The 238,568-nt window shown below is 45.9% G+C and overlaps 7 protein-coding genes and 1 long non-coding RNA gene across 15 annotated transcripts; 3 read left to right on the top strand and 5 right to left on the bottom strand.

The window, feature by feature from the left end:
* Positions 1-6,897: 6,897 nt before the first annotated feature.
* On the bottom strand, positions 6,898-15,363 carry nbl1 (NBL1, DAN family BMP antagonist). 4 transcript variants are annotated; one of them, XM_023829604.2, is made up of 5 exons: positions 13,937-15,363; positions 12,178-12,312; positions 10,813-10,993; positions 10,398-10,509; positions 6,898-8,982 (listed from the first exon to the last, which is right to left on the bottom strand). In XM_023829604.2, exons 1-5 carry the CDS (start codon positions 14,286-14,288, stop codon positions 8,695-8,697), a joined length of 1,068 nt encoding a protein of 355 aa, XP_023685372.1. In that variant the 5' UTR covers positions 14,289-15,363; the 3' UTR covers positions 6,898-8,694. The 4 variants fall into 4 exon arrangements, with proteins under 4 accessions (XP_023685372.1, XP_023685391.1, XP_023685381.1 ...); XM_023829623.2 differs by lacking the exon at positions 13,937-15,363 and adding an exon at positions 12,709-13,269 and having other exon boundaries at positions 12,178-12,328; XM_023829613.2 differs by lacking the exon at positions 13,937-15,363 and adding an exon at positions 12,709-13,269.
* A 6,347-nt stretch (positions 15,364-21,710) lies between these two features.
* Positions 21,711-33,692, top strand: capzb (capping actin protein of muscle Z-line subunit beta). Of its 2 annotated transcripts, XM_023829638.2 has the most exons (10): positions 21,711-21,984; positions 24,700-24,789; positions 27,572-27,693; positions 27,888-28,001; positions 29,611-29,752; positions 30,306-30,422; positions 31,384-31,449; positions 31,574-31,650; positions 32,052-32,164; positions 32,665-33,692. In XM_023829638.2, exons 1-9 carry the CDS (start codon positions 21,982-21,984, stop codon positions 32,152-32,154), a joined length of 834 nt encoding a protein of 277 aa, XP_023685406.1. In that variant the 5' UTR covers positions 21,711-21,981; the 3' UTR covers positions 32,155-32,164; positions 32,665-33,692. The 2 variants fall into 2 exon arrangements, with proteins under 2 accessions (XP_023685406.1, XP_023685414.1); XM_023829646.2 differs by lacking the exon at positions 32,052-32,164 and having other exon boundaries at positions 21,712-21,984.
* A 2,562-nt stretch (positions 33,693-36,254) lies between these two features.
* Positions 36,255-112,225, top strand: celsr2 (cadherin, EGF LAG seven-pass G-type receptor 2). Of its 2 annotated transcripts, XM_072715049.1 has the most exons (34): positions 36,255-40,138; positions 54,396-55,031; positions 59,651-59,873; positions 68,787-68,902; positions 69,322-69,410; positions 82,035-82,192; positions 84,598-84,761; positions 85,341-85,466; positions 90,554-90,720; positions 92,087-92,263; positions 93,127-93,240; positions 94,135-94,309; positions 94,960-95,101; positions 95,485-95,605; positions 96,617-96,800; positions 97,235-97,336; positions 97,771-97,865; positions 98,068-98,277; positions 98,915-99,098; positions 99,608-99,899; positions 100,233-100,388; positions 101,137-101,266; positions 101,428-101,628; positions 101,881-102,055; positions 102,250-102,362; positions 102,544-102,623; positions 103,396-103,522; positions 105,178-105,288; positions 105,859-105,989; positions 106,884-106,972; positions 107,830-108,006; positions 108,105-108,299; positions 108,376-108,616; positions 110,763-112,225. In XM_072715049.1, the coding sequence occupies exons 1-34, from the start codon at positions 36,562-36,564 to the stop codon at positions 110,767-110,769; spliced, it is 8,985 nt and encodes a 2,994-aa protein (XP_072571150.1). In that variant the 5' UTR covers positions 36,255-36,561; the 3' UTR covers positions 110,770-112,225. The 2 variants fall into 2 exon arrangements, with proteins under 2 accessions (XP_072571150.1, XP_072571151.1); XM_072715050.1 differs by lacking the exon at positions 105,178-105,288.
* Positions 112,226-117,722: 5,497 nt separating this feature from the next.
* Positions 117,723-147,555, bottom strand: dstyk (dual serine/threonine and tyrosine protein kinase). Of its 2 annotated transcripts, XM_023830053.2 has the most exons (15): positions 146,311-147,555; positions 141,342-141,748; positions 131,144-131,358; positions 130,813-131,113; positions 129,583-129,778; positions 126,607-126,842; positions 125,512-125,595; positions 124,640-124,816; positions 123,469-123,598; positions 121,237-121,393; positions 120,344-120,476; positions 119,420-119,533; positions 119,138-119,252; positions 118,807-118,941; positions 117,723-118,321 (listed from the first exon to the last, which is right to left on the bottom strand). In XM_023830053.2, the coding sequence occupies exons 1-15, from the start codon at positions 146,510-146,512 to the stop codon at positions 118,134-118,136; spliced, it is 2,790 nt and encodes a 929-aa protein (XP_023685821.1). In that variant the 5' UTR covers positions 146,513-147,555; the 3' UTR covers positions 117,723-118,133. The 2 variants fall into 2 exon arrangements, with proteins under 2 accessions (XP_023685821.1, XP_023685812.1); XM_023830044.2 differs by having other exon boundaries at positions 130,813-131,358.
* A 6,526-nt stretch (positions 147,556-154,081) lies between these two features.
* Positions 154,082-165,452, top strand: nuak2 (NUAK family, SNF1-like kinase, 2). The gene is made up of 6 exons (XM_023830883.2): positions 154,082-154,464; positions 159,787-159,907; positions 161,030-161,181; positions 162,110-162,175; positions 162,527-162,779; positions 163,819-165,452. The coding sequence occupies exons 1-6, from the start codon at positions 154,222-154,224 to the stop codon at positions 164,829-164,831; spliced, it is 1,848 nt and encodes a 615-aa protein (XP_023686651.2). The 5' UTR covers positions 154,082-154,221; the 3' UTR covers positions 164,832-165,452.
* A 3,781-nt stretch (positions 165,453-169,233) lies between these two features.
* LOC140592235 (Fc receptor-like protein 5) lies at positions 169,234-182,227 on the bottom strand. Of its 2 annotated transcripts, XM_072715041.1 has the most exons (16): positions 182,079-182,227; positions 180,139-180,174; positions 178,553-178,828; positions 178,100-178,375; positions 176,205-176,483; positions 175,734-176,009; positions 175,232-175,510; positions 174,757-175,047; positions 174,366-174,641; positions 173,944-174,240; positions 173,570-173,833; positions 171,912-172,004; positions 171,667-171,723; positions 170,499-170,579; positions 170,303-170,365; positions 169,234-170,051 (listed from the first exon to the last, which is right to left on the bottom strand). In XM_072715041.1, the coding sequence occupies exons 1-16, from the start codon at positions 182,131-182,133 to the stop codon at positions 170,014-170,016; spliced, it is 2,937 nt and encodes a 978-aa protein (XP_072571142.1). In that variant the 5' UTR covers positions 182,134-182,227; the 3' UTR covers positions 169,234-170,013. The 2 variants fall into 2 exon arrangements, with proteins under 2 accessions (XP_072571142.1, XP_072571143.1); XM_072715042.1 differs by lacking the exons at positions 169,234-170,051; positions 170,303-170,365; positions 170,499-170,579; positions 171,667-171,723; positions 171,912-172,004 and having other exon boundaries at positions 173,784-173,859.
* Positions 182,228-205,012: 22,785 nt separating this feature from the next.
* LOC111853611 (uncharacterized) lies at positions 205,013-212,638 on the bottom strand. Its single transcript, XM_072715043.1, has 13 exons — positions 212,523-212,638; positions 211,385-211,504; positions 211,010-211,144; positions 210,631-210,741; positions 210,454-210,495; positions 210,249-210,374; positions 209,976-210,146; positions 208,935-209,779; positions 208,412-208,722; positions 207,371-207,549; positions 206,744-206,916; positions 205,938-206,155; positions 205,013-205,836 (listed from the first exon to the last, which is right to left on the bottom strand). The coding sequence occupies exons 1-13, from the start codon at positions 212,598-212,600 to the stop codon at positions 205,589-205,591; spliced, it is 2,757 nt and encodes a 918-aa protein (XP_072571144.1). The 5' UTR covers positions 212,601-212,638; the 3' UTR covers positions 205,013-205,588.
* A 17,118-nt stretch (positions 212,639-229,756) lies between these two features.
* LOC140592236 (uncharacterized) lies at positions 229,757-231,844 on the bottom strand. Its single transcript, XR_011992532.1, has 4 exons — positions 231,758-231,844; positions 230,636-230,839; positions 230,176-230,284; positions 229,757-230,047 (listed from the first exon to the last, which is right to left on the bottom strand). It is a non-coding gene; the product is annotated as an uncharacterized lncRNA (long non-coding RNA).
* Positions 231,845-238,568: the final 6,724 nt, after the last annotated feature.

Raw genomic sequence — 238,568 nt, 5'->3', positions numbered from 1 at the left:
ATCCATGTAGGCACGAATAGGTGGTAGTCGCTGTTAAATATCCTTCTCTGCTTTTTCTTTCCCCCCACATCTGGATTTTATTTGTGCTTGACAGAGAGCTTGAAAAAAAAAAATATGGGATGGAGAAGCTGTGTCCATGGTTACAGAGACAGGCGAATGAGCGGCAGTAACAGCCCTGGATGTCATTGTGGACCGGGGACACAAACACAGCCTTTAAACGTGAACAGAGCGAGGACTGGCTCGGTGACTCACAGTTAACTTTCTTAACAAGGGAGTGGCTGTGTTAGCTCTCAGAATCTGAGCACAAAAACATGATTCCCCAAGTGTGCTGTATTCTGTGATGTTTTTATGATGATTCTCAAAGTGGGCTGTATTCTATGATGTATTTGGGAAAATTTCACAAGTATGTTTTTTATATGGTATACTCATGATAATTCCCAGAGAATTCTGCATTCTGTAGTATACTCATGATAATTCCCAGAGCGTTCTGCATTCTGTGGTATACTCATGATAATTCGCCGAGTGTTCTGTATTCTATGGTATACTCATGATAATTCCCAGAGCGTTCTGTATTATATGGTATACTCATGATAATTCCCCAAGCGTTCTGCGTTCTATGGTATACTCATGATAATTCGCCGAGTGTTCTGTATTCTATGGTATACTCATGATAATTCCCAGAGCGTTCTGTATTATATGGTATACTCATGATAATTCCCCAAGCGTTCTGCGTTCTAATGTATACTCATGATAATTTGCTGAGTGTTCTGTATTCTATGGTATACTCATGATAATTCCCAGAGTGTTCTGCATTCTGTAGTATACTCATGATAATTCCCAGAGCGTTCTGTATTATATGGTATACTCATGATAATTCGCCGAGTGTTCTGTATTCTATGGTATACTCATGATAATTCCCCAAGCGTTTTGTATTCTATGGTATACTCATGATAATTCCCCAAGAGTTCTGCGTTCTATGGTATACTCATGATAATTCCCAGAGTGTTCTGCATTCTGTAGTATACTCATGATAATTCCCAGAGCGTTCTGTATTCTATGGTATACTCATGATAATTCCCCAAGCGTTTTGTATTCTATGGTATACTCATGATAATTCCCCAAGCGTTCTGCGTTCTATGGTATACTCATGATAATTCGCTGAGTGTTCTGTATTCTATGGTATACTCATGATAATTCCCAGAGTGTTCTGCATTCTGTAGTATACTCGTGATAATTCCCAGAGCGTTCTGTATTATATGGTATACTCATGATAATTCGCTGAGTGTTCTGTATTCTATGGTATACTCATGATAATTCCCCAAGCGTTTTGTATTCTATGGTATACAAATAATTCCCAGATCCCAACAATGACACCCTTAACCCCCACTCAGCCCTAACCTTAGCCAAAAAATAGTCCCCATAAAGTCACAATAATAGTGCATTTGGTCTCCACAATGTAATACATATATAACCCCTCACACAGACAAACAACCATATCTTATTAATTGCTCTGTGCACAGGTACTTAACTAGGTGTCTAATCTGAAAGCTTGAATTTAACCTTTCCTAACCATAACCAATCAATAACCAGCAGAAGCACTTGTTGCACTCACTGCTGTTAAAGCTGCCTAACCGGTTACGAAGTGTCATGAACAGATTACGTTTTCCACATCGGAAAATAAATGTCTAATATTCAGCTCTGGGCGAAGATCCAGTAACATTCAGTAACAAAAATATGCCTGTAGGGGAATGTAATATACATTACAGAGCTGCTACCTGATCGCATCACAGAACATGAAGGATCTGAGAGCATATAGGGTCACATGCACGTTGTTTGCATTTCATGCACTGAACGTGGAGGCCAGAGATGCTAAGCTACAGTTAAGAACCATGGGGCCAATTATGAGCCATTTGGATGCATTCTTTCATTCTCCATGGCCATTTATCTTATACTGGAGCCTGGATCCTATCACAGGAAGCACAGGGCACAAGGAGGGGGCATGCTGACAGAATGCCAGTCCAATCCAGGGCACAAGGCAGGGGCATGCTGATAGAATGCCAGTCCATCGCAGGGCACAAGGCAGGGGCATGCTGACAGAATGCCAGTCCATCGAAGGGCACAAGGTGGGGGCACGCCAGTCCATCGCAGGGCACAAGGCAGGGGCATGCTGACAGAATGCCAGTCCATCGCAGGGCACAAGGCAGGGGCATGCTGACAGAATGCCAGTCCATTGAAGGGCACAAGGTGGGGGCACGCCAGTCCATCGCAGGGCACAAGGCAGGGGCATGCTGACAGAATGCCAGTCCATCGCAGGGCACAAGGTGGGGGCACACCAGTCCATCATAGGGCACAAGGTGGGGACACGCCAGTCCATCATAGGGCACAAGGTGGGGGCATGCTGACAGAATGCCAGTCCATCGCAGGGCACAAGGCAGGGGCATGCTGACAGAATGCCAGTCCATCGCAGGGCACAAGGCGGGGGCATGCCAGTCCATCGCAGGGCATACATTCACACACTAAGAGGAATTTATTGTGAAATCCACATGTATTTGGATTGTGGGAGAAAAGCAATTACCCAGAGAAATCCCACACAAACCAAGGACAAAACTCAGGACTCAATTCCCCAATTGCAGCTCTGCGGCTGTGAGGCCTCAGCATCAACCACTGCCCCACCCCCCATCAGCATATATGACCTAAGACCTCTCTCTACTGTTATGACAATAAAGGAATTGATTTGATCAGCATGCTTTTTTCCCCCCTAGAAAATTGGAAATTTAAAAATAGCCTTGAATCATGAGTGCAAGCTAAATGGTTTATGAGGAAATACTTAGTGAATAATAATCACAATAATAATAATAATAACTGTGCTCACTGCCCTGCACTGCACTGAACAGGGAGTACATGGATAGAGTGACAGATGTTCCGTATCTTTTTTCCAGTGTGGGATTATAGTGAGCCAGGGACCACGAAGACACGAAGCAGGAGGCTCCCTGGATCATGCACATCATACACTTCTTCTTCCTGAATGCGCACAGTCCCATGATGCAGTAGGCGGCAGAGGCTCCGCCCCTTCTCAGCTGCTGCTTTATTTTACACAACGTCGGTGAAAAGGTATTTGGTGAGCAATCAGTACACTGGCTCGGGCTGGTCTCCAGGTGCTCCAAGCTAAGCTGGCCAGGTGCAGTGGAGCAGGTTATGTCTCTGATTATGTTCTGATCTTGAACATGGGGGCACAGAAATGGCTATTTCCTAGACTGGACCGGTCCGTCACAGGGTTCTTGCTTTATTTAAACCAGTGACATCTTGTTCTCTAAAGAAGATAATCTGGGGAAATATGTGTTTGCTATAATATACGATTATATCAACCGAGGCTGGCGATGATGTCAACGTTCATGTTCACTTTGCAGTCAGCTGGTTCCTAGCAGGCGTGCTTGTTCTTTGTCGGCCCTGCAGGGGGCGCTACTGCTTATAAGGTGGGTGACTTAGCCGGCCAATCTCACTTTGTCTCAGACGCCGTGACAGCACGGCACTCATCGCCCACGCCAATGTGACATCCCTTGCAGTGCCGTAACGTACATATGTATATGCAAAATTTAAAAAAATAAAGAAATTAACATAACTGCTTTATAAACACAGAAATGAAAATAACTAACTCCATTTCTAAAAAGTGTTATGTCAGCTGCTCATTGGATATCTGTGAGTTAACAGCTCACCTGCAACACATTTCTGACCAAAGGTTTGTGGGGGAACATTGTAGAGTGTGAATATAGGAACTAGAGGACACTATTGTTCATTTTTTAAAATAATTTAATTATAATAGGAAAAAAACGAATGAAACTGCCCCTTGTGTTTGCGTGTGTAAATTTGTGCGTGGCGTCTCATCCAAGGTGCCTGACTTTCCTCACAGAAGCTTCAGACACACTGTCACACCGTAATGGTGATAAGATGGATAGATGGTTATAAGAAAAACTAACAAATTCGACATGGATTCTGTTGCTTAGAGTCTGTGCTCCATGGACAGTCAAGACTAGTCATTTTCACTCATGAGTTGCAGTCTTTCTAGAGCTTTCCGTAACTGTTTCTCCTGCCGCTCGAACCCATAGCAAGTCAGAATGATTGTGCCTATGAGAAGTTCCTCCAAAAGTCCTGAAGGCTCCACGGTCGTTGTGGAAACCAAGCAATAACGTTCTTGCTCTATGCCATGAATGCATGGACACTGGCAGTCAGACATAATTGGCCTCTGGCGTGTTCTGAGAAAACACGTGTGCAGTTACAAGTTCTGGGCAAGGGGGTCATCATTAAAAGCTTTGCTGATGACTCATTGACGGGCAAACTTAAGCTAAGAGGAAGGGCACGAGCCATGAAGAGAGAGAATCCAGACAATAGCCTCTGAAATGGAGAAATAATCAAATAATTTTGAAAATGTTGGTTAAAAATAGACTCGTGCACATATTCATTTTATGTTTTATCAACTGGGTCTGAAAATAAATAGATGGATAGATAGTGTATTGTGAAGGATTACAATTTATATTAGCACCTAAATTGTTTGTCTGTCCATCCATCCATCTTTTGCTTAGCTTGGACAGGGTCATGTGGGGGCCGATTTCCAAGCAGCCTTAGGGGCTGGGGCACCCCCCACACCAGGCGCCAGAAACGGTTGCCAAATAATTTAATGGTCTACTTACAGAATATTACCGTAATGGTAAATACAGCTGCTTAATTGTTTTTTTTGTGTAACTGATGATGTGTCCAGATAACCACTCCTGCAAATCCAGGATTTTATTTTGGGCTTTAGTGGCTTGTTTTTATAATTATAATGAATCTGAACCTTTCAGTGCCTGAAGGCTGTTTATTTCCTTTTGTTTTAATACTTGTAATTCCAGCGGTACAGCATGAGTAAACTATCGCGGTCAAACAGGCCTGGGGATTCAGCTTAACCAAACTACCGATGCATCCTTCCTCCCTGTGAATACCAAGAATTCTCCAGAACTGAGGTCCACACAGAGGAAGCCGATCCGAGGAGCTGGTTTATCGCAGAGGAGAAGCGATCCCCCCTAAAGGGTGACCTCATGCACCCAGAGCCATTAGGAGGAGAAGAAACCTGGATCTCTGCCCTTAGTCTCACACTGGTACTGTGTGTGTGTTTGCCTGAAACGGCGTGATGGAGTGTGTGCTGACAATCTGTGTGTCATGGGGAGTGTGTGTGTATGACTGAGGATGCCTTAAGCGTGTGTGTATGTACGCTGGACAGTGTAGCATATGACGCATGTGCATAGTGGAGCCTGCAGAAATCTTTGATGAGGGTGGGGCTCCTCGGGGGGCAGTTATGCTTATGGGGGTGGCCACACTGCACATAATCTATTCTATGGTTCCGCTTGGAAAGTAGAATAATGCATATTTCCTTTTTATTATTTTAATGTGGGGTGGCCACATATTTACTTGCGGGAGCCATGCCCCCCCCCCCTTAGATCTGACCCTGGATGTGTGTAGTGTGTGTATAAGTGCAAGCAGTGTGACTCCTCTCTCTCTCACTCTCTGTCACACACACACACACACACACTCTCTCTCGCTCTCTGTCACACACACACACACACACACTCTGTCTCTCTCTCACTCTGTCACACACACACACACACTCTGTCTCTCTCTCACTCTGTCACACACACACACACACTGTCTCTCTCTCACTCTGTCACACACACACACACTCTCTCTCGCTCTCTGTCACACACACACACACACTCTGTCTCTCTCTCACTCTGTCACACACACACACACACTGTCTCTCTCTCACTCTATCACACACACACTGTCTTTCTGTCACACACACACTCCGTCTCTCTCTGTCACACACACACAAACACTCTGTCTCTCTCTCTGTCACACACACACACACTCCGTCTCTCTCTCTGTCACACACACACACACACACTCTGTCTCTCTCTCTGTCACACACACACACTCTGTCTCTCTCTCACTCTGTCACAGACACACACACTCTCTCTCTCTGTCACACACACACACACACTCTGTCTCTCTCTCTGTCACACACACACACACACACACACTCTGTCTCTCTCTCACTCTGTCACACACACACACACTCTGTCTCTCTCTCACTCTGTCACACACACACACACACTTTCTCTCGCTCTCTGTCACACACACACACACTCTGTCTCTCTCTCAGTCACACACACACACTGTCTCTCTCTCACTCTGTCACACACACACACACACACACTGACTTTCTGTCACACACACACTCCGTCTCTCTCTCTGTCACACACACACACACACTCCGTCTCTCTCTCTGTCACACACACACACACTCCGTCTCTCTCTCTGTCACACACACACACACTCTGTCTCTCTCTCTGTCTCTCTCTCACTCTGTCACACACACACACTCTCTCTCTCTTGGTCACACACACACACTCTCTGTCTCTCTCACTCTGTCATACACACACACACATACACACACACACACACACACACACACACACAAAAACCCTCTCTGCTCCCCTTCCCGCATCAGATCTGCATCCTCAGCTGGAATGTGTCTGCTCACAGCTAGTGGAACTGGCCCTGTGTCCTGCAGTAACAGGACTGTAGTGTCCTGTGATTGCTAGCAGAAGGCATGTGAAATTATAAGCAGAAGTGGAAAGTTCAGGTTCAGGAAGGACAAATCCGGACCAAGGTTTTGTCTCAACCAGCCAGATGAGCATAAAGAGTCACATTCACAGAGTATTGGTTGGTTGGAACAATATCTTGGTCTGGATTTATACTTTCGGGACGTGAACGATCCACTTCTGATTATAAGACAGTAAATGCTGTTAATATGATATAGCAGTGTACTGTTTTGCCTGGGACATAATAAAGTGAACTGCTACACAATAAGAGTATACACGCTGATGAAACATTTATTTTTGACTCCTGCTGCGTCTTCATTCTTGCGTTAAACAAGCAAGTTAATCCGTCTGCTACAATCAATCTACTTCTGCGTTTATCCAGCCATTATTTACGGCCCGACCCCGCTGGAGGGAACAGCTCCCCATCCGCCTGCACTTCTTCATACTTGCCAGTAGGGGCCAGCGGCAACGCGCTAAATGCTGCTCTGGCTCTGAAGCCCCTGAATCGCCGCATCCCGACAACCTGACGCCTTTCGCAGTCATTTTAATCAGCTCGGTTATTTCTTTAAGAATTCAGGTTTTTTTGTTTGATCCATAACCTTTTCTTAGCGCTGTAGAAAATCCCTTCCAGATGGTTTATTTTTATGCGTTTATGATGAAGAAAAAGAAGAAAACACTCCATAAATGACTTCAAGTTTAGATATTTCATGTGGTGAAATGGGGAACAGACAATTCAATGTGAATTTAAATGAAATCAATGTCAGATTAAAGTTGAATACATATAAACGTGATCTGCAACAACAATTTGCATTACTATGCAATCTCACTTTTCTATGTCATTTTCTGCCTTAAACGCCTTTGGTTTTATATTTATGACGCATATCTTTAATCCGGGCTATTTCTTTGCATTCTCCCATGATCTTAAAGTATTTTAATTTTACGCATTTCTTACTTGGAAATAGACTATTTCTACGTCCTATTTCCTGCTGTTTGGATTAAAATACCTCCTCTCAAATTAAAACAGGACTTCACTAACTGAAGCGGGCGCGCGCTGCTCATAAACGGTACCCCGATGTTCCCCTTCACGCCTCGTACCCATACTTGAAAGAGAGCAAAAGCATTTTTTAACTCCAATTGTACCTTAGAATATGTTAATTTTTATAAAGTTTACATGGGATCATTTAAAGAACTTAGAGTTTGATAAAATGCGTTCGTTTAGGATACTCACACCCCCATCCAGATAGCGCCAAACAGTTAAACGTTTAAAATATTAACGATTGACTTTGAAAAAAATGGGGCAGCACCATATGAAATGTTCTATGACGTAACGGCATATATAAAAATAATATGACAAATACATTTGCTGTTCCTCTTATCAATGGCAGGCGGTTTTCAAGCAATAAAATCATAAAACAACGTTACAAAGTTACTTTTTTTTAAATGTACAACAAAATGTAATCTTACCAAAATCTATGCACCACCTACACATTATGGTAGCAAATTTCTGTCAGTGAAAGGGCAGGCTGCCCACCTGCCTCAATGCTGTCTCAGACCAGCAGAAATGTTTGGGTCAGGTGAGGAGTCGCTAGTTTATTACATCTTTCGACACGTTTGCAGAGGTGAGAGTACAGACTACGCCAAAAAAGCAGGTGACTTCTGACCATTAAGACATAACTAAGGCATGTGTGTTGGGCCTATAGGGACAGAAGTGTCTGTAGGGCGTAGCTAGTAGAGCGTTTTTCCCTACATCGAGTGAAAATGAACTTTTCATACCTTAATATTTGTGTAAGTTGTGTGTGCTGACGTGTTCAGTTTCCTGCCGACACGTGAAGGCGTATGCATGTGCGTGATCGCGTGTCTGTGCGTGTGCGTGTCAGTCCGTCTATCGGGCGTGTGTAGACTGAGGCTCCGAAAGTGCTCTAGTTGTCTTGGGATATCAGAAGGAGAGCGGATGGGGAAAGGAAGGGGCGTGATAAAACACAGGTGGAGGGTGGACCGGTGGAGGAGACACAGAGGAGGGTCTATGGCGGATGCCCCACCCATCTCCCCTCACCCCCACTAACTACCCACCCGCGGGGGTGTGCATGTGCTGCCCAGCGTCCGTGTGCGTGTGGGAATGCTGGGGTTGCGCTCTGGCGTGGGAGTCGGCCAGGGCGTGAGGATGGGCGACTTCGTCATCGATTGGCGGGGAGGGCGGGGCTTCTGGGACCACCTCTGATGGGTCAAGCTGCAATAGCGCCCCCTCTTGGCCGGCCTCCTTGCTGCAGGACTGGCAGCTGCAGTGCAGGATGCGCTCCACCAGCTTGTCCACGCGGGGCACCTCCTCGTTCCCGGGACACTCCAGAGTGACCTTCAAGCAAAGGACCTTTGTCAATCTGCATGGCGATCAGTGATTGGGTTCTTGGGTGGGCTGGGTATGATGGACATGATGCAAGATCCCCTGTGTCATACGAGGCTATTCCAGTGTCCCCCAGCAGTTCAAAGGCATCTACAGTGGGTGTCTACAGTATAAGAATCCAGTGATGGACCCACTATCAGAAAAAAGTGCTAATTTGTACCTTTGACAGTACAATTACTTGTCACTGGGGCTGAACCCTCAAGGGTCTGCCAGTTATACCCTAGATGTACATAAATGTGCCTTTTAAGGTACAGAAATGGACTTTGAGGAACATATTTGTACCATTTCGGGTTTGCACCTTGGGAAACAAAACTGTACCAGAGTTCTGTCCTTTTCTCTGACAGTGCAGGACTGCAGTGCTGTGCAGTGTATACCCCTAGATTCCACGCCCCCCTCCCCCCAGGAGCCTGTCCAGGATAACTGGTTGGAAGACGCTTGGAAGGTAGGGGGTAAGTTTTGTCCAAATATTAATGAATAGCATCTGCAAGCTTTACTGTAATTCAGCTGTCTTAGACATCAGGAGGCTTTACGGTATTAATACTCCTGGATCGATCCAACCCTCTCTGACATCATCAACAGAGGAGACTTTACTGTTGCATATTACCCTTTGTCATGATACAGAGGGGATGTATACTGTTCCATAAAGCACAACTTAATAACAGCACGCAAGTTACAGCAGAGGCACCACTGAGACACACAGAGGTTACACATTGTGTAGCAAGCAGCTCTCACTGCAGAGCTACAACAGCGTTCTGAGGTCTGTCCCAAGTCGCCAGTACACGGCGAAAAAAGCCATTAGCGTCAGTCAGCATGAGAGTCAGTCAGCATGGGACATCTGTAATCATTCAGAACCCAAAAGTCACTTATCATAACAGCTGAATGCTAAGCGTGACTGGCGATTGCCTGCTCCACATGGATGCCAATCGCCAAAAAACACCAGTAAACTTCGGCCACTCCGTACCGTCTAACTTAATCATCATGGTTCACGCTCCGATTTTTCAGGTTGGCTCGAGTCACCATTTTCATATTAGTTTAAGAAAAAAAAAAAAACTAGACAGAATGTGTTTAAGAATCACATCTGTTCATGGTTAAGTCTAGTGGCAGATAAGTAAGACATCGATATGCCCCCCCGGACAGAGTCAAGGGGAGCCCAGCCCCCAGTGTCAGGGAGCACAGGGTACCAGGCAATTTACAGACACCACAGTAAATTAAATGCTTGATTTTGGATTGCAAACTCCACACACAGAGAGCCTGCAGCAGGAATGAGACTCACAGGCCACAGTGCTGTGCGATGAGCCACCATGTCAGTCACAAGGTTAGGAGGCTGTGAACACAGGTATGACACGAGACACACTGGACACACTCACCACCTCCCACTGTGTCTGTGCCGGCATGCAGGAGTCACAGTGCACCAGAGACTCCGTGGACTGTGGGAACGTGTTGGGCACACTGTAGCTGAAGCACTGACCCAGGCATGCCCTGGTGAGAGGGGTGAGTAGGGAGGGGGGGGAGGATAGTGAGACTACAGTTCAAGGTCCCATATGGGTGAACAGTGAAATAATGAAAGAAAAGTGAATATGCTATAAAGCTAAAAGACATGTAAGAAATATTGTGAGTATTATTAGTTGGTTGGCAGGTGTATTCTTCAAAAGTATTACACCATGACCACAAAAACATCAAGACGTGGGTTGGAACTGAATGAAAGTTGAGTGACTAAGTTGAGCCCAACTCAAAGGAAAACCAGGAGGGTGTGCCCGGAACCAAGGCCATCGGTGCGCGAACCTGTTTTGAATAGACTGGGGCTGGCAGCCCGTGTGCCCCACGATCTGCGTGATATTCTTGGCCTCACACCAAGCACTCTTGTCGGGGAACAGCGCCAGGCGGTTGATGTGCGGGGGCGGGGCCGCAGAGCACAAGGCCAGCAGCGCTGAGCCAATCACAGCGCACTGCCACATGACTGCACCTGGAGGGGCGGAGCCACACCGTCATCCTTAGAGACGCTCGTAACTGTGGGTGGTGGCGTTACGTCGATGCCATCTAGAAGTGCGCAAAAGCTGCTCTATCTTTAATTGACATCAGATGTCTCTAAAAGAACTAAGGTTGTTTTTTCTTCTTCTTCTTTGTGCCCAGAGTTGTTAAAAATGGAGCGCGGTCAAATTAACGCATAATTAGGACAACTAGTTCCACAGTACTCTGGGCATCTGTAGCTCTCATTGTGATGTTTCGGGTAGTCCAAACCAGTCTAGACATGCTATTTCTTTTGCAGTCTGTGCATAACACGGTAAATGCCGTTTACATTATCGATGAAAGCTTAATATAGCAATGAAGCACAATGATGAAAGTGGGCGGGGATGCAAGCTTTGTCTTAAGCGCTGCCACCCCCCCCAGTTTTTTGTCTCGTACCATCTTTTACTTTTGATGTTGTCACCTACGTAGTGTATCGTATTTTCTACTTAATTATCCAAGCGTCCATTACACAAAATAAAGATCAAGGCCGTCTTTCTGAGGGAAACAGTATTGTTGGCCCGACTTGCACGCGCTGACAGAGCCGAAAAAGTTTGCACGATACCACCTGACTCCAATAAAGTGGAGCACACTGCAAAGCCATGCGTTTCCAAAAGACTTATTTGTGTTCCCTTTAACCCTACAGTGTCTCGCATCCTACCTCGCTGACTCACGGTTGCGGCTTAAGATGGGTATTTCTCAAGTTTTTAGATAAAAGCAATATAGTCACATTGCAAAAACATTCTACAGGTAACCTATACATAACGCTTTGCCCCCACTAGAAAATATTATGATAAATTTTCAGATTATCGGTGACGCACTTCACAAATATCTCATTATTGGTGAGTGAGGCTATCGCACCCGGACAGTCAAAATGCGGTAATTAATCATAGTAAATCGATAATGAAGTAATATTCTTGTGGTTAATTTGTCTCCAAGGACATTCATAAAAAGCCTGTCAGGAAAGGTAAGTAGCCTATAGATCGACCGTGGGGAGAGGATAAACCTGGTTTGTAAGCTGACATTTTGAGAACAAATAGTAGTTCTTTCAGACAGACGGCAAAAAAGCAGAAAAGTTGGGAAGCGAGAGAAGTTTGTGGAATTCATGAGAGACGAAATTCAGAAAAGAAAATACAGACTTACGTTTTGAGAATCGTCGAGAAGTGGACAAACCGGGGGACTCTGCCTGGATTGAGCCACCCTGGCTTGGTTTACCGTCTCTCCCTCTCAGACTACCCGCCCCGCAGGAGAGCAGAAAGACGGAGAGAGAGAAAAGATCTGTGGAGAAAATAAACTGCGGATAATAATTAAATAAACAAGAAAAGCATCCACAGATGCACAAGGATACGCATTCTGGTAACTGGAATTAGGTAATTGCAGTGAAATTAGTTGTATCACACAAGAAAGACAAACATAGAGGGGAGGATGGGTGATAGATTAGGCTACCCAAGACTCTCTATCTCTTTCAATCTATAGTGACTGGGTCCCTCCCCTCGCTTTCTTTATCTCTCTCTTTTCTGTGCTGGGCTCTGTATTCCGCTTCTTCGATAAAAAAAAAAAAAAAAACGAAATCAAAAGTGAGGCTCCTTAAAAATGTGTGCTGTGCCCCCTTCCCTATTTTGGACAATTTTGTCGTGTTAAACTGTCTCACTCTCTCCCTATCTCCATTCTCACCCTTTCTCTGCTACTCCTCGTTGTCTCTGTGGGCGCTACGACGCTAGACTGGGGACCCGCAGAGTTTCAGGACGTTTTTTTTTGTTAACAAAAAAAAAAAACGAAAAAAAAGAAAAGAGTTGATTCTGGCAGGTCTGAATCTTACTTCTCGCAGAGAGCATATGGGCTCTTTCTCCTTTTTCTTAGACCTAGCTGTACCACAAAACGTAAGATGATTTTTTTTTTGCCAGGCATCTGCTTACATTAAAGCGCGACTAGTTTAATTTTCTTCGTCTACGATCTCTTCCTACCCATTCCACAAAAACCAAGTCCATAGTGTTAATGGAATCAAGCCCAATAAAATGCAGAATCAAAATTGAGTTTCCAAATTAATATCTGCATTATGTTAGGAATAACCATCCAGTAATTATGAGATCAGATAACAATCAGGTAATAACGCAGGTATCGTTTTGGGGTGGAGATGTGTGTTCCGTGTGAGTTGATTCTGACCCGTGTGTGTTCACACACTCCCCTCTTTAACGGTTCCCATGTCAGACGCCGAGGGCCTTGATTGTGTCTGTGCTCCTTCAGCTGTGCATTTTCACATGTGTTCGCCATGTGTTTCGGGTCCCTCGACCCGAATCGCTTGTCTCTTCGGCATACAGGAACCAGACGTCATCATTAAATTTAGGAGGGCAATGTAATGTAATAAGGACGTTATGTCTCCTCTCATGTCAGTGGCGTGACCCTCGTTTAAAGTACCCAGACTTATGAATTCTGGGGAAGAGAATAATGAAGGACGAGGAAAAAACGATTGAGTTAGTCACCTTTTAAGGAATATAAATCACTGCATTGTATTTGTGATCGATCACAGTTATCATGCATATCGTCGGCCATTATAAGGATTGAGATCGATTGCGTGCCGGGCTGGCCTTCCGACAGGCGTAGGTAGGTAATCTCGTTGTCCTCCCTGCTCTGCAGGTGTGCGCCATGGCTTCCGTCCACCCTCACTCACCCACTCACCCCTCTCTTCTCGTCTCGCTTTACTGCCAGACAAATAATTTTGGCAAGCAGCAGTAAAGCAACAAGAATGGAATCGACCGCTCTCTCTTTCTCTCCCCCCTTTTTTGGCAGCGTGTTAACGCGCGTACGAGGTGTCCGTGAAGTTTTCAGCGCGTGTAATGAAACGTGCGGTTGTTCGCGTGTGTGTACGCGCGTGCCTGTTGCGCTGTGCATTATAGGAACTCACCTGTTATTAATGAGAGCTGAACTCCAGCATGGGTCTGGCGTTCTGATGCATTCCACACATTCTGCAGCCCTGTGGGGGTTAGGGTGTGGGTGTGTGCATGGGTGTACGGAGGAGGGTGAGGTTTGACGGTACACCAACACACATGCTCAGAACCACTGCAGAATTCTGGGCCACGTGGGGCATGGGGGTGAGAAATGATACCAGTTGGATCCACTTTGGAAGCCAGCTCCTTCACCACCAGTGTGGCACCTGCTGCGTGAGGACAGCTGCGGGGGCATGCAGACGCATGCATGCATGCATGCATGCTCTCGCTGACCAGTAAACGCGTGCATGTGATGCCCCTCTTCACCATGGCGTTTTAGCTATAAGTAAGCATGTCATTAATTACCCCCGACACCCCAGATAGCGAGCAGATGCAGCACATGCAGCCCCGTTTCCTAGATAAGAATGCTTTGCATGCTTTTGCAAGCACAACTGCATTTAATCATCCCTGGCTCATTACACTGAGAATTACCACTAATTCCATACATACAGGAACTAAATTGTGAAACTAAACAAACCCCCCTTCAAAATACTTTGTTCCACAGCCCACCCCCCAGTTTGTGTTTAAGGGATGCAGGTGCTAGGCCTGGGTCCAGAATCGCTGCCAGAGGGAGTTTCCATCCCCCACCCCCCGAAAGTGGCTTGCTGGTAATTTTAATGACATCTGACGTCCGTTTGTCCCATGCTTACGAGAGGGTTTTCTTATTTTTCTGAGGGCCAGTATGCTAGCCACATTCTTTGGTACCAGAGAGAACAAGAGACACTAAAGAAGAAGTAAATGAGTATAGAAGCGATGATGACATCCAGGATTTCCCCAGGGTGCAAAGAAGCAAGTGTGCCGCTAAGGATTCTGGGCCCCATGAAAGCGTATTTCATTGGGCACCCAACCCAGATCAATCAGATTATGTTCCAAATTTTTTAGGGCCCCAGAAACTCAGGGGCCCCTGGAATCGTTCTAACTTTCCCTCAGTTTATGGCGCCCCTGAGAGGAAGCCAAGTAATTTTTACAAAAACACAGGATATAATTTTATGACTTTTTCCACATGAGGTGTTTCTCACCAGCCTACAGAGAAAGGCTCATAAATGAAAGCAGGTTGATGGATATAATGGCATAGTGAGTGAGTAGCATGATTAGCTCACATCTCCCCGGTTGGGGGTCCGAAACCCACCTCCAGTGTGTGCATATGTGGAGTTTGCACATGACCGCCTGTGCTGTGATAGCTGGGGATCCTACGTTGTTCACAGAGCATGAGTGTGAGCATATAGGTACCATGCAACAGATGGCATCTGACCCAGAATCCATGCCAGCTGTGTGCAAGTCAGACCAAAGAAATGGTTAGGAGATGGATGGGTGAACAAGCAGGGGTCGTTCTAAGGGCTGGAAAGCCCCTCCCCCCCCCCAGCAAAATAATAAACACAGAATAAGACACCTCTTCATTTCTGATGAAAGGGATGAAGAAAGAAAGAAAGAAAGAAAAATAAAGAAAGAAGTGCAATGGTGTTTGCTCTTAATTGGGATTCATCTTTTTATGTTTCTGGAATGTTGTATTTCAATAAACACCCCTGAAATCTAAATAAAGTCTTATTAACTCTGCATTAAACTATGGATTATAAATGCCACAGGAAGCCTATAGACCCACACAGGTTGTGGAGGAGATTCAGGGTGCTGCTGGCCCCAGATCCTTCACCATGCTTCCGCGGAATGAGACCAGAGACTGGAAGGCATGCTGGCAATCGGAGGAGTGCGAGCGGAGTCCGACTGCTGAGGCAAACACCACAGGCAGAGAGACGAGGGAGCGGACCCAGAGCTTTCGAATCTGAACCCTGCTGCCCCCCCCCCCCCAAAAAAAGACAGCTTCACACATTAGTCATGTCAAGCACGCGATCCCAAAGTCGCACCACCCCTCCCCCACTGAGCCACACTTGTGCAGACACCTCCCAAGGTCTGCCTGGTCACTGACTTCCCAGAAGACATACAAAGGGAGCGTATGCCTGAGGAGGATGAATGAGAGGACTGAACCGACCCCAGGACCGGCCCCCGAGGAGAGCGGGGAAAACCGGTTTTATTTAACCATCAAACACAAACACAAGTCCAAACAGGAAATACTCAGAAACGTATTCATGTGCCCCTTCCCTCCATCCCTCCCTCACAGCATGGGTAATGAGGCTCTGGTACATGGTGGGGGCTGAAATGACCTTTAACCCCGGAGCGGGTAACCGGCACCTGCGTAACAGGCAGAGCTCATTAGGAGGAGCTCAGAAGCTGGGGTGTGGATTTGGAAAGTGTGACACGCAGAAGCAGCGGACAGAGTGGACCGATCACAGACCGGACGGAGCCGAGTGAGGAATGTGTTTGTGTTTGTATCTCAGCCTCCTTCGAGCGAAGCCCTACCCAGGCACTGCAGCTGGGGGCAGAGGCGTAGAGAAACAAAATACTATCCCTCCTTAATTTAATTCTACAAGCTCTGTCCTATGACCTTGATACAGTAGATACAGGAAGCTGGCAAAGCCGCCCCCGGATTTGTTACACCAAGACACTGCGCAGCTCTCTGTCCTGTAGCTTACAGTCCCAGTGAAATATCGTTTTAAATAATAAACAGGAGAAGCTGAATTTCACAGAGTAATTTCTATTAACATCCAATCAACCACCCAATTTAATGTATTTAATACTTTAGTTATTTTAAAGCACGTTGGAGGAGAAGCATATCTGCTTCGCCATCAGTTCTTCTGGGCTCGATACAGAAGCCTGTGTAGGTCCTGCAGCCGGCGGAAACGTCCCGGTGAGTCCCCCAGTCACCCATCCCTGACACCCCTCCCCCCCACAATGGTGGTCCCCTCCGTAACAACCAGCACTCACTGAGGCAGTGTCAACCCCCCCCCCCCCCCCCAGTGTAAATGACTGTGGTTCACTTACAGTGCACATTTCCTGTTATAAACAACTTTGTGGCAGCTTGTCTTGCCCCCGCCCCCACCTTGCGGTAAGATTATTCATTTAATGTTCCTCTCTCCCCTTCAATGCTTTTTCTTGTCCTTCTCCCCTGGTTCCACCTCGAGCTCCATTTTATTTATCCATTTATCACTTGTCAGTTCTTCTTTCTGTATCCATTCCTCACCCCAACCATCAGCATTTAGGCGTGTTGTTACCCATCCATTTTCCATAAGGCCATAATCACTTATGGAGGACGGGTCACAGTCAATGTGGAGACTGTTCCAGGCAGCACAAGGCAAAAGGCGGGGGCACAGTGGATGCAGACATACAGACACACACCTGCACACATACAGACACACACCTGCACACATACAGACACACACACACACACACCCATCACAGACACTTTAGAAAATTCTGAGATGTCAATTCACCTAATTAATCTCTAACATCCGATTAGACTGGGCGGCACGGTGGTGCAGAGCTTAGCACTGTCACCTCTCTCCTTTGGGTTTGAGTCTCCACCATGGCTCTGTGTGTGTGGAGTTTGCATGTGCAGTGGTCATGACCGTCACCTCTCTCCTTTGGGTTTGAGTCTCCACCATGGCTCCATACGTGTGGAGTTTGCATGTTCTCCTTGTGTCGTCATGGGGTTTCCTCCAGGTGCTCAACTCCCCCCCCCCCCATAGTCCAAAAACACACTGAGGTTAACTGGAGTCACCAAATTGCCCTGTAATGGGTTTTCACTCCATCCTGGGTTATTCCCTGTCTTGGACCCATAGGCTCCAGACCCCCTGTGACCCTGAATAGGACAAATGGTGTCAGAAGATGGATGGATTAACTTTGACATTGCCCTTGTTGGTTTTTGTTGTCAGTCTGTTTGACAACCCACATTTCAGGTCATCAATAAAATTACATTGTCAGGCGACATAGACTGTTTGTGGATCCAAGGACTTAAAGTCACAAATTACAACATAAATGAGGCATTGCCTGTATTCCAGTGTATTCTGTATGACTGTATTCCAGTGTATTCTGTATGACTGTATTCCAGTGTGCCACATGGGAACAAAACAGGGGCAGTATGTGGCTCAGCAGGTTAAGATACTGGACCCAAGATCAAAAGGTTTCCAGATCAAATCCCACTGTCAGCAGAGATTCACTGTTGGGTCCCTGGGTGAGGCCATTAACCCCAATGCTATGGGCACTGACTAACCCTGCTTTCTCAATTACACAACACTTTGGGTAACATTGTCTAATAAATAAATGTATGGAGCAGAGAAGAATTGTTTGGCGCATGCTTGTACTGCCAATCAGTATATTTCGTCTGTGTGAACTGTAAATTTCAACTCCAAATTTCCTCTCCATGCTTACAATTATCTGTACTCCCTTTTACCTCTATACTTTAATTTTTTCCATATATTCCTTCCACCTACACGACAAATTAAGTTTCCTTCCTGTCTACGAAAACGTGAAGTCAACGTCAAGATCCTGTCGGTACATTAGGCTACGTCCTTCTCAGCACGGAGTGTCACTAATCACCGACGGTCACCCTTTCATTCCCGCCAAGCCGCGCGCCCTTCAGTTCCTAACGCTTTTCTTCCTCACCGAAAACATCTTGCACCTCATGCGCTGCCTGCTTTGTAATGTACTATTATTATAATTAATACATTTTCGCCCGAAGGAGACAGCTTCCTGTCTTAGCTTAAAAGATTTAATACTTAAATTACTGTTTATGGTTTTTGCGCTTGCAGGGGCAGGGGGGCAGATGAATAACAAGGTGCGAAAGAAAAAGAAAATCGTACCACTCCGTTGTATTCTCAGAAAATCACCATTTTAGCAGATTGCCTTACCTGCTAAAACCAACCTTATTTGAGTTAACGACTACAGTATCCCCCCCCCCCCCCCTGAAATGCTACATACTGTTCCAAATAACTAATTAGGGGTTGCAATTTCCAAACTAGTTTCAATAACCTTTTTGTGACGATAAAATATTTTAATGCATAAATAACTGCATAAAGCGCACGTTGACTGCAAACGTTATTTTACATAAAAGCACGATCCAGACCAGCTCAAACTTGGCCTGGCTGTCCCACTAAACCGTAACTAAGCTACGCACCCCCCTCCCTATTCACTTTCCCAAACTTCACTCGTATTTTATATCCTTTCCTTTTCGCTTGTCTGTTGCAAATATTTTTTTTCTTAGACATGAAGCAGAAAAAGGGAAAGAGCAGGGAATTGCCCCGATTACCATACGTCATTTACACGTTCTTCATTTACCGGTTATTGGATTACTGGCAGGTTGTAGTCGGATAACAGGTTACAGCTGACATTTATGATCAAGCCGCTCTGATTTCAAGCTACTGTAAAATCAACACTAGCCATTAGCCGTTGTCTGACTGAATACAAATTAAGAAGTAGCTTTTAATTAGCCCGGACTGCACAACAGCACAGTGCTGTAGACCAATTAACGGCCTCTCTACCGTCGCCTATCCACTGATAACGAATGGCAGCACCATAGAACCTCGGCCGCAGTCCCTCTAGGGCCTGACACGTGTATATTCCAAACTGCAGTTATTAATACAGTCAGTATTTATTACTGTACGTATTTGTTACAGAGCTCGACAGCACAATCTGCCAGGCAGCGAACCGCCTTCCGTCCAAGGTCTCTCTCACTGTCGGAAACTGTGGCAATAAAGCACGTCCCCTTAAATACGCAAATTACGTATTGCACTTAACTTGCATTGCATTTCCTTCTTTTAATGTAATCAGTAATTCACGAACTTAGCCTTCGACACTTCTTAGGACTTTTGGAACCCCCCCACCACACACACACACACACAAAATGAGAGATTGGTCAAACAACAAATTAAGCAAAATTATAACAATTGGTGTGTGGATAAATAAATACGTACAGGCTGTCCATAAATCATTTGAAAATTAGCTTTAGTCTTCTTAACAATGCAGATCGATATCGTGGATTTTAAAACCCGGTTAAGATACTCGTATATAGAACGCAGCTCAAGATTTTGGGTAATAAATTGCCTGCATTTACCCTTTAGTTCTAGGGTTGCTAGGATATCGTTTAAACCTTGTGAATGTCACATAGAAATACTGATAACGACTGCACTGTAGTTTTATGATGCAGTTCCTCCATCTATCAATCCATGCATACATTCATCCACCCATTTTCCCATATCACTTTACGGGATTCCAGTGAGCCTCGGTCTTATCTTGGGAAAGACGGGATATATGACAGAGGTCACCCTGGACAGGATGTCAGCCCATTACTGAGAACATGAGCTCTATTAAAGTACACAATTAAAATTTGCATTTTCATGGAGAGAGCATGCAACATAGCGTGAGCCACTGGTGTCAATCGAAGCGTGACACGACTTTGCTAATACGTCATCAGATGCTATCATCTCCTCATCACTTATTCAGTAGAGAGTCAGAGGGGCAGGTTTGCCCCAGGCAGTATTGCAGTGCACTGGGATTCCCACCCATTGCAGGGCATACATTTGCACACCCTTGAATAGAGGACAGATTGGCGAAGGGAGGGGAGCGGAGGGGGGTCCGCGGCCAGCTCTGCAACCCTCTGAAACACCCTGACAAACCATCATTATTGCTGTTATGATAAGTCATTTTTCCATTCCTGTTACTCAGTATCACATAATTACAATTGTTGCTATATCAAACCTAGAAATGTAATTTAGTGGCTGGACAATTGCATGAGTTGTTCGCTACACATTTCGCACTGAATGTAAACAACAGCACTGTTCTGCCACAGAGCGGGGCTGTTTTTGCCCGTTTCCTCTCTGCACTTTCCCACGTGCCGGCTTCACTTCCTTACAGAGGTGGTGCTATTTCAGGCGGCGGCGGCCCCTCCTGACGTAGGTCACTGTGAGCTCAAAACACCAAGCATACAGCGCTCTACTTTCAGCACATGCCAAGAGCTGCAGGCTTGAATTAAAAAAATATATATCAAAATGAAAATGCTCCCACTTTTTAAATACAAGTGCTATAGTGATTTATGGCTATATCAGAAATATATACAGCAGCTGACTAGTTTTAGTGAACCGAGGAGTATGCAGGATTTTGCATGCATTCCTGATCGCTTTGTTAATGTTTGTTTTGTAAATAATCCCGCCACCCCACTGCTTCAGCTTTTAAATTGAGCATTAATTGAAACATATGGGCTATGACTCTTGAAGACCTGGACTCCGTGATAGCTATCTTATGGAATTAATTAAGATCGCAACTTGGGGTGCACCAACATGGTCAAATTTGAATTATTTTCTGATGTCTGGAGCACAAATTAAGAACAATGATAAAAATACATTCTCAATCTACTAATGAGGAATTCACACATGACCTGAGAATTCAACATGGGAAGAACACGAAAATTGCACAGGATCAGTAAGATCAGATCAGGTGTCTTTCAACAAGGTAAGTTCATTTGACAGTGCGGCGCATCACTAATCATTCACAAAAAAAAAAAACGTTTGTTGACGTGACGCATTTCTGCATATTTGATGTTTAAAACTGTTCTACGTTTAAATCGTCGCTAAACAACAAAGAGGGAAACAAGACAGCCTCCTCATAAAGTCTAAGAAGGAAACCTTGCTTTCCCATCCGGTATTACAGATTTTGGTTAAAGACACGCCCACTGAAGCATTGGTCCCGCCCCCTCGCCTCGCTTTCCTTACTTGGCCATTACTTTGCTGCTTCTCTCTGATTGGCTGTTCCTCCGAAAGAGTCAGAGTAACCCGGATATGGATGCGCCAGTCGCTTTCTCAGCGGCTGCCCCTCCCTGTCCTCGCCGCGTTCGTCGCAGCCGTCGTCGCCCTCCTCATCCTCCCTCGTCGCCCTGATTTGCTTCGGTTGAGGAAGTGAAATCGCTGACAGGGCTGGGTTCCGAGAGAGAGAGAGCGAGGCGAAGATAAACAGCAGCCGTTGGGAAGCGACGGCAGCGAAACGGGGAAAAGACGAGCCGGAGACGTGTACATAAATAAATAAACGAAATAAACAAGCGGAAAGCATTTCACTGCTGAGACCTACTTGCCGAGTCGCAGACATGGTAAGGCCGTAGAGAAGCGCAGGAGGAGCTGGAATATGATTTTTTTTTGGGGAGTGGTACAGAGCGAGCAAATTAACTCCTGCCCTTTATAGGAAGTGCCCTGCGTAGCGCTTTATTTGCCCGCACGCTTGACAGCCATGAGAGATAAATAACGCCCGGGAACCGAGCTGTCCGCGCGGGCACCGGGCTAAGAGGCTAGCTAGCTGACTGACGGCTAGCAGTTGAAACGGTTCGCAGGAAGTTTTTGGATCGAGCCGTTATGGAAGGCTCTGAAATTGACCGCCCCCTCATGATTATATACACACTGGGGTTAGAATAGTAATAGCGCTTGGCTGCTTTGTGCGGCTGAAGTGCCCCTACTGCGTGTCTGTGTCTCAGGGGCGCGTCGCCCACTGATACGGATCCAGTGCCAGTGTGACTGATGGCTTAGCATCTTTCGTATACACGGTGCCCCCCTCGATTTTGAACAGTTTTAAGAGAATATGAGCGTAAACATGTTTTGTTGCCAGCGACTGAGAGAAGTGCCTTCCCGCTGGTGCAGCCAGTGTCATCTGGAGCGTGCTCTGGGCGCGAGCCGTGATTGCCCGTATGTGACAGCAAACGTAACATGTGATGTGACTCTCGGAAAATAACAGTAAGGCGGCCAGCTCAGACAGCAACAGTAGCATGCAAATCGATGACTGCATCGTGCTGCTCTGGGACAGTAACAGGTCCTTTGGGTACAGTAAATACAGATGTGTGACAATAATATGTCATTTTTGAAAGCGACTGTGATAGTTGCACATCTGACAGCAACACAGAAGAACAGGAAGGCCAATCTGTGACTATGAACAATGTGCAGATCTGTGAAATTAAAAGTGAGATGCCATTCTATTTCGGGAACATGGTAAATGGTGACCCTTGCAACCACTTAATTGTTTTTTTGTCTTTGATGTGCAATTGTCCATGATTTTCATTTTCCTACTTTTTTTAAATTTCAAAAACCTAAAATATGATGATGAAGACCGCAAGCGAGTAATCGTTGGCTAAGATGATGACTCTGTCTTCTCTGTTTATGCGACTCTAATGCTTAAAATGAAGATGACAATAAACAAAAGGTTTAAATTTATTTACTGCCAGATTACTACATTTACTTCAGCTTTGGTAATGGGCAGAGTAAAAGAAAATCTATGTTTCAGATTGATGTGTAAACATACAATGTGGAGTCTTAAGAACACAAGGGCCAAAAAAAAGAGTTTGTGCATCCAACCCTCAAACAGTGTTCCTTCCAAGCCGCTGATTACTTAAGGCAGAACCAGATGTTTCGTAACCGTAACCCTGTCAGCTATGTGCCTGCACTCCTGCTGTTTCTACCTCACCCTGTCTGCCCAAAAATCGCTGCCCTGGCCTTCCCATCAGTGCAGTGGAAACACTTAACTTGGTTAGGGGTACGAGCGGATGTGCCAATCCTGAGGCGTGGGCCGGTGTTATCTGGAAGCAGGAAAGCGTCCCGCAGAGAGGGATGAGGACGTGTTTGTGGATGCGGGAAGGCCGTGCGGAATGAGCCCACCTTGGGCTGCCCGGCCCTTTTTCCGCACTTATTTGCTCGTGCTTTTTGCAGCCTTTGGAAGTATTTTGAAGTGGGTGGACCTTTAGTGCTTGTCCACACTGGTCACAGTACCGCGTGATGTGTCTGCAGTCGTTTGCATCGTGTTTATGCTGGGCTAGTGCCCCGGGGAGATTCCAGTTACATGGCAGTGTAGCTCGGGGCGGTAGTTCACTCCAGTTCAGATTTTTTATTTTGGTGAGCGAACATCTGATATCTGCTTTGGAAAATGAGGAATGTTCGTTTGTGATACGAAAAGACGTTTGAGAACAACCAGGGGAAGCGAGTGTGCGTCTGACGGAGCCAGAGGTGCGTGTGTTTGGGAGCTGGGTGCTGTTCTGGCCCAGTCACATGTGTCTGTCCTCAGGTGGGATGCTGGTTACCTCTTGAGTTTGTAAATGAAACATTCTTTATTTGCCATTAGTACCAGTAAGCCTGCAGGTACATAGGAGTTCATATTGACTTTCACGGACTCCATCTTGTCCTGGTTTCGAGGTCAGAGAGCAGAGTCAGCCATTTATCCGGCATCCCTTCGAGCAGCTGGGGTTCGAGGATCTGCTTATGGGCCCATGGTGATATTTCGATGTGTCTTGTCAGTTCCTTCACCTGAGTGTCGCAGGGTGTGGCTTCTTCACACATAGGAATGCGACGTCTGCGAGACACGCCTGCACGGGACAGGAAGGGGTGCCGCGTGTGTTAGAGCGTGGGGTATCACCTGGGGTATCACCTGGGTTTGATTAAGCATAAGCGTAATGTTCAAAGGTGGGATTCCCCCCACCGCCTTCTGGGAATACAGCGTGGTGCGTTCCATGTTTGGGTCATGACTGTCTGTATGCCGATGTATCGGATTTCCCTTAAGCACATGTAGTTCGTGTCAGTGGGCCTTTTCTCATGATGAATAGGTCAGAGCAGACCATGAAGGGGAGTGTAGGTTTGGGGGTCTTTTTTGCACAAAGGTCTGACAGAATGATGGACCCCAGTCCTGTTTCTCAGCTGAGTTTCTGGAGATGAAAAGTTAAGATGCTGTCATATAAAAAAATATGTATTTTTTTTAAACAGTGTGAATTTTGCCGATGTCATGTCCATGATGCTGATCCGTGTGTGTGTGTGTGCGTGTGCGTGTTTTGCAGTCTGATCAGCAGCTGGACTGTGCCTTGGACCTGATGAGACGCCTGCCTCCCCAGCAGATTGAGAAGAACCTCAGTGACCTCATCGACCTGGTGAGTTACCCAGCAGATGGATGTTGAGTTATATCTCTGACTATTCATTTACACCATTGTTACCCTTAGATGCGGGTTGTCAGTAAGTGACAGTAAGACGCAAACTTGGAGGAAACAGTTTAAGGAAAGACTGTATATAAAAATAAACTGAAATTGAGTTGAGAAGTTAATGAGTAATGAGAAGCTGGCGTCCACATGATAGAGAGCCGGTTAGGTTAACAGCTAACAAAACAAAAACAAGACAGATTTATAGGGTATTGCTTTACGACAAATTGAAGAATTTTTTTTTGCGATTTATTTTTATTTCTTTGCTGTGGGGTCAGGATGGCTCTTGTTTTTCAAGGACTGTACAGAATATTTAAAAACTGTGCAGATATAAATTGCAGTGTACTGGGCAAGCAAAAAGCAGTGTCAGCTGTATCAGTGTAAAGTCAAAGGGGACTTTGTTTGCTGGTGGCATTGATATCTTGTTATAGTATAGTAGTGTTATAGTAAAGGTGTGTATTTTCTAGCTATCTAATACGACATAAGAAGGGGAGGTCTTTGTTTTGCCTTCCGATATCTCAGTATGTTAAAGATCTAAAGTCTCCGAATTAGTGTTCCTCAAACCACTCCTTGGGGACTTCCTTACAGACCATGTTTTTGCTCCCTGGAGCTACGAGGTAGCAAAAATCTTAACCGTCTGAGGTTCCCTGAGGACTGAGTTGAGAAACACTGCTTTAAATCGAGACGCTCCCATGCTTGTCCATGTTTTCCTTTTTACCCCCTTTTTATCAATCTAACTGAATTCCCTCTTGCTCCTTCCCCCGGAGCCCACAGCGTATGGGTTCCCCTCCTGTGTGTGGTTGTTAGGAGTCATTATTGGAGCTGTCACTCACTCTGCTGCCCCCTAGAGGCAGAGCCGTGCACGAGTGGGTCAGCTGACCCGCTAGGCAGCTGTCTGACCGGTCGCTCAGCGCCCAGCCACACAGACCCCCCGAAGATCCGCCTCGTCTCCCAGGCCCTTTCTTATTTCCTTTCCTTTGTGCCCGTCCCAGGCATAAGGTGTTGTGCCAGGTGTGGGAGCGTTTCCATGGTGACTGGGGAACAAGTTGGCCATTGTGTCCCTCTATCTGACGGGCGGGGTGGATTTTGTGTGAGAAGCAATTTGTCGCTTGTTGTCTCAAAGGGTCTGTTTCTCCCTGAAAGCATCTCAAGTTTTCTCTCCCCCATCTCGCCTTCCCTCCCTCCTGAGTTGTTGCCTGTAGTTGTAGCTGAGATCACACTTGGCATTTTTGCTTATTTATTTATAACTTCCACCATACCCGTCTCACTTCCTGTCTCTGCGTCTGTCTTTAAAGTTGCAAATCGATGCCATCGTTTGTGGGCTTTTGGGTTCATGCTGCAGAGAAAAGGTTACGGGTGAGAGAGTGGTCTTCGTTCTCGCTTCTGAGGTGCTCAGGAGCACGGCGACTTTTTGACAAACCCCGCCAAGAGGGGCGTGGGGTGGGGGGTGTTGGCTGGAGGATTTAAGCCGTCCGACTTTGCTTAATAAGTATCAGTGTGTCCATTTCAAGAGTGAGGCAAGAGTGTCGGCCTTGTCTTCCTCCATTACCGTCTCTGTTCTTGTGCAAGTGCACCTTGAAGTACATGCAGGTTCCGCCTAGCAGGTTTTGGGTCAGGCAGGCAGTCTGGGGGGTATCTCTTATAAATGTGGTTTGTTTGGTCTGTTTTACACATCACTCTGCACGTCACTCTTAGGATGCTGTTCCCCTTGCACTTTGAGTCATTTGCACATGGTTCTCTTATGCTATGTTATTGCTTGTAGGATGTCTTTGCACCATTTTTCCAGTTAACTTGTCATTTCTGTTGTGTTCTTTAGTTTTGCATATACTGCACTGGGGAGTGTTTCTCCTATGCGTCTCGTAATAATGTCCTGTCCTTGTTTTGGGCAGTATACGGATTCATCCGGTATATCAATTTTAGTTTCCTGTACGATACGGATTGTTCATATGCCACCATAATGTAGCATAGCTGAATCGACATCTGTAATGCTTCAATAGGCAGCAATTTATATAATATTGTTGACTGTTAGAAGCGCTATGGGTCGCTGTGCAGAGTGTTTTGAGAGCGTACCCCTGTTATCTGTGCAAATCCTTCTTACTAACAGTTATATCTTTATAACAGCAATTCTCCATATATGACTGTTTAGTGTTATAGTATTTATAGCAACTGCTTCAGTCTGTACCTAAAATTTGGATTATGTGTAATATAATTAGGTCTGAAATAAAATGCATGTCGGTAAAGCAAAATATTATCGATTTATCACTGTAATAATCAATAAAACATGTCGCTATCAAGCTGAATACACATCAATAATCTGCTAAAACATTTAAGTAATACTATTAAGCTAATTGTAGCTTAAACTTTTTATAGGCCTAATAATAAACACCTTTTTAAAAACATTTGTAAATGTATTTTATTGTTGTAAATGCTTACTGCTGTTGGGGAAAAAAATTCAGGGGAAAAAATACAGTGAAACCACCAGCATCGTAAAAAATACAGTGGAACTGCCAGCAACTTAAAAATACCGTAACACAAATTTTTGGTCATATCACCCAGCACTCTCTGTCCTCCATGTTTGGCACCAAACCACAGCCAGTTCCGGTATGTTTGTACATATTGGTGGAGCTCTGGTAGAGAGAGGGGGGTGAAAGCATGGTAGGAGTTTTCCAGATCCTGATGTCTAGTGGTGCAGATGAGCCCAGTGAGACTCTCCCGTCGGTGTGTCCCAACCCTCCAGGTGCCCAGCCTTTGCGAAGACCTGCTGTCTTCAGTCGACCAGCCCCTGAAGATCGCCCGGGACAAGGTGGTGGGCAAGGACTACCTACTGTGTGACTACAATCGTGACGGCGACTCCTACAGGTCACTCGCAGAATTACAATCTCATTGCTGCTCGTGCTAATAGCACAAGGGCTTTCAAAACGTTGAGAATGGGGGTTATATCTTGTATGTGGAAAGTTCTTAAATTTAATTGCCACTCCTTGGAAGCCTGAAAGAGCTGTCTCAAACAGTGTATCTGGGGTGTATCTGACTGCATCACTAACCTTTTCTCGCAGGTCCCCCTGGAGCAACAAGTATGAGCCCCCCATCGACGACGGCGCCATGCCCTCTGCCCGCCTGCGCAAGCTAGAGGTGGAGGCTAACAATGCCTTCGACCAGTACAGAGACCTGTGAGTAGTCCCCCCCCCATTCTGTACCCTGATTTGCTTACTCGGTGGGGTGGAGTGGGCTCTGGACCAGTGGAAAGCATCTCGCTCTCACATGAGCTCTTTGATTGGCTAAAAACGGACGAGGGCAGTGCAGCATGGTGCTAAACTGGGCTGCTGGCTCATCGCTTGGGTTGTCTGCTGCAGTGGGTCAGACCATAACGTGTATCTTTCTGGCTCTTGGCTGGTTTCCTCCTTGGGGTTTTTGTATCTCCCCCGTGAATATTGTTACATTTAGGGTTAAATGGTACGGACCAAAAACCATATCTTGATATTTTTAGGCAGAATGGCAGTACAAGATATATATCTCGACATTTCCTGAAGAATGGGCTATATGTTCAGCTTTGAGTCGAAGCCACGTGTTGCAAATACTTTTAATAAAGCCGAGTTTGGTCAAAACAAAATGCAAGTACAGGGTTTCCTTCCCTGTTTGCAGATATGCAGTTGGGACTGTTCAACATAAAAATGTCTTTATTGCACACACAGGTCTCAGAATATAGGCAAATTAAATTACATCTATTATGGTAGTCTTGCGTGCATCAAATAAAGCGTTTCACTCCACTTCGTCCACCGGCAAACGTTTTTTTTCTCGGTTTATTACGCCGCTTTCAAAACAGAAGATGAGTGGTTTGGAGCAAGAAAATTAAACCGAAATCTACGACCTATTTGGTAAATGGCTTTAGAAGAACAATAACCTGATAGCCATTGAAAGCACACTTAATGACAGAAAAAGACAAATTATGGTACTACCCTTCAATAAAATAAAACAAATATTGTGAATTACGATATTTTTATCCTCTCAGCCGTCTGTCAGTTTTTTAAAACAAAATGAACTAAATAACAATGTTCCCTCACCGCTCCCCTCCATCAGCTTCTGCGCGAGACGCTAACTGAACGTTTAGAATTTCGCTGTGAATTCTGGGAGTGTGCAGCAATACCACGACTGTGGCTCTCGTGTTGTTTACAGTTAGGAAGGAATATTATAGGTCTCTACTAAAAATCTTGTACTATTCTCTGTCAAAATACCACATTCGTTGTTGCAGTCAAAGAAATAACGACGTGTTTTGGCTTTAAAATTAGCGCTAACGCTTTGATGCGCAGTGCCAGTGCAGACCACCACACCTAACCGGGCCTGTTATCAACTGTATTCTCTTCCTATATCTCATTTGAAAATATATCAATATGCTGTGAAAAGTCGATAGACCATTGAGGCCTAGCAGCATCCTACAGCCCAGGATCCTCTCATGGGTGTCATACTATCATATTTCTTGCTGTCATTGAGCACAGGGTCAGGTGATCTGTGACACGCAGTTGAATGCCTTTTTGTTACGTGGAACTCTCAGTGCCCCAGGATTGTGATTAACAGCCAGTGCTTGCATCTCAGGCAACGTAGGCCACTGTGTGGAGCGTGACAGTAAATCAAAGCTATCGTGATAGTATAGTGTAACAGCAGAGATTTTGTCACTTGGCCAGTTATTTTAGTGTGAGGTGCTGTGTATGATCGTGTGTACTCTGTAGTTTCATGTTATGCAGGGTCTTGCCCCTCCCCCTCTGAGCTGTTGTCCAATGGCAGGTACTTTGAGGGGGGTGTGTCATCGGTGTACCTCTGGGACCTGGACCATGGCTTTGCGGGTGTCATCCTCATCAAGAAGGCTGGCGATGGCTCCAAGAAGATCAAAGGGTGCTGGGACTCCATCCACGTGGTGGAGGTGCAGGTGAGTCGGGGTAGGACCCGCCATCGCTGGGCTCATGCCATCTCTGTCACACTCCCTCCATCTGCCTTGCCATCACGAGGCCTGTCTGCATGCATGCTTCTTCCTCCTATCCTTTTTTTTCTTACTCTTTCTGAATGTTTGAATGTCTTCACTTCTTTCTTGCCCTTTTTATCCTTGTCTCTCACTCTTACCGTTTTCTCATGTCTCTCTCTCACCCTTCCTGTCTATCTCTCTCTTTCTGTGTCTCTCTCACCCTTCTCCTCAATGTCTCTCTCACCCTTCCTGCCTGTCTCTCTCTCTCTCTCTCTCTCTCTGTCTCACCCCTCTCCTCAATGTCTCTCACCCTTCCTGCCTGTCTCTCTCTCTCTCTCTCTCTGTCTCACCCCTCTCCTCAATGTCTCTCTCACCCTTCCTGCCTGTCTCCCTCTCTCTCTCTGTCTCACCCCTCTCCTCAATGTCTCTCTCACCCTTCCTGCCTGTCTCTCTCTCTCTCTCTGTCTCACCCCTCTCCTCAATGTCTCTCTCACCCTTCCTGCCTGTCTCTCTCTCACAGGAGAAGTCTAGTGGGCGCACAGCTCACTACAAGCTAACCTCCACCGTGATGCTGTGGCTCCAAACCACTAAGACGGGCTCTGGCACCATGAACCTCGGAGGAAGCCTAACCAGACAGGTAATGGCCCCCTGCATACTGTACTATCGTCAGGTCCGCCGGGGAGGTAATGGGTGCCGATTTGATTGGGTCGCACCGCAATAGGTTCTGCCTGTGATGGCGGTTCCCTGGTTACTTAAGGATTTCCACAGCTGGTTAGCGGGAACCAGACCCATGGCCTGGTCACATTGCTGCGAATGGGACCCCCCCCCACCCCCAGCGCCTTTTTAATGTAGCTGATTCTGCAGTCAGGTGATGTCTGTGTTAGTGGAGGAAGCAGAGACCCCAAACCCAGGGCTGTGATGCGTCTGTGGATCTCGCGGTTTTCCTGGATGTTAAATGTCCGCCATGTGTATCTGTGGTCGTCTTCAGTCCTGTATTGTGAAATGTTATGGCATCACAATGAACAGACCCATCTGTTACCGGGACACAAGCAATAAATAGGGGCTTTATTTTGTAACAGCATCACAGAACAATTCAACAGAAACTGTGTGGAGGGCCTGTTTACTGGGGGGGCAGAAAAGACCCCCCCCCCATCTTGCAGGCCCATTAAGTCTTAAGTACAAAATGCTTTTTGTCTCCTCAAACATCTATGGCAGTTTTAAAATCTGGCAAATTCCTCTGCAAATTCAAATTGAAGGCAAATGTTAAAAAGCATGTGTAAGGCTATTAGTTCAGTCAACAGCTCAGACAAAGAAACTTAATTAAGTCATTATTGAATAATTATAAATGGCTGGTCTCAACAGTGGAGAAATTCCAAGGGGACGTTTCATCAAACTACCGGTTGTCTGCTTCTGCGTGCAAGAAAACGAAATGGGGTTAAGGGGAGAGGGGAGCGGCATTTCTGCTTTTACTGCTTATGTGACTGAATTGAAGTTCGTATATATTCTTTGGATGGATGTTGGATTGATAAGCGAAATGTGACATCGACGCATAATAAACCTGGTTCTGATTGTTCATTTCACAAACCCCTCCCCCGCAGATGGAGAAAGACGAAACAGTGGGAGACTCCTCTCCGCACATCGCCAACATCGGCCGCCTTGTGGAGGTGAGGGGAACTGCGGCCGCTCTTTGTGACAGCCTGTGGAATGCGCCGGAATGTCCCCCACAGGAGTCGTATTTGCCTTTTATTTTTTTTCCGGCGTTAAGTTTCTTGTTTCCCTCTCTCTCAGGACATGGAGAACAAAATCCGCTCTACCCTGAACGAGATCTACTTTGGGAAGACCAAGGACATTGTCAATGGCCTGAGGTAATGTCTCCTTGTCGGGAACGACGTGCAAAAACAGTTTTGGGGGAGAGCGATCTGACATGGCGGAGGGTTTGCGCAGCCCTGTGAGTCAGTCCCAGCTGCCTGACAGAGGAAGTCCCGGTTCGGCTGCGGTTTAACTGCAGTCCAGTTTGCCCTGTGACCTTTGACCTTTCCCTGAAATGTCTCATTTCCCCCCCGTGTACCATTTCAGCCTGTTCACCCTCCTCCTTTTCATAATCCCATGTTTAAATCCTTATCCTTCAAACGCTCTTTCTCCTGTCTTGCTCCTCTCCGCCCTCCCTGTCTGTCCCCTTATCGCTACCCCCCCCGCCCCATCGTGCCTCTGTTTCCCTGCCTCTCATTTCACCCCCTGTCCTCCATCCCCTTCCCTCCCTCTCCAGATCAATTGAGTCTTTGCCCGATCCCAAAAGGTACCAACAGCTCCAGAAGGAGCTGTCCCAGGTTCTCACCCAGCGCCAGAGCCTTATTCAGCCCGACAACTAGGGCATCGGAGGTACAGCGGGCGCTGTCCCGCCCGCGCTTTTGGCATGGTGTGGGGGACGGTGCGGTGCGGGCCTGGGTCCTGAACCCCCGGCGGGGATGCCAAATGCTGGGTTGCTCCTGTTAGTCGCCCTGACATCTGTGGCCTTAGGATCACAGAGAGCAAAGCCTGCAGAGTGACTAATCATACAACAGCAAACCCTTTTCTAGCTACTGAGCCTGTTTTTTAATGGTGTCACCTGATGGCCTGGACACTGACTCTACTAAACTTGCTTCAATGCTGTATAACAACGTATGAATTTATTAACCTTGTTGAAGTGTCGTCGTCGTCGTCGTCCCCCCCCCCCCCGACTGGATTTTAATCAGAGAAATGTCCCACGTTCTAGATGCTAAGTGAACTAATCTTCCTCCCACCATAACCCTTTTCTTATTGGCTGCACAGGTGCCTGGAAAACTCCCCTGTTTAAAGTTCAGCTCTCACTCCATCTCTCTCCCTCTTTCTGTCTTTCTCAGGAGTATCCAGACCCTGGCTGATATATCCAAGCAAGAGGCTTTGAGGAATGACCTGATGGAAGCGCTCAAACGCAAACAACAGAGCTAGAAATGCCCTTGCTCTCTCTCTCTCTCTCTCTCTCTCTCTGTCTCTTTCTGTCTCTCCCCTTTTCTTCTGAACCTCCCTTCCCCTGGACTGTTTATGGTCCTCTGTCTGCCCAAAGCTCTCTATTTCCTTATTGTCTTATTTACATTGTCTTATTTTTGTCTATTCTGCTTATATGTCGATCGGTTACAAAAGGAAAATGTATTTTATTTCATAGCTATTTTTATTTTGTTTTTCTTTCTTCTGGGAGCACCTCATGGCCGTGGAAGCCGTCCGCCCTCCTGGCTGTTTCCCCTCTTTGACGGCAGAAGTACGGTATCGCTGGTTACCACAGCGACTTTACCCCCTTTCTTGCTGGGATTTTGGATGGGACTGTACACCACGACCTTCGCTTTTCTACTAAAGGCAGCTGGGCCAGGCTGGGAGTGGAGCTAGAGAATATACATTTTTTTCCTGCATCTTTTTTTTAAATCTGTACTCTAAGCGTAATATTGACTTTTGCGCTCGATCTGAGCTCCGCCTCTCACGCCTCCCAGGTTTCCCATGTAAAAAGTAAAATGTTACTGTTTAGCCCCGCGAGGGAGTCTCCCATCAGTTTCCTGTGCTGTGGGGGCTTCCAGCTGCTGCCTGCTGCCCCACCCCTCTGTAACCCTGCCCCCATCCTGCCCTCTAGTGGGGGAGGGAGGTAATTGCTGACAAATACTCAGATGTATAGAAAAGGACAGTCATAATAGGAGGGGGAAATATGTCTACAATGTGAACCGATATCACCACGTTTTTTTAGGGGGGGTTGCTTTCTGTCACTTGTGGGAAGGTTTTTTTTTGTTTGTTTTTTTTTTGTACTTCTTTTGTCGGTTCAGTCATTTCTGTTTTTGGAATGCTTAGTCTGTTCGTATTGGTAGAGCGTCCATCATCAATAAAAACCAAACGTGATAAACCGCCACTTCCCGAATGCTGACTCCCCCTCGCGCCACGCACCCGCCTCTCGCGAGCCAGACGTTGCAGCTGAGCAAAGACCGAGGCGCCAAAAAAGGAAGTCGAGCTAATTGCCGTTCGTCAAGAACTGAAAAATCTGCAGTAGGACCCCTGATGATTTTACAGCTCTCATATGAGACTGCGCTGTGGTTAACGACAGACCTGCATAGTTCCGTCAGTGTAAATAACCGTGCAATTAAATGTTAAGAAGATAGATCAGCAGGCAGCATTTGTTGATCCCAAGAGAACATTTGCATATAGCAGCAAAAAGATGAAGTAAAACCGATGCAAACACTAAGAAATCTCAAGACAGCGTGGGAACAATGCACATTCATACTATGTACCACGACATTGTGCAAAACTTAATATAAATTATCAAAATGTGTACATGTGACACAGTCATATAGTTCAAGACTTTACCACATTAATGAGCCCTTAGTACGGGAGTTGGCATGCGAAGTCCTGTCTGGATACCGATTCCCTTAGTCTGTGGCACTTACACGTGTATGTGTACGTTTTTCATTTTAATCCAAATACCGTTTGTTTTTAAGAACGCATAATCAAGCTTTGGATGTGTGACGTCACTGGGGAAACAGCTGGAAGGCTGATGGACCGGATACACCTTTGAGGTGACTGACACTGAGCCACGCTGCAGGATGTGCTGCTTAATAGGGTCACGTTTCTTTAATGCCTATGACCCGTCAATGAGTGTTTTTTTTTTTTCGGGGGGGGGGGGGGGGGGGGTGAGTAAATGCGACCAAAACAAAACAGCGATCCGCATTTTATTACCCTGAATTATAGATTGCCATTATCATGTAGAATATTTAGGAGAAGGGTCTACCCTGTCACTGTACCCTAGCGCTGTGCCCTGTCACTGTACCCTAGCGCTGTGCCCTGTCACTGTACCCTAGCGCTGTACCCTGTGCTGCCTGGGACAGGCGCTTTTCCCCTTCGATCCTGTCCAGGATATGTGGTTCAGAATTAGAAGGATGGGAAATTTAGAACAATAAATGAATTTAGAAAAAAATCCTTTATAACTAGTTTATCAATTAAAAAAGCATGCATTAGGTGCTTATTTATCGATACGATAGGGGTTTTGTGTACTTAAATGGACCGATGATCACAGCCTCGCTGTCTTTCGCTCCCGAGCGTCATTGGGCTCGACTCGACGTCACGTTCTGGTCCTTGACAGGGTTTGTCCACGAGATGGCGCTGTTTGTTATGTTTCGCACGTTTCTTTCAATGGAACACTTCACAAGTTCTAATACAGGTAACTGCTACATTGTACAAGTTCCCATTTCCAGTTATGTAAAACAAAACAGAGACCCGGTTACAACTTTACACATCGTTTATATTGCTCAGTATATTTAACTTTTATTTTTGCTTAGGCGGAGCTCCACCGGTTTTTAATACTCAGCATTTTTGCACGCACGTCTGATAACTGTACCGAAGTGTTAAATATGAGTCTTGATAGTTCAATAGAAATTATTCTGTCGATATTTCTGCTGCCAAGTTTGCAGTAAGTTTATTTCAGATCTAAAATGAACTTTTTCATATGGGTAGTTATAATCCTTAAATGCTCGTCGTTGTGTTGTCGATTGGTTTTGGAGGATGTGGACATGAGGCATTATAAAGTATCTTCATTTTAAAAGCATGAGTCTCTTCTTATGAGCTAGGTTAAGCGATCCTGAAAAGTTTCCCCACCGTCCAACAGCGTGGGATTCATCGTGTGTCTGTCTATATATACGAAACCCCATTCTCTATAAAGACACCTATCCGTCCAGACTCCAGTACAGGTTTGAAAGGAGCGCTTATTTAAGCCCGTGGATGAGTCTGTGACTGGACGGATTGGTGTTACATTATATATTTACATTTCCAGATAAGTGGATGTAAAGCAGTTGAGTTGAATTCATTGATGTCTCCTTAGATATGTTGCCGCATAGATAACGTATGTATTTTAAAAATTGTTTATGGTTCTAGTTTCCACATTAATTGTAACAGTAGACACCAAATAATAATAATAATAATAGCAGTAGTAGTAGTAGTAATAAATGTTTTGTCTATATAGCGCCTTTCTCACATTCAAGGACGATTGAGCTAAATGTTCTGAAAATAGATCTTCATATATTAATTACACAAAAAGCAAATCTCAAAAAATCAGTGCAATTCAACTTTATGGGAAATCCTTTCATGTAGAGCATGTAAAACAAATAAGATTACGCTACAGTGTTATAGATTATCTTACAGTGCTTGCTCCGCCCGGATGCACCTAAATCTAATACAAAGAAAGTATTAGCCTACACGTTGTCTTAAAATTACAGTTCTGGGAAAACGCTCTGGAATCCACAATGTGCTTATACTTTCTGGTTAATAATAATAAAAGCTATTTTTAAAAGGCAAATGAAACGACAGTCCACTTCTCTGTTCAGTTCAGCTCCTTTAAGATCTGAGTCTTCATTGAATCCTCTCTCTCTCTCTCTCTCTCTCACTCACTCACTCACTCTTTCTCTCTCTCTCTCATACACACACACACACACACACACACACACTCTCTCTCTCCTCTTACTGTTGTACTGAAACAGGTTTATGATAATGAGAATCCCACAAGGCGCAGGAATAAGTAGAGAGGCCATTTTAATCATTCATCCAAAAATCATCGGAGACGACATTCAGTGGTCCCTCGGAATCGAGTGAGCGGTTCTCATCACGGTCCAGCTGGATATGCAGCCGCGCAGGCTGTATGGGAGCACCGCGTCAAAGGAGTCTGACTCGGCGGAAAGTTTGACAGAGGCATGCCGTAAATTACACCGAGCCGGAGCGGACCCTATTCATTAAAAATGTTCAGCATTATGTGCGATTTCTCGCTGATCATCATCGCCTGGCTAAAACTCGTTCCGTCTGTGGAGTGCTACAGCGTGCACGTCCAGGAGAAGGAAGCCGGCATCCTGATCCAAAGTCTGGGGCAGAATGGGACCTGCACTCTGGAGCAGGTCATCGCCCCCGGTTTCACCAGCACTTTGGTGGAAGCGGACACGGCGGCGGGGCTCGTGTTCGCTTCTCGCTCGCCGGATTGCCGAGGGATCCCCGCCAACCCGCTCACTCTCAGCACTGTTTCACGGTGCACAAGCATCGCGCCCGGTTTCACCCACCTCGTCATTAATCGCTACGACGTACATGTTCACGGCAGGCACTGCCACAATAAACGAAAAAGCAGAACGAAGCCAGATGCTGACATAATCAGTTTGCTCAGCGTCCCTGGATACCAGAAAGCCTGCTACGGCGGCGACACTGCGCTGTTCCCCCTTGGGGAGTTGCTGCCGAACAGAGGCGGGATGCAGTGCAGCGTGACTGCCGGTTCGGACTTCTTCGTTCGTGATGGACAGTTTTTTCTATCAAGGCATCTTTGTTTGAAGCATGGCACTCTGCTCCAATTAGACCTCCACTGTGACAGGCGTTCAAACTCTGTGCCACATGTTACTGTAGTGGGAGGCATTGGAGATATAGAGGACTCCGAAGATTTCACAGTGCACTGGCGAATAGGGCTGGGATCCTCACATGAGGAGCATTTGGAGGAGCTGCTGGATACAGGGGCAGGTGTAGGTTCAGGCGGTGTAAGCAGGCAGAAGAGGAATGTTAACACCAGTCCCCAGTTCCAACCCCCAATCTACCAGGCATCTGTCCCTGAGAACAAGCCAGGAGGGACACCTGTTGTGTTACTCAAGGCAGAGGATTCAGATGAAGGAGAGGCTGGCAGGCTGGAGTACTTCATTGACGCCTTGTTTGACAGCCGCTCAGAACGACTTTTTGCAGTGGACCCCGATAATGGTGCTGTCACCACAGTAGAGGTGCTGGACCGGGAGACAAAGGACACCCACGTGTTTAGGGTGACTGCGGTGGACCACGGCAAGCCACGGCGCACAGCCGTGGCCACACTCACCATTGTGGTGAGTGACACCAATGACCACGACCCCGTCTTTGAACAGCAGGACTATAAGGAGAGCATCCGGGAAAACCTGGAGATTGGGTACGAGGTGCTGACAGTGCGAGCCACAGACGGAGACGCTCCCATCAACGGCAACATCTTGTACCGTATCCTGAACAGCGATGGCTCCAACGAGGTGTTTGAGATCGACCCCAGGTCGGGGGTGATCCGCACTAAAGGCTCCGTTGATCGCGAGCAGGTGGAGGCGTACACTCTTTTGGTCGAGGCCGACGACCAGGGCCGCGACCCTGGGCCACGGAGTGCCACGGCAACTGTCCGCATCTCCGTAGAGGACGACAATGACAATGCCCCCCAATTCAGTGAGAAGCGATACGTAGTGCAGGTCCCTGAGAATATACCAGCTAACACCGAGATTCTACAGGTGAGCGCCATGGACCGTGACCGCGGCAGCAACGCAGTAGTGCACTATAGCATCATGAGTGGAAACACCAGAGGCCAGTTCTACATTGACGCACAGACAGGAAAGATGGATGTGGTGGGCCAGCTGGACTATGAGACCAACAAGGAGTATACGCTACGCATCAGGGCTCAAGACGGCGGCCGCCCACCACTCTCCAACATCAGTGGGCTTGTGACCGTGCAAGTGCTGGACGTCAATGACAACGCTCCAATTTTCGTTAGCACACCATTTCAGGCATCTGTTTTGGAGAACGTTCCAGCTGGCTACTCTGTTATCCACATCCAAGCCATCGATGCTGACTCAGGTGAGAACTCAAGGCTCGAGTACCTCCTCATCGAGACGATGCCAGGATTCCCATTCTCCATTAACAACAGCACAGGCTGGATCATGGTCTCGGATGACCTGGACCGGGAGAGGGTTGACTTCTACAACTTTGCCGTTGAGGCCCGTGATCATGGCTCCCCTCCAATGTCTTCAACAGCTAGTGTGACCATGACTGTCTTGGATGTGAATGACAACAAGCCAGAGTTCACTCAAAGAGCTTATTATCTGCGACTAAATGAGGACGCAGCCGTGGGTACAAGTGTTGTCATGGTGTCTGCCGTGGACCGGGACGTCAATAGCGTGGTCACGTACCAGATATCTGGCGGGAACACTCGTAACCGCTTTGCAATCACCAGCCAGAGTGGTGGTGCCTTGATCTCCTTGGCACTGCCATTGGACTACAAGTTGGAGCGGCAGTACGTCCTGAGCGTCACAGCCTCTGATGGGATGCTCTTCGACACCGGCCAAGTGTACATCAACATCACTGACGCTAATACGCACCGGCCAGTCTTTCAGAGCTCCCACTACACCGTAAACATCAACGAGAACATGCCTGTCGGCACCACAGTCGTCATGATCAGCGCCACCGATGAGGACACAGGGGAAAACTCGCGGATCACCTATGTTATGGAGGACAGCATTCCCCAGTTTAGCATTCACCCGGCAACTGGAGCAGTCACTACTCAGATGGAACTAGACTATGAGGATCAGGTCTCTTACACTCTAGCCATCACGGCTCAGGACAACGGCATCCCGCAGAAGTCTGACACAACATACCTTGAGATTTCGGTGATTGACGTGAATGACAACTCTCCCCAGTTTCTACAAGATCAGTACCAGGGTTCCATCACGGAGGATGTACCGGTGTACACGAGCGTGGTGCAGGTGTCTGCCACTGACCGTGACTCTGGGCTCAACGGGCGAGTGCTCTATACTTTCCAGGGGGGTGACGATGGTGACGGTGACTTCATTATTGAGTCAACCTCGGGGATCGTGCGTACTCTACGGCGTCTGGACCGAGAGAACGTGCCCAAGTACGACCTGCGGGCCTTTGCTGTGGACAAAGGCTTCCCAGCCCTCAAGACGCCCGTGGACATTCAGGTGACAGTTCTGGATGTGAATGACAACCCACCGGTGTTCGAGAAAGATGAGTTTGACATTCTAGTGGAGGAGAACAGCCCCATTGGCCTGGTAGTGGCCCACATCTCAGCCTCTGACCCAGATGAAGGGAGCAATGCTCAGATCATGTATCAGATTGTGGAGGGCAACATCCCAGAAGTCTTCCAGCTGGACATCTTCTCTGGGGAGCTGACAGCCTTGATGGACTTGGATTACGAGGCACACTCTGAGTATGTTATTGTAGTTCAGGCCACTTCAGCGCCCCTGGTCAGCCGGGCCACTGTGCACATCAAGCTGATCGACAAGAATGACAATCCGCCCGTGCTCAAGAACTTCCAGATCATCTTCAACCATTACGTCACTAATAAGTCCAGCAGCTTTCCCTCAGGGGCCATCGGCCACATTCCCGCTCACGACCCCGATGTATTGGACCGGCTCCATTACAGGTTTGAAGCCGGCAATGAGCTGAACCTCGTCATCCTCAACCAGAGCACCGGAGAGCTTCGACTCAGCCATGACCTGAATAGCAATAGGCCATTGGAGGCTTCCATGAAGATCTCAGTGTCAGGTAAGATTGAAGGTGTCTCTTAATGCCCTTTTAGCTTGAAGAATGCATTATTTATTGTAGAATAACAAATGTCTGTATTTTCTTCTAGCAGTCTTTGGTACTTAGTTTGCTATTTAAGCTTATTTTTGTTTCCATGGCATAAAAAGAATAGTATAAAAATGGAAAACAAAAACTTCATATATATTTTAAAAGTTCATCTAATCTAATAGAATATTAACATTTGTTAGACAACCTTAAAAGTAAAACTTTCTTTTGCTCAGTAATTGCTTTGGGTGCCACTTTACAATAATGCTCCCCATATAAAGGGTTTATGAATGGCTTATAATCTGGATATTAATTAGGTTGTAACACTTTGTAAATTATTAATAGACAATTTTAAACAAGTTATAACACAGTTTTATTTTTATTAATGAATTACTGCCATTTACAAGCCAAAAGGGAGCCTTATTGTAAAGTGGGACCTTGTTTTGTTTATGATACGGTGAATGTTCCTTATTTATGAAAAAGTGGGAAGATGTAACAGGTGTTTTGTCCTGGGATGGTGCTGGGCTGGGCTGCCAGTGCTAAGGATGAATTCGGGTGGAAGAGGACCCTCGGTCTCAGAGGTCATACAAAATCCCCGAGAGAGTACAGAGGAGAGGGAGAAGTCCGATAACAGTAGGCTGAGTAACATAGGGCATGTGCCAGCAGCCAGAAGATATTTAGTGTGAGGATGAGAGAACATTTATCTTACACTGCTGGACGGCGGCGTTTGTTTAAGGCAGGAGTGTGATGGTGTTAACTTTCCAGGAGTGTCTAATGACAGCTGTGAAGTGATTTATGAAGTTTGCTGGAATCTCACTGCAGTAGGCAGGCAGCTCCTTAAGGCTCCTTTTAATTAGTTTCTGCACTGGCGGCACTGGTTTTTGTGTAAATGCAGAATTTTGTTACAGTTTCTCTAAGTAAATAGGGCAGCTCAGTAGCTCAGTGTCTGGCTCTGCGGCCGTGGCTCTTGTTCTGAGTTCCGCTCTGTTCACATGCTTGTGTCGGTTTACTTTCATTACTCTGTTTTACACCAATGGTGAAAAGATATTCCTGCGTTATATTTCTGTATTCTTTGTGCCCTGTGCTTCTGGGGACAGTCTCCTATCCCACCCCTCAAACCTGTTTAGGATAAGAGGTGGATAATGTATGACTGCCGGCCCACGCAGGAGGTCCACTGCCTTCTGCTGCAGGTGTCACCATGCTTCTCTATCGCAGTGACTCCCGATCCAGTTCTCGGGGACCCACAGCCGGTCCACGTTTTTGCTCCCTCCCAGCTCATACCAAAAATGTGGACTGTCTGGCAGGGAGCTGGGAGGGAGCAAAAACATGGACCGTCTGTGGGTCCCCAAGGACCGGATTGGGAAACATTGTTCTATTGGATAAATTGCTTATAGAAAATGGACAGGACTGTAAATAAATAGGAAGTAGACATAGCAAGCTTAAAGAATGTTTGTGCAATAGTCCCCCATTTCCGCGGGTGATACATTCCAAGACCTACCACGGATCAGCGAAAGCGCGATAACAGCGAACCATCTGCAGACTCCATATATAAAGTGATTTTCATGAATTTACATATGGTACTTGATAAATTACGCACAGTAAGACATTACCAACATCAAATACATAAATAGTGCTGTACAGTACTGTATGCTCTAAATAGAACTGTAAATAGTACTGTAGAGTACTATATGCTCTAAATAGAACTGTAAATAGTACTGTACAGTACTGTACTGTACTCTGTCCCTCAAGAGACAATGAAAACATATCATGTATCAAGGGATGTCAGAGTAATGAAAATGAGAGGAATAGGGAACAATGAAAAAACACAGGTTCACAGTTTACAGTTTTTTTTCAGATCGTGGTAAACCGTGATTAACTGAAACTGTGGATACGGACGGACTACTGCATGTATAAACGCTTCCTTCATGCTTGTTTACAGAATGACACTGGTACCTTGATTCAGGGAGTGAGTTTGTTGCTGGTTCCGGACTGATTTTTTACGATGTACATCCATCCAGTTATCCTCAGTCAGGGTTACTGGGGCCTGTACTGGGCAGCACTAGGGAAGGGAGTACTTTGTGTGGGATGCCAGTCCATCGCAGGGCACAAGTGCGACAGGTAATGTGGAGACACCAAGCAGCGTCAGTGCAGGTGGAAACCGGAGCACCTGTGATGGGAGACGCACAGAGTAGCAGCCTGAACGTCCCTCCTGGAAGCGTAAGGCCACAGTGCCGCCCACTGAGCCACGGTGCCGCCCCCCTGAGCCACGGTGCCGCCCACTGAGCCACGGTGCCGCCCCCTGAGCCACAGTGCCGCCCACTGAGCCACGGTGCCGCCCACTGAGCCACGGTGCCGCCCCCCTGAGCCACGGTGCCGCCCACTGAGCCACGGTGCCGCCCCCTGAGCCACGGTGCCGCCCCCTGAGCCACGGCGCCGCCCCCCTGAGCCACGGCGCCGCCCCCTGAGCCACGGCGCCGCCCCCTGAGCCACGGTGCCACCCCCTGAGCCACGGCGCCGCCCCCTGAGCCACGGCGCCGCCCACTGAGCCACGGCGCCGCCCCCTGAGCCACGGCGCCCACTGAGCCACGGCGTCGCCCACTGAGCCACGGTGCCGCCCACTGAGCCACGGCGCCGCCCCCTGAGCCACGGCGCCGCCCACTGAGCCACGGTTCCGCCCCCTGAGCCACGGCGCCGCCCCCTGAGCCACGGCGCCGCCCCCTGAGCCACGGTGCCGCCCCCTGAGCCACGGCGCCGCCCCCTGAGCCACGGTGCCGCCCACTGAGCCACGGCGCCGCCCCCTGAGCCACGGCGCCGCCCACTGAGCCACGGCGCCGCCCCCTGAGCCACGGCGCCGCCCACTGAGCCACGGTGGCTGCCTAGCAGATCTTTGTTCGCTGGTGCCACACCTGCTATGAAATTGTTTGCTAACTTCCTGTCGTGGCAGGAGGGAATGAACTCCGTTACCTCACTTACTAGCCCCATGTCGAAGGGCCGTCGCAGTGGGCAGGTATATAAATCTACCAGAGATGGGGCAGAGATGGAGAGGATGGGGGAGAGGAATAGAATGATCCGGGACAAGCCATGGGTACCTCGGGGAGCTGAGAAATAGGCGATGGAGACTCAGTGGCGGAAGGGGCATTCAGCGTTGAATACAGAGACACGCTACGGCTGAGAAGTCAATTCATTACCAGGCTTTTTAGGCAAGGTGTCACCTTGGGGGAGACATTTGTAAGTACGGAACATTCCGGAAGGGATGATGGATGGCGGTCACTGTAATAACCTTGGGTGTTGTGTGTAAGACACTTAAAAACGAAACTACAAGACACTGTTTACATTATACGCTCTGCTCATCTCAGCCAGACATATGTTTCCCAGTTTAGTTTCCATCCCTGTGTCCAGAAGGTCATAGGTTTGAATCCTGTGTCTGGAAGGGTTATCTTCTCACCGTCAACCCTTTAAGCACGACCTCTAAACCCAAATCCCTGTATTTACATCTATGTCTGTGTCTCTCATGGAGAATAAGGTGTGATAGAGCCAAAAGTGTTTTATAGAATCAGTGTACAGTGTATCTGTATAAGAACTGTTTAATTTGAGAATTAAAAACCCTGTGCTTTGTGGTTGGCAAAGGACTAGTTAGACCAGGGGTGGGGAACCTGATCCATGGAGAGCCGGTGTGGGTGCGGTTTTTTGAGATGGCCTCTCAATCAGTCAATCACAGTGGGTCTCCAGGACTGGAGTTGAGAACCACTGTTGATTGAGAGGCCATTCCAAAAACCTGCACCCAAAACGGCCCTCCATGGAACAGGTTCCCCATCCCTGAGTTAGACTCTTAATCCCTGAGTTAGACTAATCTTAATTTAACTAACATTGATGAATGACCAACCTTGGGAGCTGGGATTAGCTGGATCCTGCAGAGCGGGGACTTGGGGTTATGGTTTGACATAACGATGTTATTCTTTAGGTTTCAGGGACACAATAAGCAGCCCGTCAAACGCATGCTGACTCTAACGTGCCACAAATCGAAGACGGGTTCCGTCGGCACAAAGGTCCGATTCAGAGCAGAGAGGAGCAGGCGGAAGCATGGAGGGCACTGGCTGGACCCCAGGCTGTCTGTACCCGCCACCGTGCCAGGGCACGGCCTGCACCGCCGTCATGACGGGCTTCTCTGGGTCTGCCGATAAGTGGCACCTACAGATGGGTCCTTTGTTCAGGCCGCCTGAAGCGAAGGTGTTGGTGCCCGATCAGGCGGATCCTCCGTCGTGTTCCACCTCTGGGCATGAATGAGAGCACCGTGCTCAGCGTTTTCCAGCCCCCCCCCCCCCAGTCTCAGCCCACGTGTTTCTCTAACAACGTGTCTGTGGAGAGGCAGGGGGTGGACGTTCCGGTTAGGGGGGTGAAGCCAGAGGACGGCTCACCTCTGCTAAGCTGGGGACTGTGGGCAGCTTTAATGATCCTTTGCGTTGGGGGGGATGGGGGGTGTGGTGGGTGGGGGGGTGTCCTTTCACTCCAACTGGGGATAAGGGCCCTTGAATTTTTTTTTTTTCTCATTGCAAAACATTTAGCCTTTCTATGAGCCCCCTGCAACTCCTCTACTCCCCCCTAGGGGGTGCTGAGCGCTGATCTGGCCCATTAGCCTTTTGATTCAATGTGCAGCCTTAACTAAGAAGCTTGGGCTTGTAGTAAAGCAGTAACCCATCCATCATGTGAAGCCGTAGGGGCCCAGAGCCTATCCTGGGAAGTACAGTCAGAGTAGGGGCCCAGAGTCTATCCTGGGAAGTACAGTCAGAGTAGGGGCCCAGAGTCTATCCTGGGAAGTACAGTCAGAGTAGGGACTCAGAGCCTATCCTGGGAATTACAGTCAGAGTAGGGGCCCAGAGTCTATTCTGAGAAGTACAGTCAGAGTAGGGGCTCAGAGTCTATCCTGGGAAGTACAGTCAGAGTAGGGGCTCAGACCCAATCCTGGGAAGTACAGTCAGAGTAGGGGCTCAGAGTCTATCCTGGGAAGTACAGTCAGAGTAGGGGCTCAGAGCCTATCCTGGGAAGTACAGTCAGAGTAGGGGCCCAGAATCTATCCTGGGAAGTACAGTCAGAGTAGGCACTCAGAGGCTATCCTGGGAATTACAGTCAGAGTAGGGGCCCAGAGTCTATCCTGAGAAGTACAGTCAGAGTAGGGGCTCAGAGTCTATCCTGGGAAGTACAGTCAGAGTAGGGGCTCAGACCCTATCCTGGGAAGTACAGTCAGAGTAGGGGCTCAGAGGCTATCCTGGGAAGTACAGTCAGAGTAGGGGCTCAGAGCCTATCCTGGGAAGTACAGTCAGAGTAGGGGCCCAGAATCTATCCTGGGAAGTACAGTCAGAGTAGGGGCTCAGAGGCTATCCTGGGAAGTACAGTCAGAGTAGGGGCTCAGAGCCTATCCTGGGAAGTACAGTCAGAGTAGGGGCCCAGAATCTATCCTGGGAAGTACAGTCAGAGTAGGGGCTCAGAGGCTATCCTGGGAAGTACAGTCAGAGTAGGGGCTCAGAGTCTATCCTGGGAAGTACAGTCAGAGTAGGGGCTCAGACCCTATCCTGGGAAGTACAGTCAGAGTAGGGGCTCAGAGGCTATCCTGGGAAGTACAGTCAGAGTAGGGGCTCAGAGCCTATCCTGGGAAGTACAGTCAGAGTAGGGGCCCAGAATCTATCCTGGGAAGTACAGTCAGAGTAGGGGCTCAGAGGCTATCCTGGGAAGTACAGTCAGAGTAGCGGCCCAGAGTCTATCCTGGGAAGTAGAGTAATGCAGTTTGGGGGCAGCAGTTAACCTGGGCATCATTTTAAATTGTAGGAAGATGGTGAGAAGACAGACGGGTCCTGCACCCGGGTGGGAATCAGACCCAGAACCCTGACAGTACCAGGCTGCAGCACGACTGACTGAAGCGCTGCACAGTTATGGTGGCCGCCGATAAGTGTTTGTGGCAGCAGTTACACCGTGGTAACTACACCTACAAGGTGCCATGATGGCGGGCAGCGGCCCATCTTCTCCCTCTCCTCTACCCCCTCACCCCCCCACCCCCCACGCTGCTGATGTCTCACCCATGAGGCTCGTTAGAGGGCTGGCTGTGCACCAGATGCCCCCCCGGCAGTGAGGAGGGTGAAGGACGTGAGGGAAATGCATCTACCTCCACGTATGGTGCTGGTCCTCGGCCTGGGGGTCAGTAACATCAGCGGAGCGCTCATTTCGGACCGTAAGGCTGACATCCAAGTCGTGCAGGAAAAAACTTGAAGGTACCACACGGCTTGCAGCAGAAGGGGCAGGGTGGCCGGCATGGATGCTCTGTGTTTTACAGACACCGGCGACCACTAATGTGTTTCTTGGGGTACTAAATGCGGGCGAGTGTAACAGAAGTGAGCGGCGCCCCCTATGGGTCGAACACCAGGAGCAGCTGTAGCTCTGTCCTGAGAAGCGGATGCGTGGTGTCGCGTGGTCATGTTGAGGAGAGAGGTCTCCGCTTCAGGCTGCCTAACGTTCCAGCTCTGTCAGCTGGCTGGATGCTCACGTCACGTTTGTGCTTCTCATACTTAATGGCCTTCCCTCATAATCCGGTTGCTCCACGGCGCCCCCTGTCCTTGCTCTCTGTCAGCCACCTCCCATTTCCCATTCCCTTCTCCAGTCCACTCAGCCAGGCCATAACTCCCACCAGCGTTCCCTGTCCCCCCCCTTGCTGTCCACACCCTTCCACTCTTGAAAGCAAAAAAAAAAATGTCAAAATGCTGAAAAGTGCTTTGTTTGGCCGCTGTTGTCGTGGTGACCCTAGCCGTGCCTGAGAATTGCCTGGTGGTTGGGGATGGGGGCTCTTCCACAGAACCCCCTCCTCCAGTGAAGCACCGCCCTTCCCTGTGCTCATTGGTCTAAATGTCCTCCTGCTTCTCCCGCCCATCTTGTGGCCCCACAGACGTGATGCACAGAGGCTCAGCCATCACCTTCACAGCTGGTAGGAATGTTGAGTTAGGTGCTCTCATGGGTGATGTTGCATGACAGCCATTCCAGGACAGGGGGGGGAACTTTTGCCATTGATTTTGAATCAAATGAATTCTTTTCTTCCCCTTTTGGCTGATGAATAATTTGTGAGACATTTCTCAGTATCAGTGAGCAGTGAGGCAGACGTGGCAGACGTTTCAATGTCCATTTAATATATTTATAAGTCTAGGACTGATGGACTAAGGGGGTTTGCGCTGCTGAAATCTCCCCTTTAGTCATAAATCTCAGCGTTTCAGAGGGTTTGCTGTGGGCTGCAGATTCATCGGAATGACTGACTCCCAATGGATTTAGTGTCAGTGGGGTCTGCTGGGTGGGGGGTCCTGCTTCCTGCTCCTAGTGGGATGGACTCACTGCTTCTCTGCTATAATGGAGGATGCATGGTGGATGACGTCATCTCCCAGTCGAGGGGGGAGACTTTTAATCACAATTCGTAGTCATGCCGAATTCACCGAATCAACCTCAATTCGGTTTAATTTTATACCGTATAAGTCAAAAGTCCGAACACACCTGCTTTAAGTCCGTCTGTCTCTGTTTTAGCTGTTTCTTCACCTAATAGTAAAAGGCCTTCAGGCAGTGAAGCAGTCCATATTAAATATTGCAAGAGAAGTAGTCAACATCTCAGGATTTTCTCAAATTTTAGACTCTTCAAAATAGCCCCTTTTTGCTTTGATGACAGCACTGCAGACTCTTGACTTTCTTCCAATCAGATTTCAGATGTAACCACCTGGGATGCTTCTCCAACAGTCCTGAAGGTGTTTCCACAAATTCTGGGCACTAGTTGGCTTCCTTGCTCTTAGTTACTAGATAAGTGGAAAATGGAGGGGAGTGACGGATACAGGTTGTGCTCCTTTCTTGGGCTGGTGTCCCATCCAGGGTGTGCTCCCGCCTTGTGATAGGCTGGCGTCCCATCCAGGGTGTGCTCCCGCCTTGTGATAGGCTGGCGTCCCATCCAGGGTGTGCTCCCGCCTTGTGATAGGCTGGCGTCCCATCCAGGGTGTGCTCCCGCCTTGTGATAGGCTGGCGTCCCATCCATGGTGTGCTCCCGCCTTGTGATAGGCTGGCGTCCCATCCAGGGTGTGCTCCCGCCTTGTGATAGGCTGGCGTGCCATCCATGGTGTGCTCCCGCCTTGTGATAGGTTGGCGTCCCATCCAGGGTGTGTACCCACATTGTGATAGGCTGGCGTCCCATCCAGGTAAGCGGGTAAGAGGTTATGGAAGATGAAAGCAGTGAAATGGCATGCTTAGACCGAAATGGCAATGCTGAGGTGTATAATCCCGTACGCTGACCAGGCCGCTGCGTTGAAGGTTACGGACGTCACAGCCAACAGTAGATTTATTTATTCCAGAAATTGCAAGGAAACCATGCAGTCAGAGACTGCTTCACGGACTAATCCTTTAGAACAGTGTCTCCCAACCCGGTCCTCGGGAAGCCCCAGACAGTCCATGTTTTTGCTGACACCCAGTTCTTTGTCAGGCAGTCCATGTTTTTGCTTCCTCCTAGGAACTGGGAGGGAGCAAAATCATGGGCTGTCTAGGGGTTCCCAAGGACCGGATTGGGAGACACTGCTTTAGATAAAGGGGAGGCCAGTTCTCTCAGCTCGAATATCTTTAGTTTTAAGTTGCTGTTCTGTCTGAAGAACAAATTGTGTATCAGGGTCACTGCCTGATTCCCAGACTGTCTCTGGGGTGTAACAGCTATGACTCTGATTGGGGCAGAAATGGCTGAAGCATTAAAGAGGAAACCCCACCGTGTTAAGGTCAGTCACGGTGCGGTTTACTGTGATGCTGGGATACGGTAGTCAGATTTCCCATGATGCTCTCTGATGGCGAGCTGGGAGGCTAGTGTCAGCAGTGCATTTATGAAGGAGGCAGGAAGGAAAAGACAAAAAACCTGCAGGGGAAGGACCAAGGAAAAAGGAAGACTTTGTGTGGGAAGCAGGAGAAATGGCTGCCATACCTTAGTGCAATTTTTTTAGTTAGAACTCGGTCAGTTTGATTTTGTATTGAGTCCCAATCAGGGGAAATTCTCTGCCAGCATTTTCTACCCCATAATCCTTTGGTGCCTCTGTGAGACATTGGTTCTGAATGCCATGAAAGACCTGTGAACAAGAGGGACACACAGGGGGAGCCAAACCGGTCTGTTTTAAATCTTCCTTCTCAATAAAGTCCCAGGTTTGAATTCTGCTAGACCTTTTGCACGGACAAAACAAGTCCTTGGAAGACCACCGTGCTCAGAAGCATCCTGGTCGGCAGATACAGCTACAGATCTCATGAGGCAGCTTGATAGTTGGAGGACTGCAGGTGGGGGGTGGGGGATTACTGTGCCCCACCCCCCACAGACAGTTGGGCGAGCATGTCAGACCTGCTGAGGGTCTGAGGTCATATGAACGCTATTAGTGACAGTGGGGAATTTATCTCCCTACACATTGACTGGGCCATGTTTTCAGATGGTCCTAAGGTCTGTGGACTGATTTGGCTGATCAGAGGTTTTCCATGAAACAGGACTTGTCTTAGCTGGGTTAGCTTAAGCTAGAAGTCTTGATCGTCCAATGATAGTTTAGGTAAGGAGCATTCTTATTGGACAATCATGAATCCTGCTTGGTGGAACACCCCCTGGTGGTCGGTCATTTCAGGGGCCCAGCCTGGGTGCCGTGATATCTGCAATGCCGCAAATGATTCAGCCAAAAATCGGAAGATTTATAATCAAACACCCATTAGGCATTAAAAATAAATTTTGCATTTTGCTGCAGTGTACGCTCTAATGAAACAGAATAAATTAACCCCAGTAAAGGTGGATCAGAACAGGTTGCATCAACACAAAATTCCTCCGTTTCCTTTAAACAGAACTTTGTATTTAACTGATGTTTTAGAAACGTGGTGAGATTTTAACTTTGCCCTTCAGTTGAACCGAACCGTCTGGGATCATCTTTTTCCAAGTCCTGACAGTCGGACTGAATAGACTTTAAGGTTCTGGACCTGTAATCTGGAATCTCCCACTGTGAAGCATGTAACCTGGTTTGCTGATGAAAAAATGGGTATCAAGGTAATACCTGTCATTTGCTTTGGATTAACGGCAGAAGCTGAATCAGCGTGTGTGGAACCGAGCTTTGAAGTGAGATTCTGGCAAACAAGCCCACTAAAGAAGGATTTATGTGAGCAGAGACTCGTTACTGGACCGAGATTTTAGACTCTCTGCTCGTGCTCCAACTCGAACGCTGACAGGATGTGGCTGCTGGTGGGGGTGGGGGTGGGGGGGGGGGTACTATAGGACAAGCAGTGCCAATAGCAGTAAATTAATCAGAGTCACATGAGGGTCAATGGAGTCGTGTGCAAATCCGATGTCTTAGATGAACCCAGTGAGATCCCACTGCCTCAGATTCATGTGATTCAGGTTTTCCCTCAATTTGAGATTTTGGTCACCCTGAACTGTGTATTGTTGTTTTGTGGGCAAACAATGGATTATCTCACTTTTACCCAGTTCAGTTCAATTCAGTGTATTTTTATAATGCACCAAAATAGTTGCCGCAGAGCGTGTCACATATACATAAACAAAAAGTACGAAAACACAGCCCGCTGCGCAAGCAGAAAAAGACAGAAGACAGAGCAGGAGGAATTCCTTAGCTTAGACTTATACTGGAAAATACTGCTCGGGGCCAACAGGAGACAAAATATATTTTTTTGTCGAGTCCTCTTCTAATAGGCTGTTTGTTGAGATTTTCCCCTTTCCAGTCAGGACTGGGTGACACACAGGGATCAAACACAGGGCACAGGCCCGAGGACACCCTGGGTGACAGGTGACTGGGTACGAGCTCACATAGTAAGGGCAGACATGAGTCCAGCTAAAAACTCGGGAGTGGGAATTGAAGCCATTTCCCTATCACACCACCTACATCAAGTATGGCCTGTTTATGTAGATCGGATAATTTAAATATGTGTGTAGTTGTCATATTTTATATCGGTAACTGACTGCACACAACATGTCACACTGATAAGATACAGATAATGCAGATTAGATTCCCTGTGCGCAGTTAATTAGGTTTAGTGGATTGATTTAATTAGTTTAGCCTTCTCTCTGAGTGTGGAGCTTCTTAGGGGATTAAAGAGATCCTGAAAGTGACCCCTGGGGTTTGGCGGTATCAGCCCCTCGTGTTTACAGCCTGTTAGGGATGTTCAGGTCTTTAGCGGCGAGGCGGGTACTAAACACGGCCGTGTTTCACGCCTCCTCTCCCGCCAGCTGTTGACAGGGCCCCTGTTCTTCCCATGCCATGGACTGGGGCCAATTCACTAACACAGCATCCCCAGTCCGACGCTGGGCTCCTTACTTTCCTCAGGGACGGGCAGAGCTCTTAGTGCCTGAGCAGTGTTAGGTGCCGGGAAGCTTTTAAGGCGGTGAGCGAGCGAGAGGCTGGTCCTGGGCTGCGTGGACCCACCCCGGGTGGTTCTGCGGTCCCAGTCCGGTGTCCATTTGGGCCGGATCCACAGCTAAATCACCCAATACCATTATGCACAATGCTAGCTACTGCAAAACGCATCTATAGCGTGACTAATGGGAGTCTCTCTTACCTCATCAAAATCATTTCTATTTACTTTGTGCTCCTGTAAGCAGAAGCGGCATGAAGGTTCAATGAGCAGCACAGGTTCCTCGCAGCGGTAGGGTTATGGGTTTGATTCCTGCCCCTGGGTTTTGCGTTTTCTTACATCTGCATGGATTTTAGATCCGGTTTCCGCTTACAGTCTGAAAATGTGCCGTTAGATGATCTTCTAACCGTCTGCTTAGTTCAGCGTCTCTGGGGAAGCCTGGAACTTGTGCCAAGAATGCAGCCGACATGGGGAGCGGGTCCATCGCACACTCAGGGTGATTTAGAGACAGCGGATAACCAGTCTGTATGCCATTGAACTGCATGAGGTAAGCAACACAGGGCAGAGGTTCAGGATGTAGGCAGCTGTGCCGCCCACACAGTCAATGTGCCACGCAGTTAGGTAAGCCGATGTCTCTGTGCTGCCCTTATTGTGTGGAAGATGGACAGTCCTGTAATGGTCTTCTTCCCATCCGCGGGTCCCTGCTGCATGCTTATGCTTACGGAAGATGGACCCACAAGTCAGACATGCACAGAAACACGCAGCCACAGCCTCTGGAGGCCGCAGTGTCTGCCTTTATCGGAATAAACGCCAATGTGGCTTTAACATTGTGTTCTTGCGTCTCTGTGCACATGGCCTGTAATATATTATGAGATTCAAAATGCCCAGACAAGAATCTGATTTTGTAATGTGATGGAGAGAACAGCTAGATGGAGAGAATCTTCCGGGTCTGTTATCCAAACAAACACTGAGAAGCTCCTTTTGCCTGCGTCGCCTCACCAGTCACTGTTTCTGAAATGTTCTCAAATTAGCTGATGGGAGGCGCATAATTTCCCTTGTGGTTCCCATTTATCCTTCAGTGTAGGAGCTTCCTAGACATTGGTATGTTCAACTGTTTTGTTTTATGGTTAAAAGAATAATAATAACCAAAACAACAGCTTAATTTTCCCCCTTGACCATGAATCCCTAGGCACTTGGAGGGGGGGGGGGGCTCAGTGTTCATTGGTCGGTCTGTGATTGTTACCCAGAATTCCTCTGGAGCCCTTGCAGTTGGCAACTGCACAGAGGCACGGAGGATTAAATGCTGTTAATGCACATGAGGTTCCTGCCGTCGCTTTGCTGACTGTCCTACTTCTAAACGTGACTAATAGGGGTCTGTCTCCTTGCTTGTCTTGGAGGGCTGCCACTACACATGTAGCGGGAAGCCATTCTGAATCACCCATTGGCTCCAAGTCTCTGGCAGCATCGATTCAGAGCCCTTAGTCTGGCTTTAGCAGCAAAAACCAATAAAGTCGTCACGAATACTTCTGTTGGCTCACTGTTACCGCATATTACCGTAATACTTAATAGTGCTAAGATCTTATGATTAGCTTCAGTTACCTGGATTCTCTGATGATTTTGCAGTGCAAAGGAAATAGCAAAGTGAATGAAAAGAAATTTACTTCAAACGATTGACACTTAAGTATGTTACATTGAATTAAATTGTATGCAGTTAGAACTGAATAAAATTGCATCGTATCTGGATTGAATTATATTATTATTATTATTATTACTAAATTGAATGTATCAAGTCCTTATATGTTTTGCTGTCTTTCTCGGATTGTATTGCTGACCGTGTATCTAGATGCATATCATCTGAGAGAGAGGCACGCGCCCCGTTTGCTGCAGTGAGTGTGCATGTGAGCACGTGTTCTATCATGGCGGGGATAAAAGTGTCTCTGTGCCTTCCCAGAATCCAAAGGGGGAAGGACTGTACCAACCCGGGAGCCCTTCCCTCTTTGGCCCTTTCTCTCAGTGGGCTGGTGCTTGGTGACGTGTCGTTATTGTTAGTGGGGGTCTGGGCTCCGTGAAATGCCGGCTTGCTGTCTCTGCCTGCCACTGCGGTCGTCTAATTATTATTATGGGATGTGGGAGGTGGGGGCTCTGTTTCTATAGCTTGTCTGACCGACACACATTTCCTTCTTACGTTGTTGTATTCTGTATTGACATGACAGTTTTGATTAGCCGGGGATAGGGTGCCGTCCTGTGCAGGCTGCCCCTGTTCCAGGCCCGGTGCATTCTGGGGGAAGCTGCAGGCTCACTTTGGCTTTGTGTTGATTAAGGAATTATGGGCAATGGGTGGCTGGGTGGGTGGGAGGTTTTGGCTAAAGATTATTTGTTCTCTATTATGGTTATTACATCACAGAGATATTTCCTCTGACTTTTCATTAAGATTTGATCCCTCACTTTTGCTGTGGGGTGTCATGCGCCATTGTTAGAATAAACTATTGTGTTTATTCCATATGTGTCTAGAAAATTCTGCTGTGTTGTTGATGTTGATATCTGTGCTCAGAACAACTGCTCACTTTTCACTTCTCCCTGCATCTCTCTGTTCTTTATCTCTCTTTTTCTATCCCTTTTTGTATCTCCATATCCCCTTCTCCTCCTTCCCCCCTCCCCTGTTTCTCTCCTCCTCCCACCTCCCCTGTTTCTCTTCTCCTCCTTATCTCTCCTCCTCCCCACCTCGCCTATCTCTCTCCTTCTCCCCCTCTCTCTGGTCTGTCTCTTCCTCCCGGTCTCCCGTCTCTCTCCATCTCCCCCTCCCTGTCCCCTGCCCCCCTCTCTCTTGGGCTCCTCCTGTTCCTCCCCTTCACCGTCTCAGATGGGGTCCATGCGGTGTCAGCACAGTGCCTCCTCAAGGTCACCATCATCACAGATGAGATGCTGACCAACAGCATCACGCTGCGCCTGGCCAACACGTCGCAGGAGCTCTTCCTGTCTCTCCTGCTGGCCCGCTTCCTGGACAGCGTGGCCCACGTGCTGTCGGCCTCGCGCCACGACGTGGTGGTCTTCAACGTGCAAGACGACACAGACGTACGCGCCGGTATCCTCAACGTCAGCCTGTCGGCGACGGCGGGGGGGCGACGCGCCGGCTTCCTGGGCTCTGAGGAGCTGCAGGAGCGCCTGTACCTGAACCGCAGCCTCCTGGCTCGTCTCTCATCCCAGCACGTGCTTCCCTTCGACGACAACATTTGCCTGCGCGAGCCCTGCCAGAACTACATGAAGTGTGTCTCTGTGCTGAAGTTCGACAGCCTGGCGCCCTTCGTGGCCTCCGACGCCGTGCTCTTCCGGCCGATCCAGCCCGTGGCGGGGCTCCGCTGCCGGTGCCCGCGCGGCTTCACCGGCGACTACTGCGAGACGGAGATCGACCTGTGCTACTCACAGCCCTGTGGGGAACACGGCGTGTGCCACAGTTTCGAGGGGGGCTTCACCTGCCAATGTCACGAGGGCCACACCGGTGAGCCAGGGGGGCGGGGCTCTGTAACCGCACAACTTCAGCTTGGTCGCCTTGGTGACGCGTTGTCATAGCGCTTAATTGACATGAGCTAATTGCATCATTAATCTGATTGCTTTTTGGTTCGCTCTTATTTTTTTCAAATGTTATCAGGTCCGCTTTCAGATCCTTCAAAGTGAAATATTCATATACTCCATTTAAAAAGCCGCAGCGTGTCAAAGTAATAATTTGTGTTTCGCTCATGTTTTTGTGTTTTGCATGATTTCGTTTTTCGCAGTTTCGTGGCTGCGCTAGGAATCTAAGCATCACCCATAACTCATAAGTGATGATGAATATTTATGAGTGACAATGGTTATTCATGAGGGGTTTGATTCTTGGCGCATGGGCTGGTGATTATAGCTGCCAGTTTTGTACATGGGAAAGAGACCAGAATCATGCGGCATGGGGACAGACGGAAAGAATAGGGACTTTTTTTGGGGGGGGGGGGTGTATTTGATGGTAGAGAGGAATGAAAACAAAGGACAGGCGTTTCAGCATGAAGGGAAACACGCAAAGAAGGGCTTGTGTGTGATGGGCTATCAGGGCTTGTGTGTGATGGGCTATCAGGGCTTGTGTGTGATGGGCTATCAGGGCTTTTGTGTGATGGGCTATCAGGGCATGTGTGTGATGGGCTATCAGGGCTTGTGTGTGATGGGCTATCAGGGCTTGTGTGTAAGGGCTTGGGGCCTGTTCCAGTCTCATATGTTGGGTAATTAGGAGCAGGTGAAGTGAATAGACAGGTACGCCTACAGGTCTGCCTACCTCAGAAAAGACACTCATTGACCAAAGACTCTTTGAAATTAAGAAAAATATTAAAAGCCGTGTTCTGCTTCTCAGGCTGTTACTCCATGATATCTTTGGGTCAGATAGGGGGCGCCCTGAGCTGTGTCTTTGATTCCCACCTACAGCTCTGTCTTCAGTCCCACAACCATCCTTGGTATGTTTGGTCCTTAGTGTATCTGGTCCTTAGTGTGTCCTGTCCTTAGTATGTTCGGTCCTTAGTGTGTCCTGTCCTTAGTGTGTCACCATGTTGAGCCAGCATTGCGACCCCCCTCCCCCACCGCGAGGTAGTTTAACTACTTAGCTGGACTTCAACAGCTTCACATAATTAGTTACTTTTAATTAATTTAAATACTTTTGATTAGTTAATAATAGCCATAAAAGACAAATGTTAGTTTAAATTGAAATAAAACAATGAAGTTGTTCACGATCACACTTTAGAAAAAAAAAAGAACAGCATACTTTATAAGCTAAAACTCTGGATTTCCATTCAAAAGAGTTCAACTTAAATAGTCAAGATTTAACTTATGCAAAACAAAGTTTTTAGTGATCAAGTCTGTCAGCGGCATTACTACATCAGTATGATTAGTAAGTATAGCCGTGATTGTAAAATTGCGTACTTCAGTACTTATTCTTGCTATTTTGAGTGCATAAGTGCATTTGCTTACACACTCCAAATAAGTTTAAGTACTGAAGTACCTGATTTGAGACTCATGACATGCTATACGGAGGAACAGTACCTGAGGGAGACAGGTGATGAAGGTTCCCCATTTCGACCCTCGAACCCGGAGCAGGGTCCCCCCAGCCTTCCTGTTCGGCTGTAGATTTCTGGGAAGGGCTGGCGGTGTGTTGTGGTGGAGAGCTTATCAGGGTACGATGGCGGACGGTGTCAGGTGGTGGAAGAGCAATGGAACAATTAGAATTTCCGCAAAGAGTTAAATTTCACTCGCAGATGGAGTCCTGTGGCTGGATGGAAGCCACGGCTGGAATTATCGCACTGCGAATGCATAGTGGACCCTAATTTCACGGGTCCATCTGAGATTGTGTCAGGCCTTACGTGCCAAGGGACACCATCAAAGTGTCTGTAATAACACCTCCCCCCCCCTTGCCATTTTGGCTGTAAAACTCTATGGAGCTTTAAGCTTGTGGCTTCAGTATTTTTTTAATTAAATACTTTGGAGAAGCAAAAGTACAGAGGAGCTCTGCACCCTGACGCTGACCATGGCCGCCCCAGTGCTCAGGAAGGCCTGTGTCTTTGTTTGTGTTCGTTTCCCTCTGTGTTGCCACATGTGCATCTTGTTTTGTGGGCTCGCCGGACAGAACCACGGGAAGGAAGCTCAGGAGTGTGGGCTTGGCAGACAGAACCACGGGTGCTGACTGGACTTATGAAGAGATGAAGGATTGGGCCCTGGGACCCAGGGGCGTAGCAACTGGCGGATGGGACTGAGACGCGTCTTGGCCGGAAGCAGAATTGGAGAGCGACTCCAGGCCCAAAGCGGGCGGCGTGGAGACTGAATCAGGACTGACTGCGCAGACACCAAGCCAGCCTACGAGGAGACTCTCACTGCATAACTCTGTGGCCCACACTGGATCATGCGGAACGTTCCCTGATCCGTCCCCTCCGCGGAATTCACTGTTTGCTTAACATTACTGTTACCTAGTCAAGTACATAAATCAGACTCTTTTTTTTTAAGGTAGCTTATGCTTTTGTCCAAAGAAAACGTTTTAATTAGTGCATGTCCAAGGTCACTACTGCAGTCCGCCTTTCTTGGGACTTGAACTCTGCACCTCTTGTGTAACAAAGGCCAATTCCTTTGACTCTTATGCTATTTGCGAGCTCTTCCCTTTTCATAACAGATGGCTCTGTAGTCTTGCTTTAGGTTAACGTTGTTTCATTTGTGCAATAATTTTTAACTATTATTTTTTTTTTTAAATCACTGGCATCCCATCCAAGGTGTCCCCTGCTTCATGCTCTGTGCTTTCTGGGATGGACTCCAGGCTTCCTGTGACGCTGTACTGGATGAGCGGTTGGAAGATGGATAGAACTGTATAGACAAGCAGTTTACTTTTGAAATCGGGGGGCTTTTTTCAGCAGAGGTCACCAACTTATGAAAAAGAATTTTCAAGACCTTGAAATACGTAATGAGAATCGATTCCCGCGTGCTGACCGGATGTTAATGCTGGACTAAAACAGATTCTGTTCATCAGTGTCGTGAGAGCTAGATGAGGACGGGTGCCTGGGGGGGCTCGAATGTCCCTCTCGCTGTCAGAAACATGAGCAGAGTCACGTGCCACCTGCCAAATTTCATTTGAAGCTTCATACAATTGTTTTAGTTGGGGGAGGGTCCTGTCAGTGTCTGGGCTCAAATTCAGTCAGAAAGACTCCTCAGGTTCCCCCCCGCATAGGATAAGATTGTTATTTTGGGAATGTGAGAGTCCACTGTAGTCCAGAAAACCAAAACTTTTGATTTACAGTGAGTGTAAAACAAGCGATGCCCTTAGCAAATTGGGTCACGGTTCGAATGTATGTTTTTTTAGGTGTCACCTTTTGGCGAAGCAAATCTTACTGATTTCGCTTGGTACTTGGCTCGGGGGTAACCCAATCTATACTGGTGCTCTTCTGGTTATGAGCCTATGGATCTATAGGTCAGAAGTCAGGGTCCATGACCATTAGGTTGCCAGTTCAAATCCCGTGGTTTGCAGAGTTGTTTTACTGTTGGGCCTTTGAGCCAGGATCTGACTGACCCTGCTTTCTGACTTATATATCACTTTGGGTGAAAACATCTGGTCACTAAAGGTAAATAAATGCATGAGACAGACTGCATCTCTGACCAGAAGGCTGCACAAGCTTCATATTACATGAGGTAATAATTGTGATATAATCGATGCATCCATCTTCCAGAGCAGCTTATCTAGTACATGGTGAGCCGAACGTCTCTCCGAAGAAGGAGAGGAGACCCTGGATGGGATGCTAAACCGTAGTAGGGCACAAAGATTCCCACATTTTTGAGATATTTTGAGACACCATGACACCTAATCTTATATCTTTGGACCACAGGGGAATGCCCACATGATTGTGGGGATCGCATGCAAACTGCACACAGGGTCGAACCCCCAGTGCTTGAGGTGTGAATCGTGAGTGTCACCATGCTGCCCTTAGTGGGAGATAATCAGAGCTTCAGGTCCAGAAAATAAAAATCTCGAACAAGATTTAGTTTGAACCAACCAGTTGAATCCTCTGTGACTGTGACTCTTTATACTGAACTGGTTGGTTGGAACAATATTTTGGTCTGGATTTTTACTCTCTGGACTATCCACCTTTTTGGCAGGTCATGTCAGCCGGGGGGGGGGGGGGGGGGAGCCTCTTCCAGGTAGCACAGGACGCAGGGCTGGGATACACCCTGGATTGGGAAAGTAGTGATACTAGTAATAATGATATAGTCATGCAAGACTTACCGATGCTTCCACTCACTAACAGTTCTCAATGACACAGATTTTAAATCCTGGGGGGAGGGGGGTCTCACCATGGCAACTGGAGTCTTGCATCAGGACACTGAAGCAAAGGGAAGGGTGGGGTCTATGAGGCATTTCCCTGGGAACTTATTATTTATGGGGTTTGTCCGTGTATGTCAGAGTGGGAGAGGCCAAACAGGACCTGTGCCAGATCACTTGTGAACCTTCTGCACATCCTATTAAAGATTCTGTTCCTTGTATGTATGTGGCTCCAGCATGAAAGACGCGAGGGTGGGGTCTGAGAGTGCTGGGTGTGCTGACCGCCCCCCCCCCCCCGGGTCTCCCCGCAGGCGGGAGGTGCGAGCTGTCGTCCCACTCGGGCCGCTGTGTCCCCGGCGTGTGCAAGAACGGGGGCTCCTGTGTCAACCTGCTGGTGGGCGGCTTCCGCTGCGAGTGCCCCCCCGGGGCCTACGACAAGCCCTTCTGCCAGATGTCGGCCCGTGGATTCCCCCCCCAGTCCTTCGTCACCTTCAGGGGCCTCCGTCAGCGCTTCCACTTCACCATCTCGTTGACGTGAGTAACCACCCCCCCCAACCGTGAATGTTCCTCACCGTCGCGGGTGCCTGTACCTCCTTACCGAAAATAGCCCCCCCTCACACTCACGATCGATTCCCCCCTTTCCAGTGACTGTGGTGGCTACAGACTAATTACATTTATTTTGTTTTTAAAATTACATTTCTCCCCACAATACGCATCAGGGCCAGAATATGATACCAGTTCGTTCAGAGGTATTGACAGATTTTTTGGTTTATTTTCCAGCAGCTCGTTCAATTTTGTATTATTTTTTTTTTGCTCTAGCTAAATGTCCCCACAAATACATTTCCCGACCTTCTATTTTAGGGAACTTTTTTGATTTTCACATTAATTACTGAGAGACCCAAGAGACATTACTGCACTTTATGTAAAACCAATTTGGTTGACAAAGATATTCATCTAGGTATTTTCGTAATATCCAAATGAATAATAAAAGATAAAACAGAAAAAATCTCTCCACAGGTGTAGGGGTAGGATGGCGTGGGGGTCTTGTGAGGGAGGGGGGAGAGTCAGGGGGGCAGGGGGAAGCTGGAGCTGTACTTTTGACGGTCGATTGTCATTTTTGGGTCAGTACCTGTTACTGCCAAGCCACTCTCACCCAGTGCCGAGTCGGGGGGGGGGGGGTGGCGGCCCACCACACTGCAGGAGACTAAGAAACCTGGGTGCTTGGCCCAGTTTGCCATCACCGGGGGGGGAAGCGCCTGCCCCCCGACCCAGGCCTCCCCGCAGAGACAGGTGCCCCTCGCTAACGCGCCACAGCACATGCCATACGCCCATGTGTCTCCATGCCCTTCCTTTGCATCCCCCCCCCCCCGCTGGCTGCCTCACTTTCACCAACCAGTTTAATCCAGTATGGCGAACACGTCAAGGACATTTATTTTTTTAGATATCTTGTCCTAAGCTTCCTCGTAGTTTAACGACAGTGCCAGATGGCTAGCATGCAGTTTTATTGGACCGATGATGTTCCTATAAGTGTAGACAAGCTTTTATTAGCTGGATGCGTTAATCTACTGCTGCAAAGAAATAATTCATGTCAGTTAGTAAGCTGGTTACGACAAATTATTGCTTTATTTATATCTCTGTGTGGTACTGATGTATTTGAACAGTGTAAATTAAAACGTTTTGCTCAACTTCTGTAGCTGAGTTATATAATCATTATTTTGTCTTAGCTGACTAACTAATGTAACCATTGGCTGGCTACTATTTGATTTCATGGCTTAGTTCTGTGATGGCCATTGTGTGACTCCAGAGTCTTGTTCTGTGCCTCAGACAGGTTTGACTCCCATATCTAACCCCTTGACTCTTTGGCTGCTGTTTTCACTGGCTTCTCACAGTCTGGCATCTTTAACAACGTAATCGACAGTGACATTAATAGCAGGACTGTGTCACTGCTCATTAACTGCCCCCAGTTATGCCGGAAAACAATCGTTGGGTTAATCTTGCAGTTACATCAGTATTGATCGTGTTTTGCTGTGTCTTTACCTACCCACTCTACTAGCTGCAGCAATTTCTATGCAACGGCATGAATCTCTTGCCACAGGCTTCGTAAAAGTTCCTTGTAAAAAATCACAAAACCTTAAATCCTTAAATCTTAAATCCTTTTATTTTGAAATATGCAACTAGAGCAGGACTTAACAGTCATAACCTGTGCGGCTAATGGTCTTGTACCCCTGGGGTACAGATTATTCCTCAGCCGTGAGATGAATTTTAAAAAGTTCAGAGAAACTATTGAAATAATGTGCAAAGTTTACAGCGTGGTGTGGGAATTAGTGGCGGAAGAACGGCGGGCGTTTGGGGCATTTCTAGCTGGAGGGGTAAAGCCGTCTTTAATGACAGGTGCGGTGACATTGTGGACGAGGGCTGCGGTTTTCTTTAAAATAATCCGGGCTGCAGAGGACGGCAAATGCCAGGATCATGCACAGGAATGACCAAAAAGGGCCCTATTCATATGGAATGTTCTAGAAAGAATGATGGATGCATTCCGTTGCTTGGGGACCATCGCGGCCCTTTTGTGGCCCAGCTGGGGGTTGGAGTCGTTCTCCAGGCTTTGCTGCCCCCCCCCCAATATGGCACTGTTTCCTTCTTGGAGGAGAACACAAACAAAAGTTCTTAGTCTGGCTTTGCTCTTTAGTGAGTGATCTTCCATCATTTAGGTCTTTTACCTCGGTCTCTGGGTAACCTGGCTGCTAAAAAAGGTGACACTGTACTTATTTGTGTTTTTTTCTGAGTCGCTCTGTGCTCCTATTTACATTTCCACATATGACCTTTTTTTCTAAATATGTGTTAAATACGTATGTAAATTTAATTTTGGTTTCTATTTTTGCTGTAGCCAGTACAGGTACAAAAGGACAGAATCACTATTAATAAATGATTATTATGATGACACACACCGGCCCTGACCTTCTGCAATATGCCATTGTGAGTCTCACTGCAGGATTTAGGATGGGTGGCATTCTGGGAGAGAGCAGTGCATTGTGGGAAGTGCGGGTGTCCTCAGCAATGACCTACTAGAATTCTCCGGCTACATATGGTTTGCTTTGCGCATCGATGGTCTGAGAAGCACCTTTGCTGATTTTTGTCCCATTTTATTTATTCTTTTGAGGAATCTGGCTCACAAAAAATGCTGCAGCGATCACTGAGAAGTGAGAAACAATGCAGAAGTCTTGCTGTAAGAATGTTGAGCAGACCCACATGACGTTGGGGTTATGAGTGCGCAAGGGGGACATTCGTTATGTCAGAAACATCGAGAGCCTGTTTTAGTCTATACTCTCCTTGATGATCACAGGTGAATGCTAATTAACAATTAATTAATTAAACGTCAGTTGGCAGCTTCAAGGTCATTGAGGGGCATGTCCCTGTGTTCCTCCCCCCCCAGCACATCCCACCCACCCTACTTGGAAATTGCACGTTTAATTACTATTAATTTCTATGTGTAATTCCTATGTGTGATGCTTACCTATGTACTGTGCACATTATAGTTTTTCCCAATCATTGTAACGCGTGTCTCAATACCATGTCCACCTTTTCAAAACACTTAACACATGCACCATGCCATTAGACCATGTGAGCTAAACTATGTATACGTTTGCATTGCTTTGACACAATATGCATTCAATCACCACTTCCCCCAAATTTCATGAATACTTCTCTCAGTCAGTGTTCGCCGCCAGCAAAACTTTGTACAACTACAGCCGATTTTTCAGACGTTTAGATAATCTGTTCAAAACAGTTAACTTTCAGGTCAAAACCTAATGAAATTTAGAGCACTGTCAATTGAAATATGCTGCCTTTTGATAGACAAAGGACACTATGCCCTTGCACTAAAACAAATAATTATGCTTCTAGCAGAAATTTCATAATTTTGTTTTTGTTTGCTGCTTTGTTACCATTTATACAAATGAGGCCATGGAGTGTCCCCCCCCCCCCTCCCCTTTCCTTTTTGCATCACAACACAATGTATTCTGTGCAAAAATAGTGGGTATGGCAACACATATATTACAGTAAAACATTTACATTTATTCATTTAGCAGGCATTTTTATCCAAAGCGACTTACAGTGAAGTACGGTAACTACAGGGACTGTCCCCTAGGAGCAAGTTGGGGTCAAGGGCCTTGCTCAGGGGCACAATGGTGGCACCCCCTGGGAATGAACTCTCAATCTTCCAGTGTTCCTAATGGGAGCCCAGCCAGATCCCCAACTACTAGACCACCAACATCCCACTAGATCACCACCAAGCATTTTACAGTGCTTGAAGCTGGAAAGCTGAATGAAAACACACACATGCCTGTAATTTCAGCTAAGCACCTATCTAGGAATTTGTGTGTGGTTAGTGCCAATTTGCCATATGTACAAAAGGGGCCATCTTTGGATTGGCATTTTCCATTGCCATTTTTCTTTAGCTAGTGAAAAATGGATGCCACAAGAGGCAGAGGAAGAGCAAGAAGACATCAACGGAGAGGAAGAGGAAGAACCATGGTTACTGATGAAATCAGGGCCACAGTGATCGACCGTGTTGTAAATCAGGGGTGTCAAACTGCAGTCCTGGGGGGCCGCAGCCCTGTGTAGCTTAGTTCTTTCCCTGTTCCACCACAAATTATTCAGCTCAGCTGCTATGTGGTAATTAGCACAAGAAGTTGAATCAGGTGTGTTAAACGAGGGGAAACCCAAAAGTGTGCAGGGCTCCGGCCCCCCAGGACTGGAGTCTGACACCTGTGTTGTAAATCATGGTCTGTCCCTGAGGGAAGCGGGTCTAAGAGATCAACCCCACTTGCCTAGATGCACAGTGGCATCAATTGTCAGGATTTTCAGGCAAAGCAGCAGGTACTATACACTATTTAGAGCATTCTGACTGAAGCTATTTGATTGATGTGTATATTACTGTAGTGGTGTGATTTGAGGAAAGTCTCCAGGAAAAAACTGATGCATCAGTGAACGTTTGTCTTCACTGTAACCCACTACTATAGGATTTACCGTTTACCTCCCACAGGAGGGAGAGGAAGAATTTACCAGTATTTGTGATTGTGTGGGACAATGTGGCCTTTCATCATTCCCACCAAGTCACAGAGTGGTTTATTGCCCATCCCAGGATGATGTCATTATTCTTGCCACCATACTCTCCATTCCTCAACCCCATTGAAGAATTTTTCTCTGCATGGGGATGGAAGGTATATGACCATCAGCCACATGATCAGATATCGCTTTTAGATACAATGGCTGCTGGGTGTATGGACATCCAGAGCTGGATAAGGCACTCAGAGAGATTTTTTCCTTGGCGTATTGCAAGAGAAAATATTCAGTGTGATGTCGATGAAAATTTATGGCCAAATGCAAGTGACCGAATGGATTAGGGCAGGTCTACAGTGTCCGTAACTGTATACAGTGAAACTTTGCTATTTGGCGTTTTTTTCTTTTGTATTGAATGTAATGTACTTTCAGTAGGTGGTTGTAATGTATTTCTCTTTTCCAGTGTATTGCGCAGCTGAATTTATTTACTATATTATTTGTTTGTATTACAATGTTTACTGTAAATGTCATAAGTTTTTCTTTTACTTTGCAATAAACATTGTGTGAAAATATAGGATACAACACATCATATATATGCATTTTGCAGCGCTTCAAGTTGTTTGTGTTTTTTCATGCATTGTACTTTGCGTGACAAAGTCGTCTTGTGAGAGAGTGCGTGTGCTATAGGTTTGGCAGCATGTGTCACTTTTGGGTGAAGTGTGAAGTGTTTCGGTGGTTTTAGTGCATTTTGCACCGAAAGTTAACTGATATGCTCAGGTGCATGTTTGTAACGTTCACAATGTGAAGTGTTTTGAAAAAGTGGACATGGTATTGAGACAAGTGTGAAAATGATTGGAAAAAACTGTAACATCATGTTACGTATTTCATCATGTCACACATCATGTTCCACATCATGTTACACATTTCACTGTTTGGTATTGATCCAAAATAGACATACAATTTTTCCTTCATGTGTTCGTTGGTATTTTTCACCACTGCACGTGCACCAGTGCTGTTCTGGTACACAATTGTGCAAGAAAATGTGCACTGTCTGTCTCACTGTATGTTTGTTTATTTGGTTGTTTATGTATTTGTGTGTGTGTGTGTGTGTGTGTGTGTGTGGGGGGGGGGGGGGGGGCATTTGTTTGAATGAATGAAATGAATGGATGGTGCATGTGTGTGACTGTGTGTGTGTGTGTGTGTGTGTGTGTGTGTGAATGTGTGTGTGTCTGTATGTGTGTGAATGTTTGTGGGTGTGTGTGTGTGGGGGGGGCATTTGTTTGAATGAATGAAATGAAGGGATGGTGCATGTGTGTGACTGTGTGTGTGTGTGTGTGAATGTTTGTGGGTGTGTGTGTGTGAGTGTGTGTGTGTGTGTGAATGTGTGTGTCTGTATGTGTGTGAATGTTTGTGGGTGTGTGTGTGTGGGGGGGGCATTTGTTTGAATGAATGAAATGAAGGGATGGTGCGTGTGTCTGACTGTGTGAATGTTTGTGGGTGTGTGTGTGTGTGTGTGAATGTGTGTGTGTGAGTGTGTGTCTGTGTGTGTGTGGAGTTTGCATATTCCGCTGATGTTCTGCAGGTTTCTTCCCTTTGTTCTAGTTTTCTACCACAGTCCAAAAACGCAAATATGTGAACTGGCTTCTCTAAATTGCCCAGAGAGTGTGTCTGTGTGCCCTGTGAGGGGTGGGTATCCTGTCTAGGGTATCCCCTAAATTTCCTGGTATTGGTTCCAGATTCTTCATGGTCCTGTACTGGACAAGCAGATAGAAACTCAGAAATTAACTTAAGGTTTGTTGAAACCAGTTATATTGTTGTAAAACTGGACAAGATCCAGATACAGAGCAGCCGGAGCCAGGCTGTCCCGCCCACCTGTGATGTCAGGTTATCTGTCCATTGGATTGGACGGTGTGGGAGACAGATACAGAGCAGCCGGAGCCAGGCTGTCCCGCCCACCTGTGATGTCAGGTTATCTGTCCTTTGGATTGGACGGTGTGGGAGACAGATAACTGCTGGGACAGGATGTGAAATGAGGTGTGCAGGAGAAGTGCAGATGGTTCGTGGGTCTGGGGAAAACAAAAAAGCAGGACACAGTCCTGAAAGACGAAGACAAAACAAATGGGTTATAAGAGTGCAGCTAAGAAGGAGTGAGACGAGATAGAGCAGACCGGAAAGTGCTCAGAGAGCAGGATGTCAGGGAGGCCTGGTTATAATTAACCTCTTAAGGACCATCTCCGTCCCTTGCAGACAACATGGGTCTAACATGAAAGGTGGATGGATGAATGGATGGCAGGATTTTTGCCTGTTCACACATTTCACAGTGGATATAAAAAGTGAACACACTCCTGTTGAAATGCCAGGTTTTTGTGATGCAGGTTTTTTTATATATATATTTTTCCCCTAACAGTTTTGTTTTTCAGTTGAATTGTACAGGTTAATCTGAGTCACTTTAATTGATGGCAGGTGTGTACCCGAAAAAACTGAATGCTGTAATTAAATCAAAATGTGCTTCAACAAAGTGTTACTTTATGGGTGTGTGCACTCATGTATGTTTTTTATTTTTTACGTTTTTTTCCCCATAACAGATTTTTTTTGTTTTTCAGTTGAATTGTACAGGTTATAGGTCACATTTAAGGTGGGGAAAGTTTTGAAATGATTTATCATGGTCACTGGCATTTTAATGGGGGTTGTGTACACTTTTTACATCCACTGTACATCAGAGACTTAAAAATTTGACAACAAATGGTTACAAAAATGAAAGATATCCTATGAAGTCTGTCTTTTTTTTTTCTTTGAAAAATATTTTTCCAGGCTGTTCCTCTGGTTGGATGTCAGTTTCATCCGAAACCCCTGTGTCGCTCTCTCAGTCTGGGAAAAACTTGTTGCAGATGCCAAAGCTTTAAACTAAGAAAATGAATATTAATGTAATTTTAATTTAATTTAAAATTTATTTTAACTTAATTTAATCAAGGTCCTGCTTTTCATTAATCGCACCTTCATAATGCATTCATAGAAGATTCATACGCTTCTTAAAATCAATCAGCAGTTTTAATATACATTAATAACAAGCATTATATGATAACAAACATATTCATATAACGTTTGTTATTAATGTGTATTAAAGCTGTTGTTGTATGTTAGGATGTCATGGTATACTTAAATAATGCTTATATATGTTCTATGAATGCATTATGAAGGTGAACTGAATATCCTGTGAATACATTATAAAGGCATTATGAAGGTGCACTGAATGTTCTATGAATGCATTATAAAGGCCTTATGAATGTGCAGTTAATGTAAAGTGTTACCGAATATTATGCGGCATAAAAATTGCTACAACCAGATAACCATATTATCATGTGAAAAATCATTAACCTGGTGTTGATCTGTTTGAACCTGAGTGAGATGCAGTTGGCCAGTTGGAGAGTTAAGGCTGGGCCGGGCGATTTTCCAGTTCATGTCAGCCATTGAACCATGTTGACAGAAAGAGGGGTTAATGGCAGTGTGTTTGGGATAATGGCGACTTACGCCGAGCGCTAATGCATTTCCGCAGTAATGCTGGCCAATGTGAGGATTCCCAGTGCTCTCACAGCGATAGTGGTGAATGGGCAGCGTCAGTGCAACAGCCACTAATGTGATGTGGACGGACACACCCTGTCATCATGGGGCGAGAGGCTGATGGGATCATTTATCCCACCGACATTCCCTGTTCACCCTGCAGTGCTGCACTGTTCTTTTCACGTTACCATAACGTTGACTGAAATTATTTTGCGGTGGTTGTCTAAACCCTGCTGGATTTTGTAGATTTCAAGGCCACCCTATATATTACAGAATCTCGCAGACACTCCAAGCCCCCTGTCTAGCATCCAGCCCACCTGTGACCTCTTTTTAGAAGCTCTGTAATAGACGTGAGAGCCAATACCGGTGCATTAATCCTGGAATCTAAGGGCTAACAGTGTCAAGAAACGGACATCTTGCTTTCAAATAAATGCAGCCTGTCTCCCATCCTCATCATTTCCAGCTTGTTAGGTGACCTCGCATGCATGTGGGATTTGCAGCCGCTCCTCTGCACACGAAGTAAATAAACATCACTCATGGACTGGGGGCAAAAACAAATCAAGTGGTAGGAGAGTTAATGCAGTGAGGAGGCCAAGTCGTGATTGAGAGAGGGGCATATGTTATGGACCTTCTCAGTGGAAGCGTTGACCCTTCAGTATTGTGTTGATGCTCTCAGTGGGAGTAGAGCAGAGTGAGATAGAGATCATGAGCTCGATTGCAGCAGGCAGTGCGAGTCCAGGCTGGAGAAACTCGATTGCGTCACGTGGCCCGTAAACGTGCTTGAAGTTACTGCCCGTGTTCTACAGATCTGTGCCCTTGTCTGTTTTCTAGGTTTGCCACCGTGGAAAAGGAAGGGCTGCTTCTCTATAATGGCCGCTTCAACGAGAAGCACGACTTCGTCGCCATGGAGATCGTTGATGGGCAGGTCCAGATGACCTTCTCCGCAGGTCCGCTTTCGCCGGCTCTCCAGTCCAAAAATGGCCGGGCTTTCGGCGGGATGCTGTTTGATGTGTGAAACTGTACCGTAAACGTCTGCAGGCCTGAAAGATTGTTGCCGACTGGAAATGTGGAACTTTACGATAAGGACCGTCAGCATCGGCACCTTGGCAGGGTCGCTCTCTGGCTGGTTAGCGATATGCAGTGTTAGCATTATGGCCGGATGTTTCAGGCTAGCATGACCGCTGCTTAGAATTAGGGGATGTTAGCATTGTTTTAGATTAGCACTGCGGCAGCTTATCGAAATGACGGGTGAGGAACTGTGCTAGGTCAGAGATTGTGAGAGGAAGTGTCGTTAGGGAGAAGGGTCACATGACAAGTAAGACACCGATGGTATATATGCTCTGATCACTGACATTTCACTGTGCAGGAGAGACCAAGACGACAGTCTCGCCTTTTATCCAGGGGGGTGTAAGTGATGGCCAGTGGCACGTGGTGCAAATCCACTACTACAACAAGGTAAGGAGGCTGGTGTCTGACACTGTAAGTGCAAAGCACAACTCTCCTTTTGCACGTTATAAAGGATATGCAAAAATCAGCTTTATGTCTCTTGTTTTTTGGAGTTTCACAGTTGAATAGTGGGGGGGCGGTGTATAGTTTTGTATGTTTGGACATAATCGTAAGGTGGTTGGTTCAAATCCTACGGTGAGCACAGTGATTTCATCATTGGGCATTAAACCTAATTGCTCCAGGGATTGGCTGATCCTGCTTTCTCAGCTGTGGGTCGCATCAGATCGAAAGACTTCTGCTAAGTAAATGTCGGGGGGGCACAGGGCTGGGGTACGGTCTGGGTGGGATGCCAGTCCCTCTCAGGGCACGCTCACTCCAGAGTATCTGCAGGAAACCCCAAATGACACGGGGCTAACATTCAAAATCCACAGAGACTGGAGGCAAGAGTCAAACCCGCAGCCTGGAGGTGAGGTGTCAGTATTAGCTGCTGGGTCCGCGTGCCGCCACGTTACAAAGCAATTTACAGAATTTATATGTGAGTGAATGGACTGAATCATTTCTTTGTTGTTTGCCTTGGCTTATCTTATGACACGTGCTGCCAACTTGGCACTCATAACCGCGTTAAAAAATTAGGAGAGGAAAAAAATAGCTGAACGCGAATGAAACAGTTTGAAGAGACTTGGCAGATGTGTGTTTCTGCTCCGAGCTTGAGTTCCCAAATTGCTGCTTTGAGCGGCTAGACGTCTGCTCAGTGATTGTTGCTGACTGTCTACACAGCTTAATAATAATAATAGTATTAATAATACATTATTGATCCCCATGAGGAAAATCTCTTTTAACCAGCAAAAAGCAGCCACGGATGTCACTATTCAGCTAAGAACGGGATTCAAACCAGCCACCTTCTGATCACAGACCCAGCAGATTAGCATGCTAAGCCACACAAATAAACGTGTATCTATCTCTCCAGTTTCTGTTACCGGCTACCTGTTGCAGGGTTGTGGCCAGCCGGCCTGGACTGCATCCCAGAACACGCCGGGCGGGAGACAGGGGAACAGAGTGTGCAGTCACACCATGAGGGCAATTTAGAGATGCAAAATCGCCTATCTGCGGGTGGAAACTGGTGTGGCTGTAGGAAGCACAGACAGGGAGAGCAAACCTCACACACACAAACCAGGAGGCGTGAAGCCGCAAAAGTACCCAGTAACTGACCAAGTCTCTCTTCACAGGACATAATTAGCCCAAAACTGAGATGGCAGGTTAGCATTCTGGCAGGTTGTACAGTACCAGCAGTGGGAAGCTCTGCATCACTCGCGATGGTAGTATGGGCATTCTGCTCAGTTATCTGGTTTGTATTCCCACTAATGCTGTGAAGTGTGTGACTCTATAGTTTCTGTTAGTATGTTTTCTTTCTGCTTTTCTATATTCGCTCCCATTGACCCTCCTCACTCCATTTCCACTCCGTTCACTTGCCTCTCCCACGCTGCCCAGCTTCTGAGTCGCTGTTTTTAGATTCCTGTTGTCAGTTTTTCCAAGCAGCGCCTATGTCTGCGACAGCCAGTAGCACATAATGTTCTAAAGCTGAGAGTTTGGAAGATGGATTTTGGGCAGTGCTGAATTACTGGAAGCAGCAAAATACAATAACTGTAAAGGAAAAAAATGCAGAAGCTCATGAAATTGTGAAGGAGAGAAATTTAAGAAAAGTCTTAAGAAAAACTGTGAAGGAGAAACAAGTTGATTGTCTCTATTACCAATTCCATCAAATTTCTTTTGTGGTTTCAGTATATTAATAGTGTTTTGTCTCGTGAATACATCAAAATGTGATTGGTTCAGATTTGCCAATGGAGTTGAAGGCTGCTTTACTGATCTTTTGGCTGTTTTATTGTTTCATATACTTTCATTGTGTTACATGACTGCATGTGAGACCTTCTCCTTAATTCTGGCGTGGCACAGAGATTCCCTGACCTGTTCTGCATATTAATTTGGAAATGACCCCCATCTTGGAGTTGCCTGGTTCCACTGAGGTGGGCCTGTGGATCGGGGGGGGGGGGGGGGGCACTAGGAGGCTTCCTTCCACAGCTGGACCTATATTTCATAAAAGGGAAAAAAATCCCAAGTGAGCTTTGTGAATTCTTGGACCAACCCTGCCATTGACCCCCCCCCCCCCCCCCCCCTTCCCCAATTCCAGATTCTCCATAAACAGGATGTGACATTTCATCTGACTGGGGAAGTTACTTAGCATCATAAAGCTGTTGCACCCGTTAACCCCCCCCCCCCCCCCCCCGGTTCCGTTCTGCGGGTACTGTCCATTTGCAAGGCGGCATCGCTGACATGACGGTTCCCAATCATCAGAAAAAAGTTTCAGCAGCTATTGACTAAATCAGAGAAGCTTTTATATGGAATTAACGCAAAGCAGAACCACAGACCACACAGTACAATTAACACTAGTACCACCTGGCCTAGGTGGAATGTTTCCCATGTCGGAATTATAATGGTATAATTACTTGGCATTTAGGTGAAAGTCTCTGGCTACAGAGGGAGTGGTACCAAGCCAGGAGCCGCTCCACATCCTATTAGCTGTGCTGATGAAATGCTCTGCTAACAGTGAAAAACTAGCTATGAGCCCTCAGTTACCGTATAAATAAGTGCTGTACTAAACCGCTGATTCTACGCAGGACATGCTGAGTTTCTTATGAGTTTTGCTTTCTTGATATTTGATTTAAATTGGAATAACTGAACACTTATCTGAAACCGATGGTACGCTCATTAGCAGACCAGCTAGCCGGACATCATTAGCACTGACGGCTTCTCGGGTTGCCAGAAAACAGGAATTGAATGAGCTTGCTTTGTGCCATGGGTGAAGGGACAGAGGCTTAATTATGATCCGGTCCAAATCCAGCCCAATTCCTTCATTTGTGAAGAAGACTTAAAATCTGCGATCACACAAATATTATGTACAATTGTGTTTAATCACATCTTCCGGCAGTGCTGTAGGTTAATGTGTTTATTTAGTTGATGTAGTTGATGTTTTGCCTCTTGGAACTGTAGCTGTGGCCATATTTGTTGTTTCGCTTAGCAGAGACATTTATAACTTTTACAAATTGATGCAATTATGGCGGACAACTATGGTAAGATCAGCGTACTCCCGAATTTCCTACTGGGAAAACTTCATTTAAGTGAATTAGATACCAGAAATACTGTCAGCAAAGTTTGCTAAGGATGATGAGTTATGAAGCAGCAGTGAAGTATTCTGTCATGGATAAAAAACTCTGTTTGTTGAGACCATTGTAAATGACCAGAAGCACTTCAAGTGCAATAACGCAGTCTTGATGCCTTAGGCGTGTGTGTTTTTATTGGTCTTATGCTGCCTGAAAGTAGGATTGGGAGACTTCTGTTATTCCAAAAGACACAGTGCCATCACCTCAAATTGCTGGTCTGCCTCGCAGACCTGAAAGTAGAGGATTTTCTAATGCTGGTTACTTCATTTTTCTGTAGACATAGAGACATATAGGTTTTAATTTGCAAATGAGTAGTTCAAGGTCAGCAAAATGCAAATTTTGCATTTACTTTGAAACATTAACTTTTTACCACAGGGAATTGTGGCCATTTGTGTGTTTTACGAATGCAGAGATTGTGACTTCTAGGATGTCTTATATTTGAAAATAGATTGAAAAGCTGACTATTAAAAGAAAAAGGAGAAATGGCCCATTACCTACAATACACTGATTTCATGTTTACCTTCTTCAGTTTAGAATTTTCAGGAAATACCAGTACAAACAACATTCTTTTTTTAGATAATTAAACTATTAATTGAACCAATAAAGTCATAATGGCGGGAAAGAATAATAACATTTTGGCATAAGCTCAGTATGACTACCTTGCCTTGGAACCTTGAGAAAAGAGTCTATCATTTGTAAGCAGGTGAGTGGAGATTTCATGTCAGAGGGAACTGGGTGGGAGTGGCACAGTGGTGCAGTGGTTAATGCTGCTGTCTCCCAGTAAGAAGGTCCTGGGTTTGGTCCCTGGGTCAGGCGTTGGGCCTTTCTGTGTGGAGTTTGCACGCTCTCCCCGTGTTCATGTGGGTTTTTACCAGGGGCTCCAGTTTCCTCCCACAGTCCAAAAGCATACAGGATAGGTTGATTGGTGACTCTAAGCTGGTGCAGTGTGTTGGTTCCTGCCTGCACCCATTGTTCCTGGGATAGGTTCCAGTCCCCCCTGGAACCCCAGTTGGGATTCAAGAGTTACAGAGATGGATAGGAACAGGATAACCTTTTCTTATGAAGCACTAATCAGCAGTTAGTAACTTCCTGCAAAATGATACATAAATCATTTCTGTTTAAACCAGTCTGCCAAAAAAGATGTTGTATTTAGTGACTTAGATTTAACCAATTTGACCAAGAAAATGGCAGCAATATTTGAGTTACTTGGCAATATTCATGTGCATGAATATTATGAACAGTAGTAGAAGCTGCAGTTCTAGTAATAGTAGTGATAACATTGGGGGTGATTGGATTGCCAGGGCTGGCTCTGTCTGTGGGGAGTTCAGTTTCCAACTTTATTGATCCTTGGGGGGAAATAGTTTTCACATACCCCATCTTGCCCTCCAAGACACACAGACGCAAATAGGTGAGAGCGAGCTTGGCAGTGAAGGGCAGCCACCTGCAGCACTGCCCAAGGAGCTGGGGGTTAAGGGCCTTGATCTAGGGCCCACAGACATGCCAAGTCCAGGCTTGAAGCAGTGATCTTCGGATTACAGGCACAGAGGCTTAGCCCACTGAGCCACACGCTGTATTTATAAACACTAATGTTGGCTGTCGGCCATGTGGTCATGAACGTTGCTGTCTTCACATTTAGTTGCCTCTATGGATCTTCTTCATTTTCTTCTGTAAGTATGGTTCCATCAGCATATCAAAGGTTATTGATGTTTCTTCCACCAATGTCCACACTTGACTTCTTTGATTATATGTGTCCTGGTATAATCCTTTTACTATAGTTTCTCCATATTTCATTCTGAGTTCAGCTCCTTGTCCAGTGTACAGATGCTTCATAGGGACCATAACATGCTCTTGTACACTCATTTTCCTCAGAACATTCCATAGATTGACAGGGTTGATGCAGTCAAAGACTTTGTTGTAATCAATAACACAAATGTTGACCTTCTCGTATTCATTGGTTTTCTCCATTATCCATCGTGCATCAGCAATGATGCCTCATGTCTCTCGGCCTTTTCTGAATTCACCTTGTACACCAGGAGGTTATTCTTCTGTGCTGTGTTCTCATTTTCGCTCAAGGATCTTTAGCATATTTAGATCTTTGGCATCTTTTGAACCTTGCTGGCATGTGATCTGAGCTCCATTCCACACTAGTTTGCACACTCTGTGAGGTCTTCCGTCTCTTAGTTGAAACACGCCCCTTTCCCATGACCTTTCTTTTGGCCATGCCCCTCTCTTATATTAGATACGGTTCATCCATGTATCTGACCTCATTAAATATATGTTGGTTGTTGATGTATTTACTGAAGAGGTTGTCTGTTCATTCTGTTTCCTCTGTTCCTTCAGTTGCTCTTTCCCATTGCCCTTTACCAGCATACCCACTTGAAACTGTAATTTCTTTTTAATCTGAAGCGTCTTCTGAAAAAGAGCTCACATTTATTTCCTTGCAGCATTCAGCTCCTGCTTTTGGCTTCCTTCGCCTGTTAGTTATGCTTGTTAGCGCATCCAGACGGCTCCTCCAGACAGGGACATGGTCCACAGGTCTGGTTACTCTTTGGCTGTTTGGCACGTGTGGTGTGATTGCTGATCCCAGCCACCTTCCTGGGATTTTCACACATTACGGTGTCTAGGGTTTATTGACAGCGGCTATTCTGTTAGTGAAAACACCTTGTTAAGGAGAGAGACCAGAGGAGAACGGCCAGACATGCTAAGCCAAACAGGGAGGTCACTAGTGCAAAAATAACAGCTATAACTGTAAGAGTGGTGTGTAGAAAGGCCCTCATCGGTGTCCCTATAGTGTATCCATCTATCCATCCATCCATCTCTTAACCATTAATCCTGGCCAGGGTTGCAGGGGGCCTGGAGCCTGTCCCAGTAGCGTAGTGCATAAGACTGGGGTCCTTGCTGGATGTGATGAGCTGTAATTAGAGCTGGCAATTAAGCTCTCCCACTTGCCTGAGGTGAGTAATGTAGACAATGGGAAAGTAAAAACCTGGTCTGGTCTGTTGGCTGGTAGACAATGCATGTTGGGCTACATTTTTAACAGACTTTATTGTTGCATTTGACTTTTATCCCTATTAGCTAGTAGCAAAAATGAACAGCCTGGGGGGTTAGTGTTAGAAGTGGAAAACACATCCTTCCGTCCGTCCGTCCGTCCGTCCGTCCGTGCGTGAGTCTATCTGTGAGTCTATCTGTGAGTCTATCTGTGAGTCTGTCTGTCTGTCTGTCTGTCTGACATGTCCTTCAATGACAGGCCATTGCTGAGAGGACAGGGTGACACTGCTCGCTGTCTCGAGGTCACAAACACCCACAAGAAAGAACCATTATGGGGGGGTGGAGGGGTGGGGCAGAGCTTGCATTAGGCAGTTTTCTTCTCGTGTGACTGAAAAGGGGGCAATAAGGGGCGATACCCGCTGCCAGGCTGACATTTGGCCCCGGGGCTTTTGCCTCCAGGTTGCCATGGTTTTCAGCCAATGACAAGCCCCGGCCCCCAGCGTTTCTTTATCTCTCCCCATCCCTGGCGTCCCCCCACCCGCCACGCTGGCTGACAGGCTCCAAGTCTGTGCTCATTACAGCAGCCCTCTGTTTCCCAGATTGTTCCAAACTGCCTCCCTTGTAATGGGGCCCTTTTGTCGTGGTGAAGAGCAAATATGTAATTTTCAATCAGGCCTGACAGCTCCGGCTCTGGTCCAAATGGCGAGGGGAGCGGCCGGACCCCCCCAGTATTAGTCCAGGCTCTGCCAGGAGGCCCAACCGGCTGACTTGGCCTGAGAGCAAACAGCTTGCGAGATGGACGCCGGCCATGCCGGGGGGGGGGGGGGGGGGGGGGGCAGAGCCTCCTGTCCCTCCGCCGTTCCTGCCGTTCGTGGGTCTCCGGCTGCCTGCTGCCGTCCTGCAGCCTGTCCTAGGGACAGTCTCTGCACAAGTTTTTGTTCTTTCTGAGATGTTCATTAATTTTGTTTGAACGAGCTGAACAGTAAACCGAACCAAAATGAGGGGAAGTGGTGTCTCTGCATATGAAATGTGCTCCTTTGTAGCACAATAAGTGAGATTCAGAACAGCTTACAGCTCAAGGGTTTGGAAACAATCACGTATAAAAATAACTAAAAACTGTTATTAATTACTTTTTATTACTTTTAAATTATGTATCACTGTTTATTGCCTTCCTAGGGGGTGCTGTTGTGCCGCAGTGGGCTGGGTTGGGGCCCCACACCTCCGTGGGTTAGGGCTGGGGTGCCCCCCCCCCATTCTGCGCCTGTGAAGTTAACATATTCCTCACAGGACTCCAGTTTCATCCTGCAGTCCAGTATCATGCAATTATCTGAAGTGGTATTTCTAAATTGGCCGTAATATGCGTGTGGCAGTCTGGGGAAGGACTGCCATCCCATAAAGCAGGTTTTGTGCTTCCTGGAAACGGGTCCAGGCTCTCAAAGGCCCCACAGAGGGTGAGTGGTTATGGAAAATGGACGGATGTTCTCACTATTACACTCCCCGGCCTGTGCGGGGTGGGAGACGGTGAGAGACTGAATCTGAGAAGCAGAGAGAATGTTCTCACTTGGTCTCAGCTAATTCTCTGTCCCCTGCTTGTGTATAACCGAAGCTTTTAATTGTTCTCAAATTATGTACGGCTTCGGATGGCGGGGGGTGGGGGGTGTTGAATCTCATCATCCTAAATGTACCGTGGACCACTTTTCATCTGCAGTGCAAAAGCATTTCCCAGAGGCTCATGGGTAATAGCTGATGCTATCCGTTTGTCTAGACTGCTTCTAAAAAATGTCTTTAAATCTAAATACCATATTGCTGGGATTGTGTGACAGAATAGTACAATAGGACTCTTTATTCTCACTTTCAATGCAACGTTTTTTTCTGGCAGATGTTTCGTTTATATGGCAATTTAATTTATACAGGAAAAAATACTCTCCGCACCTTAGAACTCTGTTAGATAATACCATTTCAGAAGGTTCGTGTTCCTCTAAAACTGTCCTGAGATAGATAAAAAAATGTTTTTTTTAACATCAATCAACCAATGTGGAAATAGAAATACCTAAATATAAAATCTCTTTAATCTTTTTTTATTATTTAATGTTAAGGCAGAAGTAAAACCAGGATTCCAGGCATTTTGAACACATTAGCATGTGACAGCAGGCCTGGTACTTAACAGGGACACAGAAATGTTTGACTTGCTTTGAAGAGTCATTTTCAAATGAGCTGCTGGCTTTATGTTTGAGGCGAGTTGCTGTCCTCAACCTCTCCCCTCTGACCGCCTCCCTTTCTCTGGGTTATTCTCTCCGTGGCAAAAGGCGCTCCTTGTGTAGAGTTGAACGTCAAGTTATCCAGTGAGTTACATTTGTTACACGCCGGCCTCGCGCCTCTATAGCAGTGTGGGTCGCCATGCACGCCGGCCTCGCGCCTCTATAGCGGTGTGGGTCGCCATGCTCGCCGGCCTCGCGCCTCTATAGCGGTGTGGGTCGCCATGCACGCCGGCCTCGAGCCTCTATAGCGGTTTGGGTCGCCATGCTCGCCGGCCTCGCGCCTCTATAGCGGTGTGGGTCCCCATGCTCGCCGGCCTCGCGCCTCTATAGCGGTGTGGGTCGCCATGCTTGCCGGCCTCGCGCCTCTATAGCGGTGTGGGTCGCCATGCTTGCCGGCCTCGCGCCTCTATAGCGGTGTGGGTCGCCATGCTCGCCGGCCTCGCGCCTCTATAGCGGTGTGGGTCCCCATGCTCGCCGGCCTCGCGCCTCTATAGCGGTGTGGGTCCCCATGCTCGCCGGCCTCGCGCCTCCAGAGCGGTGTGGGTCGCCATGCACGCCGGCCTCGTGCCTCTATAGCGGTGTGGGTCCCCATGCTCGCCGGCCTCGCGCCTCCAGGTGGTACATTTCCATGTGAGGAGATTGTGTGCCTTACTGCCTTCCCCACATGTCCTCCCACTGATAAGGCTTCCTCATACTGCGTAAAACATGCAGTGAGGTCAAGTGGTGACTCGGAATCGCTCATGGCGTGCAAATCTGGCCGGCGATGGACTGGCATCCCGTCCAGGGTGTCCCCTGCCTCGTGCCCTTCGCTTTCTGGGACGTGCTCCAGGCGCACAGTGACCCTGAGCTGGATAAGCGGAGAGACGGATGTGTGTATGGGAAGCAGTCGGAAAAGGCAAAGCTGCATAATCAGAATCTTTTTAATGCATATCCAGCAGGGTTATTATGTAAAGTCAAACGATGTTAAGCTAAATCCATTTTCCTCAGGACAGAAAGGATCTGTTTGGCAAATATTGTGAATATGAAATCAAACAGAAGAAATTGTATGGAATTCAAAAAGAACTGAACGTATGTGTGCATGTGTCTCTGTGCACAAGTCTGTCATTCTTATTTAAGATTCATAAATAGTTAAAATGCTTGTAACTTGAAACTTCTTTTAAGTTTCCATTTGGAAGTCATTAAAAACTTTGTGACTGACAAGAGACCATTAGGGACGTACAGTATTTGAGTGCATCTCTGCCGTAATGATGATAATGATCAAAGACGGCTTGAATAACTGCAGATGGTTATTTTTAAAATTGGTCCTAATCTTCATTTGTTCGTTTTTCTTGACGGGAAATGCTCAGTTTGAATCAATGCTGCTGATGACCGCCCCCTGGAGTGCATCGCGCGCTGACAGGCTGATGTGCCTCTCCGGAATGATTTTAAGTGTGTGTCTATTTATAGCAGCCATCCGACAGAGTCATCTGCTCGCCGTAAGCAGAAGTCACCTGACCTGACGTGGATCGCGATGGCAGCCGGGCAGAGGGCAGCGGCTGCTGTGGGAGGGCGGATTTCAGTGCCGTTATTGGCCATTTTCGAGGCTTGTCAGGCGATGGGGATCATAGGGACAGTGTGATGCTTGGCAGGCTGTCGTCCTGCTCTGTTGTCACATGGCATGTCGACCTGAGGCACCATGGAAACGTAAGCTCCTCGTCCCCTACTGTGGCATTTCTGCTGGATCCTTCCAATCCCCTCTAACTGAGACCGAACACGGAGCTGGACACAAACCACTCTGACGTGGACGTCCTCTTTGTGACAGCAGGTTCATTCATAGGCTCTAAGACTGGACATGCCGTTTTTGTGTAGGAGTATCAATGAAATATTCTTTATGAACCGACATTAAACACTTGTCCTCACTGGTATTGTACTGCAGCTCTGGAGAACAAATTTTTTGTTTCTGATTGATTGTTGCAGACCTACATATGTGGACTTGTTGTCTTTTGAGGTTTATATGGGCGTTTTACGGAAGAGTTTGGGTCAAGTGCTGTACAAAGAGTACAACCCTTTCCGGGACCTTAAATTGCAGGCTTTGTGTTATTCATTTCTCTCATTTCTCTACGTTTGGTGAGGTCCGAAAGCGTCTCGTCTCTTGGCTGACCCAGAACTGCTGGCAGGAAGGAATCTGAGCTCAACGCTTTGCACTCAAGCCCGGAATGATCCTGAAGGACGGCCATCTTCAGCGATACGCCCCATTGCACCCTGCAGATATTCCTTCCAGCATGTTCCCCCAAGTCTGGAACATCTGACCTTGGTGCCTGTCCCTCAAGCTCCTTTGGGGGAGGCCTGTATGTCAGGCAGTGGCCTCTAACAGGATACAAACCGAGTGGCTGCATTGTCAGAGAAGAGCTTCTGGTGGCTGTTGGTTGTTTTCCATTCGTTAGCTGGGTTTAGCCACGCAATCGGAATAATTCTGGGTGATCTGTAGCTCAGCTGCCAGAGCTCCAGAAATGCACTTACCGGTGTAGCCTGTGAGGCTTCTGGAAGCTGGGGAATTTTCAGGGTACCGGTAATTAGTTTTTAGCGCACGTCAATTAGCGCATCATTAGCTGGGTTTCAAGCTTTCTCTGAAGATTCTAATAACGGAGCCTGGGCTGAGTGTGATATGGCCTATGGACATTTAAGTGCAAATGGGTGTTTTCACCAGGAAGTCAGTCATTTTTGCACCTGTATCTCCTTCATACAGTATTTTATTGCAGGATTGGTCTATGATTTATCTGGGGCTGAATGTTTTAGATGACCCTGTCCGTGGTTTATATGAGACCTGATGTTTTGGTGAGCCTGGATAGTGGTTTGTAAATGGCCGGATGCTTGGACCAAATATTCCCCATAATGTAATAAAAACCTGTTATATTGATGTTTTTGGGACCATTTTTCAGGTCCCCAGAAAGATCTGTGAATTCAATGAAAAAACAAAAAATGCCTAAAGTCTCATATTTTGTTTGGTTACTTATGGTTAAGGTTAGGGCTGGGTAGGGGTTAAGGTTGTCATGTTGGGATTAGAGTGTCCTTATTTAGATGTGTGTGTGTGTGTGTGTGTGTGTGTGTGTGAGAGAGAGAGAGAGAGAGAGAGAGAGATGGATATTGTTTGTGTACCAGGTGTTGTCCTTAAACAGCAGGAATGTTGCTAGATGTTTTTAATTTGCAATCAGCCACTCTCTGCTTTTGGAAAGAGCGCACGTCCAAAAGAGAGGGTTTAGAGACAGGAAGGGCTGTTTGGGTAAATTTGGACCCTTAAGGCAAAAATTCCTAAATGAACCTCGGAGTCATTCATGTTTTCCTTTTTATCGCTTTTGCCTCATGGACGATACTTTTGTCCGAATCAAATCCCACATCGCGCACTTAAGCCGGTTGATGTAAGTGGCCCTTTCTTACGGTAAGGATTAATGGCCATACGGCTTCCTGTCAGGTGGCAGTGTGATCAGACGCACTCTAACAAACACATCAGCCGCATTCATAAATAAATAAAACTCTATCCGTTTTAGACAGATGGGTTAAAAAAAAAGATTAAAGATTAAAAGTGCTTCCTATCTCACCATGGTACCGTACGGGTCAGTTGACTGCAGCCCGGCTCGGATTTGAAAACAAGCATGAATAACTGTTCTCATAATGCTGCGTAAAATTCCCATCTGTTGCCGCGAATATGTCCAAATGTCACGGCCCCTGGAGCATGGAGTAGGGATGCTATTAGCACCCTCCGTGTACAGGCCGGGCTGGCAGAGCCCACAGCCAAGACTGCTGCTTCTGCAGGGAACGTTCCAATCGCCTCTTGTTTAAGAAGAAGACTGCTTTGTCCCCATTAAGAGGCTGGTGGAAGGAGTTGACCATTGGGCTTGGTCTGTGCCTGGGGCATCCATGTCCCTATCCCACCGGCTGGTCATTGTTAGAAGGAACCCTTCTCTCATTGACCAACAGACTCAATAAATGTTATTTATTGTATTGTAAACTAATACAAGTGATAAGTCAATTTAAGGGCTATATGGTATTTATTGACTTTATAAGTCTGTGGATATTTGTTATTGGTCTGTTGTTCCACAAGACGTTGGCAATTTCTTTTTAGAAATCTTTGGAGCTTTGTCACTGATTCGTTGTTTAATGTCCACTCCCCCCCCGCACCCCCCCATCCTCTCCAGCCAGTTCTAAGTCAGGCCGGACTCCCGCAGGGCCCCTCCGAGCAGAAGATCGCCGTGGTGACAGTGGACGACTGCGACACGTCTGTCGCTCTGAAGTTTGGTCACATGATCGGAAACTACTCCTGTGCTGCCCAGGGCAGCCAGTCGGGGTCCAAAAAGTAAGATGGGCCTCCTTCTTTCACATTTTCCCCGTCTGTCGCTGCGCAGAGTCTCTTTGCGACCTTCACACACATCCCTGAGTGACACCCCATGTTGATAAGATCTCAGGGCTCACTCAGATGTTACAAAGCGTCACTTGATTCAATTTGTGAGCTATATGTTATAGAATATATATTGTTTGGCATTTTTAGTTTTTTGATTGCACTCACAGATATTTATAAAATTGGGGTTATCCTTGTGGGGACCGCAAAAAATCTGGTCCCCACAATGTAATAATTACAAAAACTTGAGTTTAGTTACTTGAAACTGTGAAGAAGTAAATGGGAATATTTTAAAGATATGAAAATAATCATAAAAAATGGATGCCACAATTGAGCATGATGTTTATCGCCATGGAAACATCTCTGGCTGTTTTTATCAGTGATGCACGTCTTCAGTCCTCTGTGCACTTTTCAACAGTAATGGACACCTTAAGTCCTCTGCGCTTTTTAACAGTGATGCACATCTTCAGTCCTCTGTGCAACTTTTAACAGTGATGCACGTCTTCAGTCCTCTGCACTTTTTAACAGTGATGCACATCTTCAGTCCTCTGTGCAACTTTTAACAGTGATGCACGTCTGCAGTCCTCTGCGCTTTTTAACAGTGATGCACGTCTTCAGTCCTCTGCGCTTTTTAACAGTGATGCACGTCTTCAGTCCTCTGCACTTTTTAACAGTGATGCACGTCTTCAGTCCTCTGTGCATTTTTTAACAGTGATGCACGTCTTCAGTCCTCTGCACTTTTTAACAGTGATGCACGTCTTCAGTCCTCTGCACTTTTTAACAGTGATGCACGTCTTCAGTCCTCTGCATTTTTTAACAGTGATGCACATCTTCAGTCCTCTGTGCAACTTTTAACAGTGATGCACGTCTTCAGTCCTCACTTTTTAACAGTGATGCACGTCTTCAGTCCTCTGTGCACTTTTCAACAGTAATGGACACCTTAAGTCCTCTGCACTTTTTAACAGTGATGCACATCTTCAGTCCTCTGTGCAACTTTTAACAGTGATGCACGTCTTCAGTCCTCTGTGCATTTTTTAACAGTGATGCACATCTTCAGTCCTCTGTGCAACTTTTAACAGTGATGCACATCTTCAGTCCTCTGTGCATTTTTTAACAGTGATGCACATCTTCAGTCCTCTGTGCAACTTTTAACAGTGATGCACGTCTTCAGTCCTCACTTTTTAACAGTGATGCACGTCTTCAGTCCTCTGTGCACTTTTCAACAGTAATGGACACCTTAAGTCCTCTGCACTTTTTAACAGTGATGCACATCTTCAGTCCTCTGTGCAACTTTTAACAGTGATGCACGTCTTCAGTCCTCTGTGCACTTTTTAACAGTGATGCACGTCTTCAGTCCTCTGCACTTTTTAACAGTGATGCACGTCTTCAGTCCTCTGCACTTTTTAACAGTGATGCACGTCTTCAGTTCTCTGCATTTTTTAACAGTGATGCACATCTTCAGTCCTCTGTGCAACTTTTAACAGTGATGCACGTCTTCAGTCCTCACTTTTTAACAGTGATGCACGTCTTCAGTCCTCTGTGCACTTTTCAACAGTAATGGACACCTTAAGTCCTCTGCACTTTTTAACAGTGATGCACATCTTCAGTCCTCTGTGCAACTTTTAACAGTGATGCACGTCTTCAGTCCTCTGTGCATTTTTTAACAGTGATGCACATCTTCAGTCCTCTGTGCAACTTTTAACAGTGATGCACATCTTCAGTCCTCTGTGCATTTTTTAACAGTGATGCACATCTTCAGTCCTCTGTGCAACTTTTAACAGTGATGCACGTCTTCAGTCCTCACTTTTTAACAGTGATGCACGTCTTCAGTCCTCTGTGCACTTTTCAACAGTAATGGACACCTTAAGTCCTCTGCACTTTTTAACAGTGATGCACATCTTCAGTCCTCTGTGCAACTTTTAACAGTGATGCACGTCTTCAGTCCTCTGTGCACTTTTTAACAGTGATGCACATCTTCAGTCCTCTGTGCAACTTTTAACAGTGATGCACATCTTCAGTCCTCTGTGCATTTTTTAACAGTGATGCACGTCTTCAGTCCTCTGTGCATTTTTTAACAGTGATGCACGTCTTCAGTCCTCTGCACTTTTTAACAGTGATGCACGTCTTCAGTCCTCTGCATTTTTTAACAGTGATGCACGTCTTCAGTCCTCTGCATTTTTTAACAGTGATGCGCGTCTTCAGTCCTCTGCGCTTTTTAACAGTGATGCACATCTTCAGTCCTCTGTGCATTTTTTAACAGTGATGCACATCTTCAGTCCTCTGTGCAACTTTTAACAGTGATGCACATCTTTAGTCCTCTGTCACACATGTCTTCAGTCCTCTGTATGCTATCCCCCTCCCAGGTCCCTGGACCTGACAGGGCCCCTGCTCCTGGGGGGTGTACCCAGACTCCCGGAGGACTTCCCTGTCCGGAACCGGCAGTTTGTGGGCTGCATGAAGGACCTGCAGATTGACCGGCAGCTCGTGGACATGGCCGGCTACATCGCTAACAATGGTACCGTGCCAGGTATGTCATAGGCCGTGCAGAGGGCGAAATAGCGGTGTAGGGCTGTGTATCAGGGGCATCTGTGTCCTGGACGTTTCCATGTAGCTGGGTGATATTTTCATTTTAATGTTTGTTACTATTATATAATGTTTGTTATTAATGTACATTACAGCTGTAAGGTATGTTAGGATGTTAAGGTATTCATACATGCTGCTTATGAATGTTCTATGAAAGCATTATGAATGCATTATGAAGGTGCAGTTAGTGTAAAGCGTTACCCTTAATCTGAGTGAAATAGTATCTCCCCATAATTAAAGCTATTGCTATTCATTTAATTAAAAAAGTTATTAATTTGTCTAGTTAGAATACAGTAATAATTTAGTGCAGACCTGTAATGTTTATATTTTATTGTGTTGCTATGTTATATTTAGTGCATAATTACTATTATTACTATTATTATTTATAGTATATAAAGTTATAAAGACACTCGGTGCTGCTTAAATTCTTTACGGTACCTCATAGCCTCATTAAGTTTCAATGGATGTTGTGGGAATGAATTTGGGGCAGTAACCCATTTCAAAATCTCTTGGATATTTCCAGGGTGCCCCTCAAAAAGGGAGTTCTGCAGCAAAAACCCCTGTCTGAACGGGGGCACATGTGTGAATCAGTGGGCCTCCTTTGTGTGTCGCTGCCCCCTGGGGTTTGGAGGTCCGAACTGCGAGAGAGGTAAGAGCTCAGGCACTTGAATCCGAGGTGGCAGAAAGAACGATATAGTGAACTCTGGGGCTCTGGTGTTGCTGAGCAGGGTGTCATTCATTCTCAGGACACCAATGCGATTAACCTGATGTTTTTGGACTGTAGAGCTCCCAGAGGAAATCCACACACGCCTGGGGAATAATTGGTGTAATTTGCAGCAGTTTCTGGCAGTGTGATTTTCTTGTAAGTCCTAGAGTAAATAACACCACTGTTGGCTGTGACGTCCGTGACCTTTAGCGCAGCGGCCTGGTCAGCGTGCGGGATTATACACCTCAGCATTGGCATTTCGGTCTAAGCATATGCCATCTTCCATAACCACTTACCCAGTACAGGGCCAGGTAATGAGGCAGGTAACACCCTGATTGATATGCCAGTCCATTGCCCACAAAAAGAATCACACACACTATGGATAATTTAGCCAAGTCAGCTCAGCTAGACATGCATTGTGAGACAGTGGCAGGGACCTGGAGTAAACCAAGGAAAGAGACACAAACGCAGGAACAATATACAAGCTCCACACACACACAACAGGGACACGATTCAAGCCCCCAACCCAGGAAATGTGAGGAAAAGGTTATAATCACGGAATCACCACACCAGGCCATATGTGTTAGTGTAAGAGTTTCCATGATACCAATACAGGGTTGCCAACACACAAATATGTATCATTCCATTATTCCATTAACCTACAATTACCTACATCAAAAGCGTTGGGGTAGTTTGCAAACCCTACAGACTATTTACAATGTAACAGAACTGTGACATGCATGTAAATGTGTGTGCATGTGTGTGCAGACGTGTCTGGATTGAAAATCTCACGGCAGCCAGCTGAGCAAAGCTGGCCTCCCTGCCACTAGAACAGACATTTCAGAACAGCCGCTGGATCTTAATCAGCCTGTTCATCAGTTTTAAACCAAGGTGGCTTCATCGTCATGTCAATGAGATGGAGATGAAATAATGTTCCGATTCACAGTTTGGTGTTTGCATAGTAATGACTGATAACCAAGAAGTGTAGGGGTTGGTCTTAGGAGCCGGGGGTGGGGGTGGGGGGGTGAAGCAGCGCCTCATTATGGGATGGCCAGGGGTGCCTGTGCCCTAGCAACTACCTGGCCACCCCTGTCGCCATCAGAGCAGAACTTCCCGGCACCACATTCATCAGCATCGGTTATCAAACGGGTCAGCAGACGCCGCTTCTGTGAGCTTATCAGACATGTTGGTTGATCAGTTCCTCCTTGTTCTCTGTGAGCTTATCAGACATGTTGGTTGATCAGTTCCTCCTTGTTCTCTGTGAGCTTATCAGACATGTTGGTTGATCAGTTCCTCCTTGTTCTCTGTGAGCTTATCAGACATGCTGGTTGATCAGTTCCTCCTTGTTCTCTGTGAGCTTATCAGACATGTTGGTTGATCAGTTCCTCCTTGTTCTCTGTGAGCTTATCAGACATGCTGGTTGATCAGTTCCTCCTTGTTCTCTGTGAGCTTATCAGACATGTTGGTTGATCAGTTCCTCCTTGTTCTCTGTGAGCTTATCAGACATGTTGGTTGATCAGTTCCTCCTTGTTCTCTGTGAGCTTATCAGACATGTTGGTTGATCAGTTCCTCCTTGTTCTCTGTGAGCTTATCAGACATGCTGGTTGATCAGTTCCTCCTTGTTCTCTGTGAGCTTATCAGACATGCTGGTTGATCAGTTCCTCCTTGTTCTCTGTGAGCTTATCAGACATGCTGGTTGATCAGTTCCTCCTTGTTCTCTGTGAGCTTATCAGACATGTTGGTTGATCAGTTCCTCCTTGTTCTCTGTGAGCTTATCAGACATGTTGGTTGATCAGTTCCTCCTTGTTCCCTGACACCCCCATAAATATGGCTCCTGATGCACCCCTCCCCCCCCGACAGTTTTTTGCAGGCACTGCTGTAGGGAAGCATGAAAGGAGGAAATCACTGTGCGGTTCGTGAGAGATGATGGTCCTGCCCCCAGGCAGTCAATTTAAGTTGAGAAGCAGGAAATGCTGGTGTGTTTTACATATATGCCAAGTGTGTGTGTGTGTGTGTGACCCCCCGTGACCCCGTCCAGGATAATGGAAGGTGGCTGGGCTGATGCGCTGTCTTAGGGCCCAGGTGACACTTTGCCACCTTCAAAAAAGCATAATACCTGACTGTCTTCCCTCACTGTGCCACAGAAATCTGAAGCTAAACATAAATACTGCCCACCAGTGAATCACCATTTGCCCAGACTGTTGGCATTGAGAGTAACAGCAAAGCATGAGCTGGCTGAATATAGCGGTGTGGCGTTTTTTAGTTAAAACCAGAATGGCAGAAGTTATTTTCCTGTTTCACCATGGGGGGTGTCGCTGTGTGGAAGCTGCAGGCCTGTAAATGTGAGATGCTGTGAAGTCATTCATCCCGTCGACTCGCCAGAATTTCCCGTTGCTTTGTGTTTGTGCTTCAGCCGTATTCCCCCTATAGGCTGGAAAATTATGATGTGTGTTTTTTTTCTGCCATCTGTCATCGCTAAAAAGAACGGCAGCGATGAAGGGGGGGATTATACATTTATATGATGTTTATGTAACATTTTTTTTAAACGCCACACTGCACATTCAGCTGTATTTGAATAAACGATGCCAGTTGGGGGCGCTGTCAGCTCTTGGGGGGGCTGCGAACAGGTTGGCGCAGCCCGATTTGGCATAAAACACACATTGAGGAACTTTACGCATCCATTCCATTCCCGGTGTGTGGAAGAAGGTCGGGGCGAGCGAGAGAGAGAGAGAGACGGCAGGCGGCTGCTGTCGTTTGCTGGAGACCTGAGACAAACACCTGCATTCGCCAGTCTTACCTGCACACCAAATAGTTCTTTTCTTATATATGCGATAATAATGAAAGACTTCTTTTCATGAGATGTGGTGTTTCTTTGTAGCTGAATTGGATATAGTCCCGTATTCTGAAACCACTCAGTTATTTGTTTGTTTTTTGTCTAACTCTGACCCAGCGAGTCGGGTCTGCAGGTGGATCTTTACCTTCTGATCGTTTGGTTCAAAGCCCCTCCACAGAAGGTTGTGAGTTTTTTTCCGCACTTCGTTCTGCTGTTGCCATTGCCCACGGTAGGCTTCCCCGTCCCGCGCCAGCCACGCTCTCCAGCTCGGGTTTGCGGGATGACCTGTCAGGGAGGCTGAAGTCCTGCTGCTATGTATAGATCTGCTTCTGAGCAGCTGGACGAGGCGTCGGAAGATCAGCAGCAGCCGGAGGAGACGCTGGTGCTTTTGAGTAGAGCCCTGCCGGTTCCTCAGAACTCGTTGTGCCAGCCTGATGGCAAATCTGTTCTCTCAGGCGCTAATGGGGAGATTGCTGGAAGGCTCCTGTTCCGCTGGTGGTTCCTCGTGCCGTTTCACGCACGGCTGGCTTTGAAGAGGGACTTCTCTCCTGCGCCGTTTAGGTCTGGGGGGGGCTAATGTGCGAGACCTTCTTTAGTTGTGGAGGGATGGACTGATTCAGCTGTTTCTTTCAAAAGGATTCCACATCGTTTGGTGCTGGTCATTTCCGGGCTTGGGGGCCAAGAGCCTGGAATTTTAATGGCCAAGAAATCAGGGTGGTGGGGTGGGCAGCTACCCTGCCCTCAGAATCCCCCCGGCGTATTCACTTTGCGTGTCTCCATCTCCGTGTGCCCTGTGATGGAGAAACCAGCCATTCGGAGCGTCTCCTGTGCTCCAAACTCGCTGTCACTCTGTATTAGATAAGCGGTTATACCAGATGGGTTAAAATGAAAGTAAAGTTTGAACAGTAATGAAATGTTATTAAAATAATCTGTTTTTAGTAGTCATTGATTACCTTGTGGTGATAGCACCATTAAAGTCCTCATAGCTTTGTATATGCACAGAGTAATACACGGGTACGTACTGGTGAACAGAGCCACACAACACTATGCCTTTGCTGCCTTGGAAAGCCTTAGTGAGCCGTCTGTTTCGGGAGCGGCGCAGTGGGGAAGGCGTCACGGCGACAGAATTTATTTAACACGAAACACAAAGGCCTCATTTTGGTGGCTGAAATAAAGGGGGTTTGGCTTCTCGATTGGCTCCAAGTTAGTGTGATTGGACCAGAAAACAGCATTTTATACTTTATGCTGGGAATGAGGGACTGACAGATGTGATTTTATACCCATAATGCATTGATCTCTTTGGAGGAATGTGAGCCTTGTGGGCTTTTCTTCTTGCCGCATGGCATGCTGGGAGCTTTAGAGTACCCGTGACGGGGACTGTCTGAGAGATCCTGAGCCCTGCTTCTTCCTTTGGATACTTTAGTTGCAGAAATCCCGTGAACTTCATTTGCATAATTAATCCCATTTCCCCGCAAAGGGCAGTCAGGACGGGCAGAGAGTGGGGGGGGGGGCATGGGAGGGAGTCTTGGGTGGATGAGGGGGTGTGAGGGGGAGCTATCAGGAGTGAACCAGTGATACCAGTGGCAGGGGGCTACACACACAGTAGAACAAGCAGTTTCTAGTTCTCAGTCTGCCGACTCCATTATAAGCAGTCATGCCCCCCCTACCCCTACTTTTCCAGATTTGTAGAGAAAAGGGGGCCGGTTGCCTTATTTTCGTTTGTGCCAGCTGTCGACTCGGTATTTTTAGCAATGTTTAATCAGAGCTTTCTCTGGACCATTTTACCCCCCCCCCCCCACTGATCTCGGAGTGCCACTCACAGGTTGTTTATTACCATGAATTATCATCACCGGGGTCTGACACAGGGCCTTTGGGGGATTGTCTCAGGCCTGAGCGGGAAACAGTACCCTCACCCCAGGCTGTCTGCTTATGGCTTTACCGACGCACCATCTGCAATGGGCGCCGGCGTTTGTGATGCCGAGGGGGCGTGGCCTTTCGCAGTCTGCATGCCGCTCTTTTAGGGGTATATATGTGAGTTGGAGGATTGCACAGACTTATATGTCTTGACGGAACAGAATCGTGTTTCTTCATTTGCAGCTTGGACTTTCCATCGCCCTCCAAACGCTGTTCCACTCCACTCAGCAGTTAACTGCTCCCAAACCCTCATTAGCCCCCATCTTCTGCTCCTGTGTTGCAGAAATGGGCGGTCCCCAGCGTTTCCAGGGAAACGGCCTGATGCAGTGGAGTAACCTGGAGGCGGTTGCCGCGGCGCCCTGGTGTGCAGAGATGATGTTCCGCAGCAGGCAGGCCAGCGGCACCTTGCTCTGGGCAGCGGCCGCACAGCACTACAGCATCTCACTGCATGTGAGCAACAGCGCCCCCCCCCCCCCCCCCAAGCTGATCTACGCATGTGCTGACATCAGTGTGACATCATGTGCTTCATAATGCTTCAACTGTTTCTCTCCCATCTCTCACATTTCTTCAAGCAATAAAAACCTTCTTCATATCATTAAAAAGGGTTAAGAAGTCTGTAAGGTGATTAGTGACTGAATTTGGCTTTTAGAACCAGAAAGTCAGTCTATTGAGTCAAGTAGCATGTCATTAGTGGTCAAGTCCAGGTCACCAGTTAACGAGGGCAAGTCATTAATTATTTTTCCTTTTTTACCTTTTTTTTCTAAAGAAAGTGACTTTCATTCTGTTTCTAATGAACAATTGCAAATTTCTGTATTGTGTGAACTGAATAACGTTTAAATGACTTTTTAGACAGAAGTGTGGTAATGCATTAATAGAAATTTTACTTCTTTTTTAGAGGTGAGATGTATTCAGAATTCGAGTGTAACGCCAATCTAAACAGCCTCGATGTGTCAATTAGAGAAACACGTTTGCAACAACAAGCTCCGCTCTTCACTCAACAAGAACATTTACTGAGAAGGTTAAACGCTGCTCGTTAACCCCCCGATCCAGCTTGCTATAAGGGTGGATGGAAATATCCAAATTATTTTTAAACCCCAACAGAAGGATATCGCCCGGTGTTCCTTACAGTCACCCAACCAGAATATGCCTGTTTTAGCAACTTACCTCGCTGGGCAACCTAAAAAATTATGTAGAATCTGTAACTGTCACTGCTAGTAGTACAGCACTGCAAAATGTAAGTAATCATTAAAACCGGGATGTTATTTATGGTAACTCATAAATTAGCCAGTTCCGGCTACAAATAGCTAGTTAAAAGTGGCCGGCTTTTCAGCGTTCTGTGCTGACATGGTGTGATTTAATCAGCGTTGGGAGCCGTGATTATGGCTTCTCAGTAAGTCCTCGAGTGGGACGCCTCATGTAGCCTGATGCTGTTCCAAGTTTCTTTTCTAATCTCCTTTTTTTGTCTGTTTGTGCTGTTGTAGACTGTCTATATATTCTGGATTTTGAAAATGTACTCTGGGTTGGGGAACCTTGTTAGCCGTCATGTATGTGGTACTCCGTGGGCGAAGCTAACCTACACTTCATGCGTGAAGAACAGCCTGATTGGAACCCAAATTTGATAACATTGCTGCTTTTTTTTCCCTCAGCCATTGTTATTAAGCTGCGTTTTTCCTGCTTAATAAGCTGAGCACAGATTACGCTCTACGGCGTCTCAAATGATCAGGTCCAAGCTGCAGATGTAATGCAGTTACAGGAATTGCGCTTCACGCCGCAGCGCTGTGTGTCAAACGAATGTGTCTGTCCCTTCTGCTGGCAGCTCCGGGACGGCTATGTGACAGTGGTCCTGCAGAGAGGCGAGGACTCCTTCCTTTCCTGCCTGGACGCGTGGAGGGCAGACGATGGAGAGTGGCACCACCTGCAGGTGGAGATACGTGGGGGGGGCACGGCTGCCCCCTACCAGGCCATCATGTCCCTCGACTATGGGCTGAACATGGTGAGTCGGGGGATGGCCTCTCAGGCCACGCTGATGTCCTGGGTGCCATGTGAATGGGAGTAGCCATGACATCATATCCTGTCTTCTTGGCCGTTTGGGGATTGACCTAGAAATGGCGCTGTTGTCTGCTTCTGAATGGAGGGTACTTGTTTCCATCTGTGATCGGCATTGTTATAGCACTAATCAGTGTTAGGTTTCGACCTATTATTAAGTGCCATCGTGTCAGTGTCGCCACCTGGTGGCCGTATGGATGACATTTGACCAGAGACTCCTGATTGTAAAGGTCATGTTGAGAAACAAGTGAAAATCATCCTATATGTCACGATTAAAAGAAAAAATCCTGCTTCTCGGATCTGCGTGGATCAGGATCTGGGCATGAGTTCTACTGGATCAAATCCGGATAAGTGGTGCTGTACCAACTGGTGTCCATAATGGTTTCTCCCAGAGAACTGGCTGCAGATGCCAGGGTCTTTGTGCCGTTCTCATGTGAGTTTTTCAAAAATAGGATTTGCCGTAATGCAGAGCACAGAACTTGCACTATAAAGACAAACGTGTGTCTGTGCACTTGCCTGTATGCATATGCGTATGCGTGTGTATCCCTGTGAAATGTGCGCACGCCTGTGTGTATGTGTGTGTGGCCATGTATAAATTACATTGTGGGGACCAAATGTCCCTATAATGTAATACAAACCTGTTATTTTCCCATTGTGTGGATATTTTTTCAGTCCCCACAAGGGGAATTTTAATTAAAATTTGGGTAGGGGTTAAGGTTGTCATTGTTGGGATTAAGGTTCTGCCCATAGAAATGAATGGATATGAAGACAAACGTATGTGTGTGTCTGTATCTGTGTAAACTCCTTCAGGCCAGCATGGACCTGGACAGCAAGCTGAGGGGCCTGAAGCTCAAGACCCTGAGTGTGGGAGGTGTCCCAGCTCTCGATGGAACGGTGCAGCACGGTTTTCGCGGCTGCCTGCAGGTAGATGACATCATCATCGTGTGTGGCCTCCTCCTTATGGAGTGTGGACTCCTCCTCGCCGTGTGTAACCTCCTCGCCATTTGTGGCCTCCTCCTTATGGAGTGTGGACTCCTCCTCGCCGTGTGTAACCTCCTCGCCATTTGTGGCCTCCTCCTTATGTTGTGTGGACTCCTCCTCACCGTGTGTGGGCTCTTCCTCGCCGTGTGTGGCCTCCTCCTTATGGTGTGTGGGCTCCTCCTCACCGTGTGTAACTTCCTCGCCGTGTGTGGCCTACTCCTTATGGTGTGTGGGCTCCTCCTTGCTGTGTGTGGCCTATTCCTTATTGTGTGTGGGCTCCTCCTTGCCGTGTGTGGCCTCCTCCTCGCCATGTGTGGCCTCCTCCTTATGGTGTGTGGACTCCTCCTCGCTGTGTGTAACCTCCTCGCCATGTGTGGCCTCCTCCTTATGGTGTGTGGGCTCCTCCTCGCCGTGTGTAACCTCCCCACCGTGTATGGCCTCCTCCTTATGGTGTATGGGCTCCTTCTCACCGTGTGTAACCTCCTCGCCGTGTGTGGCCTCCTCCTTATGGTGTGTGGGCTCCTCCTCGTCATGTGTAACCTCCTTGCCGTGTGGCCTATTCATTATTGTGTGTGGGCTCCTCCTCGCTTTGTGTAACCTCCTTGCCGTGTGTGTCCTCCTCCTTATCGTGTGTGGGCTCCTCCTCGCGGTGTGTGGCCTCCTCCTTATGGTGTGTGGGCTCCTCCTCGCCGTGTGTAACCTCCCCGCCGTGTATGGCCTCCTCCTTATGGTGTATGGGCTCCTCCTCGCCGTGTGTAACCTCCTCACCGTGTGTGGGCTCCTCCTCGCCATGTGTGCCCTCCTCCTCACTGCATGCCTGCATGCGGTTGTCCGCAGGGCCTGCGTATGGGGGAGACTCCCTCCAGTGCTGTGAGTCTCAGCTTCTCCAGGGCCAGGCGGCTCAACGCGCAGCGTGGGTGTGACCTTCCGGACCCCTGCCACTCCAACCCCTGTCCTGCCAACAGCGACTGCAAAACCAAGTGGGATGGCTACACCTGTACCTGCCGCCCAGGTGAGGGGGGTAGCAGGGAGGGGGGCTTTTTAACGTGATTACTTAGAAGGCAACATTTTATAGCCAGATGGGTGTTTAACGGGGCTTTAACTTGTTTGTTAAATATCACAACATTCCTGGAATTTTTCTTAGCAGCAAGTTCAGTTTCTTCACCAGTGCGCCCCCTGCTGGGCCATGTGGAGATATTGCAATTCAGAAAAACTTGATAAATCCCTTCAGCATGTAGGGTTAGGCTAAGATTCCATATCACGCCCCCCCCCCCCCGCTGCATCCCCAAACAGCCCAAACATGTGTGATTCTGGTCCAGTATCACATGTCTTATCCTTTAAGCTCAGCTCCGAATCACATGTTCAGAGTACAGCCCTGGAAAGTTCTGATCCCCAAGGTACAAAGAACATGAATGGTACCCAATGGTACAAACATGTTCCTCAGAGTTTATTTCCGTACCTTAAAAGATACGTTCACCTATACCTAAAGGGTATAACTGACAGACCCTTGAGGGTAGAGCCCCAGTGAAAATAATTGTATCCTCAAGCATTGTACAATTACAATGTTTTTTGACAGTGTACTGTGACCTGGAAATGAATAACCAGCTAATAAAACGGAAATGGAGTTTGCCTGTCAGCCACAAATGTCTCTGTTGCTACCAGGTTACTATGGTGATCGCTGTACAGACGTCTGTTTTCTGAATCCATGTGAGAACCAGTCGATATGCGTGAGGAAACCAGACACGGCCCGTGGGTTTGCCTGTCACTGTCCCAGCAACTACTTTGGCCAGTACTGCGAGACCAGGTGAGAGTGCAGCCAATGACAGCTCCCATTTAAGCCCAGGAGGCGCAAGCCCCGCCCCCTTCTATTGACGGTCCAATTCCCCATGGAGCTGCTGCTCCCAGGGATGTCTGCCCCCCCCCGGCGTAATCAGCTCCAGCTTCCCCTAACCGGTGTGTGACCCGCAGTAGGTGAAAACATAAATGCTTATTGGATAAAGTAGATGGATAGATGAATAAATGAATGGATGAATAACAAGAGACTTGACATAGCGCCACAAAGCTGCTCGCTCGTTTTTGCTCGGAACATGAGCTCCGTGCCCCCCAGCCGCAAGCAAGCCCTTCAGACAGATCATCCACTCCTAAGCCCCCTAGTCAGCAGCCATTATGCTGCACGTCCCTTCCCAGGATCGACCAGCCATGCCCACGGGGATGGTGGGGGCACAGCACTTGCGGGCCGTGCTCCTGCCGACCGGACCAAGGCTTCCACGCTGATTGCAACAAGACAAACGGAGAGTGTCGCTGCAAGGTGAGCTGGCCGCCAGCCCTGAGGGCCGCCTCGCTCCTCATGGGAGATCGTTCTGCTTGGCCCCGATCCTGTAACATCATCAATGCGCCCCCTGGTGAATAACTTGTGTATTACAGACTGGGCATTATGAGCAACTATATAATCTAAGAAAGCGATAATAGTAAACATGCCATGATATGAACCATATTAATACATAACTTTTTTATATAATTTTGTGTTGTGTGGTGCTTTTGCAATACAAATTTATTATATCTAGAGAACCAAATCAAAAGTATATTATTAGCAGAATTAATCCATTTGGTTCTATAATGTTGTATGCAATGTGTCTCTCCTTTCTTTCTTTCCCTGTTTCCCTCATTCCTTTCTTTCTTTCCCTCTGTTTCCCTCTCTCCCTTCTTTCTTTCCCTGTTTCCCTCATTCCTTTCTTTCTCTCCCTGTTTCCCTCTCTCCCTTCTTTCTTTCCCTGTTTCCCTCATTCCTTTCTTTCTCTCCCTCTGTTTCCCTCTCTCCCTTCTTTCTTTCCCTGTTTCCCTCATTCCTTTCTTTCTCTCCCTCTGTTTCCCTCTCTCCCTTCTTTATCTCCCTCTGTTTCCCTCCCTCACTCACTCTCTTTGTTGCTCTCCCCCACTCCCTATCTTCCTCCCTCCCTCCATTTCTCTCTCTCTCATTCCCTCTTTGTCTCCCTCTCTCACTCCCTCCATCCTTCTCCCTGCTTCCCCTCTCTCACTCCCTCTCACTGTCTCCCTCTCTCGCTCCCTCTCGTTACCTCCCTCCTTCCCTTTCCTCACTCCCTCTCTGTCTCCCCCTTCCCTTCTTTTGCTCCATCTCTGTCTCCCTCCTTCCCTTCTCTCTGTCCCTCTCTCTGTCTCCCTCTCTCTGCCTCCCTCCTTCCCTTCTCTCTGTCCCTCTCTCTGTCTCCCTCCTTCCCTTCTCTCACTCCCTCTGTCTGTCTCCCTCCTTCCCTTCTCTCGCTCCCTCTCCCCTTCCCGCCCTTCCTCCCTGTCTCCTCAGGACAATCACTACCGGCCCGTGGGCAGCGCCTCCTGCCTGCGCTGTGATTGCTATGCGGTGGGCTCCCTTTCCCGTGCCTGTGATCCTCTGTCGGGACAGTGCCCCTGCAAGCCAGGCGTGATGGGGCGCCGCTGCGACCGCTGCGACAACCCCTTCGCTGAAGTGTCGGCCACCGGCTGTGAGGGTATGCCTACTGGCAGGGCGCTGCCCCCTGCTGGCTCAAATAATTCATTTTAAAATTTCATTTTAAGTTTTTTAAGCTAGTCACCCATATCCCGCCGTCTTTAGTTTACATCTCCTTTACGTGACCCCTAGGAAGCCTCATCGCACCCGGTCCTGCTATCTAAGCTGATGGCTTTGCTCCAAGTCCGGCACGTTCCGGCAGCTCCGGCCGCAAACCCCTCCGCTCTTATGAGGGCTTGTTGTGGATTCTGATCAGGGTTTGGGCTTCTGCTAAAATCATGCAAATTATCATAAAGGTCACGGTTTTATAAAAGTGGTCACGCTTCTGAGACTTGGCTTAGGGTTTTGGTGTGGATCCAGCTGGATGAGAGCGCGTCGGTGGGGCTCTTATCATCCGGCGTCCATAATAATCTCCCGCTCCACTCTTTCTGGCAGTCATCTACGACAGCTGTCCCCAGACCATGGAGGCCGACGTCTGGTGGCCCAGGACGAGGTTCGGCCTGCCGGCCGCTGTCTCCTGCCCTAAGGGCTCCATCGGTACTGTCTCCCCTGTTGTCTGTGTCTCTTTTCCTTCAGCGTTTAGAAGCAGGTCGGTCAGCAGAGAAGCTGATTAGACATCACTGTAGTGGGGTGTAAGCTTCGTGTTTCTGCCTGTCAGCGATGTGGCTTCTCTTGCCCTTGGTTTGGTCTAGGGGGTGACCTATTGCCCCTTCGTCACCCATGTAAACAAACTTGGGTCTTGATGGGCCGGTTCATGGCTCTGGGGGTGTGTGCTCGTTATCAGATGGTCATGGGTTCAAATTCCATGGTCAGCAGAGTGGTGCCACCATTGGGCCCTCGAGCAAGGTCTTTCACCCCAGTTGCTTCAGGGACCCTACTCAATCAGTTTGGATAAAAAAATACATCATTTTGGATAAAATGGATCTAGTGTGGGTCTAGTGTGGTGATGCTCTGCCCCCCCCCCCCCCCAGGCACGGCCATACGGCACTGTGACGAACATCAGGGCTGGCTGCCCCCGGATCTGTTCAACTGCACCTCCCTCACCTTCTCCAGCCTCAAGGCCGCGGTACGTGTCGCACACTAACTGGACTCAGTTATCGACACACACAGCTGAGTACTGGCTGAGCACAGCATGCGCTAACTAATCTTCGCTAGGTAGTTAGCTTAATGTGACAAAATTATCACTTTTAGAAATTCAGAATCAGAAAGTTGGCGGTGAAAGAGCAAGGATCAGAGACCCCAAAGGATTTCTCTCCTGTTCCCCCCAGTCAGATGAGCTGTCCCGCGACCCCTCCCTCCTGGACACGGCCCGGGCGCGTCAGATGGCAGCAGCGCTGTGGAACGCCAGCGAGAACACGGCGCAGTATTACGGCGGAGACGTGCAACTGGCCTACAGCCTGACGCTTAACCTGCTGCGGCGTGAGAGGGGTCAGCGTGGCTTCAGACTGGCCGCAACGCAGGACGTCAGCTTCACTGAGGTGGGGTCTGGATGCAGGGTGAGGGGAGAGGATTGCAAGAAACATGAAACCCTTATGCGGCAGGTGTGTGGGGCGAGGGACATGTGGATCGTGAAGCACTAGTGTAGCACGTGTGCGGGGAGAGGAACATAAAGACCTAATGCTGTGCAAGTGTGGGGAGAGGAATATAAAGAAGTAATGCGGTGCAAGTGTGGGGAGAGGAACATAAAGACGTAACGAGGTGCAAGTGCGGGGAGAGGAACATAAAGACGTAACGAGGTGCAAGTGCGGCGAGAGGAACATAAAGACGTAACGAGGTGCAAGTGCGGGGAGAGGAACATAAAGACGTAACGAGGTGCAAGTGCGGGGAGAGGAACATAAAGACGTAACGAGGTGCAAGTGCGGGGAGAGGAACGTAAAGACGTAACGCGGTGCAAGTTCGGGGAGAGGAACGTAAAGACGTAACACGGTGCAAGTGCGGGGAGAGGAACGTAAAGACGTAACGCGGTGCAGGTTCGGGGAGAGGAACGTAAAGACGTAACACGGTGCAAGTGTGGGGAGAGGAACGTAAAGACGTAACGCGGTGCAGGTTTGGGGAGAGGAACAAAAGGAAGGTGATGCCCTAAGGCGGCACCCCCATCTGGTCTGTCCTCCACAGAACCTGGTGAGTGTGGGCAGCTCCATCCTGGCCCCTGTCACATGGCCTCACTGGGAGATGATCCAGCGCACAGAAGGGGCCACGGCATCACTGCTGCGCGCCTACGAGGAGTACGCAAACACTCTGGCGCAGAACATGAGGAGGACCTACCTCAGGCCCTTCACTGTGGTCACGCCCAACATCGGTGAGACATGAAGCCTTTGTGTGCTGCTGCTGCTGCCGCTCTTGTTGTATTTCCTGTTCTCTGTCGTGTTCTTTCTCTTTTTTTGTCTCTTCGTTGTCAGTGGTGTAGATCAGTGCGTCATTCCTTTACAGTGTGGCATGGATCAGTGTGTCGTTGCTTTAGCATGTGCCATGGATTATGCCGCCTTCAGTGAGCCATATCACTCTGAGTGTGCGGCTGCGTTCCCTGTGTGCGGCTGCGCTCCCTGTGTGCGGCTGCGCTCCCTGTGTGCGGCTGCGCTTCCTGTGTGTGGCTGCGTTCCCTGTGTGCAGCTGCGTTCCCTGTGTGCGGCTGCGCTTCCTGTGTGCGGCTGCACCCTGTGGGCCAGTGTGCGGCTGTGTTCCCTGTGTGCGGCCGTGTTCCCAGTGTGCGGCTGTACTCCCCAGGCCAGTGTGCGGCTCTGCTTGCTATAGCTCTCAGAGGCTGTGCCCTGGTGTCCTGCTCTCATTCCCTCTCTGCCTCCACCCCAGTCCTCTCGGTGGATCGTCTGGACAAAGACGACTTCTCCGGTGCGCGTCTCCCTCGCTATGGGGCCCTCGGGGGGATGCAGCCCACAGACCCTGACACCTCAGTCACGCTGCCGGACATGGTGTTCATCAAGGACCCCGCGGCTGCCAGAGACAGACCCCTGGATGGCGCGGCGGGCCGCGGGCGCAGGCATCCCGGCGGGGGAGCACGGGAGGCGGTGGCGAGCGTCATCATCTTCCACAGCCTGGCCTCCCTGCTGCCTGCACGCTATGACCCAGACAAGAGAAGCCTGAGGTTCGCCTCCTGCTGGTGAAACACTGCTCCTGCAATACTAATGAGGCTTTGACATTGCAGTTATGTGTAAAGCGTAAAATGGGTGAAAATTTACCAGCTTCTTGGGGTGAGCCCCCCTATGTGCGTGGTGGAAATTTACCGATGCAGAAATCAAATGAATCACTGTTACTGTGGTTGCATGTTTGATTTCTGCTCCAGCTCTTTGTGTGTGTGTGTGATAGACTTCCATCCCATCCAGGCTGTCCCCCTGCCCCGTATTATAATAAACAATCATTATAATGTTTAAGCTTGCAGTGGAATTTGGGTGGAGGTCTGAGTTCATGTGCTCCACAGGGTTCCAAAGCGGCCTGTCATCAACACCCCCGTGGTCAGCATCATGGTGCACGATGATGACGAGCCATTTCACAGGCCCGTCATCGTGCATTTCCGGCTGAGCCGCACCGAGGAGCGCGCCAAACCGGTCTGCGTCTTTTGGAACCACTCCCTCCTGTGAGCATCCAAGACAGCCTCTAAGTAGTGTCCAACCATGCACACACCCTGGGTTTTATGCAACCCTGACCAGCTAGTTATCTCATTCACATTAGAGTGGTGTATTCAATGAATTTATCGAATTTAAGTGAGCATCAAAACTGTGCTTTTAACACACCAATGGTAACGTGAGCGAGCATAGCTGTGCGAGTTAGGGACCATTGTGTTCGTCTTTAGCACACATTAGAAAAAGATTATTGATGTTTGGTGGTAAATTTGGCAGAGATGATTTTTTAGTCTTATTAGCATGGTAGATGTCTTTAATCTGGGACAAGCAGTAAGGTGGGGGCCTGGTCCAAATATATATGAAAATCCTTAGGAGCTCAGAGGACTAGTTTAACAGAGTTAGTTATGCAGGACTGCAAGGTCTCAGGCAGGATTCAAATCCATTTGGAGGTCAGTCAGCTGGTTTCAGAGGCAGCTTGTTATGACTACTCTGGACACGGAAACACAGCTTTCGAATTCCAGCCCTCACTGGGTTAAATTCCCCACCGCCATTGTTATCAGTAACAGTCGAGACAGCGGCATGTAATATCGCTTCTTATCTTCCTAAATTAAAAACCACAGCAAGCTGCGAGAAACTGGCATCAGCGCAGTCTGGCGTCAATGAGCGGACACACCTGAGAAGAGTTAGCTGTTTAATTAATGATAAGTATTAATTACATTTCGAAGTGAAGCTAGCAGGCCAGTTCTTCCTGTCCGTTATCAGGGCTGCTGGAGATGCGGGCGGCTGGTCTGCGAAGGGCTGTGAGCTGGTCTTCCGCAATTACACGCACATCAGCTGCCGGTGCAGTCACATGACCAGCTTCGCCGTGCTCATGGACGTCTCTCAGCGGGAGGTCAGCCTGCAGTCGTCCTATCGTCTGTCTGTACTCAAACTCCACCTCCTAATTGTGCTTAGGGTCTTATGGTGTTTTGATTTATCACTCTCTCTAATCCATTAATCAAACGATTAATACGTAACCCGCCTCCCCCTGATTGCCCGGCCCCATACTGCCAGAACGGCGAGATCCTGCCGGCCAAGTTCGTGACCTGGGGCAGCGTTGGGGTGACTCTGACCTTCCTCCTGCTCACCATCCTCCTCCTCGGCTGCTTCCGCACGGTGCGCAGCAACCGGAGCAACATCGCCTGCAACGGCACTGCCGCGCTCCTGCTCTCCGAGCTCCTCTTCGTCCTCGGCATAAACCAGGCTGACAGCCCGGTGCGGAACCCCCGCAGTGTCTGCTGCACCATCTTACATTCTGTTCATGATTTTTAGCACTTGAACTGCCTTACAAGTCATATTTTGTACCTTGGCTGACATTTGTGAGTTTGTGTTAAATTCAAGAGGACTGTATGTCAGAGAGCCGGCCATGAACCCCAAAAAGTCTTTATTATATTTGGCTGTGTCACGGCCTCACAGGAAAGCCCCACTTCCTGCTTCTGACTTCCTGTCGCTCCCCCTGTGATGCAGGTCCTGTGCACGGGGATCGCCATCCTCCTGCACTTCCTGTACACGTGCACCTTTGCCTGGCTCTTCCTGGAGAGCCTGCACACGTACCGCATGCTGAGCGAGGCGCGCGATGTGAACCACGGCCCCATGCGCTTCTACTACGTGATCGGATGGGGTATCCCCGCTTTCGTCACAGGTGAGCCCCCTGTTGGTGACTTGGAGCCAGTACAGCCTGTGACATTTTCTACCTTCTGCCCTGTCCATGCAATAGAAAATATTAAGAACAAGCACTAGGTTAGCTAGGGCTCTTTCCTGTAGGTTTGCTACAGTTGGTGTGTGTTGTTGTGACCTCCCCCCCCCGGGCCCCTACCCTACGGCTCTTCCTTTCAGGGCTGTCGGTGGGCCTGGACCCAGAGGGGCACGGAAACCCGGATTTCTGCTGGCTCTCTGTCTATGACACGCTAATCTGGAGCTTCGCTGGACCCGTGATCCTAGCTGTGTCCGTGAGTACCCCCCCCCCACCCCCCCCAGACACACACACACACAAACACATATATTTATATGTTTATTATTGGACTAGCTAGCTGCTAAAACACCAGTGTAAATGGGTAGGCGTGTAACTGGTAACACAAACTGCCCTTATTGTGTATTGTTGACCTAATCCCCCCCCCCCCTGCTTGCCAGATGAGCATCTTCCTGTACATCCTGACGGCCAAGGCCTCCCACGCGATTCACCGGCTCAGCCTGGAGAAGAAAGGCCCAGTGTGAGTGCCCACCCACTGCAGACTGAAAATGCAACCCCCCCCCCCCCCACCTCACTCAATGGTTTCTGTCAGGCACCAGAATGAACTGTCCAGTGTATGGTGGTAGACTTTTTCAGAGGCTGACAGACACAAAAAGTAGCCTCAGTCTTCTTAAACAGACTCCGCAGTGTATGTTCTGGTGGGGGGGGGGGCTTTTAAAGAAGAAACATGTCTGTTTAACAGGAGTATTGTACGTGTGTGACAGGGAGCTTGAATCTGATTTCCGTAACATCCGGATATAAATATACACCGCAAGCAAATACAGCGTTTTTATGGGACTGCTATGCAGTTAAAAAAAGATATTCTGCAATAACTGCAGGTTGTCCAGTCTTTCCAGTGGCACTGGATGGCCGTGCCCTGCCCTGTCGGTCAGTGTGGATGTCCTTGTGTTATCAGGAGCCAGGCTGAGCCCTCAGACTGTCTGTATAATAGCTGAGCTATGCCCCTTTCCTCTGTGTGTACTGCTTTCCCACATATTTTCTTATTGTAAGTTTCCTTTCATGTATTCTTGGCTCTGATGTGCTGAAATATTATTTCCTTTTCGCTCCAGAATGAATGAGATGTATTGCAGGTATATGGCTTAAATGTGTTTCTAACTGTTGATTGTTTTTTTGTTACACTGTATTGAAATATTCTTAGCATATCCGATGTGCACCAGTAGCCGTAATGTGGTCAGCCTTGTCCTGAATGGCACTGGCTAACTCCTGTGATTAATGTACGTCGCCCCCTACAGGTTGGGGCTGCGAACAGCATGCATCGCTCTCTTGCTTGTCACGGTCACCTGCCTGCTGGCCTTGCTGTCAGTAAACAGCGAATCCCTAATCCTGCACTACCTGTTTGCCGTGTTCAACTGCGTGCAGGTAATCACCTCCAAGCGCAGCGACCTTGACCGAAATGTTATGTGAATCTCATCTGAATTGAGACAAAAATGTAGGATAATTCATGTATTTATGGACAGAAAAGAGTTTGCTTTATGGATAGTGCCTGGTCATTCTGGTGATTTACTACACAAACTGTTCCAGTTTGAGTTAGTTTCCAAGCATATAAACAAAATGTTTTCCCCATGTGCAGCAGACTAGATTGTATGTGAATAGCCATCCATCTGCTGGACGACTTGTGAAATTGCCATGAAGGAGTTGTGGCCAAGTTTTTAATGTTTCAGTTTATATGACTGAATATTAAGTAGCAACTACTGAAGGAAGAAAAGCTTTTAAGTGAAAGAAAAAAGCAAAATCTACTGAAAGAAAAAAAGCTTATTTGTTGAAAGGCTTGAATAATATATCCATGTAGTGATATAGTCCTACATTTGCTAGCAGATTAATGAGCACAGATAATTGTGTGAATGGACCAGCCATTGTTCTCAGTGAATTCTATCAGAGATTTATTTAGTGTAGTATATTTGTACCAATAGGGTGTTATGGTGGACTCTCCGGTGTGACTGTACCACGGTTTGTACCCTTTGGCTCTCCGGTGTGGCTGTACCACTGTTTGTACCCTTTGGCTCTCCGGTGTGACTGTACCACTGTTTGTACCCTTTGGCTCTCCGGTGTGGCTGCACCACTGTTTGTACCCTTTGGCTCTCCGGTGTGGCTGTACCACTGTTTGTACCCTTTGGCTCTCCGGTGTGGCTGTACCACTGTTTGTACCCTTTGGCTCTCCGGTGTGGCTGTACCACTGTTTGTACCCTTTGGCTCTCCGGTGTGGCTGTACCACTGTTTGTACCCTTTGGCTCTCCGGTGTGACTGTACCACTGTTTGTACCCTTTGGCTCTCCGGTGTGGCTGTACCACTGTTTCTACCCTTTGGCTCTCCGGTGTGGCTGTACCACTGTTTGTACCCTTTGGCTCTCCGGTGTGGCTGTACCACTGTTTTTACCCTTTGGCTCTCCGGTGTGGCTGTACCACTGTTTGTACCCTTTGGCTCTCCGGTGTGACTGTACCACTGTTTGTACCCTTTGGCTCTCCGGTGTGGCTGTACCACTGTTTGTACCCTTTGGCTCTCCGGTGTGGCTGTACCACTGTTTGTACCCTTTTGGCTCTCCGGTGTGACTGTACCACTGTTTGTACCCTTTTGGCTCCCTGGTGTGGCTGTACCACTGTTTGTACCCTTTTGGCTCTCCAGTGCGACTATACCACTGCTTGTGACCATCCATCCCCCCCAGCCCTCTAGTGTGACTGTACCACTGCTTGTGACCATTAACCTCTCCACTGTGACTGTATCAATATTTCTGACTCTCCAGTGTGGCTGTACCGCTACTTGTGACCCTTTGGACTCTCCAGTGTAACTAACACTGCTTGTGACCCTTTGGACTCTCCAGTATGACTGTACCACTGCTTGTAACCTGTGAACTCTCCACTGTGACTGTAACACTGCACATGACCTATTGGCTCACAAGTGTCGCTGTACCACTGTTTGTGACATTTGAACTCTACAGTGTCACTGTACCGCTGCTTGTGACCTTTGAACCCTCTAGTGTCACTGTACAACTCTTTGTGTCTGATGTCCCTCCGCTCTAGGGCCCCTTTATCTTCTTCTTCCGCATCGTCTTTGACAAGGAGGCCCGGCGGGCCATGCGCTGCTGTGGGCACAAACACAAAGACATGATGAGCTCCAAGTCCTTGGCCTCGGTGAGACGCGTCGGAGCTGGGGCTGGCGTGGGGGAGGGCTGCTGACAGGCCTTGTGCTGGGCAGCGCAGGCTAACTCAAACACACCTCCTATAGCACCCCAAGAGAACCACCCTGGCATCCCGATGTGCTGAAGTAAATCTCTACATGTGCAGCAATGTGCACGACTTTGGCACAGTTCCTACGTGTCGCACACGACTTCTCAGAAAAACAATGGACAGCGCACGTTACCTGATGAACTGTGAATGTCAGAATAGCGCCCACTTGTGGTCATTCTGCCAGTTTCAGCATCATTGCTGAGCATGAGAGCAGCTAAAGGAGCAGTGTAGATTTGGACTTGGGGGGCTGCCCCTCTCCCATCGATTCTGGCTGCTGTGTGATGCTGGTGACAGTAGGGGAGGGTCATAGGGGTGTTTAATCCTCAGTCCTCCCAGCGATACATGCCGAGTGTGTCTGTGCTCACATTGTTCGCAAAATAAATTCCAGCTGAAGACAGATCTGTCCTTTGTTCACTCGATGGCCCCTGGGTTTCTCCTGAGCTCTGTGACTGACCTTTAACCTTTCTGTTCTAGTCCTGTAACTACAGCGCCCCCTACCTGGACAGCCGGCTATACCAGCCTCCCTTTGGCGACTCCAGGATGTCCCACAATGGCACGGTGCCCTCCGGGAAGAGCCAGCTGAGCTATGCCCCTTTCCTCTTCCGGTACTGCCCCAGCCTCTCTCTCTTATAATAAACACTTTGTAGGGTCTCGCCCCAGTGATCAGGCAGCACCAGCCAGTTCACATTTTCATTGTGTTGCACACACCTGATTTCCGCTTGCCAGCTAATTATAAAGTCATGGATCATCACTAGGACCTTGTGGTGCAGATGGACAGCAGTAAAATGCAACACACTTAATTAGCAGACGTTTTCATGCAGTGATGTACATTTTAAAAAGCCGGTTCAGAGTCTCCAGAGTAACTGGGGCTTTGCTCAAGGGCTCAGCAGTGACATCACACTGCGAACCAGTGGGATTTGAACCAGTGACCTTCCAAACCCAGCACACACAACCCACCATTACTTTACAGTGTCCCTGTTACATCATAACATCCATCCATCTTCTCAGCTACCTGGTCATGCTTATCTGGTGTCTGGTCCTGGTTTAGGCAGGAAGCAGGTGACATCTTGGGTGGCATACCTGTGGGTCACAGGGGCAGGCACACATACACATGCACACACTCACACACACACACTCACACACACAAACACACACACAAATGTCAGGTAAGCATATCTTTATGGGGACCGCTCATTCATTTAGTTAGAGGTTAAAAGGGCAATTTAGAGACACCGATTAACCTAAACTGGACAATGGAATTATTTCAATCCATGTATGTCCAGTCCATCCAAGCAGCTGGATGTTTCAAGGTTGTTCTGCTTGAGTTCCTTCTGGTTCCTTCTTCCTTCCTAGTCTCTGAGGGTCTATTCAGCTCTGATGCTATTCTATGTGATGCCAGTGGATTTCGTCAGACGTGTGCTTCAGGCCGTATGGTGAATGTTAACCTGAGAATAAATGACTTGCTGGTGGTGACCCCTGACCCCTCGTCATGTTTCCAGGGACGACCGCGGCCTGAACGTGCGCCAAGGCCACCTTCCGCTGACTGACCGCAGCTCCCTGCTCCGCGAGCCCGAGGACCACGCTGACGGTCAAAGCTTTCCTCTGCCACTCTGCTCGCATTCACATACTGATTATTTTAGTGATGCTGAAGTAAAAATGATGATTATGGCCATTTATGTGCTGCCTTTATGAAATGCCATCCGCTGCAGAGCTGAATTATACATTTGGTCCAATTTTATTAGATTTAATCTTGATTTTCATTTTGAAAAGTGAATAGAATTCTCTAAATGTATGCCAGCTTTGTCCCACCGCCCCGTCATGTTGGGAAGGTCTGCTATTTTAGGGCAGAGTGTTTTACCAACTTTGCCAGCTTTGGTCAGCTGGCTGGGGTGAGATTTTCAATTTGAGACAAGTCTGCACACACATTTACATGTATGTAACAGTTTTATTGCCTTGTAAATAGTCTGTAGGGTTTGCAAACTACCCAAAAACTTTTGACGTATAATAATAAATAATATAGATTTGCTGTAAGATTTCTTGCTCGAGAGTCTGAAAGCGGGAGTGTTGATAGCCCTGGTCAAGCTCTGATATCACTTCCTCCCCTTTTCGGTCACCATAACTGAAAGCAGGAAGTTCTTAGCAGAGGTTTGAAGCCCCTTCACAGCAAAAGGGTCTAGCTGCAGACGTCTCTAGAGTGGAGCTCCACCGGAAATACGTCACCTCCACAGGAAACACGTGATCTTTAAGGACGTAAAGTGGAGCTCCGGTTAGGGTTAGGGTTAAGGTTAAGGTTAGGGTTTATTCGCTGTGTGAAGTCATGTGTTTCCTGTGGAGGTGACGTATTTCCGGTGGAGCTCCACTCTACAGGCATCTGCAGCTGGACCCTTCCCCTTCACAGAGGTGCCATCTCCCGCCCCTGACTGTCCCCTCCCCCTGTGCCCTTAGGTCACGCCTCCGACTCGGACAGCGAGGCGTCCCTGGAGGACGACCGGAGCGGCTCCTTCGCTTCCTCCCGCTCCTCGGACAGTGAGGGGGAGGGACCCTATCCTGCTCAGGCATGCTGGGAGAACAACATGGCTGTCCTCAGTGCCAGCTGGCTCGTTCAGCATGAAGCCATCAAAGGTATCCTGTGCTTTTGCTTCCTGAACCAGTGACCTTCTTCCAGAGTGATGTCACTTCCTGTCCAAAAAAAAATCTGAGCAAAATTCTTTTTCCTCCAGATAATCAGCATGGGCTGAGTGACGCTGAGTGCTTGTGGAGCTCAGAGCGGTTGGAAGTGGAGTCACTGAGTAACCCCCACCCAGCCTACCCCCGCACCGGCAGACAGCTGCTGGAGGAGGGGCCTGAGGACAGGGGGGCGGAGCATGGGCGGGGCAACATGCAGCTGTTCCTGCAGGGGGCGTACCCCCAGAGAGGTATAGGCCTCAACCATGCCAAGGATTTATGTGTATTAATGACAGAAGACTTTACCTGTGTGCTTGCTGACCGCAGGGATCCTGAAGAGGAAGCCGCTGTCCCCCATTGTGGAGAGGAACAGCCTGATCATCACCCACGACATGCTGTCTCCCAGGACCCCGTGCCCAGCCCCCGCCTCCTCCAGGAGCTCTTCCAGCGATGGCCGCAGGGGGGGAGGCGTCGGCAGCCCGCAGGAGCTTTCCGGCGGGGTCTCTCTGGCTCCTGTGGCCATGAGCATCAAAGCAGGGACAGTCGATGGGGACTCCTCAGGATCCGAGTGAGTTCCAGCCCGGCACACTAGGGGGCGCCAGATAACTCAGCAGATTCCCAAATATATGTTGAGTTATTCTGAAATGCTTCATCTTGTTATTTTTATTGTAATTTTAATTTTAACAATACAAAATTCCTGTGTTAATGTCCACACTTCAGTGCAGTGTTAACTAATCTGGTCCTTGGGGACTCACAGACGGTCCAAGTTTTTGCCCCCCTCCCAGCTCCAGGGTAGGGTTAGGGTTAGGGTTAGGACTGTCTGTCAGGGAGTTGGGAGGGAGCAGAAATGTGAACCGTCTGTGGGTCCCCGGATCAGGAAATAGTGTTCTAGAACAGTTAGTAGATTCCCTGTAAGTGGACACCCTCTCTAGCTTGTACATAGCTGAGTTCTGTGGTTTTTATCTCAGCGACTGCTGTCAGCGTCTTTCCCCTGTCCGTCCCCTGTCCGTCCCCTGTCTGTCCCCTGTCTGTCCCCTGTCCGTCCTCAGTCCGTCCCCTGTCCGTCCCCTGTCTGTCCCCTGTCTGTCCCCTCTCTGTCCCCTGTCTGTCCTCAGTCCGTCCCCTGTATGTCCCCTGTCTGTCCCCTGTCTGTTCCCTGTCTGTCCCCTGTCCGTCCCCTGTCCGTCCCCTGTCTGTCCCCTGTCCATGCACTGCTGTGAAGCTCACAGCTATGGTTAAGCCCCCTCTGAAGCCAACCCTCACAAGCTCATAGGCAAGTAGTAGGTTTATGTCTGAGGACCAAGTGACCGGGCCAACTACTAAACCAAGGTTATTGTAACTATGTAAGGGTAACCATTAACACACTATGGCAGGGGTGTCAGACTCCAGTCCTGGGGGGGCCTGTTCAGCTTAGTTCTTTCCTATTCCACCACAAATGATTCAGCTCAAGAGCTGTGTTGTAATTAGCACAAGGAGTTGAATCTGGTGTGTTAAACGAGGGTAAACCAACAACTGTGCAGGGCCCCCGGCCCCCCAGGACTGCAGTTTGACACCCATGCACTATGGTAAAATGATCAGACAGACTAGTTTTCATTCAGATCAGGTATACGGGTTTTTAGAAAGACTGGGCACATCTACTCTATCCTTATGAAAGTCAGTTTTTACGGTCTAAGCATTTTCCAAACGCTCATTTATTCCTAATAGTGGCTACAGTTCTTTGCATATATTAACTGTGTTTGACAGTAAGGAATTTTACAGTTAACAAGCCACTTAAGTTTATTGTTCCTCTGCAGTGATGGCTCTCACCTGCTTTGTAGCGCAGTTTCGTAATCCTGGTCACGACGATCCTCTCTCCTGGTTTTTTTCCAGTTAAGCTCTTAATTGCAGGCTTCGGATGAACGGTTGACATAATGCATGACGCAAATGCAATACCTAATACGCCTTTTTTTTTCCAGATATGTAGCCATTAAGTTTTGGTGTGATTAAGTGCTGTTACAATTCGGTTTCATTAAATGTATTGCATAAGGATTAAATAATCAAGTTACAATGGAAATAATTTATCCAGAGCAGCAACAAAAAAAAAAACAATACAAAAACAAAATAATTCTGCTTAGCAGGGTGGATCGACCTTCTGTAATAGTTCCATTTAGTCTGAATGAATTGTGTCATCTGTCAACAGCTCAGTCTGAATTGAGAAATAAGGAGCTCGTAGGAAAAACCGCAGCAGATGCAGTAGGGAGACTGGAGCAGGATTAGGGATCTCCTTTAAAGAGGAAACTGAACTAACTCTCTCTTTTTCCCTCTATTTTGTCTCCCCATTTCCAAAATCATAGATTCTTATTTATTAATTTTCTCCATTAAAGCGCCAATTCCACATCACCAGGCCGGGAGCCTCATCTCCTGTCCTGGGTCACGTCACATTCCTCACTCTCCCACCCCCCCAGTTTGGGGGGGGGGGGGGGGGGAGGGATTGGCCGAGCGTATCGCCGCACACACTCGCCCTCTCCCATTTCTCGCACCTTGCGGTCAGCATTAGCATTTTAGCATTAGCGCCATGGCCATGCATTTCCTGCTTTTCTGTTTCTCTGGTCGCTCCCCCCCCCCCCACCCTTTTTTCTCCTGTGTAGCAGCTGGAGCGGCAGAGGCCCCACCCCCGTCCCCCTGCTGCCAAATGAGTTGGAATGCCAGGTTCACAGAGAGGTGTGTCATTGCAGGTCCTAGAGGTCTGCGGTGCTGGCCATGCCCTACTTCCTGTCTGGGACAGGAAGTCACAAGGAGGGTCCGGACGTTGCCATGTTGGAAATGCGGGAGCCCACATCTTGTTTGCCTGTTTACGGCCTTGCACCTGAGGAACACCATTAAACAAAGTGATTCATTTTTTTCGTGAAAGGAAAACGTGGCCCTGTTGAGATACGTCAGCGAACAATGGAACCTAGTGCCTGTGTACAGTGTCACGTGGAGCTGGGTGTTCTGTTAGCCTGTCAGCATAGTAAATGGATCTGCTGTGGAAGACCTTGCGTCGCCAGGCGGGGATGAGGAAACACCCCCGTGTTATGCTGGCTCTCCATGTTTTTGTCGTACATATTTCTGCAAGCTGATTTTCCATTACTGCTTTGAATCTTCTCTTTTTTCCAACATTTTAATGTGATTTTTAAAAAATATTTAACCCAGGCATACAGCATTTTGGCAGAAATTTAAAGAGCTCTTTATACCGTATTTCTGTTTTTGTACATTTATGTACCACCTGTGCTGAAAATGTTCATCACAGTCTGGAAAATACACTTAATAGTGAGCTGCAGCTCCTCAGTTGCCGCGTGTCGCTGGAGCCAGAGCCCTGGGAAGTCCAGCCTGCTCCGGCTTTGATGCACAGGCAGGCGCTGAGGAGTCTAACAACATGGATTTGTGACTGTAAGGTTGTATGCCTGAAATCTCTCTACTGAAATATTCAGTTGCCTAAATGGGTAAAAAATGGGGGTGGGAGAGCAATGCAACATTTTAACTGGCTTTGGGAGGTCACATGACTGAGCTCCTTTCCAATCACATATCATGTAATTCAAGGCAGCCGGTGAAATGTATTAAAACTTCAATTTAACTGCACACTGTAGACTGGAAGGATCCATTGACAGGAAGAATGGCAGCACACTTTTTAGTTTTTTGGAATAATCTGGAATAATTGGAGGTTCGTGGCCTTTTATGTGGTGAGCACAGCTATGTATCAAGAACAGATCTCTTTTGATAAGAGCGACAGATATCTGAGCTGGGATGTACCAGTAAGTGTGAGATAGCTGTCTGCTTGATTTCTCTAGTTTTTGACTATGTGTAAGATCTTTGTACAAATGTTGAACGGAGGAGAGTAGCATCACATCTTTACATTATCATTTTATTCCTCCCAATCTCTTTCACCTACTAAGAGAAGCTTCACCAGATGATAAATGACCAAACATGGTCTCGGTCCCCTAGTGGACATTTATTTCCAGAAGGTCAAGATCTCAAACTCCCCGAAATATCTTCATCATTCTTCCTGCTATCTGAAGGATTTAGACTTAAGCAAAAACTAGATTCATTTAAGCAGCCACAGTATTAATCACATAAATGCCTCCAGAGCCTTTAAAATCCAATATTATTTATTGCTGTACATAATATTTCTCACAAATGGACATAAACGTATAAACTAAAACCAACTGTGTGTGATTTGTTTCCACCCATGCAGTCTTTCTTTTTTCTATCTATCTATCTATCTATCTATCTATCTATCTATCTATCTATCTATCTATCTATCTATCATATCCATATATGTAGTTGAGGAGGTTTAGTGAAATAAGACGGGGCTGATCTGAGAACAGCTCTGTTGCCTCAGAGACTACAGCTGAGTTTACAGAGGGTATAAGACGGTGTGTGCTCAACTGATTTTTTATTTTTTGAATTAAAATATAAAAACTTGACTGGGACGTTTCATTCTTGGAGCAGGGGTTTAAATAACATTGTAGATTCATGGTCTGTCAGCTGCATCTAACATTCCACAAAGATTGTTGTCTTGTAGATCGCATCATTTTGAAATCGCTTTGTAGATGACCGCTTATCAGGATCCTGCAGCCAGCTAACTGGTTTGACTGAATCTTTCCTCCTTACAGCCGTTCCAGGTCTAATGACAGGAGGTAGAAGGTCTCTCCTGGTCTGAAAGCAAACGGTGGTCATCAATTTTGTGTAATGAACTGTGAACTTTACAGGTTCTGTTCTTATTTTGATTTTTTTTTTCCCCTAATTTTTCGCTTATTTTACGACATGTGAGGTATCTAGATCTATCTATCTATCCATCTGTCTCTATGTCATAGATCTACATGATGCAGAGTTTGAATAGTGAGCTTTGGGTTTATTATCAAAAGGAGTAGTGGGGGTGTCTTTTAGGGATAGGTAAACGTGAAGTATGTGAAAGATCCTGTTCTGCAGGGACAAAAGGAAAAATAAGAGCAGACAATCACAAGGCTTGTCCCTCCCGATGTATTTGGATCGTCGGTTGGTCCTGAAGGACTGGATTGAGACTCATTGCCGTATATAGGGTGACTGCCTAGTCCATGTCGGGGGGGGGCACTATGAGCTGGGATGGGGCTTGTAAGCTACCATTTAAATTAAAAGACCTGGATTTCACTTTTTCACTGAGTTCTTGCTGTGTGCTGATTGGTCAGTCTCCTATAATCATGCACGTGTCACTAATGTTAATGTGAAACAGTTTGATGAGTCTTTCAATCAAGGAAACAAACCAGTAAAAGCACAAGAAGAATTGAAATAATAAGCCAAGCATACTGTAGGAGCCCTTCAATTATATTTTGTAAAACCTGAAGTAGCTCATAGTGCCCCCCCCCCAGCTGTATGTGACAATGGGAAGGTGAGAATAACCCCGTGGATGAAGGCATATCCAAGAGGGACGGAAGAATGTGACATAGGGCTGGATGGGGTTTGCATTTTGCTGTTTTTTTTTAAGCGAATATTATATTCCACTTTGAAATAAAATGACTGACAGCATTTACATTAACATGGGTTTGAGCTTTCGTCCCCCCCACCATTGACCTGTGCTCTGTCTGTCCTGTCATATAACTTACACTTTTGGCAAAACCAGCTGTAGTGCTGCAGAAACCAGGCGTGAGGTCTGTGCGCGTGAACGTCTCCCAGAATCCGCGAGTCATTCGACATTCTCCAGAATCTGTAGCACATCCTCTGCTATCACACAGCAACTGGGGAGGAACGTAAGGGAGGGATCGTGGAGAAGGGTCACATGGAAGAACATCCTGTGTCCAGGAAATCACGTTTGGCCCCCCCACACACAGACTAAGATGCTGTTTCTCTTGTATGTGTTCTGCAATCATGACACAAATTTCCAGTGATTATTAATATAAATATAATGTAGTTCAGTTACACAGCCAAACGATGTAATTGCTTTTGAACACGACTCAAACAAGGTTTCACTCCACTCTGTCCACCAACATTGTTTTCCTCGGAGGATGACATTGCTCTCAAAACAGAAGATCAATGTTTATGAACAAAATAAATCTGGCAAATGGCTCTAAAATCGAAAACAAAGTTGTTAACAATGTTTTACAATGTAATGAACCAAATAATGATGATTCCTTGCTTTTCCTCTCCATCAGTTTCTCTAACCCGCTACTCTCTGATTGGTTTGAATTCTGTTACATCACAATCATAGCTGTTGTACCGTTTACAACTAGGAAGGAATACTATTGGTTTCTATTAAACAATTTAATGTGTCTGATTTTAAGGAACATGTATTTTCTATGCTTTTCAAATTAATTGTGTGCCCCCCCCAGGTCCTCGCTGAGGCCCCCTAGTGGGCTGCGGCTGCCCCCAGTTGATAATCACTGGCGTACATCATATGTATTTGGATTATGTACTGTTAGTGGCAGAGAATAAGAACTCCATATTCATAGCTGGGATAAGCATCCGTCCATCGTTATTCTTAGTGAATTGCACTGAGAATGATTATTATTAAGTATAATAATAGATATGAGACAGGAGTTTTAATAATAATAATTATTTTCTAGTTTCTGTATGAGTATTAGGAATGTCATTTTTATTCTGAATTTGAGATTGAGGTGTTGTACGTTGGGATGAGCCTCCGTGCGTCATGCAAATTGCGAACGTCAGTCATTGGCTCGGTTTTCAGGGCAGATCACTGCACCGCTGAGCTGACACCATGAGCTTAACCGGCGAAGGACTGATGTCCGGAATTCAGAAATGCAAAACTTCTACTAAGACTGTTGTTAATATCCACTCAGTCAAAGTGACAAAGCCTGCATGTGTTAATACATCTTATTCGGGAGAGAGGCCGGATCTCTTCTGCAGTCTCAGATCAACCAGTGATTGTAGATCCTCCCCCCAGGATCCCTTTTTGTGGGGCCATTATTTAGCTCACAGGCGTCAAGTCTCACAGTTCTTGGTCCATTCTGCCATCTCCAATATCACCAGTTGTCATGAGCCACTGGCTCACTTTAATGTTTTACCTCACCTTTTATTAAACTGGTATACGGTCAATTTAACGGGCGTGGTTTTTAACCAAGATTTTATGGCATGCATTAGCGGAGGTGGGGGGGGGGGCTTGGCTGGGTGGCCCCCAGGGTCCTCATGTCAGGGAGGCCACTGCAAAATCTGCCAAGTCTCCCTTTTAATGACGGATGATCACGCAACATTCACAACAATTTACCGAGAACCCCCCCCCCCCCAGGTCAGCAATTTTTACAGAGAAGGGACCCCCCCTCCCCTGCCCCCGATGGAATCTCATAAGTTGTTGTAAGTCCATGCGAGGGAAACACACAATCACTTCAACAGAGACTAATTATGCAGGTAGTGCAGAAAATCTTAACCATTTTCTCCTTCCATTAAAATTACAAGGGATCTTTACTCTTGCTCCAAGATACCGACTAAATTAAGTTTGCATCTCCATCGCTTCAAAAGACATCCATTACAAATCAATTATAAGCGATTTAAATACAATGAGATGCGACAAACAGAATGAAGAGGCAAAGATTACAGCAAATAATTTATACACCAATTAGCCATAACATTCAAACCACCTGCCTAATATTGTGTTGATCCCCTTCGTGCCACCAAAACAGCTGACCCATCAAGGCATGGACTCCACAAGACCTCTGGAGGTGTCCTGTGGTATCTGACACCAAGAGCAGCAGACCTTTAACTCCTTTAAGTTGTGAGGTGGGATCTCCATGGATCGGACCTGCTACTCCAGCCCATCCCACAGGTACCGGTAATCATATTGAAATCTGGGAAATTTGGAGGCCAAGTCAAAACCATGATATGATTTTTTCATGTTCCTCAAACCATTCCTGAATAACTTTTGCAGTGTGGCAGGGCATAAACCACTGGGGAATATCGTGAAGGGGCGAACTCGGTCTGCAAAAATGTTTAAGTAGGCGGTACGTGTCAAAGTACCATCCACATAAATGCCAGGACCCAGCAGAACCTTGGCCAGAGCATCACACTCATGCATCCGCCAGCTTGCCTTCCTCCCATTGTGTTCCTGGTGTCATTAGGTCTATTTCAGAGGGCTTTAGCACTGCATCCCAAGAACACACAAGACCCGCTGTTATGGAGGTGCTCTGACCCAGTCACCTAGCCATCAGAATTTGGCCCTTGTGAGACTCGCTCAGACCCTTATGCTTACCCATTTCCTGCTTCCAACACATCAACTTCAAAGGACCGTTTGCTTGCCTAATATAAAGTGGCACCCATATGACATTGTAATGCTGTCATTATAAAGTGGCACCCATATGACATTGTCAAACCCAGCTGTCATTATAATGAGATTATCAATGTTTTTCACTTCACCTGTCAGTGGTTTTAAGGTTATGGCCGATTGGTATATATGGATAATTCCAGCGTTACGGATGTGACGTTTGGACTCAAACTGGAACATTAAAAAAAAAAAACATGCTGAACACAGAGAAGCTTAGTATCAATGATTCAATTTATGCATCTCTCCATGTGACATTGTGGTTTGTATATAGACAAATACTCTAAACTCGTACATGTTGGAAATACTTCCATTTTATCAGTGTTATGGGTCTGACATCAAAGAGACAGACTTTCATGGGAGGATACAGATTTTCTACAAACTGGAAATAAAAAAATAAAAAAACCTGCAGGAAGCATTGTGTGTGTAACGAGACATGAAGTACGAATGTCTTGGGGTGGGGGGGGGGGGTTATGCAGAAAAATTGGCATTATGGATCTGAGGTGCCTGAATCAATCCAAAAGTATAGAAATCAAATGCTTGCATGGTCAATTTGTCAGTGACGCAATTGAAATAGTAATCCAGAAAATATCCCTGAGAGTACCCTCCAAACCCAAAATCACACACATCAGACATTTCAGCGTGTGGTACAATTTACTTAAACAGACGAACATAAAGTTCATGTACTTAAAACTTCTATGACCTTTGCATGGAATGACCCATATATAAAGACCCAGTCTATACTCTGACCGTAGATATGCAATAGACTGCAAGATACTTTACCATTTAAGACGCTGATTAGCAGGCCCAACTCCGATATCTACCTGATCTTTTCTATGCTGCTGGACTTTAGACACCAATATTATAAATTTATGAGTTGCTCAAAGCTCAAAGGGGAATTTCCTCACCTCCATCTCTGGCTTGCTGCCTGATTTCATAAGTGCTTTGGGGACCAGAAACCATTCAGAACATGTTCATATTCGTTCATGTAATAACATCTCTAACCATCCACAAGTTTCCAGCACGGAAATTAAATTTCTCTCTTGATCACCTAACATAATATCAGCAAAGTGCAAATTTATGATTTTAATTATTGAATCACGCATTAGTAACGGTAACACTAACACTGCCAGGTTACACACAGGTTACACACAGGTTACACACAGGTTACACACAGGTTACACACAGGTTACACTGGCACCTACACAGCCAGCTGGGATGAGTCTGATGCTGCTGAACTGCAAAAGCATCCATTAAAGGAGGGGGGAGGGGAAAAGAACCATTTTCATTTGAATGGAATTCTGACATTTTCCGCCTTAACAGCGATAGTGGAAAATCAATACCTTCATTAGCATGGTAATGAGACAGAACGACATTTTTTTCACCAGCACAAGCACAATCACACAGACAGGAGTCGTTTGTGAAAGTCTTTTTATTAAAAAATTCATTTATAACATAGCTTTTAAATACCAACAAAATTAATGTCTTTTCCTAATACTTGAAATTTTACTATTTGTAAAACAATGTTTTATGTCTAGTAACAATCCTATGAAACGCAAACATTAGCATGCATGCTAAAATAGAAGCATAGTGTATGCTTGAATTATATATAAATACGCAATACATATCTATATATATATATAAGCACAGATTGGTGTGCATGTCGTGGGTTTTTCCACTTCTTAGGTCCTCTTAAATAGTGTATATAACTTTCATAAAAGAACGTTACGCTTCCTCAGTCCCATCCTTGCCTTTCCAGGCAGATTCTCTTCTGTAACCGTTTCTTGTCTATGGGGCTTTCCGGAGAGTTCAGCTCAGTTTGGGTTCAGGTGGAGTCATCGAGGCCGGCGCTCTTCTCGCCAGACTTCGAGGGACACATGCGGACCATGATGCTCTGCAGACTGGGCTGCACGATGCCCAGCAGGGGTCGCTGGGAGGCGTCCCCATTCCAACAGGCCTCCATCAGCTGCCAGCACTCCTCGTCGAAGGTTGCCAAGCGCTCTGGCCTGGCACCTGATGGTGAAGTGGGGGGGGGGGGGCATATGAGCGAGCTTTTGGCCGAAACCCTACCCTGCACCCCCTCGTAAACCGGAGATGCCAGGTATTACTCAACAGCAGCACCCATTACTTTCAGATAAGATGGGGGGAGGACATAATGCAATGTCAATCACCAGGTTTGAGCCAATAAGAACCAAGGTAATCAATATGAGGCGGGTCTGAGTAATGATTGACAGTGCCATCATGAATCTCACCCATGGGTTTTACAGAATTGTATCTTGTCACTACAGAGACACTAACAGCCAAGTCTGGATTTTCATCAGCCCTGCAGAGTCACTGTCAGAGCCAGGAGAGGCGCGTTCTCCTCATTTAACCACTCGGCTCTTTATTCGCCTGGAGGCCAAAGCGAGTGGAAAATTCTGCAGCTTACAGCACCGTGACTCAGAAGGCGGCTGCCGCGATCAAGCCCGGTCCGGCGCCGACGCCAGAGAACGGCTCACCTTTCTTCACGTTGTTCCAGAGCTGATCCTTGCTCGCACACTTCTCAAAGGCTTCGGGGAGCTTGATGGAGCCAGTGCACAGGTACCAGAACAAGATCCCGAAGGCATAGACGTCTACAGAGTTGTCATACTTTCCTGGAAAGATAAACAAATCCTCATATCAATGTCAGTTTAAGAAACGGTAAAAGCTGCCAAGGGCTGAACTTGGGAGGAAAAGCTTTGCTGTAAAACAACCATATAAAAAAAAAATTGTCGACAGGCAATTAAACTCCTTGTTTGTGATCCAGCTTGCAATGCAGCCATACAGAACAGCAACAGCCGACAGGCTAACCTGTGAACAGCTCTGGTGCCATGTGAATAGGAGTCCCCACAATACTGCCCGACATCATGGCCTCTGGCTTGCAGAAACCCAGGTCGGTGATCTTGGCACGGTTCTGTTTGTCCAGCTAATAAACAGCAGCACACGCAAAATTTAATTTACATACAAAGGAGGAAGATGGGAGTAAAACAGCCGAATAAAGGTGCAAAGCTTTAAAGCATCTCTACAAGCAGGAGGCATAATCTGTCCTGAGATGACCCCCACCCAGGGTCAAAGGTCAGAGGTCAGACTCACCAGAACATTCTTCAGCTTGATGTCACGGTGCAGGAGGCCCTGGCTGTGCAGGAAGCGGATCCCCTCCACGACGTCCAGTGCGATCTGCAGCCGTTCACGTAAGGAGAGCCCCGCCTAAGGCAGGAAGACAGGAGGGATCACACAGCTACTCCTCCTCCCCGCTGGAGAGCCCCGTGTGAGCCCTCAACTTACTGGAAGTGTAAGCAATGCTGCCCACCATGGCCACACGTCAAGCCTGAACCCAGCAAAGCCCTTCCGCAAGTTCCTGCTCACAAAGCTCCTCTATATATTTTGCACTAAAAGGCACATGCACTGCATTCATCGGGGCGCTTTTTTGGTACCTTGCCAGCGGCTTGATTTTCTTTGGTTTGTTATTTAATTAACTGGGTGGTAAATAATTCGTTTCTATCCCTGTTTGTTAAACAAAGCAAGCCTTCTTACAATGTCGAGAGCCTATTTCAAAGCTGCACACTCATTGTGTCATTCGTGGTTGGTGGGGCACGGAATGGTTTGTCTGTGATGCCATCTTGGTAATATTCATCCTTCGCTAACAAACACAATACGGGGTTGGCAGATGACAAAATGCAGAGGGATTCCAGTCCCTCACAGGGCGCACGCACACACGCACACCTAGCCTTTAGACATAGTGATGGGGGGGGGGGGGGGTTGGGGGACCGAGTGAGATTAGACCCCACAACCGAGAAGAACCAAGGGGACAGGGCTCATCTCTGAGCAGACACGCCATCCTGATTTAGAAATACTTTTACAAAATTACGTTTCTGCTTAGCTGGGAGAGTGAATCACAGATTCCTCACAATATTAAAACAACTGCAATGAGAATACAAGCTGGTGATAATGGCATAGCCTGTGAGGCGGAGCGGTGCCCTGCGACACTCCTCCTGAAAGCCCGGCCGCTGGCGCTACCTTGAGCCCCGTGTAGAGGTCCCGCTGGAGACGCTCCATGATGAGCAGCACGGCCACGCTGGACCCACCTCCGTACGAGTGGTCGATGATGGAGCCGTGCAGGTCCACCAGCCGCTCGTGCTTTGGCAGGGACCTGGGGAGACAAAATGATGACGGCCGTTCTCAAACTGACACGATGCTTTGCTTAATAAATGGCGTTTCTCAATAGCAAGAACGCAAAGATCGTACTTCTGGTCTTGGCAAGAATGGTCTTGCTAATTTGCCTCCCAAGAATGAACTTGGGGCACAATGACTCATGGGGTTGGTGTAGTTTGGCGAGGATGTAACCAATGCATCCTTGAAATTTGTAGCAGAGCAAGAACAACATGTGGGGACTTTTACCATCCTCTGTACTTCTGTTCTTAGTACTGGAGCAGTGGCCTGTACTACGAAGTGGGTTACTGGCTTATCGGGGTAACTTGTCGGATTTACGGTACCACAGGTTAAATGAACTTCATATTTCATTCACTTACATTTTGGCCAGACTACCTTAAATCCGACTAGTTACCCCGTAAGCCAGTAACCCCGCTTCGTAGCACAGGCCATTAGTCTTCAGCAATGGAAGATGACATAAAATGGAAGTATGGTCAAGTACACATATCGAGAAACAACCAAAGTCTCATCACACACCCAGGATCCCACCAGCGAACAGCCCCCCCCCACACACACACATCCACTCCTTCAGCCTCTCACCTGACTTGTATAGCAAAAACATTCATTTCCTGTTCAAACACAAATGAGCACACAAACCGAAGGGGCATTTTGTGCCCCCCCCCCCCCCTTTAATTTGCTGTGGGGTATAAAGCAGGAATCGCCGTGGGTGAGCTGCAGTGTGCAGGGAGGCACCGGCTCACCGGGTGTAGTGGAATTCCAACGCTAGGTCATTCCAGTGCTTGTCGTCCGGAGGCACGACGGACTTGAGGGCACAGGGGTAGTGGCCTCCCCAGCTGTCGCAGAGGTAAACCACGCCATACTGGCCGCGGCCCAGCTCCCGGCCCAGCTTCGGCTTGCCTGTGGCGATCGCAGTGTTGGGGTTAGCCAAACCAGCATCTCTATACTGCACTGACAGACCACAGAGCATCTCTGTGCTCCACTCCACAGGAACACACTGCAAACAGACCGCAGTGGCTGTGAAACGAGGGCGGCCAGCATGAGCACAAGGGCTTGGGGTGCTGTGTGCGACACGCGAGCAGAACCCGGCTCCGGTAAAGGTCTGCTTGTGTGTTTGGTTACACCAAAGGCGGCTCTTAAGAAGGAGGGTTACAGAACCTGGTGTGGTGGGGGTTAAAGTCCTGCGTTTTTGGTTATGAATAATAATAATAATAATAATAATAATAATAATAATAATAAATAATAATAAATAATAATCACATTTTAAAAACTGATTCTAGTTTTTTTTCTCTGCAGTTATTTTTGTGCTTATTCAAATTCCTCTCTTTTATGCCTGTAAAATTCTTTATAAACCCTGTTAAAAAACAGCACTGCTATTAGCAGAAGTGATATTTCTGCATGGGCAATTAATTTACCTGTAGAAGCAGGAGTGCAACAGAGAAAAGACCCAAATGTCATGATATGTACGCTGCTTGTTCTGAGAAATTGACTCATTCATTGAGAGGTGTGTTCAAAATAACAGCTGTGTGGAGTTTAATTAGAAAATTAATTTATTCTGTGAAAAAACAGGTGTCATTAATTTATTAAGGAAGGGAAGCAAATGTTTCACATACTTCCTTCTGAACAGCTAAGTACAATGGGCCTTAAAAACATGGTTCGGAGGAACAATGTAATTTGATTAAAAAGTTGAAGAAAGGAAAATGTATAAAGAACTGCAGCAAATTATAGGATACTCATCTAAAATGATCTCAAATGCTTTAAAATGGCAACAAAAACCCGAAACACATGGAAGAAAACGAGAAACTACTGTTAAAACGGACTGCTTCCTGTAGATACAACACAAACTTCATAAGACATGATTTGATTTGGAATTTAATGTGTAATGTTTCCACTACCTTTGAAATACAGTGGTACCTCAAAACTTGAACTTAATCCGTTCAGAACTCCGGATCGAATCCTAAAAAGTATGAGTTCTGATCAAATTTTCCCCATGAGAAATAATGGAAACCAATTAATTGGTTCCCGGCCCCAAAAAATTACACCTAATTATGATTTTCTTAGCATTTAAACACAAAATGAACAGGATAATACAAGAGCATATACTGTACTAAACATATCTAAGAACTTGTATCAAAAAAGTAATTTGTAAAGAAAATGAATGTATCCAAACAATGTGTAAAGTTAAAAAAACAATATGTCCTACCCCAATAGTCCGCTCCTTCCGTGTGCCACGCCCCCTCGTTAACCCTGTGTGGAATCCCGGTGTGATCAGCTGTTTCTGGTTGTTGTCATTAGTCCTCTGTATTTTGTCCGCGTTTCAGTTTGTTTCCCCAGTCCGGTCATTGTATTGTCTGTCTGCGTTTTGCCTGCCTTACCTGCAATTAAACCCTGTATTCCCCGACACCCTGATGTCTGCGCCTTTGTCTCTGTTCCATCCCTGCTTGGCCCAGCAATATCATAATAAAATGTATTAATGGTTTATTATTAATATTAAAATAATGAATAAAATCTTTATTTTTAAATGTATTTTTTATATAATAATAATTACTGTTACTGTCTATCATTGTCTAAATGTATTTTTACTGTCTAAATATGTGTATTCAGTTAGTGTAAACATGCACGGTGCTATCACAGCGAATGCGAGGCTGAGACTGAAGCGTTACCCTTTGTTTCCGCTTAGAGACGTGATGCATGACTCATTTCCCCGCGCGTTGAAGTTCTCTTAGGTCGGTGTTCACCATTCAACTTCTGAGATTCAAATCAAGTTCTAGGTAATTTTTTTTTGAACTGGTTGGTTCGACTTAAAAAATTCGAATTCTAATGATTTCGAGAACCGAGGTACCACTATATTGAAATAAAAGCTATTCAAAAACTTTTCCACTTCACTACTTTTAACGCACTGCTTTTTCAGACATATTTGCATATAAAGACTGAGTGATTAGCGGACATGCTGGCTAGGGGGCACCAGTGCTCACCATGCAGCAGCGCGTCCCACAGCGAGCGGCTCTCCAGGGAGAGGCGGGCCAGGCGGGGGGCGTGGTCCTTCCGCACGCGAAGCCATAGGTCCTCTGTTCGTTCCAGGCGCCCTGTGTGGCCCTCCTCCAGCTGGGGGGGAAAGAGCTATTTCCTTAGGCCTAGGGACACAAGGTTACACCCCCCCACCCAAACACAACGGCCACTCCGACCGTGCAGCCTCAGCCCCCACAAGGTAGAATTTCTCTTCTAGTCCATCATCGGAATTCCTGAGCCTCTTAATCCAGTCTTTTAATTTGTTAACTCAATAAAAATGTGGACGGGGGGGGGGGGTTGGAACTGGTTTGTGAAGCACCATTCTACACGTCTTAAATCTGAGTAGAAGCCAATAACCTGTTTTGGATTGACATCTCACCCAGTCTTCATTTTTTTTGTGAAGGGTTCACGCCGATGCACAGCACATGTATGTATGGCTTGTACTCCCCAGCGACGCGTTTGGGAGTGCATGATGTTACACGCCACACTGCCCTGTGTGAGACTGTGCTTCAGCTTCATGGGCTGAAGCTGACGGAGCACATTAGCTAGTCAGTGTTTAACATGTGTACCTTCAGGCACGGTCTGCTAATTCGCATAACGGTTTATCTTAGTGGAAAACCACACAAGGACATGTATGCATCCCTAAGCCGAGGGTCCGCATGTCGGTGGCCGAGTCCGTTTAACAATAAGGTTCCTGTGTGGTGAGCAGGCCGGCCTTTGGCAGCGTGACCTCCCTGGTTTACCCCCGAGGAACCTCCACGGGGTATCATGTTTGCACAAATAAGAAACATCTTGTTTGTTTCTCTCAGTTCTGCCCTTTGGGGCACTGGGCTGCCAGAAAGCCCGACTTCACAAAGATATCCCTGTACGTCCCAGTTCCTCCTCCCCTCTCCTCACTAAAGGGACGACTGCCCGCAGCAGCCTTTATGAACGCTGAAGTAACAGTGGGCACATCTGCTTATAAAAAACACACACAATATACCACCTAATGATGTTCATTACCTCACCCCAACCTTACACTCACAGAAATGTCAAGTCTGAGTCACTGCGGAGAGTTCAGAGCCCTCTCTCTATTATCTTCAAACATTCTAGAATATTCTTCTGCCTTGTCTATGGGGCGATGCAGAGGGCCCGTACCTGCCGCAGGGAGGCAGCGAAGGCCTCGTGGGAGCTGTTGAGCCGCGTACGGAACTGGGAGCAGATGCTCTTGGCCAGTTTGGCGGCGCTCAGGCTCTCGATGGCATCCTGGGCCACCTTCCTCTTCCAGTCGGCCGTAATGGCCGGCGGGTTCACCCACGTCAGCCTCTGGAGGATCTGCGGGAAACGGGGAAGCGAGGATGGAAATGAGCGCCGCAGTACGGAGTCGCAGGACAGCAGTGACAGACACATCGGATCAAAACAAACCAAGCTGCTGCATATAGAATGACAAACAAATCAGTCTGAAACTCTTCTGCTAATGGGAAATTCTACTTCAGTGTTACCCAGCATGATATTCACAAGACACCTATAACCAAATAAAAGGTTTTTTTTTTAATATATAATATATATATATATATATAAATAAAATTGGTGCCACTCTACAATAAGGCTACCCTTATAAATGGTTTATAAGCAGGTTATTAATTAGGTTGCAACACTTTATAAATCATTATAAACAAGTTACACCACAGTTTTCTTATTATTAATGAGTTACTACCATTTATAAGTGTCAAAGGGTAGCGTTCTTGTAAAGTGGTACCAAAAAATGTAAAATGATATGGCCTCGGCTTTGAGGGGTTTTGCTTGTGTGAGAGGTCGAAGGTCAAAGGGGTCGAAGAGGAACAATAACATCTGTGCATCAGCTGGGCTGGCTGCCACGGAGCCTTCGCCTTGGGTGCAACTCATGAATGGCAGCAGGTAGAAGCCGCAAAGACAAAACTCTGCAGACACCAACACATGAGACAGCAAAAATCTGGCCGAACCCTCGGAAAGAAACGCTTAGCTGGGGGGATAAGCCCCCGGACTCTTACCTGTTTAATCTGCTCCCACACCAACCGCGTGACCGACGAGCCCGAATGGAAGGTGACCTCAACGTGGTAGGCGGCGTTGAGGATCTGAGAGAGGTGCGGAGACACTCGTAAGCGGGGAAGTAACGGGGAAGTACACAGTTTCAGAGGTTCAGGGAGCAGCACAAACAAACAGCCAGTATAATCTTTGCAGCCATCTAACGTGATCGTGCTCTCGGCCCAAAAACATTGACAGAGTATATTACTCTGGGGGAAGGGGAGGTTACAATTAACTGTCAATCACAGCCTGGTTTAAACCAATGGGAATAAAACACCTGAAAGAGAAGCACTCAGCTATTTACAGGGGTGGTAATTTTACTCGTTATAGACAAAGCTCTGATTCCTCCACCACTGTCTAACATTCCCCCCTCCTATCCCCAGTGCAAAACTTCAAGGGTTACAGGGTCTGAAATAAGAAAAGACGTTGGTTTGCCCCGATGCCCCATTTTCAAAGACACCACCTCAGACAGCCCTAACTGCACACGCCAAAGACTGGCAGGACCACTTCTGCTTTTGCAAGGCTGCGTGGACCCCAGAGTTAGTGGGCTGCGGTGTCCCAGTGTGAAAGGGCAGCTTCACGCTTCTGCCACTGCCGGCTCTCCGCAGACAGTTTCACTGCTGCACTGCTTCCAAACCCGACTGTGACTAACATCTTCCAGTGTGACCCAATCCTCTAAAGCTTTTTAACTCCCGCTAAAAGCACAATTCAAGAATTTTAATCGAGGAAAGCAACAAGACATTCTTGTGCTGTTTTTGTGCCCTTAGCAGATCCGGAGCTTGAGTCCTTTACAGCTTTAGGACTCAGAGGTTTAGATCTTGATCGGAAAAAGTGGCTCTGTGGCCTCGTACCACCAGACGTGGGGGATGGTTTCAATAATTTTATTTGGAGAGACGGAAAGTTGTAGGACTACAGGTGGTGACATTGGAAATTTTTGTTGTCTACGGGACTCTCAGAAAGAGGCAAACTCACGTCCTTCTTGCCATCTTTATTGAAAATTTAGGCACAGGTCACCGGAAAGAAGGATTAATGAGCCCGAATCTGTGGACAGAGCCTCTCACCTGCTTGAGATGATTGGAGGTGATGTTGTGCACAGAGGTGTCCAGGTTGGACTCCAAGCTGCTGAGGCAGCGCTCCAGGGTCCCCACGAAGCTCTCGCGGAGGTAATCCACCGAGCTGATGAGCTTGTTAGCCACCGCCTGGTTCAGCCGCACCACAATCAGTTCCTGGATCTGCTGGATGCAGGATTTGATATCCCGGGAGGTGACTGGATCACCATTGGGCGTCACAATGATATCTGCGGGTGGGAAGGGGGGAGAGAGAGGGGGACACGGCACACAAACATTCAGGCCTGAAAGAGCAGTAGAGCCACCAAAGGATTTACCTGTGAAACCCCCTCCCCCCCAAGGCTGGTTACAGAGTAATTCAGAGGGCCAACAGGAGTCAACTGACGTGCAAGTTACACTCAGCTAAAGATCCCAGAAATGGTCCGTGTGACACCCACATGGTCACATGGTCACATGGTCACATGGTCACAGGCGTTAGGGGGAGCAAAGAGCAGGTGCATGTGAGCAGATACCCGAAATAAATAACTGACAACTATAATAAATGGCTGTCAAGAATGGAAAAGGTTTACAAGATATCTCCTAACCTAAAAAAGAAGACCCCAAAAAGGCAAATACTGGGAAGCACAGTTCATTCTTGTGAGCCCACCTGTGACAGAACCCTTTGTAACACATGAGAACCATACGGGTGGAATAAAAAAAAAAACCCAAAGAAACTGGAAAACATCAGATTGGCGCCAATCCTTTGTTCATAGGGTTAGGGTAGCTAACACGGTTCATGGCGGTACGGATGATTCTACCCAGTGACATCGGAAGGAGGTTGAATTTGCCCCGGTGGGGGTTGGGTGGCTTGCAATGGACACACAAGCAACAGTCACATTGTGGAAGGACGCGATGCAAGAAAGATTTTAAAATAATTTCATAATAATAAAGATTTCATTGTTTAAAATAAAAGCAACATTGTGTAGGGAGCAGTTTCACAAAACACAACCAAAAAAAGAACTGATCCATGTCATAAAATAAGTCAGTCTGATACAGGACTACAATCTTTACTTTAGGAAAATGAAAGATTTATTTTTTGGGAAGGGAGAGGGGATCTGTGATTCCAGGGGGGGTGAGGAAGGGGCGATTCTAACAGCTAGGGCAGCCTGCAGACACCACACCTAGCTATGATAATTACCCAATTACTACACAGCACAACTTGTATAGCTGGATTTCAATATCTGCAGGAACACCACACACACACAGACACGCACACACAAACATGCAGACACGCACACACAAACAAGGTGCATGTCCAAAAAGTAACTTCTCATAAGGTACCTTTAATGAGAGACCCACACAACACTCAGACTATCATGTTAGTAAGAAGTGGCCGGTGACACTGGCCAAATACCCGTATGGCGGACGGCCTGGAGTAGCAGGGGAGTACCCAGCAAGGGTGCTGAATAAAAACCCACCTCCCCACCTTGCTTAAAACGCACCCAAACACAGGAAGGTCCTCCACCAGCACACGCACGCACACACACACACACAGCTGAATGGGATCGCACTCCTCCAGCCTCCATCTGCTGATCTAACTTAAAGTCACTTGTTGCATAACAGCAAGCTGATGATTCCCTAAAAGGGTCTGTGTTCTCTCTGGAGAAGATTTACTAGTGAGTCATCTGCCTGCTATTCACTGCAAATCAAGCAGGGCTCCTCTGACAGGTTTAGGCACAGCATTAAAGCAAACAGATGGGCTTGTTTTGTTTCAGGACTAATTCTGTTCATTGAGGAAACACTAAGCCTTGCGTTTATGCGAGTTTCAGTTCTTCATACCTATACAATATTACATTTAAACATGAGAGTTTTCGTTTTGAGGCAAAGGTTCCATCTTGCTGAACCACGCTAACTAAAGACGACACTATAATTTCAAAGGAAAGTCATTCTCGTTGGTCATTGCTGTTTTGGTGGGCAAACAAAACATTGCTTAAACTAAAACTTGGAAACTGCTTGAGACGGGCTGACCCCGGAGGCAGGACACAGCTGCTGAGATCCACAAACGCTCACAAACCAACAGCTACAGGAAACGCCATCAGTAATGCTGTGCATCAACATTTAATTTATTCCCAAGAAATATACCAGGTTACACTGCATACAGGCACAAAGGTACATTGAGTGCAGGCAGCAGGGCCTACTGCAAAAGGGGCCTTCAGCCTCTCCGGCCGAAAGGCCCATCAGACATACCGTCAGGCAGCATTAAATTGATGGTGTGCCGTGACATTAATCACATGACTCTGGGAGACAATCCGACAACCTAACAGCATTTCTCCAACTTGCTGGTCAGGTCATATGACTACAGTATACTCTATGCTTTCAATGGCTTCTGCCCCCACACCTAATTGGAGGGGGGGGGGGGCACACAGTTACAAATAGGTTTTGTACATTGATACGTTGCTGAAGCCCTTCAGTGTTCAGTAAATTTGCCAGGATTTTGAAAATTTTAAGATGCGGATACGGTTCCGCATTAATCTGAAGCAATGGAAGCATTCAGCAGTTGTATTTGGAGAAATAAGAAATTGCCTCTTTATACAAATAATGCTGGGAGTTAATAAGCTTCTCGGTACCATAACAGTCAGGACTGTAAAGCATTTGAAAACCTGAATGATCCAAATGCGAAAATGGCAACAAAACCTATTAAACAGGCAGCCAAGCTGAGTGACCTCCAGCATGTGCAAAGCACCAATACAGCATCAGGTTCTTGCTTATTCTCTAGTCTGCACACAAACCACAACCCATATGCTCACTGTTCACCCACAAGCACCTTAGTATTTACAGGATTCCACCTGGTTTAAACTGAGCAGGCCCACAAAATTCACAACTTCCAAAGTTCTGCGCTCGTCCAAAAACACAGTAGGACCTTGTGTCAGGAGCCGTAGACTGCAGGTTCCGGACGCACCCCAGCCTGAGCTGCGCCCCAGCCAGCGTTACCTGTGAACTCCAGGTTGGCGGCATCCTCCAGCAGCTGCTCCTTCATGCTGCTCAGCGTCTCCACGATCATCTCCTTCATCTCCTCCTGTTTGCGGTTGGCGATGGCCATGAGGGAGGAGTAGAGCTCGCCCTCCTTCTCACGCGTGTACTCCAAGCGGCGGGGCGTGATCTGCAGGTCTCGCTGCATGTCGAAAGCCTGGGGGGGAAGGGGGGGGTTCATCAGACTCGGGAAAGCAGTGATGCCACCTTCAGGGATGTCGGGGGTCAGATTATGTGAATAAATAGGAGGCATTTGGCAGAGACCCTCCCAATTCAATAGCATATTGATATTACTTTGCAGATTCCATATGTACCGTGATTTGTTTTTATAGATTTTGCTGGGGAGTATCCCAGGTCTACATTTAAATTAAGGATGAGGGCTATAACTGCACGTATTGATCGTGTGCATTTCGACTTATTTTCAGTTTGGAATGCACAATGAAAAACATTTCTTAACACAGGTGAAACCTAAATTCACAACTAGATGTTCAACAGAAAATATTATGCTAATCGTAGCTGTGCTTAGTGGATATGCGTAGTGCTGAAGAGCTCAGTAGTTTCTACCAACTGCTACATAAGACCATGACTGTTGCCTCAGTTATCAAAGCAGATATTTCTCTGTAAACACACCCAGCATGCTAACTCATTTGAGACGACACCATCCAAGTGTGTGTAGGACTGAAGTAAGTCAGAAGCAGCCTATGTAACTCCGTCTCTACGTGGCATTTAAGGCGCTTCTGCCACAAAAAACTACACAAAAAAAAAACTACAGCTACAGAAATTATTGCTACAGGATTCAGCTCAATTGTTACAATGCAGTCATTTGACATTTTTACTTTTAGTGTGCGAATGATCATCTCTTAGGTTGTTTTATTCACACACGTTGACAGACACACCCTGCTTATTCAGGTGGGTCGCAGGCTGAAGATCAGACACTTTTCCAGGTGCCGTGAATCACTTATTCTACAGGCAGATCATCAATTCATCAGACGTTATAATAAAGCTGTTCTGTAGCGCCCTCAGCAGGACAATAACAGAACCACTGTAGGCCTTGGACCTTGAGAGCACCGGCCTGATGGTGTGAGCTGCCATGACGCCTGGAGGGGATGTGAGTCTCTGGCTGCTCCCTGACCCCCCCCCCCACACCATGCTGCCCCTGCCACCCCCTTATTTACAGCTTTCCACACCTACCTGGTTGATGAAGAGGTCCAGGCAGCGACAGTGTAATGCGTTCAGGATGCTGGTGGCCTCCACTTGCTGGTACTGCAGCACCTGGCGGGCGAAAGGCACCAGCAGGCGATGAAGCCGCTCGAAGGCCTCGCCCAAGACACTCTGGGGCCTGGCCGAGAGGAGTGAACCCTGGGAGGGGGCGCCGCAGGAGCAGTTCCCCACCGGGGAGCTGATGAAGCCCAGGGAGAGCAGCTGCCGGTGCAGGGGGCTGCGCTCCCGCTCACTGCGCTCCCGCTCACTGCGCTCCCGCTCACTGCGCTCCCGCTCACTGCGCTCCCGCTCACTGCGCTCCGGGGCAGGCTCGGCAGGCTCAGCCGGCACGCGGATGAAGCAGATGGGGAAGGAGAGCGCCTGCCGCATGGCGTTCAGCTCGGCGATATGTCCAGCCGTGAGCAGCTCCTGGCTGACGGCATAGAGGAAGATGGGAACCACGTCGCGCTGACAGTCCTCCAGGGCGACCTCCATGGGCTGCACCGTGGGGCACGGCACAACCAGGATCTTACACTCCTGTGGGAGGGGGGGGGGGGGTTGTGACAGGAAGCGCTGTTACTATCCCATGGAAGCAGGAAGTCTTCTCACTGATCATTCAGGCTGCATTTCATACATCTATACAGTTTAAGATACCATTACGTGCGTTTTACAGCTCTGCTTTTCTATGCTTAAAAGCTCCAGGACACTGCAGAGCAAATCTAGCCCTCAGGTCCAGTACAATGGGCTGTACTCAACAGGTAGCCCATCTTAGCAGCAACAGGTAGCCCATCTTAGCAGCATAAGAAACATGGCAGGGACAACATGGATGAGAGACCAGTCCATCACAACAACACACACACACACACACACACATCATGGACAATTCAGAGATGCCTCATCTTCATGAACTAGGCCAGTAGCCTAAGAACGTACAATACCAGAAGTCAGTGTTTCCCAATCCGGTCCTCAGGGACCCACAGCCGATGCATATTTTTACTTCCTCTGAGCTCCCTACCAGACAGTCCACATTTCTGCTCCCTCCCAGGTCCCCAGCAAAAACGTGGACTGACTGTGGGTCCCCAAGGACTGGATTGGAAAGCATTGCTGTAAGTCATGCAGAGGAGAAAACACACGTGAACCAGAGGCAGGAAGCAGGGCGAGTTTAATACTTGACAATCCCACCTGTGCGCTTTCGTTGAAGACTTTTATGCACCCAGGCCAAGTCCAAAAGCACTAAATCAGCATCACTGATGCCAGCGCTTTATTTTAATGGTCGACTAACATCAAATTTTCTTTCAGGCTAAAACCGACAGTAGTCTGCTGGACGACCATGAAAAATATCACCAGGTTCCTTTATTGCCATTTACTGCTGCCACATCAAACCATACATTCATGATGGGATCGATCACCATCCTGTCACTCTAGCCGGCCAGCCACACGTGCTTTGCCCGTCTGCTGCTGTCGGCCTTGATGTTTACCCGTCTCAGAGCCTGAATTCACTTGAGTACATACATGTATACGTAGGCTGTACATTACGGAATGTCATTGGGTCAAACCCCTTGGAAACGTCCAGATCCAGCTCTTTCAGCTGCCAAGCAGTTCTTCATTTAATACAATTTCTGGCTTTTGTAATTAAAGTGGCTGCCTGTTCTTTACAGGAATGCTGCAACCTGTACTATACTTGACTTAACTGTCAAGATCAGGCCTTACTCATTATTTTAAAAGACGTCAGCAGGCACAAATGGGTAAATATCAGGCAAGGGAATGGGTTGGCTTTATTAAGAATGGCAAGAAAGCTGAATCAGATATCCATGCTAGCAGAACCAGAGGTAATTACAGCATGAAAGCAGACGTGACAGATCTAAGTGGACACACTTGCACTTCCATAGATTATAGTACCTGGTGTTTGTCTTCCAGCAAAGATCACATAAGCAGCTTATGCTATCCTGTATGACTTGGGTTTTTTATCTGGGAAGGTTACAGCTACTCTTGAAAAAATGTCTTTCATCAACAGCTAGAATTCATTAAATCGTGAGTTTGATCACCTGATAGAAAATTCCACTAATTCAACAGACCAGCTGGACAGGTGTGAAGCGGTTTGAGAGAGATCAAGTCTGGAGTTGTCGATCGGACAGAACTCTGTAACCACTACTTACGGGTGAAGTTGCAGAGCGAAAAGGAGGGAGCGCATGAGCGAGAGAGAGAGAGAGAGAGAGAGATGGAGAAGGAGAGATGACTCATCCAGATTCACAAAGGAAACAGTCAGTCCCGTCTCCAAGACACCAACACTGTGGGCAACTTTCATTAGAAAAGGGGCAGGTTGCCACTAAGCGCTCGGAGCGAAAGCGAAAACGGGCGACGCTGGAACACAAAGACTACACTCCGGGAGGAGAAGACAGACGTGTCCATGATGCAGACATTGTGTTCAAGCCTGAGATGGTCTCGCTTTCAGGGAGGCCTCATCAGGCTTAACACTGAAGCTCCAGGTGCACTGGACAGAAAGCAGACTGGGGAGCACAATTAGCAAGTTAATGCTCTGACCAGCACACGTCTAAAAACAGTTTGCTCCCACTTTGCACAAGCCTCCCGAATTCAGCACAGGGCTGCGAGGGCAGCTGGTCTGATCTGGCCAAACTGAAGCGCCCCCCCCCCCCCCCCCACCCACATTCCAGTTCTTGTTAATACCGGCTGAATTCACTTAGAAGTCTAGTTCAGGGTATTCTACTGTAGCACGCGATGCACATAATCACCTTCTCTGGGTGACGTGCCATCATGTTTGGCTATTTAATAATCTGTGATGTCCCACACCCAGGAAGTCATCTCCACAAACTATAAATACCAGCTTTGGATCATCTTGCATTTCTCTAACCTGCACCAACACAAACGATGAGGAAATCCTACTTTTTGTTCCCCCCTCCAAAGGGGGGATCACCTGATACAGTGTGCAGTGTGGCAGCCACTGAGGCTTCAGGGTAACGGGGAAACGTGCGGCTCCCTCTCCAGACGAGAACCACGTTTGGGAAAGCAGGAAGTGAAACAGGAAAGGGCAAGAGCTTCAAAGAGCTTCTGAATGACACAAACACTCAAATATTCTCACTGAGGGGAAATAAAATTGAACAATGCAGTCAGGGCATAAACAAATTCATGGCATATTTCACTAAAATACCTTAATAAAGCTGCTTTTGTCCCCTTTAATGCACATTTGTGAAGTGAAACATTAGTGCGATGTATTTTACAAATGAGCTACAAATACTTTGAGTTCATTCATACTAATTAAAAGTATTACAGCTAAAGTAAACTATATAGCCTCTTATGCACAAACTATGAATTTATAGAGAAATAGTACGAAACCATAAAACGACTGTTGCTAAACATTTCTTTAAGACTGGTTCCAAGATCGAAGTCGGAATTAATTACATATGCTTTACTCTTAAATGCAAGTCTGGTCAACAAAATCTTTTAAAGGAAAGGCTCCCGGCAGTGTTTTTACCCAAAAGTTGAAATGTTAAAAATGCTGGGGGCTTGGGGAGGGGGGCAATGGCCTCAGAAAGGAGAGTGCCAGTTAGCTGCCAAGAGGTCGGTCTGCAGTATTGATTAAATGTCCGCAGGTCCGTTTCGGTTTACTTTCAGCCCGAGTCGTATTGTTTTTCCACACTGGGATGCAGTGTGTAGTAGGGCTGGGTATTGCCAGCAACCTCACGATACGATACGTATCACGATATGGGGCAATGATACGATACGTATCACGATACATTCTGAATAAGGCCTAAATAACAAGTATTCTAAACAGCTGAACGGATCGTTTATTATTTTTTTAATTGTATATTATTTTGAGGTCCAGTGTTGAGATGGATCACCACCCTCAATAATGTCACATACAAAGCCTGATTTACAAAAAAAAACCCTTAAGGATTAATACATCTCATTACATAACTTAAAGGTTCTCTCTTACAGTTTTTATTTGGAGAACCCCTAACCTTCATTGAAATGGTTTATTCTAAACTCCTGCTCCGGCTTGCAGACGCTCACTTCCAGACCTGCAAGTAAAGCGGCGACACAGAGAGCGGTGAGAGGAAAAGTGCGGCACGGCTTCAATTTGTATGTTAACTTATCGAAAACCTTAATAATTAATAAAAGGCTGTGTGAAATGGTGGAATTTAATGGTCTCATGTTGATTAAGTTTCATAAAGATTATCTTATTTGATTGTGCAAACGAGCTTAGATAGTTAACAGCGTAACACAAATAGCAAGGCTTATAATGCAGGTACATAGCGTTTGTGTCACAGTCACGATTCTCATCACACTGTTTGCTGTTACGGCGTAAGGAAGAGTAAGATGCCCATCAAAAAACAGGGCAGACTGATCTGGTATTTAGAGAACTGAGTTACCAGGAGCTCTTAATCATTTAGTTCATAAATAGTGCTGGCAGAAAGGAAATATCGCTATTTTATGTGTGTTGTTTTTCTTTCCGGAAAGTTAGGATTTGTTTGTCAGGAGAGTGATAGGGGCATTTAATAATTCCCGCAAATGCAGCTTTCATAATGCGGGACTTAACGCACTTAAATTACCATATTAGTAAAAATGAATAACAGTAAAATGGAAAGATAAATTTCACTTTATATATTGTAAGTATAACAGCAATAGTTTACGGAAAAAAAACAAACTGTACACAGCATGACCACTGAATCGCCTTATAAGGCGACGTGACGCCACACCTCAGACCCCAATATACCCCCCCCCCCCCATGTTAATATAAATCCTACGCTCCTGGCTGGCACCCTGCGGCTGCACTGCACACTGCACTTTCACAACTGCCGTTTGCACCATTGGATAACCTGCCAAATAAAAGTTCTTAAACTGCCCATACCGATACAGCACGTCTGTACTGATACATGTATTGTCCAAGAGCATCTCACGATATTTTGCCGTATCGATTTTTTGAAAACAGCCCTAGTGTGTAGCCAGCTCAGACCCCATCATCCATAAAGTAGAAACCCCAGCCTATCCTTTTCCTGCCCCCTTTCCACGTTTACGTGTGGGGGCTGTCGTGACCCCAAAGTCTATCGCAAACCGTCACACAAATAAAACACAATAACAAAATCACATGCCGGCGCGCAAACTGGGTCCCTGACTCCGCCTGCTCCCAGCATCATTGTGGAACGGCCAATCAGCAACGCAGCACAGAACAATACAGTATTACACTATTTGCTATTGGACAGCCAAAGTAATCTGCTTTTCACAATACATTCCCTAAATTCCATTTTTCCTTAGTACCTGTTTATACTCATCACGTCAGCTGAATCAGTCTGCTGTCCAAAACTAGCTATAATTAGTCAAAGAGCAGAGCTTAAGCAACAGTATTATAACCGCTAATTGCCCTAATTGATATTCCCGTCAGCGGTTTCGAGGACCGACCACCACATACACATAGAAACCAAGCGAAGACAGAAGGAACGCAGGGAGAGACTGATGGGGGAAGAGCGGAGCTGTGAAAAACAGCACAGAAACAGGAGCAATGACGTGCTACAGTCAGAGCAGGAGGCTTACCTTATTAACGTATACAACACAGTTTTGGAAACTGCATGAATTGGAAGCTCCAATTTCAGATGGTGGAACCATGGAACTCTCTACCGAAGCAGGCAATAGTGGTGAGAAAACGAGTTCTCTTCACGATAAACATCAGGCCCAGGTTCCAAGCTCTCTTTCCCGATCAGGGCAACCCGCACAATAACCATGACAGACAACAGCGGGGGTGGCAGGGGTGTGTGTGGGGGGGGGTCATCTGGTGAAGAGAGTGAGTCCTGAATGAGCTGCATAAGATTCTATGGGACTCTAACCTATGAGACAGTGGGAGGGGATGACAAAAATACAGCCAAAAATACAGCCCCCCCCCCCCCAAAGATTATTCTCTGCAGTTTCACTTACGCAAATCTACCGGCTATCAGGGCTATTCAGATGGTGGACTCTAGACCCTAAACCACCCCCAAAGATTTGACCACCACCACCCCCCGTGAAATATCCTTCCAACTCTATCACTGGCTGTGACATGATAACCTTAATCAGTAAAGTCAAGACAGACAAAAGGCCGTCATGATTTCACATTGTACAAAAATAATGTCACAATTTCGGTCATTTACAGACCGCCATGCTTCCGCTAAAGCAGGGCCAGCAGTGCTCAGTATTCAAAAGAAAAATAAATGCAGATATGAATGACTAATATAAACAAGGGCATGTCTTATCCACCCTATACTATAGAAAAAACATTGAAGACCACAGCCAAAACTAACACCATTTAAAACTACGTCTGAGTAATTAACGAGACCCCACACAACAAATACTCAGCACTGCACAAATATATCCAGTGCAAACACAATGGCAGTTATGCATAATACAATAGCAAGTTGTCACATGTGGAGTGTAATTCACTTGTGTTATGCTGTTCTTGCTCTCAGTCCCCAGGGCCAAAGACCTTCCCAGTTGTCTAAAGATGCAAGCCTGGCAGCAGAAACCAAACACCACCACGAACCAATCAGAGAAGCTTCAACCCTAGGTCCATTCTGCAGGTCCCAGAACCATGAGCGGAGACTGGGGGCTTCCTTACACAGAACCACATGTAACCGAGTGAAAATACAGCCATACCACAGTGTTCCCAAAAAGCCACTGAGAAGGCATCACAAGTGTATCACACTTCGTCAAGGTCTGTTGTCAAAAAACCAGAAACAGGTTGGAAGATGTTTTTCTGGAAAGAAGCTTTATGTGAGCAGCGTCTCCGTAGATGTCACATCCATCCACGGCTCTCGAAATCTTTCGAGAAGTCCGGCAAAGGTACGCTGCATACTTAGTTTCTGCAAGCACAGGAAGAGGAACCTGGGACATCCCCCAATTGTGGGCGAAAAATACTGTCTGTATGGTGCTGAAAAGCCAGTGTCCATTATCCAAGACGCCTGGCAATGACATACAGTTTGTTGTCAGAATAAAATTAACAGTCAATTTGATTTTCTGGAAGAAAATTCATCATTTAATAGAGAAATCGGTAAAACGGTTAATAGATTAATCCATAGAAAAATCGTTAGCGGCCGCCCTCTATTGCATATTCAGCTTCATGTTCTGGAGCTGGATTGCATGAGCTACACCGAACTGAGCGCCGCTGCACCACCAACCCCCACAACATCCAGGCAAAGACACATCTGCGCATCATGTGAAACGCAGCAGACAGCGGCCTTGCCTGCGCAGCTGTGACCCCAGCTGCCTGGTGGGGGGGGGGGGGGGGGGTCAGACTCCCCAGGGCACATATGAGCACTGTCATTGTTTTCAGGGATTAGCCGGGCAGCCTGCTACCGACACACGTGACAGTGACTGGCCGCCAGCCCACCGCAGCCTGTGGCTCACACGCATAAGCCGGTCCGCTTAGCTAATCCAGCCACATAATCTCATCTAGCTAGTAGAGGCCTGTGCGGACAAAGCAGATCGACAGCACAATGATGGACAACAAGACAGATGCACTTTGACAAAGGGGGGGGGGGGGGTTTAAGTAAAGGCTCAAACTAAGAAACTCGACTTTCCAATGATGCATGAGATCAGAACTGAACAAATCTGAGTGTTGAGGTTTTTCTGAGGCACATTCAAAACAGGATATTCTCATACATTGAGGTTGGCAAATCAAGGTCAAACTGAAGGTATGTTCTGTCCAAACCTCCGTTTAGCAGCCCTGGGGGTGAACGTGGGCTGCGTTAGCATGACTGTCCTCCTGACTTTGATGCTCCCGTACTGGTTCTGTTAAAAATAGCTGGATCAGTTGAAGGTGAGAACCTATACTGAATTATCTGACAGTTTGTCAATGTCTTGTGAGGAATGGGAGTGACATCCAGCAGCCCCCGGTCGCAGACAGCCTGGACGGCCGCATCATGCATGCCCGTCCCTTGTGACTCTCATAGGTTTTAGACGTTGCTCTGATTTGTGGCCCATCTCTGTCCTCAGGGCCTGGCCTATAATTACCCGTGTTGTGCCGCATTTGTAAATAGAGAAAGCCACCACCCACAAGGGCTCACGACAAACTTCAAGAGAACAACAAGGGAATTTTGGAGGGGGGTGGGGTCTCAAACCACAGGGGACAGACCTACTAACATCTCTGGAGGCAGAAGACCGAGCAAATTACTGGTCCAAGGTGCGAAGCTCCATCGATTCCCTGCCACTTCATATTAGCGATTTCAAGTCAAGTCAAATTTATTATCCCACCAGGGAAATTTAAGTTGCAGCCAGGCATTTAAAAAGGAGTACAACAAAATAGATAAAGGAATACAACCATTAAAAACAAATACCAACATAGAGACAGTGACCAATACATAATACAAAACAAACCATCCACAAAAAACCACAACACAAACAAGTACACAGTACGCCACAGTGCAAGATTTCTACATGGAGAAACTAGGAAAGCAGAAGAGCCAGAACAGAAATAGTCAAGCCCATCAGTGACATCATCTGTGCTTATTCAATATATTAACAGCAACACAAACAAAAGAAAGTTTATATCTTTTAGTCCTGTGTGTGGGAACCTGAAGGTAGAAGCACAAACTCCCTGTAGAGGGGGTGGTCATTATAATCTAGTATTGCCAATTCCTTCCCGAGCACATGACGGTCATACTGGGTCACAAAGCTGGGTTTGAGTTACCCCTATGACTTTACCAGCTACACTGACAAGCTTATTTATCTCTGCCAGGTTGAGGTTACCAAACCATACCACAATGGAGAAGGACAGTACAGACTCAATAAAGGTTCTATAAAACAGTGTCATCATTTTGGTACATACATTAAAAGTGTTCATTTTCCTCAGAAAATAAAGATGCTGCTGAACCTTCTTATGAATTAGCTTTGAAGTTTAACCTATTGTCCAGCACCGTACCCAGGTACTTATAATTGTCTACCAGTTCTACCTCTGATCCCTCTATCACTGCTGCCTTAGGAACAGCAGCACACTTCCTAAAGTCAATCACCATCTCCTTAGTTTTTGACACATTCAGTTCTAGGACAGAATCCTTACACCAAGTCACAAAGTTATCCACCACTGGACCATGATCCAGTTCCCCTCCTCCAGTAGACTAATAATGACTGAGTCATCGGCAAACTTAATAATTTGACTATTGTCAGACTGCTTGTATATAGAATATAGAGGAGAGGGGAAAGAACACACCCCAGGGGGGATCCAGTGGAGGAGTGAAGCTTGTCTGAAAGGACATCATTGATCCTTACACACTGTGTTCTCTCCGTCAAAAAATCTAAAATCCACCCAGTGGTGTTAAAATCAAGTTTAAATTCAGAGAGTAGTTTCTCAGCAAGCAGGTGTGGCTGTATAGTATTAAAAGCTGAGGAAAAAAATCAATGAAGAGAAGTCTGACATGGGACAGGGGGCTCTCCAGATGATGATGCAGACTGTTCAGGAACGTCCGGGTGGCATCCTCCACACCGCTACCAACTCCATATGCAAATTGCAGGGGGTCACATTTAGCGGTTTGTCAGCCTCACTGGGCATTTACAAAAAACTTCATGTGACTATTGAGGTCAAAGCAGCCCCGTTTCATCATCTCAAAGTCATGGCTTAGAGCCGGCTCAACCTGGGTAAGCGATGGTGGCAGAATTCATTTATAATGACCCATAAACAAAGTCCCGCAGCGATACGGTGAAACGGCAATAAAGACACACATTTTGGTAAATCCCTGCAAACAGCTGGATGAACCATCACCCAAAAAAAACCCTTCACAGTATGCTAAATTTTCCAGCAAACAAGTAAGCACAGACGAACAGTCAGACCTCTGGGAAATCAGCTCTCTGATCACTTTTTTTTTTTTTTAAATTACAAAAACCAGAACCACCTCTAACTTCTCCAAAACTGGCAAGACAGTAACCAGCTCTGCACAAGTCTCCTAGTGGCAGCCATCTGTCACTGTTAAGACTGACAAAAGGGGCACCCCAAATGTCCAGGGAGTCAGAACTGGTTCTGTTTCGTATTAGACATTTCCACAGTAGAAACAGGGATGCTCTCAAAAATCAAGCTTTGATGGCAAATCAGGCCTGTCCTGAACTGCAAGTGTAGCCTGGCAAGCTCGAAAACACCACAACAACAACAAACAGAAAATACTGCACTCTGTGATAAACAGTAGGTACTAAACAAGCCAGAATCACAATAGCCCCTTCAGCTGCTGCCTAAAATATACAATATACTTTAATGGAAATGCAATATAAAGCTTCCATAATGCTATTAAAGGAAACAAGATTTTGAGACACTGCTTTCCAAAAAAAAAAACCACACAAATGTATCTCTCGTATGATTAAAGGCTTTAATAATTAGTTGTCGCAATGAGATCTGCTACATGTCACTTAGCTAGCAGAGCAAAGTAGGAGATATTGCGAAACAAATCATTGTACCAGACAGACCACAGGCAGCGGGACACTAAAGGTGCCCCAGCATGTCCACAGATAAGCGACGGCCTTCTCAAAGCCACCTCTGCGTTTGAGGCGCATACCTGCAGCAGGCTGTGATGCAGCGTGACCTCCAGCTCGGCCAGGCGCTGGGCAGGGTCCTCACACTCTTCCTGGATCTCCAGGTCCTCCCTGGGCACTGTGTCCCAGCGGCCACGGTGCGCCGCCAACTGGTGTACCAGCTCGTACTGGCCGGGCAGCGCCAGGCTGAGGCGCGTCTGGCGGCCATGCGTGAAGCGCAGCTTGCGACGCTTGCAGGCGCCTCCCTCCCCGCAGGGGCCGCCGCCGTGCCCCGGCCCCGCAGGCAGGAGTCGCTCCCCCAGGAGGGTGTTGAGCAGCTGGTAACGGGAGGCGCAGTCCTGCCCCAGTACGACGATAAGGGGCGTGCTGCCCACGCTGGATTGCAGGAGCTCCACCTCATGGCGGGGGAAGGAAATGCAGCTCAGCTGACCTGGGGGCAGAGGGAAGGCGTCACCGGCAGAATGGGCAGGAGACGCTGAGCGGCAGCCACCCAACAGGCATCGGTCCGTGAGCATGGTACATTCATGGGCACTGCCCATCAAACACTGACCACACCTAGACCAAAACACCATTGTGCCGAGTGGAGGACGACAAACGTTATTTTAATCTATAGATGTTCTTTTGAGGGACCATCAACTACGACTTAACTATTAAATTGAACTGCTGCTGGATAATGACGTCACACAGAGTCTGCCTAGGGACTGGGGCTCTTGGGTCACATCGGGATGACTGTACACGCCCAGGGGTGTTAACAGAGACCTGTGAAAAGTCAGAAGCCTCTGGTACACTCTGTTACCTTTAGACCAGTGTTTCTCAACCCAGTCCTCAGCGAACCCCAGCCAGTCCACGTTTTTGCTTCCTCTCAGCTCCCGGCGCACCTGTCCTGTACCAGCTATTCGGTGTTCCTGATTGGCTGGGAGCTGGGAGGGAGCAAAAACGTGGACTGGCTGGGGTTCGCTGAGGACTGGGTTGAGAAACACTGCTTTAGACTCTTCCTACCCCCCCCCGTTCAAAAGACCAAAACACTTCATGGACGACCAAAAAAAGACTTTTGAATTGGTTAAGTTTTAATAATGGATGACGGCTACTACATGGTTACAACAACGTTTCTTTCAATAGTGGATACCCACAGACCTCAAAGCAGTAAATCTTACCCACAAGCTTTGTTAAATTCCAGACTCTAGTTTTTGTGGCCGTAACCAACTATCAACTCAAATGAAAACATTTCAGTCAAACAGCAATCATCCTCTTCTAAACATTTTTTTGTGCAAATGAAACCTTTCAGTTAAAAATAAGTCACAGTTGAGGGGGAAAAATGAACAATGAAAATTTTTTGTTTTTGAATGTTCTGTAACTTAAGCATGCCCTTGTTCACACCAACTTGACTACATGCCTTCATTCCATGTGTTTGATGCAGAAATATGCTATCATAAAGTCTTAATTTAGCTGCAACATGCAAAACTAATTTCCACTGTTGTTGGCTGGGTACTTACTGCAATTTATTTTTATTATTACACTCATAAAATACAAGACATTAACAGACAGAGTTAAGAAACACTTCAGACTGATTACCCAGAAATAGAAATTTCACCAGAAGTTACTGCAGCAAACTTTAATGAAACGGAACTTTGCAACACTGGTGTTCGAAAGGGGATTTTAAAATGAGATTCAGAAGCTGTGTCTATGAATGCTTCTGCTTGTAAACATACGATTTCCTAATCAAGACAAACCCTGACATAGCAACAGTGTCTTTAGCACTCGTGTCCTGCAATCCGTTTATCCAGCAAAAGTTAATAGTTAAAACGACCGATGACCCAGCAACTGGCATCATCTGGTGCCCCGGAAGGGCATGGGGTGATCGCACTGCTATTTAGGGCTTCCCCCACAGAAACGTGCATTGGGGTGTCCCAGCTGACAAAAAGCCTCCTTTGTGGCACGGGCCACCTACGCCACACAAACAGATGCGAGTACATCTTGCTACTCAGAAGTAAAGCTCAACACATTTTATTTATAAACCTTCAAAAGAAAACTCCATTTCCTCCCAGTGTCACATTTTATTGCACTCTGAGCAACTGGGAAAGCTGACATATTACTCTCCAAAAAGAATAATGTTCTGTCGATCTCCAAAAGCTAGTCAAAGAATCCTGGTGACACCCCTCCAGATCCCCAAAGGCATTAAGTCAGCAGGTTAGCTCCTAAGGATGGAGCTTGCATAGCACAACAGCCTGACGAGTCTGGCTGTCAAAAACACCAGTGGGAACCAGCTACAGCCACAGAAGAGAACTGTGCTTTTCTGAAGCACCTAGTGTTCTGCTCTGGCTTTGAGAGAGGACTGAAGTATCAGCTTGTTCAGCATCAAATTCAAAAACCACTATCTGTGTGACATGGGGAAAAAAAATCTCTTTTGGCAAGAAAATTAAAGTGACCTTCACCTCCCTAACAAAATAATGTGTCGGCTAGAGTGAGAACCAGTTTGACCAGTGTGCCGTGATGACTGGGTGGGCGCAGGTTCACAAGCCACGGACACCCCCAGCCGTCACCTCTTCTCTGCTGGTCTGGCTGGGAATAATCCCATGCTGGGAAAACAAATTCATATATTATCATTCACGCGCCATATCTTTTGCAAAGAGACCCTCTGAATACAGAAGAACCTGCACATGCTCATGCATCTGGTCCGGAAGCAGAGAACCTTCACTAAATCCTCACCCTCCTCCTCCCTGCCTTTCCAGAGGCCAGGCTTTAACTGCAGAATCACTTTTCACACATTTCCACACCACTACACACCCTGCTGAGCCTGTCAACTATGGGGAACTTCACATTCACGGCTGCCTTCATCCTCCGTGGGCCATCACCCCAATCAAGCAAAAATCTCTCTCACTCACACACACCTAAATAAAAGCGTCTGTGGACCATACACGGCCACCCAAAGGGAGTTTACGTTTTATCAGTGTAAGTGCATTGCCACATAGGAATATGCGGAAGGGATATTACATAAAAATAAAATGAAAAATACCCACTTAATAAAACTGGCAGTAATTACAGCTGAATAATGCAGTGATTCTTTTTTTTGGGGCGGGGGGGAGGGGGGGGGTTGAAAGACCTAGTCTATGACAATAATGGATCTCCACCAAATCATTTAATTTATAATTAGAACATGGTTATTTTCAATCATCAAATAAGACCCTTCACACAAGTGAGAAAGACACCAACCAATTTCAGTACAGCTGACAGTGAACTAATTCCCATACATTGTATCATTAAAGAATCTCCACAGAAGTCTCACATTGTCTAAACTATTTACGATGCCTACAAGCTGCACTGCTATCAGTAATTTCCTAGAATATCATAAAACTACGCTTCGCTCTTCTTTCTGGCCGATAACATCAAGTCAGTCTCAGCTGCGTGATAGTTAGTTCACACCCACTGGAACTAATTTGTTCTTGGGACTGGGAGATTCCCAGCCCTTTTGCATGCTGTGGTGAGTGAACGAAACATTAAAATAACCATACACCCCCCACCCCAAATTCAAAGGCAAAATTGCATGCATTTACATTAGCTTTTAAAAATGCACATTACCCCCATGATGCTGTGTGCTACCACCAGACTATTCAGATTGATTCGTACAGTTGCACTGTATCCTAACGAGCCACACCTTTCACGTTTGGTTATGGCAACATATAAGTGGCCAAACGTTTAACGGTTTTCAAACGACATCTGTTTGTTGTGATAATAAACAGTAGCTGTGCAAATCCTTGCTGCAAGCCGTTTCCCCAGCAGATTCATTGGCGAACAGTAGACTATGTACCTTAAACATTTATGCAGTTTACACAAGGTGGGACAAATTTATGCCATGAAAAGGAAATATTTATTTAAAAAAAAAAATCAAAGTGTGCGTTTCTTAAAATATATGGATTGGAACGCTTACATTGTGCCTCAAACACGTGACCGACTCAAAATGAACACAGCAAGCCCTACTGGTTTGTAAAATATAATAAAACAATGTTTTGAGATCTTTGTGCTGTTATTAGTGCATGTGACTGCAGGATTTTTTTGTCTTCAAATTTCAAAACAGCAGTTCTAACAATGGCAAATTGTACAATTTTGCACAGGTTTTAACAATGTTGAGCAACCTCCCCTGTAGCTGCCTTAATCTCCCAAGACGTTTCTCAGTAAATCTCTTTTAATACAATGTCTTCAGCTGGACTGATAGGACGAAAACCCCACTTTCCCGTGGTTGGCGTTATTTTTTCCCTCTTACTTTGTCAACATCGGTTCTCATGGTTTATAAAATAAAACGACTTAAACGTAAGATCGCCGTTTAGATCGCAATAGATCACAAAAACGTGAGGCAAGATCGTTGTGACCCCCTACCACCAACCCCCACACACACAAACACACCAGCCGGAGATTCAGCCCTCATTCGCCCTAATGCGCCTTTCTACCAAAGCAGCAGCACAAAGTTGTGCTTTATGCGAATCGCTCATTCGTACCACCACCCTCCCCAGGATAAAATGAAAGAAAAAGAGAGATTCATTGTGCGTCATTTCTGATGGCTCCGTCTCTTAGTGCGGGCCGGCCGGACCAAACCGAACCCTTCAGATTCTGCACATGCTCTCGGACAGTGTTTACAAGCTATGTGCGAGACTGCAGACAAATTAATAACCTAAAAGGAGACAGGATGACTCTGCAAAACAGTCCTGGTACACAACGGCTACCCCGTGCAGGGGGGCAGGGTTGCCAACTTTGGGCAGCAGGCTGGCGTGAGATTTTCAATTCGAGACAAGTCTGCACCCATTTACATGTATGTAAGAGTTTTATTACCTTGTAAACAGTCTGTAGGGTTTGCAAACCACCCCAACGCTTATGTTGTAGCTATTTTTAGGTTTATAATGGAATAATATATATTCCCGTACGATTCCATGCATGATAGTCTGAAAGCTTTGGTGTCACGCCTGATGCGTGGGATCTGGCAGCCCGGGGGGGCGCCCCTACCTGCTTCCACCTCCAGCGTCTCGGAGCCGGCGGCAGACGCCGCGCAGGCATTGCTGTAGTTCTGTCGGATCTCTCGGAAAAACGCGTCGGTCTCCTTCAGGTTCTTCTTTAGCAGTACCGAGTACTTGTTATACACGCTGAAGGTCCTGGTCAGTTCTCTGGTTAGAGGGCTGGCTCTCTGTGGATGACCTCCACCCTCCATGCCCGAGCCGCAGACGCCCCGCTACGGCGGGATACTTTAGCCCCGTTAGCTAGTGGCCTAACGACACGAGTCCGGCCCAAACTGCAGCTTTATTTATGGGCGATACAGGTGTCCGGACGCCTCCAGGTGCAAGAAATAGCGCTTCGGCATTTACTGTTAGCCAGCTAACGACATAGTAAAGTCTCCCCGCACGCTGTCGGATACCGTGCGGGTAGGGTTAGGGTTAGACTCTCACAATGGAGAGAGGAAAAAAGAACAGCCGATAACTGTGTAGAAACGTGTAAAAATACCCCTGTTAGCGTAAAGTGCCGCCGGTAAGGGAGCCCGAAGCGACGCCCGGGCCCTGATTACGCGGCCCCAGTCCGGATCTCAGCATCTGCCGTAAACATCCTGCGCAGCGAACGTGAAGACCAACAAAAACAAGGAGGGAAAAAAGCAAAAGCAAAAAAAAAAAAAACAACCAAAACCGTGAGAGTCACCCAACAAACATGCCTAAATAGCCCCCCCAGACGGACCGGGGAAAGGCAGCGACTCGGTGCGCAGATGGAGCGGCGGCTAACTAGCTGCTACAGGCGGAGTCGGGCTGCTCTGGTTAGCGGGACGAACCCGGGACGCGGCGCCTTTCCTCTCAAGAACGTTAATTTGACTTTGAATGGAAAAAAAATCACACATGAATACACTAATATACACTAGCTAGCTAACTAACTAACTAGCCGTCCAGCTGCCTATCAAGCCACATAGCGCCGCCGACAGACACCCAGCTCGCCGAAAGTATCCCGAAAGCTGGACGGCGACGAGGCTTCGCGAGACGGCGGCTCCGCTGCCCTTAAGCCTTGCGGCAGCGACGCCGTGCCGTTTCCCCAACTTCCCGCCCGCGCATCCGCATTTCACGGACCAGGTCGCCGCAGAAGGTCCCTCCAAGCTGAAATATTTCTCCCGCAAATGCCGCGGTGGATGGACATGACATTAAGAGAGAAACCCGCCCATCACACTGAAACAAACAATCCTCCGCGTTGATCTGGGCAAAGGATCTGATAGGTGCCGAGGGACAGCTTAACCCCGCTGATTTCTGGGTAATGTAGTTGTTGACTACAACAATAACAACATGCTTACACCCATCCATCTTCCAACTCCTCATCCTGTGTTGACTCGCAGAGAGCTACTCAGGCAGTATAAGGCACACCCTGGAAAGAATACCAGTAATTAATAATCGGAATATGCTCACAAAATAACAAGCCATGAACAATTTTGACTCCAATTAGCCTAACTGTATGTTTTCCCACTACACTAGAAAAACGGCGCCCCTTAGCGAGAAGATGCAAACACCCCACACACAAGTGGGCATCCAATCTCCATACCTCCGTACAAATAAATCCGTGTTCAAATAGGGATTTACTTGATTAACATAACACTTTAGTTTCTTTATGTGGAACATCATTGTTAGCTTATAAATATGGCAGATCGTTGTTCATTTTATATAATTTATTATGTCAATAATAAATAGAATAAAAGTCAATGTCAATAATGTCAATAAAAGAACCCTATGAAAAAGTTACCAATCAAAGTCCCGTTTCCCTCGCCCGGACTAGGGTCACCGGGGCCCCACCCTGGAGCCAGGCCTGGGGGAGGGGCCCGTTGGCGAGCGCCTGGTGGCCGGGCCTTGGCCCGTGGGGCCCGGCCGGGCACAGCCCGAAAGAGGCACGCGGGACTGTCCCCAGGTGGGCCCACCACCCGCAAGGGGAATGTCAGGGGTTCGGTGCATTGTGGATCGGGTGGCGGCCAAGGGAGGCCCTGGCGGTCCGATCCCCGGCTGACAAAACTGGCTTTCGGGACATGGAATGTCACCTCTCTGGTGGGGAAGGAGCCTGAGCTTGTGCGTGAGGTTGAGAGGTATCGACTAGATATAGTCGGGCTCACCTCAACACATAGCTTGGGTTCTGGAACCAATCTCCTGGAGAGGGGCTGGACGCTCTTTTACTCTGGAGTTGCGGCGGGTGAGCGACGCCGGGCTGGGGTAGGGCTATTGGTGGCCCCACAGCTCGGTGCATTAACATCGGAGTTTACCCCGGTGAACGAGAGGGCTGTTTCCCTGCGCCTTCGGGTCGGGGATAGGTCTCTGACTGTCATCTGCGCTTATGCACCGAATGTCAGTTCGGAGTACCCGGCCTTCTTGGATTCCCTTAGCGGTATGCTATTTGGTGTGCCGCGGGGGGATCCCATCGTTTTGCTGGGGGACTTCAACGCTCACGTGGGCAATGACAGTGTGACCTGGAAGGGGGTGATTGGGAGGAACGGCCTCCCTGATCTGAATCCGAGTGGTGTTCAGTTATTGGACTTCTGTGCAATGCATGGTTTGTCCATAACGAACACCATGTTCGAGCATAAGGGTGTCCATAAGTGGACATGGTACGAACATGCCCGGGGCTACAGGTCGATGATCGATTTTATAATCGTATCAACTGATCTGCGGCCCTCTGTCTTGGACACTCGGGTAAAGAGAGGGGCAGAGCTGTCAACTGATCACCACCTGGTGATGAGTTGGCTCAGGTGGCGGGGGAGGAAGCCGGTCAGACCTGGTAGGCCCAAGCGTATAGTGAGGGTCTGCTGGGAATGTCTGGCAGAGGCTCCTGTTCGCTGGAGCTTTAACTCGTGCCTCCGGCAGAATTCCGACTGCATGCCGGGGGAGGTAGGGGACATTGAGTCCGAATGGACACTGTTCCGGACCTCCATTGTGGAAGCGGCCGTACGGAGCTGTGGCTGCAGGGTGGTCGGTGCCTGTCGTGGCGGTAACCCCCGTACCCGATGGTGGACACCAGAGGTGAGGGGGGCCGTGAAGCTGAAGAAGGAGGCTTACCGGGAATTATTAGCCCGGGGGTCTCCGGACGCAGCTGACGGGTACCGGCGGGCCAGGCGGAACGCGGCTCGGGCGGTCGCAGAAGCAAAAACCCGGGCGTGGGAGGAGTTCGGTGAGGCCATGGAAAGTGACTTTCGGTCGGCCTCAAAAAGGTTCTGGCAAACCATACGGAGTATCAGGAGGGGGAAGCAGCTCCTGGTTCCTACTATTTATAGTGGGGGGGGGGGGCTGTTGACCTCACCTGGGGACATCATCCGGAGGTGGAAGGAATACTTTGAGGACCTCCTCAACCCTGCCTCCGATACATCTACGCATACTGCCTTTGAGACATCTGAGGGCGCAGAGCCCGAGGGTGCTGGGGGGGGCTTGCCCATCACTGAGGCTGAGGTGGCCGCGGCGGTTAAACAACTCCATGGTGGCCGGGCCCCGGGGGTGGACGAGATCCGCCCGGAGTACCTGAAGGCTCTAGATGTTGTGGGGCTGTCGTGGCTGACACGCCTTCTCAACAGTGCGTGGAGGTCAGGGACAGTGCCGCTGGATTGGCAGACTGGGGTGGTGGTCCCCTTATTTAAGAAAGGGGACCGGAGGGTGTGTTCCAACTACAGGGGGATCACACTTCTCAGCCTCCCTGGGAAGGTCTATTCCAGGGTACTGGAGAGGAGGGTGAGATCGATAGTCGAATCTCGGATTCAGGAGGAACAATGCGGTTTTCGTCCTGGTCGTGGAACACTGGACCAGCTTTATACCCTTGCAGGGGTACTGGAGGGGGCCTGGGAGTTTGCCTATCCAGTCTACATGTGTTTTGTAGATTTGGAAAAGGCTTACGACCGGGTTCCCCGAGGTGCTCTGTGGGGGGTGCTTCGAGAGTATGGGGTCCGGGGTCCACGGTTGTGGGCGATCCGGTCCCTGTACGAACGGAGCAGAAGCTTGGTCCGCATTGCCGGCAATAAGTCGGACGTGTTCCAGGTGCGTGTTGGGCTCCGCCAGGGCTGCCCTTTGTCATCGGTCCTGTTTATTATATTTATGGACAGGATTTCTAGGCGCAGCCAAGGCGTTGAGGGTGTCCAGTTTGGTGACCTCAGGATTGCCTCGCTGCTTTTTGCAGACGATGTCGTCCTGTTGGCTTCATCTGCTGGGGATCTCCAGCAGGCACTGGGGCGGTTCGCAGCCGAGTGCGAAGCGGCTGGGATGAGGATTAGCACCTCCAAGTCCGAGACCATGGTTCTCAGCCGGAAACGGGTGGTTTGCCCTCTTCGGGTTGGGGAAGACGTACTGCCTCAAGTGGAGGAGTTTAAGTATCTCGGGGTCTTGTTCACGAGTGAGGGTAGGCGGGATCGGGAGTTGGATAGACGGATCGGAGCGGCGTCTGCAGTTCTGCAGGCGCTTAACCGGTCCGTCGTGGCTAAGAAAGAACTGAGCCAAAAAGCCAAACTCTCGATCTATTGGTCCATCTTTGTCCCTACCCTCACCTATGGTCATGAGCTTTGGGTAATGACCGAAAGAACGAGATCGCGAATACAAGCGGCCGAAATGAGGTTTCTCCGCAGGGTGTCTGGGCTCTCCCTTAGGGATAGGGTGAGAAGTTCGGATATCCGGGAGGGCCTCGGAGTAGAACCGCTGCTTCTTCACGTCGAAAGGAGCCAGTTGAGGTGGTTTGGACATCTGGTGCGGATGCCTCCTGGGCGGCTACCCGGAGAGGTTTTCCGTGCATGTCCTACAGGGAGGAGGCCCCGAGGCAGGCCCAGGACTCGCTGGAGGGATTATATCTCTCGGCTGGCCTGGGAACGCCTCGGTGTCCCCCCCGAGGAGCTGGTGGGGTTAGCTGGGGAGAGGGAGGCCTGGGTGCCTCTACTGAAGCTGCTACCCCCGCGACCCGAACCCCGGACAAGCGGAAGATGATGGATGGATGGATGGATTATGTCAATCTATGTATCAGATACGTAAAACAGTTTTAGTTATGTAAAAGAAAATAAATGTCAAAGTATCTTTTTAAATTAGAAATTACCCGAGTTTCACTATATCGTAAAGTACTGCAATAAGAGTAAAAACGTGAATGTTTGGTTAGGCCGCCATCTAGTGGTCAACTGTGATGTACAACATTCAACAATCTAATCAGGAGGTGAGAAATTCTAGGCTTCGCAGAGTTTGGGGTGTTCTAAACTATTAATTGAATAATCTATATTATTATTATTATTCACAAAGGTAATAAAATATGTCGGCTTACATTTACTGAAAGATATTTTACATTACATTATAACATTATACGTTATATATATATATATATAACATTACGTTATTACATTACATTATAACATTATAACATTACAACATATACTCATTCTAGTTTAATAAAGTAAAAAGGAAAGATTTAACCAATGTATTCCGTTTTATCTGACAATTGAAGTTAAGGATAATTAAGTATAAATATATTGGTAAGCTCACATTCTTAAGTTCAACGTTGATAAATGCCAGAATCTAAAGACTTTACAAAGGATTATTCATGAAGTGCGTTACGCACGATACACTCTGCCTCCGGGTTAAGACCGGACAACTCGTCCTCGAATAGACTGCCGTAAAGCCTATTGTGTTAAACGTCTGACTTAAATACAATGGTTCATAATAATGAACGCAGGCATAATAACGAACGCAGTCGTGACGCTCATAAAAACATCGCGCGGCTCAGCAGTTCGTCATCCAGTTATTAATATGATAATGCTACCTCATCAATGCCCCCTCCGGTATGCAAGATATTAATGTTAAGGTTCACCTTTAATCAAGACGTTTTCCCCTTTTTTCTATCTAAACCGTTCTAAGAACAGTTTCTTGTTTGTTTTTTTAACCACGCTGTAGGCTATACCTAAACACAGATTCTCTCGCTCTCTTTCTCTCCCCCCATAGGCCAACAGTACTGTAGGCAGTTAATACAGTAATAATAATAATAATAAAAGTATTATTATTAGGCATATTAATAATAGGCATGTATTATTATTATTATTATTAGCTTATGTTTAAGATGTTTTAGCATACTTGGAAGTATTTCTTAAGTATGCATAGAAAGGTAAAATAGGTCTATGTACTATATACTAAGACAGACATTTCACTAACTGATGCTAAATAAGGACTGTATGTACCTGTACTAAAACTGAGCACCTCTGGTAAATATCCTTGGTATCTTTATGTACTTTTTCATCTCTCCTACAAAAGAGTGTTCTGTTCAGATGTCTTTCAAGTAAAGATTCTCAGTTTTAATGTTAAGGGGGGAAAAAATGTTACTTTATATAGTAACTTTTGGGATTCTGACTCCTTTTCACTTCAGGGGTTCAGAGTGCCTGGTGGTCACAGACAGAGAGAAAATGCAGACCTCACACACATCAATGGATCCCTCTGTATGAAGGAAACAGCATCGCTAACTACTGCTGAGAAGCATTCATTCAATCCAGTAAATATCAAGAAGTTCGGGTTTCTTCAAGTTCAATCACAAAAACCATCAAGCTGTATGATGAAAACAGCTGTGAGGACGGCTACCTCAGAAAAAGGAGCCCAGTAGTTGCTTCTACTGCTTAGAAACTGGCAAATAACTCAACCTTCACAGTTCAAATAGATGCTTTGCAGACACATCTCAAGGTAAACTGCACATGTTGTATGATGAAACAAAGACTGAACCTGGTTAAAAAAAAATGTTTTATGGGGTCCTGAGAATCCCAGTACTTAAATATCAATGTATCTATCCTTCTACTATACTTTCAAGAAATTGAATCTGCAGCTTTCTTGAAATTCCCAGTCACTTCCAGTAAACAGAAAATGAAGAATGATATCCAGCCATTGTCTGATAAGCAGAATTTCAGGTTCTTATTTGTAAAAGTAACAGATCCACTTATTTCCTAACACAGAGCTCAGATTAGGTAATTTTTCAGCCTCACCCTCAAAGTTTGTGTCCTTGTATATTCATATTGACATTGGGGGGGTTGTAGGGGAATTTTATGACTTGCATTTCCTTGTGGGACATAATGGTATAACACACACTTAACATTAACAGTAGGTATGACAGAAACTCATTATCTTCATGTCAAATAACAGCACAACATTACAAAACTATAGACCAATGCATATATAAGATAAAGTCCCCAAATCTAGTAAACATTAATAAATGAAATCTTTAACTGTGGGCTATTTTTCGCATTCAGAATCAAAAAGAAAAGACTAACTTTTGTGTGAATAACACGAAAGAGGAAAAAGATACGCAATTTTTTTCCAGACTCAGTGTGATCTAATCTTTGACCTTAAAGGTTGCCGTGGAGAATTCAAACTGTGTATTTTTTCATTAGGTTATTTAATCTTCTGTAATAAAGCACAAACTAGTTAGCTGTACTAAATGCTCATTCATGGGACCCACTGGGACCATGCTGGACATTTAACTGTTACGGCCGACCTGCCCGCAGACAGCCAGACACCAAAGATAAATAGGAATATTCTTCCCTAAATAGCTGAATACACATGCAGTTCACCCGATTATAGGATTCAGTTAAACGATTTGATTAAAGACATGTATTATGTACGTAAACATCAAATCCTGCAAGTGCATATAACTGCTCCTTCTCGTTATTCTTAAGAAAAGGAAAGTTAAGTTTTCTTTAATTCTCGGACACCACGCCCATGAGGGAAGCAGCAAATCGTCACCGGAGGCCGGCAAATTTGTAATAACAGGAGGACGGCCAACCTGGCAACGTCGCTACTGGCGGATGTTAAGTTCCTGGTTTGGGGAAGCGAGGGTGTAGAAACGGAGCGGAGGAGAGCGCAGCTTTGTGCGGATCTTTAGTGTAAATGCTGGACTGAGTGAACAGAAAAAGCCGCTGTTATGGAGCGCCGCGATTTACAGGCTGCCGGTCGCTCTCTGATAGTGTCCGATTACCTGGCGCAGCTTCGGGCTCCGAGGGGGCCGCCGGCCGCCGAGCCCGCGGTGCAGAAGCCGGCCAAGCGGCAGGCGGTTAAGAGGCACCATCACAAGCACAACCTCAAGCATCGCTACGACTTCCTGGAGACCCTGGGGAAGGGCACGTACGGGACGGTGAAGAAGGCGGTGGAGCGCTCGGGGAGAGTGGTAAGAAGTGTTACGCTTTGTGGTTCTTCATGGTTAGATGTTGTGAATGCTGCAGATGGACCGAGCAAAGGCGCTCGTGCCGGTGCCCCCCTGCGTGACTCCTGCGTGTGATCATGCAGTTATAGTAATACACTGCTAGAACATCATAACTATCAAATAGACCGTATTGTTAAAAAAATAATAATACAAAAATATAATGTACATTTATAATTTGTATACATATATGTATGTTATATGTATTTTGTTGAGTAACTGTTTTAACAGGTTGTTTTTGATTAATACATAAGTCACAGGTTTTTTCATGAATGTGTCTCAGGTGCACGACGGGGCATCAGCAAAATAAGTGGCTATTAATATTCACATGCGTCGGGTAACATAACAAAGAGGGTGTCCGTCTGACATTTGCGGCTAAATAAGTCAGCGAGGCCAATTGTTCTGGCTTTGTTGTTACACACAGTTCGCTTTTCCAGTCTGGTGAGATCGCGTTGCCTGCAGAAAATAACTTGCGCAACCATTATTAACCGCATTTATTTTTGTTCTGTGTATGTTTTCTTTAAAATGTAATTATTCTTATGAAGCTGGCCGTAATATTCAAGATGGACTGGTTGAGAAAAGGCAGCAAAAAGAAAACAAAAGGAGCCAAGATGTAAATTCAATGTCGGTATAAGATAATGGCAATTAAACCTCATGTATGCAGGTCTTCTCCAAGGAAGTGTTACTTAATATTTATATTTATGCCGTATCCCTCTACAGGGAGTCCGCAGAGTAATAATCCCCCCCCCCCCCTTTGAAGCCGATCCTGCACTTTGGCCATGTTTGTGATCTTTATCATAATATAGAAAACTCTATCATAAAGTTTGGACCCATCAAATCACCCGGGAGACAAAGATTCTTTTATAATACTATCAATAACCCCCTTTGTAAGAGCCTAAGGTTTATCGCGGGAGGAGGGGGTCACAATAGGGATGCAATAAAAGTACAGCGCAGCCAGACCGCGCATCACTGTCAGCCAAACAGATATTCAGGGGGGGTGTAAGATAAGATAAAAGGCACTTTTGGTTTCAGTAGCCCAGGCTAAGGCGTTGTTGTTCTTACCAGACTGAGTCACATGTTTTTTACTTACCAGTGAAGATCCACCTCACCTGTATGTCATATTTGTAAAACTCCTTTATCTGTTAAACACCTTTTGTTGTATTAACTCCCTCAGGCGAAGATGCCATTTTACTGAGTCTTTTAAAGGGGTTTCAAGCCAGAGACTTAAAATTGTACTGCTGAATTTTTTTAATCGAAAGCTAATCTTAAGTGTTTTGCTTACAATGTTTTAACTGCTTTAATATTTATTTATGTAGTCTCTTCCTTTTGGTGTATTTAATCTGTTTTAATATCCATATACTCTTGTCATGAATATAGCCCTATTTGCTGGAAAGGGGTAAAGTCAACATAACATGACAACTTCTGGTTTCACAGAACTGTAATGTACCATGATGGAGAATGAAAACTGTCCTGTCTCCATTCGGGGGGGGGGGGGGGAGTTTGTCAGGTGACTGTTTTTTATTGAGCGTCTGAAGTGCTGTTTACATGTTAAAAGTCAACTTCAGGTAAGACGTGCAGCATGAAATTTAGTTTATATTTTAGAAATAATTAATAAGCATTTTTCTTTTTAATAAATGCCCATCAAAAGCAATTTACACCTTTTTGTCCATTTAAATAAATAAATGTTGCACTGCAACAGTTTGGTGAACTTTGTCATCCCATCCATACACTGTACAGTATATACTGGGGGAATAAACCGACACCCCCACATGACCAGGGTGCAGCCGACTGTGCCTGAAACTGCACGGTGTGGTTCATGTCACATTCTCTGGCACGGGGTACAACAGCATGGATAGCGCCTTAAAAGTTGAGTTGGAAGCTTCCTTAGTGCACTTTGGAGACTTTCAATGTAACTATTTGCCAGAATCACAGTGACTCTCCTTTGCTGCCTTTAAAATGGCCAGAAACTAACACCTGCCACCAAGCATTTCTCGCACGTATGTGGCATCGGATGGGATTAACATCGCTTTCTGGGATGTGAGGTCGTGTTTTTTTTTGACAAGGTTCCTCTAAGCCTATGGACTTCAAGGAAAAGCTTTCAGAAGCTTGAATGTGATTGTTCAGGGTAGCCAATGAAAGACTTCCGGCTCCCGCCTTTCACAGACCTGTGTGAAATGAAAGACGGTTTCTGTGATAATAGACTGTGGTGTTTAGCTGAAAAGCCCAGCATGGGGTCCTTGGTTGTGGTTTTAATCTGTGGAGAGAAATATATTTAAAATGATATATATATATATAAAATTTCATTTAAGGGAATGTATTGAAGTTAACTAACTCTACTACACTGACTCCAATCAGATTCCTCTTCTGTCGGTCGAAAGTAGAGAGCTTCATATTTATCTCTTTGCAACTGTTATTAAGTGGTGAATGAACCTTGGTAACTTAGGGTGATGTCTTATTTGGAAAAACACTAGAAAAGATGATTCAGTAGATCTATGAAATGTTTGCTGAATAAAAAAAATGCATATTAGTCAGATATGCGCACGTCTGACATTCAGAAACAACAGGTTCTGACCAACCTGAAATGGATCCTTTCAGTAGCTAAACCATTGCTCATCTTTATACTTAAAAAGTGACACATTATTCACTCTAAAGAGATGAGCAATTCAGCCGTGTGTAGTGAATAATTTTGTTCTGGTGGAAGCTGGTAAAATGGTAAGGCTTTAAGATGCAATTGCCTGATACCTGGACGGATTATGGCACGTTTTGTGGTAGAATAGGCTGGAGTCTGTTTATTCCAGCTTGACAGAATTCCATAGAAAGAAACTTGCCATAGCAAAGACCATTAAAAAAAAAAACACACAGACAGGAATTTCTGTAACTTCACTGAAAGCCTGGGGGATTCTTTTGATAGAAGATCTTATAAGTGTATGACCGTTCCAGAGGTTTTATACCTATCACAGGTAAAGCAAATAGTGATTAAAAATGACTGTGTCAAGTATCCAATCCAAGTAAGGAATTTCCTTTAATGATTTTTTTTTTGTCTTCCTGCCATATTAGTCCATTTTTGACGGCATGTAGACAGGAATAAAAGGCTTGGTGACCATTAACTTCCATATCAGTGTTTTTCTGGGTCAGGGACTGATACCACTGATGAGATAAACGTGTAACTATGAAATGTGGCATGTTATATGGCAGGTATAAATGTCAAATGGAGTTTTATCATAAGCAGAAATGGTCTTGCCCTAACTTTTAGTTCATGGTAGGTTCAATGCACTTGATACATTGCAATTTTTTTTCCTCCCTTGAAAACTGAGCAAGTTATGGCAAGTGATCACAGCAGTCTGAGGTGGGCAGCTTTATCACGCGAGGCGGTGGTATGTGTCAGGCCACAGAAGCAGATGTTCGGTGGTTCTGGGCTGCTATCAGCGATTCCTGGTTTAGAGAAGATGCAGCCAGCGACCCTGTAACTGTATCTGCAATCCCTCTAAGAGGTCTAATCTGGCGGGGAAAGTGTCACTGATTTAATAACTATACATATTCCGTATTAAAACTAGATTTAGTAACTGTTGCCTGGAATTTATGGATCTCCAATTAAGGTCACCAAGCACATCAAACTACGATCGTCTGTCGGTTAGTCGGTCTTTGAGTCTCCCAGCTAATGTTTGTTTCGTTTCTCTCATCAGTTTTACGCAATAAAAATTCTTTAAAATAATTAAATGTTGTGTAATTTCATTTTGAAAAGCCTATGCAACACCAGTTGCATAATATATCCTTTTGAAATGTTGTTTTTATTGCGGTGACCTCGTCTGGTTTTTGTTAATGAAATTGTTAATTAACTGATGTTAAGTACAAGATTGTTATTTTTGTAGTTGATGTTTGCATTTTATTTATATTAAAGCCTCTTTTGAAGAAATTTATTAAGAACAATTAGCCTGTAAACCACTTTGTATCGACTTTGGTGCCATTTTTCCCATCGAGGGGTCTTCAAAGACAGCTGCATATGGAAATTTTAGTATATAACTATAGAATGCTGTGTAGTAACTAACTGTAAAGGCACATCTTTGATTCTGATTTGCACTTTGATTGTAGAGCTTTGCCGTATGAGATGTATTGAGCAGCAGTTACTGTGTTGTCACGTTTGCCACGCACGCAATGCTATTGTGTATACAGGCAGGAGCTGGTTTCTGTTTGACTCTTCAGTCACGTGCCGACGTGTTTCTAAGAATAAAGCTGTTTTCTGTGTAATCAAGGTTGGGTGGATAACCTTACTCTGGCAACAGCAAGCAGTGAGGAAATGTGTGTCTGGAAAGGAAGTTGGACTGACAAAGGAAATCGCTCCTCATTCTCTTGGGAGTTCTGGAAGTCCCCTGCACTTCTATTGATAGCATTCTGAAACTCCCGGAAACATTGAAATAGTGGAATTTGGGGAAATACAGAGACCATGATTTGCCGTGACACACGGCCAAGTGAAAGCTATCCCTTGTGCGTCAGTAAACTACTAAATCTTGTACAAATTCTTATTAAATGCCTAACTTCCTAACTTTCCCATTAAGAATGTTTAATCATGTTTTCAAATCCCAAATATGAAATGAATTGGCTCACAGTGGGTAGTCTGATCTCAGAATCACTGCTTCGGTCAATTAATATTCTCAAACATGGTAATTAAGATAGCTAGTGTTATGAAATCGCAGCATGTTTCTGGAATAAATAACTTCATAATTACACTTCGTATCGCATTACGATCTCGAGATTGTTTGTTTGTAACCTACGATACCTTACGGGGAAAACTTGACACCAAAGACGAAGATTAGGGGTGTCCCTGACATTTACAGGAAAGCTAGAGCTGCATTCCCCTGGATTGAGTTACTGCCTGGTCTGTCGTCTTCACTCCCGTTAGCCCCCTCCGCTACCTGCTTTGTTCCCCGTTGACGCATTTGCCGATGAATCTGGAATTTCAGCTGTGTAAAGCAGACCTCGCACAGCTGTGCGAACACGCCCGCCTGACTGTACGCACAGGTGCTGCCTGCCTGTGAACACTGACGCATGGCTGTGTCTCTCCCACACACCTGACCCACAGTTTAATGTTTTTAATCCTTTGTATTTATTGTTGGTTGTATATGTTGCTCTGGAATAGCCATTTTACCATAAGAAATGATACGAATAGTATTTCAGCTTAAAAAAAAATCACCTCATCTGATTTAAGGGAATGCATAAGATTGGCGATTCAAGGAGAGGGTTTAATGTGAATGTCCAGTACAAAATACTCATTCCTGACTGCCCCTCTCTAAGGTGGCCATCAAATCAATAAGAAAGGAGAAGATCACAGACGAGCAGGATCTGACGCACATCCGCAGAGAGATCGAAATAATGTCCTCCATCAACCACCCACACGTCATTGGCATCTATGAAGGTATGTCTGCAATCGATTACTCCTGTCTAGTGTGTGGAGTGTAGATGAATGGATGGAAGATGAGTAAGGGGGGGGGGGGGGGGGTTGCGGCAGCAGCAGCCATGTTTTCTGTAGTTTTTGTGGTTTCTGCATCATTCTCTGCCGACCTCAGGGCCGCTTCTTTGCGTGCTTGTGGTTGGCTTCTCCAAAGAGAAGGTTCATTTCTACCATTTCATTGTCATAAAGATTCAAGTTTTACTCTCTGAAGCTTTAAACGCTTCCTTATGCCAGCCAGCAAAACTGGCCGGGTGCCGATTTTTTTAAAGTGGGCCACTGGTACCGGCACTGGGGTTCAGCTGAAAGCAAACCTAGATGGAAATAAATGTGTGTATGGTGGCCAGTTAGCAAAACGTCTGCAGATGTCTTGCAGGATGGAGCGCGGTGTCACTTGTCATATCTGGTTTTGTATGACTTGGTGGCTCATTGTGTTGTGTAAACAGGACTGAGGTAATCGTCTGTGTAAACTGGACTTTTGGTCAAAACGGCTGCCTAAGGCCATGTGCAAAGCCTGCAATAAGCGCATTAAACGGCAGCAGAGTGCACAAGCGTGTAAACAGTAAGTGCGGTAAATTGGGGGTATTATTGCTTTATGCATGAATACTATTAATTATGCAAATATAATAATATTACCAATAAGGGCCAATTTATGATGCAAAAATAACCTCAATACAAAGAACAATAATTAATGAACAGTAAGTGATCGAAGTCCAGACACAGACTGCAGAAAAATAGGTCATAAGTCAGCAAGTTAGTGGCTTGGCTAACTGTAACGAATTGTCCAGATGAGGCAAATGAATAAAATAATGTCTCCCGTAGAGGACTCAGGCGATATCGTCTCCCACGGCCTTCGGCGGTATCTGAACTTTCATAACGACATACTGTTTAGATATTGTACCATGGTATACAGTATGTTGATGATATTTTACAAAGTAACACACTTCCGGTGTTTTTAAATCTTGGGGGGGGGGGGGGGGGTTTCCTCATGAAATTTTGCCAAATGCTTAACGTAAGATTTCAAAATACCGCGGTATTACCGTGATACTGCCCATGCCGACTCTCTCCTTGCTATGTGTCTTACCCCAGTGTTTGAGAACAAAGACAAGATTGTCATTGTGATGGAGTACGCCAGTCGGGGGGACTTATATGACTACATCAGCGAGCGTCAGAAGCTTCCAGAACACGAGGCACGCCACTTCTTCCGGCAAATAGTGTCTGCAGTGCACTACTGCCACCAGGTAATGCACCCCATAGGGAGTCTGTACCTGTGCCCGGGAGGTTGCTGGTTCAGATCCCGTGGCCCCACGTCTGTCCCTCTGCCATTACTGTGCTCCCCAAGCCAGTGATGCCCTTCTGTTATGTATTGGGCCCCAGTGCTGAATTGCTTTAATGAAGGCTGAGCCAGACTAATGAACTCATTAAATTCTATTATTCCCATTTTTTTTTTCCAAGGCACATTTCCCTAAAAGCATGGGCAGAATTTTTGTGAAATAATCCTTTTTGTTGTATAATAATACCCCAGAGGATACATCTGTCTGAGTAAGCTGTCCTTAAACGTCCCCGAGTAGCATGTCACTCGCTAAGTGTTGCTTACCGACAAGATTAAACGTGTAAGATTAAACGTGACCTGCATTTTTGTGCACTGGGCTGCAGAGGAAGCTAAATTTTAAGCTCCTTACAAATTCCTCTGGTATGCCAAGCATTTCCACCTAACTCCCGACCCCCTCCCCCCCCCCCCCCAAAGGGCACTGAACAATTGAAGGAATTCCAGGACCACCTTCTCATCAGGCCCCAGACATCACAAATTCATGGCAGACGTGAAATAACCCAAGGATGTGTAAATGTCATTCTAGGCCTTGGACCATGACCAACACGACACACCCCTTTGCTGAAAACCTGTATTTTTAGCTCAGATTTTTATCTTTCTGCAGTTCCATTTTTTTTTTTATTGCTATTTCTGTTCAAAGTCGGCAGCCGTCTTAATACCAAGCCAGCAAATAAGCCTGTTGATTCTCGTCTATCTCCAGCTAGCCTCTCCCCTCTATTAAATTTGCAAAAGTTCTGGAACACCTGTGTGCTGTGTGCATGCAGCTGGGTAGAAACTACAGGGATGGTGAGGCTGGACCCCTGCGGGATAAATGCTGACTCATTCTGTTATTTCTCCAGAACGGCATCGTGCACAGGGACCTGAAGTTGGAGAACATCCTCTTGGATGAACATGGGAATGTGAAGGTGAGGACAAATATCCCGTCTTCAGGCCTGTATCTGAATCCATGCCGAGTGTCTCTTCTGAAGATGGCATGCAGGACTGAAACGACAGTGGGCTAATTCTCTGACACTGCTCTCCTTGACTCCTCACTGTATTGGTCTGTCTGAGTCGTGCACCTTCCATGTTTATGTCTCCCTTGTAAACTGCACTAATGCCAGTTTAATTAATTTGTGAGGTGACTTATGCTGTGTGGTTCTCTCTTTAACATGGTGATGGTGTAGTCATGCCTGTATTGTGTCCTCAGTCCTCAATGGATGGTGGGCTTGGATCGCTCCTCAGACCTGTCTTAAGCAGAGCCCCCCATTGCCTTGCAGATTGCAGACTTCGGGCTCTCGAACCTGTTCTGTGGAGATAAGTACCTGCAGACCTTCTGTGGAAGCCCGCTCTACGCATCTCCGGAGATCGTGAACGGTCGCCCGTATAAGGGCCCCGAGGTGGACAGCTGGTCCCTGGGTGTGCTGCTCTACACCATGGTGCACGGATCAATGCCCTTCGACGGACAGGACTACAGGAACCTGGTCCGACAGATCAGCACGGGAAATTACCGCAAGCCTTTGAAGCCTTCCGGTACGGATGGTGATAGTCTGCTCATGACGTTCACTTCATTATGCATGCCATATACAAATATTACTGTTTATGTCATTGTCTTTGTTACTCTTATTGGTATCAGTACCAGAATTAGGGCAATTGCTCTGTCATTAGCATAGCTATGATTTAAAACTAGTTACGCTAATTTTGAAACAGGACTTCTAAACAGGTTAGGGTTAGGTTTACTATCGAGTTACTGAAATCTGACCAAAACATACCAGTATTGAATTATATTTTATTAATTTACAATTTCTTTACTGGACTTGATATTACATTTTAAATAGATTGACCCGCTGTGGAATTTTCTCCACCAAAAAAAAAAAAAAAACCACAAGATGGCCAGTTACAGTCCAGTATGAATAATGGTTTAATAAAAGCCACTGTAAAGCCTGCAGCGGCTGCTTCAGGAGACATCCGGCGTGTTCAGGAGCTGCTCCGCGTTCGTCACCCTTTAACCAGACAGCCCTTCCCTAGGCTGACATCACTCTCATCAGCATCAGTGCAATGACACCTGCTTTGTGCCCAGGGCTTCATCAGATACATAACGCAACAGGCTACAAAGTACCAAACAGGTTATTAATAGCACTTGGGTTGGGGACGTGTTGAACCGCGACCGTCTCCGCTTAAACCGCTGCCCCTCGCATGTACGGAACAGATTTAAGATCAATCTGTTCACAAAAAGGGATCTCTTGTGGCACTTAGGTGGTGTCTGAACAGCAGTTGCATGCAGTTTAAAATGCAGTTGCAGTTCAAAGAGTACGTTCAGAGGACCCAGTGGTGGAGTTTAAGAAAGTGTAGCCAAGCTGATGACGACGCATTTGCCCAAGAGGGTTTTCTTATGTTTTGTGGGGCTTTAGTGTGCTGGGAGAATGTTGACAGACAGCTGGAATTACTTTGTAGGGTTGTAATGTACTGCGGCGTGTTTGCAGAACAGCTCAGCCAAATAGCTGTGGGTGGATTTTAACAGGGTGTTTCCTTGTTGCTTAAAGCTTCACGCTTAATATTCGTGCATTTGCAGAAGCCTCTGGTCTTATCCGCTGGATGCTGATGGTGAACCCTGATCGTCGGGCTACGCTGGAGGAAATCGCCGGACACTGGTGGCTAAACTGGGGCTACCAAGGCCCAGTAGTCGATCAGGGTGAGCTGGTAGCTCACCAAGTAAGTGTGAAGAAGCCTCAGGAAGGAGGAGGGCTGGCTGGAATCGCCAGCTGGCTGCGCAGGAATTCTCGGCCACTGCTTGAGAATGGCTCCAAGGTGCGCTGCCTGCTCCGGCCACAAGGTGGCGGCGACTTTGTCAGGCAGCGCTCCCTCAGGAGGTCGCGCAAGGAGAATAACATTTGCCAGGTGAGGCAGGACGGGGCCACTGCTCGGCCCTTCAAGGGGATCCTGAAGAAGAGGGGAAGCCTGAAGCATAAGTCTGTTGGCGAGCCCCAGAACACGGAGGGTGAGGGTGTAAAGCCTGGCACCGGACCCCCTCCATCTCCTCCCCCCAGCTTTGCTCTCCCTCGCAAGGGCATCCTCAAGAAGTCTTTGGAGCAGGAATCGGGCTGCAGCTCCCCTCCTCCGGAGAACACCACCCCGGACCCGGATCCTCAGCCACCCAGCTGCTCCGCCAATTCCTCGCAGCGCAAGGGCATCCTGAAGAGGCACGGCAAGTTCTCAAGTCCTTGCCCTCAGGACTTCGGCTCGCTGGACCGGCTAGCCTCGGGACTCTGCCTCAAGCCCCCGGCTCGTCCGAGTCGGGCCGCCAGCAAGGACAGCATCCTTTCCTCGGAGTCGTTTGACATGCTGGACCTGCCGGAGCGAGAGGAGGCTCCGGTGCCCGCAGGCTCGTGGCAGGGCGAGGGCCGTGCCATCAGGGGCTACATGTCCGTCGATGACCTCCTGGGACTCTGTTCCGACGAGCCAGTTGAGGAAATGGGAGGCCTTTGGGGCATGCGATGCTATCGAGGCAGGGTTAACGAGAGCGCCTATTCCCTGGCGGGCTGCAAGGACATCAAGGCTGTGGAGAGATGCAGGAACGACACATGAAGCCCTAACAAGGGGAAACGCCATGTTTGTCTCATGCATGCAGGGGCCCGGAGCAATCACAGGCCCGGCCTGCAATGCGTGATTGTGGAGTCGACACAATATTGGCTTGTGGCCATGGGAAATGCGAGATGCTCGTTTCAGTTGGCCGTATAGGATGGGAAGTAGTGAGAACAGCTGCCGGGAACATCTTTAGGGACGTTGTTTGCAACCATGACACACAGCAATACCAAGCATGTGGATGCGTTTAGAACCTTCCCTATCTGTTTGGGTTAATGACAGTTGAGTAAAAAAAAGTTTACAGATTATTCATGAAACCCACTACAGGAAATGGAGTGCGTCTGAAACATTGCTTATGCACAAATTTTAGACATTTACTGTTCCTCAGACTGGAAAGGTAATATATTTGTCAAAAAATTTTACTTGTATTTGTCATTTTAGTTTATCCGTTGCCTATGTTGTACCTGCATGTTGGGGGGTGGGGCTCATCTCCCATCATTGGCCGTGATGTGCGAGTCTGGTACTGAGGTCAGGTGGGGGGGGGGGGCCCGTCTCTGTGATAATTTGCCATAAACATCTTACACTCCCAAGGACGCAACTGGAATAAATGAGGAGCTTTTATCATCCCTTTTTTAAAATAATTACTTTTAATATAGAAGGTAAATGGGGCACAAGAGGGCCAATGGCGGTGAGGGGGTGGGGGTGGGGGGTTCTGCTAGGCATATCCCACAGACCAGAAGCAGGCTTTGAGGAACCAAGTTAATGTTTTTCTTTTGCGGCATGTTAGCCTGCTGAAGGGTAAAGGTCATTTGGAGTTTGATTTGGCTGAAGGATATCTGGCAGCTGGATGTCATGCCGTGGGTGCAGGCGGAGCAGCAGTGCGCCTGGTCTGCTTTCTCTCCTTAGTTTTGCCATTTTTCTTCCTGCTTTTTGATGGATTGTTTTTAAATCCGGATAGTGGGTGCTGAAGCGGTGGGATTTTATTGCAATTTATGCTGTAAGCTTCCATTGTGCAAAAATTTGTGCTGTGTGAGTAGAGTGTTGATAGCACTATATGAATAACAAACAGCATTTTCACTCATGGAAAAATATTACTGCAGAAAATACTTCAAATATTTTGTGAGATGTGGTGAAGACTTAGAGCCTGCCATAAGGAAGATGCTCTTAAAATAAATTCAATTATGGGGAATGAATTTAAGAAAAGTAATTGGGTTGGTCTTAAAGTTTATGGTTTCATTTTCCATCTAGTGTTTCACCTTCGTGTGATTTTCTGTTTGGAGGGTGGTGGTATTAACTCTGTTCTAACAACTGAAATCATCAATCATGTTCTGGACAGTGACCCCCCCCCCCAACACACTCACTCGCTCAGGCTTCGGGGCCTTTGAAGCCTTTGTGCCTGTCGACAGCTTTGCTCGCAGTGCCGCCTGGGACTCCCAAGTTCCGGAATAAACTGTACTGGTCCTTTCTAAGCAGAAAAGGGGTCTGTAGCCTGGGAAACCTCCTTTGTGACACATACTTTGCATTTACTTTTTATTTCATGCATTAAATGCCTTGAAAGTGTAACGTTCTTTGTCTCCGTATTTAAATTTTAATTTAAAAAGTCAAAGCTTGCTGTGTGGTGGGATCAGAGGAATGTTACAAGATTGTTTCCTAACATTTTGCCAAAGTTTTATAGGGTTTTTTTTTTTTGGTCCTTTTTGTTCTTATTCCAAATGAACCATTAATCAAATGGAAATAAAAGCAAAACAAAGGGTGTTTGGCTTTTGTGTGTTATGACCTACTTTGGGGACATTTTATGTTGATTGTGCATACTTTATCTGTGGGTGGTGTGTTGGCGGGGTAGCGGTCCAGATACCTTATTTCCCATGGAGACTGTTCCATTTATGCTAGCACCGGCCTCTTGGAGCCTTGTGAAACTATCGAAAAAGAATTCCGATTACATTCAGTGGTGTAGCACTTGTGCAGTTTCGGACTTGAGCCTCCACCACTGACTGTGCCTGCTAGCCTGTCCCAATACAGATATTTTACCATTAAAACAAAATATTTTCATGACTACTTATATATCGACCTAACTCCAGTAAAATCAGGGAGCTGGGTGCATTTGCTGAAAACTGTCAGCCGTCGAAAAAGCTTATGTTCATATGTCGTTTTTTTTATTGTTATCGCTACAAAATCAGTTTGCAGTTAAACAGACATCGACAAAATGACAATCTCACTAATAATGTCTAAAACTGTAATCAAAAATATAAACTTTGCGACCTGGGGTGGCAGCAGAGAGCACCCACGTGTCCGTCTATAACCCAGAAATGAATGCAGGGAGACTGAAGAGGGATGTATGTACTGTATGTATGTTATGTGAGAGAGCGGCAAAGACAAAAAGATAACGAATCTCTTGTGCTGCCAGTTGTATAAAAGTACTTCATAACATACAGTTATGTACAATGCAGGCTAAACCATCTAGGTTTGTGTAACTACACTCTCTGATGTTCGCTCAGTGGCGACGCATTTCTCAGATGAATCCCCATCATTCAGTTCTGTATAAGCAGCATTATTCCATCACGTGCCGTCAAAGTTCAGCAGGTTCCCAGCAACCTTCCTTTACATTAAACACTCAAAGTGAAATTTAGCGGACATGCAGAAGCTACTGAACCCACCTCGATTCTTTCCAGAATTACAGAAATGTAAATTCAAAATGAAAATTAAATACTCTCCTCAGTTGTTTATCTAAATAAAAGTGATCATTGAGTAAAATGGCAGGGGAAAAAAAATTAAAAATCATTGAGCATAAAGTGAAAGTCTGGTTACTAACGCGGAAAAAAAAACATTTTATTTGACAGTCGTGCGTCAGTAACAAGTCAGTGGAGCGGCAGACAGCCATGATTTTTAGTCAAAACTTACAAAACTGAATCACTGAACACCGATGGACAGCCTGTGTAGCATTATAAAGCTTTTCGATACGCACCCCGCTGCCAATGGCTCGCACGAAGTATCAGGATACCAACCTTAGTATTACTTGGAATCAGATCAAAAAGGAAATCAGTGGTATCGCCCATCCCTGATATTCAGTCAAAGGAGCTCTGACATAGGCTGCTTTTACAGGGTTGGCTGCTTCGGTCAACTGGCTGCACTCACATACACACGTATTTACATGCATGTAACAGTTTTAGTACCGTGTAAATAGTCTGTAGGGTTTGCAAACAATGTGGTTACTTCGGAAATCTACGCAGATATACTTGCTACTCAACGGAAAACACTTTGAATTAATATTTGAAAAGTTTCGAAAACTTTTTCCATAGGCACTAAGCAAAAAGAAATTATAGTATATTGCTTGAGTAGGACACTACATTTTCATGAGTTTTTTTCAGGTTGATGCAACGAGGAAACCATGGTTACCGTTGATGTGCGTGGTTTGATTGCCCTCTTGTGGCACGTGGCCGAGTTGCATCACTTAATACAGATAAAAACAAGTACACGCAGAATTAGCTGCACACATATAGAACATTGTGCAGGGAATAAATAAATGTCACCTCCTGAGAGCAGCATGCAGGCGATGCTCTGTGCGCTGCGATGTCATGTGACTCTCTAGTCAATCCTGCATTGAGCAGTTGCCAGGATGTTATGCTGCTTGTGAGGATGGACTCCACACACCGGTTTGAGAGGACTGTAGGTAACATGCAGGCCTTCCTCAGACAGCTACGGGAGTAAAGGTGCTGATGGGCCTCCTCCATAGCGGCTGCAGCGTGATCTGCCCACTTAAGGCCAGCGGTGAGGATGACTGAGCAGTTTAATGCTGCTGACCCTTATACAGCTTCTGCAGCTATGTAGATGGGACAGTGAGTCACTTCCTGCTCCCTGAATTTGACCTAAAACAGCTTCTAAATGTTTTTACTCACCTTATTTCACTCCACAAAAAAATAAGCAGCCAGACAGAGTGGTGGAAATGAAAAGAATCTGCATGTGGTGAAAGGTCATGTGACTGTATCGCAACAATTATAATATCAGATCAAACGGACGACAGAGTTGGCAGTATGGACACACTGCTGGTCCCGTGTCAGTAGGGTGTGGCACCCCCCCAGGCCTGGATACATGTGGCGATACCCAGTGGGTCCCACACTGGGCGACTGTGACATCTGTATGCCCCACATGCTGGGCAATTGCACAATACAACCACCAAGCCTCATACAAACCCACAATGTGGCCCCTATAAAACTCCGTCAAGTGCAGGTAACACCCCCTGACGCAGCCCCCCTGGATCCCAACCCCCAGTTCATGGTCCCACCCCCCCAGTCAATAATCATTCCATGCCTCATTTTACCCCCTATGAAGACCCTCAAGCAAAACAATCAACAAGTGCTGCTTACACAGAACTGAGGCTCTGTCCCGGGACCCGGACACTACAGCATGCTAATGTAAGATTATCTGCTTTATTTTGAACAATAACATGATTTTATTTCAATATACTACACTGGAATAATAAAAGGAACATTATGACACATACATATATGTTAAGTCATCAGAAGCAACAATTTGAACTTCTTGTCTCAGCAAAAATATATAAATTTCTATCTATTAAGCAGTAGTTTATTCTTTGGGCCATTTCTAGGTAGTTCTAGGATATAAGCTGTCACTTAGGACCTCCATGCCAGTAGGGGGCCCCGCAACCAATTCTGTGAAAGACTATTTATATATAGTACTGTGCAAAAGTCTTTGGCAGTCAAAGAAAATGTTTAAAGCTATGGATCTGGGTAATAAATGTGCATTTGTGCAAAACAAAACAATTTAACATTAAAAATATCCAAAATAGCAGTAACAGTAAAAACAAATAAGAATTTCTTCTGTTCTCCAAAAATTCACTGGTATCTTGTTGGATGGCCAGATCACTTCAGTTCCCACACCTCTCCTCAGGGGCGCCCCAGCCGTTCCATTAATTTGTTAATTTTCAACATGAAGATAATTTAAACATCATTTTCTTGGACTGCCTAAGACTTTTGCACTGTACTGTATGTACACTGATGAGCCAAAACATTATGACCACCCCCATATACAGTAAAATATGTGATGGCGCATGTCAAGGTCTGGGATATATTAGACAGTAAGCTAACAGACCGCCGACGGGGCGTCGGGAGTGAGGAGGCGACCAGATTCTTCGTTTCTGCTTAAAGCTTCGACGCTTCAGGGTGGCTCTTTAGATCTCAGGGGATGGTGACGCTGGCTTGGCTGTAACTGTTGTAGCAAAATGAGCCAATGAATGCATTCAGAGACCGGAGTGACAATTCAGCCTAACACAGGGGTCTCTAACTCCGGTCCTGGGGAGCTACTGTCCAGTAGGTTTTCCATCCTACCTGGCTTCTGATGAGCCACACCTGTTCCTGGTATTTACCAGAAACCAGGTAGGATAGAAAACCTACTGGACAGTAGCTCCCCAGGACTGGAGTTGGAGACCCCAGGACTAACAATATCTGCACATAAGTTACCTTTAAATGATGACAGTTTCTTTGGAGATGCAAATAACGCCTGGCCTTCCTCCGGATGACTGCCTGTTCATATAAAATAATGAACATAAGGAGAGAGAAGAGACACCTTAAATTTGAAGACACTAAGCATATATGGCTGCATAAAAAAGCTGCACACGCACATGTGTGCTCACGTAGAATCGTATGAATTACGTACAGAGTTTACTTTCTTCAATACCGCTACTTTCAGGTAGAAAATACATAGCAGAGTCTGCTTTTCCATCCAAGCTGTCATCGTCTAATGGGAAATAAAAGCATGAAGCTGTTAGAATATTTACCATTTGCTCATTTTGCAGTTGCTGTGTATTGCTGTAAGTTGCATTCACATTTTCTAGTGTATAGATGAACTGTTGTTTCCAGCATTACAATTATTTGGTGATATGAAAACCCATAATAATGGTAGAATATATCATTGATGATTCTTGTTTGGTCGTATCCTTTTTATCACAGGATGCATAGCATGTTGATGATTTTTAAAACACAAAGCATGAAGAAATTGTGTGATATTGTGAGTAAATTTCGAAGATTCCAAAGCAGGGTAGGACAAACTACAGCCACACACACACACGCACGCACATGTAGTGTGTGTGTGTGTGTGTGTGTGTACATAGTTGATGTTGCCAAGTTTGGACCCTCTTTGGTCTATGTTTGTAACTGTTCACACTAAGTGAAGTTTACCTGTCCTGCTGAAGGGATTTCTTCATCAAAATGTTATTTTTGAGAAAGTATTAGTTTTACAATCTAAATTGGAAAAGTGCTTCATTTCTTACAAAAATTGAATTGCTTCAAAGACATTTGCAAGAGCAAGTTCTTTGAAAATGTGTATAAGCCTAAGAAGCTATGAGACATGATTCCTGTTTAACCACATCAGTTACTAATAGAAAGAAACATATAAGCCGTTACATTTTTGATAAATAATAACATCAAATTGGAACCACAATGGAGACTTGAGACTTGACTTGAATTATAATTTTGTGACTTATGAACTTTATGGCAAACATTCATGTGATGGACATCGAAAAGTCATGTCATAGGTCTTTGATGAGCGACCATCACTTGGGCTGTGCCTTATACATCCCCACAGCTAAGCTGTCAACAGATTTTGATCCTCTTGCAAAAAGAGATGATCAGCTGCTCCCATTGAGTCTTACTGTAAGTGAGCTTTTCCATAAAATGTTAATTACATTAAAACTATGTTGGAGGATAAAGTTATTTTAGGCTGCCTTTAATGGAAGTGGGCTGGCTTACAATTAAGAAATGTAATGTTGCCCTTGAGCCAAAATGTCTGCCCACTCTAGCTGTAGTGTATCAGTGACGATTCTTACCTCCATTTATTGTTTTGGCTAAGAAAAGCTCTTCTTTTGGTAGAGGAAACTCTTTACCTGTTGACATAAAGCCGTGTGTGAAAGTGCAGACACTTTCTGGACTTTGGATTTCATACCTTCATCTCCGCATTATGTTTTAAATAAGGTATTATACTTGATTTAGAATACTGAATGGTAATACTCAATATGACTAAAACTGCATCGTAAAAGAAGGAGAGAATCATAAATAAAGACAAATGACTTACGGTTCCTCTTCAAGCAAAAACACCCAAGAATAATGACCAGGGGACTGAATAGGAGGAGCCCGGAGACGGACAGAAGCATCTTCCTCTTTAGCACTAACGAGGAGACAGATTTATAAACATGTGAGTGTAGGCCGTCCTGCAGGCACGGCGGCAAACGGCGTGACGGGCAAACGAAACGGGACGGGCAAACGAAACGGGAGTGGAGCTGTGGAAAGAGCTTCGAGGGCCTACAAGCATTTTCTCTGCGAGGGAAAACGTGAAAATCATTCAGTACAGGTGAGGCAAACGACTTTGCTCTTTTCACTTTGTAAAATTCAGAGTAGTTCACTATATAGGGGATTAAGCTGAGAAACAACATTCTGACCCCACATTCCAAGATCCTCTCTGTTGGTATCCTGACGACTTAACATTTTTGCAAACAGCAAAACATAAATGGACTCAAGTCACGTGAATATGGATGTGTAAACTTGTACTTAATTTAATAATTTTATTGTTCAGTTATTTAAAATTGAAATAACTTCACTCTTTGAAAAGCTCTTCATTATCAGTATAAAAAAGTTACTTTTTAAAACTGCACATATTGACATGCAAAGTTGCCCTTATGCTTACATTTTTATTGTGGACAGTTGTCTCCTTTTATTGCATCATGGTATACAGGAGCATGCTAGTGCACATCATTGACACTGCAATTTGTAGTGCATTCTCGATATTTTATGATGCACGTTATAGTGAGTGTGGTTTCTCCTTAAGAATGGAAACAGCACTATATCGTGAGTGTAAACCTCACTTGACTATGCTCCACGCAGGAATACTCACAACACTCTCTCCATATCAAAATCAATAACTACTCCAACTGTAGCCTGTCTATACACTGAAACCAAGGATACTAGCTAGCATTAATTTGCAGTATTGTTTTAGATGCTGTTGCAGTGTTTGCTGTGGATCAAGAGGTTTGACATGGGCAATGTGACAGAGTAACTTTGCAGTTGCTAAATAATGTTCTCAATAGTTTTCCTGTGTCCAGAGCTTCACTGAACAACGTAACAGGGCCACCAGCACTGCACACAGCCTGTGTATGCGACTCGGTCAAACTTAGCGGGTTTGCTGTGGGATGTGAGTCTCTCCTGGTGTTTAACCCCCCTTTCACATACGAATCCTGTTAATGTATCAGGTGAAAACAACACGAGATACGTTTTCCATTCCCACGTTTTTCATAACTGAAATAACGGGGGTCATGTACTCCCCACTGATATCAATTGAGTGAATACGGTCATTTTCTATTCACACTGGAGCCGTGTCAGAAAGTTACCTACGACGTTACTAGATTGCCAGGGGATTGATTGATGTTGACTGTTTTGCTCCCGTTCAGACATGACACCGTAACGCTAAAATAGGATGGAGGTGCGGGCGGGAATCGGGCTTCTCGAGACAGTCGCCAAGACATTTGATTAGACGATTGTTTGGTTGGATTCATGTTTTTTTTTTCCAGTGGTGGCAAACATTTAGGCGTGGTGAGTCATCACAGAGAAACTTTACCAGCAGAAGCACTGCTCTTGTAAAAGTATTCGATTTACATAAAGAATCACAGAACACTAATTTTTGTTTTACAGTTTTCATTTGCTTCTTTGGTAAATGTAGAAAAAAACTGCGAAACTTACAGATTTTCCCAAGTGAAAGACCCTCACTCATCACGGTGTAAAACGGCCCATCGGTTGTATTCCCTCTGCAGGTGTACAGACCGGTCCCGTCAGTCACTATGTATCTCTCTCCTGTGTGTTCTTCCGGGACCTGCTGTCCATCTCTGTACCAAGTGTAGTTCCACTCAGCAGAGCTTTCAGGAACCTCACACCTCAGTATCAAGTGGGTCGTGCTGAACATCTCTGTCCAGCCAGTCTCCAAAGTCAGCAAGGCGTTGGGACGGACTAAAAATAGGAAATAAAACATAATGCTATATGAAATTATTAGGAGTGACAAATATGTTAGGATGCCACTCATTATGCTCCTGTCTATAATTTTAGTAAAGCCAGATTACCTGACATATTGAGCATCAGGGAATCACTGAAGTTGGTGTAGAACGGATGGCTCCCTCTTCTGGCTCGACACCAGTACTCTCCACTGTGGGACAAGGCAGCAGAGCTGATGGTGTAATTAGACCCGTCGTTGGTGCTGCTGTCAGTGTTGGCCAGTGCTGCTCTCTGTGTGCCTTTGTACCACAGATACTCCCAGCCTGCAGAATCCACCCCAACCTTACAGCTGAGGGTGATGTGATCTTCCGTGTAGATTTCTTCAGTGGAGGGATACTGATTCAATTTGGAAGTTGGGACAGTCCCTAAAGCATGTAAATGAAGAGTAAAGATTGATTTACGTTTTGTGCCATGTAAAGTGTTTGCTGGCAGCTGTTGAAAGTCGTAAAAATAACCCATGTGATGCATGTATGTTATGCTAATTCCTTACCTGAAACTTGAATTGAGAGCTCATTGCTCATTTTGGTCAATACTGTTGGCCTTCGATACTGCCCTCCGCAGGAGTATCTTCCAGCATCTAACGGACCAGCAGAGAGGATTGTGTATTTATCTCCAGCCGCATATATGGGGATTTCCTGTCCATCTCTGTACCATTTATACTCCCACTCCGTGGAGCCATTCTCAATTTCACACCTCACAGTCAGTCTTTCAGTAGTGAAAATCTCTGCCCATGCAGTCTGCAGGGTAAGTACTGGTTCAGGGACATCTGTAATTATTAGGGCAAAAAGCAGAAGGTTTGGCACAATTAGAAATGACAGTTACATGGGAATTTTGGCAACTGGAAAATTAGAGCAATTTTGAAAATGAATGCAATACTTTACCAAATATGGTTAGCTTTACTGGTTTACTGTACTCGGTATAGTACTGGTCTCTTCCTCTTCGGGCTCGACACCAGTACTCTCCACTGTGGGACGAAGCAGCGGCGCTGATGGTGTAATTAGACCCGTCGTTGGGGCTGCTGTCATTGTTGGCCAGTGCTGCTCTCTGTGGGCCTTTATACCATAAATACTCCCAGCCTGCAGAAACTCTCTGAACACTACAGGTCAGGCTAAGATGTTCTCCTCTGTAGATGTGTCCAGGAGGATCCTGTTCCAGTGAAATGCCTGGGGTGTCTTGTAAACAAGGAGATAAGGAAGTTAAATCTGATGCCCTGAAGCCCAGTTTTGGTTGAGTGAGACACGCATTATTTTTATATTTATGTAGAGTCCTAGCATTGCAGCTCAAAGAGAAGCCATTCATGTCTCACAGAAGAACATTAAAATGTTATATATTTAAATGTTAATTAAAGTTTCCTACCAAACACTCTAAGTGTCAGCACCTTGCTGTATGCAGACAGCACTTTACTTCTCTCTCGATACTGCCCCCTACAGGTGTAGCCTCCATTGTTTGACAGAGTAGCTTTGGTGATTGTGTATTTGTCTCCAGGTCCATATGGAGGAATCTCCTGTCCATCTTTGTACCATTTATACTCCCACTTTGTAGGGCCTCCCTGAAGGTCACATCTCAGAGTCACATTTTCAGTGGTGAAGATCTCTGTCCACCCAGATTCCAGGGTCAGTATTGCCGTCGGGATGGCTGGAGACATCAGAGGACAGATTAAAAGGCTAAGGATAAAATGATAAAACCTCCCTGTATCTTCCATAACAATTATCCAGTACAGGATCCCAGGAGCCCAATATCATGGGGAGTAAGAGGCACTAGGCAGAGGACACTGTGGATCGGAGGACAGTCAAATAAGGGGCACTAATAGAAAATAACTACATGTAATACACCTGTAACAATTCATAAAAGATCCTACCTGATACTGTAATTGAAATATCATTGCTCATTTCAGACAACACTGTTCTCCTTCTATACTGCCCTCTGCAGGTGTACTGTCCAGTGTCTGACCGAGTAACAGAGAGGATTCTGTATTTGTCTCCAGCTTCATATTTGGGAATTTCCTGCTGATCTCTGTACCATTTATACTCCCACTCAGCAGAGCCACCCTGAAGGTCACAGCTCAGAGTCACACTCTCAGCGGTGAAGATCTCAGTCCAATTGTACTGCAGGGTCAGTACTGCTTTCGGAAGGGCTGCAGATATCAGAAGGTGGAACAGAAGATTGACCACATGAAGATAAAGGGGATGTAATCTGACAGTTAACAGTGTGTGATATTAAAGCAAAAATATTTTGCTACCTACGGCATGAAAATGCAAACTAATGCTGTACTGAGTAATACAAAAGGGTTGAATGTGATAGGCCTGTAAAGAGTTGTGAAAAAACCTACCTGCAATGTTAATTTGGAGTGTAGAACTCATTTCAGACGACACGTGAGTTCTCCTTCGATACTGCCCCCTACAGGCGTACCCCCCAGTGTCTGACGGATTAGCGGAGAGTATGGTGTGTTGGTGTCCGGCCCCAGATTTTAAAATTTCCTGATTATTTTTGTACCATTTATACTCCCATTCAGCAGAGCCAACCTGAAGGTCACACCTCAGAGTCACATTCTCAGTGATGAAGATCTCTGTCCATCCAGATTCCAAGGTCAGTACTGCTTTTGGAAGGGCTGGAGATGATACAAGACAGAATAAAAGGCTAAATATCTATGGATAAAAGGAGAAAACATCCATCCATCCATCCATCCATCCATCAATAGCAGTTATCCAGTACAAGATCACAGTGACCTTACAATTTCCATAAAGCATTTGACTCAATTGATTGAGTTGCTCTGTGGGACATCCTGAGACTTTGCGGGATCTTCCCGAAGATGCTGGACGTCATGGCCGGCCTGTACACTGGCACTGTGAGTGCTGTGCAGAGTGGAGGGGGAACCTCTGCGTTCTTCCCAGTTGATTCTGGGGTTCACCAGGGATGTGTTCTTGCTCCTACTCTATTCAATGCTTGTATGGACTGGGTGTTGGTCTGGGTCGTGGGGTCCAGCAGCTGCGGGGTGTTCATGGTGAAGAAAGATTTACTGATCTTGACTTTGCCAATGATGCTGTGATCTTAGCGGAGTCAATGGAGGTTCTGATCATGGCTCTCGAGAGACCGAGCGAGCAGTCTGAGTATCTGGGATTGCAGGTGTCCTGGATAAAAATATTCTTAGGCACAGCCATTGTTGTGCGTCTGTCTACTGGGAGAATGTCAACCTTGTCAAGAGATTTGCCTACCTTGGTAGTGACATTCATGTCTCTGGTGACTCTGCCTATGAAGTCAGCAGAGAGATTGGAAGAGCATGGGGGGTCATGAGGTCACTGGAAAGGGGTGTGTGGCACTCCCGATATCTTTGCAAGAGGACAAAGGTCCAAGTCTTTAGAGTCCTGGCGCTTCCTGTCTTGCTGTATGGCTGTGAGACATGGGCACTCTCCTGTGAGCTGAGACAAAGACTGGACTCCTTTGGTACTGTGTCTCTTTGGAGAATCCTTGGGTACCGCTGGTTTGACTTTGTGTCAAATTAGCGGTTGCTAGAGGAGTCCCGAATGAGGCACATTATCTGCATTGTGAGGGAGTGTCATTGTGAGGACCCGAGCGGCTGGACCAGGCCGAGGGGACGCCCACGTAACACCTGGCTGCGGCAGATAGATGGGTATTTCCGGAGGGTGGGGCTGGACCGTGTGTCTGCCTGGGGGGCCGCTGGCTGGGATCCCGAGGAGTTTCGCCATGTGGTGGGTGTGGCAACGCGCTGGATCAGTACATGCTACCCAACCTAACCTGACCTGACCTATTACTGTAAAAACTTTGTAATTTGTAATATCTGAAGTCTAATACCTTAAAATGAAGGTTTTTTTCAGTTACTAAGTGCCCATTTAATAGTTGCCAGATTTTCAATTTTAGAGCCATTTGCGAGATTTACTTTTGATGTTCATAAACATTCATCTTCTGCTTTAAGAGCAATGTCATTATCTGAGGAAAACAAAGTGTTGGTGGACATAGCGGAGGGAAACCTTGTTTGAGTCGTGTTCTGCGCGTAACCGAATTACATTATTATTTATATTATTAAACATTGGCAATTCTTGTCATTATTGCAAACACATATAAGAGAAACAACATCATAACCTGTGCAGGTGGCAAACATGCTTTCCCGGACAAAGGATAAAAAAAGGCTGAGGTACTAATACACAATAACATTAACATGTCACAATAACATGTAATACACCTGTAATGATTCATAAAACATCCTACCTGATACTGTAATTGAAATGTCATCACTCATTTCTGAAAACACTGTTCTGTTTCGATGCTGCCCTCTGCAGGTGTACTGTCCAGTGTCTGACCGAGTAACAGAGAGGATTCTGTATTTGTCTCCAGCCTCATATTTGGGAATTTCCTGCTGATCTCTGTACCATTTATACTCCCACTCAGCAGAGCCGCCCTGAGCGTCACATCTCAGAGTCACATTCTCAGTGGTGAAGATCTCTGTCAAATTGGACTCCAGGGTCAGTACTGCTTTTGGAAGGGCTGCAGATGTCAGAAGATGGAGTAGAACATTGAGCGCATGAAGATAAAAGGGGATAATAAGAGAATTTTATAATGTGTGATATTAACAAACAATAACTGTTGGCAGTCAAACAAATACTAATTTAAGATTACACTGAGACATATATAAGAGTTTCATAGATTTAGAAATATTCCTACCTGAAACGTTTATAAAGAGATCATTGCTCATGTCAGAAAAAATGTTCTGGTTTCGGTTCCGTCCTTTACAAGAGTACCTTCCTATGTCCAACGGAGTAGCAGAAGAAAGTTTGTATATCTCTCCAGTCCTGTACTTGGTAAAGTTCTGACCATCTCTGTGCCATTTATATCTCCAATCTTTAGTGCCATCCCGAACTTCACACTTCAGAATCACGCTTTCACCGATGAAGATGTTTGTCCCTCCAGACTCTAACATCAGCTCTGCCTTTGGGGGGGCTGGATATACATGACAGTAATGAATATTTTCAATGTAACATTTAAGGTAATTGGAAGGAGTTTCTGGTAAGACAAAAAAAAACGTGTATCAAGCAGCATTTGCTGCTGATTACTGAAGCTTCTATTTACTTTAATAATGTTTTTTTTTTTTTAACCCAGAATCATTTATCATACATAAACAACAGGAAGTGTGACAGGCAGACAGAAGATGATGTAAGATGTGAGCCAACAAACATTCAGCTATAACTGCCTATTTATTCAGTGAAATGAGGTGGTCAAATACTTGTGTCCCCATTGGCTGTAGGTCACATGACACTGAAACACAATCATTCGTGTGTATCATTTCACTAGAAGGTGAGCAACTGAGACTGACAGGGTGACACCCTGACCTGCGCAGAAGCAGCACAGTTACAGTCATTGCTCAGCAAATCGGAGTGACCTCAGAGATACTCAGACCTGAAGAATGAGACATGGTGCCACGTCTCTGAACCCCTCAGTGCCGCTGTACCACCCCACCAGTGGCACGACCGGCGGCACGACCAGTGGCTCCCAGCATCCCACTCTGTATGTATAGATTTTCTTAGCTTTTAGCTTCTTGCAAGTACATTTCATGCTACAAAAATGGAAAAGTCAGTGGTGCTCTTTGGGCTTATGGTCCCGGGCCTTGGCTTGCTGGCTCTGCGTAGCCGGAGCAGCCAGAGCTGTCCGAGAGCTTCCGGGGCTGAGCATTCAGGCAGCGGCAGGGGTCCACAAGGCCGCCCACCAAGACCTGCCCATCGTCATTCACACGTTCCAAACACCGCCAGCCCCTCACAGACCTTTACCGCAAGGGTGTTAGCAAAGGGGTCCGACCAAAGTCATCACGTTTTCATGCCAATTATTATGGCTTATTGATCGGAAGATGTAATATTTTGTACATCCCTGCATATCATTTTCTTAACTAATGTGTGACACGGTGTATTGTATTATTTATAAACAAGGCAATCATTTCTTTTATATGTAATTTGAATTTCACTGTGCTGCTCATCTTTTCTAATCCATCCGCTAAAAATCTCAGCAGTCGGGTGTGTCCTGTGTGAGAGTCTCCGCCTGGGTCACGTGTGTGTGCAGTTTGCATGTTCTCCCCGTGTCGACGTGGGGTTGCCCATAGGTGTGCATGTGTGAGTGAATGGTGTGTGTGAGTGTGCCCTGCGATGGGCTGGCCCCCCATCCCGGGATAGGCTCCGGACCCCCCGCGACCCAGAAGGATAAGCAGGTTGGAAAATGAATGGATAGATACATAATATAATGTAAAGTCGATAGACTCTTACCCATCTCTTGTGCAGAGGTAACCAATGCAAAGAAAACTGTAGGACAAGAATATGTGTTCAGAAAATAGCACATAGAGGAAATCATTCAACAGAACACAGTTAATTATGCTTAAATATTTAACATGAAATGTTATTTTTTTAGTCTTTTTTTTTCCAATTGCTTCGAAAACAGTTTTAAAAAATCTCCACACCTTTAGGGCAAACTGAACAGCAATTTCTCATTCATTCGTTAAGCACATTTATGAAATTCAAAGCACCACTGTCTACAATTAGCAAAATGAACAATTGTCTTGTTGATCAAAAATGCATCCGCATCCACAGTTGAGGCAGAACGTTGCATACTAAACTGAGAGCCTGGTTGTTAAGCCAGGAGCTAAACAAATCATTTGGGGCTCATTTGGATTCATTCAACCTTAGCCCCAAATGATTCAGGCTAATGATACGTCTAGCTTAGATGTACTGTATGTAAACTTTCAGCCTCAGCTGAATTCATTATGTAAATCATCACATGCAAAATAGTCCAACCAACAGTGGGAATTTCTCAAGCATATTTTGCATAAACCGCAGTGATATGGTATAGTTGTGATGTCTGCTTAATTTATAAGATGCCTTTCAGATGAATGTTGAAAGGGAACTTTCTCGCATCTTAGACAAACAGGAGTAACAGAATTTCCAGTGAGGAGCATTTTTCCTCTTAGGTTTAAACATTAACATAATGACACTGATATATTCATTGACAAAGTTATTTAATTTTGAAACAGTACTTGTTATGTGTTTTTGTGTTAAATGCATAAATACCAATGTTGCATTAAAAAAATCGTATCTCAAACCCTCCTCTCTATCCATTGCGGCTTTTTGTAAATCTTGTGTCAGACATTTAGGATAAAATGGCTCTTTGCTTTAAAAAGGTTGCTGATCTCTGGCCTCTTCCTTATTAACATCACTGCACCACCACTGTCTTGAAACAAAATGTCACATCATTTACCATGCCTAGTTTAGCACGGCGCTGCCAAGACAACACGCTTTTTTCACTCTGGCGTGCCCAAAACTTTAACACGCACACTCCATCATTTCCCGTGTGCCTCATCTGCATCTGAAACTTTCGTGCAACCAGTACACTTTAGCTTTATCACTTCCGTTACACAGTGGTGCATAAACCTGATATTCTTACAGTACTAATAAATGCACTGTGTCCATTCACTACCAATGACTGTAAATGAGTGGCAGCTATTTAGTTTTATAGTTATGAGTCCATAAACATTGAAATAAAAAATTAAAACATAAAGAAATGTAAAGAAATCTGGAGCACCAAGGCGTATTGCTTGATTATGCTGTAAGATATTACAGTTGGAAAACTAAATATAAAGCAAAAGTTTCGGGTGAGTGAGCACATGAAACTGATAGTGAAAATGGAATCAGGTGCACATGCAGAAGCAAGTGGAGCGCAGGAATGCATGCAGTAGTATGAGCATTTAACTTTTTTGCACAGGTCCCTTCAGGGAATCAGTAATCAGAACCAGGGCTACAGATACAACAATTTGGAGGTGACTGCATTGGACTATCAAACATTTTCCTTACTGGAGGACGAGGGATTTTGGCCGAACACATTTACAATTTGTTATTAACTATGATCCGCAGATTGATCTTTGTTTTCTACAGAATAAAAATAAATAATGATGTAATGTCATTGCGCTAATCTGCACCAGCAAACTCAGCAAGTGCCACTGCTTGGTTTCATGCAATGGATCTCCCTGCTAATGCAAACCAGACAGAATCGGTGTCATGAAAGAATGAGATTGCATAGGTGTATGAATTGAGATCATCAACCCTACATCATTCAACCCTACATCAAATATGAAATATAGCAACATATAAAAGAAAAAAATGAACACACAGTTATGTCTTGTAAGACACGATTAGAAGAAAATGATGTTACTTACATATGTTCTTTAGAAACATTTTTATTTTGTTCTGGTCCAATATCAGTTTTTCCATATGTGGTTTTTGTCTGTTTGAGGCTGCCTTGTGCTATCAGAGATTTTGTGGCTACCCACTGTTTTTGTAGCTGAGCGTTTCCTAGAGACACTTCGGAAGTAGGAAGAAGCTGCATCCTTGTTTCACGAGTCGAGAATGACGTTTTTATTAAGGCCATGCATTTTGGTGCTTCTAATACAATAGACAGATATGCATGTGAAAGTATGATGGTTTTACAGCATAGTACTCTTTCCACTAAAAGAGTGGCTTGTCCCTCTTGACTACAGTCTGCAGGGATTTGCACCAGACTGTATGGAAATATATTTATTCATTTAACAGATGCTTTTATCCAAAGCGACATGCATCAGACAGTCCCTGGAGCAATAGAGGGTGACTCACAAATGCAATGGTGAAATCACCCTGTCAGGGTCAGTGCCTGTCTGCCCCCACCCTTCACGTCTCCTCCCTGTTTGGCCAGCAGGTGGTGCTGGTCATCCTGTCCCACTGTACTGACCATATTCCCTGGCCTTCCACATGGGGACTGCATTCCCCACTCATGGGTTCAAGGCTGGCTAATGACCAGCCTTATCTCTTTGTATTTCAGTTTCTGTTCCCCAGTGTTTTATGCTTCCTTTGATTTTCCTGTTATAGATTTACCCTCCTTATCTTCTGTTCCAATTTTATATTGTACCTTGTTTTCTTGTTTATTTTCACAATGTAGTATTTCCCTGTGCTTCCTTAGTTTCAGGTCTCTAGTTCCTTAATGTTACATCACATGTGTTTTGTTGCCCTGTGCCTCAGTTGATTGGTTGTTTTGATGATTCACACCTGTTAGTCCTTTTGTTCATTCCCCAGTCAGTCATTGTGTCCTGCTACTGTGTTTTGTAGTTCTGCTTAATGTCCTAGTCCTATTCCCTGTGTTGTACAGTTTGTGATTTGTTTAATAAAACCCTTACAGCTGTAGGTGGATCGTCACCTTCTTCCTGCCTGCATCATGCCCCAAGTTCATAACACTCTGCCAATCATAGGATTGGAACCGGCAATTTTCAGATCATAACCACGATGTCTAAGTCCACTGAGCCACACAACATCCACATTCTGAATAATTACATACGTTTAGATGCATCCACAGATGTAACATTACCATTAATTCAGATCACAGGGCAGTGCTAGAAACTATAGCTGCGGTTCTTATTTTTTTGCTGAAATGGAAAGACAAAAAACTCAGATAATAATGAACAACATGAAAGCAGTTTCCACAAGTCGGTTTACCTGTGAAAGAGATTATTTGACCTGTGAAAGCCCTCGATTGAGGGTTTGCCCGTGATGGTTCATGTTGGGGCTTTTACCCACCAGCTAGCCAGCTGCCTGTTAGCATACTGACATAAACTGGGCCACAAAGCAACGTCGCGCCACAGCAGAGCTTGTCTTTCGGAGAAAAAACGACTTCGGTTACGCATGGGGATGAGGTCACATCCGTTTTCTAACCTTGTCTCATTGTCTGGGTTGCTGGGATGAGGCTTGGGGCTGATCCTGGGCAGCATAGGCTGCAAGTTTGGGATCCCTGAGCAAGCTATAGTTTCTGTTAATCATGAACTCTGCTGACACATAGGACTTGATTGATTTTTTTTTCCTTTCACGGACTACTCCCTGCCTCTTCCCACTGTGTGATTACAGAGGATTTTCACCACTGGATACTAACAAGGTGCTCCGGGAAAAAAAAAACGTTTATTGATGCTGAAGTGTTTGTCGCTCTTTACAGTTGGTTATGCGTTTTGTATCGCATAACAGGGAATTTTGACATCTTGTCTGTGTCACGCCCAGCTCCGTCCGATCCTCGTGTGTGCCACGCTCACCTCGTTACCTCGTGTTAATCCCCGATTGTCATCACCTGTTTCCTGTATCTCTTGCCTTGTCCAGAGTATATTAGTCTGCGTCTCCCACTGTCTCCCAGATCTGTCATTGTATTGTACTGTCGATGTGTTATTGCCTGCCTTTTTGTCGGATTAAATCCCATGTTCCCCGATTCACGGCTTCATTCGCCTGCTTCCGCGTTGCAATGTGACAGAATGACAGATCTCCCTAAAGACTCACTGCGGCAGGACGAGGACCTATGGCTCGTCCTGCTGCACGAGGTGAGTTACTGGCGAGAGCAGCCGGAGATCCAAGAGGATCCCGGCTTATGCGCCCTGGCAGAGCAAAGCTGGACCGTCCTGCAAGAGGTTACCCCACGCACCGAAGCGCACGCGATGGTGGAAGTGCGTGCTCTCCTGCGACAGCTCGTCCGCGACTGGAAGGAGAAGCGGCAGTCGCCGCTCTCCCTCTCACAGGCAACCCCGCCTCCACCTACCTGTCCCAGCCAGCGAAAGAAGAAGAAGCGCAGGGGAAAAGGAGGAGCAGAAGCCCCGACGATCTTCGTGGGGGCTTGCTCTCTTCGCCCCGCTTTCATCCCTGCCAGTGGGCATGGGGACTTCCCGATGATCTGGGAGGTCACTCCTGCTGCCAGCCCCACCGACGAGCAGCCACCTCCATTAGAGGCTTATAACTTTCGGGCAGAACGCCTGGGCCAAGGAGGGATACAGGCGGTAAGGGACGCTATTCCGCGGATCCCTAAAGCCCTTAAAGGGGCGGCTCCAGACCTGCCTGCTCCAGACCTGCTTGTTCCAGTCCTGCCTGCGGTCCCTGCTGCTGTCGCCACCCTGCCCGCAGCACCGCCTGCTGCTGCTGCCACCGCTCTGCCCGCGGCTGGCCACGTGTCCAGCCCGTCCGGCTACACCGCCTGCGGCCACACCGCCTGCGGCCACACCCGCGGCTCCTAGGTCTCCACCTCCTGCTCAGCTCGAGGCCCCGGACCAGCATCGGCCTGTCCCGGTCCCTGCTCTGGTCCCAGTCCCCGAGGAGGGCCCAGACAGTCCAGCCACCGCTCCTTCCTCCTTGGAGGAGGAGCTTGAGTGGGATCCCTCGGGGACCTCCCTTCAGACTCCTTCGCCCTTGCCCCAGCGAGGCCGACACCCTCCAGGACCCTGCCTTTCCGTGTCCCATAAGGGGAGGGGACACAAATGTCGGGCCCGGGTCCCGCCTGCCCTGCCCCCTGGCTCGCTCGTGCGTCCCCTGGCCGTGGCTCGGTGGCTGCTTGCGGGTCCTGCGGCGCCGGCTCGGTGGTCGCTTCTGGGTCTCCCCCCCGGTGCCTCGGTGCCGGTCCTCGGCCCCGCCTCCGGCTCCATGTTGGCCACCTCCGGGCCCCCTTGCTTCGGCTTGGCGTCGGACGGCGCCTTCCCCGGCTCCGGCTACGCCTTTGCCTGCTGCGGCTTCCCCCTCCTGCCTGCCTGCGCAGGTGTTCCCTCCAGCTTCCTCCGTGTCCCCTCCGTCACTCCCTCAGCCCGTTCCCTTGGCCCCTGTGTGGTCCCCTGCGGCTCCTGCCTCCCTCTCGCCTGCGGCCCCTCTGGCCGTCGCCCGTCTGGGCTCCCTCGGGCTCCCCTTTGTCCTCTGTCCCTTCCTGTCTGGTCTCCCTGGTCTGCTCCTAGTCCCTTTGTCCCTCCTGTTCCAGCTCCTTCTCCTCCTGGGCACAGTTCTGTGGTCTTTTCAAAACTGTCTTTCTGCCATCAGATAATCAGGAGTGAATTATGAGAGGCATCCTAGATAGAGATCAAACAGGTGAGGAGTCTCTTCCTATATTTGTGGCCCACATGCTCAGTGAATTTGATGAACTTAGAAACCCCCCCCCCCCCCAAAGTGGGACCAGATTGATATTATATGATTATATGCAAGCATACTCTGGAAAGAGCAACACTTTATGGGACACCCATTCCTTCAGAAATGGACCTTCTCCTACGTGCCCATGAATTGCACTCTGCTCTCGGCGCCACAGCTGCCATAGTTCTTTGGCCCAAAGAAAGAACAACTCCCTGCCGACACTTGATGCTTTAATTGTTTTCTACCTGGTTTCACCTCTTGCCTCAGTGGTTAGTGGGGCCCCCATCAGTCATACCTCTGACCCATCTGATTTAATGACCTCCGCCCCTATGAAAGAACCCAATCTTGGTGGAGCTGGCAGGCTTTCAGCAGAATGAGGGGAAACTTCAGGGGAGGGAGGATGTCCTACTGAGGCTTTCCTCCCTCCAAGAAACAGATAGGCCTCATCCAGATCTTGCAAGCCCCTTTGGTGAACCTTTTATTGGACATGTGGAGTGACCTAACCTTGTCCAGCAGAGTGACACAAACACTACCAAATTGCAGCCTTGGACAGCTCCGCCAATACAGTTAGGGCGTCTTGCAACCCACTAGGCATTATATGGCTAACCATAGGATTCCAGGGGGAATATTTCTACCATTTCTACCATAGGTTTAACTGTCATCAGTCAACATCTGTTCTCTCCACTGATTCTAGGGATGGACTTCATGCAACGAGCTTCAATCAATATCCATATCTCATCTAGGACTGCGATGATTAATACCCACACTCCATTATAATAACCATTATAGTGTCTCGACTGATCCGCTTATGACTATGTGATGTGTCTTCAGGTTCCAACCATGGCCCTCCATGGCAAAGTAGAAGAAGATTCTCTGAAGACAGAGCAGAAGGCACAGCTCCTGGAGCTGCTTGAGGAGTTTGGTGTTTTGTTTGATGGTCATCTGCGCTGAACATCGCTGGCAGAACATGTAATTGATACTGGCGATGCAAAGCCCATCAGTCTACCTCCCTACCACACTTCACCCACCAAATAGCAGATAATTGAAGAGCAGATAAAAAATGCTTGAGGGGGGAATCATTGAGGCTTCCTCCACACCTTGCATTGTGAAAAAGCCTTGCGGTGAACCGACTACAGGGGACTATATCAGATCACAACGGGTGACTCATACCCCCTTCCCAAGATTTATGAATTGCTGGATTTCTTGGCTAGAGGGAAGGTTATTTCCACATTGATCTTTCGCGTGGTTACTGGCAGGTGGCAGTAAAAAAAAAAATTCAAGACCTAAAACTTCCTTCATTTTCACATTGTGGCCTATTCCAGTTCCGAGTTCTTCCCTTCGGTTTGAGCAATGCACCAGCAACATTTCAGATGTTTATGAACACTGTCCTTGCAGGTCTCATCTACTAGAGTTGTGCTGTGTACCTTGATGACATTGTAATTGCTTCTCCAAAATTTGAACAGCATCTTTCTGACCTGGGGGAAGTTCTTGCTCGGCTCTGCTCAGCTGGCCTGTCCCTCAAATTTAGCAAATTTCAGTTCTGCCTTGATGAGTTGCTGTTCCTTAGCTACCGTGTCAGCCACGAGGGCATTTTTCCTGACCCATCCAAAGTCAAAGTGGTGATAGAATTTAAAATACCTTTCAACGTTAGAGAGGTTAGGCAGTTCATACTGATCCTCTGTTCAAGGAGTGATGTGCCTTTTTTCTGGGACAGTAACTGCCAAATGGCTATGGATTTAGAACTCTCTGACATTTACACCAGTGCTCAGATTCCCTGACTTCAATTCCCCATTTTCTATTCACACTGATGTTTGTGATGCTGGGCTTGGTGCTTCCCTGATGCAGAGAGATGACGAGGGCCAAGACGTTGCTGTGACGTATGCCAGCCGTGCTCTGCACAAATTGGAAAAATCATACTCATCACCTGAAAAGGAGTGTTTGGCTGTCACATGTAACCATCTTCACAGACCATGGTAGTCTGAAGTAGCTGATGTCTCGGCCAAACCCTTAGGGCCGACTTGCCAGATGGTCCCTCCATCTACAGGACTTTGACTTCAGCATTGTTCATAAGCCTGGAGTCAAAAATAAGGTCCCAGATGCACTCTCCTGTAACCCGGTACCCAGCGACGGGGCACCACTGGATATCCTTCTCAACTACGCCATCTTATCAGGCTTGGGCCTATGTGCTCTGTCCCCATTGCTGCAGTGGCATCAATCCCACTTGAGACAGCACCAGCCGGATGACCCTGAGACAGGAAAACTACTGTGTGCTCTGTGTAAGACACTGGAGGAGGGTGGAGATGAGCAGGATCCTCCTCATTACGTTGTGCAGGATGGACTTCTATACTACCTTGACCCAAAAGCTCAGTGCAGACTGCACCCGATGAAGCAGCTGAAGCTATATGCTACAACAACAATTAGGGGCCCACTGCTGAAGTATTATCATGACCACCCCACTGCAGGTCACTTGGGAGGCACTGAGACTCTGGCACAACTAAAGCTCAGATTCTTTTGGCTAAAGATGGCATATGATATAAAGAAATATGTAATATCCTGCAACCTCTGCCAGCTCACTGTACCAAGCCAAAGAAAGCCTGTGGGGCTCAGAGTTCCCATCCGACCCCAGAAACCATGGGAATACACTGGAGTGGACTTTGCTGGAGGAGGGTGGAGATGAGCAGGATTTCATATAGATTTCAAGGATGAAAGAAAAAAAAATGTGAAAAGGTGTCTTACATGATGCTTGTACAAGCCTGTTGTATTATGTCACCTGGCTCTGTGGAATGTGATGTGTACTCTATCCTGATGTACCTCCAAGTGTGCCTATATGTAATGGATTGTTATTCCTCATGCCCTGGATCCGACAGTTTTCCAACGTTTTCATGTGTGAGGGTCTGATAAGTGTGAGGCTGAGACCAGCCTTTGTCCTCCCAGGGGGGAATATGTAACAGTCAATTTGGGTACTGCCCCTTTAAGAGCAATCGAGCCCACATTTGCGCTCGAACTGTGTTGCTCAGCCTGCTGGGAGAGGGAAGAAGATGGCAGGCTGAGTTTTACATGTGAGTTAGCCTGCCCATGTATGTATTGGTAACACTTGGAGCTCTGGATTAGTGCATGCTGCTCTTTATGTGAGGCATGCTGTGCTACCTGATCTAGCTTGTACAACCAGCACAGCGTGACCATTAAACGGCATCCTGGCATGAACGCCGTCAAACTGTGTACGTCCTGCTCTGTGCCATTCAGGGGTGGCTGCGCAGATTGCATGCATGTGTCCGGCATTAAAGGGTTACATGCTGTGCAAAATAAGGCTCAGATTTGCACAAGGTGTGATGCACTTACTGTAGCACAGGGGCACTAGTGACAGGTTTTTTTCCCAAGTCGTTCATATAGCAACTGTGGCAATTTCTGTCAGCTTCGTTTCAGTTACTTGCCAAAACCACAAACCAACCTGAGAAAGCAGAAGAGAAAAGAGATATCTCTCAGTGCAGGGCTATCTGGTTTTGCATTTATGGTCTTTGAACCTGTTAGGTTTAGAGCTGACTTCAAAGTTCTCCTACTTACATATAAGGCACTTAAAGGTCGAGCTCCTGCCTACCTGACAGAATTACTTCAAGATTACAAGCTGCATCGTCCACTCAGATCAGAATGCAGGTTTCCTCCTCGTTGTTCCACATATAAATAAAGTGACAGTGGGAGGTAAAGCATTCTGCTACAGGGCCCCTGTATTGTGGAATGATTTAAAAGCCTTTGTTTGGGATGCCGATTCAGTCTCAGTTTTTAAATCTCTACTGAAGACCCATTACTTCAGTTTAGCTTACCCACAACCTAACACATAACACACCGTAACTATGGCTGCTGGTGCTGCTGTACATGCCATTTTTATGTACTATGCTTGTCCAATTATGTGTCAAAGCATGTTCTGACCATCCATGCTCTCTGCCTCCCCACATGTCCGCATGGTGCCCGGGGTGGTTCAGTCCCATGGAGGGGTGACATTGCGAATGGGACCTACCACTGCCTTCAGTGCCAGTGTGGAGAACAGACTTATTGATGGACTTTGGCCACCCTACACAGGCCAACGTGGATAACGGCCTCATTGATGCATTTTGTCTTTATCCTTAATCACAGCTTACACCTAGCTTTTAGCAAGCAAGTCCACTCTTATGTTCTCAGTAATGTTAGTCTGCCCAGGGGGGCTGGACAAGCAGTTGACCTCAATTACTCAATTACTCTCATTACCTGGGAGTTTTTGGTTCCTCTCCTCTGTTGTCATCTGGCTTTCTCTAGTTTATTTCTAGTTCTGTATTACTCTCCCTAATGATGTAATGTATCACAACACATCCATGTAAAGCACCATGGGATGACTGTATTGTGAAAGGCACTATATCAAAATAAATTGAATTGAACTCTGGAACATTAATGGGATTAAATTTGTCACCCGTCTCTGTTGGTACTCAAATCCTGCTGGTCCTGTAAGACATGTTGAGAGGTAAAATGCAAGGAATCCACAACTGATGGGAATAATTGTCAGATACAATGGTTTCCCTTTATTTGTCAGTAAAACACCTCATTTTAAGGTAAACATAAAAAGCTATAAGTGTTTTCACCAAAAATTTAAGAAACTTTATGGAACATGAATCATCCTTTTATCATCAAACAAACAATCATCAACAAACACATCATCTTGTGTCATATCTTTTGTGGTGATTTCCCCTCCTACACACACACACACACACACACACACTCACTCATAGCCTCTATGTATCTGTTGTTTGACACATGCTACAGTGCTGCTTATCTGTCTGTATAATGACGTACATATGCAGCTGTCACAGGAAACCACCATTTTAAACATCAGTAATAAGTGCTAATACAATGGTACCTCGGTTCTCGAATTCACTAGAACTTGAATTTCTTGAAAGTCGAACAAACTAGTTTGACCTAGAACTCAATCTGAATATCAGAAGTTGAACCGTGAACGCTGACCTAATATAAATTGTACGCGCCAGGAAATGAGTCATACTACAATGCAATTCTTACTTGAATGCCTTCTTCACAGACTGGACGATTAACCAAATAAAGCAGCGCAACAATACAGTAACTAACAATAAATAAACCACTAACTTACGTGTACTATTAGAGCATTTATGTCATTTATTTAAACTTTATTTTACCAGGTAAATGAACTGAAAACCAGTTCTCACTGCTTTACGTGATATTCGGGAGAAATAGCAGATTATGCACCGGAACTGCCTGGGATACAAACGTCATGCGTGTAACTAAACTCTTCAGCCAATAAGGGCAAAGGTGTGTTGTCACAGAGGGTGGTTCCAGTTTGTTTAGCCAGGTGAGAGGTCGCAATGCATCTAACTGTAATGTATTGCGCCAGGATCAGAATGTGTTGCTGTAAGCAAGTCGAACGCACCCAATGACCGGACTGGGGAAACAAACTGAAACACGGACTTAATACAGAGGACTACTGACAATAACCAGAAACAGCTGATCACATGGGGATCCCACACGGGGTTAACTAGGGGGCGTGGCACACGGAAGGAGAGGACGATAGGGGCAGGACAGGGGTAATGTTGGGATAAGATCTTTATGGTTTTGGAAGCCATTAAGAAAAAAATGCTCTTCTTGTTTTATCCTGTTCATTTTGTGTTTAAGTGCTAAAAATATATATATACACTCACCTAAAGGATTATTAGGAACACCTGTTCAATTTCTCATTAATGCAATTATCTAATCAACCAATCACATGGCAGTTGCTTCAATGCATTTAGGGGTGTGGTCCTGGTCAAGACAATCTCCTGAACTCCAAACTGAATGTCAGAATGGGAAAGAAAGGTGATTTAAGCGATTTTGAGCGTGGCATGGTTGTTGATGCCAGACGGGCCGGTCTGAGTATTTCACAATCTGCTCAGTTACTGGGATTTTCACGCACAACCATTTTTAGGGTTTACAAAGAATGGTGTGCAAAGGGAAAAACATCCAGTATGCGGCAGTCCTGTGGGCGAAAATGCCTTGTTGATGCTAGAGGTCAGAGGAGAATGGGCCGACTGATTCAAGCTGATAGAAAAGCAACTTTGACTGAAATAACCACTCGTTACAAATGAGATATGCAGCAAAGCATTTGTGAAGCCACAACACGCACAACCTTGAGGCGGATGGGCTACAACAGCAGAAGACCCCATCGGGTACCACTCATCTCCACTACAAATAGGAAAAAGAGGCTACAATTTGCACGAGCTCACCAAAAATGGACAGTTGAAAACTGGAAAAATGTTGCCTGGTCTGATGAGTCTCGATTTCTGTTGAGACATTCAAATGGTACAGTCAGAATTTGGCGTAAACAGAATGAGAACATGGATCCATCATGCCTTGTTACCACTGTGCAGGCTGGTGGTGGTGGTGTAATGGTGCGGGGGATGTTTTCTTGGCACACTTTAGGCCCCTTAGTGCCAATTGGGCATCGTTTAAATGCCACGGCCTACCTGAGCATTGTTTCTGACCATGTCCATCCCTTTATGACCACCATGTACCCATCCTCTGATGGCTACTTCCAGCAGGATAATGCACCATGTCACAAAGCTCGAATAATTTCAAATTGGTTTCTTGAACATGACAATGAGCTCACTGTACTAAAATGGCCCCCACAGTCACCAGATCTCAACCCAATAGAGCATCTTTGGGATGTGGTGGAACGGGAGGTTCGTGCCCTGGATGTGCATCCCACAAATCTCCATCAACTGCAAGATGCTATCCTATCAATATGGGCCAACATTTCTAAAGAATGCTTTCAGCACCTTGTTGAATCAATGCCACGTAGAATTAAGGCAGTTCTGAAGGCGAAAGGGGGTCAAACACCGTATTAGTATGGTGTTCCTAATAATTCTTTAGGTGAGTGTATATATATTTAGGTGTAATTTTGGGGGGCCAGGAACCAATTAATTGGTTTTCCATTATCTCTTATGGCAAAAAATACGATCAGAACTCGAAATTTTTAGGATTCGATCCGGAGTCCGGAACGGATTAAGTTCGAGAACTGAGGTACCACTGTATACTGTAATAAAGGTGGATCTTATTGATGATTGGCAATGACTTCAAGGCCCTTGCTACAGAAAAAGCTGATATCAGGACACAGTTTTAATCACATTTAATACATTTTTGAACTGCTTTGTGTTGACCCATGTGATACGGAACCACCATCCTTTTTAACGTAATTATGTCAGTGACAGAACTGGGGAGCACAGGACTAGGAAGCACTTTTATACAGGACTGATGAGGGAGCAAATGGGAGGCAGCTGGAGTGATCCACACGAGGGATGAAATGAGAGGTAAGACAAAACAAGCAACAGGCGTGGCTCTTTAAGGTCGCCCTAGGGGGAGAACAGGAAGGCCAGGACATGACAAATGCTGCCTTAATTTTATGGAGCAACAACCTCTGGTGAAGAAAAGTGAACTTAATTAAGGCATGGAATAGATACAAGAAAATAAGGAATATCACACAGGTTTTCAACTATTCACTGAAATATATAGTTAAAATAAATATTAAATGCATGCAGAACGCTGAATTTGTTTTCAATTAAACAATTGGCATGGCAACATATATTTGCTGCTAGAGTGGTTGCTTTTGAGTTGCTCACATAGCAACCATCACTATTTATTCAACTTCCTTTCAGTTATTTGGCAAAACAGGAAGCAACCAGAACATGCAGAAGGGAAGTTGATTTTTCTTGACCTTCCCATGAAATAACAGTACATGATAATTAACTGATTCAAAGACAAATGGATCTGATATGACTTATCAGACCTGGGACAAGAGGTCTGCGACACCACAGAAAGTCTTTGCTAAAATGATCTGTACTACAATTTGCCTTTCACTGACCAGCTTCCATCACATCTCATATACTTCTATTAAAATCCATCACATAAAACTCCTAGGCCATAATATATCAGGCAGTAGTAGTGAAAATCAGGTAAAGTTATGTGAATATACCATTTAGCAGTGCTAGCCGTTTAGCATTTAGAGGTACCTCTCTCCCCTTCTGTTACCTCTGTTCCTTAAGGTCATATCCGAAATTGACCAAATTCCACTATACCCCATCATATGAACGGAACCTACATTACACTCATTCCAAAACCAACAAAGACCCCACTCAATGCTCCTACTATCCTATATCATTAATTAAAACAGGCATAAAAATTATAATCCAGACTTTATCAGTAAGACTGGAATCTGTAGTTTCATCATAAAAAACTGGCTTCATTACGGGGAGGTGTCACCTCCGAAGGAGCAGGATGAAATAAGGAAACCTCAGGTGCAGACTTTGAGGGAGCAAACCCCCCCCCAAGTGGAATTAAAGAGAGACTACAGCAGCGGGCTGGTCCTTACATGGACCTGCAGGGGGGTCAGACTAACAACAGGACTGAGGAACGCAGGACAGGGTAAGACATATACGACTCGAATGGGGCTTACATGAAGGACAAGTGTGGATTATTATCCAGGAATAACAACAGGACTGGGGAACACAGGACAAGGTAAGACATATACGACTCGAATGGGGCTTACATGAAGGACAAGTGTGGATTATTATCCAGTACTAACTAAACAGATGGACTCAGAATAGCCATGAGTGCCCTCTGCTGGCCATAGAGGGACAAGCAGGTTATGACAGAAGGCATTATGCAGAAAACACTTGAAGATTACTTAACCTGATCAGTTTATATAAAAATAATACTGCTCAAATGACCCACCTTTCATCATAGCAACCCTTGGTGCTAAAAAGGCATTTGATAAGGTAGATTATTCCTTTCTTTTAACTTCCATAAACTGGATTAAAGCACCATGTAATTTACCTGCTGTATTTGTTATAATCAATGGACTTATATTAACACCATTTCAACTGCAAAGAGGCATTCAAAAGGGTTCCAGTTTTCCTCACTACTGTTCGAACTTTTTGTGAAACCTCTGGCTGAATCCAATAGGCAATGTGACATATCTCAGGCATACAAGCAAAGTCACACCATCGTAAGATCAGTCTGTATGCCAGTGACATTCTTTTGTACATTACAAACCCCCTCATCCTCACTTCCATCAGCCCATAATCTGATTGGTAACCATAGTAGGGTGTCTGGTTACTCCATCAACTGGACAACATCAGAGATTCTGCCTATAACCCAATTCAGCTGGAGTGCTGAGGCTGGGCTCCCCCTCTTCACACAATCAGCAGAATGTGCTGCACATCCTGGAATCCACTGCGTGTCAATACAGGATGTGCAGCCTGCAGGGTGGAGCCATGCTGCCCTCTTCTGGACGTTTAACACAATGCTTCTGTGAATTCTCCTTCACACCTTACGTACAATATCATGACAAGTGCACATGAAGTCTGTGTATGTCAGGGGTCACCAACATGGAGGGCATTTCAAACTGGTAGCCCTTCATATGTCTCAGTGCCCGTGAAGTAGCTCTCAGTTGTGATCCCCTGGTGTATGTAAATGGCTCCGCCCCTGGGTGGCCTTTGCCACCCCCAGTGCCACCCCGTTGGAAATGGTAAACATTAAAATATACCAATGAGGAGATCGGGCAAAGATTTGAGCGGAAAACTGTAATTTCCGAGTGTCCCTGAAGGCATCCCGACGCAGCAGGACCCTGTGCTTTCACAAAGTGATTTTGCACCAAGTTCATCTTAAATGGTTTCAGGAAGCTATTGAATAGGGTCATAATTTTGATCCCCAAACCTAATAAGGATAAATTGTGTTTAGAAAATTGGACACCTATAAGTCTTTTAAATAGTGATGCCAAACTGTTTGCTATGGTTTTTGCTAAACGATTAACACAAAATATACATAATGTTATAGATGAGGAACAGTATGGATTTTAATCGATGAAGGTATATTAGTAATAATATTAGATTGATTATGGATTTAGTTGACTATAGTTATCTTTTGAAGGATGAAAGTTTAATCTTGTTTATTGATTTTTATAAAGCATTTGACACAGTAGAGCAAGAATATATTTTCAAATTCATTAATTTTTTTTGGCTTTGGGGAATATTTTTTGAGGGAAATAAAAACTTTGTATAAAGATTGTAGTAGTTCAGTAAAATTACAATGTGGGACATCTCGGAGGTTCAATATAAATCGTGGTATTCGACAGGGATGCCCAATATCTCCTCTTTTTTTCTTGTTAGTTATACAAGTAATGAACTTACAGATAAAAAACCACAATTCATATGAATTAATGTACCGGGGAAAGATTTAAAATTATGTAAATCCGCAGATGACCGTAACAAATATGAGGTCCAAAAGGTGGTTATTTGTATTGATTAATTTTCAAAGGTCTCTGGACTAAATATGAATATTGTCAAATCCATTTCACTTTCCCTTAAGAAATCCAATAATATAGAATTACATGGTATTCCAGTTAGAGAGATTATTACTTATTTAGGTGTTGTGGTCTGTAAAAATGTGCACCAGAGGGCCCAATTGAACTTTGACTAAATCATAACAGAAACTAAAAAAAAGCTCAATATGTAGTTAATGAGAGATATATTGTTAACATGTATCTGTCCCACTGCGCAAGTGTACAGGGAAGGGGGGGCTTGGCTACGCGCGGGCGGGAAGGGGACGGAGGAGTTCGGGAATCGGGAGTGTGTGAACGAGAGTGGAGGACGATTAAAGTTGAAGTTATCATAACAGTTGTGTGATTATTGGTCTAACATTGGTAGCAGAGGATGGCTGCTGCTGGGAATTACAAAGTGCCGCCATCGTTCGATGAGAAGACGTCTTTTGAAAGTTGGAAAAATGAAATTGAAATCTGGAGACTCGTTACGGACTTGGACAAAAAAAGGCAGGCTCTAGCGATTACTTTATCGCTATCGGGAAGAGCGAGGGAAAGCGCACTGGAAATCGCAGCCCACGACCTCAACACGGATACGGGGATGGATGTTCTTCTAAACAAACTGGACTCTGTGTTTTTAAAAGAAGAAAAAGATCGACAGTACGAAGCTTACACGGAATTTGATCGGATCAACAGACAAAGTGGCACGTCGATGGTGGATTACATTATCGAATTTGAACGACGGTACAACAAGATACGTAAGTTCAAAATGGAATTACCAGATGCAGTGTTAGCATTTAAGCTGCTAGACACCGCGGGGCTAAATACTAAAGACAAACAGCTAGCACTTACCGCTTGTTCCACCATCTCTTTTGATAACATGAAATCAGCCTTGAAAAGGATTTTCGGCGATAACGTCTCTTCGCCACAAGAGAGCGATTCCGCTTACTTCACAAAGTACACAGGCAAGCGTGAACGTAATTCAAACTCAGCGCAACCCCAAAGAACAGCTGCAGGGACTAATCCGCTTGACAAGTATGGGAGGAGAACAAGATGTGCAGTATGCCAAAGCACTTATCACTGGGTAAAAGATTGCCCTAACAAAACAGAACATGTGAAGTTAGCAAAAGCTGAGGGATTAAAGAGTGATGTTGAAGAATGTAATATTACTCTGTTTTCAAACGAATCACCCTCTGATACACAAATATTCATGATGGAAGCTTTGGGGTCTGCCGTAATTGACACTGCTTGTACAAGAACTGTGTGTGGAGAAAAATGGCTTGCAGATTATATAAGTGAGTTACCTCAGAAAGAGTTGCAAAAAATGAAAGATGAAAAGAGCACAAGGCCATTCCGCTTTGGTGATGGAAAAATTGTGCAATCCACAAGGAAAGTGACAATTCCAGCAAAAATAGGACAAACTAGATGCAAGATAGAAACAGAAGTTGTTCCAGCAGATATACCGATGCTTTTAAGTAAGACCTCATTAAAGAGAGCAAGTGCAGTCTTGGATATTGCTCAAGACAAAGCAACAATGTTTGATCAACCTGTAAAACTTGAACTGACATCTTCGGGACACTATTGTGTAAACTTGAGAAATGAGAGCAACCTTAATAAAAAACAGCTAGAGAGAAGTGAGACACCTACTGATGAAGATGAAATTCTCATTGTGACAGAAAACATGACAACAAAAGATAAAGAGACAGTCCTTCTTAAACTACACAAACAATTTGGACATGCATCAGTTGACAGACTGCAAAAGCTTCTGTCTTGCTCAGGCAATAGTGATGAGGAAAGCATTACAATCCTGAGGAATATTATAAAAAACTGTGAAACATGCATCCGATACGGTAAACCAAAACATAAGCCTGCAGTAGGTTTACCCAGGGCTTCAACATACAATGAAACTGTTGCAGTGGACCTGCATGAGCTTGAGCCGGGACTGTGGTATCTACATGCCATTGACCATTTCACAAGATTCAGTGCAGGAAGTATCATCACCACAAAAAGACCTAGGGAGATAGTGAAGCACTTTATCCACTGCTGGATAAGCATCCACGGTCCACCATGCAAACTATTCAGTGACAATGGCGGTGAATTTAATAATGTAGAAATAAGAGACATGGCGGAGAAATTTAACATTGAGGTTAAAACCACTGCAGGGTACAGTCCGTGGAGCAATGGCTTGCTTGAAAGGCACAATCAAATTCTTACTGAAATGTTACTGAAGGTAAAAAGAGACAATGAGTGTGACTGGAAAACTGCTCTGGACTGGGCTTTGATGGCGAAAAACTGTATGCACAATGTACATGGCTACAGTCCCTACCAACTTGTCTTTGGACAAAATCCAAATCTGCCTTCAGTCCTTACTGACAGACCCCCAGCTCTGGAAACTGAAATGAGTACATGGATAGCCCAGCACACTACAACGTTGCATGCCATGAGACGAGCTTTTACAGAGGCTGAATGCTCTGAGAGGATACGAAGAGCCCTTCGCAAACAGCTGCGATCCATTGATGACAAATATGAAACGGGGGACAAAGTCTATTACAAAAGGACGGACTGTCATGAGTGGAAAGGTCCAGGGGTGGTCATTGGCCAAGATGGTGTAGTAATATTTGTCAGGCATGGAGGAACCTATGTCAGAGTACACCAGTCTAGGCTCAGAAAAGTGGATGAACCACAGCTGAGCATGGCAGAAACCGAAGAGGAAAATCAGAGCAAAACAGATGAAAATTTTTTAAAGATCCCAGCAGCAGTACTTGGTAAGGAACACGATTTTGAAAATGAACATGGGGAGATGGCACCAACTAATGGTGAACCAATTGGCAATACAGAAGATGAACTGCCCAGTACTGCAGAAAACAGCGAGTCCTCTGATCCAATACAACCTGGAGAAAGAGATCCCACACTGTCTCACTCAACCACGGATATAGAAGGATCAAAACTTAAAGTTGGACAAATAATTAAATACACAGACAAAGAGACAGGTCAAACATATGCTGGAAAAATAATCAGTCGAGCAGGAAAAACCACTGGAAAAAACAGACAGTGGTACAACGTGGAATATAGTGAGCCAGAGGAAATTGCTGGATCCATGGGTTCCATTAATGTGGAGCAAGTAAACAACCTTCAAGTGACACTATCTGAAGATGCCAAGTCGTGCACAGATAAAAACAGAGACGAAATATTAGTGGTGAAGGAAGACATTTTCTCACAAGCCAAACAAACTGAACTTGATAACTGGAAAAGAAACAATGTGTTTGAAGTGGAGAAAGAAAAAGGTCAGAAATGTATATCAACAAGGTGGATATGCACACTCAAGGAAACACCAGGGGGCATTATACCCAAAGCTAGACTGGTTGCAAGAGGCTTTGAAGAGCTAAACACGCAGGAACTTTCTAAAGACTCACCAACATGTTCCTCCGAGTCCCTGAAGATGGTCATAGCAGTAATATGTCTAAATCAATGGAAACTGAACTCCATGGACATTAAAGCAGCTTTTCTGCAAGGTAAAGATTTAACCCGAGACGTGTACATCCGACCACCTGAAGAAGCACAGGGCAAAGGAACTATATGGAAGTTGAACAAATGTGTTTATGGCCTGGCAGATGCTTCATTATTCTGGTACAACAAGGTGAAAGAAACCATGCAGAAACTGGGGGGCACAGTGTCAAAAGTTGATCCGGCTGTCTTCTACTGGCGAGACGATCTCTGTAAAGTGACAGGAGTACTTGCATGTCATGTAGATGACTTTATGTGGGGTGGTTCAGACATGTTCTCCACATTAGTCATCCCCAAACTGAAAGCTGCTTTTCAAGTTGGACGAGAAGAACATAACAACTTCAACTACATTGGGATGGAGGTTCACTCTTTTCAGAATGAAATACAACTACAACAAGACACGTACATAAAAAATCTACAGCCTATTCCTATTGATCCCGGCAGGGCACCACAGCGGGAGGCTCCTTTAACAAATACAGAAATGGACATGTTAAAATCCAAGATTGGACAGATACTGTGGGTAGCAAGACAGAGCAGACCCGACATCATGTGTGACATTTCCATCCTGGCATCAAGCACAAAACATGCTACCATTCAGACAATGCATTGCACAAACAAACTGATCAGAAAACTTAAATCAGAGGAGGTAACCCTGAGGTTTCAGTTCTTGGGCGAAAGCAAATCCCTCAAATTAGTGGTGTTTAGTGACTCCTCCATGGGCAACCTCTCAGACGGAGGCACACAAGGCGGACATTTTATCATGTTGATGGGAGAAGGAGGAAAGTTTTCGCCCATATGTTGGCAGTCAAAACGGATCAGGAGGGTCGTACGGAGTACACTAGCAGGAGAGACTTTGGCCCTTGCAGATGGGATCGACAGTGCTGTTTTTCTGGCTGCACTCTATTCTGAGCTCACCACTGGTGATGGTAGACACAACATCTTGCCAATCGTCTGTGTAATAGACAACCATTCCCTTCTTGATGCTGTCAAGTCCACAAAATCTGTAACTGAGAAGAGGCTTCGGCTCGACATCAGTGGCATTAAAGAACTTATGCACACAGGGACTATTCAGCACATCATATGGACATCTACTAAAGAGCAGCTTGCTAACTGCCTGACAAAAGTGGGAACGTCAGCACTTGGACTGCTAAGAGCCCTGAGAGAAGGGGAATGGCAGCTAGAAAGCTGAAAGGACTAATGAAAAATAAAAATAAAAATTAACACTCATAAAAATGTTTCTTTTAAACACTAGTTTGGAGTGTTATATTATGTTTAGCTGTTATATTGTTCAAAAAAAAAAAAAGGAAATTGTTCTAATCTGTTTTCCTTTCCTTAAAAGAAAAAGGGGAGATTGTTAACATGTATCTGTCCCACTGCGCAAGTGTACAGGGAAGGGGGGGCTTGGCTACGCGCGGGCGGGAAGGGGACGGAGGAGTTCGGGAATCGGGAGTGTGTGAACGAGAGTGGAGGACGATTAAAGTTGAAGTTATCATAACAGTTGTGTGATTATTGGTCTAACAATATCACTTATAGGGAAAGTTTTACTTTGAAAGGCTGAAGGAATATCTCACTCAGTATGTTTCTCTTTCGCTGGATGCACCTTTGAATATGATCAAGGAACGGAACAAAATGCTTTATAGATTAATTTGGAAGAATAAACCTCAGTATTTGAAAAAGGAAACTATTTGTAATATCAAGGAAAATGGGGGACTTGAGGTTTTAGATTTTGAATCATTAACCAACACTGTTAAAATCAAATAGATTATTGCCTTTCTGAAAAGTAAAGAAGCCTGTGGAACATCTTTCTAATTATTTATTTAATTTGTTTGGTGGTTTAAAATTCCTCTCGAAATGTAATTTTTCAATCGACTAACTAAAATGGGCTGCATTTATATAGCGCTTTTCTACTCCTACGAGTACTCAAAGCGCTTTACAATACATGCCTCACATTCACCCATCCACACTCACATTCATACACCGGTGGCAGAGGCTGCCATGCAAGGTGCCAACCTGCACACCGGGAGCAATTTGGGGTTCAGTGTCTTGCTGAAGGACACTTTGATGGGGTCAGGAGGAACCAGGGCTTGAACCTGCAACCCTCCAGAAGCTGAACGATAGCACTACCTGTTATGATCAGGAGCTGGCGAGCCGGGAAGTAGACGAGAGAGCCGTGACTTTCGATATACGGGGTTTAATCAGGGCAGACAGGCGACGAACATCGAACAATCCATCACATCACATCAATGACTAATCTGGGAAGACTAACTCAGACGTGGACTAAATACACAGGACAAGCTAGGAGGAACAGGAAACAGGTGATGATAATCGGGAATTAACACGAGGTAATGAGGGGGGTGTGGCACACACGAGGATCGTACGAGCCGGACGTGACACTACCTCCTGCACTGCCATCTTCCCATTTTAACTATCTGTTAAAAATTGGCCATTTTTGACAAACAGGCTCTTTTAGCATGGTAGGAAGAACTGGAAGACCGGTGTACCAAATAATCCAAGAGCAGTTGCAGATGCTATTGTCATTTAAACTTGCTGGAAAACATATGGCAGAGATACTGGGTGTGTCAGGATGCACAGTGAAGCATTGGTTAAGATTTGTGTTCATTGTTTGGTTTATTTACAAATTGCATATAAAGGTTAAAACATTCCTGAATATCCCTGTCTACTATGTTAATATATATTGGAACTGTATCTGCAGATCTTGCAGTGAAGTCATGTTCACTGTAAGGCACATACAGTAGCAGACCTTGTCTCTGTTCCTTTATTTTAATTAAGCTATGTTTTGCTCTCTTTTTTTGTTTTAAACATTTTTGTCACTGGAGCTGAAATGTTTATCTTTTTCTCAGAGTAAAATTGCTCCAAGTTCTTATGATACTTCCTACACCCTGGACATCTGTGTGCTGGAGGTCCTCTCTGGCAATGATGAAACTGGAGCAGAGACTGTCAGGGCACAGCTTGTGGGTGATGCATCATAGTCCAGAGAAGGCGTGTGCGACAAAGTCTCATCAGGACCAATCCTGAAGGTGCTGCTCTTCAGACTATGTCCCACAGGCTTCACAGGAGAACATATCAAGTGGCAGGGCCAAATTCACTATGGCACCTTGATGGCCACCACAAGCTCATTAAGTAAATTAAAGCTGTTTTACTCAACCACTACAGCAAATAGCCTTTTCCTTTCTGTTTTTGAGTGCATTATTTTATATTTTTGATTTTATTTTCACCCACACCTTCTTCCAAACTTCTAACGTAGTGCAAGCTGAATCCTTGGGTTCCTTTAAATCAGAGCTAGATAAGATTTTAACAACTCTGAGCTATTAGTTAAGTTCTCCCCAAGCGAGCTCGATGGGCCGAATGGCCTCCTCTCGTTTGTATAGTTCTTATGTTCTTAACTCATTTTTCCTATTTTTAGATGGAGGATTGTGATCCATGAAGGAACTGATGGCTACAGCAGACTTGTGGTATTCCTTCAAGGTTCTGACAAAACAGAAGTGAAACTGTAATGGAGTTGTTTGTTAAGGCTATCAGCCACTATGATGTCCCATCCAGAGTCAGATGTGATCATGGAGGGGAAAACAATGCTGTTTGTCTCTTTATGGATGACTTCCGAGGCTCAAACCGGGGAAGTGCTATAAGAGGAATAAGCACGCATAACCAACACATTGAGAGACTGGGGTGATGTCTGGAAAGGAGTTACAAACCATTCATTGTTCACATAGCTGGAGAATGAAGGTATAATGAACTCCAGGAGCGAAATGCACCACTTGGTTCTTCACTTTGTATACCTGCCCTGGATAAATCATGATCTCAAATTGTTCGTAAATCAATGGAACCACCACCGAACAGGAACTGCCAGACACATGTCACCAAATCAGATTTTTGTGCAAGGTTGCCTGTCACAGCAGGTGCATCACACTGGTGTCCAAGGTGTATTTGGAGTGGATGAGCAGCCAGTTTCAGGGGAAGATCGGGTAGTGACTGCAGCACAGGACCACGAAATAGCTGCACCAGGAGGTTGGAGAGTGGCTGCAGCAGCCGACCAGGGGGGTAGAGTACCTGAGTCCAGGTTCCCTTGAACCAATTTACACCCACTGATGAACAGTTGCCACACCTCAGCCAACACATACATCTTTTTGGTGGAGCTATAGACAGTTTGGGAACTGATATTTTTGAACGGGTTCTCAACCTCCTCTCTCAAGTAGCATACACACACAGAAACATCAGTGGCCTGTACTACGAAGCGGGGTTACTGGCTTATCGGGGTAACTTGTCGGATTTCTGTCAGCCTTCCCTCCGTGAATAAACCCCGTTTGTCCGTATTTACGGCTCCAGTCGCCTGCTTTCCGGCTCGCCTGACCCCAATCGCGACAGAATGACGGATCTCCCGAAAAGCACAAAGCGGCAGACCGAGCACCACCGGCTCGGTCTGCTGCAGGACTTTGTGTACTGGCGTTCCCAGCCAGAAGTCGAGGAGAACCCCGTAGCCCTGGAGTTGGCTAACCGGGGCGCGGACCTCCTTGGCAAGGACCGCCCAGCTGGGCAGGAATACCCGCTGACTAAAGCCCGGAAATGCCTCCGTCGCCTGCAGCACCGGCTCACAGAGCGACGGGAGGAGCAGCAGGAAGAAACTCCATCGCTCTTCCTAGGAGCATGCTCTCTCCTCCCCGCCTGGGATGACACCGCCGCTGCCTGCCTAGCCAGCTTCCACGGCGAGCAGCCGCCTCCGTTGGAGGCTTATTTTTATCGGCCGGAGCGTCTGGGGCACGGCGGAATTCGCTGCTGCTGCCGCCGCACTGCCCCCGGCACCGCCTGTCCTGCCTGACCCGCCTGACCTGCCTGTAGTCCCTGCATCTGACACCGCTCTGCCTGCGGCACCGCCCGAGGCGACCACGGCTGCGCCCCCTGCTGGCCACGTGACGGCGGCGCCCGCCAAGGCGCCCCCTGCTGGCCACGTGTTGGAGGCGCCCGCCTCACCGGTGAGGCACCGGCCGCCTCACCAGGAGAAAAGACTCCCGTTCCCCTGTCTGGCCGGGAACAACGGCCTGGTGGACCCCACCTGTCAGTGTCCCGTAAGGGACGGGGCCACAGGCTTCGGGCCCGGTTCCCGCCCCCCTGCCCCCTTGCTCGCCCTCGCTCGCCTTGCTTGGGGCTCCGGGGTCGCCCGCTGCGCCTCCGACTCGTGGTCGCCGGTCGCCTCCGGGTTCCCCCACGGTGCCTCGGTGTCGGTCCTCGGTCACGCCTCCGGTGCCTTGTCGGTCGCATCCGGGCCCTCCTGCCTCGCCTGCTGCGGCTTCCCCCTCCTGCCCGCCCCCACTGCTGTTCCCTCCTGCTCCCTTCATGCCCCCTCCGTCTCTCCCTCGTCCCGTCCCCTTGGCCCCTGTATGGTTCCCTCCGGCTCCCTTCTTCCCCTCGCCTGCAGCCCCTCCGGCCACCGCCCGTCGCCTGTCTGAGCTCCCTCGGGCTTCGCTCCTCCCTCCTTTTCCTTTCGTCCCGCCTGTCTCTGCCCCTTGTCCCTCTGTTCCGCCTCTGTTCACCCCTGGCCCCTTTGTGTCGCCTGTGGGTGTTCCTTCTGTGCCCCCCGTGCCCCCCTCGTTACCTCGTGTGATTCCCTGATTGTTCTCACCTGTGACTCGTTACCAGTAGCTTGTCTTTTGTATTTAGTCCTTGTCTCAGTCAGTCTACCCAGATCCGTCATTGTATTGTTTCGATGTTTGTTCCTGTCAGCCTTCCCTCCGTGAATAAACCCCGTTTGTCCGTATTTACGGCTCCAGTCGCCTGCTTTCCGGCTCGCCTGACCCCAATCGTGACAATAACTTTGCCCAACACTGACAATAACATTTAATATATCCAAACCATCTGCAAAACTGCTAAAATAATTAACATTTAATAAATGCAAACCATCTGAAAAACACCTAAAACTAAATTCTAAATCTCATCCCTCCCCAAATTGCCTACTGCAAGCTCCATGTTATTTTTAAACTCATTGTATGTTTGGCCCACTGGCAGGTGGAGCACCAGAGAACGTGTGTTTGCCTTTGGGAACCCGGCCAGTCCATCCTCTGGGTGCAAAAATGCTAACTCTGGCTGCACCTCAAAACCCATTGCCGGGATTCGTCTGAAGCCTGTCGCAAAAATGAGGACGTGTTCCAGAGTGATTGGATGAGCAAGTGCCCCTGAAAGTAAATAGAAAAAGGTATGAAAGAAAACCAACAGGGCTGTTCCATTTAATCCCTAAAGTATACTGATATTTTTAACTTAGCACAGGGAGACGTACCTTCTATATCCAGGAGCCAATCCTTCCAAAAGGCAATGGTCCTGGCTTCCAGCTGTCTCCGATTACATCCTGGCAATGATCTACATCTGGCTTGGAAAAGCCCCACAAGATCACTGGCCTTCAGGGATGATGTGTCCTGGAGGAAGATTTTCTCAAAAGCTTGAGGGTGTAAGATGATTTCCTCCAGGACCCCAAGCGTATTCAGTCCTTCTCTGACTCTGACACCAGAAAAAAGGTGAATTAATTGTCACTGCAGTATTACTAGGGTGACACAGTGTTGCTGCTGCCTGGGTTCGGTCCCTGGGTCAGGGTCAGGGTCAGGGTTAGGGTCAGGGTTAGGGTTAGGGTTAGGGTCTTTCTGTGTGAAGTTCGCGTGGGTTTTCGCCGGGGGCTCCGGGTTCTTCCCACGGTCCAAAAGCGTGCAGGATAGGTTGATTGGTGAGTCTAAAATTGGCCCTGTAGTTGTGTGTGAGTGTGTGTGTGTGAGTGTACGTGTGAGTGTACGTGTGAGTGTGTGTGTGAGTGTACGTGTGAGTGTGTGTGTGAGTGTACGTGTGAGTGTGTGTGCCCTGCAGCATGTTGGTGACTGCGAAGGGTTGGTTCCCACCTGCGCCCCCAGTTGGGATTAAGCGGTTTTAGAAAATGGATGGATGGATAGATGGATGGATGTACTATTATTAATACTGTATGTACTTCTGCACATGCTGTTAAAATTCAGGACAATGGCTGACAAAAGTGCAACCAAGTATGAGAAGTGTAGGTAGTGTCAAATAAGGGCAAGTTTTCTGCTTGAAATACAGACTTACTGTTGGATGGCTGCTTGTATTCGCCCCTCACAGTAAAAATGGAGCACAGCCTCCATCAGCTGCTTACTGTCATCCAAAGACTGAAGGTGCCTCAGAGCTCCCATCGGAGCCAACTCATCCGCTGCTTCATTAACAGCCCGTCTGGCATCCTCAAGCGTCTCTGCACTGCTTATCTGAAATTATACAAACAGAAACACCTGGCAAACTAAACGCAAATTAATGAGTAAAAACATTACTTTTTTTTGTCCGATGTAATATCTCAAACTGTATCAAATACTGGACTTTACTGTGATTATGGGCAACCTTTTCAGGGCCTTGCATATTAGTAAAGTAGCCATAATTACAGGAAAGAAAAACCTATTAACTCATAGTTGTTTTTTATAATTCTTAACTGCATATATGCACATTGTAATGCATAAACAGGTTTAATTGATATAGTAAATGTAAAACTTTATGGAAGCAGTAATAACATTAGCTACTTTGTAGTTACCTAACAAGGTAAAGGTAAATGTACTTCATTGAACCACTGTTTCACATTTGGACATTTTAGTATTTACAAAAGGTAAGTTAACAAAAGATAAGTCCATGAAAGGTAAGTACATGTTTGCAGTGTGCCATGAAACTTGCCTTCTCCAGTTTAGTCCTTAGACCATGGTCTACCACTTCTTCAATGGTTGCTGGGACAGATGGAAGACTTAGGACTTGGTTGAAAAGCCTTTGTGAAAAAAAGTGAGGGGACACACCCCCCTGGATCAGGCAAACAGCCAACATTTGCCCTACAATTCTGTAGGTGTTGTTGTGAAGGGCTACAAACGAAAAGAGACATTGGGTAATCAAGCATGGTAATGTAATGTTAAAACATGATCTCTGGGCTCTTTATTAGGAACACATGTACACTTTCTCATTTCTGTTGTTGTCTAATCAGCCAGACATGCGGCAGCAGTACACTGCATTAAATCATGCAGATTCAGGTCAAGCTATTCACTTAATGTTCATATCATAAAGCAACTCAGCATGCATATTAGATCTTAAGGTGTGTGACTCTGGGATTCACTCCTGTCAGCCAAGAACAGGAATGTAACAGGAATCTGGGTTTCCAATGGGCACATTTACCCAATCTGGACAGATGGGGTTGCTTTTCTGTTCACAGTGGCTATAGAGTGTGATTATTTGAATTACTACACACTCACCACATGTCAGTTCAGAGCAGTATGGTCATTCTTCCCTGGCTTTTCTCGTTAACTCAATGTATCAGCCTACAAACCCTCTGCTCGCAGGTGTAAATTTTAGAGACACAAATGAAAATCCCAAAAGATCAGCAGCGGTTTGTGTAATACTCAAACCAGCCCATGTAATACCAATAACCATGCCATAGATATCTTTAAGATCTCATTTCCCCCTCATTACGATGATTGATGTGAACAGTAACTCAAGCCTATATCTGCAAGAATTATGCATTATGCTGCTGCCACTCGAGTTTCTGATTGGATATTTCAATTATTGAGTAGGTGAACAGGTGTTCCATATGAAGCAGACAATCAGTACAAACCTCTGCTGCACATGCATAACTCCCACAATCATCTGGCATTATTAAAAATGATCTGATTTGTACAGCTTTTTAATGAATGGTTAATCAGTTATGTCTATGTTGTTTGTGTACAAACATACCAACACTGTCAAGGGCCAGGTTACGTGCTTCTAGGGGCCCTTCAAATATCTGGTGTCCTTGGAGCTGTCTCAGTAGAAGTCTGCAAAACTCCCTGGTAGGTCCACATTCATCTATGGCCCCTTCTCCTTGACCATCCTCATCAATAAAAATGATGTCTAATTTTGACTCTGGATCAAAGGCTGGCCGTCTGAAGGCTCTCAAAGCACAGTCAAATTCTTCATTACGAAGAACATTTATCTGATTGGCTGGTGGAGTGAGGCGATGGACCCTTAACTTCAGAGTCTTAAGTCTTGCAGCAATGTCAAAAGGCCTATATTAAGAGAGGGAGATTAGAGAGCAGTGTTTGTTTACTGGCATGCACAAACAAAATTATGGTCTGCAATGTCAGTTTACTACACATTTTAATGCAGACCATAATTTGTTTAGTAACTATACAAAAGTAGTATTTTAGTATTTGTACAATAGAACAACATTTGTCCCTTAAAAACAATGGTCTCTTCAAAAATATGTACAGGTACGTACTCTTCAGGGTTTGGCATTGAGGGAGTGGAGGAAATATATACGGGACTGTGTCTTGGAGAGGAAGGAGAGTCAACAGCAGGGATTGTGATGGGAGGAGACGGAGCAGGGGGAAAGGTGGAGACACTGATTGGTGGAGATGGAGCAGGGGGAAAGGTGGAGACACTGATTGGTGGAGATGGAGCAGGGGGAAAGGTGGAGACACTGATTGGTGGAGATGGAGCAGGGGGAAAGGTGGAGACACTGATTGGTGGAGATGGAGCAGGGGGAAAGGTGGGGACACTGATTGGTGGAGATGGAGCAGGGGGAAAGGTGGAGACACTGATTGGTGGAGATGGAGCAGGGGGAAAGGTGGGGACACTGATTGGTGGAGACGGAGCAGGGGGAAAGGTGGAGACACTGATTGGTGGAGACGGAGCAGGGGGAAAGGTGGGGACACTGATTGGTGGAGACGGAGCAGGGGGAAAGGTGGAGACACTGATTGGTGGAGACGGAGCAGGGGGAAAGGTGGAGACACTGATTGGTGGAGACGGAGCAGGGGGAAAGGTGGGGACACTGATTGGTGGAGACGGAGCAGGGGGAAAGGTGGGGACACTGATTGGTGGAGACGGAGCAGGGGGAAAGGTGGAGACACTGATTGGTGGAGACGGAGCAGGGGGAAAGGTGGAGACACTGATTGGTGGAGACGGAGCAGGGGGAAAGGTGGAGACACTTATTGGTGGAGACGGAGCAGGGGGAACGTTGGAGACACTGATTGGTGGAGACGGAGCAGGGGGAAAGGTGGAGACTGTGGTAGGTGGGGCAGCTGACGATTGATTCTGAGCCATGGAGTTGTTTGATGTTATATCCTAAAATGAATTCAGAAATAAAATTAGCATGACTGTAGCTTAGCCAGACTTAAAGCACTTTTAGGACCTATGTAAGTTAATTTCCCAGTGGTTTAAAGCGTTTTTCAAGGAACATTTGTTTCTTGGGTCAAAATGCATATTTCTGCAATATTAATTCATCACTGATGCCCTCATAAAACAGTGCTAAGGCTCTCACCTCCACTTCATCCCCTGACATCCACAAAATGTACAAGGTACATGGTGCAGTAATGCCATTGTCTACTATGGAACCTTCCTTGGTGCTTAGGAGTGAGGTCGGTGACATGGCCACCTGAAGTGAAAACGTCTCACTGGCCATTTCATCACAGCCTGCAAAGGCAACTAGATCCTGCAAAATGAAACGTACAATGTGTATCAAATTTATTTATTTATTTTATCTAGCTAGCTCTGAACACTGAGTCGAAGAATAAGTGGGGTTAGAGAGATTTACTTGGAATGGTTGACCAGGTAGAAAGCGTCTCTGTTTTAAGCCACCATCAGGATACTTGAATTGAATGGTCATCCCATTTTCAGCCTCTGGTATGCCATTGATTTTTTCTTTTCTGGTATTTATGACCTACAAAACATAATATATCTTATGCGATAAATGACAATGTAGGATATTTACTGTATTTTCTACACGGTAAATGACTTACCTGTACTCTTCTCAGTTCCCGCTCCTGCCCTCGACTTCTCTCCTGATGTCATATGAAACTTTATTTTAAGTGATATTCAACTGAACAGAAGAAGGAGCTTAAGAGAGAATTTAAAAGAGAAATTATATTGCTTATGTAGAAGGACCTGCCCATATGAAAATGTCTGCATTTTCCTACCGTTTCTCTGTCTACTGAAAGTGAATGTTGAAATTCTTCATCCTGCTGGCTGCGAAGGGCATGCCATTCCGGCACGCCTGCTAGTTCAACAGCTTGCTCTGGAATCATGTCCTGAAATTACAGAAGCCATTGTTAAAGTACTACAGCCATTCACAAAAGGAACATCTCAATAGATTCCTTAGCAAAAAATGTACACTGACAATAATATAGTACAGTAGTAATATAAATTATTTGCTATTACGTAATGATGACAAGCAAATTAATGAATAAAGAAATAAATGATTACTATAGGTAAAAAATTATAATCGGTAATAAATTGCCTTAGAGTTTACTGACAGCATTTTGATGTAAGGATACAAATTAAAGACCCATCTAATACCTTCTCCTTCTCCTCAAACTGGTTTTGTTCTTCCTCCACCTCAAACCTGATTTCTTCTTCCTCCTCCTCAAACTTGATTTGTTCCTTCAACATAACCGCGTCATCCACATCCCTGAGCTCTTCTTCCTCACTGTCCTAAGAAATTGAGGATGAAACAATAATATATTTTTATGTTTATTCATACAACTGCAATAAAGCCAATTCAAAAATAAACAGCAAATAAATTATTTGCAATTACATCGCAATGACAAGAAAATTAATAAAGTAATAAATGATTACTATAGGCAAAAAATATATAATTAGTAATAAATCACCTAAGAGTTTACTGACAGCCTTTTTGATATAAGGATACCAACTAAAGACCCCATCTTATACCTCCTCCTCCTCCTCTTCCTCCTCCTCAAACTGGTTTTGTTCTTCTTCCTCCTCAGACCTGATTTGTTCCTCCAACATAACCGTGTCATCCACATCCCTGAGCTCTTCTTCCTCACTGTCCTAAGAAATTGAGGATGAAACAACAATAATAATAATAATAATAATACATTTTATTTAAAAGGCGCCTTTCTGACACTCAAGGTCACCGTACAGGCATACATAAAATTTATACACACTACAAAGAATAAAATGCAAAAAAAATTAATAAATATAAATGACAAATAAATGGATTTTACAATGAATAGGCTCGCTTGAACAGATAGGTTTTAAGTCCAGATTTGAAATGAGAAAAAGAGTCCATGTTTCTAAGATGAGATGGGAGGGAATTCCAAAGGCGGGGTGCAGAGCGGCTAAATGCTCTGCTCCCCATTGTGGTAAGACGGACAGGTGGAACAGACAAATATAATGAGGAAGAGGATCTGAGAGAACGAGATGGAATAGAAACATGAAGGAGGTCAGATAAATAGGGGGGGGGGAGAGGTTGTGGATAGCTTTAAATGTCAGCAAGAGGACTTTAAACTGGATACGGAACTGAATAGGGAGCCAGTGTAACTGCTGAAGAACAGGAGTGATGTGGTGGACGGATGGGGTTCGGGTAATAATTCGGGCAGCTGAATTCTGGACTTGCTGAAGTTTACGGAGGGACTTGTGAGGGAGACCCAAAAGAAGTGAATTGCAGTAGCCTAGACGGGAAGTCACTAGACTGTGAACAAGAATGGCTGCAGAATAGGGGGTAAGAGATGGACGGAGACGATTAATATTTCTGAAGTGAAAGTAAGCTGACCGGGTAATGTTATTAATGTGTGATTGAAATGATAGTGTGCTATCTAGGATGACACCCAGACTCCTAACCTCCTAAAACATAATATTTTTATGTTTATTCATACAACTGCAATAAAGCCAATTCAAAAATAAACAGCAAATAAATTATTTGCAATTACATCGCAATGACAAGAAAATTAATAAAGTAATAAATGATTACTATAGGCAAAAAATATATAATTAGTAATAAATCACCTAAGAGTTTACTGACAGCCTTTTTGATATAAGGATACCAACTAAAGACCCCATCTTATACCTCCTCCTCCTCCTCTTCCTCCTCCTCAAACTGGTTTTGTTCTTCTTCCTCCTCAGACCTGATTTGTTCCTCCAACATAACCGCGTCATCCACATCCCTGAGCTCTTCTTCCTCACTGTCCTAAGAAATTGAGGATGAAACAATAATATATTTTTATGTTCTTACTGCAATAAAGGCGATTAAAAAATAAACAGCAAATAAATGATTTGCAATTACATAATAATAACAAGAAAATTAATAAAGTAATAAATGATTACTATAGGCAAAAAATTATAATTAGTAATAAATTGCCTTAGAGTTTACTGACAGCCTTTTTGATATAAGGATACCAACTAAAGACCCATCTTATACCTCCTCTTCCTCCTCCTCAAACTGGTTTTGTTCCTCCAACATATCCCTGTCATCCACAATCCTGAACTCCTCTTCCCCATTGTCCTATGAAATTGACAATGAATCAATAATATATATTTATGTTCTTATTCATGCAACTGCAATAAAGGTAATTCAAAAATATTGCAAATAACCTTTGTGTATGTTGAATTTACTTTTTTCCTCACAAATTTTATTGTTATGGCCTATGTGAAATTTGAGAGGCTTTGGAAGTCGATTCAATTGATAGTAACATACCTTTGGTCTGATGTATACAGCTGATCTTCTCAGCTCAGGACATGCAATTATAGAAATGGGACAGATAGAGGGGAGATCCAGTTTGTGGATTCTCCTACGTCTGTCAACTCTGTAAAGGGAGAAGTCACCCTGTAAACGAGGGAATTCTTCTCTTATTTTCTTAATGAATGCACTCTCTGGCATGGAGAGTGGCACCACAATTTTCTTTACTGATGACCCTGCTGTTGTGGAAAAATGAAAACCACAAATGTAATTGGATGATAGGGTTTTCTTTCTATAATTTAACAAATAAAACAACTCAGTTACTGAAACCCACAACATTCGGTTAGTCTTACTATTATTAAACCAGCTACCCTAGATTGTTAGAGAATTATCTTAAATCCCAGTTGATTTCATTTGTCTTGGTTAAGCATCTCTATATAAAGGTTAAGTAAGCAGGAGTTATAAGCAATCTCTGTCCCTTTCTAAGCCTGCTCTACCAACTTACCCCTTGGTATAAATATAGAATCTCTGCTATTTGGCAGAATAGCCATTCGTATTGTGGTTAGCCGCTGTCTGACTCGTACTGTCCTTCTGGCCTTCTGACCTTTATAAAAAACAAGCACATCAGATCGGCAAATTAATTTATGTTAGCAAATGTGAAATAAAGACAGTTAAAAAAATGACAATTTTCATATGGTGCCTGATAGAGCCTTTTCAATGAATGTTCTGAATGTTAATTATTGTATTAGCATTTTTAAATTCTCAATTCGATGGGCTACAGTTTTCCATATTTTAAACTTATCTAATAAGCCAGGGTACAAATATGGACAAATCTATCTGGATTGTTCTGAATCTGGACACAGTGGGCACAGCACATGTAATCCACGTAGATTTTACGTGGATATTTGGTGAAGTGGTGGATCCGCCAATTTGCACCTGATAACCACATAGATTTCATGTGATTTTAGGCACGTATGAAAGATGTACTAAATGTACTAACTTAAGTTCCATGTGGAGGTGTATATCCCACTATAAGTCTTTGCCTAATTAACTGGAAATCACATGTAAATTAAATGGCATGTAATATGATTACAATGTATTAATTAAAAACTGTTAGAGAAACTGATCCTGAAAATCCATGGGGTGTGCATTGTCCCACAGGATCCCCTGATCAAGGCACACTTCATAGGACATGGCTGTCCCATTTTGTTTTAGAGCTATTAACCCCTTAGTATGCTGCCCCATTGCACTTTAAGTGGATGGAATATAATAATTAATAACTATTACAGACAAAAATAATCTGAAAATCCAAGGGGTGTGCATTGTTCCCTGTAGTCCACTGATCAAAGCACACTTCACTAGATGTGCCTGTCTTGTCTAGTTCTGAAGTTATTAACCCATTCATGTATTGTCCCATTGCATATTATACAGATACATTCAAACATTCAAAAATTAATAAAAATTCGTAAAGCAATCTGGGAAACAAAGGCGTGTGAAACAGTCACCATGAGCCCAAAATGCTAAAGCACCATGTCGTTATAGCTGACAGGACCTATTATATTACCTATTAACATCATTTGGCACAAATCGCAAAATGGTTTGAAGCGCAAAAATAATCAGTGTGCATCGTTCTCTGTGTACTGGACATCACAATTTTGTCATTAAAAACCTTACTTCAGTTAAAAGTTATTAAAGCCAGAAAACTGAATATCGAATATGAGGCTAAATTAGCCGCGGTTGCTAACCTCTGGCTTATTCCTTATCATCACTGCACCATCACTGTCTTTAAACAAAACGTCACATCCTTTAGCATGCCTACGCTACGCTAGCTCGACAAGATGATTTTTTCACTCTGCTGCGCCCAAAACATTAACACGCACGCCACATCATTTCCTATGCATGCCACTTATTTTGCCGTATATGTCACCAACCTAGCTGAAAGGCCAGGCCAGTGTACTCCAAAAAAAAAATAAGAAATAAGGCGACAGAGTCCTATGTTGGGCGAGAAAAACAGCGACACGTTTCCGCAACAGTGCTTCCGTGCAGGATTTTTTCCAAGATCATTTCTCAAACTTAGAAACAGCTTAATACAAAAAAAAGAAAATGCAATATATCTGCACAACAGTATGTAAATATTGTAATACTGCAATAGATATATAAGCATTAATCACATTTCAATTATTATGGAAAGATTACAATAACCCTCTGGTGCAATCAATAACTCGTGTTCACAATTCAAATGAGAAAACATACAGTGTGTGTGTGCACACATATATATATATATATATATATATTAGGGCTGTCAAAATTAACGGGTTAACGCGGATTAATCCAACATCATGATTAATCTGATAAAAATTTTTAACGCAATTAACCCATCTGCAGCGCAGAATGATTTAAAATCCCTGAAATGTCTCTGTCAGCCCATTTCGGGCAGTTTTGGTGCGTTCTGTTTGGCCTCGGAACTCGTACTCCAGCGCGGAGGAGGAAAGTGTGTGTGTGTATATATATATATATATATAGTGGACGGAGTACCCAGAGGAAACCCCACGACGACATGGGGAGAGCATGCAAACTCCACACACAAGTGACCCAAGCGGAGACTCAAACCCAGGTCCCAGAGGTGTGAGGCAACAGTGCTAACCACTGCACCACCATGCCACCCCTATCCACGATATTCTACAGGAATATTGCAGAACTTCTACAGGAAAATCGTTAACCAGCAGGAGGAGAAGCTTTGTTTCCCCTTTCTGGTTGTACCTTATAGACTCTGGTCCGTCTCCTATTCTTTCCACCAAGTGATGTACAGGTACATCCTTCTCCCAATAGTCCCTCAACTTTCCAGGTCCTCCTCTTTGAGAAAGGTTGCGGACCACCACTCTATGACCAGGCTGGAGGATAGCCCCCTTTACCTTTGTTTGACGACTTGCGGCTGTTCTCAGCTGCAATTCTGTAAGCTTTCTTCATCCTTGCAGCCCATCTTGGGGGCGCTGCCATAAAAGAGAAAAAATGGCGAGTAACCCACTGACTCATGTTTTATATGCATGTACAATGTGTGGTAGATGATTGCTCCATTCATTTTTTTTTTCTTCTTGGAGAGTGCGTAACATCTGGAGGAGAGTCCTATTAAATCTTTCTGCCGGACTGCACTGCGGATGATATGGTGTGGTGTGTGAGTGTGAAATGGCAGACAACTGTTGCAGTCTCTGAAAGAGGCTATTCCCAAACTCACAACTTTGATCGTGATGAAGCTTTTCGGGGTATCCGAGATGGGGATAAAGTCATAAAAAAATCTTTTCAGCTGCCGTTTTGCCAGATTTATTCCTTGTTGGATAAGCCTGTGTAGTGCTGGGCGATCCAGATATGGTTTTGTTCATTTGAGCTATGTTTCTTTGAATACTTCAAAATCAATAACCTTTTATAATTTTAAGGGAATTTTGTATGTAAACAGTAAAATTTGTTGGAAAATAAGTATTTGTTTACTAATATTGTTTATTTCCATGTATTCATTATTCATACCAGAATAGGGTTATTTTTATTATTATTTTGATTATTACATTATTACATGGAACAGCATTGTGAAACTATAATATTGATAATTATCGATATCAGTCAATACAGGAAAAAATATTGTGATATTTTTTTTTGCCATATCGCCCAGCTCTAAGCCTGTGCATAGCTTGTGAAGTGATCAATCAGAATTAGAATATATTCATGCCCTCTTTTACTAGGATCCAGATGTAGGTAATCAATACTGACTAATTCGAATGGTATAGTGGTCGAGATTGAACCCATTGGTGCTCTCTGTGGAATCGTAGGGCTAGATAAATGACTTTATCTGCCCCAAAATGGGCCATATCATCATGCAAGTTCCTCAACACAAGAGACTTCAACTTGTGGGGTAGAACTAACTGCTTGTATTGTCCCGTCACCTGGTACAATATTCCATCTTTAACCACAAGTTTGTTCCATTCATACAGGAGTCTCCTGGTCCCTCTATCAATTGTTCTTTTGTCATTTTTATTTGCTATCCATCCATTTTCTTTCAAGGAGATGACTTCTTTAATGGATGCGTCTTCATGCTGTGCAGCTTTTATATTTTCTGGTGTCACAATGTTCTGTGATGATGCAACCTCCTCCTCACTGGTGTTAAGCTGTACAAGTTAAACACCATGGGATGTCATTATCTTTTGCTGCTTTGATGCCTTGCCATACGGCAGACACTGTCTCTGGGGACACGGTTTCCGTATGTTCCTCCATGTCTTATTTCACTGGGTATCTTAACAAAGTATCGACATCTGCATTCATCTTGCCCGGACCGTATTTAATCTCAAAGTGGAAATCGGCTAGTTCCCCAACCCAGCAGTGTCCAATGGCATTTAACCTTGCAGTACTCAGAATATATGTTAACAGATTATTATCTGTGTACACTGTGAATGTGGGTGCATAATACAGGTAATCACGAAACCGGTCACAGATCGCCCACTTGAGTGCTAGAAATTCCAGTTTACCTGAGTGTAGGTGATAATTCTTTTCTGCAGGGGTTAAGGTCTGTGAACCATAGGCAATGACACGAAGTCGGTTGTCCTGCCGTTGGTAAAGAACCTCAGCCAACCCATCACCGGATGCGTCAGTATGCAACACAAATGACAGGTCGAAGTCGGGGTAGGCTAGGACAGGGGGATTTGTGAGCATCTCTACCAACTTTGAGACTACTCCCTGGTGTTCCTCTGTCCAGTCAACGGGCTTCCTGGAAGGTACATGCCCTCTATCTTTACCATCTGCCTTATTCTTGGGTTTACTAGACTGGCATTTTGTACCCCAGTTGGCTTCTTCTGAACTCTGGAGGAGGACAGGCTAAGTGGGAGAAGTCTTGGATAAAAGATCTATAATAGCCCAGGAATCCAAGTAGAGACCGAACCTCACCAGCTGTCTGGGGTTTCTTCTCTTTAATGGCCCAAACTGCCTCCAAGTCTTTTGGATCAATTTGAATCCCCTCTCCGGACACCAGACGTCCGATGTAACGTACTTGTCTCTTGAAAAGTTTGCACTTCTGTGGACGGAGCTTAATACCATGTTTTCTCATTTGAGCCAACACCTGCCTAAGGTGATTCACATGTTTGTCAAAAGTTTTAGAGTAGCAGAGGACATCATCTAGATATGGAACACAGCACTCATCCCTAATACTCTCCAACACTCCCTCCATGCACCGCTGAAATGCTGCTGGAGCATTAGTAAGCCCAAAAGGAATACGGGCCCATTCATATAGGACTCAAGGGGTGCTGAAAGCCGTGAGATGCCTGGACTCCTCGCCGACGAAACCCTGATGATAGGCACTGCCTTGATCCAAGTTGCAGAACCATGAATATCCACCAAGACTATCTAGCAGATCCTGTATTCTAGGCAGTGGATGATGGTCAGGCACTGTCTTTCGATTGAGCTCTACATAAAGCCGTAAGCCACTGTCTTTCTTGTGAACACATACTGGTGAGGAGTATGGTGAAATTGATTTCCTGATCCAGCCTCTATCCAGAACATTGTGCGCATAGTCTTTAACTTCCTGAGAAAGAGGTCTCGGGATGGAGTTATAACATTTCTGGACTGGGTTGTCATCAGTCAGGTTGACCTTGGGATGCATCCAATGTCTCCTACATGCCTCGCAAAGACATCAGACTCTTCATATAACATTTGTCTTACCACCCCTTGATCTTCCGCTGGTAAGTGACTTAAATCGACTGTAGAATGCCACTTTTCTCTAAAACTGGTAACATCCTCTGTCGTCCTCAAGCCATCAGTTCCCCTGTCATTATCGCATGTCTGAGATGAACAGAGGAAGGCACCAAGGCCTCTGGTGGTATCATCTGTAGCTCCAGAATTTATGCGTACCCGTCTACATTCTACTGTTAGCTCAACAGTTTCAAGCACAGTCCTCTGGGGTAAGTATATGTCATGTCAGGTGGGGTTCTGGATAGGGATCCTCACTGTCTTTGAAACACCAGAGGGCACATCTACCAAGGCGGGGAACAGTTCAAAACCATCTGGATGCTTCTGTTCTATCATGGGTCCAAACATTATCATCCCTCCATATGGCCAGACCCTCACACGACACTTCAATTCTCATACCTGCCCAGCATGAATTATGAGTCCCCTTTTTCCACTCCTTATTTTACAGTCCTTAGACCCATCTCTCAGAGACATTGCACTGATGGTAGATATTAGACTTTCCACTGTATATTTCTGCATGTCCGTGACCTCAAAAGATTACAGAAATTGATGCCATCACTTTCTTTCATCAGCTCCTCAATCACGTTAACACCCAGGAGCGGCACATCACCACAGCTTTGACTTACGAGCATTGGTTTGACCATGTCTGTTGCTCTTAATCTCAAGGAGAATATCTCAGTTTATATCTCGCTGAAATCTTAATGTAAAATCATGAAAACAAACGCTGGCTAAATCCGTAATCTGTGTTCTTTTCAAAACGTCCATTGTCGGAAGTATTAAAGTTTTTTAAATTAGGTTAAATCGGCAAAAAAGTAAACCATGTCATCTTACTTTGTTTTACCTGCATTGGGGGCGTGTAGTACCGCTGTTACCCGAAGATCGCTATTCACATTATAAATAGCATTAGCTCGCATTCAAATCACATTCGCATGGTAATTTGATTAACAGCGCAACGGTGAAACGCGATCCAGATACATCCCCGTCAGCGTCATAAAAGGGGGGTAGGGACGTGGCCAGGTGACAATGGCTCATTCATACACATGAAAGTTGCTACATATTCAATGAAAGGAGCCAGAAATAGTGACATGACTTAGGTTTTCTTATTTATTTATCCAAATAGTCATCTTCATGTAGCCAAGAATTTGGTGATCAGATATCTGAGATCAAAACAAACTGCCAGCATTGCTTACTATGTACTTTTATAATATTTCTGCAAGTGTTCCAAACTACATTTTGCAATGTGTATATTTTGATGTCAAATTACAAACTTAAAAATCTGACATATTTACAATATACATTAAAATAACGATGAGTATAATGGCAAACAAATATATAAGAAATAATTTATTTGCCATGAATTAAGTTTATCCTCTCCTAGAGCCAACACCTTATCGTGGCGGAGAGGTTTGCGTGTTCCAATGATCCCAGGAGCTAAGTTACCTGGGGCTTTAAGCCCCTGGTAGGGTCACCCAAGGCAAACAGGTCCTGGGCGAGGAACCAAAGTGCGGCTCACAAGACCCCTTATGATGAATAAAAACATAGATTCACGTTTTCCCTTGCCCGGACGCGGGTCACCAGGGCCCCCCCCTGGAGCCAGGCCTGGGGGTGGGGCTCGATGGCGAGCGCCTGGTGGCCTGGCCTACACCCATGGGGCCTGGTCGGGCACAGCCTGAACAAGGCACGTGGGTCCCCTATCCAATGGGCTCACCACCTGTAGGAGGGGCCATAGGGGTCGGGTGCAGTGTGGGTTGGGCAGTGGCCGAAGGCGGGGACCTTGGCGGTCCGATCCTCGGCTGCATAAGCTAGCTCTAGGGACATGGAATGTCACCTCTCTGGTGGGGAAGGAGCCTGAGCTGGTGCGCGAGGCTGTGAGGTTCCGACTAGATGTAGTCAGGCTCACCTCGACGCACGGCTTGGGCTCTGGAACCAGTCTCCTCGAAGGGGGTTGGACCCTCTTCCACTCTGGAGTTGCTCACGGGGAGAGGCGCCGAGCTGGCTGGGCGCCTGTACATTGGGGTTTACCGCAGTGGACGAGAGGGTAGCCTCCCTTCGCCTTCGAGTGGGGGGACGGGTCCTGACTGTTGTTTGCGCTTATGCGCCAAATGGCAGTTCAGAATACCCACCCTTTTTGGAGTCCTTGGAAGGGGTGTTGGAGAGCGCTCCTCCCGGGGACTCTCTTGTTCTGCTGGGGGACTTCAATGCTCACGTGGGCAATGACAGTGAGACCTGGAGGGGCGTGATTGGGAGGAACGGCCCCCCCGATCTGAACCAGAGTGGTGTTTTGTTGTTGGATTTCTGTGCTCGTCATGGATTCTCCATAATGAACACTATATTCAAGTATAAGGGTGTCCATATGTGCACTTGGCACTAGGACACCCTAGGCTGCAGTTCGATGATCGACTTTGTGGTCGTATCATCGGACTTGCGGCCTCATTTATTGGACACTCGGGTGAGGAGAGGGGTGGAGCTGTCAACCGATCACCACCTGGTGGTGGGTTGGCTCTGCTGGTGGGGGAGGAAGCCGGTCAGACCTGGCAGACCCAAACGTATAGTGTGGGTCTGCTGGGAACGTCTGGCGGAATCCCCTGTCAGAGGGAGTTTCAACTCCTACCTCCGGCAGAACTTCGCCCATGTCCCAGGGAAGGCGGGGGACATCGAGTCCGAATGGGCCATGTTCCGCGCCTCCGTTGTGGAGGCAGCTGACCAGAGCTGTGGCCATAAGGTGGTCGGTGCTTGTCGCGGCGGCAATCCCCAAACCCGCTGGTGGACACCGGCAGTGAGGGATGTTGTCAAGCTGAAGAAGGAGTCCAATCGGGCCTTTTTGGCCTGTGAGACTCCGGAAGCAGCTGATGAGTACCGGCAGGCTAAGCGGAATGCGGCTTCGGCGGTCACTGAGGCAAAAACTTGGGTATGGGAGAATGGAGAATGACTTCTGGACGGCTTTGAGGAGATTCTGGTCCACCATCCGGTGTCTCAGGGTGGGAAAGTGGTGCAGCATCAACACTGTTTATGGTGGGGATGGTGCGCTGCTGACCTCAACTCGGGACGTTGTGGGTTGGTGGAAGGAATACTTCGAAGACCTCCTCAATCCCACCGACACACCTTCCAATGAGGAAGCAGAGTCTGGGGACTTGGGGTCGACTCACCTATCTCTGGGGCAGAGGTCGCTGAGGTGATTAAAAAGCTCCTCGGTGGCCGGGCCCCGGGGATGGATGAGATCCGCCCGGAGTTCCTCAAGGCTCTGGATGTTGCGGGGCTGTCTTGGTTGACAAGGATCTGCGGCATCGCGTGGACATCGGGGGCGGACCGGGGTGGTGGTCCCCATCTTCAAGAAGGGGAACCGGAAGGTGTGTTCCAACTATAGGGGGATCACACTCCTCAGCCTCCCTGGTAAGGTCTATTTGGGGGTGCTGGAGAGGAGGGTCCGTCGGATAGTTGAACCTCGGATTCAAGAGGAACAGTGTGGTTTTCGCCCTGGCTGTGGAACAGTGGACCAGCTTTATACTCTCGGCAGGGTCCTGGAGGGTGTGTGGCAGTTTGCCCAACCAGTCTACATGTGCTCTGTGGACTTGGAGAAGGCATTTGACTGCATCCCTCGGGGAGTCCTGTGGGGAGTGCTCCGGGAGTATAGGGTGCCAGACTGCCTTATAAGGGCTGTTCGGTCCCTGCACAACCGGTGTCAGAGCTTGGTCCGCATTGCCGGCAGTAAGTTGGACTCGTTCCCGGTGAGGGTTGGACTCTGCCAGGGCTGCCCTTTATCACCGATTCTGTTCATAACCTTTATGGACCGAATTTATAGGCGCAGCCAGGGTGTTGAGGGTGTCCGGTTTGGTGACCTCAGGATTAGGTCTCTTCTTTTTGCAGATGATGTGGTTCTGTTGGCCTCATCAGACTGTGACCTGCAGCTCTCACTGGAACAGTTCGCAGCCGAGTGTGAAGCGGCTGGAATGAAAATCAGCACCTTCAAATCCGAGACCATGGTCCTCAGCTGGAAAAGGGTGGAGTCTCATCAACGGACTCGGTGGAGCGGGTGACTCCAACAACCCCTAGACCGCAGAGGATTAAACCCCATGTACGCACTTTTTTTACGAAGATTCTGACATTCAGCAATGTTTTCTTATCTGAATTTGTTCTTAGCTAAGAACAGAATCTACGCACACTCAAGACCATTCGTACGCACATTTGAGTAGTGATAGTTTGTTCAAAATAATCGGTTAGAGCAGTTTTGTTCATAAAATGAAAGTATTTGAACAATTTATAAAAGTTAAATACAGAAATAATTTTGTAAGTGTAAAAATTATTTTCATGGTAGTAATGCCGATCATGCAGATTATAAATAGGTCTGTTTCTGCGCATTGGCCTTGCTATCAAAATGGCATTTCTCTTACTTCTTGAAGAGCTTGCCAATCGTGCTCTGAGAAGGGAACGCATGTTTGAAGATCATTTAGATTTATTTGGCACACAGCATTCACAGAGAAGGTGATATCTTTTCATGTATCAGCTTTCTTGGGGGCTTTATATCCACTGGTTACGCTACTAAATAACATGTGTCTATTTGTATTTACCTCCTGTACAGTAAGATCCATCATCCAGTTATAACGGACTTCAAGGGACCTGACAAAACAGTCCGTTATATCCAAAGTCCATTATATGCAGAGTTGCTGTATGTCCGGAACACAACTACAGGACACCATTTACTCATGCCACACCCCATTATGTCACGCCCAGCTCCGTCCGATCCTCGTGTGTGCCACGCCCAGCTCGTTACCTCGTGTTAATCCCTGATTGTCATCATCTGTTTCCTGTTCCTTTTGACTTGTCTGGTGTATATTAGTCCGCGTCTCCCACTGTCTCGGAGATCCGTCATTGTATTGTTTCATGTTCGTGGCCTGTCGTCTCCATTAAACCCCGTATTCCTGAAATCACGGCTCTCTCGTCTACTCCCTCATTCGCCGGTCCGCCGAACGTGACTTATTATATTGTACATGCAGTAATCCAACTTTACCTCTGCAGATGCGTTACTATTAATAATCCCGACTACGTATCTGCGCTGGACATCACCGGCACGCCACGTGCTTTGTCGGTGGAGCTGCATGTCCGTTTTAGCCAAATAAAACTACAGCTAAAAGCGGCACTGGGGACTAAATTGCTTGTCCTTCATAAGCGAAATTCCGTTAAATGCGAGTCCGCTATATCCGATACTTTTTCTGCATATTCTTAAAGATGCACGGCCGGGACCAGTGGATAGAGGATATTCTGTTAAATGCGAGTCCACTATAACAGGATTTTACTGTATTAATACTTCTACTTCAGCATTACTGAAGTTTTTTTTCCTCTTAGTGTCAAGCGGCTCACAACCTGAGTGCCTCTTTGCCATTCCTTGCACACGGCCCTACAGTCTCATGCCCTTTTATGGGATAATTGCAGGGCGTTTCCCTATGCTAATTAGGACAAACTGGCACGCGCTTTCAGTTACGAAGACGTGGGATTCACTATTCTTAAGAACAAAGGTGTGAACAATTCTGCTACTTAAGAACACGTCATGAATCCGATGTAGGTTGTTCTTAACAAATTTCACAGGAACAAATTTAAGAGAATTCTTAAGAAAATATTGGTGAATGAGGCCCAATGTGTACAGCCGTCTTTTGATTCTGGCATTTTCCCTTTGTGTACAATTTAACCGGGACGTTAGAGCACAATGAAACTGGTTTAGAGGAGTCTAGTGTAGTAGTGTAGTACGCTGGTGTAGTAGTAATGACTTTCTCGATGCTTCTAGTCATTGCTGAGACTTGTGCCGTCAGTTCGTGGATGGCTTCACGAATGACTTGGACTTCAGCTTGAGTTTCAGGCCAACTCCCCGTGTCAACGGCTTCACACTGACACTGACAGTCTTAGTTTCTTGTGCGTGACCTAGGTGTTTCTGCCGCTCCGATTCTTCACTAATTGTGTTACTAGGTCTAGTATAAAGTCATTAATGATTGTTAAATTCGAAACATGGGGTCTCATTTCTCGCCTAATATAGGCATATTTGTCACCAAGATCCTGATAAAGTGAATGGAGAAAAACTCCCTGTTCCAAATTACTGTCATATTGACTCTCAGATCTACTCTGTTGTGAAGCAAATAGTACTCGCTGCTTTAATCCAACCAGTCTATAGACAAACTGTTGTGGGGTTTTCTTGTCATTTTGCTTAGCACTGTTGAGTTCCTGGAACAACTCAGTACTTCCTTTGTCCCTAAGGTGGACTCGTAAGAGACGTTTAAGTACAGCTATATTGAGATTTTCTCTAGTTACCAGCATCTCTTTGAATACTCCAGGCTTGATAACCTTACGGACCGTTCTAATAACTTCTGCTTCAGTAAACCTCTCAGCCAACCCCTCATCAATTTGCCTGCAGAAATTATCATTACTTAAATCAGAATTGGAATCTTAAATCATTCCTCCATGTATCCTAAATTCCCGGCACGGCAACAAAGCGGCTACTTTTGTTAGCGTCAGTGCGCTGGATGCGGAGTCAGTTACGTGTGTTTCTACAGAGTCTCTTGGTGACTGTGCAAAACTGACAGGTGTTGACCTCCTCTGATGAGCTGCAGCTGCTTCCACAACCGTAGCCTCTCGTATCACTGCAGACCTCATGTCGTCCTGTAAAACAGGATCAGCATCTTTACCTGGTGGTTGCAGATCGTTGATGAGACCATGGAAGGCAAGCAGACGGGACAGCCCTTGGTCCTCCAGACTACGCAGTTGCTCACTCCTAAGGAACCCCATAATGTAGTTGAAGAGTTCCACTTTTGCTGCGTCTCTTTCTGGCAATTCCTCCGCCACCTCATCTTTACACGATGATGCAAGGCGATAAAGGACCTCCGTGTCTGCAGCACGGATCAACTGGAGCAGTTTTCCCTGGATGTCTTGTCGCACTTCTCGAAGAGTAGTCATCGTTGTCTGCGAAATCTGTCAGGTGATCGATTCAATAAAAAAATCTGGATCCCACGATTCTTAGGTTAGCACTGGCAGAACCATGCAAATCCCGGACGAGCCCCCAAATTTGTAACAAGCCTAGCTGAAAGGCCAGGCCAGTGTACTCCAAAAAAAAAAGAAATAAGGCGACAGAGTCCTATGTTGGGAGAGAAAAACAGCACACGTTTAAGCAACAGTGCTTCAGTGCAGGATTTTTTCAAGATCATTTCTCAAACTTACAGTAGAAACAGCTTAATACAAAAAAAAGAAAATGCAATATATCTGCACAACAGTATGTAAATATTGTAATACTGCAATAGATATATAAGCATTAATCACATTTCAATTATTATGGAAAGATTACAATAACCCTCTAGTGCAATCAATAACTCGTGTTCACAATTCAAATGAGTATGTATATATATATATACACTCACCTAAAGGATTATTAGGAACACCTGTTCAATTTCCCATTAATGCAATTATCTAATCAATCAATCACATGGCAGTTGCTTCAATGCATTTAGGGGTGTGGTCCTGGTCAAGACAATCTCCTGAACTCCAAATTGAATGTCAGAATGGGAAAGAAAGGTGATTTAAGCAATTTTGAGTGTGGCATGGTTGTTGGTGCCAGACGGGCCGGTCTGAGTATTTCACAATCTGCTCAGTTACTGGGATTTTCACGCACAACCATTTCTATGGTTTACAAAGAATGGTGTGCAAAGGGAAAAACATCCAGTATGCGGCAGTCCTGTGGGCGAAAATGCCTTGTTGATGCTAGAGGTCAGAGGAGAATGGGCCGACTGATTCAAGCTGATAGAAGAGCAACTTTGACTGAAATAACCACTCGTTACAACCGAGGTATGCAGCAAAGCATTTGTGAAGCCACAACACGCACAACCTTGAGGCGGATGGGCTACAACAGCAGAAGACCCCACCGGGTACCACTCATCTCCACTACAAATAGGAAAAAGAGGCTACAATTTGCACGAGCTCACCAAAATTGGACAGTTGAAGACTGGAAAAATGTTGCCTGGTCTGATGAGTCTCGATTTCTGTTGAGACATTCAAATGGTAGAGTCAGAATTTGGCGTAAACAGAATGAGAACATGGATCCATCATGCCTTGTTACCACTGTGCAGGCTGGTGGTGGTGGTGTAATGGTCTGGGGGATGTTTTCTTGGCACACTTTAGGCCCCTTAGTGCCAATTGGGCATCGTTTAAATGCCACGGCCTACCTGAGCATTGTTTCTGACCATGTCCATCCCTTTCTGACCACCATGTACCCATCCTCTGATGGCTACTTCCAGCAGGATAATGCACCATGTCACAAAGCTCGAATCATTTCAAATTGGTTTCTTGAACATGACAATGAGTTCACTGTACTAAAATGGCCCCCACAGTCACCAGATCTCAACCCAATAGAGCATCTTTGGGATGTGGTGAAACGGGAGCTTCGTGCCCTGGATGTGCATCCCACAAATCTCCATCAACTGCAAGATGCTATCCTATCAATATGGGCCAACATTTCTAAAGAATGCTTTCAGCACCTTGTTGAATCAATGCCACGTAGAATTAAGGCAGTTTTGAAGGCGAAAGGGGGTCAAACACCGTATTAGTATGGTGTTCCTAATAATCCTTTAGGTGAGTGTATTAGTGCTGTCAAAATTAACGGGTTAACGCAGATTAATCCATTATCATGATTAATCTGATTAAAATTTTTAACGCAACTAACCCATCTGCAGCAGAGAATGACTCAAAATCCCTGAAATGTCTCTGTCAACCCATTTCGGGCAGTTTTGGTGCATTCCATTTGGCCTCGGAACTCGTATTCCAAGTCCGATTCTGTAGTTTTGAAGCCCGAAGTGACGACATGCGCGCTCTCGTTTCTCAGAGATCTGAGAAATATCTCGGAGCAGCACAGAGGATCCCGAGTTCAGAATACAAGATGGCTGCACCCTTTATCAACAGAAGGGAAAGTTGTAGTTTTATACTGTTTAAGCACTACTTCTTAAAACAGTACTACTTAAAAATGAATGATATTTAAACGTGATTAATTGAAATTAATCCACAGCAACCCTGTGATTAATCTGATGAAATTTTTTTATCGTTTGACAGCATAAATTATATATTTAAATAGAGAGAGAGAGAGACACCGAATTGGGGCCGCGTTACTTTCTCGCACTGACTCATTCACAAAGGATAAAATAAACCTACACTACAGATGGTACAATCAACGAGGCGTACAAAACGAACACAGATATAAGTTTGCATGTTGAGGAATAAACCCGTTAATTTAAAGGCTGCATTATATCGTGGTCCTTTGTGGTCCGCGCCCAGCTAACCATACTTATACAGAAGCGGATGGCTTGTAACCGCTAACCAGCGTTTAGCATTTCCTGAAAAACAAGATATTTTTCTGGCTTTAAACCACAACTCGGTACAGATTAATAAAACACAATAAATAGGGATGGTATTTACACCTGATATTGGGCATATACTGTATGAGTATTAAACCCAGATATTTACTAACCTGTGTTGGGAGAGAAAAACAGCACACATTTAGAGTGGAGCTCCACCGGAAATACGTCACCTCCACAGGAAATACGTGATTTTAAGGGGCGTAAAGTGGATCTCATCTTTACGGACGTAAAGTGGAGCTCCACAGGAAACACGTTACCAAACTGTGTGTTACAGCGGAATTTAAGTATGTTTTTGTTCATTTATACGCTAGAGAAATTATATATATATATATATATATATATATATATATATATATATATATATATACACACACACACACATATATATGCACATATATATATATATATCTGGTCTGATCTAGTTTGTGGAATATATATATTGGTCATAAGATGAGCAGTTATAAACATACCATACATTGCTATTGCTATTATGTTACTTTCCATACACATTACTAATATATATATTGGTCTTGTGTGAGGCCGCGTGTATGGAACCGTCCTCACTATTTTAAGGGGACAGTGGCATTTTACCACAACAATGAATTGTTTTGATATCTTTCTCCCAAGGTTTTTGTTTGCAGGATCGGCAAGGGTGGAAGCAGATGGGCGCGCACATGTGGGACCTACGTAGAGTCCTTATTTATATTTATTGCCTTTTTTTTTCCCTTATGGTAGGGTGGTACCGTTATACCCAGAGGGGAATGGTAGCTCCCAATTAGAGGGGCGGGGACAAGGGTTTATAAGATGGTGGAAGGGTTAGTTCTTTTTTGGGGCCCAGCTACTTGTGTGCTCTCGGAGTGGGAGGTCCTTAGGTGTGTGGGGACTAGAGGCCACGGTACAGTCTGGTGTACTTGTTTTTTTCGTTTGTTTGATAGTTAATTGTATTAGTTTTTCTTTATTGTTTTTTATTTTTTTTCTTGTTTTGGAACCTTTGATGGGAGAGCCAAGACATGAGCTGATGCCTAAATAAATCACCAATCCCAAGTCTTTTTTGGATGTTTCGTTGTCTTTGCCCGACCCTGAGACCTCTCGACACCTTACCCCTTGACATCTTGCCTTAACTGTTATAAACATATACTATATACGATTGCTGGAACAGCGCAAATGCATACGTATTTTATGTGCATTTGCGATGATAAGACAAGAAATTATTGTGTATTTTAACCTGTATATGCTAATTCGTACTTCATTTGCGGTATATAGGTTGAAATGCACGCTATTTTCTTGTCATATCAGCGCAAATGCACATAAAATACGTACGCATTTACACTGTCACAGCAATCGATTGCCGCACGTATCGCTTTTAAAGGTGAATGCGTACTTGCGTACCAGTTATATGCAGCCCTGTATGTGTTGTATAAATGATGATCAACATGTAACAATTATATTCAATCAACTGCTAAATTTATCTAGACAGCAACAACAAACAGAATGAAATAAAAAAAAAATCAATCAACACACTCATGTGCCAGTAATTTAATCTTTCTCATAACAGACAGCATTAACCCGGAGGCCCCGCTGGTCAACACAGGCCTGTAAAAATAATTCCATGTCCTCTTGGATCTGAAAACCAAAGAGGAATGGCTCCTTGGATTCTATCTTGTCTCCATCTAGCACATCCCTTAGGGCGTCCTGGCGGTGCTCTTCCGTCATGGTCACATATTTGGGAAAGGTTATTTGCCCACTGAATAGAGCCTCATTCCCCTCAATCCAGTCCATAGCAACATGTAGATCAGAGATGATTGCTGGCTTCTGTCAGAAGCATAGGAAGAAACGTTATTATATGTATATTATTACAACTTTTATATATGTTTTATATAACACTTTTTCAGAAATAAAACAATTTACTGTTAAAAGTAAGGTTTAATGTGTACACTGACCAGACTGCGTTCCACAGACTTGCGCTTTCTTAGTCTGAATACAGGTGCATGTTCACCTTTCAGCACAGCCTCTGATTCCTTTGTCCAGTGTGCAAAAACCTTCCCATAACTTATAATGGAGAAATACTGATATTGTTAATTTACAATCAGAAGTTCATAAATCAATGTTCCTGTTAATGTAATGACAAATGTAATCTCAAAAAAACACAATACACAGTGTGAGGATTACTGCACCTACGGCTTCCCACTGAATACACTTAACTGTTAGATGGTTAATAAGACTTTGCAGCATGCCCGAAGAACCGCAGACAAAAAAAAAAGTAAACGTTAAATGTTTTCATGGAAAGCCTGTTCTATATGACAACAAATGCTAAAACAGCTCGTCAAGCAACATAACGTTAGACTCAAATATTGTGTGTACACGAGATTGTTTTAATGTTTGTCGCTTCGCTTAACTTACTTTAGATTCGCAGACTTGCTCCAGACTCTCTCTTTTCGCTAACAGAGTGGTGGTTTCCGGTAGAGGTCACGTGTTTCCTGTGGAGCTCCACTTTACGTCCGTAAAGATGAGATCCACTTTATGCCCCTTAAAATCACGTATTTCCTGTGGAGGTGACGTATTTCCGGGGGAGCTCCACTCTACAGGCATCTGCAGCTGGACACTCTTGGTGCACATTTAAGCAACAGTGCTTCCGTTCAGGATTTATTCAAGATGAATTCCAAGCCCAGGATTATTGCTCTACCCAACACTCGTGGTCCAGCGCCCCCCATCGGAAGGGAGTCTGAACTAATGCACATATGCATGTGGATAAACATGGAGGAGGAGAGCAAGAAAAAAAAAGAAAAAAATGTGTGTGTGTGTGTGTATATATATATATAAATACATTGAAATAAAAATGTAAACATAAAGAAATGTAAAGAAATCTGGAGCACCAAGGCGTATTGCTTGATTATGTTGTAAGATATTACAGTTGGAAAACTAAATATAAAGCAAAAGTTTCGGGTGAGTGAGCACATGAAACTGGTAGTGAAAATGGAATCAGGTGCACATGCAGAAGCAAGTGGAGCGCATGAAATATTAGCAGGAATGCATGCAGTAGTATGAGCATTTAACTTTTTTGCACAGGTCCCTTCAGGGGATCAGTAATCAGAACCAGGGCTACAGATACAACAATTTGGAGGTGACTGCATTGGACAATCAAACATTTTCCTTACTGGAGGACGAGGGATTTTGACCGAACACATTTACAATTTGTTATTAACTATGGTCCACAGATTGACCTTTGTTTTCTACAGAATAAATTAAAAAACGATGTAATGTCATTTCGCTAATCTGCACCAGCAAACTCAGCAAGTGCCACTGCTTGGTTACATGCAATGGATCTCCCTGCTAATGCAAACCAGACAGAATCGGTGTCATGAAAGAATGAGATTGCATAGGTGTATGAATTGATATCATGATTAAAAATGATCAATCATTCAACCCTACATCAAATATGAAATATAGCAACATATAAAAGAAAAAAATGAACACACAGTTATGTCTTGTAAGACACGATTAGAAGAAAATGATGTTACTTACATATGTTCTTTAGAAACATGTTTATTTTGTTCTGGTCCAATATCAGTTTTTCCATATGTAGTTTTTGTCTGTTTGAGGCTGCCTTGTAGAGAGATTTTGTGGCTACCCACTGTTTTTGTAGCTGAGCGTTTCCTAGAGACACTTCGGAAGTAGGAAGAAGCTGCAGTCGAGAATGATGGTTTTATTAAGGCTAAAAAGGCCCATGCATTTTGGTGCTTCTAATACAATAGACAGATATGCATGTGAAAGTATGATGGTTTACAGCATAGTACTCTTTCCACTAAAAGAGTGGCTTGTCCCTCTTGACTAGAGTCTGCAGGGATTTGCACCAGACTGCATGGAAATATATTTATTCATTTAACAGATGCTTTTATCCAAAGCGACATGCATCAGACAGTCCCTGGAGCAATAGAGGGTGACTCACAAATGCAATGGTGAAATCACCCTGTCAGGGTTAGTGCCTGTCTGCCCCCACCCTTCACGTCTCCTCCCTGTTTGGCCAGCAGGTGGTGCTGGTCATCCTGTCCCACTGTACTGACCATATTCCCTGGCCTTCCACGTGGCTCAATGGGTTGAGCATGTGGCTTAGGAACTGCATTCCCCACTCGTGGGTTCAAGGCTGGCTAATGACCAGCCTTATCTCTTTGTATTTGAATTTCTGTTCCCCAGTGTTTTATGCTTCCTTTGATTTTCCTGTTCTAGATTTACCCTCCTTATCTTCTGTTACAGTTTTATATTGTACCTTGTTTTCTTGTTTATTTTCACAGTGTAGTATTTCCCTGTGTTTCCTTAGTTTCAGGTCTCTAGTTCCTTTATGTTACATCACCTGTGTTTTGTTGCCCTGTGCCTCAGTTGATTGGTTGTTTTGATGATTCACACCTGTTAGTCCTCTTTACCGATGTATTTATGTTCCTGCCTTTTGTTCAAGATTCAAGATTCAAGATCCTTTATTCGTCACATGTAGTTATAGCTGGTACAACATACAGTGAAATGTGTTTCCCTGGCTGAAAAAATTACTCTCCGACTGTGCTAGACATACCAAAAAAAGCACAGTCGTGGCGGAGCTGCCAGGACGGTGGCCGAACTCAACAGCGCCATCTTCGTATCCCCAGTCAGTCATTGTGTCCTGCTACTGTGTTTTGTAGTTCTGCTTAATGTCCTAGTCCTATTCCCTGTGTTGTACAGTTTGTGATTTGTTTAATAAAACCCTTACAGCTGTAGGTGGATCGTCACCTTCTTCCTGCCTGCATCATGCCCCAAGTTCGTAACACTCTGCCAATCATAGGATTGGAACCGGCAATTTTCAGATCATAACCACGATGTCTTAGTCCACTGAGCCACACAACATCCACATTCTGAATAATTACATACGTTTAGATGCATCCACAGATGTAACATTACCATTAATTCAGATCACAGGGCAGTGGTAGAAACTATAGCTGCGGTTCTTATTTTTTTGCTGAAATGGAAAGACAAAAAACTGAGATAATAATGAACAACATGAAAGCAGTTTCCACAAGTCGGTTTACCTGTGAAAGAGATTGTTTGACCTGTGAAAGCCCTCGATTGAGGGTTTGCCCTTGATGGTTCATGTTGGGGCTTTTACCCACCAGCTAGCCAGCTGCCTGTCAGCATACTGACATAAACTGGGCCACAAGCAACATCGCGCCACAGCAGAGCTTGTCTTTCGGAGAAATCCGACTTCAGTTACGCATGGTAGTGAGGTCACATGACTCAGAGACAACACGGAAAGGACAAGTTAATCCTCCCTGCCACACTCACTGTGGTATCAATGAAAAAGTACTGCAATACGTCACTGGCTGTCTGCCAGAAAATGTCACATTTCACACCTCAAAGTGATTCTTTAAGTCCATAGTCATCACCCTGTTAATAATTTGCCTTAGTATCACGTATGTATTGGTAACTGTTGGAACTCAGGATTAGTGCATGCTGCTCTTTATGTGAGGCATGCTGTGCTACCTGATCTAGCTTGTACAACCAGCACAGCGTGACCGTTAAACGGCATCCTGGCATGAACGCCGTCAAACTGTGTACGTCCTGCTCTGTGCCATTCAGGGGTGGCTGCGCAGATTGCATGCATGTGTCCGGCATCCAAGGGTTACATGCTGTGCAAAATAAGGCTCAGATTGTGTCAGATATGGGGCACTAATGACAGGATTTTTTTCAAGTCGTTCATATGGCAACTGTTGCAATTTCTATCAGCTTCGTTTCCGTTACTTGCCAAAACCACAAACCAACCTGAGAAAGCAAAAGAGATCAGATATGGTTCAGTGCAGGACTATCTGGTTTTGCATTTATGGTCTTTGAACCTCTTAGGTTTAGAGCTGACTTCAAAGTTCTCCTACTTACATATAAGGCACTTAAAGGTCGAGCTCCTGCCTACCTGACAGAATTACTTCAAGATTACAAGCCGCATCGTCCACTCAGATCAGAATGCAGGTTTCCTCCTCATTGTTCCACATATAAATAAAGTGACAGTGGGCGGTAAAGCATTCTGCTACAGGGCCCCTGTATTGTGGAATGATTTACCAGCCTTTGTTCGGGATGCCGATTCAGTCTCAGTTTTTACATCTCTACTGAAGACCCATTACTTCAGTTTAGCTTACCCACAACCTAACACATAACACACCGTAACTATGGCTGCTGGTGCTGCTGTACATGCCATTTTTATGTACTATGCTTGTCCAATTATGTGTCAAAGCATGTTCTGACCATCCATGCTCTCTGCCTCCCCACATGTCCGCATGGTGCCCGGGGTGGTTCAGTCCCATGGAGGGGTGACATTGCGAATGGGACCTACCACTGCCTTCAGTGCCAGTGTGGAGAACAGACTTATTGATGGACTTTGGCCACCCTAGACAGGTCAACGTGGATAACGGCCTCATTGATGCATTTTGTCTTTATCCTTAATCACAGCTTACACCTAGCTTTTAGCAAGCAAGTCCACTCTTATGTTCTCAGTAATGTTAGTCTGCCCAGGGGGGCTGGACAAGCAGTTGACCTCAATTACTCAATTACTCTCATTACCTGGGAGTTTTTGGTTCCTCTCCTCTGTTGTCATCTGGCTTTCTCTAGTTTATTTCCTTACTTTATCCAGTTCTGTATTACTCTCCCTAATGATGTAATGTATCACAACACATCCATGTAAAGCACCATGGGATGACTGTATTGTGAAAGGCGCTATATCCAAATAAATTGAATTGAACTCTGGAACATTAATGGGATTAAATTTCTCACCCGTCTCTGTTGGTACTCAAATCCTGCTGGTCCTGTAAGACATGTTGAGAGGTGAAATACAAGGAATCCACAACTGATGGGAATAATTGTCAGGTACAATGGTTTCCCTTTATTTGTCAGTAAAACACCTCATTTTAAGGTAAACATAAAAAGCTATAAGTGTGTTCACCAAAAATTTAAGAAACTTTATGGAACATGAATCATCCTTTTATCATCAAACAAACAATCATCAACAAACATGTCATCTTGTGTCTTGTATTTTATGGTGATTTCCCCTCCTACACACACACACACACACACACACACACACTCATAGCCTCTATTTATTCGTTGTTTGACACATGCTACAGTGTCTGTCTGTATAATGATATATATATGCAGCTGTCACAGGAAACCACCATTTTAAACATCAGTAATAAGTGCTAATATACTGTAATATACAGTATGTGGAACTCTTGATTGCCAATGACTTCAAGGCCCTTGCTACAGAAAAGGCTGATATCAGGACACATTTCTAATCACATTTAATAAATTTTGGACCTGCTTTGTGTTGACACATGTGATACGGAACCACCATCCTTTTTAACGTAATTACGTCAGTGACAGAACTGGGGAGCACAGGACTAGGAAGCACTTTTATACAGGACTGATGAGGGAGCAAATGGGAGGCAGCTGGAGTGATCCACACGAGGGATGAAATCAGAGGTAAGACAAAACAAGCAACAGGCGTGGCTCTTTAAGGTCACCCTAGGGGGAGAACAGGAAGGCCAGGACATGACAAATCCTGCCTGAATTTTATGGAGCAACAACCTCTGTTGAAGAAAAGTGAATTTAATTAAGGCATGGAATAGATACAAGAAAATAAGGAATATTACATAGGTTTTCAACTATTCACTGAAATATATGGTTAAAATAAATATTAAATGCATGCAGAACGCTGATTTTTTCAATTAAACAATTGGCATGGTAACATATATTTGCTGCTAGAGTGGTTGCTTTTGAGTTGCTCACATAGCAACCATTACTATTTATTCAACTTCCTCTCAGTTTTTTGGCAAGACAGGAAGCAACCAGAACATGCAGAAGGGAAGTTGATTTTTCTTGACCTTCCCATGAAATAACAGTACATGATAATTAACTGATTCAAAGACAAATGGACCTGATATGACTTATCAGACCTGGGACAAGAGGTCTGCGACACCACAGAAAGTCTTTGCTAAAATGATCTGTACTACAATTTGCCTTTCACTGACCAGCTTCCATCACATCTCATATACTTCTATTAAAATCCATCACATAAAACTCCTAGACCATAATATATCAAGCAGTAGTAGTGAAAATCAGGTAAAGTTATGTGAATATACCATTTAGCAGTGCTAGCCGTTTAGCATTTAGAGGTACCTCTCTCCCCTTCTGTTACCTCTGTTCCTTAAGGTCATATCCGAAATTGACCAAATTCCACTATACCCCATCATATGAACGGAACCTACATTACACTCATTCCAAAACCAACAAAGACCCCACTCAATGCTCCTACTATCCTATATCATTAATTAAAACAGGCATAAAAATTATAATCCAGACTTTATCAGTAAGACTGGAATCTGTAGTTTCATCATAAAAAACTGGCTTCATTACGGGGAGGTGTCACCTCCGAAGGAGCAGGATGAAATAAGGAAACCTCAGGTGCAGACTTTGAGGGAGGAAACCCCCCAAGTGGAATTAAAGAGAGACTGCAACAGTGGGCTGGTCCTTACATGGACCTGCAGGGGGGTCAGACTAACAACAGGACTGAGGAACGCAGGACAGGGTAAGACATGTACGACTCGAATTGGGCTTACATGAAGGACAAGTGTGGATTATTATCCAGGAATAACAACAGGACTGAGGAGTGCAGGACAGGGTAAGACATTTACGACTCGAATGGGGCTTACATGAAGGACAAGTGTGGATTATTATCCAGGAATAACAACAGGACTGAGGAATGCAGGACAGGGTAAGACATATACGACTCGAATGGGGCTTACATGAAGGACAAGTGTGGATTATTATCCAGGAATAACAACAGGACTGGGGAACACAGGACAAGGTGAGACATATACGACTCAAATGGGGCTTACATGAAGGACATGTGTGAATTATTATCCAGGAATAACAACAGGACTGAGGAACGCAGGACAGGGTAAGACATATACGACTCGAATGGGGCTTACATGAAGGTCAAGTGTGGATTATTATCCAGTACTAACTAAACAGATGGACTCAGAATAGCCATGAGTGCCCTCTGCTGGCCATAGAGGGACAAGCAGGTTATGACAGAAGGCATTATGCAGAAAACACTTGAAGATTACTTAACCTGATCAGTTTATATAAAAATAATACCGCTCAAAACTATCCTCCCTTCATCATAGCAACCCTTGGTGCTAAAAAGGCATTTGATAAGGTAGATTATTCCTTCCTCTTAACTTCCATAAACTGGATTAAAGCACCATGTAATTCACCTGCCGTATTTGTTATAATCAATGGACTGAAATAACACAGTCACACTGAACAGAGACAGTGGATTAACAAATATTCAGTGAATGCATAATCACAAATGCATACCCCACACAACCTGAATTACGTTAGACTTATTAAAATGAGAATGTAATAAACATGCTGAATGACATTTATAGCCCAAAGAGTCATTGAAAGGCTTCTCCTTCCTTTTTGTAGGTCAACAGTGACATATACAGTGAACGTTTTTGTGAATCATATTGGGAAAGGTTTCACTTGTGTGGATTATATTTATTTTACATTGTGGGGACCAAATATCCAGTGTGATAAAACCTGTTATTTTGATGTTGTTGGGACCACATAAATATCTGTGAATGCAATCAAAAAACAAAGAAAATGCCAAAAGTTGCGTGTTTTGTTTGGTTACTTATGGTTAAGGTCAGGGCTGGGTAGGGGTTAAGGTCTTCATGTTGGTGTTGGAGTTTTCCCCAGTTAAATGAATGGAGAGTCCCCACAAAGATATAATGACACACCAGTGTGTGTGTGGGTGTGTGTGTGTGCGTGTACATAGTTGATTGTTGTTGCCAAGTTTGGACCCTCTTTGATCTATGTTTGTAAATTAGTTAGTTAGTAAAGTTTACCTGTTCTGCTCAAGGGATGTCTTCATCAGTATGTTATTTTTGAGAAAGTATTAGTTTTAAAATCTACATTAGAACAAAAATGTTATTGTTTCAAAGGCATTTGAAATAACGATTACTTTGAATATATATAGGCTATATATAAACCCAAGGGATTATGAGACATGCAGTTTTTGAACTGTTCAATGGTGATTCCCATGCATTTATCGCATAAGTTACTAATAGAAAACATATAAGCCGTTACATTTTTGATAAAATTGGAACCACGGTGGAGACTTGAGACTTGACTCGGACTATAATTTCGTAACGCGTGAACATGGTGCTGATTGTCTCCTGCCAGTGTACACTGACCTTTCATCAGGGCATCACAGATTCGACGGAGATTTGCCATTTGGCGCTATTTTATATCACACGATTAA

The sequence above is a fragment of the Paramormyrops kingsleyae genome, chromosome 8 (assembly GCF_048594095.1).
Source record: "Paramormyrops kingsleyae isolate MSU_618 chromosome 8, PKINGS_0.4, whole genome shotgun sequence".
Taxonomy (NCBI): domain Eukaryota; kingdom Metazoa; phylum Chordata; class Actinopteri; order Osteoglossiformes; family Mormyridae; genus Paramormyrops; species Paramormyrops kingsleyae.
This window is presented reverse-complemented; position numbering and strand designations above follow the sequence as displayed.

Coding starts and splice junctions, on each gene's coding strand:
- LOC140592235 (XM_072715041.1), bottom strand. CDS start 182,133: ATGGAAAAACTGATATTGGACCAGAACAAAATAAAAATGTTTCTAAAG. Junction 180,175..182,078: donor AATGTTTCTAAAGAACATAT/GTAAGTAACATC, acceptor CTTGTCCTACAG/TTTTCTTTGCATTGGTTACC. Junction 173,834..173,943: donor CCTGATGCTCAATATGTCAG/GTAATCTGGCTT, acceptor TCCTATTTTTAG/TCCGTCCCAACGCCTTGCTG.
- celsr2 (XM_072715049.1), top strand. CDS start 36,562: ATGTTCAGCATTATGTGCGATTTCTCGCTGATCATCATCGCCTGGCTA. Junction 102,363..102,543: donor CCGTGATCCTAGCTGTGTCC/GTGAGTACCCCC, acceptor CCTGCTTGCCAG/ATGAGCATCTTCCTGTACAT. Junction 102,624..103,395: donor CTGGAGAAGAAAGGCCCAGT/GTGAGTGCCCAC, acceptor CGCCCCCTACAG/GTTGGGGCTGCGAACAGCAT.
- dstyk (XM_023830044.2), bottom strand. CDS start 146,512: ATGGAGGGTGGAGGTCATCCACAGAGAGCCAGCCCTCTAACCAGAGAA. Junction 131,359..141,341: donor TGCATCACAGCCTGCTGCAG/GTATGCGCCTCA, acceptor CCCCTCCCACAG/GAGTGTAAGATCCTGGTTGT. Junction 119,534..120,343: donor ACCTCTACACGGGGCTCAAG/GTAGCGCCAGCG, acceptor TTCCTGCCTTAG/GCGGGGCTCTCCTTACGTGA.
- capzb (XM_023829638.2), top strand. Junction 30,423..31,383: donor GAGGAAGCCTAACCAGACAG/GTAATGGCCCCC, acceptor CCTCCCCCGCAG/ATGGAGAAAGACGAAACAGT. Junction 31,651..32,051: donor GACATTGTCAATGGCCTGAG/GTAATGTCTCCT, acceptor CTCCCTCTCCAG/ATCAATTGAGTCTTTGCCCG.
- nbl1 (XM_023829604.2), bottom strand. CDS start 14,288: ATGGTGAAGAGGGGCATCACATGCACGCGTTTACTGGTCAGCGAGAGC. Junction 10,510..10,812: donor CCCCAGTCTATTCAAAACAG/GTTCGCGCACCG, acceptor CCCTCTCACCAG/GGCATGCCTGGGTCAGTGCT. Junction 8,983..10,397: donor CACAGACACAGTGGGAGGTG/GTGAGTGTGTCC, acceptor CTTTGCTTGAAG/GTCACTCTGGAGTGTCCCGG.
- LOC111853611 (XM_072715043.1), bottom strand. CDS start 212,600: ATGTTGGAGGAACAAATCAGGTCTGAGGAGGAAGAAGAACAAAACCAG. Junction 211,505..212,522: donor AGGAAGAGGAGGAGGAGGAG/GTATAAGATGGG, acceptor TCAATTTCTTAG/GACAGTGAGGAAGAAGAGCT. Junction 210,147..210,248: donor TACCTGGTCAACCATTCCAA/GTAAATCTCTCT, acceptor TTCATTTTGCAG/GATCTAGTTGCCTTTGCAGG.
- nuak2 (XM_023830883.2), top strand. CDS start 154,222: ATGGAGCGCCGCGATTTACAGGCTGCCGGTCGCTCTCTGATAGTGTCC. Junction 159,908..161,029: donor CGTCATTGGCATCTATGAAG/GTATGTCTGCAA, acceptor GTCTTACCCCAG/TGTTTGAGAACAAAGACAAG. Junction 162,176..162,526: donor ATGAACATGGGAATGTGAAG/GTGAGGACAAAT, acceptor ATTGCCTTGCAG/ATTGCAGACTTCGGGCTCTC.